Below are 215950 nucleotides of genomic sequence, written 5' to 3' on the forward strand. Positions count from 1 at the left end.
CATGTATGCATTACGCATGCATGCACAGACACATGTACACACATGCATGTATGTGTATTTATACATACAGACATGTATGTATATAAGCACAAATATATAAAAAGGGAGAAGTTAAAGGGAGCCATTGCATATATGTGCTATACGTGTATAAACTAGCAGACTACTGTAGTCCTACTGGAAGGCCAGGTAGATTACATTTCAATCCTCCCCCAGTGTTCTCAGGTTCCCTTAAAGAGGTTTGGGTCCCTACAAATGGCTCCAGCTCAGACAGATGGTGTTCCCCCAAGTGTAAGAAGGAGGGGTGGCCTTTGTACTTCAGTTCCATTTACCATTAACAGATTAACTTTTACAAAAAAAATACTTCAAAAATTATAATCACAAATATATAAATTTACAACCCCCTCAATGTGTGGGAGGAATAATCCCTTTTCCCCTATACCACCTTAGTCTCTGGGGAGGGAAAGGGGATTAGGATCATGGTTCCTTTATAGCACAGTCCTAAATTTCAAGTCCAAACCACCCTTCCTCAGGCTCAATCCCTGGCTTTCCTGCCAGGCTAGCTGCCAGGCATCTTACCTAAAATCCTAGCTCGAAGGTCCTGGGACCTGAAACAGAAAGGGGAAAAGATACCCTCTCTGCAATTCAGTTCATGGTATCTGTGCTACTGGGGGTACTGTGATCCTTCACTCTCTGGACACAGCAGGAAGGAGTACAAGCAAAAAAGCACATCAAAGAGTGACCATTTCAGTCTCAACAGTTTTAAGGATGCCACTTGTTTTGGTTATGTGGCCAGTCAAAGAAGGCTATACCTACCCATGAAGTAGAAGATGCAGAAGCCTCCTATTATGTAATCTGGACATGTTCCAAAGGCCTGTGGGGCACTTCTGTTTGGTGATCTAAGCATGCCCAGAGAAGCCTGGGTTTTATTATGTATATGTCTAAGTATACACGTATACACACATGTGGATGCAAATGTATGTATGCATGTATATATGCACACACAGACACAAAGACACACACACACACACACACACACCCCTATGTGCATTGTGGTATAAATACAAAAGAAACCTAAAGATGGGTTCGTTGACCTCAAAGGCCCTACAATCAAGGTGGGAAAGTTAAATGACTAAGTCATTTTGTCCATTATAAAAACCCAAACAAAGGACATATGAAAGAAGAAACTATCTGCATTCAGAGACAGAACGGATAAAGTATGTATAAAATGGTTTTATACACACACACACTTGTATACATGCATATTTGTATCTAATAGTAGCCACTTCTGGGGGGAAGGAGGAGATGGAAAAAGGAGAAAAAAGAAAGTTACATGATAACTTTATTATATATTTAAAAGGAATAGGGCAAGTTGTACAAAATAGATTTGTAGTTTCATACAAACCATCTCCCCCCCCCCACTTCTACTATGTTAAAGAAGTGCTTGTTTTATTTCTTAAGTTTAGAATAAAATAAATAAAACTTTTAAAAAAGAAAATTAACTAAAATCAATCTAGTACTTCAACAACTCTAAGATCGTAGCTCCATAACTGGAAGGGTCTCAGCTTCATTTTACAGATGAGAAAATTGTGGCTCAGGGAGATTAAGCCACTTGCCTAAGGTCAGGTAGGTAAGTGGCAGAAGTGGGATCTGACCATGGAGACTCTGATCTAGCATCTGTTATTCCTATCAAATAGGCACTTCCTCAATATACCATAACCCATCGATAATCCTATGGGAGTCTTCTCCATGCCCATTTTCTAAAGAGGATCTACCAAAGGGGGTCCTTTAACTTTTTATGGGTCACATGTGATGCAGCAGTCAAGTCTGCAATCCCTTCACTCTTGCTACAAGGAGGTGTATACACACACACACACACACACACATACACACACACATTTATTTCCTAGGCAACTCATTCTTTTAAGTCACTGGTCAAAGCAAATAGAAATGTAGGTCAAGAAACCATACATAAGAATACCTGTTGCAGCATACTGACTTAGAAAACCACATATTACAATTATCTGTGTCCTTTTATCTGTTTTATTAAATGTTTCCCAAATGCATTTTAAACTGGTTCTGGCTAACTCAGGAGTATGTGGCTTTTTGACACATCTGTTTCAAGGTATCGCTTGTGGAAACCAGTCACAACTAGAAATATGCTACTGCATCCTTATGCCTACAGTACTGACTGTTGGGCTGCCCATAGTTTGGATGATTATTCTTTTGCATTCTCTTTGGTTCAACTATTTAGACAAAACCAAAAAAGCCAGCACATGGTAAGTTCAGGTGAGAAGTACCAAGCAATAAGTACTCTTGAAATTCAGAGGAGGAAAAGGTTACTGTGGGTTGAAAATCTGGTCAAGAAAAACAGAGAAGATACAAATTGTTCCACTTCAGTAAGCTATTTAAATGTATCATTTTCACGTAAAGTCTGTGTTAGTCAACTCTTCTACCAAGTGTACAAGTTTAATACATTTGGTCTTGTAACTGAATGATACTATATCTAAAGTTACAATGAAGACATTTACCTGTATTATTTAAAACTGTTTCATTGCTTTGGAAGACTTGAACTTAACAAGTAAAACAATGATATTCTTTAAAATTGAAATAGAATGCAATTTGGAAATGGAAAGGTGAAATAGTTAAAGTCTGTATGTACAAGTAAACCTGTCTTCAAAATGTAAAGAAGGGTTACAATTTAGCTAAGATTGTCATGGAACAGGATTTTAGAGAGCTGGTGGAAGTCACATGGTATATTCAGGCATTTCAAACTAGGAAATTAACACGAGGTTAGAAGACAAAATGATGCCAGAAATGAGATGTACCACTTTCTAAACTGTCCATGACATTTGGTTCACCAATACGTCTGGATTTCCTCCAAATTAAGCAAATTTAATAAGCATCCAACTTATTAGTTTTACAATATGATTATAATAATCCACTACCTCCAAGCCCCATGCCATTTTATCATTTACTTGAAATAGCAATCTCCTTTTTACTTCTGACATTGCTTTGTCAATGATATGTGAAGTTGTAGCAAATGAATTGCACATACCTCAAATCAAGATCCAGTTGTGTTTCTTTATTGCCTTTAAAATGAAAAAGAAAATCTCTTTTGTATTTATGACTTAAAGGCAATGTGACAGTGGACAGAGTGCTGGATCTGAATGAAGTCAGGAAGACCTGACTTTAAATTCTACCTCTGATGCTTACTAGCTGTGTGATATTGCGCAACTTCCTTAGCCTTTCCAAGCTTTTTTTTAAAAACTATTCATCTGTAAAATGAGGTTGAATTGGACTCTTAAGTTTTCTTCTACTTTAAACCACTGTCTCCTTTTGGAGAAGTGAAGGAAAGATTTGTTGAACTGATAAATCAAGTCTATAAAATGGTAGGGTTTTACTAGATAATCTCTATAGCTACTGCCAGCTCTTATTCCCATAAGTCCATAAAATGATTGTATATGCCACATCTCCAACGTTACTAATAAACTAATTAAGTTATATGACTAGCTCTTCTTGACAGAGACCACATCGTGTTTATTTGTATCTTCCATATTACTCAGAACAGCACAGATAATCCAACCATTACATACCATGGCCAGGATAATAATCCTTGTTAGGATCTGAGGCTATCATTCCTCAGCTAAGAAACTTCAGTAGCTTTCTGCTACTTACCCAGTCAGGTTCACAATCCTTTCTCTGAAATTGAAGGCCCTCTACAATCTGATCTCCCCTTCTTTCCAGATTTATCTCATGCTACTTTCATGCCACATACTCCAATGCTATATTCCAGCCAAATTAGAGTATTTACTACCCCTCCCCCAATGTAATTTCCTGCCCTTATTAGGTTTTGAATACTATCATAATATTATTTCCTATGTCCAGAATATCTTTAATTCTCGCTTTCATCTGTTTTATTTCTACCCATCTTTTAAAAACTCACTCAAATGCCTTTAAAACCTCCTTCAAAACCTCTTCCATAAACCCTAATCTAGCTTGATAGTAATAATTTTCCCATTTCTAACATCATACAGTAGTTTGTTTTCACCTCTATCACCCTTATCACCTACAGTGTTCCCTTGGGCTATTCACCCTAACTTGCAAGTATGTTGGGTCACCCAAAGGATGGCTACTTGGTTCTGTAAGACATAAAAGTCTAAAAGTTTTGCTTAAAAGAAAATAGCTCATGAGGTCTATCTCCTACCCCACCTTTAGAATGCTTCCCATTAAGTGACAGCCAGTAGATACAATTTGCTCAAAGCAAAGACATAGTAAGAATACTAAGAACCTTCCTCTCCCCTCCCCCTGCCCCCAAAATAAACCTATGGCAAACTTTCCCACTAATATCTATGGCATTCACTCTTGAAAATAATGGGCACAAACAGAGTGATCAGCACATGTACAATGAATACATGTGACCAAGGCTACCCATCCCTTCTGAAGCTCATTCTGTTGCCAAGTCTAACTCTCTCTCTTGAGTCCATACCCAGCTCTCATCTTTGTTGCTGAGGTCATGTTCCTTGAAGCTGCTTCCATCTCAAGTGACTGACTTTCTGTATTCAAGTCTTTCAGGAGACAGTGCTTTCCATCAACCATGTCTCAAACCAATTCTCTGACTGTTGAATGGGGTGTTTCCTTTTGGGTAAGTATAGTAATTCCATTGCTAGATGCCATGTACAGTTGGAGGGGGGGTGAAGAGAGAAAATTCCCTCCTCCAGCAAGAGGCAAAAAATTGTGTTCTTCCCCAGCAGTTAGCTCCCTCTTTGACTGGCTCAAACTGATTGAACTGTCTTTTAAAGGTCACCCAGGGTCATGGGCAAACATTATCCATCTAATGATTTTGCTACTTCTGAGTGAGTGAGAAAGAGAGAGAGACAGACAGACAGACAGAAACAGAGAGACAGAGAGACAGAGACAGAGAGAGAGAGAGACAGAGACAGAGAGATGGAGAGAGACAGAGAGGTATTCAAACTTTATAAAGGGATAACTGGATATTAATACCATGTTAACACATTAACACTTCATCATTTGTGATTACATCAGGTGACTACATCAAGTAAGGTGAGAGGAGACCAAATCTTCCTTACACCCATGCATACAGATAGTGTATTTTAACTACCTATTTCTATGTCTTATTCTCATTTATAGAGTTAATATTTTCTATTTTTTTTGAATTGGTTTTATTTACCTATTTTTCAGTCTTCATTTCTGTGATTTGGAAATGATAAAGTTGATGACAGATAAAATTAAGTTAGTAATGCTAGATTCACAAGAAAGATGGAATAGTATAGTGGACAGAGAGCCAATCTTGGACTCAGGAAGGTGTAGGTTCAAAGTCCCACTTCTGATACATACTGACTATATGACCTTGGACAAAAAACATTACTTCTAAGATTACATAGAGCAGGTACAGATCTGAATTGGCAGAGAAAATTTCTACACTGGGAGCTCCCTATGCCAATGAAATCAAAGATATACTATGTCCTTCCCCCACTCCCACTCTCCAATCTCCATGGATGAAGCATGGCTTAGCTGGGGATGTGATATCTTTCTTCCCACAACCCACAGAATATCAGGTCCTTGAGGTAAAGACTGTCTCTTTGTATTTTTATCCCCAGAACTTAGAAGAGTGCTTGACACATATTAGGTGCTTCCTAAGTGCTAGTTTAAGGAAGACACTGACAAAATGCAAAGTTCTACATGTAAAAAATATTTATAGCAGTACTTTTTGTGGCAGTGAAACAAAGTAGGGGTCCATTGGCTGGGGAGTGGTTAAACAAATTGTGGCACATGAATGTAATGGAATATTAGTGTGATGTAAGAAATAATAGATATGATGAGTACAGGGAAATATGAAAAGACTTGTGAATTGACATAAAGTGAGGCAAACAGAGCCAAGAAAATAATAATCATAATGATATAAATAATATAAATGGAAAGAACAACCACAAAACAATAAAAAAAGAATGCTGCAAAATTACAAAAAATAAGTTTGGCTCACAGAAATATAAGATATCTCCATTCCTTTGTAGAAAAGGGATGGGGGGGATAGTCTATGTGTATGACACATTGAATGTCAGATTTTGGGAGAAAATGTTTTGCTGATTTTTTTCTTTTCTTTCCTTTTTTTTTAAAGTTCTTTGACCTAAGGGATGGTTCTCTAGAAGAAAGGATGGGAGAGATACAGGGAAAAATTTAAATGATATAAAACAAAAGCCATCAATAAATGCTATTTAATCTAAAAAAATACTTGTTGGCTGATTTTACGGCGGTTTACTGCTCACAAGAAGTTGGATTGAATGCTATGTCCTGGAAAGAATTCTGCAAAAACTCAAATCAGAAAACCTGGATTTGAGTTCTAATGACAATTATTAAATGTATGACCTTGGTTAATCACTCAGTTTCCCCATCTATAAGTCCTCAAATATTCCAACAGATCCATAATCTTAATGATTCTGAAGTTTCTTCTAGTGATATTGATCATGATTCATCCATGCTCATCCCTCCTTCTGGGACATTTCTTCATCCTCTCCCAAAAGTCTGCCATGGGATAGGAGTGGGGTAATCCAATCAATACGCTGGAGCCCTCTCTTTCTCTGTCCCAATTATCATGAGAGTACCAGTGGAGCACTCTGTTCATCCCTGTCATCTCTTGTTCTCACCATGTGACTAATCCATCTTTTCTTTCTGTCATACAACTTACTGATGCCATACTTCACTACTATCTTATTGTTATATGTTGCATAATGCCTGTTCACCTATATCCTGTTCCTTTCCATTGACTTCTTTGTGGCGTTCATCTTTCGTCCTTTGAAGGAAGTGGTTGGTCTATACCAAAAAGCTAGGCATTTGCTGTTATGGGAAGCCTGGAGTAAGTAAAAGTGCTGTAAGATAGCCTACTCTTCTTTTCAACTCTGGACTCAATTGATATTCTATTTGTCTGTCACAGACACACATACTGCTAGATAATACTGATAGAGTGTCTATTCTGATTTATGTTGGAACCTGGGCAAGAGATACTCTTCATCCATTTGGTCTTTCCTATGTGGATGGACTAAATGCCTCAGAATGATTATACAGATTTCTTCTAGAAGACTCTGCAGTTCTTGGGGCTTGACATAATCAACACAATGCCATTTGCAAACAGGAGCATCTGGAAGCCTCCACCATGCACAGAGAATTTTTTTGACCTGGTCTCTGTACTGGATCTCTTCATCACAATGACAAATACTTTTGGCAAGTGTTCCTTTCCTCATTTTATGCTTCACCTGATGTTTATTGTCAGAAGGTCACAGAACAAGGTTATTTTTATTGTTATATCTTCCAAGACATATTAAATGATCTCAATATATATATTGACACCTGGTTGCAAAACAGTATAGAAGGTGATATTTTGTTTTATGGAGTCCAATGCTTTTTCACAGCTGACAAGGAGCACAATAGGATATTAAAGTCTTCACATCTTTAAGTCAATTTGTGATGGTAAAGATGTGGTCCATTGTTAAATATTATTTGTGAAAGCCTGTTTATTTACTAATGCCCTCCTTGAGCATACCCTTAATTCACATACAGATATCTCTAATAAAGATGTATTTTGTGTAGGTAAGGAGAGGACATATAGGTTGGTAGTTACTGTTTTCTTAGTCATCTTTTTTTTTTTTGGTGAGAGGGAAGAGAGTGGATTAATAAAGCCCAAGAATTTTCCCATGTCTTTGGTATCTTACATGCCTCTAGACACCTAAATTAGTCTATTGCCTAAAGCATGGATTTCCTGTATACACACATGTATACTCATGTATACATACATACGTATACTTGTTCCAATCTATGTGTAAAATAGAGAATAATAATATTTATCTTGGGGCTATTGTAAAGATCAAGTGAGAGAATGTACATAAAAGTGTTTTGCAACTATAAATTATTACATAGTGACAATTTAGAACAATACAGTTTATTTGACTATTCTAAATAAGTTCTATAGATGTGGGTAATCCCTCCATTGATACAGAATATAGCTCCTCTACATGTTAAATGATGCCCTTTATGGTGGTAGCCCAAAGATGTTATTACCTGGTGTCTAGACTTCAAGGAATAATTTTCTTTGTAAACTTCTGCAGGTTGGTCTTCAGAAAAGAGACATTCATTCTACCACTCAACCTGTAGTCTAACCCTTTATACGATGGTAGCCAGACAGACCTTGTGATTTAGCTTTGAAAATCTAGGACTACCGATTTAGGTATAAAGATTGATACCATGAATAAACTGGAGAAGCAAGGAATAGTGTATTTATCAGATCTATGGAGAAGGGAAGAATTCTTTACTAAAGGAGAGATAGAATGCATTATGAAATGCAAAATGGATAACTTTGATTACATTAAACTGAGAAGTTTTTGCACAACCAAACCCAATGCAACCAAAATCCGGAGGGATGTAGTAAATTGGGAAAGAATTTTTACAGCTAAGCTCGGGGATAAAGGCCTCATTTCTAGAATATATAGAGAACTGATCCAAATGTATAATCATACAAGTCATTCCCCAATTGATAAATGGTCAAAGGATATGAACAGGCAATTTTCAGAGGAAGAAATTAAAGCTATCTATAATCATATGAAAAAATGCTCTAAATCACTATTGATTAGAGAGATGCAAATCAAAACAACTCTGAGGTACCACATCACACCTATAAGATTGGCAAACATGACAGAACAAGAAAATGATAAATGCTGGAGAGAATGTGGGAAAGTTGGAACACTAATTCATTGTTGGTGGAGCTGCGAGCGCATCCAACCATTCCGGAGAGCAATTTGGAACTATGCCCAAAGGGCTACAAAAATGTGCATACCCTTTGACCCAGCAATATCGCTACTAGGACTATATCCCCAAGAGATCATAAAAATGGGAAAGGGTCCCACATGTACAAAAATATTTATAGCAGCACTCTATGTAGTTGCCAAAAACTGGAAGTCAAGGGGATGTCCATCAATTGGGGAATGGCTGAATAAATTATGGTATATGAATGTAATGGAGTACTATTGTGCCATAAGAAATGATGAACAAGAAGACTTCAGAGAGGCCTGGAAGGACTTATATGACCTGATGCTGAGTGAAAGGAGCAGAACCAGGAGAACTTTATGCACAGCAACAACCACAGTGTGTGAGAGTTTTTTCTGGAACAACTGTTGAGTATTGTTCTTGCAACTAGGAAATAAGAAATACAGGTAATGGGGTATAGAAAGTTATCTTGCCCTACAGGACAAAAGAGAAGATGGGGATAAGGGAAGGGAGGGATGTTAGAAGGGAGGGCAGATTGGTGATAGGGGCAATTAGAGTGCTTGGCGTTTTGGGGTGGGGGTAGGGGAGAAATGGGGAGAAAATTTGGAACCCCAAATTTTGTGGAAATGAATGTTGAAAACTTAAATAAATTTAAATAAAAAAAAGAAAATTAGTTTAGATGAGATAACCTTAAAGACCTTATTCAGTTTTTAAACTTGTACAAATCAGAGGTAGGGTTCTGATCTTTGTGAAAAATTAATATTGATGGAATCTTAAAAAGAAACAAAACAAAACAAAAAAAACAGAACTAGCCAAATGGAAAAGGAGATCCAAAAGCTCACTGATGAAAATAATTCCTTAAAAATTAGAATGGAACAAATAAAAGCTAATGACTTTTTGAGAAATCAAGATTATCAAACAGAACCAAAAGAATGAAAAAATAGAAGACAATATGAAATATCTCATCAGAAAAACCACTGAATTGGGAAAACAGATCCAGGAGAGAACATTTAAAAATTATTGAACTACATGAAAGCCATGATAAAAAAAAAGTGCCTAGACATCATCTTTCAAGAAATTATCAAGGAAAACTGCTCTGATGTTCTAGAATTAGAGGGTAAAATAGAAATGGAAAGAATCCACTGATTACCTCTGGAAAGAGATTCTAAAAGGAAAACTCCTAGGAATATTGTAACCAAATTTCAGAATTCTCAGGTCAAGGAGAAAATGTTGTAAGCAGCCAGAAAGAAATAATCTTAGTATTGTGGAAATACAATCAGGATAACACAAGATCTCACCACTTCCACATTAATGGATTGGAGGGATAGGAATATGATATTCCGAAGGTCAAAGGATTAAAACCAAGAATCACCCTCTCAGCAAAACTGAATATAATACTTCAGGGGAAAAAATGGACATTCAATGAAATAGAAGACTTTCAAGTATTTTGATGAAAAGACCAGAGCTGAATAGAAAATGTAACTTTCAAATACAAGAATCAAAAGAAGCATGAAAAGCTAAACAGGAAAGAGAAATCATAAGAGATTTATTAAAGTGGAGCTGTTTTGAACTGATATTTGTAACTCATGAGACCTTTCTCAGTATTAGGGTAGTTGGAGGAGATAGACAGACAGACAGACAGATAGACAGACAGATAGATAGCACAGGGTGAGTTGAATATGAAAAATAAAATTAAGGGGTGAGAGAGGAATATCCTGGGAGAAGAAAGGTAGAGATAGAATGGGGTAAATTATCTCACATAAAAGAGGCAAGAGAAAGGTTTTAAAATGGAGGGGAAGAGGAAAGAGGTGAGAAGGAATGAGTAAACCTTACTCTCATCAGATTTGGCTTATGGAGGGAATAACATACACACTCTATTGGGTATCTCACCTTAGAGGAAAGTAGGGGGGAAGGACATAAGCGGGGTTGATAAAAGGGAAGGCAAATTGGGGGACAGGGTAGTCAGAATCAAACTCTTTAGAAAAGGACATGGTCAAAGGGGAAAACAGAATAATTGAGGGACAGAATAGGATGGAGGGAAATATAGTTAGTCTTTCATAACATTTATATTATGAAAGTGATTTGCATAACTATACATGCATAACCTATATTGAATTGTTTACCTTTTCAATGGGGATGAGTGGGGAGGTAAGAAGGGAGAGAATTTGGAACTCAAAGTTTTAAAAACAAATGTTAAAAAATTGTTTTTGCATGCAACTTGGAAATAAGATATACAGGCAATGGGTATAGAAATCTGTCTTGTCCATCAATAAAGCAAAGGGGTAAGGGATAAGGGGGGTTGATAAGATGGAGGGCAGAATGGGGAAGTGGTAATGAGAATGCATGCTATGTTGGGGAAAGGGGAGGGAAAAAATGGGGAGGAAATATGGAACTCAAAATCTTATGGAAATGAATGTTGAAAACTAAAAATAAATAAATTTAAATCTTATATTAAAAAAAGTAAATATGCCCAACTTTTCAAAATCACTTGGGACTTAGGTGCTGCTTTTCTCAACTATTTTATTACTAGACACAACACCTAGTTTTTATTAAGTGAAAACTTTTAATGACCTCAGGTTCCTCAACTTTCTCCTCTCCAGATTTTAATAGCTCCTTTATTTTTTTATTTCATCTAATTTGAGCTTATGGTCATGCTTTAGTGGAGGTGCAGTGAAGCTTTTTCTAACAGGTGTGGTATTGGCATTTCTGATTTCTTCCTGTGTGACTTGCCTTATCCTCCATGTCCAGCTGATGTTTTTGGGTAGGATTGGACTTTAACCCTAAGCCATCTACTCTACTTTGTTGATTCTTAAGAGCAGTTACATTACCCTGACTAGAGTGCTAACCTGGGTCACCACAGCCCAATTCACAAGTGTCCCAGACTTATTATTGTGGTCATTATTTTGACCTTGGGTGCAGCTATGTGGTACAGTGGATATGGTGCTGGGCCTGGAGTCAGGAAGACTCACCTTCTTGAATTCAAATTTGACCTCAGACACTTATTAACTGTGTGACCGCAGGCACATCACTTAACCCTATTTGCCATTTTCCTCATCTATAAAATGAGCTGGAGAAGGAAATGGAAGACCACTCTAGTACCTCTGCTAAGACAACCCCAAAATGGGGTTATGAAGAATCAGACACAACTTGAAAAGCAACTGAACAACAATTTTGATCATATTTTGTGTTTTTGGTGGAGACAGAAATTAATGTTATCTTTCTGATATTATTTTTCATAGCACCACCATAGATGTGAGTACTTTAAATGCTTTCATGTTAAAAAATTATCATTTTTTCTTGTAACAAGAGGCTTTTCATAGTTCCTATGTACGTTGTAGGTTGGTTGTTAAGAAGTGCTTTGTAAACTTTAAGGTTTATTTGGTGTTTCCCATGCGTGACATTTTCTTTCTCTCCTCTTTACTTTCTACCCCCCTCCCTCCCCAATAGGCTATCTTCTGTGCTTGGAATGCTCTTCCTCCTCACCTTAGACTCTTAGAATCCTAGCTCTATTCAAGATTCAACTCAAGTACCACAAGAGGCCTTTCTTGAGTATTCAATTACAGTGCTTCCATCTGCTACCTGTTGAAATTAATTTTGTATATATGTACCTATAATATGTAAGTTCCTTGAGGGCCTACTTTTATTCATCTTCGTATCACCAGCATCTACTAGAGTGTGTCTCATACATACTAAATGCTTAACAAACCCTTCTTGAATTGATTTGCAGTATAAATGGGAGTTGTTGTGCTGCCATTACAATCACCCAACTGTTTTGTTTTTCAGGGCAGACTTACTTACAAATAACATTAGACTATGGGAGAACTGGAAGAGAATTGTTGTTGTGTGGTTTGTCCTTCATTCTCAAAGAGGACCACGACATCAGGGAGATGATATGACTTATAGCTGACTGATTTAAGTGAGGGCTGTGCAAGGTCACCAGCCTCACTTTCTCCTCCAGAGCCATCTGCGTCCAGCAACCAGATAATAAGCAGGTGATTGGAGAAGGCACAAGATGCAGAGAAGAGTGGGATCACGGGAACACAGAATGTCATTGTTGGAAGGAAGTCCTGGGGTCATCTAGTCCCACTCAACCCTGAACAAGAACCCCCACTATTAATGAATAATAAAGTATTTATTCAGTTCTCACTGAAGGCAAAGCAGTAGTGAAGAGTTTAGAATGGTAGGCTTGGAGTTAGGAAAACCTAAGTTGAAGTTTGCCTTAGACACCTGTTAGCTACGTGATCTCTGTCAAGTCACTAAATTTGTTGATTTTGGAGATTATAAAAACATCTCCTTCACAAGGTTGTTGTGAGGATCAAATGAGGTAATATATGTAAAGTGATTTTCAAACTTTAAAGCGCTATAAAAAGTTAGCTATGACGATGTATTATGTATTAAAACCCTCATGAGAGAACTGGAAAAAAATTCTTTAGATAAGAGAATTTTAAAAGAAATTTAAAAATTCCAGCATGAAATACAAGAATCATAGACCTGACATATACTTAGATACTTAAAAATGCTTTATCGTTCATTCACTATTTCATAGGCATTGTGGTAATAAGTACTGGGGATACAAAAACTAAAAGAGAACTAATTCTTCACCTCAAGAAGTTAAACAGAAGATAATCATTCTGGGATAGTGGTGGCCAGATAAGGGAGTCTTGATTTGGGGTAATCACAGTGGTGGTGCATAGATCAATGAAAGATCATAAGACACCCCCTTCCAAAAGCTTTGGTTAATTACAGTGCCCAGACCAAGAAGCGCAAAGCAAGGAAGGCGGAAATAGAGGAACATATTAGTACAGGAGACAAGATAGTCTTGGTGCATGGCTGGATGAGGTATAAAGCATGGTCTGGGTTTGAGGTCAGTTTAATAGAGTTGACTAAATTGGCTAGACTGTATTCACCTGATTCCCAATCAAGATGGCTTGGCCCCTGGGTGGGAGTTTCAAATAATTTTCTCAGACTGGAGACATGGATTCTGAAGGTCAAGTGAAGATGATACCAGTCCAAGTGCAGAGAAACAGGCATATGCCAAGATATCCTGGGCGGATGGGATGTTAAAAATGGCCTAGTGGTCTGGGACCAGCCAAATACGGAAAGTAAACTGGTTTTGCATTTGTTCAATCATTGTTCAAAGTCAGCAAAGGCCTAAGGTATGAACTCCAAAGCTCATCCTATTAGAAGGGGCCCAATGTTATAGCATTTTAAGATGATTTTGGGTCCTGCTTTTCAATGTGCTAGATATCCCATGCAGATATATGTCATGTGCAAATTGGATAAACATTCAGCTCTGCCTTTTTTCTAAGTCATTGATAAAAATGTTAAAAACACACAAGACCAGTAAGCGATCCATGGGCACTCTACCTGAGATCTCTTTCCAATATGACAATGAATCCGTAATGATGATTCTTTGATCCAGCTATTCTATCAGTTCTGAATATATCTAATTATAGAATCATCTAGCATATATGCCTCTTTTCCACAAAAAGAGCATGAAAATAATGTCTTTTGTTAACGCCTGGGTAAACTGTATCTGTATCATTTTACTTACATATCTGCCCAAAAATCATGTCAAAAAAGGAAACGTTAGTCTGATGTGACCTATTCTTGAAAAAACCATGTTGGCTCTTTGTGATTATTGTTGTTTTTTTAAAATAAGGTCACTAACTATCCCCTCAATAAAATATTCCATAATCTTCCAGGAATTAAAGTCATTTAGCTGATCACTGTCCACTGAGCTGGCATGTTTACTTGTATAATCATAAACAGATGAATAATATAAAGTTATTCTATAGTTATCCAAAATGAAGCCAACGCTTACCAATGTGAGTGTGTCTGTGCGTATATGTAGGTTGTATGATAATTAAGGTTTTTTCTATTCTTCACCCCAAATATTTGTAGGTTTTTAAATGTGTTCAAACAGCTTGGATTCCAAACACAAACTGTAAAACTCCTTAAGTTCATTCTGAACTGCTTTGCAAGATTTTTTTTCCTATTTCTTACCCCCACCCCCATAGTTTTACTATAATTTTAAAAAAATTCATGTTTTTCAAAAGAGTATCTCTGACAAGTAAGATTTACCTTCTGTCTGTATTATAGTACGAGTCTATGATTGGATCTGGAGTCTAGATTTAAATCCTGATTACTGTAACCTTGGTCAAATCACTTTACATCTCCATGCCTCAATTTCCTTATCTGTAAGAAAAGGGGATTGGTCTAGGTTACTTTAAAGGTGTATTCCAAGTCTAAATCTATGATTTTGAGTGGGTTATACTATGATCTCTATGGTGCCTTGGAGTTCTCAGTCTAAGATCCTATGACTAATTATTTTAGTTTGATAGCTTTAACATATTCAGTGGTACTCAGAACATGTAGAAAACTGTTAGATATTACTGTATACAAATAGTCATGTGTACCCTTGGGCATAGTGGCTATGAATGCCACTATCAGACTGACAAAAAAAGCACTAAACCTATCCCCACTTTGGCTTTTAGGCAAGGGAAAATATATGGCAAAAAGAGGTGAAGAGATGAGATTTGTTCAGAAATAGGGTACAGAACAAAAATAAGTTGCTCCTTTCTTCCTATGTAAAAATGTTAACTGGTAGTAAAGTTGTTTAAATAAATGAATAACCTGGCATAACTTTTTCCATTTGCTATGTCATCATCCCTTTGGAATTATATCATTACTGTTTTCCCAGGAAAAGGAAGGTATTTGTTATACAAAGTGATTTTGGGTTTAAAAACAGTATGTATATACACACACGTGTATACACATATATAACATACACACAAACACCCCTACTCTTTAAAAAAAGAATTTTTATTAACCTTGTTTTTACATCAACTAGAATACCCACTGAATTACTCCCATACTACCTCCCAGAGAGCCATCCTTAATGATTTTTTAAAAGAAAAAGAGGAAGAGAAAATGATCAGGAAAATAAATAAAAATATTAGAAATAACTGACATTGTATGCATTATTCCAGTCCTGTAGTACTAGAAATTTGCAAACGGTGGGAGAGGGGAACACAGGTCTCTGTATCATTTGGCACCAGTTGTTCCTTTTCATTTTGCAACATTCAATTTCAATAGTCTTAAGTTCACTCTTTCCATTCTCATTGTTGTAGTTATCATGTATATTGCTTTCCTGGCTCTTACTTCACTCTGCACCAGTTCATGCAAGTCTTTCCATGCTTCTCTATATTCATCATGTTCAATTTCATACAGCTCAGCAGTATTTCATTATATCCATGAACTACACTTTGTATAGCTATTTCCCAATCCAGGAACATCTACATTGTTTCCAGTTCTTTGCTGTCATAAAAAGTGCTGCTATAAATATTTTTGTGTACACAGAGCCTTCCTTTTTGTACCTGTCATCTGAATTTCTCAGTTAAAGAGTACAAACTAGCGTTTTTAGTTACTTTCTTAGCATAATTCCAAATTTTTGGAATTTCACCAATTAACAGCTCCACCAACAACGCATTAGCTTGACTAAATGACAATTCCCATATCCCATATTTTGATATCTTTGCCAATTTGCTGGGTATGAGATGAAACTTCAGAGTTTGATCCATTTGTGTTTCTTTTATTTTTAGTGAACATTTTTTCATATGGTTAACAGTTTATAATTCTTTTGAGAAATGTCTGTTCATTTTTTTCATTGTTTCATGTTTTGACCATTTATCTATTGGCATCAACAGTCTCTCATTTTTTCTTTTGGTACTTATGATTTGTGAAGAATTCATTAAATAACGGATACTTCAAACTGTACCACAATGGCTGCCTTTCACGGAAAAGGAGAGTTTTGGGCAAGAATAAAACTATGGGGCAGAGTAACAGCATGGACTTTCTAAAGTGCTCCCACCAAGCCCAGTCAAATATCTTTAAAAAATCGCTCTAAACAAATTCTGGAACTGCAGAACCCACAGAATGACAGAGTGAAACAAATCTCTAGCCCATGACAGCCTGGAAGGTCGCTAGGAAGTGTCTATCATGCCACACTAGGAGCAAAGCAGAAGCCAGTGTGGGCCACGAGTGCACAGAGGGGAATTGAGCAGACCTTGGGGAGACTGAATCTCTTGCACCTGTGGCAGTTTCCAGACTTCAAGACCCCAAAAGGCCTAGGACAAATTGGAAAGTCAGTGAAAAAAGCATGTAGGATCAGTGTGGGAGAGTGGAGTGGTCTGGCCCCAGTCCCAGAGAGACAGAGGTAGAAGGGGGCAGAAGAACCCTCAGCAGCCAGAGCAGCAGCAGGGGCTGAGACAGCGACTGTTTCTGGAGCTCTAGGCCCACAGATTGTGGGGGAATCGATTTGCTGATAGTACAGCCCCCACCCCCACTGGAAGCAGAGGTCTACCTTAACAAAGAGCTCAAAAGTCAAGTAAATGGCTGGGGAAATGAGCAAAACTCGGAAAAAGAATGAGATTATAGAATCTTACTTTGGTGACAAGGAAGACCAAAGCATGCAAACAGAAGAAAATAAAGTCAAAGCTCCTCCATTCAAAGCCTCCAAGAAAAATATGAATTGGTCTCAGGGCATGGAAGAGCTCTAAAAAGATTTTGAAAATCAAGTAAGAGAAGTAGAGCAAAAATTGGGAAGAGAAATGAGAGTGCTGCAAGAAAATCATGAAAAAAGAGTCAACTGCTTGCTATAGGAGACCCAAAAAATTGCTGAAGAAAATAATACTTTAAAAAATAGACTAACCCAAATGGTAAAAGAAGTCCAAAAAGCCAATGAGGAGAAAAATGCTTTAAAAAGCAGAATTAGCCAAATGGAAAAGGAGATTCAAAAGTTCACAGAAGAAAATAATGCTTTAAAAACTAGAATGGAGCAGATGGAAGTTAATGACTTCATGAGAAACCAAGAAATTACAAGACAAAACCAGAAGAATGAAAAAATTGAAGACAATGTGAAATATTTCACCGGAAAAACAACTGAACTAGGAAAATAGATCCAGGAGAGAAAATTTAAAAATAATGGGGCTACCTGAAAGCCATGATGAAAAAAAGAGCCTAGACATCATCCTTCATGAAATTATTAAGGAAAACTGCTGCCCTGATATTCTAGAACCAGAGGATAAAATAAGTAATGAAAGAATCCACCAAACACCTCCTGAAAGAGATCTGAAAAGAAAAATCCTAGGAATATTGTAGCCAAATTCCAGAGTTCCCAGGTCAAGGAGAAAATATTGCAAGCAGCCAGAAAGAAACAATTCAAGTATTGTGGAAACACAATCAGGATAACACAAGATCTAGCAGCTTCTACATTAAGGGATCAAAGGGCTTGGAATATGATATTCCAGAAGTCAAAGGAACTAGGATTAAAAGAAACACTTATCCAGCAAAACTGAGTATAATACTTCAGGGGAAAAAGTGGTTATTCAATGAAATAGAGGACTTTCAAACATTCTTGATGAAAAGACCGGAGCTGAATAGAAAATCTGACTTTCAAACTCAAGAATCAAGAGAAGCATGAAAAGGTAAACAGGAAAGAGAAATAAGGGACTTACTAAAGTTGAACTCTTTACACTCCTACATGTAAAGATAATATTTGTAACTCTTAATACTTTTCTCAGTATTCGGGTAGTTGGAGGGGATATATACATATAGACAAGAGGGTACAGGGTGAGTTGAATGGGAGGGGATGATATCTACAAAAATAAAATTAAGGGGTGAGAGCGGAATATATTGGGAGGAGAAAGGGAAAAATGGAATGGGGCAAATTGTCTCTCATAAAAGAGGCAAGAAAAAGCTTTTTCAGTGGAGGGGAAAAGGGGGGAGGTGAGAGGGAAAAAGTGAAGCTTATTCTCATCACATTTGGCACACTCAATTTGACATGAACATCTATCTTATACTACAGGAAAGTAGGAGAGAAGGGGATAAGTGGGGTGTGGGGGGATGATAGAAGGGAGGGCAAATGGGAGGAGGGAGTAATTATAAGTAAACACTTTCGGGGAGGGACAAGGACAAAAGAGAGAACAGAATAGGTGACAAGATAGGATGGAGGGAAATATAGTTAGTCTTTCACAAAGTGACTATTACGGAAGTCTTTTGCATTAACTACACTTGTATAGCCTATACTGAATTGCTTGCTTTCGCAGTGAGGATGTGTGGGGAGGGAGGAAGGAAGAGAAGCTGGAACTCAAAGACTTAGGAACGAATGCTGAGAACTGTTTTTGCATGTAACTGGGAAATACAGGTAATAGGGTACAGAAATCTGTCTTGCCCTACAAGAAAAGAGAGAAGATGGAGATAAGGGAAGGGAGGAGTGTGATAGAAGAGAGGGCAGACTGGGGGAAGGGGTAATCAGAATGCACATGGGGGGAGGGGAGAGATGGGGAGAAAATTTGGAACTAAAAATCTTGTGGAAATGAATGTTGAAAACTAAAAATAAATAAAGAATAAAACTATGGTAAATGAAATTTTAAGTTTCATAGTAATCTCTACAGTTTCTCCTACTGACTAATAAAGTCAATGAACGAAATGAGAATTGAGAAGAGGGATGGCCATGTCTATCTCTGTATCCCCAACACTAAGTCTAGTGCCCAGGACATAGGAGGCACTTAACTATTAATAGGGATAAGGACTAAACTTGTGATTTTGTTGGTAGTCATTCAACAAGCATTTATTAAACACTTATTTTGTGCTAGGAACATAAAAAGAAAGGTAAAAAAATAGTCCCTGTCCTCAAGAAGCATACATTCAAATTGGAAAGATAACATGTAAATCTGTAGATACATAGAAGACACATACAGAGTAGATGAAGGTAATTTGAAAGCAGAATGCATCAGCAGTGAGGGTGATCAAGGGAAAGTAACCTGTACAAGATGAGATATAAGCAGAAAGACGAAGGAAACTAGGGAAAACAAAAGATGGAGATTAGAGGGTAGTGCCATCTAAGGAACTCCCAGAGGTGGAATGCCATGGTAGAGAGGGCATCAGACCAACTAGGGCTCAAATCCTAGGCATGTAAACCTGGGCAAATCATTTCACCTCTCTCCTGTTTCTTTATCTGTAAAACCTGTGATATGGACTCGATGGGCTCCAAGGCTTCTTCTAGCTCTGAAGTTATAATACAACAATTTCAGACCAACCATTTACCAAAGCATGGGTGAACCTTTCCTCCACCAGAAAGTCTTGAAGAGCAGCCTAGAGCACTATGTAAACAAGGGCCTAAATCCTTCTTCACCAGCAAACAGGAACTAGCAGTTACAATGCTGTCACAGAATCAAGGAAGTGGTTGTGGTGAGTTGGAAGAGGCACATACCCATTTGTATGTTTTAAAAGCAAACCATCTTCCATACATACATTTACTGGGGCTATGGCATTGAGGGGCACTGCACATATACAGTGCTTGAGCTTAATTTCGTCAGCTTAATTATGCATGCCTCCTCCATGTTTGTGAATGACTTTCAATCACATCTTTAATCTCTGTATCCCAGAGTCACATAGTCAGTATGTGTCAGCAGCAGCACTTGAATTCAGATCTTTCTGGCTCCAGGGCCAGCTTTCTATCCTTGACTGTGGAATTAACTTCCAACTTTTTTGTAAAACAGAGAGATAACCCAGTGCTAAATAATGCCAAATTGTTTTCTTTTAAACTGTTTTGCCTGTGTCGATATAGTTATAAAATATATGTATAGACAACAGGGGTTGATTTGGCCTCTCTTTGTATCCCCAGAGCTGAGCACTGTGCCAGGCACATAGTAGGTTCTTAATAAGCACTTGCTGATAAAGTAAAAGGGAACTTTTTTTTCTGACCTGAGTTCAAATCCAGCCTTCCTAACTCTGGACAAGTCACTTTAAATCTGTCTCAATTTCCTCAAGTGTAAAGTGGGGATAATAACTGCACCTGCCTCGCAGGATTGTTGCGAGGATCAAATGAGATCATATTTGTAAAGTATCTGGCACACAGTAAGCACTATATAAATGTTGGCTAATCTTGTTATTCTGAGATAAGATCTATAGGCTTTACCAAATGGTGTGCGTGACACACACAAAAAGTAGGAGCTTAATAAATGCTTTTTCCTTCCCTTGCAATGGAACCTGGTTAGGATGATACTGGAGGCTCCAAGGATTCTAGGAAGCCCGGCTCTCGTGAACTTTTACCGGAGTAAGACTGTTTTAATTCAAACGAGGTCGTACTGGGAGGACTCCAGTTCAGGGTGGGCGGGCACTTCACCTCCGGGGGCTGTAAAAAGCCCACGCTCAGTCCAAAAATAGATAAATAAGTAAGAGCCAAGCCAAACCTGGGGTGGGGGTGCAGGGTTTCAGCAGAGGAGATGCAAAAGCCACCCTCCGGGGAGGAAATGGAGACTCACTCGGGAAGGAGGCCGGCGCTGCGCTGGCAGGCCCGGGAGGAGGATGCCCGGGCACCGGAGGAGGGCCCGCGGCTTGGCCAGCTCCCGGGCGACGCGGAGGAGGGGCGGCAGGCGGGCCCCGGCGGAGGCAGCGACGGCGCCCTGCGCTCCGCGGCCCTGCCCGCGGGGGGCGGTAGCGGCCGGCAGCGGCGGAGTCGGCGCGGCCCCCGCTGCGCTCGCTGTAACGGCCACGGGCGGCAGAGGCGGCGGCAGAGGCGGCGGCGGCGGCGGCCGCCCAGGAAGGCGGGAGCGAGAGGCATCGGCCTCGGCGGGGGGCGGTGTGTGCGCGCGCGTGGGATGATGCCACCCCTCCCCCTCTCCACACACACGCACACGCACACACACCCGACCCCACCGCGGCACGCGACGGCGACTCCCCCCCCTACCCACAGACCCCCTCCGGCCCGTACCGTCCCGGAGCACTACAACCGCAGCTCCTGCCACCCGCCACCCCCTCCGAGCTGAGCCCGAGCGGCGGGGGGGGGTCACGGCGGAGGTCAAAGGGTAAAGGTCTTGCTCCCAGCAGCCTCCGCGGTTGATACGTCGCCATCTTGGATCCGCGGGACAAGAAAATTCATGCGGTGAGTTTTTGGCAATTTTTCGGAAGTCTGGCGGCGGGGCGCGCGGCGGGGGCGGCGGATCCGGGGTCCCCGCGAGGCGGGGGAAGGCTCCGGGGCCGGTCCGGTCGCGCCAGGGGTCCGTGGGCAGCGTCCCGGTCCGCCGCTTCCCGTTGCTTTTGTCTCGGCTCCAATCGAGAGAGGGAGAGAGAGCGGAGCGGGCGGGGAGGGGGGGCGGCGGCGGTGGAGGGAGGGAGGAGGGAGGGAGCGGGGTGGGGGGTGGGGAGGGGGGACGGGACGTAAAGCGTCGCTCGATCCGGCCCGCGGCGGCGGCAGCTCCGGCTCCCGAGCCTCCCAGGCCTGGGCCATCCGGCAGCGGCGGAGGCAGCCCGGCTCCCCAGCTCCTCCAGGCGCCTGCCCGCCAGCTGGCGCGGACGAACCTCCGCGGGGGCCGCCGCTGCCGCTGCCGCTGCCGCCCCGACAAGAGGAGGAGGAGGAGGCGGCGACGACTCGGCAGCCCGGGTCCCGCTCCGCTCCGGCGCCGCCTCCATCTCCTCTCGCTGCCGCTGCCGCTGCCGCCGCCGCCGCCGCCGTGTCGGGCCCAGTCGTCCGTCCGCTCTTCTGCTGCTGCTTGTGTCCGGAGGCAGCGTGGGGGGCTCGGAGGGTGGGTAACGGGCCTCGCTCGGGTCGCCTCCGGGCCTGAGGGCAGCGGGAGGGGGGCACGATCGCGGCGGGAGGGGAGGTTACGGGAGGGCGCCCGGGATGCCAGGACGGATGATGCTTCGGCCTCCCCGGGGCAGCCCGAAGGCGAGCGAGCGAGGGAGCGCGGACCCCCGCCCGCACCGAGCCTCAGCGCCCCGCTCCAGGGGCTCCCGCCGCCGCTGCCGCCGTGTCCGTTTCCACTTCCGCCGGGGCCTCCCCGACTGCTCCGGGCTCCGGGCTCCGGGCTCCCTTGAAAGTTTCAGCCAAAAAAGAGCCAAGAGGACGGGAGAGGCCAGTCTGGGAATCCGATGGAGGCCCTGGGGCCGGTCCAGGACCCCGCCTCCTGCAACCCCGCCTCCCCCTCCAGATAACTTCCGATGGGAAGTTTGTTTGCAAAAGCATTCCTTGGCTTTTAGATTTTGTACTCCGAAGAGGCCCGTGAGGACTGCTGCACCAACCCTACCGCTGTCCGTAGGAGATGCACCCCAATACCCCTGCCCCGGGTGTCCCGTCAGTCTCCTTGTCCTGCAAGTGCCAGGGGCCATCCCCACTTCCCATCATCCAGTAGATGGAGATCGACAGTAGCGTTCTGGTTCCCATTCTTGATTGCTCGGAGCGTTTCGTGCAAGTTAATTCTCCAGATACCTATACTTAGGTACCTTACTACACAGCACAAAGGACTGAAAGTGAAGTCCTTGGGTTCCTAACTGCAGAAGCATCTGCTGGTGAAGAAGGCCTGCATAGGGTGGCTTAGAGTTGAACACTTCTGGTGCCATTGCAAGACGTTCTGGAATGAGTTCCACTGTTAGCTTGCTTTTAAACAAGAACAAAAACAGACCGTAGTTGAGACTCTAAATCTTCTTTCCTGGGGTTTACTCCTCAAATGATTTCACAGTTCCATTTTAGTTTGTATGTTACAGAGTTTGCTATGTTTTATGATAAGTATTGCCAAAATCCTCCAAAAGTGGTGACATGAAAGAGGTGTCATTTGCAGTATTTGAAGGCATCTCTCTACCTTAATATGAAGAGTTGATCAAGAATAAATACGAAAGGTTGATTTTTCGAGTTTTAGTTTCATTTAAGTGGCTCTTTTTAATGGTTGAAGGGAGAACATTTGTGTACTCTGTACGTTGTACCACTCTACTGGAGCAGTTACCTTTAGTGTATATTTGGAAATGACTTAAATGAACCCAACAGAGAAAGAGGAGAATACTCTTTTTGCAGCTGAAATTCATAAGAAAGTTCTCTAAAGGTTTAAATTCAACATAGCCTTTGTAGGATTACCTTTCACTTTTACTGGAAATTCTCTTTTATGAAATAAAGAATTGATTCAGTAATGGTAGTAGATAGTGCAAGTGTTAGTGTTTAGTTTAATTTTCAGTTTCATTATTTCACTTTATTAAAAATTGCTTTTAATTTCTTAACAGGTTTTCAGGGTACCTTATTTATAATTACTTCTGTAAATTCCTTCCCATTTTGAAACAGGAAGTGAGTTGTAGTTCATATTTTTACATCTGTTGTGATGCTTCAGTAAATAAGTTAATTTAAGCATTATTTTTTGGCAGACTCCTTTCATTCTGACTACTGTTTTCAGAGATGTCTGTAAACTACTTCTGATTTTTCTGGGGGAGGGGGAGGTGAGAGTTTACTATGTTTTCAGCCAATCAATATAACCTTTCTATTTTCAGTTTCTATGCCACTTGAGTTTCACCAGACTGGTGGAAAGATGAGGCTAGAAATATAGTGTAGTTTAGTGAAAGGACATGGGACCAGGATTCAGAAGCTTGGGTTCTAGGCTCTCCTTTTCTGCTTTTTGGGATTCCCTGAAGTTGGACTAGCCACTTAATCTGAGAGACTCAGTTTCTTAATCTGTAAAATAATATCCTAACCCAGATTTTAGAGATTTTGTGACGATCAATTGAGGTGATATGTGAAAATATTCTTTAAGTTATAAATTGCCATACCAATATATGGTGTTTTTGTTACCATAGAAATAGGAGTGAACTATCTTTTTAAAGCATTTTAATAATGCTTCAGTTGCTGTTTAAAAATGTAATAACCAACTTATAATATAGGATATTTTTCTTTCATGGAGTGCTAACACAATAGGGTAGAATTCATGAAAAGTTAATGAACTTATAACTCCTATTTTTTTTTTTTATTTTAGGACCCTGGAACAACCTGAGCGTTCAAAATTTACCTTAAAAAAAATACTTTGGAGGTTTAAAGACCTAATGTACCTGAAAATGTTCTTATGGAAATAAGCAAATAACTTGAGATTTTTGAATAGATTTCTTTAGAGGTATTTCTGAAGCCCAGGTTTTTTGCTTTTTATTTGTTTAGTAAATACTGTTATCAAAACAAATTTATTCTTAGGCCCTAAGTAAAGCGTAAATACATATATATCAGTGACTTTTTGCGGCTTTTCACCACTCATGGAAAGTCTTAAGTTGACCCTATTTAGTATTTGTTAATATGCTTTACAAATTATCTAATGGCACAGTGCATAATGTAAAGATGTATAATGATATAGATGTATGAGTAAATTTAAATGCAGACTTTATGTCTGGAAGATAATGTGTGCTGACAGGAAAAGGCTTTTGTACCACTTAAAAAAAAAGTTAAGTGGTAGTATTGGTGTTTTGAAATGTGTTCAGCCTTTTGTGTCATTTAGATTATAGCACGTCTACTTTCTAATGATCTCTCATTTAAAAATAGACTTTGGAAGATTATTTTTATTTACCCAAATAGGCATTTAAGACTGTTACAGAAATGGTGATAAAGTGTTAGATAGTGAACGATCACAACATATGTTTATGATTTTAGTTGTTACCTAAGTCTAATGATTTTTCATTCAAAGAAGCAAGATTAAAAAAGATAATGGTGAGTTCAGAGTTATTCTAAGTGGCACTAGAATGTTCATCACATATAATCCTGATAACATTTATTTTACAATGAGAAGGTTATTCCCATTGAGAATCCAAATGAACCATCAAAACAAATTTCCCAAAGCTAGACCTTATTTTAGGTATAACATTTGGGAATTAAATTCAAGATGATTTGTGATGTATACTAGATAAATTTTATTTTTATTTTTACACAGAACAGAAAAAGAGAACTGTATATGGAATTGTGAATCTGTACTACTTACTACTTTTTTTAGTATGAATTCCAACATTGCTTAGCTTGTATGTGTCCTTTTCTGTCTTTCCACTCTTTTCTGTTTTTATGTTTTTCAGGTGATTCATTGATTCCCTTTTTGGGGGAGTAGGGGAGACAATCACTATCATTTCTCCCCACAACATTCCCCAATTCTTCCTCTCTGACACCACCAAGAAAGTCCTTCCTTATAACAAGTATAACCACATAAAACAAAATCACACATTGGTAATATCTGAAAACATGTGCCTCATTTTTACCTGTATACCTATCATTATGTCAAGAGGTGAGAATCATGATTCATCATCAGTATTCTGGAGTCATGATTGTTCATTGTGTTGATCATAGTTCTTAAGCCCTTCACAGTTGTATTCCTTTACAGTGTTGTGGTCATGTAAATTGTTCTTCTAGTTTTGTTCACTTCCTTTAACATCAGTTCTTGCAAGTCCTCCTAGATTTATAGATAGATTTTAGAAGCAGATGTGGCCAAATTGATGATATTTCGGACAGTTAAAACATTATGGTAATACATTTCTAATTCATTTTGCAACTTTTCCTTGATGGTACTGATCGCCTTCCCATCTCTAAATAACACTTGTTTCTCTTTTGGTTTGGCTTTCTTTTTGGCTTGGCATAATTTGATTTGTTACCCCCTTGAAGTCCCTATTATGTAAACCATACTCTGTGTGTGTGTGTGTGTGTGTGTGTCTGTCTGTCTGTCTGTCTGTCTGTCTGTATGTGTCTGTGTGTATATGTTTTAACTTGTCTGTATCACTCATAATAGGAAGGAAGCAGATTTGAAATGCTAAATACACACAGAGTTTCCTTACATATTGATGAGGTTCTATACGCACTGTAGAATCAAATCCATTGGATTGTCATTTTAAAAAAAGTTTTATGGCTGCTTATATCATAGTTACACCCAGTTATTTTTATGACATTGCTTATGTTGGATTTTCCATCCCCAGTTGATTTTTCCTTTGTAACAGAGGAAAACAGCTAAGCTTCTGATAACATATGCAGCATTCCATATCTGTACTTCCCAACTTCTGTATTAAGAAGAGAGAAGTTTGTTTCAATATTTGTTTTCTAGGAGCAGTTTTGGTCTTTATGAATAATATGATTTTGTGTTTTAGTGTTGTTTTCATGTACTTTATTGTGGTAACTGTATATGCTTTTGTGGTTCAGCTTTATTGATTCTTCTTCTGTTAATACAAGATTTCCCATGTTTCTTTGACTTCCTCATATTTGTTGCTTCCTATGATGCAATTATTCACACATTCATGTGCCACAATTTGTTCAGCCATTCCATCAGTGATAGTTGATTGACTAAGATATTTATAAAATATCTTAGTATGCTACAGGCACCATACTATAGATCTACAGAAACAAAAATGAAATATTCCCTGATCTCAGGGAGCTTATTTTCTATGGGAAGGAGATGACAATAGATATATAAGTATGTAAAGACGTGGTTATTTTTTCCTAGCGTTTGTTGTCAGCATTTAACTTAGCAAAAATCAGAGTATATTACCCTACGCATGATTTATTCATCTTACAGTGTTAGGAAATGGGGCTATAAATATAGGAGAGCTTTCTTTTATTTTCAGATCATTTCATTTATTCATTTAGCACACATTTATTGAACTTTGGAGACATGAACATAACAAAGTTTTTTTCCTCAAGTATCTTAGTGATCTAATTGAAGATTTGTACACAAATAAGTTTATTAACGAGGTGTAGACTATAATGAGTATCATAAGGAAGATTGCATCGGGATGCTGTGGGAGTTCTGAAGAGAGCTATCCTTATCTCATTTGTGACCTAAGGTAAAGCTTCATGGAGGAAGTGGCCTTTGAAATGCCCCTTATAGGATGAATCTCTGCATTTTTTATTTTATTATTATGAATGTGAGTACATCAACAAACAACATTTCTGTAGATGAGAACAAAAAATGATTATCTATGACACTGTAACTGTATTACTTGCTTTTTTAAAAGTATGTTAATACACTTCATTGTGATTCTAAAACTGCTCTGCTTATCTGCTTCATCTCTGATTTTTTAAAAAATTTCATTCATGCTCTTCTTTTTTTGGTATCACTATCACTATCTTTGCCAATAAATTTCTCCACCCCTCCTATAAGGGTAATAAATCAAAACAAAATACACATTTTGTCTAAAAGTCTCATTTTTGCACTTCTAATCCATCTCTCCTAAGAGATGGGAAGCACTATTCATCATCAGTCTTTTAGTGTCCTCTTTGGTCATGGCATTGTTCATAATTCTTAAGTCTTTTATAGTTGTTTTCCTTTACAAAGTTGTAATCATTATACATGTATTGTTTTTCTGTTCTTGTACATTTCACTCAGCATTGGTTAGTTTTTTAAACATAAATTTTTATTGATATTTTAAAGTATTACCCGTTTCCTTTTGTATTGTCCACCCCTATCCAAAAAGCTATTTTTCACGATAAAGAATTAAAAAGAGGAAGGGAAAAAGTTCAGTAAAACTAAACTGTAAAAAAAGTCCTATATGTTCATATGAAATGCATATATTATGCACTGCACAGCTGTGGTCTTACCATCTCTGCAAAGAAGCAAGAGGATGTGTTTTCTCACACCTTGTGTTTGAGGCCAAACTTAGTCATAATCTCTCAGTATTCATTTTTGATTATTTTGTTGTTGTTTCTGTTGTTCTCATTGTGTATATTGTTTTCTTGATTTTGTTTATTTCATTTTCCATCAGGTGTCATGGAAGTCTTTCCATGCTTATCTGTTTGTCATGCTTATCATTTCTTAGATTAAAGCAGTATTTCATTGCCTTTGTGTACCATGACTTGCTTAAGTGTTTTTGAGTCAACATATATCTACTTTGTTTCCACTTCTTGGCTACTGAAAAAAGTTGCTGCTATAAATGTTTTGCTATATGTGTGGATTCTTTTTGTCATTGTCCTCCTCAAGATACATGCCTGGCAATGAAATCTCTGGGTCAAAGGATTTGGGCATTTTAGTTACTTTATTAGAATAATCCCAAATTATTTTCCTAAGTGGTTGGACCAGTTCATCATACCACCAGCAGTATATTAGTGTGCTCTCTGTATCAGGTCATTCATTCAAGTCTTACTAGGCTTCTCTAAATGTTTTCTTATTATTTCTTACTACAAAGTAATATTATTCCTTTACATCCACAATTTGTTTATTCCCCAATGATGGGCATCTACTTTGATTACAGTTTTTTGCTTTCTACTTTTCTCTTGACACCTTTGTTTTCATTTCAGTTTCTTTTCAGCTCTGGCTTTTTCATTGGGAATCCTTGAAAGTCCTTTACTTTATTAAAGATCCATTTTCTCCCTTACCCAGTAAGATTATACTGAGTTTTTAAATTATTCTTGGTTGTAATTTGGTTGTAAGTCTTTCTCGTTTGCCTTTTGTAATGTTGTATTCTAAGATTTTTTCCCCCTCCTTTATAGTAGTTACAACATAGTCTTGTGTAATCTTGAGTGTGATTCCTTCCTTAGTACTTGTACTCTTGTTTTTAGATTCTTGATTTTTTTCCCTTTTGTCTTAGGTCTCAAATTGACTCTCTGTTTTGGTTATAACATTCCTGGGAGTTTTCAGTTTAAGATTTCTTTCAGTAGGTAAAATGGTGAATTCTTTCTCTTTTTACTTTGCCTTCTGATTTCAATGGATTTGGTCAGTTTTCTTGAAATAGGTTATTCAGAGTTTTTATTTGATTGTGACTTTCGGAGAGCCTGTTGCTTCTTAAATTTTCTCTTGTTTTATGTGTAAATTTTTCATAGTAAATATTGTACATCTTTTTTTAAGCCCTTTATTTTGTTCGAATATTTCTTAACTCATGGAGTTATTGGGTTCTGATTGTTTTCTAAGAAACCTGGTACTTCAGTCAAGTTTCATGGCTTATAGTCTAAATTATTTATTTTCCTTTCAGTTTTTTTCCTCTGGCATTTTAATTTCAATTGTAATTTCATTTTCAAATCAGTTTCGTTTTTTGTAGCCATTTTTTGTGGTCCTTGTGGCTAGACATCTTTTCTGACTCTTCATGTACTTGTGGAGTTCCTTTTTTTTTTTTTAATCTGGGAATATGCGCACAGACACGTTAAATCCATAGTGTATCTACTGGGTTTGTTGATTTTTTTCCCCCCCCTAAATTATTTAATCATGTTTTCCCTGGCAAGGATCCTTTTTTCAGCACTTGCAGGTTCAGGCCTGATTACCATGACTTGAACTCACTTCCTTAGTGTGAACTTTTTTCTGTTCTCTGTTGGGTTTTAGCTTTCTTTCAGCGTAATTCCTGACTGGATGGAGGAACATACTTAGGTTATCTTTGGTTTTCTTTTCTTTTCTTTTTTTTTCAAAGATATAGGATCCTCTACAACCTTCTTATCACTATCTTAATTGGAAATGTGAGATGAGGGAGCAAGAAGCAATCATCTAGCTAAATCAGGGGTTCTTAACCTTTTCATATGTCATAGGACCCTTTGGCAGTTTAGTGAAGGCTATGGATCCTTTTTCAGGATAATGTTGTTGAATTCATAAAACAAAATACATAGAATCTTAAAGGAAACCAACTATATTGCAATACAGTTATCAAAACATCTTTTTAAAAACTTTACAAACCCCAGGTAAAGAATGTCTGCTCCAAATGCTCAAACTTATTTCAAACTTATTTTGAGAATGACATTTGAAAGATAAATCCTTTACTTCCTTGTCTTCCTAAATAAAGCATGCTAAGTATAATTTAACATTTCCTTGATAATTCAAGATTACGATCGCAAACACCAGTATTTTGTTGTAATGAAGTGATTATATATATATGTATGGTCAGGTATTACTAAGGTGTTTGTCATTTGACTGAGGTTATTTGTCTGTCCTACTTTGGGTAGAATACTATGCTTTTAGTCTTTGACCTTTGATAGTTTTTTCCTATTTATTTCTTCCATATTATTGCTCTTTGTTACTTTCTTCGCACATGCCATCAACAGTCCCCTGATTCCTTCCTCTCTCCCATTTTAATTTCCCCATCTGTTTATTTGTGGACTGGAAAAACATAATTGGGTTACACACAAGTTACTACTTGTTTGTAAGGTAAGAGTATATTGGAGGAGTTGAGGTGTTTTCTTAGGAGTAAAAAGCATCGTCTTCTACCACTTGGACTTTGTGACATGTCCACATATCTTATTTGCATCTGTGTTCTTGGCTATGAATGTAGTTGAAGTTATTACACGAGTGACTTGAATAAAGGAGTCATTACTGTAATGGACATTTATATAGCAGTGTATAGTTGGTAGTGCTTTACAAAAAATATCCTTGTGATTTCTTTTTTTTTTTAGATACGTGGAAACCAAGTGAGGTTAAGAGAGTCTTATACATAGAGGGTGATGAGAATCATATTCTGACAATATTACATTTTTCAACTTTGTCTGCTTTTATAATTTGAAACAATTTTTGCTTATCTTTTTCAGTCATTGTTTCTGTAACTTAAAACTGCAAAGTTGATGAAAGGTAAATATTAATTTGGTAATGATAATTTTATTATATAGCATGGCATAGCTGATAATAGCTTGTAGCTGGGGAAATGTTTTATCCTCCAGATGGAATGTAAGTTTCTTGAGGACAGGCATCATTTCACTTTTGTGTTTGTTTCTTCACCTACATTCTTCTCCCCTTCCTGGTTTACAGTAATCATGTAATAAATGCCTGTTGATTGGTTAATAGTGTTTAGAATACTGTATTTGGAGTTATGAATAGATGGATTTGAATCCAGTTTCTGGTTATTTCCTAGTGAACATTGGCAAACTGCTTAATATGGCTGAGCCTCCGTTTCCTCATCTGTATAAATGAGGATGTTATCTTAAGTATCTATCTCACAAGAGTCATTGTGGGCCATGAAACAGTTCATGTTTGTAAAACGCACTTTGCAAAATTTAAAACCCTTTATGAATGTCACTTGTTACTGTTTTCTGCTAACAGCAATGGCCTATCTGCACCCTTCCTTAGTAAAAATCTCCCTGAGTGAAGGCAGATAGGTTGCAAAATAAATATTTATTTATTAGCAGTGATAAAAGAAACAGTGGAACTTAATTGTCCTGCCTTACTGAATAGGTAGTCGTAGTTAGTGCTCAATCTGTAACTGATTATTTCAAAGTTGTTTTGAAGGACACTTTTTCTGGGGCAGGTGGTGTAGTGTGATTAGAGTGCTGGATGTGGAGTTGACAAAGCCTGAGTTGAAATATGCCTCAGATACTTCCTGGTTGTGCTATCTTGGGCAAGTCAAATAAGCAGTCTAGGCTACAGTTTCCTCATCTGTAAAATGGAGTTATAATAGTACCTGTCTCCTAGGGTGGTTATGAAGATCAAATGAGTTAATGTATATAAAGTGCTCTGCAGATCTTAAAGTGCTATCTAAATTTATCAATTTATTACATTTTTTTTTCTGATTTGAATGTAGGAATAACATTTCTTTGTATCATCAAGTCAGCAGAATTTAATAACTGATTATGTATTATAGTCATAATGATGTTTGGAGATGTGGAACTTTTGGTTTTTGTCACATCTAGTAGAAAATGATTTTGCATATTTAAAACTCTGCAAACAACAATTTTGGCATCTACCAAGTTTACATATTGACTTAGTCTAAATTTATCAAAATGTGGCTAGCAACATGTATTTGAATTTTTTCACATTTCATCTTTAAATTTTATGACATAGTAGAAGGAATATTGGAATAGGGGTTAACAGACTAGGTTAGTTAATACTAGCTAGCACTAGCTCTGTTGCTAACCAGTTGTGTGACATTGGGTAAGGTTCTCAAACTGTCAGTTTCTCGTACCTTTTCTGTATATTGAATCTTTTGTCCAATAAAAAAAACCCAAACAAAAAGCCCACCACTCACATCCAGTGAAAATTTCTGAGGTCCTAAAAGGGATGGGGAATATAAGGGAATTAAAAATACAGTGAATTTTTTTTTTTTTTGAGCATGGCATTTGGAGTTGGGGAGGAGGACCTGTGTTTTAATCCCAGATTCTCTACCTTTTTCATCTGTTTATGAATAGCAGTCAAATTGATCTGCTTTATCATCTGTCTGTAGGTAAATATTCAGGTATTTACTTGTTGAGATAGTACTGCATATATTACATAAACATTATAGTTGTTCATCTTTTGAAATTTCAAACATTGGCACATTACATATCATTTAAAAAATTACAATTTTTAGCTTAACATATTTTAAATATACAAAAATGCTTTTTAAATTAGTAAAGGGTTTGTGTGTAGTGGAATCCTGTGGTTTTGGGGGAAAATTTTGTACCATATTAGAGTAGTATCTCTAGTAAAAATTGATTTATTTTGGGCACAATTTAAATGACAGTTTTGCTGGTATAATCACAGTTAATATTTTTAAACTTTTTTTTAAACTACCAGACCTTTTGTTTCATAATTTTAAGGGACATTCTTAATTAGATAGATTTAGCATTTCCATTTTTGTGTAACATGGCAACTTTTGTTTATTATAAACAGTGCATTTTTCATACTCATACTTTTAGGATGCTCTAAAGATAGGATTTTTTGCATGCTGATCCATTAGAGAATATGGTTACATAATATTTGTAGTACATTCAAGTTTTGAGTAGCCAGTTTTGTTTCATATTAAGATATAGGCTTCACGTTATTATATCATTATGTATATGGACCTTAACATTGTCATTATAAAATAAATTCAGAACCATAAAAATTAGTTACCAAAGTGCTGTTCAAAGTTATTCATAATACTTTACGGTACTCTATATTAGTAAAGTTATATGTGGGAGGAAAGGTACATATTTCAGATACTAAGATTTGCATATATTAAATTCTTTTAATATATTGTTAAAATGTTTTAGTGCTTGTGATATTTGTGAAGTAAATACATTTTTAAGTTAGTGTTTTTGTTTGCCCTTATGTAATGTACAAAAAAGTGGAGACTATGCTTCCCTAAGAAAGAATGAAGAGTATTTGATACTTGGGACTGAAATTGAATGTAAAAATTATATCAGTAGTATTACTTGGATACAAAACCTGCTTGTTCCTTTTAGGGTGTATGTTATTGGAATAAAATGGAACTAGTTATGTCACGATCTTCTGGTGTAGTGGGAAGAGTCCTGGACTTGAACTTCAAGGGCTTTGGGTTTGAATCCTGGTGCTACCATGTCCTTCTGTGACTCTGGTCAAACCCTTTTCCTTCCATGGGTTTAAGTTTCCTCATTTATATAATAAGGGGATTAGGATTAGACTTGATGACTCCTAAGGTAACTTCCAACTTTTGTCTCTACTCCTGGGATACTACCTTCCCTTATAGAGACATACTGTTTTGCACATCCTAATATAGTTAGTGCCTAGAATTGAGGTGAGGCGTTGCAAGAAGGAACCTGTAGTTCTGGTGTCACCTCTGTGTATGAAGTATATCAGAGAGACACAGTTTATGCTGTAGATTGTACTTGCAAACTTGTAATATTATATAAAGGCTAGCTACTATAATTGTTGTTCATTTCTGACATAAAACTTGTAAATTAATAACAAGTAGATTTTTAAAGTTATATACATTATTTTTCTGCCAGATATTGTCATTAGGCAGCAACTAATGAGGCATGTAGCTGGTTTACATTGCCAAAATTTAAATAATATGGAGAAAAATCTAATTGCCTGGTTAAAAATAAAAATGTATTTAGTAAGGAAGACGATTTCTACTCCTGTGATTTTTGCCTATAGGAAGCCCAGGTTTTTGCAAGATTGCTTATAGCTGCCTTAATAATTGGCTGCTTCTGAGTTGATGACTGAATTTAAGATAATAAATGGAGATTGTTGTTATATAAAAATGGGGACATTGAAGTTGGAATCCAGAGAATATTTGGGAGAAAAATATGCTGTGTTTTCTGTGTTTGATTGCCCTCCCCCCCTTTTTTAGTAAAATATCTTAGGAAGATCATTTGAACATTAGTGTACGATTTTTTTTTTTGAGTGTTAACCTGCAGTTAGTTCAAGTGAAGAAAGTCCCTAAAGTGACCCTCATTAATTTTAATTCTTTTCCAGAAACAGCATGAGGAATATTAAGTTTTTGGTTAAAGGAATAAATTAAACCTAAAACATATTGAAATAGAGAAGGATAGACCCAAAGTAGGCTTTTTATTTTTTAATAGTTTAGTGAAAAACTTAACATTCATGCTTAGAAGGATACTTGGTAGTTAACAGTATTTTTGAATGTCTCTTGCTACTTTGTAGCATAATAAATTCAGTTTGTTTTAGTGTGTGTCTTATTATGACTATTGTTTTTGCTCATACCATTAATTATTTTCTTTTTAAATTTTATAATTATAAAGTTTTTAATTTATAATTTTAAAATTTTAAATTTAATGGTATAGGTATATCTGATTCCATTTTATAGAACTTTTATGTAGCCGTTTAAAAATTTTGTTGGACTCCTTTCTAGTATAAGTTTGCTTCTACAAGGGTAATGTCCCTATTCTGCTACGAGTGTAGAATACTTAACACCTTGGGGTCTTACATATACTGAAGAGCTTAGTTCCTCTGTTGGTATACATGAGACAGTATGTCTCAGGACCTTGCTTATCTTTCCATTTTACATTTCACATGCTGAGGAAGGAACTTTTTAGACTCAGAGATTGGGATCCTAGGATTGCTGATTTAGAACTAGAAGAGACCTGTGGGAGGCATTTCTAGTCCAAACCCCTCATTTGACAAAGGAGGGAACCAAGGTTCAGGGAGTCTGTGACTTATTTAGGGTCATACATCCATGAAGTGTTAGAGATAAGTCTTAGATTCAGCTTTTCTCAACACTAAGCCTAGTAGCCTGTATTTTACATTTGGGTATGCTTTTGTGTGTGTGTGTATATACACACATATATATATGTGTATATATATATGTATATATATATATTTGTGTATTTCCTTTGCTCAGTCAATAATCAAACTTCGTTTTTGTGAATATTATAATTTTTAATATCACAGATGAACTACAGTGTTTGTACAAGTGTAAGAATATCTTAATTTGACACTGTTAATAAACAAAATAGTAAAGAATAGGCCATTTCTATTTGCACAACATTTTACTGATTTTTTTTTTTTTCCTTACCTTCATTTTCAAGGAATACCACTTCATGTTAGAAGTTTTGGAGTGGTCAGTAATACTGTATAAGAAAAATTAACTTTTTTGCAAGTAGTTACAAGAACAAAAATTTGAGACTGTGTCTTGGTGTAATAATGAATTTGGAATCTAATCTTGTCACTTAAAGATGCATAGTATGTGCAAGCAGTCTGGCATATTGCCATTGATGATTTGAACTCAGTTCGCAATGTGCCAGGTGTAGTTCTGTAGGCAGCTAAGTGGTCATAGTGCATTGGACATTAGGTTTGGAATCAGGAAGGTCTGAGTTTAAATTTTGCCAAGATGCTTACTAGCTGTGTGACTCTGGGGAAGCCACCAAACCTCTCTCAGTCTCATTTTCCCTTAGCTGAAAATGGAATAGTAATAGCTTCTACTGGGAGAATCAAATGAGATAATAGATGTAAAAGTAAAAGCACTTTGCAAACCTTAAAGTGTTATATAAATGCTAGCCATAATTGTACTGTTATTAATTCTAGGGACTGAGGATACAAAGACAAAAATGAAACAGCTGCTTCCCACAAGGAACTTAACAGTGATCTTGAGAGATAATATATAGTATAAAAGCTGGGGACTAGGGAGTGATTTTTGTATTGGTCAGTAATGTCAGATTCAAATAGAAAGGAATCCTTACAGACTGCATATTGACTTACAAAACCACAAACTAGCATTATATATGTTGTTATTGTATTTTTACTTATCTTGTTAAAAATTTCCCAGTCCTAAAGATTATAAAAAGCAGAGAAGGTGTCCCATTACATTGTAAGACTCAGTTTCCTCATCTTAGAGTCCTCTATACCAGAATTTGAACTTATAGGCTTAAAGCCCCAGGTAGCCCCCAAAACTTCACAGTACCACAAGAACCAGATTAAATGTAATTGGGAAATGTTTAACAAGATAAATAAAAATAGAATGCAACATAATGTTAATGTGTGAATTTTGGTTTCTTTAAAATTGTTGAGGATCCCAAGAGCTTTTTGTTCATGAGGGTTATTTCTATTGATATTTGTCATATTAGAAATTAAAATGCATAAATTGAAAAATAGTAATTCATTTAAAAATGATAACCTATTTTATACCAACATAAATAAAATTTTAATGAAAAAACCCTTTCTTTTCCAAAATCCAAACAACTGGTGAGAATGGCATTGTTTTTACATATTTCTTGCAGATTTCTTTGAAGTGTGGTTTAAGAGAAGACAGCTGGATTCTCATATTTGCTTCTTCAGTCTGTTGTGACTGACATCTAGCTTCATGGAGATATATAGTCAGAAAAAGGAGGACTATTTGAACAGACAAATGACATCCTAGTATTACATACTTTGAGATTAACTCACCCAGGACACTGAGAGGTGAAATGACTTGCCTGAGTCATACCACTAGTAGACTTCAGAAGCAGGTCTGGAACCCAGGGCTTTCTGACTTTCCAGCCCTATCTACTCCATCACACTGCTACTATTCAGATGTACACATAAGTATATTCACAATAGAAGTAAGATAATTTTTGGGGGGCAGGCCCTGGAAGCTGATAGTATCACCAAAAACCTTATGTGAGAGGTCATTTAAGCTGAACTGTGAAGGAGATTATAGAGATTCTAAGAGGTGTAAGGGAGAAGGGAGTGCATGCATCTCAGGAATACAGGGACAGACAGCCTTTGCAAAGGCATCCATAGGAAATGGAAGGAAGAGTAAGAAGGCCAGTTTGACTGGAATATAGTGTTTGAAAGGGTGTGATAAAGCCTGGAAAGGTAATTTGGGGTCAGATTGTAAAGAGCCTTAAATGCCAGGGGAAGGGGAACTTTATTTAATTCTAGTTATAGTAAAGAGCCATGGAGTTTACGTCACCTGGAGAGGAGATGTATCAGCTATTAAGGTCATGTGTAACTCTTAAAAGGTACTGGTAGCATATAGAGAATGATAATGGGACAAAAGGATGATGGAGAAAAGTCAGTTATTCTGTGCTTGATTCATTAGGGAGTTGAGATACGGAATTATCATCTCTAGGTATGTTCCTCTACTCTGCATTTATGTACTTGTGTGTGTGTGTGTGTGTGTGTGTGTGTGTGCGTTTATTTGTCTTAAGTCTTTTATCTTTCCTCCTAGACCTTGAAAGCTCCTTCAGGTCAGAAATTATTATTGTTACTCTTCATCTTTGTAACTCATTCATAGTTGACATCTGACATTTGTTGAATTTTTTGCTTGAATGGCTGTGCTGGTTGGGATCCATGAAAAGGAAGGCCTCTGTTGTGTTAGGTAGTTCTCTAGAAGATTTAGGGAAAGTCTTGGATGAAAATTGCACAGGACTAGGAGTACAGGACTTCTTTTCATCTGTGTAGTGCATTTTTTAATAATTCTGAGTCTATCACTGCTGCTAAAGGCCCATACCTCCCAATAATGTTGTAAGGCTCCCAAAATCATTCAGTATCAATGAATCAGTCAAAAGTTCTGATAATCAAAGGGGCAAGGGCAAGGTATATGGTGAACATAGGAGGAGAAGGGAAAATAAGTAAGCATTTATATAGCATTTACTATGTGCCAAACATTGGTCTAAGACTTTTTACAAGTATCTCGTGATCCTCACAGCAACCCTGGGAAGTGGGTGCTGTAATTATTCTCATTTTATAGTTCAGGAATCAGGCTAAGTAACTTGTCCATGGTCACAGAGCTAGTAAGTGTCTGAAGCTGGATTTGAGTTCAGGTCTTCCTGACTCCAGACCTTGCTCTCTCTCCACTACACCACCATCTGTCTCAGGAGTGCTTTGTAAATTGTAAAGCGCTATATACATGTTAGCTATTAATATTGTAACATAGCTCTGATTCAATCAACAAGCATTTATTAAATGCCCACTAGTGAGAGGCACTGTGCTACATGCTAGGGATGTTTCAAAAAATGAAACAATTCCTGCCTTGGAAGAGTTTACATTCTTTAAAAAAAAAGTATTGACGTGTTTGTTTTGATACTACCTTTATTTCTCATTGTATCTACCACCTCTGCTCTCACTTGTAATAAAAAATTTAGAAAAGGAAACAGGTCAGCAACATCTACTGACGTACCCACTGCATCTCAAAAGTATCTGCAGCATTTCACATTTGTAATCTTCTACCCCTGAGAAGAAGACAGAAAAGGATGTTTTCTCAGTTCCCCAGTCAAGCTTCTTCATAAATGAACATTCAGTTTCATGTCTTTGTTCTTTTTGTTTACATTGTTATATTGTTTTCCTGGTTCTTATTACTTCACTTGCATAAACTACATGTCTTCCCTTTTTAAAAAAAGGTTCATGGTCATATTTTCTTACTGTAATCATTAATCTTTATGCACTACAGTTTCTTCAGTTATTCCATTGTCATTTGACCACTTATATTTTGTTGGGAGAGAAACAATATGTATGGAGAAAAGTAAATACAAAATATATACAGTATCATGTGTGGGAAGGCTGTAGAGATGGAGTGGTGATGGATCAGGTGGTGGTGGATCAGGATGGCCTTTTTATTAGCAAATGGCACATGAGAGAGTTTTGAGGGAATTTAGGGATTCTGGGTGGGAGAAGAGAGGAAGGAGTTTATTTCAGGCAGAGGGGACACCCTGTACAGAAAAGCAGTGCGATAGAGTGGAAAGAGCTATGTTTTAGGAATATCAATTTGGCAGCTGTGTGGAGGCTGGTTTGTAGAGGGAAGGCTGAAACTTCCAACGAAGGGATTGACTTCATTATATTCCTTTCACTCTATTTACTAAGGCAGGAAAGCATATTATATTTAGTAGAATTTTCAATCATTCAGTCAGCAAACATTTATTAAGCACCTACTATAGGCACTCTGCTAGGTGATGGGCATACAAAGATGAAAATGAAACACTCTTTGTCCTGAAGGAACTTCCATTCTATCAGGCGTGATAAGTGACTTGTATGTATACTTTGATACACATATATAAGTGTATCCAAAATAAATACGAAGTAATCTTGTTTTGGAAGGCACCAGTTCCACATGTAGTAGCTCAGCTGAGCTGAGCTCTGTAGGAAGCTTGAGACTTTGAGAGGTAGAAATGAGGAAGGAATACATATGAGGAATAGGGGACAGCAAAGGCATGGAACTAGGAAATGGAATGCCGTGTGTGAAGAACAGCAGTGAGGCTAGTTTGTAAGTGTATGTAACGAGCTTAGAAAGGTAGTTTAAAATCAGTTTGAGAAGGGCTTTCAGTATCAAACAAAAGGTTAGATTTGATCCTAGAGGTGATTAGGGAGCCATTAGAGTTAGTTGAGTAGGGAGAAGAGATCCCTTTGGGAGTTGTTTGGACTAGAGAGGGGAGAGGTGTGAGACAGGGAGACTAATTCATTTAGGAGGTTAACTCAATAGTTCATATATAATGGAATGAAGGCCTGGACCTAGTAGAGACTGTGTGAATGGAGAAGAAAGAATAAGTGCTTGAACTGTGAAGATGGAATATATAAAGAGTTGGCAACTGATTACGTATTTGCAATGAACCTGGATGAACAGGAGAGTTTTCTGGTTAATTCACCTATTCAATAATTCACAAGAGCTGTGATTTAGTATTACTCTGAGCCTTAATTGACAGCCTCATGAGCTTCTGTATCTCAGTTACCTCCCTCCCTTTATTCCTTCTTCCCCACCTCACTGTGACTTTTTCTGAAACTGGTTCTTGAATGATTGACATACAGTCTGCCACCAAAATTGGTATTCAAAATCTTTCCAGCTTGGTAGAGTTATCCAGTGTTCATGCTACATTGGTGTTGCCTGTGAGTATCCACGATTGCCGTTTCACACCATAATGGAGCCCTGGAATAGGACTTTAGTGGAGGAAATTAACTTGAAAATTAAATTAACCTGGTTGGTTCATTTCCTAAGCATTCATGCAATAAACATCTTGTTTGATACTTAGGGACTTCAGTTTACATGCAAATACCCCTGCTTCCCAGTTCATCACATTCCTTAACAGAAAAAAAAAAATTAAGCTGCCCACTATGTGCTAGGCACTGTGCTAAGCACTTGAGAGATATTATCTCATTTGTTCCTCGGAACAGCTATGGGAGGTTCCATTATTGTTCTCATTTTACAGTTGAGGAAAGTGAGAGGAGCAAAGGTTAAGTGGACTTGCCTGGAATCACAAAGCTAGTAAGTATCTATGACTGGACTAGAATTTAGGTCCTACTGACTCTTAGGCTCTGTTCTATCCTTTGGGCTATGTAGCTCAAATAGGGCCACTAAGTCATATATAAGGATCTCTTCAGGCCACATGTTAACTTCACATTATTAACTTTGCGTATTAGCTTCACATTAACATTATGTTTTATTGTATTTTTATTTTTTAAAAATATTTCCCAGTTATATTTTAATTTGGTTCTGGAGCACTAGGGGAGTGTGGAGAGTTGTGTGTTTGATTGACACTTCTGATCTACACCAATGCTCCACCTCAGCCTTGTACACAGATGGATGATCATGCCTTTGATCACCATACCCATAATCACCATTTCTCTTCCATATTTATAATGATCCATAACTTTCAAATTCTGAGAGTAAACGATCCTTCCCTCATAGTGTGGGCCTCATCCCTTCATTTTCAGTAAAATTGATGCATCCATAGGGAGTTCTCTATTTTCCCCAGTTTTACCTCTCCATTATCACCCGTTTTCTTTTACTTTGTTCTGAGCTGTAGGGTAAGGTGTTCCTTTTCCTTGCTAAGATCAACACTTCAACTTCTGGCCCTGTTCTTTCCCTAGCTAGCAACCTCTCCTTATCTTCCACCCTCAAATATGCTCAGCTTTCCCTCATCATTAAAAAACTTTCACTTGATCCTACCATCAGCTCAAGCTATCTTTCTGTATCTCTCCTACCTGTCATAGACCAACTTAGAAAAAGCTGTCTGTGCTTTCTTGCTTCTGCGTTCTTACCTCCTACTCATTTCTCAGTTTCTTGCAATCTGGTTTCCATTATACCACAGTTGAAACTGTGCTCTCTGAGGTCACCAGTGATAGCTTTAAAAAACCTTTCTTTGCAGTGCCTGACACATAGTAGGCAGTAAGCAAATTCTTGTTGACTTGATCTTTAGTTCCAGTGACCTGTTTTTAGTCCTTATCCTTTTTGACCTCTTGTGCAGTGTCAGATATTGCTGGCTTCCTGAAAACCCCTCCCTAGGTTTTTGTGACTGCTCTTCTCTCCAGGTTGTTTGTGTGACAGATCTTTCTCATTCTCCTTTGTAGGATCATTATTCTTGTATAGTCTGATATACTTTGATTTATCTAGGGCTCTGTCATGAGCTTCTGCTCTCTCCCCACTGTACTTCAAACTATTTTAATATCCTGTTTTCAATAAATGACTTTCTATCTCTGGACCTTCCTTTATTTCCTATATTGCTTTCCCGATACGTTTCCTTTTGCAACCCTTAGGTTCCTTCCAGACTCAGCCTATAGATAAGCCACCTTTTTCAAGTGGTCATTCTTGATTCTTCAGGTATTAGGCTGCAAATCACTTTTTATACAATTATCTGTGAACATATTACATTCTTTCCCAGAAGGATATCAATTTCTTGAAGGCAGGGACTGCCTTAGTTTTTTATTTGTATTCAGCACAGTATTTGTATTTATTTATTATTGTGTAATTGGCACTTAGGTGCTTTTAGATTAATTGGCAGAGCTTGATGGAAGAGAAACAAAGATGAAAGAAGGCATAATGCCTGCCCTTCTAGAAGTTACAAGCTAGTGGGGGGTTCTTTATGAACAGCATGTTAATATCTTTTAATCTACCTAATATAGTGTTTTGCACAAACTTTTAAATAGCTGAAATAAGTGTTTTTTAAATGTAGATCTGTATCTAATCTGCACACTCAATATAAATGTGTGCGCTCTACACTACTGAAGGCATAGTCCTATATATGGGTAGACTTTGGAGAGAAGTGACCTCCTCCTAACTGTACACAAATGATGAGTTTTGTTGTTTTGAGAATCATGATATATGTAAAGTGATGTATTTCAGAAACTACCAACTTCTCAATAGTTTATTAATAGTTTATCTGGTGGACACCAGAAACCTTAAAGTGAAAAAAGGGAAATGGAAAATCTGGGCACTTCTAAATCAGAGAGAGAGAGAGAGACAGACAGACAGACAGACAGATAGAGACAGAGAGAGAGAGAGAGAGAGAGAGACAGAGAGAGAGAGAGAGAGAGAGAGTGAGTGTTGGACTTCTTTGACCTCTGTGTCTGTTTTTAAATACATGGGGTTACAAAGGAAACCAGTTATATTGAAATGCAGTTATCAAAATGTTTTGTAAATGTTCACAGATCAAATGTTAAGAACCCTTGCACCAAATCATCTAGATCATCTTCAGTGAACAGTGAATTCATTCATTGAGCCCTTTCCCTAGGGAATTATGAATGGCTAAAGAGACATCCTGATTCCCTCCCCACCTCCCAGTTTCCTCCCTCTATCCTTTTCCCTTAACACCACTCCCTCAGGACCCCCCAAACAACGTGAAGACCATGTAGTTAACTATTCAAATACCTTGGGCATTAGCAGTAGGAATCAATCTTGCCAAATACTGGAAACATATTTGGGCAGATTGCTATTAAAAAGCATATGCTGGGCAGAATGTGTAGAGTAGGAGTTCTTAGTCAGAGTCCCATGAACCTATTTATTTAATTTTTGATAACTATATTTCAATATAATTTGTTTCCTTTGTAGTCATATATATTTTATTTTATGCATCTAAAACATTATTCTCAGAAGGGTTCATTAGGCTTCACCAGATCTGCCAAAGAAGACAAGAGGCATCTCTCTCCCAAAATGATAGTCCCCTACAGTCCTTAATCAACAGTTTTAGAATCAAAATAGTAGTATTTAGCTATAGTCTCAGGTTCATTTCAGGTTAACAGTGATTCAGTGCCTACTATGTGCAAAGCACTAAACTAAGTCCTTGGGACACAGTGAAAAATAACAGTCCTTGCCTAAATGAAATTTATGAGTCACTGAGAGGCTAATATAAATTAACATAGGAACCTAATGCTAATTAGAATATGATTAATTAAAAAGGTTAAGGTGAGAGGTTAAAGAAAGCTTCAGCCATTCATGTAACCTACCTAATGCTCTCATCATCAGGTAGTAGATAGGGCACTCACCTTGGAGTTAAGAACATTGAGGTTCTGGTCCCCTGAGATGTGTGATCCTGGGAAAGTCACTTAAGCTCTGTATTTCACTTTTGTCATTCAGAGAATGGAGATTAGATTTGATAGCCTCTAAGGTCCCTTTCAGCTCTAGATTTATAATCCTATAATCCTGTTACCTCTGACCCAAACTGTTATTAGAATAGCCTCCTGCTTGGTGTCCCTGAAGTTCCACAGTTTTTCTCTTCTCCATCCTCCACATGTCCCTAGAATGCACTCTCCTCTTACTTTTGTCTTAGAGGATCTTTAGTTTCAAGTGTTGTAGGAATCTTATCCTGACCCCCAAGTTGCTAATGATGATCTCTCGCTGGAAATGACTTTGTATGTGTCTGTGTTACCTATTTGATTTTCTAGGTACATGTTTCCTCCAGTAGATTGTAAGGAAAGGGACCATTTCTTTTTTGTCTTTGTGACCTTAGTACTTTCAACAGTGTGCTTTGCTTATAATAAAATGATAAATGAATATTTTTTTGAATGGAATTAGGAGAGGGAAAGCATCATGGCGGAGGTGACATCTGAGCTGGGCAATGAAGAAAGAGAATTTCACTATATAAGAAATGAAGGGAGGAGAATCAATTCCATGCTTAGGTGCACAAAATAGTTTTCATGCAGAAATAAGAAGCCAAAAGTAGTGGGAAGTATCTTGGACTGAGAGTCAGAAGACTAGGCTCTTATCCTGATTCTGTGACTAGAATCATAGAACCTCAGAGTGGAAGGAACTAACTCCTCCACCCAGTACCTGCAATATAACTAATAAGTGTTTTTCTCTCCTTTGCTTGAAGTCCTCCACTGAAGGAATACCCACCCCCCATATCATATGCCAGTCAGTTCCACTTTTGGTGAACTCTGTTTATTATGATGTATTTTCTTATATAACCCTTTACCTACCTCTATGCATCTTAAATCAATTACTTCTGGTACTGCCCTCCAGAGATTAGCAGAACAAGTGTAATCCTTGTTCCCCAGGACAGGCCTTCAAACACTGGACAGTCATCATATTCTGCCCACGTCTTCTCTTCATTAGCTCTTTCAGCCAGTCCATATTGTAGCTTCTCTAGTCCTCTCACTGTTTTGACCACTCTTAGGTTGATGTGTTCTGCTTCTGTCATTGGTTTGATATAACCCTCATAACTGAATATGATATTCCAGATGTGGTCTGGAAGAGAAGAATACAGTGAGATTCCCATCTGCTTCATTCTGACTCCTGTGATTAATTTCCTCAGTCAACCAGCTTTTATGAAGTGTCTATATAATAAGCTGGGGCACTGTGTGAGGAATTGGAGAGACAAATACAAATCATAAAAACATTGCTTCTCAGAGAACTGACATCTGATGGAAGAGGTAACAAGTTCATATACAACATAAATATATAGTGAATAAATACAAAGACATACAAAACTGTTAAATACAAGGCAGTTTGGGAGAGAAAAAACAAATAGTTTTGAGGATCAGGAAAGATTTCATGAAGAGGAGTGTTCCTGAGATGTGTCTGAAAGGAAGAGAGAGACTCTGAGGCTCAGGGAAGAAGGAAGTGTGTCCTGGTATATGAAATCGTCAATGCAGAGGCATAGAGATGAGAAGATGGAGTGTTGTGTGTTTGATTGGATCCCAGAGAAGCAGAGAGAAGGAGTAATATTCAGTGAGACTGGAAAGATAGATTGGATCCAGGACGTTGTGGAGAACTTTGAAAGCTGAGCAGAGGGGCTTTTATCTGGATCAACATCTTAGATGCTGGGATGCCCTGGCTCTTTGCAAAAATGAGAAATGATATAAAATATCAATAAATAAACACTGATTTTTTTCTGTAAACAGATTTTGGTAAAATACAGTATAGCGCATCTTAATGACTTGTTTGACTTTTGTGTTCAGTAAAAAGAAAAATAGCTTTCCTTGCAAAACAAAATGAATTTTAAATTAAGTAGCTTACCAAAAAAAAGGGGGGAGGTTTGTCAAAATCTTTGAGTTTCTGAGTCATCAGTGCTTAATCTCTGTTTTTCTGTTTCTTTGTTGTTTGGTTGTTCAGTCATGTCTGACTCTTCATGACCTCGTGGACCATAGCACACCAGGCCCTTCTGTCCTCCAGCATCTCTCAAAATCTGTCCAAGTTCATGTTCATTGTTTCCATGACACTCACTATCTATACATCTCATTCTCTGTCTTCCCTTAGTCCTTTGCCTTCAGTCTTTTCCAATAGCAAGGTCTTTTCCAGTGAGTTCTGATTTCATATTATATGACCAAAGAAGCTAAGTATTTGACCTTTCAGTGAATACCCTGAATTACTTGTATTACTATTACTTATATTATTGTGATGGTTACTTATTAGTATTGTATTATTATTACTTGTCTTGACTGATTTGATCTCCTCCAGGGGCCTGTCAAAAGTCTTCTCCAGCACCACAATACAAAAGTCTCACTTCCATGGTGCTCAGCTTTCCTAATAGTTCAGTTCTCATAGCCATTACATTGGTACTGGAAAAACCATGTATGAAGCTTTGACAGCAAAGTAAAATCTCCGCTTCTGAGGATGCTGTCCTGATTTGCCATAGATTTCCTTCTGAGGAGCAAGCGTTGTCATGGCTGCAGTGATCTTTGAGTCCAAGAATAATAAATCTGACACTGCTTCCATTTCTTCTCCCTCTGTATGCCAAGGAGTGATGAGACTAGTTTTCAGGGTCTTAACTTTTTTTTGATGTTTCAAGCCAGCTTTTATACTCTCCTCTTTCACCATTATCAAGAGACTTCTTAATGCTTCATTTTCCGTCATCAGAGTGCTATTGTTTGAATATGTGAGATTGTTGATATTTCTCATGGCAACCTTAATTCTGGCTTTTGATTTCATTCATTGTGCCATTTTACATGATGTACTCTGCATACAAGTTAAATAAATATGTTGAGAGTATATAGAGCCTTGTCATACTCCTTTTCCCATCTTAAATCAATCAGTTGTTCAGTGTTAGATTTGAACTGTTGCTTCTTGACCTGTATACATGTTCCTTAGGAGAAAAAGTAAGATGATCTGGTACTCCCATTTCTTTGAGGACTTGCCACATATTTTTGTGATTCACACAGTCAAAGCTTTAATGTAGTCAATGAAGCAAAAGTAAATGTTTTCTAGAACTCCCTTGTTTTCTCCACAATTCAGTGAATGTTAGCAATTTGGTCTCAAGTTCCTCTGTCTCTTTGAAAACCAGCTTGCTTTTCTAATATTTCTTGGTTCACATATTGCTAAAACCTACTTTGCAGAATCTTTAAGTATAACCTTGCTGGTTTGTGAAGTGAGTGCAATTGTTTGATAGTTTGAACATTCTTTGGCATTACCCTTCTAATCTTTTCTGATCCAGTGGCCACTGTTGAGCTTTTCAAACTTGCTGGCATATTGAGTATGGCACTTTAATAGCATCATCTTTTAGGATTTTAAATAGTTCAGCTGGAATTCCGTCACCTCCACTAACCTTGCTGTTAGCAGTGCTTCCTAAGGTCCACTTGAATTCATTCTCCATGAATCTAGAATAGAGGACTTGTGGATATGTTTCCCAGACTAATTTGTCTATGAATACTTTTGGCCTTGGCATTTTATTGATGATTCCTATAAATTAAGGTCTGAGATACTTAGAATATAAATAGGGGAATGGAGAGATTTTGTAACAGAATGGAAGAAATCAAGCTCATTTTTGGACAGAAAATATTGAATGTAGTAAGTGCTCAGACCACACAATGTAATTTAATCTTTTATAGGAAAATATTACTAACATCGAAATTTCTCATGGGACATTGTATTGACCTCTGGAGTTACTTTAGAGCACAATTTGGGAATCATTCTTGTTTCAATCTGTTGGTGGAGAAGATGGACAAAATTCATTTGAAAAAATAATAGGATGATGAAATCTGAAATAAATTAGACTGAACCTTACCAGGAATAAGACATTGAATTGCAGTGTTGTTATTGTTACAAAGTTCTCTGTCTAACCTTTTGTGTAAGTTACCTTCACAAAATTTTTTTTTAAATTATTATTTTTTAATGTTTAATAATCACTGCCATACAATTGAGATTTTATCCCCCCCACACCTACCCTCCACTACCCCCCTCCCTCCCCACGACTGCATACAATTCTGTATAGGTTCTACATATACTTTCCTATTGAGTATATTTTCACTATAGTCATGCTATGTAGTCAGACTAAAATAAATGAAAGAAATCATATAACAACTCAAAACATGATACACAAACACATACACATACACAAACATGATCTGCTACATTTTGTGAATGACTTCCATATTTCTTTGTCTGAGTGTGGAAGGCATTTTGCCTTGAGAACCACCTTTGGGATTTTTTTTTTTTTTTTTTTTGCATAAGAAGTTTTTGCGTTATTACAAAATTCCAAGTCTACCAGAAAAAACTCTCGCACACTGTGGTCGTTGCTGTGCACAAAGTTCTCCTGGTTCTGCTCCTTTCACTCAGCATCAGGTCATATAAGTCCTTCCAGGCCTCTCTGAAGTCTTCTTGTTCATCATTTCTTATGGCACAATAGTACTCCATTACATTCATATACCATAATTTATTCAGCCATTCCCCAATTGATGGACATCCCCTTGACTTCCAGTTTTTGGCAACTACATAGAGTGCTGCTATAAATATTTTTGTACATGTGGGACCCTTTCCCATTTTTATGATCTCTTGGACAAAATTTTTAAAAGTTGTGTATATGAGTGAATATTAGTGTGAGTTAAAATAAACTGCAAAAACTTTAGTTACTAAGTAAGGGATAGGAGAAAATAGGATGGGATAATCACAGACTTTTTTTTGACTTAGTGGTAAGGACATGCATGTTCACATTTTATGTTTACTGAGTGCGTGTGTGTGTGTATGTATCTGTATGTACATATGTGCATTTATTCACAGATTTTATTACATTAAAAACATCTAGGTCAGTATATTGTAACATGTTAGTGAGAGGCATACTGATATTTTTTATTCATCATGACAAGCATAATGGACAAATCTTATTTCTAGCAGGACCCAGTAAAGGATATTTAAATAATTATAACTAAACAGAAAGAGTAAATTAGGTCCAGCACTTTATAAATGACTAGAGGTTTTTTTTTTCTTTTATCTTTAAAATTGAGAGAGGTTGGAATATGTGGTTTTATAAGGTCTTTTCCATCACCTAAGATCTATGAATAATGGTAGAAGACTACTAAGAAATTTTAAAGATTTTAAAAGCATTTTAGAAATCAGTATAAAATAGTGGATTTAGAGTTGTGAAGCATAGATCCAGCTATTGCTGTGTGGCCATGGACAAGGTACTTAATCTGTCCTAGCCTTGGTTTTCTCATAAATAGAAACAATACAGAATTTTGGTGAGGATCAAATAAGATATTTTAAGTGATTATTATATGATCATGTGCTATGCCTTCTATTAGAGCCATAGCTAGGGGAGATAACATGCAGTTTATTGGGTTAAGGTAACTGGAAAGCGGGGCAGTGGATAGAGTGCCAGGCCTGGAGTAAGGGAGACTCATTTTCCTGAGTAGTTTAAATCTGACTTCAGACTCTTAACTTGTTCAGTGACCCTGGGCAAGTCACTTCACCCTGTTTGCCTTAGTTTCCTTATCTATAAAATGAGCTGGAGAAGGAAATGACAAAACCACTCCAGTGCATTTGCCAAGAAAACCCCAAATGATTCTTGAAGAATTGAACATGACTGAAAAACGTTTCAGCAATAAACTAGAAGGCATAAAAGAAGTGAACAGGAAATAGGATTAATCATTAGATGATTCATCTATTTTTTGGTGAATGTTTGTTGTTTGTACTCTTGCAAAACTTTTCTACATTTGTATTTACATAGGTAATATTTTTGACTCTTCAGAGAAACTTATACGTCTCATTAAAAAGTCATAGTGAAATATTTTAAAAGTTAGATTTAAGACATGTAGCTTGGATATGCTTTGTTTTGATGTAAAGTTTTAATTGTTGAAGCACAAATTCATTTGTGAATGTATTTATTCAGTTTGCTTGTTTTTTGTCAAGTTAATATTCTTTTATTACTTATTCTTAGGAATATCTTTGGCCTACTCCAGCCCCAGGTTTTATTGGTTTAAGTTTGGTCACACTTTGGTCTTTGCCACCCAAACCAATTACATTTTAATTTAATTTGATGGATATTGTGTTTGTCTTGGATACATCTGAGGGAAGAAGGGCAAAAATGAGGAGCAAAAGCAATTTATTTGCTTATTTATTTGATTATTGATTATTTATTTATTTGTCCAGCTCTTTGGTACAGAAGTTGACTCAGAAAATTTGCATTAGGGAGACACATAGTCAGATCATTAAATGAATGAATGAATGAAGAAAGCATTAAGTTTTTCACTATGTGCCAAACCCTGTGCACAATTAGAAAAGACAATACCTCTCAAGGAATTCACATTTTAATTGGGGAAGGCCATGCAGCAAGGCCCAGGAATCCTTAGGGATACATCGACATGTAGAGTGGGGATCTGAGAGGGGAGCAACTCACCATTATTGAGAATCGGGAATTGGTTCTAATGGCTGGAGTGGAATGGAATTTCCTGGCTTTCTTATGATGAAAGGCAGATGAAGGGGGTGTGTGGTGCAGGAAGGTTGGAGGGTGTCTATAGGTTGTTGGAATGAGTATAAGTGGGCACACATCCTTTTCAGTGGGGTAGGGAGCAGTCTGTTCTAGGAGAGACAGTGAAATGGGGGAGGGAGAAGGGCATTGTTGTTCAGCACCAGTTAGCAGGAATTTTCAGGAACTATTGTGGATGATATTTGGAAGGCTTGGTCCTTTCTCATCCTTTATGTCCTCTTCCTTTTTGAGGTTCAGTTCTGTCTGACTGCACTTAGTGATGTTTCTACCTCACCTGAGGCCTCACACCTTGAAATTGCTATGTATCAGTTACTTGTTTTAACTAGAAACAGTTTTGTTGTTGTTATTGAACAAGAAGAAGATGCATAATTAGATAGGATAGTATATAAAAATCCAGTCAACATTTAGTGCTGTGTGGAGTTTAAAAAGACCTGTGATACATGCTTGTAAATGAACTTAGTTCTCTTGAAGTCATGGATCTAAAGAAGATTAGGCAATTCTCATTCATAGAAAACATCATAGAGTATTATTCGTTTACCTTTGGAAAGAGCCTTAGAGATCATTTAGTCTAATTCCTTTATTTTGTAGATGAGGAAACTGAGATCTATAGAAATTTAAATTTGCTCAGACTCCTGTCTGTTGGCCAATGTAGTATTCAATAAAAATCCATCTTCAGAAAAATAATTGACTGCCATTATCATGTGTATTGTAGCAAAAGACATTTTGTTTGTCCACTAAGGAAAATCTTATTTATCATTACATATAATAATAAGCTGTTCTTAAATCTTACTTGGCTTTGGGGTGAGAGAAAATTAAACATTGGGGTTTAATACCACTACTGGAACATAATACCGCTAACATACCACTCTAACCAGTATCAGTCCATAATGCTTAGATACCGCAATAACTTCAATACCTCAATCAATACAGATTGCAACCTAGCCATACCTTTTCATTCTATTTGAATCTTCTCAGTGTCCTCCAATACATGCTCCATGGGGGCTTCATCCAGTATGATAGATACATTCTTCTAGTTCTCTTGGCTTTGAGTAGATACCAGGGTCACCTATAGGCTATTCCATCTATTTTCTTCTCTTGTCACATAACTAGCATACTTTTCTAGTAACTTATCTCTGATGGCAATCTTTAAACCACTCTTCTTGTGCAGTTCTTGATTGACAGTATGTTGTAGTATACTTCTACCATGTCTCTCTATTGCCCTTTGGATGACCTTCACTTTTAATTATTTGCAAACTTTGGTCTTTCTTTATGTAGATTATCACTAGAACAGTAGTGCTATTAAAGAGATGAGCCTTTGTTTTATGGAGAAATCCAGGCCATTCTCCTCTTGTTAAGTGCTGGGCCCAGCTCATTTTTGAGGGATAGTGCTGTCCAAGATGGATCAGTTCCAATTGCTTATCAATCTAGACCAGTGGTCTCCAAACTTTTTTTGACTGTGTACCTCTTTAACTAAAAGAAATTGAGCATATTCTCTCTCTGTTCCTCTAAATACATATATACATGTGTGTGTATATACACATATACACATGTACATGCATATATATACACACATATGTATTCATACCCATGTTATTTTAAAATGTTATACATGCACTATTCTATTCAGAGTTGTGCATGCTAGACAGCAGCAGCACCCTAGAAGTGTAAGTTGCAGAGAAAGTGCTGACCTTGAGTATCCTCATCTGAAGTCCCTATTCCATTGAAATCATAGGTCTTGTCTGGAAATTGTATTGGAGAGCAGAGACCTGAAGCAGAGAACAATTAAGAAATTGTTGTGCTTGTCCAAGTGATAGATGATGAGAACCTAAACGAGGGTGATGACTTTGTGAGTGGAGAGAGGTAGATGGATGCTAGAGATGTTGTTGAGGCAGAATTATGGGACTTGGCAGATGATTGGATATGAAGAGTAGGAAGTATGTAGGAAGTAGTGATAACCTCAACTAGGAGTGAATCTTATGCCAATTGTATGCCATTGGAAAGAGTACTTGCTCTAGAATGGACCTGGGTTCAAATCCTACCATTGATACGAAATGTGTGGCCTTGTTGTTGAGTTGGTTTGGCATGCCTGCTTCTTCTGGAATCCATTTTTTGGGGTGTTCTTGGCAAAAATACTAGTTTGTTATTTCCTTTCCAGCTTATTTAACAAACGAGGAACTGAAGCAAACAGGGTGAAGTGACATGCCACAAAACTAGTAATTGTCTGAAGCTGGATTTGAACTCATGAAGATGAGTCTTCCTGATTCCAAACCCAGTGCTCTGTACACATCCCCACTGAGCTGTGTGACCTTAGGTAACTCATTTAACTTAACTGGGCTTAAATTTCCTCATCTATAAAAGAGGGTGTTGGACTAGTCAGACAATAAGTCAGGAAACATTATTTACTATCTACCAGGTGCTGCATTAAGTGTCAGATATATAAATAAGAGGCAAAAACAGTCCTATTCTCAAAGAGCTCACATTCTAATGGATCTGACCATTATACACAGAGTAGACAGAATATAATCTCAGTGAAAGCTGGTAGCAGCTGGTGGGGTGGTAGGGGAACTAGGAAAGGTATCTTACACAAAGTGAGATTTGAACTGAGCCTTAAATGAGGCAGGCTGAGGTGAGAAGGAAGAACATTCCAGAGGGACTGCCAGTGCATAGCAGCTGAGATGGGAGATGAGATGTCATGAAAGATAAAAGTATTGTTTGAGGAACAACAAATTGGCTAAGGTAGTTAGATCATAGACTATAAGAAGGGAAGTAATGTGGAAGAATAGTGGAAAGGAGGAAGGAACCAGGTTGTGAAGAGCTTTATGGAAGAAAAATACTTGGGCAGAATCTGGTCAGATACAATTTTATTAATTAAATTCTGATTCCAGGCATCTCTTAGGAAGTCCAAAAGGACATTCATCCTGCTTCTGCAAACTCTCTCTGCTAAGCCATTTTGAAATGACAAATTGTTTAGTTGTATTCTTAAAGAAAGTTCATTTGACAGGTTTGATTCATCAAACAGAACAGGAGAGATTTAAAATGTCCGGGCATACTGGAGAAACATTTCCTCACCATTCAATCCTCCTTTAACTCCTTCTGAGGATTCTTCTTTACAGGTGCTCAAAGGTAAACTCAAGAGATAACTCATTTTCACTGATTTTAATCAGCTACTTCTTCTCTTAGATCATTACTTTGATGACTTAGTGAAGTACTTCCTGGACTGACTGGACCTCTGTTTACAAACTGATTAGGCTTTTGATAAGAAAGATTTCATCTTTGGGGATTGATAGTTAAAGGCTGATAAATGTTTCATTCATATTAGACTAAGGGCATCAGATGAAAATAATATCCTAATGTTTTCTAACCTAAAGCCAGGCGAGGGTTGGTGGTAGTCAGTATTTTTCCACAGCTTTAAATGTGAAATAGGACTTTATATTTGATTCTGGAGGTTAGAGCAAGCCTCTGGATTTTATTGAGTAAGGTTGGTAACATTGGCAGATCAGTGCTTTAGGGAAATCACTTTGCCAGCAGTGTGGGGGATTAATTGGGGTAGGGGAAAACTGTAGGTAGGAAAACCAATTACAAATCCATTGCAGTAGTTCAGGCAAGAGGTGTAAAACCCTGAACTGAGGTGGGGCCTGGATGAGTGGAGACAAGGGAACATATTCAAGAGAAGTTGTGAAGGTAGAAACAAATTTTGGTAATGGATTATGGGTAATAGATAATGGGTAATTTGATAATGATATATAGGGTGGAGTGAGAGTGATGATATGAGGGTAACAGTGAGGTTGCCAGCCTGGGTGGTGCCCATGACAGTGATAGCAAAGTTTAGAAGAGGGGAGACATGTTTTTAGGAAAAGATAATGACTTCTATTTTGGATATGTTGGGTTTGAGGTGCTTATAGAACATCTATTTTGAGATGTCTGACAGGTAGTTGGACCAAATAGTTTCTGAGGTCATCCATTTCAGTTCTAGATTTATTTATGATAGTGTAATCTTATGATCCTTTTATACCTGCTCATTGTGTGGTACTCTTTGCTCCACTGAAAATGAAAAGGAGGAAGCAGTAATCTTACTAGTCACTGTCCAAAAGTGAGGAGCCTGTTGAGTGAATCCTGAATCAGCTGGAAATTATGGGAGTAGGGTTAGGGTAATTTTGCCTATATCACTACTGTTGAAGGTTTGGGGGTTTTGGTTAAGTTACAACTGCCCTGAGAAGAAAGGGAGGGATTTGTACTGTTATAGGAATTAAGTGGTAGAAGGAGGCGGAGTTCATGAAGGAGAGTTGAACAATAGTGTTGGTCGATGGGGGCGGGGGGAGAGGTGTTGCCAATTGAGTTAGAGTAGGTTCCATGACTATTATTAGTTGGACGGTATATGACCCACATTCTAATCTCTTAATTAGTTACCCCTTGTCCTGTCACAGCCCCCTTAGGATTTTTTCCATCACTCACTGAATGTGCAGGGCCACTTACTTGGAAGACTACTGGTCTAAACAAATGAAAACTGAATCCCACCCTATACTGAGAAACTCCATTCTGAGGCAGTGCTGTCAGTCTTGACTAACTCATTCCTAGAGAAAGGAAAGAAAAAGAGGATTGATGATTAATTATACTGAAAATGCTTTCAGTAAGCCTACAGAGAATGGACTTTTAATATTTTATACAAATACAGAAAGTAGTTATTTTATCCTTGGTGCATGGAATATTAAACATAGAAGAATATTAGCTAACAACTTGTTCCAATAGCAGTTCTCCTCTGGACACTATTGAAAAAAAGCTGAGGGAAAAAAAGAGTTTGCTAAAAAGTTCTAAGGTTGTAAGGAATAATATATTATTGATTCAGTAATTATTGAATAAACTGGTGCCATATCTTACAGCCTTTGCTGATTATCACAAATATATCAAATTGACCCAGATTTGGAAGTGCTGAACTATTTTATGTCCACATGGAAAATTCTTCTTTATTGAGAACATGCCACATGCAGTATCAGGAAAGTTGATATAAAACTCAACATTTTTCAGGGATACAATTTAAATCCTTTGTGGTGCTTACTGTCTTTAAATTGATGATCATCCCTCTTAAATAGAACCAACTATGGCTTCCAAATTAGAGGACAGCCAACTGAATATCTTATTCATCATTTAATGTACACAGATAACATCAAATTACATGTCTTCACCAAAAATTCTCTATGTAACAGTTCCTTCATCTCATTGAATGTTTCTTCAGTGATATCAAAATGTCACTTGATCTTAACTGTAAAATTCTTCATGTATTCCAGGAAAGATAAATTCTGAGGGCTTTAAGCTTGAATCTAGAGGTCACATTGCATCAATGAATGAAGGGGATATCTACAAATATGTTGGTCTTGAGGGAAGAGACTTCAGGCATAAAGATAAGAGAAGTCAGTGGCTGATTATGTTTAGGGAGCTGCTGATATCCTGAAGTCAAAGCCACATGCAGAGACCATATTTAAACAATTAACCTACAATACCAGTCTTTTCCTTTGGTTACTCAATTTTTTTTTTAGCTGTCCTGAATTGGGATTTTGTGTTAGAGCCAGTCTCTCTTCACTTCTGATGGAAATGGTAGGATCCTGTTTGTTCCTGATATATCTTATCTAGGCTGTTGTCATTGCTTCCTCCAGAGGTTGAGCCCTGTGTTCCTCAAATGAGCCAAAGTTGGCTCAGGTCAGCTGCCTACAAACTTTCAGCCCTCTAAGTGGTCTAGTCTAAAGTTTGGTCTGATCTCGTTGCCCTTCCAGTCTTAGTTTTGCAGGCTTCTGACTCTTTTTAGGTCTGGGTGATTCAGCTGCAGTCTTGCCTTTGATTGGAGCTCTAGCAGACTGCTGTTGGCTTCAGTCCTTGTCAAAAAGTTGGGAGGTTCTCCCTATTCAAAGACAATTAATTTGCAGGCTTGGTAGCTCTTCCTGCCCTGGTACACTATTTCAGGCTCAGTGACTCTGGTTTGAGATCAAAGCCGCATACCTGTAGGCTAGACCATGAACCTTCTGTGCTCCTCTCTGCTGGGTCCCTTCAGTCCCTGGTCTGTAGGGAAGAGCCAGTCACAGTGAGAGCAACACAGCCTAGACCTTCTTTCCTCTCTTTATACACAGCTGCAGGCTCCCTTCCTGTCTTGTAGTTGGAAGGCTTCACTATCCAGTTGTGTAAGAGTGACACAGCTTCAATCTCGTCCCTGCTCCCCAGTATCTGCCCTGGTATGCAGATGCAGGTCTCATCCCTGGTCTACAGGACTTCCTAGTTGGACCCTTTCAGCAGTAGCCACAGACCTATGACTCTCTCCCTATGCTGACCTGTGTTGTAATAAAGCACTCATTGTAGTTCATCATTGGATTTCTTATCACTACTCAAACTAATACTTTTCCTTGGTCCCTGATGGAGGAGATTTGTGAAAGAACCGAGCTGTACTACTTTTCACTGTTCCGTCTTTCCAGTAGACCAGATGTTCCCAAACTTATTTGGCCTACCACCCCCTTTAAAAAAAACTACTTGGCATCCCCCTGGAAATCTACTTTGTTTATTAAAAAAAATGCTGTCATTTCAAAAACAATAATTTTTTTAAATGATGCATCTCAAATTTAATATTTTTTTTGTAAATGTATGGTTTTATTCCTGCTTTGATTTTGATGATGCAATATTGTGTCATGTAACAATATAATATTATGTTGTAAATAGTTCATTATATGCACATATTCCTGCTGATGCATGCTGGACTTCCCAGCAACGTGTGCCAGCACTTACTTGTTAAGCCCAATTGGCAGACTTGACCACAGATCAGTTATAGCTTGCATTTTGTATATTTGGAAAATAATATAATCATTATAACTTTAATATTGTTACATAACAGATGAATGAATGGTTTTTCAAAATATTTTTCTCTTCTTGTGTTTCCACTGCCCCCTTATTTTTATTCAACACCCCTGAGGCTACTACTGGGGCCCCCCAGCATTGTACCAGCATCCCCGAAGGTTCAGTATCACTCACTTTGGGAACCTCTGTAGTAGACTGTGAGTTCCTTGAGAGTAGAGACTTTTGACCTTTCTTTGTATCCCTTGCACTTAGCACAGTGCCTGGTACAAGTTAATGCATACTTGTTGACTTGATCAGTTTGGGGCATAATACTAGTCTTAATTTACATATATAAAATAGACAGTAGGTCCAATAAAGTAACCTAACAAAAACTTAAATATTGAAAAAACGTAGACACTATCTCCCTAGGGCATGTATAAAAATATCAATACTTCCCAAAAAATGGATGAAAAACATGATGGACATTATTATAGTACATGTGAAAAGGGTTGAAAACAGAAGTACTTTTGGAATAAGGAGGCACCATTTTCCTGAATAAAAGTAAAGAGCAATAATAGGCACATGTTATTTGATTTGTTGAATGCAATTTGTAAATAGTTTATCTCCAGGCCCAGCTGCTGAATGGCTAAATGTCCCAGAATGGAATCCAAAGTTCATTTTCAGGAAACATCTGAATAAATTTAGCCAGTATATCGACAAAGAAGCATTGAACATTCAGCCAATTCATACAAAATTGTTTGTAGGAGTGGAAGAATTTATGGGGAGCCAAGATAGCAGAGTAGAAGCAGTGACCTACTTGAGCTTTCCCCACAGACCCCTCAAAAAACCTGTAAAAAATGACACTAGGGGGGCGGAGCTAAGATGGTGGAGTAGAAAGTTGCATATACTCTAGCACTTCCCCCATAGCCCACAAAATACCTGTAAAAATGACTCTCAACAAAGTCTGGAGCAGCAGAAGCCACAGAACAACAGAGAGAAAGAGGTTTCCAGCCAAAGGTAACCTGGAAGACTGACAGGAAAGGTCTATCTCACAGGACACTGAGCCGAGTGGAGCACAGCCCTGGCCATGCAGCACTGGGAGGAACAGGACCTGAACAGACCTCAGTGCAGAGTTCCTAGCAGAGAAGGTCCCAGATACCTCAACCTACAAGCAACACAGAAAGCTCCAAAGATCAGTGGGGGAGGGCTTTCCAAGCTGGGTGAGAGAGGAAGGGGTTTCTCTAGCAATAGCCCCAGGTGACAGCAGAAGCCTCTGCAGCAGACTCTAGGCAGCTATGGGGCCGGGAAGCAACCCTAATCCTTTGTTCAGGCAGCTCAGCTCTGGTGGTAGGGAGCACCTGATATAAACCCCAGCCCTGAGTGACAGCCTGCCCCTACCCAAAACCCAGGGTAACTGAGCAGCTGAGTCTTATCTCTTGACAAAGAATTCAGAAGTCAAGTAACTGGCTGGGAAAATGCTCAAAAAAAGGGGAAAAAAGTAAGACCATAGAAGGTTACTTTCTTGGTGAACAGGTGTCTCCTCCCATCCTTTCAGATGAGGAAGAACAAGGCTTACTGTCACAGGAAGTTAAGACCTCTGCCTCCAGGGCCTCCAAAATGAACTTAAATTGAGCTCAGACAATAGAAGAGCGGGAAAAGCGAGTTAGCAGCTTGCTAAAGGAAAAGCAGAAAAATGCTGAGGAAAATAACACCTTTAAAAAGAGGCTAACTCCAGGTGGAAAAAGAGGTCCAAAAAGCCAATGAGGAGAAGGAGGCATTAAAAAGCAGAATTAGCCAAATGGAGGAGAAGGTTCAAAAGCTCACTGAACAAAATAGTTCTCTGAAAGAGAATTGAGTTCAGGGAAATGAATGACTATGAGATAAACCAAGCAGTTAGAAAACAAAACCAAAAGTTTGAAAAAATAGAAGCTGATGTGAAACGTCTCATTGGAAAAACAACTGACCTGCAAAATAGATCCAGGAGAGACAATTTAAAAATTATGGGACTGCCTGAAAGCCATGATCAAAAAAGAAGCCTAGACATTATCTTCCATGAAATTATCGAGGAAAACTGTCCTGATATTCTGGAACCAGAGGGCAAAATAAATTTTGAAAGAATCCACTGATCACCTCCTGAAAGAGACCCGAAAAGAGAAACTCCTAGGAATATTGGGGCCAAATTTCAGAGTTTCAAGGTCAAGGAGAAAATACTGCAAGCAGCTAGAAAGAAACAATTCTAGTATTGTGGAAATACAACAGGACAACACAGGATCTGGCAGCTTCAATGTTAAAGGATGGAAGGGCTTGGAATAGGATATTCCAGAAGTCAAAGGAACGGGGATTAAAACCAAGAATCACCTACCCAGCAAAACTGAGTGTGATACTTCAAGGGAATAAATGGTCATTCAGTGATAAAGAGGACTGTCAAGCATTCATCCAGAACTGTATAGAAAGTGTGACTTTCAAACACAAGAATGAAGAGAAGCTTGAAAAGGTAAACAGGAAAGAGAAATCATAAAAGACTTTCTAAAGCTGAACTATTTACTTTCCTACATGGAAAGAAAACTATTTATAACTCTTGAGACTCTTCTCAGCATTTGAGTAGGTGGAGGGATTGTACATACACACACACATATAGACAGAGTGCAGGCTGTGTTGAATCAGAAGAGATGATATCCACAAAAAATATATATAAAATAAAAATTAAGGGGTGAGGGAGGAAAATACTGGGAGAAGAAAGGGAGAAATGGATTGGGGCAGGCTATAAGTCTCTGTAAGAGATAAAGAAAAATCTTGTTCAATGGAGGAAAAAAGGTAGAAGGGGAGAGAGGAAAAGTGAAGCTACTCTCTCTACATATGGCTTAAGGAGGGAATACCATGCTCACTAAATTTGGTATGAAAATCTACCTTATACTACAGGAAAGTAGGGGAGGAGGCGACAGGTGGAGTGAGGGGAATGATAGAAGGGAGGGCAAATGGGAGAAGGGAGTCACTAGAAATAAACACTTTTAGGAAGGGACAAGGTCAAATGAGGGAATAAAAAAATAAGGTGGGATAGACTAGGATAGGGGGCAATATAGTTAGTATTATACAGCATGATTATTATGGAAGTGTTTTGCAAAATGACACATATTTAGCCTGTATTGAATTGCTTGCCTTCTCAGTGGGGATGGAGGGAGGGATGGACAGAAAGAAGGTGGAATTCAAAGTATTAGAAAAGAATGTTGAGAATTATTATTGCATATAACCAGGAAATAAGAAACACAGGTAATGGGGTATAGAAATTTATCTTACCCTACAAGAAAAGAGAGTAGTACATGGGGATAAGGGAAGGGTGGGGTGTGATAGAAGGGAAGGCTTATTGAGGGAAGGGGTCATCAGAATGCAAGGTATTAGGGAGCGGGGGAGGGGAGAGATAGGGAGAAAAACTGGACATGTTACAAAGTGATGTAAAAGCAACTAGTATTAAAACAATTGACTGATTTAATTACTGAGACTAAATCAGAGACATTTTTATTTTGGGGAAATGAATTTTAGTCTAAGTCTCCTAGAGGCAGGTAACTTGGGGTAAAATTTGGCATTGATGGAAAAGTTAAAGTTTTAATGGTAAATTTGATTTTATGATTGTTATTTAGGCAGGAACTAGAACAGGTATAGAAAGGCATGTAAGCCACTTATGACTTGCCTCAAAAGATGTTCCTTAGTTAATGTGAAATTACAGTCATATCTGAAACCTGGTTATTGGAACTTGCTATTTTAAGATGCTGTGGGACTATTAAGTGACTGTCCTTCTGAGTCTAACTCCAGGTATGGATAGCAAGAAAGGCTGTCTGAGCCTCCAATCCATGATGCCAGTAAGCCTGTGAGATGCTGGTATGAACTGAAAAAGCTGATCTCATGGGAAGGGTGGGAGAGCAGCTGTTCAGCCTGGGCTGAGGTAAGATTCTCCTGACTCAGTTTCTCCACTGACACCTGGCAGACTTTAAGCCTCACTGAATGCATGTTGACAATCTACTCCTGCCTGGAACTGACAGGAAGTTGGGGAGATATTGTTTCCCTGCAATGTCCTTACTCTTAGTGGTAATTTCCTGTAGACTAAAGGTTTGTAAGCTTAATACCAGATCTATTAAATTATAGATTGTTGGTTGGGGAACATCCAAGGTCAAGTCTAAAATTAAGCTGTTAAGGCTTAGGACTTTAGACCAGCAACATTAAGTTAGAGTCCTTTAATTCTTAGTAATAGTGTGAAGACAATTAGGTCAAGAGCTTATGAAGTTAGCATACAAAGTTATTATTTGTATCTCAGTTGGTTAATGTTAAAAAAAAATCCATTTGTGTTCTATATTGTAAATGCTTTAAAAAGAAATATCACCTGACCAAAAGCTGGAATAGTGTTAAGTGATATGAACTGTGTTAAAAATGAAAAATAAAAAAAAATTGACTCTAAACAAATCCTAGAGCAGCAGAAGCCACAAAATGACAGACTGAAGCAAATTTCCAAACCAAAGCAATCTGGAAGACTGACAGGAAGGGTCTGTTGCACTGGGCTGGGAGTAGAGTGCAGTTTGGCATGGGTTGCTCTGGTGTGGATGGAGCTGAAGCAGGCCTTAGGAGACTGAATCGCTGGTGGCTGTGGTGGTTTCCAGACTTCTGAACTCAAAAATGCCAAAGACAGCTTAGAAGGTCAAGGTCAGTGGTAAAGGATTTCTCACCAGGCTGAGAGGAGCACATGGTCCAGCTCCAACCCCAGGGCAGTGGCAGCCACTGCCAAGGCTACTGCTGCTTCTGGAACGCTCTACTTAACAAAGATCTCAAAAGTCAAGTGATTGGCTGGGAAGATGAGTAAATGGGAGAGAAAAAAACAGACTATAGACTCTCACTTTCTTGACGAAACAGTATTTTCTTATGTCATTGTTGATGAGGAAGATCAAGAGATGCAACCAGAAGACAACAAAGTTGAGGATCCTACATCCAGAGCCTCCAAAAAAACATGAATTGGTCTCAGGCCACAGAAGAGCTCAAAAAGGATTTTGTAAATCAAGTAAGAGAAATAGAGGAAAAACTGAGAAGAGAAATGAGAGTGATGCAGGAAAATCATAAAAAAAAAGTCAACAGCTTGCTAAAGGAGACTCAGAAAAATGCTGAAGAAAAACATTTAAAATTAGATTAACCTAAATGGCAAAAGAGGAGAAGAATGCCTTAAAAAAGTAGAATGGGCCAAATGAAAAGAAAGGTCCAAAAGCTCACTGAAGAAAATAATTCCTTTGAAATTACAGTGGAGCAAATGAAAGCTAATGACTTTATGAGAAATCAAGAAATTACAAAACAAAACCAAAAGAATGAAAAAATAGAAGACAATGTGAAGATTCTCACTGGAAAAACAACTTACCTAGAAAACGGATCCAGGAAAGATAATTTAAAAATTATTGGACTACCTCAAAACCATGATCATGGAAAGAGCCTAGACATCATCTTTCAAGAAATTATCAAGGAAAATTGCCCTGATATTCTAGAACCAGAGGGTAAAATAGAAATGGAAAGAATCTACTGACCACCTCCTGAAAGAGATCCCAAAAGGAAAACTCCTAGGAATATTGTAGCCACATTCCAGAGTTCCAGGTTAAGGAGAAAATATTACAAGCAGCCAGAAAGAAACAATTCAAGTATTGTGGAAACACAATCAGGATAACACAAGATTTGGCAGCTTCTACATCAAGGGATCAAAGATCTTGGAATATGATATCCCAGAGGTCAAAGGAGTTAGAATTAAAACCAAGAATCACCTTCCCAGCAAAACTGAGTATAAATACTTAAGGGAAAAAATGGAACTTCAATGAAATAGAGGAAGTCCAAACATTCTTGTTGAAAAGACCAGAGCTGAAAATCTGATTCAAATCTGATTTCAAATATAAGAATCAAGAGAAGCATGAAAAGGTAAACAGGAAAGAGAAACCATAAGGGAATTAATAAAGTTGAACTATTTACATTCCTCCATGGAAAGATGATATTTGTAACTCATGAGACTTTTCTCAGTATTAGGGTAGTTGAAGAGAGTATATATGTGTGTGTGTGCGTGTGTGTGTGTATGTATGTGTGTGTGTGCATGATATACACATGCACACACACATATATGAAGGGGGGGGCACAGGGTGAGCTGAATATAAAGGGATGATACCTAAAAAATACAATTAAATATTGAGAGAAATGTACTGGAGAGAAAGAGAAAGGGAGAGGTAGAATGTAGTATATTATCTCAAATAAAAGAGGCAAGAAAGAGCTTTTTACAATGGAGGGGAAGAGGAGGAAGGTGAGAGGGAATAAGTGAGCCCTACTTTAATCAGATTTGACTTCATGAGGGAATAACATACACACTCAATTGGATATGGAAGTTTATCTTCCCCTATAGGAAAGTAGGGGGGAAGGGAATAAGGGAAGGGACAGCAGTTTGGGGGAAGGGGTAATCAGAAGCAAACACTTTTGTAGAGGGACAGGTTAAAGGAGACAATAGAATAGATGGAGGACGGGACGGAGTAGAGGGAAATGCAGTTTGTCTTTCACAACATGAGTGTTTTGCATGACTACACATGTATAACCTATATCTAATTGCTTGCTTTCTCAATGAAGGCTGGGTAGGGAGGGCAGAAGGGAGATAATGTGGAACTCAAAGCTTTAAAAATGAATGCTAAAAATTGTTTTTGCTTGCACCTGGGAAATAAGTTGTATAGGCAGTGGGGTATAGAAATCTCTCTTGTCCTACAGGAAAATATAAGGGAAGGGGGGGATAAGGGTGGTGGTAGTGATAGAAGGGAGTACAGATTGGAAGAAAGGGTAACCAGAATACACACTGTCCTGGAGTGGGGAGAGGGATGGATGGGGAGAAAATTAGAAATTCAAAATTTTGTGGAAGTGAATGTTGAAAACTAAAAATAAATTTAATTAAAAAAAAAAAAAGAATTTATGATGGCAATTCAGGAACAAGTCATTGCCACCAGAAATTATAGGGGGGATTTAGCTAAAGATGGGCAGCTAGGTGGTACAGTGGATAGAGGGTCAGACTTGGAGTCAGGAAAACTCTTTCCAAGTTCACATTTGGCCTCAGGCACTTACTAATGATGTTACCCTGGGCAAGTCACTTTATCCTATTTGCCTCAATTTCCTTATTTGTTGAATGAGCTGGAGAAGGCAATCGCAGTGCATTCCATTACCTCTGCCAAGAAAACCCCAAGTGGGAGCACAAAAAGTCTTGACAACAACTATTGTTAAAGAACTTAGGCTTAGTAGTCAGTATTGATATGAAAGGAAAGGGTAGAAACCATGCAACATGTTGTTACAGCATAAAAAATTTAGCACCTTCTAAATAAATACTTAGTAAGACGTTACCTGGTGATCGGAATTAGACATCAGAAGCTCACTATCTTTCATGGATTGTTACAAAAAAAAAAAAAATTCCAATTCTACCAGTGCAGGCCTTAAGACGTCTTGGAAGACTAAATATTTAACTATCCATTTATGCAGCATTTTATGACTGATATATAACTAGAAAAGTGTAATAGCAGAATTCCAACCTGACTTATTTCCCAACTGTCTACTGCCTAAATTTCTGCCATGATCGTCATTCTCTTCTCTCCAAACTCAGGATTCAGATCTCTGAGATGCCAGATGCTTAATAGGTGAAATTTTGTTTTATCTTGCTTGGAACCAGGTCTCCATTACCACTTCCTGGGTACCATCCTTATCTTCCTCTTCTCCCAATACCCTTTTCCCCCTATCCCCGTGTAATCTTGTACTCTGAACCCTGGGAGTCTAGGTTCTGATAGGTGAGCTTTTGCGTTATCTTGTCCAAAAGCAAGCCTCTACTTCAGTTCCTTGACCATCACTCTTATACCTCCATGTAAATATACACTTCCCCTTTTTCTTTTCCAATTTCCTTTTAATATGTTGTCTTCTATTAGATTATAAATTCCTTGAGGGCAAGTACTAGCTTGCTTGTGTATACTTGTATACCTAAAGCTCAGTATATTTTCCTAGCACATAGCAAGTGGTTGATAAATGTGGATTCATCTCTGCCCATCCATCTCTATGTCGCTATGTAACTGTTTAGCCCAGGATGACTGTCTGTGTAGCTGGTCATTGAAAAGATGAGAGGAATAAAGGGTGGTAGCAGCAGCAGTCCCTGTACTTGCTGTCATTTTCAGCTTGAGATTTCTTTGGTATAGGGAGACATCTTGTTTGGAGACATCTTCCTCTGATCAGAGATTGCCAACTCTTCTGTAATTTAGATAATTGCTTAGGGGCTTTGAAAGTTTAAGTGATTTGCCCTTGGTTACATAACTAACATGTCTGAGGCAGCATTTGATTTTGAGTCTGACTGACTCTGTTGTTTCATTATCATAGCTGACATTTATTTTGTCTTTAAGTTCTTTACATATATCATTTATTTCTACATCTGAGAGTTTGAGGTAGAATTAACTGAATTGTGAGCAGTTAAATGGAAAAAGTAAGGGGACAGGAAAAGGAAAAGGGGTGAAGTATTAGCTCAGACAGTTCTCTTCCTAATGACCCAGTGGTCCTCTGGGTCTCGAACAGTCTGGTTGCTAGATTCACAGGGGAGAGACACATAATATGCACAAATCTATACTTCATTGTAAGTGTTTTTAAGTCAGGAAATGAAGTTGATATGTCCTACATGCATAGTGGCTTAATTTTAGTACTTATAAAATATACATCATCCAAAACCTGTCATAATTTCAATCAAGAATATGGATAAACAACTGGTAGAGGTGGGATGATAAGTACTCACATGATTCCTGTTACCTTGGGAGTAGGATTGGTGTTAGGAGTGTGACAGCCACTCACAGGTCACTTACTGGAAATCTTTGTGGAGGTCCAACAACTTATCTATACAGGTGTGATTGAAGACATAGGGAGCATGTTTCCCCAAGCCTCCGACTTCTGACAGCAACAAACCAATCAGGTTGTTGGCAGGACAGTTTGACAGATTCCTAACTTCCATCTCCATTGTCCGCTTATAGATATAGTACTTCTTTAGAACCCCAGCCATCATATTCAGAGCCTGCCTTATGAATGGGTGGCACCCTGTCCCAAAAGATTAGCTTGTCTTTTGGTCTCTTTGTTTTATTTATTTGGTCCTGGAGTCAAAGCCACCTGCCTCGGTTAGAAGCAGCTTAGACCTTGGGCTGACTTAAGTTTCTCTCTAGTGTGTACTCACTCTGCCTGTTTGGCTAATAGTTTATCTCACTCCTAGATTCCCTAATTTCTATCGTCTTAAATTGTTAGGAGGGCCTCCTCCTCCAGGAATGTTGTAATTATCAGCTGATGCTGTTGGCTTTTAGCTGTTTGGGAGGGATTGTGATGGTGAGGAGGCATGATAACTTGCCCTTCCCCCTCAGCTGTACCATTCAGAACATATCTCAGGAAAGTGGGCCTCTACATGAGCTATGTGATTGGTTTGAGGAAGTGATATTCTGTTGTCAGTAGTGTAGGCCCTTTCCCCCAGCCCTTCTTGAGGAGGGGGAGGTTTTTCTTCTCTTAACTCTCAGGACTGGCATAGAGCTTGGCATGCCTTCAGGGCAATTGGCACAGCTTCTGGCAATATTCACTAATTGCTTACTTGCCTAGGATGGTGGGTCTGGACCAGTCAGGAAGGTAGTAGTCAGGCTTAATGATTTAGAGCTCCCCAGAGGAGCCTTGCTTTCATTCTTGTCCTCTTTTCTCTTCTCATGGAGGCACAGAACACCAGCTCTTCTTTTTTACTTATGGAGAATTGAACAACAGGGAAGAACACTTCTTCTTGTTGCCCCTTCTGTGATACCCCTGGTAGACATTGGCAGATCCTACTGAAACGAGGACAGAGATCAGTTGGTAATGTATTTCTGTCTTCTTTTTAGTAATGTTTGCATATCTTCCTTAGGGTTACCATTAAGAAATATTCCCAATTTATAGAAATAATTTTGACCTATAATTCTGAGAAATTTTCCCCAAAATTCTTGTGCTTGCTCGTGCTTGTTAAATACTAATTTTTCTCAGTCAAAATTGTCCTTCAGTGAAGTTCATCCCATTAAGTTTCCTCTTGCTTATTGTTTAAAAGATAACCAATTTGGTGTGCTCTAATGCTCTAAACAGGAAAATGGTCAGTGTTTTTTAATAGTGTTTTAATGGTCAGAAATAGCTGACATTTATATAGGGCTTGAATCCAATTCATGTACAAGGCAAGACGTCACCCCATATGTCATTGGACCTCTTCAAAAATGAAGGATAAACAGCAGCAGCAGCTTTAAGGTTTGACATCATTGTGTTTGAGCTTCACAGCAAGCCTGTGAACTAGCTATGCAGGTACTGTTTGCCCTGTTTTACAAATAAGGAAATTGAGACTCATTTATAAAATGTCTTGCCTGTAATAGCATGGCTTGTAAATGTCAATGGTAGGACTAGAATCCAGTTTGCAGTAATTCCCAGGTCAAATTCTTTACCCCACTCCTTAAATAGCTGTTCTCTATCCATTCTTTCTGTTGTGTCCTTTAAAGATTTCCATTTTGTCAGTAAGTTCTCTTTTATCCTGACCTCTTGCTCTCATATTCCTACCTCTTCCTACCAACCCAAACCTGGCTTTTTTGAGGAAACCACATTACTCATCATGTTTTCCATTACCTTTTATTACTTCTTACCCCCTCCAGCCATTCATAAGCCTGGGAGCAAGTGTTGGAATACTTCTTGCTTTCCATTTCTATTTCTGGGCCCTTGCTTTGCTACTGTCATTTCCTCTTTTTAAAATTAAAAAATGTAAACGGTGGTAGGAATTTGACACTGCTGATCAAATGTCTGTCTCCTCTCTAGGTTTTTGTGACATTGCCTTCTCTTGGTTCTTTTCCAAGCTATTTAAGTGCTTCTAGTTTTCTTTGCTGGGTCTTTATCCCTGTATCCACTAAATACGACTGTGCACTGATATTTTGTCCTGGGCCTTTTTTCTTCTTTTTTTCTACATTATTATTTGCTGAGCTCATCAGCTTCCATGCATTCAGTTATCATTTCTATATCGATAGTTCCCACATCTTATATATTCATGCCTAATGTCCTGAGCTTCAGTCCTATATCACAAATATATGTTGTAAAATGGATGTTTTATAGTCTTCTCAAACTTACTAGCATGTCCAAACCAGAACTCATCCTTTCCTCCAAAACTGGAGTTTCTTTGTTCTTGTTGAGGGTTCCATTGTCCTCATCACCTGGATTCATAACTCTGGTGTAATTCTTGACTTGTCACTCTCACACCCTACTTCTTAAATCAGTTCCTCAATCTTTTTTTCCCCTCTACATTTCTCACATAGTCTCCATCTTAGTTCAGGCCCTTCTCGCCTATCATGTGGACAATTGTAGTTTCTAAGATCTCTGCCAGCTTTAGTCTTCTCTCCACTAAACTCTACACTCCACCAAGCTGCCAAAATGATTTTTCTCAAGGATCTGATCATATCACTCCCCTATTCAATGACCTCTAATGGCTTCCTGTCACTTCTAGGTTCAAATATGTATAAACTGTTCTATTTGTCATTTAAAACTTTTTACAACCCAGCCTCTTTTTCTTTTCTGTTCCTCTTACACAGTAGTCCAGCCCTAATGATCTACTTGCTCTTTACCACACACTGCACTCCATCCCCCATCTCTGTGAATTTATATTAGTTGTCACCCATGCCTGAAACGCATTGCCTCCTCACTACTGTTGCTTAGAATTCCTGGCTTGCTTTGAGTCAGCTCAAGTGTCACTTTAAGAAGAAGGCCTTTTTTCCTGGTCCTCCCCCAGTGGCTAGTGCCTTCCTTTTTAAGAATATCATGTATCTTCTTTTATGAGATAATAAATGGAAAGGTCCCTTGCAAACCCTAAAGTGCTATAAAATGTTAATTATTATTAGGTATTATATCTCTTGTATACATACAACTATATGTACATGTTCTTCCCAGTATGTAAGCTTCCTGACGTCAAGGACTCTTCAGCTTTATCTTAATGCTTTGCACAGTGCATACATAGTACACAGTACGTACTTAATAAAATAAATATGTTGACTGAAGTGGGATCACATAAATTTAAATAAAGAAGCCAGATTTTGATTTAAAATTCTAGAATTTTACATTTCTGGTCATTTATTTCCTCCAAGAAATATTATACTAGATTCAGAGTAGTTTTATTTCAAAAATATAATAAATTATTAGGCAGCCATAGACTGTAGATCTTGATTTGGAAGGGACTGAGTCCAAGGACTCTTAAAGGAGTTTCTGGCTAGGGGCTTTGTGAACTTGGACAGGAAAAAAAAAAACTGCAGTTATTTTCACTAGCCTATAAGTGAAACTTAGCATTTTCTTCAATTCTGAGTGTAGGAAAAAGTCATTATTCTGAGAAGGAGTCTATAGGCTTGTGATAGAATTTGAACCCAGATACTCTGGTTTTGGAGCTAGTACTCTTTCCTTTATGCCATATTTGAAATACCATGTAATATTTCCTGCATTTTCTTTTTTAATGGGATTATTCTTCTAAGTTTTCTTTCTAGTCTGACATCCTATAAGGTCTATGAGAGCTTTTGTTATGCTCACCATAGCTGGGAACCCAAGAGGAATGGGCAAAGGTAGGAGGATGGTGGAATGGTGTGTTGGGTAGAGAACAGACTACACTATACATTTATGCTTGAATTTATGAATATTTTTGGGGGGAATGAGCCCTCTGCTTCACTTCCTCTCCCCTTTACCCTTCTCTCTCTTCTCTCTCTCCTAATCCCTGTCTCTCCATTTCATTCTCTTAACCCCTCTCCCTCCCTTCCCTGCTGTATCCCCCCTTCTCTAAACAGTATGTTTTACAATAACAAAAAAACTTCATAAATCTTAATCAAGCTGAATCCTGTTTAAAACTGTGACAGGAACATCTCTCTGTAGTTTCTTAATGTCCTTTCTGACATAAAAGGGTGGTCCTTGACAGAATTGTAAGGCTCTTACTTGAAACTCTTCTGTCCTTGTTAACTCTGGTTCTCCTCACCCTTATTAAAAATAGGAAAGGATCTGTTTTAGGGGAAAAAAGACTGGATTTAGAGTTATAGAACCTGGGTTTAAATTGAATTTTTGTTCTTATTTAAGGCAAGCCTCTTAACATTTAATCTCTCTTGGTTTCAGTTTCCTTATTCAAAAAAATGCAGGGCTTGGGAAATTCTTAAGGTCCTTTCTAAAATCTTTTTATCTCCATATCAGTCCACTGTACTTGTTGATTGACTGATACACACTTAGTGTGAATGAAGTTTCGTCTTTCTCAGAAGCTTTAGCATTGTCCACTAGTCAGTCATCTAGCATTTATTTAACCCAAACTGTGTACTAAGCACTGGAGATACAAAGATAGGCAAGAGGTTAAGATAGGCTCTTATAATTGCCAAATTTATGACCTTTCCTCAAAGTTCATCCTTCTTGATTTCTCTGTAGCCTTTGACATAGTCAGTAGCTTTTTTCTCCTTTATATTCTCTTCTCTCTAGGTCCTATCTGATTTTTCCTCATTCATCTTTACCAGATCTTCACTCAGATTATGCTCAGTTACCATGGGTATCCCTCAGGGTTCCCGTGACCTGGATCTTCTTCTTCTCCTTCTGTAGTCTTTCATTTGGTGATCTCATCAACTCCCATGGGTTCAGTTATCATTTTTAAGGTGATAATTCTCAGATCTACTTGTCTTGCCCTGACTTCTCTACTAATCTCCAGTTTCATATCTCCAGCTGCCTTCTGGACATCTCAAACTGTATATATATCCTGTAGACATCTTAAAATCAATATGTCTAAGACTGAACTTATTATCTCCAATCCCTCCCTCCCTCCTCACCCAAAGTGTGGCCAGTGCCTGTTGATTTTACCTTTGTAAATATCTCTTGAAAGTGCTCTCTTCTCTCTTGACACTGCTACCATCTTAATTCAGGCCTTCAGGCCTTCATTACCTCATGCCTAGTCTTTTGTAATACTCCCCGACACAGTAGTAGCTGTGAGCGAAGAAGGGCTGCTTCCTACCTCCTTCCTCCTCTTGCCTCTACTGCTTTCCCTGTGGCTTCTGGCAGGAGGCCCTCAATTGTGGCCTGCCCAACCTGCTCCTGCAGTTTGGGGTTAAGGCTGCAGATATGGCCATTATTTATTGTAGTATTTATGTATTTCCTAACCATTTAACATGTGCTGTCGTTTTCGTTTAATTCTTGTCTATTTTTTAAGGTGTTGGTTGAAAAAATTTTTAAGCATTGTATAATCCTAAATCTATTTCCCCATAAACTCTGTGGTTTTCATTGTGTGATTTTTTCATAATTCTATGCTTTTTGAAAACATATATATTGGTTATAGCAGAGTTGATGTAATATTTATTGACTGACTGAAGGGGCTCACTGTCTAAGGAAAGGAAGAGACAACATGCAAACAACTATGTAGAAACAAATGTGCTGGGTAACTTGGAGATAATCTCGGAGGGAAAGCATCAAGATTAAGAGGCACTTGGAGAGACTTCTTATGGGGGGGGGGGGGACTTTAAAGTTTGAAGGAAGCTGGAAAGTCGAGATAAGGAGGCAGAGCATTCCTGGCATGGGGGGGTGCAGCATTGGATAAGTATGGTGATATTTTGGAGAGATAGGCCCTGAATTCTTCTATCAATAATATTTCTCCCTCAATTATTCCTCCTCTCAGCCTTGATGAACCAGAGGACTCTTTCTGGGAGATCCTGGAGGCCAGATTATTTTGTATTCCTGTCCTAGTCTTGTTTCAGGCATTTGGGTCAAGCACTGGCTTAGGATTTACTGTCAGATATATTCTCTCAGAATCCTTCCTTCCCCTTCCTAACCTCGCAGTTTGGCTGTTTTTCCCAGGTATAGTGGAAAGAGCATTCCTCTTACAGTCGTGGGAGGCCTGTGTTTTTATTTGGACCTTTGAAGTTTAGATAAATGACGAAGAGTGAGTTACTTGTTGGATCCTCAGTTTCCTCATCAGTAAATAGAGATATTGCCTTTAGCTTCACTTTGCAGTTTCTTAGGCAGTAGTATTTTTGGATTAAGTTTTTTTGCATCCCCAGTGCCTACCTTTGTGCTGCTCTTGCACATAAAAAGATACTTAACATTTGTGGAATTAGTTGAGTTGAAGAACCAACTGAGATAGTGGAAATATTAAAGCAGTGTATAAATGTTAGCATTTATTATTGTTCCCTAGACCCTCGTAGATTCCCTGGGAACCTCAGAGACTAATGTAGTCAAACACATACCAGACCAAGTGTCCTCTTTATGACATTCTTGACAAAGGATTCTTTGATTATTTCTACCTGTGGTGAATTTTCTATACAAAGAAATGTGCCATTGTAAATCATCCTTTTCATTAAAAGAAGTAGTACTCTCCTGGGAAATTTGGGCTTTTTTTTTTTTTTACCCAACCCTACCCTAAGAAAATAAAATATAGTAGGTTGATTTTATTATAGCTTGCCATAGTTTTGGTGTCTCTTTCTCTTCCATAGAATCCTGGGAAAATCAAGGCATTTGTCCCCATTGTGGGAGACAGAAAGAAAAGTGATTGAAGTTATAGTCCAAATTTTGTTCCCTTTAGAGCAATGAACTCGATATTTTGGGTGAAAAGATTGATTATGTAGTGGGAGTTATGTGAGGAATATAAGGAATAACCTGTATATATGTGGAATATATATCCTGGTAGTGATGATGGCACAAAAGCTATTAGAGTCAGCTGTTAGACAGAAATAGTTATTTTTTGTGTTGACTCATTGTACTTAAAGAAACAGGTAATATGGAGATTAAAATTTTAGTGTATCTAGCTCAAACCATGAAGATGTGAGTTCTGCTCCTGTGCTGTGTGACTGTGGGCTAGTCATTTCACTTCTTAGCGCTCTAGGCCTCAGGTAACAAACTCAGGACTCCAGGTCATGCAGCCCACAAAAACTTCAAGCGGGATCCAGTCAGATTAAAATGTAATTGGGAAATGTTTTGCAAAAATTAATAAAAAACAATACAACATAGATAATGTTAATTTGTGGTTTTCTAAGACACACAGATTGTCTTAGAATCATCTTTATATTTGAGTTTGACACCAGTTAGTCAGCCCCTTGAGACTATTAGTTACTGAAATGGAGCTGACTTGCATTGGTAAATACTGGTACAGGAGACCTTCCCCTCTACTTCCCTCTTCTTTACTCAATTGAAATCATTGCTCCAGGCTCTATCCCTTTCTCCTCTGGTCTCTATAACTACTATACTTATTATTTTCTCTCTCACAGTAACACCAGCTTGAGAGTAGTGATTGTTTCATCTTTGTATTTGTAATCCCCCTGCCTAGCCCACTACCTGTTACATTTTAAGCATTCAATAAATGCCTATTTTTATCCTTTACAGTACTGTGCACATGCACTGTACAGGACACTTCAGATCCTCTTTCACCTTGGACCTTAGAACATTTAGTTTATGCCTTTGTTCTTTTTCTCATGTACTGTTCTGCGTTTTTTTTCTAAAACTGTATTGCCCCTAATAAAAGAATTGTGTTATTTGTCTAAACTTTGAATTTCTTCAGGCACCTTATGCTAGCTCTGGCCACAGTAGGGGCTTAATGATTGATGGACCAAACAGAATTGAACCAGGTACCTTTTGAAGATTCAACCCATTTTGTAGATCAGGAAAAATTTATGTCCAATTCCACAGCTACTTGGTAGCTGCTTTTGTGTCTGTCTTGTCATAATAGATTTTTCCTGCTAATGATGTTTCAATATTGCTGCTATTCATCAAAGAATGTCTTCTACATTTTTTGAGTATTAAATATAAAATTGAAATTAAGAAAACATAATTTAAAAATCCAACTTATTCTTTCTGCAATATAGTGCCATCACAACAGCATATTTAGAAGAAAGGATGAATTTATTCTGTGATAATTAGACATGAAGTATTTTATCCATGAATGTCATTTTCTTTTATCTCAGTTCACATGAATATATTCCTAAAATAACACAATTTTAAGCACTCAGTGAGTACTTATGTTAGGCGAAGGACACAAAGACAAAGAGTAAAGCACTCCTTACTCTCAAGGAGCTTACATTTTTTCTTGATAGACCACAAGTATGCATTAAGGTATGTTCCAAGTAAATACAAGGTTGTTAAATGGTGGATAGGGAGGACGTTTGCAGTTGAAATCTAAAAAAGCTTCAGGTCACAGGTGGTGCTTGAATTACATCTTTAAGGAAGTAAGGGATTTGATGAGACCTAAGTGAGGAGGGAGTACATTCCAGTAATGAGAGGATGGACCCTGCAAAATGTATGCCAGATATTGTGCTAAGTGCTTTACACATATTATTTCACTTGAGACATGGAGATGTGTGTGGCAAAGAGAGGCCAGGCTGGCTGTATCAGAGTGCGGGAAGGTACTTGGTAGTATTGTATTGTTATTATTTATTATTAGGATATTATAATAGTATGTTATTATTTATAAGAATTTATTATAAGGCAGCTTCAGTAAGAAGATAGTCTACTTTCTGGTATATTTAGTCTAGTGTATATAGATCTTTACATACATTATAATCTACAGATGTTCACTTCCTTACTCAGAAACTCAATCTGACCAGAATTTATCATTCCATCTTTGCCTTTGCCTCACCTCTCTTGGACCTGATTCTTCCCCCTCATTGTGACCTCTAGTTCTTCCAGTTCCTGTCTTTTCTTTCCTTCTTTCTCAATCTTAACCCAGATTTAACAGATGTGGCTCCACACCCTTCTCTCTACACTCAAATCCCTCTTACCTTGTTATGTTGCTGCTAATCCTAAAATTTCTGATCTGAATTACTTCTACTGGCTACCTCTTCTGAGCCTTCGTGAGTGCTCACAAGCATTCTGAGTGCACTATAAATTTGTTATCCAACTACAATGGGTTCCTCCTGGTAACAAGGCAATCCTTTTATAGCTCCCTAATTGATTCCCTATTTCTTGCCACAAAAACTCTTGTCTTTCTCACTACTCTGTCAGCTGAGAACCAGACCTCTTATTTTACTCAGATAATTGAGTCCGTATCATTTGAGCCTCCCTGTTCTCCTCCCTTTATCCCCAAACTCCTACTCTCTCTTTTCTTCCAGTTTCTTGTAATGAGATGGTCCTTCCCCTTGCCAAGGCCTAACCCTCTAAATTTACCCTTGATGATGATGGATGGTCCCATCCCATCCAGTCTTCTCCAGCATATTGCCACCTCAATCATCCTTCCTCTCCAATCTTTAACCTTTATCTGTTGGTTTGTTCTCCACTGCCTTCAAATGTAAAAGTATCTCAAAAATCTTAATCAGATCCCAGTTTCCTCAATCTATCATCCTACTTTTTTGCTCCCATTTTTATTCATACTGTTAGAAAAAGTCTGTGTTCATTGTTTTGAATTTCTTGTCAATCTTCAAATCTTTGCAGTCTGGCTTGCAGCCTTCTCACTCAGTTAAAACTGTTCTCTCCAGAAGTTACCAATGATTTCTTAAATGCCAAATCTGATGGTCTTTTCTTAGTCTTCATCCTTTATGACCTGTTTCCCACTCATGATATCATTGGCCACTCTTGTATGTACTCTTTCCTCTCTGGGCTTTAGTGACACTTTCTCTGTTTTCCCTTAGGCCCTTCCTGTCTGTATGACAGCTCCTTCTAAGTCTCCTTTGCTAGATCATCACTCTTAACCTTTATAACAGTGGGTGAAATTACAGTATGTGAAACTTCATTTATCACAGATGATATCAGATACACCGTTGTGATTGGGTTGCTTAGTGATATCTATCAAAGGTCAGCTCCTGTGTGTACAGATTTAAATGTCTCAGACATTTGTGGGGAACCTGCAGGCTCGAGGCCCCAAGTGGCCGCCTTCTAGGTTCTTGGGTGGGGTCTTTTGACTGAATCCAAGTTTTACAGAACAAATCCTTTTATTAAGGGGATTTGTCCTGTGACATTTGGATTCAGTCAAAGCACTGCACTTGAGGACCTAGAGGATCACGTGTGGCCTTGAGGCCACAGGCTCCCCAACCCTGGTTTAAGAGAATGATCAGAGAAATATAAGGAGGGAGAGTGGCAAAATTCTTTAGTGAAGGTGGTGATGGTCAGAAATGGCAACTGAGGTTATGAACAGCAGCTTCTTTGACTGTAGAGAAGAGAATCAGAAATAAAGAGAGTGAATACAGAGTCAAACAGATTCCTTTACTAAGGCTTCATAGTCTTGGGAAAGCCTGAGAGATCTCTGCACTTTGTATAGTTAATGCATGCTACAAACAACTAATAGTGGTATATTAAAGTTAATGATTTGATTTCAACTTGGAAGATATTCAGCATTGGGGAGATCATCTTCAACTTTTTTTTTCTCAGTGAGTTGGATAAAGCCTAGTTTCTGTATTTATAAAATTTGTAAATGTCACAAAACCTGGGAGGGAGAGTTAACTCATCAAGTGATAGTCGGAATTTAGAAAGATCTTGACATGCTCGTCTTGACAGTCGCTAGAACATTGACCTGTATATAATAAGGCTAATAGAAATCTTAGGCTTGAGTTTTTAAAAGATTAACTTCACAAATACAAGATAAGAGAGGCATAGCTATCATTTTAATTTTGAAGAAGATCTGGGATTTTTAGTGGAGCACTGGTTTAAGATAAGTCTGTAGTTTAAATGGTAGGCAAGAAACCTAATGCAACCATCTTCTGTTGAGAAGCATGCTATCTAGGATTATGGAGCTGACAGAGTAGGGAGAGGTGCTAGACTTGTGATTTCTTTTGTTTATGGAACTCTTCTACCAAGGCAGATTAACTTCTCAAGAATTTACAGTCATTGATACATTAAGTGATTTGCCGAGGGTCACATATTCAGTATGTATTAGAAGTAGGATTTGAACCCAGGTATTCTTGATTCTGAAGTCATTGTTCTGTCCACTAGGACATGCTGTCTTGTTATAACATGACAGTTTTGTTCATACTTTGCCCTAGTCATTCCACATTTGTGCTAGTGCATTCAGTTTTGGCTACCACAATTTAAGAATAAGCAGTAGTGTCCAGAAGGGACTTAACAGGGCAGTGACAGACCATATTGGTTGAAGGAACTGGAGAAACTGTCTTTGAATCACCATCATATGAGTGAGAATGAGACTTGTTCTGCTTTGCCCAAGGATACAGAAATGGGAGCAAGGAGAGGCAAAGTAAGACTTGATACAAGTAAAAATTTACCAGTAATTAGAGATATCCAGAAGTGGAATGGACTGCCCTACAAGGTGTGCAATCCTTATTGTGAATGTATTATTGGAAATCTTTAAGCAAAGTCTGGATGACCATTTATTGCATATATTGTAGAGAGGACTCCTGCCATCCCCCTCCCCCCATGTATACATGGGAATGTGTGTAGTTGCAGTCCCTTCTCAGCTTTGAAAGTCTGTGGTAGGATAAGATTCCAAAAGGGATGAGATAGTGGCAGGGTTAGAACTTCTGGCCAAGATACTTTCCTGAATGGAGGCAGGCAGATCAGTTTCCATAGATCTTCTCCAGCAAAAGCCCCCCAAAATCTCACCTGGCCAAATAGTGATCCAGAAATAAGTGATTACTTCCACTCCAGAATTGCACAAGAAGCCAGCCAGAAGCCTGGGGAGGAAGCCTCCAGCAAAGCCAGTGCCTACAATTAGGCAAACAAGCTGGTAGCCTTCAGTGTGAACAGAGATATTTGTAAGGCTTTGTGTCTGAGGAAATGAGTGAAGGACTCCCAGGAGGAAGCCCAAGAATGGTCATAAATCCATGCTGGGTGTCTTGGAAGAAAACAGTAATGGGTTTCTATTTTCCTCCCACTCTGACCTGAGATGCCTTAGAGGGCCCTGAAGATACAGAACTCTGAACACAAAATATCCAGTGGAAAGGTCTAATATTATCTGGTGGAGGTCAGTGTAGGAGACTAGGTTGAGATGATCTGGGGCTGGTCATTCTTACCCAAAAGTACAGCAGGAAGTAGAACTTGGCAGTGGCACAATAACCCAATTCAGGAACTAAGGCTAGAGAAATGAGTTCACAGAGGTACACTGACCACTATAAAGAATTATTCTAGATCTAGAGAAGCCCAAAAATTCAACCTAGAAGGTCAGAGTAAAAAGAAAAGAAAAAATTGGATTTTCCATAAGGACTACATGCATACCTAGAAGAAATGGAAGAAATAAAAAGTTGTGGAAACTCTGAAGGAAAGAACTGGAAGGAGAATAAATCGCCTAGAACAGAACTAGTGATAAACCTTACTTTAACTAATAGATTGCCTGAAAATTAAAATAGATCAGAAATCAGTGATTGTATGAGGGAGCAATAAATTTTGGAATAAAACCAAAAAAAATTGGTAAGAACAGAAGTAAACAAAATATCTGAAAGAATTTAAACTTTGATATTAAAAAAAGACCACATTCTTTATTTCAAGATATTATCAATGAAAACTGCACAGATTTATATCAGAGCAGAAAGTGAAGATAGAAAAAATTCACCATTCCCCTTCTAAATCCAGAGTTTCTACATCAAAGAAAAAATATTGCAAACATCCAGAAAGGAGTTTAGGTATTAAAGAGCCACAGTCAGGATCATAAGAGCATATTCTCCTGTACTCCACTAACATTTTATTATAAACAACAACAAATTATAGCTCTTGGGATACAGTATTCTAGTTATAGCAAATGATACGGGGCTTAAAATCAAGACCAACTTATCCCAGTAGGCTGAGTAAAATCTTACAGGAGGCAAAATGTATTCTTGAAGGCATAGAGGACTTCCAAGTATTTCTGATGAAAAGACCAGAGCTAAATAGCAATTTTAAAATACAACTCCAAGAATCAAGAGAAACCTGGAAAGGTAAACTTATTTGAGTAATTGAAAGAAACTATATGATGATGTAGAGGGGATGAAGAAAATAGTGTCCCTTCAGAAGTCTTTGTGTCTCCAAAGGTTATTAATGAAGTTGAATAAGAACAGAATGCCCTGGTGGTCCCTAGCTTTTTGGAACACCATTCTCTCCTGGTTTTCTCCTACCTGTCAGACCTGTCCCTCCATATCATGTCTTCAACCATAGTTGTCCCTTAGGGCTCTGTCCTGGGCCCTCTTCTCCTCTCTCTCTGTTTCTTTTGGTGATCTTATCAGCTCCTAAGGATTTAATTACCATCTCTGTACTGTAGAGAGCAACTTCATCTTCTCAGTCCATCAGGCTCTCAATCCAGGAATTACCTTGGAGTCGTTATTATGGCTCATTCCCCATAGCCAAGCAATTGCCAAGGTCGTTAAGTTTCACCAGTGCACCATCTCTCCAATGCTGGTGGGTCTACTTGCCTTAAGGCTCTCCCAACTCGGATCTATTCTCAATTCAGCCAGTAACATGATTTTCCTAAAATGCAGAGCTGATCATGTTTCTTCAGTGGGGTGGGGTTAGGGGACTCCCCCTGCCACTAGACTCCAGTTGCTTCCAGTTGCCTCTAGGAGCACATACAGAATGCTCTATTTGGCATTCAAAGCCTTTCATATCGTAGTCTCTTTATTTTTCTAGTCTTCTTTACACTTTACTCCCCGACAACAACAATATGCATTCTTTGATCCAGTGACACAAACAAGACACTCCATCTCTAGGCTCTGGGAGTTTTTTTCTAGCTGTCCTTTATTCCTGGAGTACTCTCCACCTACTTACGTTTTTGGTTTTCTTTTAGTCTTTACTAGAATTGTACCTTCAACGAGAAAGCCTCCCCTAATCTCCCTTAATTCCAGTGCTTTCTTTTAATTAGTTCCTGTTTATCCAGTACAACTTACTTTCTATATATTTGCTTGCATGTTGTCCTCCCCTTAAGCTTTTTGAGCTCAGAGATGGTCTTTTACCTCTTTTTGTATCCCCAGTGCTTAGCACAGTGCCAGATTTTTAGTAGATGCTTAATTAATGTTTATTGATTGATTCTGTACTGAAGGTTTTAAGTAGAGAAAGGGAAGGGAAGAGTACAAGGAATATACTGGTAGAGAATGGTTAAAGAAGGAGGTAGAATTTGCTATTTCTCATAATTGGGATATGTGAGAAGAAGAACATATAACATGTAGGAAGGGATGGAGGCATGGCTGTTGTTTGAATCTCATTCTTTGAAATAAACAAAGAGGGATTTAGAATCCACACAAACACACTCACACAAACAATTTAATGTACAAATAAGTTAAATTCAACAGAGAAAAAAGTGGCGAAATGGAGAGGAGGATGAAATGGATATGTAATAATGAGTGCATTGTTATAAGCAAAACTAACTTCTCATTCCGAAGGGGGGACTAAAAGGGAGGGGAAGCAAAGAACTTGGAATTTAAGAGAGTGCTCATCAGTTGAGGATTCGATGAATATAATTTGTGAGGCGTTGATGTAATGGAATATTGCTGCAGCAAATGATTAAAGGGATGATTTCAGAGAATTCCTGGGAAATATGAAAAGATCCAGCGTGAACAGAAACAGAAAATCAGTTTATACACTGAAAAGAAAAATAGCCTTGAAATACTTAAGAACTCCAGTCAAATCAGTGCTCAACCAAGTTTGCATTGGGCTGTTGATGAAGCATGGTACCCACCTGCTGATAGTAAGGTGTGAAAGATGCAAGGTGCAGAAAGTTACATTTAGGACATGACCACTGTGTATATAGTTTTCCTTTTCACATTGAGGGAGTTATCTGGAAAATCCATTTAAATTTTTTGGCCCTCTCTTCATACCAGAGAAGAAGTCTGAATTATTATGGTATAATATACAATACTATACACATATTTTATACATTTCTGAGTTTCTAAATCTTTTCTCTGTGTCATCTGCTAACCCTTGTGTGTCTGTATCTTCCACAAAACACCCCCAAATTCCCGTTTAATTTCTTATTCCAACTCATGAAACTGTGGGGGAAAGTTGTTATGTAGAAGGGATAACTTATTTATTTTACTTCACTGTGCTTATTTATTGCAGTCAATAGTCAGTAAACATTAAATGTCTGCTATGTGACAGTACTATACTAAGTGCTGTGGATACGAAGGAAGTCAAAGGAGTTCATGAGCTAATGAGGGAAGACAATACATATAAAGAAGCTGAAAAGGGTGGAGGGGTACCCATCTTGGGGTATGATGAAGTTCAGAGCAGTGCAGTCTGGTGAGATAAAAGATGGCTGCCCTGGGGGCCCTTTTCCCCTGATGAATGACTAATATGAATATACTTTTTATGACATCTTATTGTATTTAATTGTGCCATTAACAAGAATGGATAAATCCAAAGAATAAACTAAATCTATTTCCTGAAAATATTGATCTCATGTAATTTTTGAATCATTTATATAGTTCATTATATGAATCAACTGATTTCCTGATTAATCAGTTTAGTAATTAAACCCATGGAATCTCATAAAGGCACCAAATGAAGCATTTCTGTTTCTCCCAATTGCTAATTCCCTTCCTCTAAAACTATCTTGTATTTAATTACCTTGAATATATTTAAATTTATTCACTATATATTTATAGTATATCTGTCTGTCTGTCTATATGAATGTAAGCTCTCTTACTAGGAATTGTTTCCTAGTTTTTATGCTTGTATTCTCAATGGATAGAACAGGGCCTAGAACGTAGTAGGTACTTAATAAATGTTCGTTGGTTGAATGGTGTGATTTCTGTTGAATAGAACCAGAGAGGTAATGTTAAATTATTTATTATATGGTTTCTACGATGGCTTGGTTTTTCAGTGGAAGCCATGCTTATACTTAGCTTATGATCTTCCCTTTTAGACTCTAGAAAATCAGCTTTCAAGACTCTACAACTACTGTTTGTTATACTTACTTTAACTCTTAACTTGAAGAAAACAGAAATATTAATATTTGCTTCACCAATTCAAATGAAAAGCTGAGTGTTATACACAGACCTGATTAAATCGAGTGCAGTGGGGTATCAACTAACTTTCATAACTGGGTAGTAGAATTATTTCAACTTATAAAGTTTTAGTTTAATGGAATTTTATAGAAGAATAACTATGTCAAACAATGTCATAAATATCCTAAACTGGCTTTTTAAAAGTTTTAAAAGAAAAAAATGAGATGAAAAAATTAAAATATTTAGAAAATCTGATTTTTTACTAATGTTGTAATTTCAACATTACTTCCACCAAACTATTTTGTCAGGTCCTAAAACTGAATTGTTTCAGTTATATTTATTTTATTTCAGTTATATTTATTTTATTCCTTGTGCTGATATCTACAACGAGTTGCTGACTCTTTGAGCCAAAACTTTTGGGGGCATATATGTACATAACAACAAATGATTTCACAAGGACCAGAAAACTTGTTGATTTGAATGATTTAAAACAAAACAGTAATACCTTGTAATCACTGGTCTAGCCCATACAGTATCTTAAAGAACTCAGTATTATTTAAAATTAATGACTAAGTACCTAGGAATCTTTAGAACTCATTTACTTCAGTTTTGTACTTATATATCTAACATTAATTACATAGCTCTTTAAAAGATTCCTAGTGATATTTGCTTCATCTGTAAATCAGTTCTCACTGCTTGGCCAGTCAGTGAAGTTTAGACTTGGGAGTTTCCATATAGTTTTTATTATCATGATGAACAGGACATGTTGTAGAAGTATAATTGAATTTTAGAGAAGAAATCATCAAATTTGACGCCATGTTTTACAAATGAGGAAGCAGATTCAAAGAGGTGGCAATGCTGAGAGTAATATCTAAGTTCCTAATACAGCAAACACTTATCATTTATTTAGCATTTACTTTGTACCAGGTATTGTTTATTACTGTGGATTTAAAAATTGTTTTGGAATTATGATTGCCTGATTTTGGGAGTCAGATGTGTTGGTGTTAAATAAGAGGTTAATGTCTCATCATGCCTTCATCCCACCTTTTCTCTCATGACATTCATTGATGGAGTGTTGATTGGGGAATAGCCAGCAATAGAATTTGAAATGTAGACTGTATAAAAGAGAATAATGTTAAATAATGATAGAGAGGGGCTTGATTTTGGAAGGTCTCATGCCAAGGTAAAGAGTTTTTATTTAACCCTGGAGGCAATAGGGAGCAGTTATTTATTTATTTATTTTGAGCAGGAGAATGACATGGTAGACATGTGCTTCAAGAGGATTTTTGGAAGCTGGAGGACATTAGAAAACAGATGAATTTAAGGAGACCAAGTTGAATGTTGTTACCCTAGATGTGGTTGTTACCCTAGATGTGGTAAGAAGTGATTAGATCTGAATTAGTGAGATGGTCCTGTGAATGGAGATCAGGGGAAGGGTGCAAGATATGTTTTGGAGTCAAATTGAAAGGACTCAGCATATGATTAGAAATGGTGCTGCTGAAAGAGAAGGAAAAAGCAGGGATGAGTCTGAGATTACAGACTTGGAGGACTAGTAGGTTGGTGATTTCTGTAATGGAAATATAGTACTAGGCTGCTTGAGCAACCAGGTAGAACAGGAGCAGATGTAGTGGACAACCAGGACCATCCCAGTGCCCTCTGTTCTATTCCTATTAGCAGGTTGCTGTCCCCATTATCTGTACATTTGACTGAAGTAAGCTACAGTCTATCTCTAAAGCTCACTACCCACCTTCTGAGCAGTCATTAATTGGGCACTCTCATCTGGCCAGCCATTGTTTCCCCCAACGTCTGCCAGACCACTGGATGGTTTGGACCACATACCTTTTTCATCTGCCCTGAAGGCAAGTCCCTCCTTGATGTGTTGGCTCCCCTTATTAGAATGTAAGCTCCTTGATATCAGAGGCTGTTTCCCCTTTATCTTTGTATTTCCAGTGCTTAATACATAGTTGGTGTTTAATAAATTACTCAGTTTGAAATAGGAAAGTTTAGAAAATTGGCAGGTTTTGAAGGAAGATAATGATTTTCATTTTGGACATGTTGAGTTTAAGATGCTGATTGGAAATTCAAGTAAATATGTCCTGTAGGAAATCAGAGATTTTGAACTGGAATTCAAGAGAGATTAGGGTTATATGTAATGAATTTGAAGCCATCTGCATAGAGATTGTAATTGAACCCAGGGAAGCAGGCGATAATGCCAAAGATGATAGAGTAGAGATAAAAGAGAAGCCATCTCAGGATAATCTTAGGGGACAGCCACATGTAGCAAGGCAGTAGATGAAAAATACCACATAAAACTGAGAAGTGGATAGAAACCTTCAGGGAGAGCCAAGAGAGTACAGTTTTAAAAGAAGGCAAGAGAGATGGGAGCAGAAGGGAACTAAAATATACAACATACAGTGTTCTCTCTCCTAAGAGAACAATGTCATAGAAGCTCCATGAAGTGAGAGTATGCAGGAGATTGGGGGTCAGTGTAAGAAACTGTATAGAAGCCAAAAAGAGGGAGATGCAGGGTAGTGAAATCAGAGTCCAGGGGGTTGAGATTTGGGTAGATAGTGAGAGGGGAGGGAGAGAGAGAGACAGATAGACAGACAAAGGGAGACAGAGAGACAGAGAGACACACAGAATGATAGCTTAGAGGGATGACAGGATCAAAGGAAGGTTTTAAAAGAATAAGTAAGTCCTGGACATATTTTTTGGCAGTTGGGGAAGAGCCAATAGATAGGAACAGATTGAAGATGAGAGAAACAGATAGAATGATCAAAGGGGCAGGCTTCTAAAAGACAAAGAAAGGATGAGATAGGGGCACAAGTAGAGGGGTTAGACTTGGTCAAAAGGAGGACCCCTCACTCAGACACTGTATCAAAAGAGAAGAGGTCATGGAAGATGTAGAGAATTTTTGAGTGTGTAGTAGAAAAAATGTAAATGCTCCCAGTGTAGATGAGGTAATCTGTGAGAGAAGGTATTATAGGTAATATGGAGGGAGCATAAGATCTATATTAAACACTGTATAGGACCTTAGAGGTCTTCTGTTTCAACCCCCTTCTTTTACAGATGGGAAAACTGAGGTCCATGGAAGTCAAGTAACTAGCCAATAGCAGAAACAGGCTTTGGGCCCAGGCCTTCTGACCCACAAGATCAGGTCCATCGAATCTCCTCTCTCCCCTCTCCCCTCTCCCCTGTCCCCTGTCCCCTGTCCTCTCTCTCTCTCTCTCTCTCTCTCTCTCTCTCTCTCTCTCTCTTTCTCTCTCTCTCTCTCACACACACACACACACACACACACACACACACACACACTATGTTATTCTAGCTCTCTTGAGGAAAGTGTTTTGGGGTCGGATAGTCAAGGGAGAATAAAAGGATTGCTATGCAGTCGTGGTAGCCAGATAAACATTAAATAACATGAATTTGTAGTGCATCCAGTTGACATCGTTTCATGATTCTGTCTAGCAGTATTCAGCAGCTTGGGAATAGAAATAAGGCAGTCAGTAAGCATTTATTAAGTACCTACTGTGTGCAGGGCATTGTGCTAAATATTGAGGGTGTGGTGGAGAAACCTTAAGGAGGCAAATAAAGGCATTTCAGGGTTGAGGAATCATAGTATAAGAAAGGTGATAGAAAGATGGGGGGTGAAGTATTTAAGGGTTGAGAGTCCCTAGCTGAACTGGGAAACTCTGATGTCCTGATGAAGAGAGTAAAATAAGGCCAGAATGGAGGGGTTAGAGGCAGTGAGGTCAGAGTCAGAATAAAAGACAGGTTTAGGAAGAATGAGGCAGAGACAGATGAGAGAGACAGAGAGACACAGAGAGAGAGAATCAGTTAATGAGCATGGATTTTTAAGCACCTGATGTATTCTAGGCACTGTCTGAAATGCTGAGGATACAAATACACACAATGAAGGACTCAGGAGGACCTGAGTTCAAATCTCACCTCAGACACTTGACACTCACTAGCTGTGTGACCTTGGGTAAGTCACTTAACGCCAACTGCCTCATCCTGATGAATATCTGGTCACTGGATTCAGATGACTCTGGAGTCGAAGTGAGGCTGGTGACCTTGCACAGCCCTCCCTCACTCAAAACAAAGTCAAGTGCAAGTCATGTCATCATTTCTCTGATGTCATGGTCTTCTTTGGCAATGAAGGACGAACACACACATGTATATGTGTGGTATGTATGTGTACACATTTCTGCACATATTGTTTATAGACATACACAAAGAAAATGAATATGAAGAGAATAAATACAGATAAATACATGGTAATAAAACAGAACAGGCAGCTAGCAGTTGGAGAATATCAGGGCAGCCTTCATGTAGAAAGAAGGGGAGACTTGAGCTCTTTCTTAAAGGAAATAAAGATTCCCTGAGGCAAAGATGGAGGAATGGAGTTCACATTTCAGGCATGGAGATGCTCAGTGCACAGTCACAGAGACAAGAGATGGAATGCTGTATTGTGAAAAACTGAAAGGATGACCAGTTTGTTTGGGGCCCAGAAGAACTTTCAAAAGAAAGATACTTGTTATAGCACCTGGAATCAAAGGCTTAAGTTGAGATCCTGCTTCTGGTTACTTTTATGACCTTGGGCAGATCGCTTAACCTCCTTGGGCTTTAGTTTGTTCATCTGTAAGATGAGGAAGATAGATGAGATGGTGTTGGAAGTTCCTTCTGGCTCTGAGTTTCTGATCTTGTGATAATATAAATAGAATTTATATTTGTTTATAAAGGCAAAAGAGGCCATTGAAGTTTATTGTTCAGGAGAGAGACACAAGCGGATCTGCAGTTCTGTCTTTGACTTCTTTGTGGTGGAAGCCCAGTAGTGAAATCTGTGGTTCAGAGGTTCTGTAGGAACCATTTTCTGCCAGGAGAGAGTATAATTCTGACCTTATAGCATCCAAACTGTGAATCAGTTCACAGCTCCAGTAGCATTGCATGCACATAGTCCCTCCAGTGTTGGCTTTTGGGAGGTCATTTTTGGCATTTTGTGCAGTGTAGTTTTTGCATTTCTCTTGTCAGTATTTTCGAGCATGTATTCATATAGTCATTCGTTTATTTTGATAACTATTTACGCGTATCAATCGACTATTTGTCAGTTAAGGAATAGTACTTGATCTTATATATTTATGTCAGTTACTTAACATACCTTGAGTACCAGAGTTTTATAAATGATATTCATGCTACCATTTCTCTCTTTAGTCTTACTTTAAAGCTCTTTCTGGTTTTAGGCAACTAGGTGGCACAGTGAATACTGTTCTGGAGCTGAAGTAAAATAAGACTTGAGTTTATATGTTGCCTAATAACTGATGCTGTTAACCTTTGTTTACTTTGGTTTCTTCAACTACAGAATGGGGGTAATAATTGCAGCCACCTTCCAGGAGTCACATTTGTCTGACACATGGGTGCTTAATAAATACTTGTTTTCTTCCTTCGTTTACTAATGTTTTAAATAGGAAACTTTTTAATTTTATGAAATTTAAGTTAAGAATTCACTTCCAGTTACAGTTGTGAAAGGGCATAACTTTTCCTATAATTTTTTTTAATGTAACATTTATATGGAAAATATGTATCCACTTGGAGCTTATTGTCATATATATATATATATATATATATATAGTGTCAGGTGTTAGTCGAAACCTAATTTCAGCAAAGCTACTTTCCATTTTTCCTAACAGTTCAAACTGGAATGCCTTGGTATGCACATATACACACTTACTTGTGAATTTATCAACCACCCAACCTCTGATTTTTGCTGGTCCTTACTTATCTAGTCTGTTGTACTAATTTAGTTATCTTGTTTTTGAACACCAGTATCAAATAGTGTATTACTGATTTATAATATAGTTTAAGTTCTAGTAATATTATGTTCCCTTAATTCCTAAATTTTGTTATTTTCAATTGTTTTAACTTGCTTTCACATGAAAAATAAAATTCTGCTTTCCAGAATAGTCGTCAGTAATCTGAATGGTATCCTTCTTAGAGTGATTAGTCAGCTAAAGTTCAGAACAAAAGAAAAAGAATCAATTACATAGGAAGTTATTTTTTAAAGTCAGAATAGTTTTTATTTTCTTGTGTTTTGAGGATTATAATCTTTACATCTTGTATCTTATTGCTTGAAATGATTAATTACCATCTTGCCACACATCTTGTCTGTCCCCATTCTAGGCCATCTTGGATTCAGCTGTCAAAGTGAAAACAATCTTCTAAAACACAGGTGTGACTAGATGACCCCCTACTCAAACTCCAGTACCTCCACATGGCCCATACTCTGTGATCAGGTGCCACCAACTTCCTTGCTGTTCATCCAGCAAGACTCTCCTGTTTGGGCATTTTTCTCTGGCAGTCTCCTGTGCCTGGAAGTCTTCCCTCTTCATTTCCACCTTTTGGCTTCTCTACTTTCTTTCAAATTTCAGTGAAAATACTACCTTCTCCAGGAAACCTGTCCAACTCCGCCTTAATTCTAATTTCGTCCCTCTTTTGATTATTTCTGACTTACCCTGTATGTAGCTTCTTCATACATAGTGTTTGCATTTTATCTCCACTCTTAGACTGTTAGCTCCTTGAGAGGCAAGACTTTGTTGCCTTTCTTTGTGTCACCAGTGTTTTAACACAGTAATGGCACTGAATAGGTGCTTAGTAAATGTTTACAGATTGACTAACTCTTTTGTTATCTTGATTTAATGGAACCCTTGGAAGCAATTTATTCTCAGAAGAGCTGATGCTGACACTTCTAAAGTTGCCAGTTTGAAGTTGGTAGAATTTGATTCATAGAGAAGGCTGTCATCACTTCCTGGCTCAAGTGGCTTTGGTGGTTTCCCATTTCTGCTAGAATAAAAGAGAAACTCTTCTCTATGGCATTCAAAGCACTTCACTCTCTGGTTCTGGCCTATCTCTACAGTCTTCTATATTATATTCTAGACTCCTTTCATCTCTGGCTTCTCTGCCTTTGAAAAGGCTGTCCCCTATGCCTGAAGTAGCATATTTTCTTCCTCAGCCTCCTGGAATTCCTGGTTACTGTCAATACTTTGTTCAAGTGCTGTCTCCTTCAGAAAGCCTTTCTTGATTCTCCCCAGTCATTAGAGTTCTTCTTCCCTTCCTTAACAATTGTATTTGTTTTTCATATGTCTTGTATTTGTTTTATTTATATGCGTGTCTTGTATTACTTCTGTGTTTGTATCCTTGATACCTAGCACATAAAAGTTGCTGAATAAATACATTTTAAATGGCATGTGCCAAGGTGGGAAGAAGAGACTATAGTATAGGATACCAGTTCCTAATCTTTCTAAATATGGAGACTTGTTTTTTAAATTTCAAATTTGCAGATCTCTGTATAACGATAGCTATTTCATCAAGAAAATTCGTGACAAAACTACTCTGAATCCAGAAATGTTTTTTGGTGAATTTTAAATTTTAATAATCATAGCAGCATTTACATTTGAGACATTTAATCCACAGATTGCATGTTTACCTATTTATTATGCTACATCATTTAAGGAAATGGTAGGTGATGGTTTATAACAGATTTAGAGATTGGAAAGCTGGATGAAATGCTCACAGTTGCCCTAGATCTGATTCCATGTGCAGCTGGCTTTGTTATTTACGTTTCACAAAGCCATAGATGCAGAAAACCCCTCTTTTATAGATAAACGTGGCAGTAATCATTTTTGTAGTTTTCTCAGACAGTTCTGAGTGTACAAAAGAAATATGTAGCCAGAATTCAGAAAGTTACTTTTCTGTGAAGATTAATTTTCAGAATATTTTTTCTGCATATAAGTCATGGGTTTTAAAAAAATAAAACACTGCAAAACTGTGGACACAAAACACACCCATAGCATTGGAACCACTAATATATGAGAGAATAATGAGGATTAGGAATGTAGAATCTGTATGGGGAAGAAGTTAGGGATTAACTTTGTTGGGCTGGTTGTTTCAGAATCTAAAGCTTTTCAGTTGAGTTAGCTGGATTCAGTTTATCAGGACCCAGGGGTGTCCTATAAGTAGTTCCTTTCCTTGTCTTGGGGAGACCAGGGAGTACTGAGCCAGACACTTGTCAGTGATTGATAATGCTAGTAGAGTAAAGATTGTGTGGGGTGTTCAGGGAGTACTTGCACTTCTGGCATAAGGGCTTGTAAACTCTTTTCAGGGCTGCTCATCTCGCTTTGGTGTTCACTTTCACCTGTGTCTCCAAAAAGCTGTAGCATGTATAGTGGTCCAGGGTGTACCCATTAACTAATGGTAACTGATAGACCTCAAACTCATCACTGAGTTAAGGACATGTCTACCCCAAGCATGTAAAGACTTTCCCAATGGAATAGGCTGATGAGAATAATTTCCATCAGCCACGAAAATGGCTGAAGCAGGCTCTGTGTGAAGTACTTAGAACTTAGTCAGACATCAACGATACCAAGGACATCTGGGGCCATTACCAGCTGTCTTGACTTTTGTCTTGCCTTTGGACTTTGATGACTCAGAAGCAGAGAATGAAGCTGATAAATTTGGGCAACTCTGTCTCACTTAAATCCAGTTCACTTGCAAGTCAAGATATCTCCTGTGATGTCATTGATCCTCTTCAAAAATGAAGAATAAATAACAAATATCTGCTAGTTATTGTATACCAGACACAGTGATAACTACTTTTTATCATAAGTTTCCTCTTCTCCCCTTTTCATTGGTCCTCTTTGAAAACAAAGGACTAAACAACAACTCTAGAGTTAGGGAAGGGCTACTTTGGTTGAGATCTTCTGAAAGGAAGGCTGTCTAGTTCATGGGCAACAACAGAGGGAGTACTTCCTGGTTCTTTCTCCCAGAACACTAAAGGCATTTAAGCTTATTATTGTCTCACCCTACCTGGAAGAGTTGTGAGGATTACATAAGTTAATGTTTGTAAAGCACTTATTAGCACAGTGCTTGACACATACCTGTCCAACACATGTTTATCACCTTACTTCCCCCCACCTTTTTGGGCAAAAGCATGCCACCATAAACTCATCACTAGGAAGTGAGATACTGCACTCCCGTTTGGGTAAGGTTAGTCTGTTTGCATATTAGATAGAAAGGACAAAGTAGGTGGTATAGATGACTACCAGGTTTGGTGGTGAAGATAGGGGCAGATAAAGCTGTAGACGGAAGGGTGTGGTATTATTATCATGATAGTGGATAGATTGTGAAAGGGTACCTGATTTGGAGGGGTTAGGGGGAGGAAGAATGATGATTGTCATTTTGCAAGGAGATAGTCACTCAAATCTTAGACATGAACTATCTGAGAAAATGTTATTCCTGCTGTGAAATATAGAGTAAGACTACCATGCCTCATTCTATGGAAGTCACATCACCATATACTGTATCTTAAACGTGGGATAACTTAAATGCTGACTGATTAACATAGTAAGTTTAGTATATAATGAAGGGGACCACTTGGGTTATGGTATTTGCCCATATTCTCAGCCCTCTCATATAGCAGAGCATTTTGGCCGTATGCCTCCCTTCTTTTAGTTTGAGTAGTATGTCTTTATGTCCTCAATTTCTAGCACAGTATCTTGCACATAATGTTTAATTTGATATATTTGAAAAAGAATAGATTATTGCTTCAACTTCAATCCCAATACCCTCCTTTCGAATAGCAGCTAATTTAATGTTAAAATTTCATTTTATGTGTTATGTGAAGAAGGCCTGGGGGGGGGGAAACCAATCTGCAAAAATTGTGGCAAAAACATTAATCTTTTCCCCTTTCCCCAATGACTTGATTTTCCCCCTAAAAGTGGAGTCTAAGTGAAAGAAGGAAATACTTTTAGGCTTTTGGTCCCTACTCTCCTTAAAAAATCCCTTTCATCTTTATGACTTTCTAATGAGTACTGTAATAATAAATACTGTATATTTTCATTTTTTCAAAAAAATGTTTTTAATGTATTTATTCTGGAATGCCTTCAGAAGGGACAGCTAGGTGGCATAGTGCAGAGTCCTTAGCCCATAGGCAGTAAGATTCCTCTTCCTGAATTCAAATCTGGCCTGTGTGACCGTGGGCAAGTCACTTAACCCTGTTTGCCTCAGCTCTTCATCTGTAAAATGAGGTGGAGAAGGAAATGGCAACTTGGTGCCTCCCCCTCCCCCCCCAGTATCCTTGCCAAGGAAACTCCAGTTGGGGTCACAGAGTCAGATGCAACTGATAAAACAACTCAACAACAAAAATTACTTCAAAATGCCTAGATTTTTATAAATTTTCAGGAACAGTTATTTTCCGAAAATTGACATGTATACATTTTAATCAGTAGAGTTTCTTATTCAGTATTTTTGGATGCTTAATTAGACAGGATTTGGGCAGGATTTAAGTTGTATACTTCTGAGTTTTAAGTTTCATTTTAATTTTTGACTTAACTGGTAGTTCCATTACTTACACATAAATCTTTTCTGATAGTTTTCTCCATATAGAAATAAACTAACAGCATTACTCATAATCTTGTTGATACAACCATATGTTATTCAAGGAGAATTTATTTAAACCATATGCTGCCCTGTGTTGTGCTAGACAATAGGAATACAACAACAAAGTGCCCTTAACGAGCTTAGAGTCATTCTGCCCAGAGGACATGGCTTTGTATTCTTACTGGATCTCCAGGGCCGATGGGGATCACTGTGGCTATCTCTTTCAACCTGCTACTTTTGTTGAAGAGGAAACTGAGGTGGAAGAAAGTTAAAGTGATTTGCCCAAAGTTCTCAGAGATACTCTGTCAGGCGTTTACGTTAGTAAATTTTCTCATCTTTATTGATGTCTCCACTGCTTTTGACACTGTTGACAACTCTTTCAGATGCTATTCTCTCTTAATCTACCTAATTGCTTGCTTTCACTTTTACCTTATCAATATCTGTATTTCAAACACCAAAGGTGTATATACCCAAGGCTTTCTCCAGGGTCCTCATCTTTACCTATACTCTGGATTCTTAACCTTTTTGTGTGTGTATAATAGAGTGCTTTGGCAGTCTGATAAAACCCGTGGACCCCTTCTCAGAATGTCTTTAAATACATAAAATATGTAGGATTACTAAAGAAACCAATTTTATATATTTGTCAGAAATATTTTAAAAAGTTTATGAACCCTATTTTACGGCTTCCTGGTGACCTAATTAGATTGCGTGTGTTCAGCAATCATCTCTGTATACATGACTTCAAATTGGATGTTTTGAACTGAATATTTTTAGGCATTTCAACCTCAACATATTCAAAATAAGACTATACCTCCAAACACATCCTTCTTAATTTTGCTGTTTCTGATAAGGGTATCACTATCTTTCTGGTCACTCATCTTTGCAACACTGGCGTCATCCTCCGTTCTTCACTCTCCCATCTCACATATCCAGTCCATTACCAAGTCTTGTTGATTCTACTGCTACAATATCCCTGACATGCTTCCCCTTCTCTCCACTTAAGGGCTAGCTAGCATCATTGTCGAGACTCTCATCACCTTTAACCAAAGACTACTGGTTCTCAAAAATATCCTCAAGAAGACCCTTTAGTCTGACCATTCACGCTTCATCATAAAGAGAACAGGCCAGGGTTCTCTTTTAAGATTTGTCTTTGTTCTCTAGACAGGGCAGCTAGGTGGTGCAGTGGATAGAGCACCAGTGAAGGAGTCAGGAGGACCTGAGTTCAAATCTCACCACAGACACTTGACACTCATTAGCTGTGTTACCTTGGGCAAGTCACTTAACCCCAACTGCCTCATCCTGATGAATATCTGGTCACTGGATTCAGATGGCTCTGGAGGAGAAGTGAGACTGGTGACCTGCACAGCCCTCCCTCGCTCAAAACAAAGTCAAGTGCAAGTCATGTCATCATTTCTCTGATGGCATGGTCTTCTTCGGTAAGGAAGGACTAGCACATTGTTCTCTAGATCATTGCTAGTTAACTCAGTCTTGTGTCTTTTTATTTTTCTTTCCTCTGCCAAGTAAAATTTTCTAACAGTAGACTATATAAATTTAAAAATAAATTATTAGTCAGTTTTGGTTTGTTGTTTTAAGTTTGATATTTAAAGAAAAAAATTGCTTTATTTGGATGTGAGACTTTTCATAGTTTTAGGGCAAAGATAACATGAAGCAGGCAAGTCAAATTTAGAAAGAAATTTGAAATTTGAACAACAAAGAAATTTGAAACCAAAGCCTTTAATTGTGAGATTGTATTAATGGTAATCTATATCAATTTTTTTTGTTTCATAATTTGAAAAGCTTTCATCAGGTACATTAACATTTATAGGTATTATGATGTGTATTAAAAAAATCTTTTTTTGTTGCCATCTGACTTCCAGTTAGTCGGTAAGGCTAGCTCACTTTCAGAGCATTATCAATTGCTTTCTTTTTTCCCCTTAAGATTTAAAAATTGCTGTCTTTTGTATTTGATCATCTTCATTTTTGAATATATCCATTCCTTTTTGTCCCTGACCCAGCCAGTCATCCTTTGTGACAAAGAGTGAAAAAGGACTCAAAAAAGAGTAGTTTGGTTAAGCCAGACAGCACAGTAATTGTATCTGATGGTACATACGCTATTTCATATCCATAATCTGGACCCAATTTATCTCCCAACCCCTGCTTATATGAAAAAAGAGAGGGTGGTGGATTCTCAAGCCTTTTCTTGGGCCCGGTTTTGTCATATTTGCCCAGCATTTGCATTTTATTTTTGTTATTGTGGCACCTTTATTATTTACTTTTTTTTTAATCATGGTGTATGTTATTTTCCTAGTTCTGCTTACTTCACTTTATTTCAGTTCATGCAAGTCTTCCCATGCTTCTATGAATTCATTTATTATGATAATAATATTCCATCACACTCTGTACTACAGTTTGTTTAATTATTTCTCCATCTTCCTACATTGCTTCTAGTTCTTTGTTTCCACAGAAGACTGTTTTGGGACTTTTATATCTTTCACCTCCTTGAGAGAATATTACTACCTGTGGTTGTCTCTACTTGGGTTTTAGACATCCTGGTTGCATTCTAAATTATATTCCATAATGAGTGGACCAGTAGCTACAGTCTCACCAACATTGTATGCTAGTGTGCCTCTTTCAGTGCAGCTCCTCCAATTTTAACTATTTCCATTTTTGTCGTTTGTCACTTTGGGGTTTGAGGTAAAACCTAGGTGTTTCTTTGATTACCAGTTCCTGTATTGTTAGTGATTTGGAGCAGTCTTTCATATAGTTTTTAAGCTTTTGCTCTTTTTCTTTGGAGAACTATTCATTTCCTTTGGCAATATAACTATCTTCAAGTCTTAAGTAGATGTTTCTAGAAAACAGAGTAATATTTTGGTTGATTAAGTTCTTAGTTCATTGTCTTACTTGTAGTAAAACATTGATTCAAGAATCTTTTATAGCATAAAATATTTTATTGTAGCAGTCTCTGGGAAAGTGCAACTCACATGAGGTGAGTTATATCCAAGATCTCCAAGGATTACATCTTTATTTCAACAGTCTTATGAGAATGACCCACAGAATATTTTCTTAACAAAAAGAGTAGGTACCTAAAACCTTAGTTCAGAGAAAGTAGAAAAATAATCATCATTTTCTATATAAATGAACTTTTTGTTCCCTATTTTATGAAGCTTCACATGATAGAGAGCAGGCATGTTCCCTGCCTTATAGGAGATTACCATCTAATTATGAAAAAAGATTTCTTTTTTTTTTCTAGCACTTGTTTTTTAAAATTTTTTTAAAATTCTTTTTTCAGTGGTTGGCTTTTTTGTGACTTTGTATGTTTTATGAATTTTTATTCTTAGTAGTCCTTAGACCTTAGACTGACAAAGAGGGACACAAATGAGATTAGGAATGTCTGACTTGGAGGATTGTGTGAAAAAACAATGTAAAAAGCCTTAATCTAATTAGCTTATTTTATTCTCTTCATCGTCATTCATCTTCACAAAAGATCTGTTCCTTGATTTTGTATCCAAAGGGTGTCTTAAAAACATGAGTTGCTGAAGAACTTTTTTGCTACAGTTGAAAAAGGAATGGAAACTAAACTAACTTCTTTTTTGTTTTTTTTCAACTTTACAGAAAATAAGTTGGCATATAGGAAATGGTTACTCGTTTATTTTGTAAATTGTGGTTGTGATTAGTAGTCGAATTCAACAAGTGTTTGCTTTTTTGTTTTACCTACCTTGTTATGTTATAAAAAAACAGATCTTGCCTTCAAGGAGCTTGCATTTAATTGGGTAAAAAATGATGTAACATAGAAAAAGAAATACCAAATATGTGAAAAGTAGATATAATTTGAAGGAGAGATTACTTATCCCTTGGTGGTGAGGGGAAATCTATCTTAGTACTAGAAGATAGTGCTTAAATATAGATTATTGAGTTCAGTCCCCTTATTTTAAAGATGAAGAAACTGAGGTCCAGAGGCGAAGTGACTGTAGAAACAGTTATAGAAAAAGTAAGCAGCAGAGCTGGGATTTCAGCTCAGGGTTTTGACTTTTCAGTTCATTGCTCACCCCCTGCTGCAGCATGTTGATCTACCTGTAGAGCTGAATTTTGGAGGAAGCTGAGGATTCCCTGAAGTGAGTAGGGAGTGAGGTCTAGGCTTGGTTGGTATACTCTGCAAAGGCATGTAGAAGAGAAACAGTGTGTCTTAGATGGGGAAACTACCAGTTGGCCTGTTTGGCTGAACTGAAGAAAATTAAATAATGTTCCTGAAAAGGTAAAATGGAGCCAATTTATAAAGGGCTTTAAAAGTCAAAAAGAGGATTTTCTTTTTTTTTTCTTTTTTCCTAGAGGCAAAAGGGATCTTTGCTTCAGGAATATCAATTTATCAACTAAATGGAGGATGGATTGGAGAGGAATGAGATTGGAAATGAGATGGAAAGACTAATTAGGAAACTTATTAAAGTTCAGATGAGAGATGATGAGTTTCTGAACCAGAGTAGTTGGTGGTTGTGTAAGTATAGAGGTCAGTGATGTGAGACGTCATATTGTGGTAGAGTTAACAAAACTTGTCAACTGATTGGCTATGAAGAGTGAGATAGGAAGAGGGAAGAATTGGGTATAACTCTAAAGGTACCAGTCTGGGTGACTGGAAAGACAATATGCCCTCAATCAAAATATGAAAGTTAATAAGAAGGAAAAATATTTGGGAAAAAGTTAAGCTTTATTTTGACTGTGTTGAATTTGATGTGCCTGTGAAAATATGTAGGATGTAATTGGCAATTTGGAACTGGGGTTCAGGAGAAAATAGACTTAATGCTGGATGTATAGATCTGGGCCTTATCTGCACTGACATGATAGTTGAATCCATGGAAACTTAATGAGATCACCTAGAGGAGAATGCAGGGTAGACCACAAGTTTTGGTTTCCCAATGGAACAAGTATGTGTGTGGGGTCATTGAGTGAATCCCTAAGGTAGAAAATAATTCAAGATATTCTAAGAAAAAAATGAATTAATATCCCATTTTGGACCAAAATTAGAAATTCCCTAGAAAGGAGTTTTTTTTTTTTTTTAACTCTTTCACTCCAGGAACTAGAAGATTCAACTGACAGAACAATTTTAAATGATCATTAATATAATATTTTATACTTAATTATAATGAAAACTTTATTATATTTTTTGTAGAACTTAATGTGATTTTGTATGATGATGTTAATGAGATAAAAGGTAAAAGAGTTCAATATTATTTTATGTAAAATTTAAAATATATATCTATAAACAAAACATGGATATGAATTTATTTTCCTTATATGCATCATTAGGAAATCAGTGATCAGATACTTTAAAGAGAAAAAAATCATCTTTCCTTATAAATTACCAAAATTCTGTGCTTTCCTTTAATTTTAAGACTTCCTTACTGGGAATAGATTGATAGTAAAGCAGTATTTTTAATAATATAGAATTCCAGAAATAAATAATTGCATATGAAGTCTCTGCAGAGTTTGTTTTGACAGTTTAGAGATAGCTGTGAATAGAGTATGATGGAATCTGGAAGACCTGAGTTCAGATGTGCCCTTAGATATTAGTACTTTAGTGACCCTGGGCAAATCACTTCTTAACCTCCAGTTAATTCAGTTTCCTTAACTCTAAAATAGGGATAATAATACCTTCTTCCTCACAGGGTTATTGTGAGGATCAAATGAGGTAATATTTGTAAAGTGTTTAGGATGGTGCCTAGAACATAGAAGATACTATAGTAATACTTATTCCCCACCCTTCACTGACAGTCATAAAAATTTAAATTGAGATTAAGATAAATTGTTATCACAGCTTGTTTTTCTTGGTTGCCTAACATTTGTAATAATCATTTTTCTTTGTGTCTTTATACTGGACTTATTCTTTGTAGATCCAGAGAATTCACTGTGAAGGCTCCATTCGAATATTCTTAATGACTAATCAGTCATTATGAATATTCTTAATGACAAACTTCTGCTCTAGAGCTGAATATATTGGAGAAATAGTTCACTCAAACCCTCAAAAGATGACAGTCAAATTTGAGGAGAAAGAATATCTTACAATTTCAATTAAAAATGCATCTTAGGAATCAGGATAGATTGAAAATAACTATGCACTCTTTTTAAGGTTTTGACCCAGTTTCACATGGAATTATGTAATTTTAATAGAACTGTATGATTTTCATAAGGACAACATAAGAATTTTCTGGATGATCTCCCTTCAGAGGAAATCAGTAGTTTTTTTTTTTTTTTCCTAACATGCTGTAGTTTCTGATGCTTTCAAAAAAATTTCTTTAGAGTGAAACCACTTCAAAGTAGCATTGCACTTTCCTTAAGACAATCCAGCCCACTCTCCTATTTAACTCTGGGACTAACTTGCTATCTGTTTGTACTGTCTTTTCATCATATCACTTCTTGTTGAAAGTTACTTTAATCATTTTATTACTGGCTCTCACAAGCTGTCCCCTAATGCTTAGAATTCTCTCCCCTTCTGTCTTTTTTCTGGCTCACTTCAGATTCCAGGTAAAATTCATCCTTCTACAGGAAGCCTTTTCTGATCTTCCTTAACTAGTATTTTCCCTCTTGATTTTCTCCAGTTTATCCTGTATATAACTTTGTACGTGGTTATTTGCATGTTGTCTCTTCCATTTGATTGCTCTGACTTTCTGGCACATTGTAGGAGCTTAATAAATGTTTATTGGCTGGTCAAGTTTATCTCATAGATCAAAGATTTCACAGTTTATGGTAGATACAATTACAATACTCAATAGATGTGTGTTCTCATCAATTTGAATGTTCCCTCTTTGTCCATCCTACTTTATTCTTGCCTAAGTTCTTCCATAAATTTGCCACAAGAGATCCTCTCTGGAAGGCATCCTTACTTTCTCCTGACATCATGATGTGGAGCTTGCTGGGGAGCCTTCTGATTGTTAAACTATCAACCCTCACCCTACCCAGTTCACTAGCCCTAGTCCATCTTTTGTTTCTTTCTGTTCTTTGAAATTTTCCATTTGTTTCATGTTGCAGCTGGCTCACAGCTACCATTTGTTTCTCTACTGCTTTCTCTTGGTAATAGTTTTTAAATCTTCTGTTGCATTTAATATTGTTCAGCAATAAAACTACCCAGGATAATATTGCTATTAAAAAGATAAGCCTTTGTTTCTGGGATGAAGTTTGGGCTCATTTAAAGTGTCATTGCAATTTCCTGAACACAATTCAGCCCACTCTCCTCCTGTTTAATTTTGGGGCTAACATTTTTACTGATGTACACATGTACAGACATGCAGGCAGGTGCACACATGTACAAAGAACAAATACCTTAAGTTGTCTATCCAACAGCTTATGATAAGCTGGACAAAACAGTTAAAAAAAGTGTGCCAACAGAATCTAAGTTAATGTGCTTATATATTCCATCTTCAAAATGATTCTTGTGTTAAAGTTCAAAAGTCAAACTGGTCAGGATGTACTGTCAGCATTAATAGACAATGAATTCATTATTTAGGAGAGAAACTATTTTAAAAGAGTGGTTGAGACTATGAGAAGCTTTTACTGAGTGGCTGGGGAAAACCATAACAAAACCTGAAGAAAATGCTTTAGATCTCCCACATTTCCTAATGCTCAACATCCATTTTATAAATTCTTTTGATTTCTAGTAGATAACAATTTGGTACTACATACCTCAACTTTAGCGGTTTTGTTAAAATTGACTTAGATGAGAAAACTTTTGGCAAGGAAACATATCATCATGCTTTTAAATCCTTGCAACTCTTCATTTTGAATTCTTGAACCTATCACTTTTACTGTCAGTTATTTTTCTGGTGATTATTATATCTAAATTGAATGATTTCTGAATAGCCACAGTACTTTCAGTACTATACACTCCATGGAAATTCAAGGTTGCCATCTCTTTTTAATTAAGAGGCCAAGACTGCCTTTTAAGCTGTTATATGTTTACATCTATATATCTATACACATGTATAGATATATGTATACAGATATGCATGTGTGCATGTATAATTAATACATATTATGCATGCATTCAGCATTATAAATGAAGATTGAAGGGATGTATACAAGTGTTGATAGCATTGTGAATGTTCATCTTTATTTGCATTCTGTTCATTGAAAAAAATGCTACTTTTTTAGTATAGTGAGCTAAAATTTCACAAGTTTTAGTTGCAAAGAAGTAGAACTTCTTACTTTAGAGAAGTTGCTTCTTAGTAGACTATGAGAAAAGCCAGCTTTGGAAAAGACATTGACTGGTCATCAACTTAAAAGATGTTTCGTTTGTTTTGGCTTCACCTTCAGTCATTATGAGAAGCTTCTGAATTTGACAGGAGAGTGTTTATTAAAAAAGTAAGTAGGTGGGGGCATACTTTTTGTTTGTCCCATTTTCTTTCACTATGGACTACTTCCTTTTAGAAAGTTCTGGCAGATAGTTTTAGTTGGAGAAAGAGGGAAGTTTTTCATACCTGATAATTTCTTGTTTCAGATAAAGCATGCCTGCCAGTCAGTCCTGCCATTCCCAAGTTTACAAAAGGGGAATCTGTTAAGATGTAATACGAAAAGGTTCTGTTTTTAGTTTTTCTCATTTTGTTTTTTATGTATGATATTGGATATTTTTGCTACTGTTCTTATTTTCTACATGTTAGTAATTTTGACGGCTTTTGGATAATTCCACTCTAGAGGGAGAAGTTGGTGGGCGGTCCTTCCTGTGACACGACCCTTGAGTGACAGTTCTGTTTGATTGCCTCCAGTACTGTGAGGAAAGGACACGACTCTATGGTGAGGACTGATGGACATACATTATCTGAGAAAAGAAACTACCAGGTAAGATCATATTTTTTTTCCCTTTTTCCATGGTCACTTTCGTAAAATTGTTTAGCTATGTGTTAGTCAGAATGATTAAATTAGATGTGAATCAGTTTGAAAAATTGTGATTGTATTTAAATAATTTGCATACTATGTTAGATGAATGAAAGAATTATATAATTTTTTTCATATCAGGATGTTGCTTGTAATATGTCATTAAGGATTCTCCTTTAGAACCAGATTCTAAATTTTAGTTTTTTTGATATATAATCTACCCCAAATATTATTCTGCTCTGTGTACAAAAGTATTGTTACATGGCTGGTAATAATGAATCAACAGCTCTTTTCCAAAAAAATTTTGGTGAGATTGAAACTGTACTCTTATATTCAAGTTTTGGAAATATTTTAATGGAAATTTTGACAAAAATGGAAGATGTCAGATAAGAAAAAAGTAAGTGAAGAGTTTGACAGTTCGATACAATATTTGTTTAGTTGTTGGGGCATTTTTATTGTGTTGACTTGGCCAATAGCTTACTGTACCTGCAGTTCTTCTACTTGTTCTCTCCTTCATCAAGCCAGTCAATAATACATCTTCTCATATCCAACCATTAGGGTTGTTTTAAGAATAAATTAAATATCTATATAATAGCTTTTTTAAGAAAGCATTTCATTGAAAGTTAATTGAGGAAACTATCACTTGGTTGAAATTTAAAAAAATAAGTGGTCTTTGAGTATTTTTTCCAAGATGCTCCATTTTACATAGTGTCTTCCTTTATCAGCAGTCCAAAAGAATTCAGTTAGTACTCTGATTTAAATGTGAGGCTCTTCCTCTCCATTTCTTTCTCCCCTTTCTGACTATTACAACTTCCCCCTCTGTCTTTATTTTACTCTAGATTCTAGATTAGTGACTTTTAACCTTTTTTGTATAATGAACTTGTTAATCTAGCAAAACCCATAGACCACATTTCATAATAATACTTTAAAACGCACAATGTAAAATATATAGGATTACAAGGGAAACTAATTACATTGAAATATGTTTATTAAAATATTTTTGGAAATTAGTCCCTTGGTTAAGATCCCTTGCTTTAGATGCACTTAAAATAAAGTAATGAGTTACAAGAATGATAAAAAGGAAGGGGGGGGCATATGCCTATATCTCTTCCTTTTCCTCCTGTCTTCTCCTCCCCTCCCCTCCTCTCCCCTGTCTCTAGTATGAGATTGAATAGTTTGAATAGTGAACAGTGGAGGAGAGATCATCACTGGTCTGAGATTGAAGAGGTTTTAATCCTTACTCTTCTAATAGTTATATGACCAAGGACAAATTAGTTAATTTATGTGGAATTAATTGCCTCATCTGTAAATGTAGGGAGTTACAAAGTGTGATCTCCAAGTTTCCTCTCAGATCTGAAATGTTATTACCCTGTGATTCAAGAAATTGAACTGGTATAACAGTAGGCTAGAGTACCATTTCTGTCTGTTGGATTTTGAATGATCTGTTTTAGTCCATTTGTTCCTTTTCTTCCTTAGGAAGTAGAAATGAGAAAATAAGGGATAGAAGGTTTAAATAAGGTAGCATTATAAAATGGAAAGGAAACTTAATTTGAATTGAGGAGACTTGCGTTCAAGTCTCTCCTTTTTGTTTCCTAGTGTTGGAACCTTGGGCAAGTCACTTATCTTCTTAACCTCAATTTCTTTATCTGAAAAATGAATATACTACTGTTTTCATTACCTGCCCCACAGGATTGTTTTGAAGAAAGTATTTATGAATTATAAATTGAAATAAAATTGAGGTGTTATGATAATAAAACTAACACTATTAGTATACTTTTAAACAAGTTAACCACTAAGCCTTAGTTAAATTAAAACTGGTTAAATTAAACAAAGCATAATGTTGTCTTTAAGTCCCTTCCAGTTCTAGAATTCCATGATTTAATTTATGTATATGACTTTTAAGAAAGATTAAATTGAGACTTTGTATCTTCAGTTGCCCTGGCAACAGGATGCTGGAGTAGGCTCCTTACAGACTTCCGTAACAGAATCCTTTCTTATTTGCTTCTGCTTTATAACCATTTCCAATAATGTTTGCTGCATGAGGCAACTTTCTCAAGGTGCCTCAAGCCAGGATTAGCCCTCTAGGGTTTCTGCGAATGTGTGGTGACTAAATAAAACGCGAGACGCATACATTTGTTTGTTTCAGACCATAGAACAACTGTACTACAATTAACTTGGACTGTACAACTGTACAGACAGTTTTCCATACTGATAGGAGAAATGGATAATTTCTACTTACAAGTTAATTATTTTAGCAGAATGATTAATTAGTCCCACAAGTATTTGAATTTGTCATAAAAAGCATTATGCCTATGAAAAAAACTAATAAAGAAGTAACACTTTTAGGAATAGGCACTTAGAAATTAAAGTTTCTTCTTAGTCTTTATTGACATACCCCTTTATTCCTTATTTACATACTCCATTGTTATGGTGCCATTATTTTCAAATAAATAAGTCACTTAAATTTGTTGGAAAATTCTGTTCTACATATCACACCTTTTGGCTAAAATTACTGTTCTCTTCTGTTTTGAATTTGAGGTATAGCACTAAAATATACTTGAAATAATCAGCTGCTACTGTTGTTTAAGTATTAAAGTGAATCTGAGGCACATACCCATGGCATAATATCATCCATAAAATATATGGACTAGTTTAAACCTGAATAGTGATGCTGTTTATATGTGCTGGGAACTCCCACAGTTTGGAATAGAATAAAATTATCTTGCATGTATAGCATATATAAAAAAAAGTATAAAATATTGGGTTATATCATACCCCATTTTAAGTGAAATTTGTCACTTTTCAGATGCAGAATTGTTAAGACAGAATATTATTTGTTTTAAAAAATATAACTTGAAGCTTCACATTCAAAAATGCTTTGGTAGAGTATATTTTATACTGGATTCTATCTTTTAGATACATATTTTAGCCCAGTTCCATTGGACTTTAAAAAGACAGTTTATGAAAGGAGAGACATCAAGTTTTGCAAACTGTGACTGTGGTTTAGGTGGGATGACCCTTTGATTGGAAAAATTGCTGAGGTTTGGAAGATTCTGTCTCACTTTTCTATTTGTATTCAAGTGCCTGTTACATAGTAAGCACTTAATATATATACTGTCCCTCTTCTGAACTTCCTAGTTTCTATCATGGTCATTACTTTTTTTTTTCAGTCAGCTAGGTTCAGCCTCAGAATCATCCCTAAATCTTCTTTTACCCTCATCCCTCATATCCAGCCAGCTTCCAAGTCTTGCCAGTTCTACTACGAGCTCTCTAATATCTCTTCCTTACTGTCCACTGACATGGCTCCTATCCTATTTCAGGGCCTCATTACTTCTCACATAGACCTCTCCCAAGATTCTATGCCAGTTCATCCTTAATACAGCCATCAAAGTTATCCTCTCATCAGTAAACTCCTTAGGATCCCACACAAACTTATCTGTTTGGTGTTTAAGGCTAGCAGAGGAGAAGATACAGGTTCTTGTGAGGAGAAGAAAAGGCGCATTTATTTATTAAGTATATACTATGTGCCAGGCATTATGCTAAGCACTTATAAATATCTCATTTGATCCTCACAACAACTAAGGGATGTAGGTACTATTATTACCTCCATCTCACAGTTGAAGAAACTGAGGCAGACCTCTGTCTAAGAGGTCACAGAGATCTGAGACCTCTGTCTCTGTTAAGTGACTTGCGCAGGGTCACATACCTATTAAATGTCTGATGCTAGATTTGAACTCAAGGGTTCCTAACTCCAGGTCCAGTATTCCATCTGCTGCATCACGTAGCTGCGTTTTACAACACGGCTCTTGCCTGCCTTTCCTATCTTTTTATATGTATACTGCCTTTCACAGATGCTTTGGTCTAGCCTAACAGAATTGTTGCTATACATCACATACAGCATTCCCTCTACCATATCCATGCCTAAAATGTACCCCTTCTCTTTTTCCTTTTCCAAGGAAACCCCTTCTTTCCTTCGGAAGTCAGCTAAAATACCACCTTGTACATGAGCCTTTCCCCCTATGGATCTTTCTAGCTGCTACTGCTGCCCACCCCCTTTAGCTTATGGTTATTTTGTACATATTTTGTGTATGCTTTACATGTCATCTTCCTCAGTGGCATGCAAAGTCTTTGAAGTCAGATTGCTTCATTTTTGTCTTTAAAATCTCCAGTACCTAGCTCAGTGCCTGGCAAGTGGTAAGAACTTAATAACTTAAAACTTAACAAATTAATGTTTGGTGTTTGAAAAAAAATAACAACAGGAAGAAGAATGGAGAATATTCCCAGAGTGCTGACAATTGTACAGGTTGTAGAATTCTGTCCTATAGAAGGATATATTGATGGTTTTAGGAGACATTTGTCTGAAATGTGTAAGATACTATATAAGTGACCATCTTCTTCAAACCTTTTATTCTCAAAAGTGGTGAACCTGATTAGTTTCTTTGGAGTATTATATAGTAGGGGAATAGATTTTGAAAAGTAGGGGCATGCTGTCAAGTTTTGTATTACAGAAAGTTAAAAAGCAAATAATAAATATAATACTTTCAACTAGTTATTATGACAAAAATAAGTTCAGAATAAAAATACTAAGTTCATCATTACATTGTGTATTTGTATGAGTAGGTGTCTCTGTGAATCTTTAGTCAGCATCATTGAAGTTTGAATAGAAAAAGTTTTTCTTTTCCATCAGCAATGAATGAGAAAGGGTACCCCCTCACTCCCTCTTACTTTACGCCTTGTATCACATTTTTCTCTTTAAGAACAACTTTTTTTTTGTTTGAGTTTGGCTTTCCACAATTCTCATTGTAGTTTTGAGAAATTCTCATCATAGGCCAGAACCAGTGTGGCTGAGATTAAAAAAAGAAATTTCCTCCCACTATATGTTAAATAGAAATGGGTTCCTTTTTTTAGTAATTCTATTTTAAGGAGTGTACCTTCATTCAAGAGGACCCAAAGTTATGAATTACCTTAATGATGAGGGTCAACAGCATTAGACTGGCCAGTTTTTCAAAAGTGGACTATTAATATCTGAGGATCATCAGCCTGAAGGGACAGTGGTTGTTAGCACTTTTGATTTCATTGTTACAGGGACGGAGCTCCCAAGTAAGGAAACCCCCTCTGCTCGGGTTGGGCAGGACTCTCTGTACTTGCTCTAGTCCACACCTTTGAGACTTGGAGAGCTGCCTTAGGCCCTGAGAGTAAAATGTCTTTCTCAGGGTCCCACAGCCAGTAACCATCCTGAAAAGAAAGGAAAGACTTGTTTCAGCCTGTAGGGATGCAAAGGCATTTTCCTTTTACCATGTTATAGAATTCCTCTATTATACACTCTCCTCACTAATTCCTTTCAGCAGTGGGTAAGGCATTCATTAGTTGGCAGTTTAGTGAGCTGATGGAGTATTGTACATTTGTACATCTTTTGCATACTACCCTTTTTTAAATGTACAGTCTTGTGATGGTTGTGATCAGTATATGATAACTCTGTATCAATGCAGTTCTGCAACTCCTCGGCAAATTAGAACTTAATCTTTAAAAAATTGCTGATGGGATTAGAAGTTTGTTAACTTGTCCCATGTTTCTGTCATTAAATGTCAGAGGTGGGACTTAAACCAAGGTGTTCCTCCACGCAGGTAGGTCCTCTTTCCATTAAGCTAACCTGGAAAATACTAATTATGCATCATGAGCTTCAAAGTAACACATTTCCCCTTATTTGCTTAAGGTACCATAAAACAAAAAAATTCAAAACATAAATGTTTTCTTCAGTCTCCTTGTCTCCTATCTCCTTCCACCACCCTTGACTACCAGATATTTTTCAGTGGGCTGCCAACAAATCTAATTTTAGGAAGACAAAATGGCAGTGATTGAGAAATTTTGCTTTGTGTGGGCAGAATTCTATTTGTTTTAAAGAAAATATTGATTGAATTAATAAGTTTCATATCTAGAGACCATGGTCTAGTCCTGGCTTGAACACTAATCATATATGCAGGCTATTTAGCTTTCTTTGGGGTCTGGTTTCCTTGTAAAAATAAGGGGTTGGCCTAGATAACCACAAATATCCCTTTCACCTCTAAATTTCTGTGAACCTATGATGATCATATATCCTCTGTTTCTTTTTTTAATTAATTTATTTGTTTTCAGTTTTTTACAATCACTTCGATATATCTTACATTTTTTTCCCCCTTCCTCCTTCTTCCCTCCCCAAGATGGCGTACAATCTTATGTAGATTCCACACATACATACTTATTAACTACATTTTCACTTTAGTCATGTTGCATTAAATTAAATTAAATTAAGAATTAAAATGAATGGGAGAAACCATGAAAACAAAACAAAACATAACACAAGAAAAAATGGTCTGCTTCATTCTGCGATCCAATTCCATAGTTTTTTCTCTGGATGTGGAAGGCATTTAGCCTCGAGTCCATTGGGAATTTTTTAGGTCCCTGCATTGCTGTGAAGGGCTAAGTCTATCAAAAAAATTACTTGTACACTGAGGTTCTTACTATGTACAGAGTACTCCTGGTTCTGCTCCTTTCACTCAGCATCAGTGAGTCTCTCTGAAGTCTTCCTGTTCATCATTTCTTATAGCACAATACTATTCTATTACATTCATATACCACAACTTGTTCATCCATTCCCCAGTTGATGGGCATCCCCTTGATTTCCAGTTTTTGGTCACCACAAAAAGAGCTGCTATAAATATTTTTTCTTCATGTGGGACCCTTTCCCATTTTTATGATCTCTTTGGGATACAGTCCTAAAAGTGGTATTGCTGGGTCAAAGGGTATGCACATTTTTGTAGCCCTTTGGGCATAGTTCCAAATTGCTCTCCAGAATGGTTGGATCAGCTCACAGCTCCACCAACAATGAATTAGTGTTCCAACTCTCCCACATCTTCTCCAACATTTATTGTATTCCTGTTTTGTCATGTTAGCCAATCTGATAGATGTAATGTGGTACCTCAGAGTTTTTTTGATTTTCATCTCTCTAATCAATAATGATTTAGAACATTTTTTCATATGACTATAGAGAGCTTTAATTTCTTCCTCTGAAAACTCCCTGTTCATGTCCTTTGACCAATTATCAATTGAGGAATGACTTGTATTCTTGTACATTTGACTCAGTTCTCTATATATTTTAGAAATGATGTCTTTATCATAGCCACTAGTTGCAAAAATTCTTTCCCAGTTTTCTGCTTCCCTCCTAATCTTGATTGCATTGAGTTTGTGCAAAAGCTTTTCAATTTAGGGTAATCAAAATTATCCATTTTGCACTTCGTAATGTTCTCTATCTCTTGTTTAGTCAAAAATTTCTCCATTCTCCATAAATCTGACAAATACACTATTCATTGCTCCCCTCATTTGTTTATAGTATCAGTCTTTATACCTAGATCCATGTATCCATTTGGACTTTATTCTTGTGGTTTATCAAACAGTAGATTGCTGTATTTATTGACTACTGTATCTTGAGTATCTAATCTATTCCACTGGTCTACCCCTCTATTTCTTAGCCAGTACCAAGTGGTTTTGATGACTTTTGCTTTATAATACAAATTGAGATCTGGTAGGGCTAGGCCATCTTCCCTAGAATTTCTTTTCATTAATTTCCTTGATATTCCAGACCTTTTGTTGTTACAAATGAATTTTGATATTATTTTTTCTAGCTCTAGAAAATAATTATCTGGTAGTTTGATTAGTACGGCATTGAATAGGTAAATTAATATAGGTAGGATTGTCATTTTTATTATGTTAGCTCTGCCTACCCATGAGCAACTGATATTTTTCCACTTACTTAGATCTGACTTTATTTGCATGAAAAGTGTTTTGTAATTGTGTTCACATAGTCCCTGGGTTTGTTTTGGCAGATAGACTCCCAGATATTTTATAGTGTCTACTGTAGCTTTAAATGGGATTTCTCTTTATATCTCTTGCTGTTGGGCTTTGTTAGTAATATATAAAAATACAGGTGATTTATATGGGTTTATTTTTGTAACCTACAATTTGCCAGAGTTGTTTATTATTTCAAGTAATTTTTTACTTGACTCTCTGGGATTCTCTAAGTAGATCATCATATCATCTGCAAAGAATGATAACTTAGTTTCGTCTTTGCCTATTCTAATTCCTTCAGTTTCTTTTTCTTCTCTTATTGCTAAAGCTAACATTTCTAGAATCACATTGAGTAACAGTGGTGATAATGGACATCCTTGTTTCTTCCCTCTTATTATTGGAAATCCATCCAGCTTATCCTCATTACATATAATGCTTGCTGATGGTTTTAGGTAGATACTGCTTATTATTTTATGAAAGGCTCCATTTATTCCAATGCTTTCCAGTGTTTTCAATAAGAATGGGTCAAAGGCTTTTTCTGCATCTATTGAGATAATCATGTGGTTTCTGTTAGTTTTGTTGTTGGTATGATCAGTAATGCTGATAGTTTTCCCAATATTGAACCAGCCCTGCATTCCTGGTGTAAATCCTACCTGATCATAATGTATCAATCTCGTGATAAATTGCTGTATTCTTTTTGCTAATATGTTATTTAAAATTTTTGCATCTATATTCATTAGAGGAATTGGTCTATAATTTTCTTTCTCTGTTTTGACTCTTCCTGGTTTAGGTAGCAGAACTATATTTGTATCATAAAAAAGAATCTGATGAAACTCCTTCTTCACCAATTTTCCCAAATGGTCTATATAGTATTGGAATTAATTGTTCTTTAAATGTTTGATAGAATTCACTTGTAAATCCATCTGGCCCTGAAGATTGTTTCCTAGGAAGTTCATTGATGGCTTGTTCAATTGCTTTTTCTGAGATAGAATTATTTAAGAATTCAACTTCCTTGTCTATTAATCTGGGCAATTTATATTTTTTTGAAATATTCATCCATCTCATTTAGATTGTCAAATTTACGGGCAGACAGTTGGGCACAGTAATTTCTAATTATTGTTTTAAATTTCCTCATTGGAGGTGAGTTTACCTTTTTCATTTTTGATATTGGTAATTTGGCTTTCTTCTCTTTTTTAATGAAATTGACCAAAGGGTTTATCAATTTTATTGTTTTTTTCATAAAACCAACTCTTAGTTTTATTTATTAGTTCAATAGTTTTCTTAATTTCAATTTTATTAATCTCTCCTTTGGTGTCTTCTCTTTCTTTGTATCACTTTTAAGCTATAGGCTAGAGATCCCAGTTAACTTTTAGAATTCTTTAATTCTATATATTTCCAGTTTTAGGATACTTGTTTCAGTTCTCATAATGTAGTTCAGTTTTTAAGTAGTCTTTTTATTTTTATCAATGTAGATTGCTTATTAGTATTTAATTTTTTTAAGTTCAAACTTTATTTGTCCTATTTTATTGCATATAACATTAATTTTATTGGAGAAGCAGTTGTTAGGCATTTACTACTACTTGTTGGGTGATGTGCTAGTAGTAGATGCTGAGGATTCAAGGTCCAAAGCAAAGCTATCCTTACCTACTTTACAAGAGTTTTCATTCTATTAGAGGGGGAGGGGTGCAGCATGTTCACAGATATATAAGTCTAATGTGATTTGAGGAGAGGGCATACCAGGGGAATCGGGAAAGGTTTCCTATAGCAAGTGGCACCTGAAAAGAGATTCAAAGGGAGCTCAGGATTCAGATGGACATTGATGAGGTGTGTAACATATTCCACAAATGGGCAGTAGCATGTCCAAGGGCCCAGAGAGTGAAGGGGGAAGTGCTTGTGTTTAAGGAGCAGCTTGCAGGCCCGTTTGGTTGGAATAGTGTCTAAAGTGTGTGATAGATAGCCACTGAAGATTCACATGCCTCATAGCTTTTCAGGTATAAGAAAAAAAGTCAAGGTCATTACCTTAATTGCATTTCTGAGTTGTCCATTGCTATAGTCATAGTAACACTTTATAGCTTTTAATTCTACAGGATACCTCTGTAAGGAGAGGGCAAAGGAAAGAGAAAAGAGCAAGAAGAAAGGACTAGGGATTTCAAGGTACTTATAGTTGAATAGGAGAATATATGTGAACAGATAACCAGTACAAAATATTGCATAATAAGGGCATATACTTAAAAGATTACACTGAAAAATGTAGAAAAAAGCTCAGATGGAAACACTAACAAACAGGACAGTGCTGATCATGTTAATTTAAAAAAAATGCACTTTAACAAATCTATATGAAATACAGATTCACTGTTTTATATACAGCCCTTTTTCTGTTCTTTTTTAATGTTGAAATGTTTATATTTGTTGATATTTCTTGCAGATGATAAAGAAGGAATTAAAAATAAATTCATGATGTTCCGATGTAGGAGAGATTGATCTCAACTCTGAGTAGAAGGTTGGCGGTGGGAGAAGATCATAGAGACTTTATCTAGAGACCATGTTGGAATTTAAATCTAATTCAAGGAAACCTTCCAGGCACAGAGAGATGCATAAGCAAAGTCTGAAAGGCACATGAAGTGTAAGGTAGTGTGAGTAGTAAAGATAGGAGAAGTTAGAAAAGCTAGTGACACCAGATTATCAAGAAACTTAAATTTTCCACATTGAAATTTGAACTTTATTTGGTAGGCAGTTGAGAGATACTTATTCATATTGAGTAGAATGACATGACCAGATCTCTGCCTAGAGGTAATATCTAACAACAGTTTGAAGGATGAATTAGAAAAAGAAGAAAGAGTGGAGGCTGGAATTATTATTAGAAACTAGTGAAATAATCTAGGTGGATAGCGGTAGGGCTTGTGTTAAGATTGGTTACAGTGGTGATAGATGAAAGAGGTGGTGTGAAGATAGAATTGACTGGGTTTCATAAGGGAATAACTATAAATGATAAAGGAGGAGTTTTCCCCACCTGAGGCCACAGAATCTCTGAACTGAGTAACAACCTATATGTGAATGAAAGTCTCCTTTATAAAGCATCTTGCAAAATTAAGTCTATAAAATTCCTGATAAGACTAGCCTTTACCAGAAGATTTTTCAGTGAGAGGAAAACCTACTCACTAAATATCATCTTATTCAGTTTAATCCAATACTCTGGCCTTTTGAGGTTTTTATTTTTGTCTTGCATCCTGAGCTCTATCTAGTTTGTTAGCTATGCCTTGGAGATTTTTCAGCATTAAATTTGATAAGCATTGCATCTACAACTGAGAAACTGATAAAAATATTAAGTAGTGTGGGTCCAACATAGATCTCTGTGGCACTGCACAAGAGACTTTGTTTCAGGCTCTTACTGAATCGTTATTTAAGTGTTGTTGAGTTTTGCCATCCGTTCATTTGTGAATCCACTAGCCAAATATTATCTCGTTTACAAGTTTACTTGCATCTTTCCTGTAAGAAATGCTTAGGAGACTTTGTAAAACCTACACAAATGGTATTTATTTCTCAGATCTGCTAGGTTGGTAATCCTTTCCAAAAAGGTAGTAAAGTGATTGTGGCATCACCTTTTCTGGCCAGAGTTGTGCTAACACTTTTGATCACTGCTACTCATCCTTTTAATAATAATAATGATGATTATAGTTTATGGCGTGTGGCCAGGAATCTAACACAAGGTCACTGATGTACAGTTTGCTGAATCCAATCTTTTGTTTTTGGAAAATTGTAGTATTTTCTCATTGTAGTCCTGAAATGTTCTTGCCCTCCATTATTTTTAAAAGCTTACTGACAGGACTTTGAGACATTCAACCTGAGGAGCAGTTTTTGACTTTCCTCTTCGCCTGTTGAAACAAACAAGAATGCCCTGCATTGCCCACCTGTCTCCCTTTAAAAAAGCTTTATTTCCCAGCCTCGTTCAGCCCACTCTGAGTTTTAGTGGCTGTTATTATAGCAATGTGCTATATTTTATGTACTTTTTTTGTTACCTGCTTTTGCCTCTGTTTTCTGTACAAGTTTCTTTTGTTGTTGTTTTGGTTTTTTTTTTTTTTAGCATGTCGGTTGATGAAATCCCTATATATCCATATTGGTCTTGTTAGATAAATGCACATTTTTCTCCTTATGAACATTTTCTCTTTATTTCTTTAGAATTTCAATCTTGAGAGCTTCTCATTCCTCCTACTTCCCATGTAAAATTTTAGCTTATACCAGTGTTAATATGAAATACTGTATGAATGTTGCATCACAAAAATTTAAGATAAAGAAGAATAGTTTTAGGGAGAAAAATAAACTTAATTCTGGATATTGAGTTTGGTAATCACAAACTGTTAGAGATACCATATCATAACCTAGAACTGAATTAGAAACATGAATTTGGGAGTCATTTTAGTGGAAGAAATATAGTTGAAGCTCAGAGAATGATTATGGCTGTCCTAAGAGAGAGTTTAAAGGAATAGAAGTACCTATTTTAACATATTGTGAGGAAGGTAAAGACAAAATGAGAAATGAATAAATCAAGGAAAGGAGGAAAGCAGAAGAGAAACTATAAAGGAATAACAAATTTCTAGCAAAAATTCACTGATTAGGACCTAACATTGGGAAACCAGTTATTTATCTATTCACTTATTCATTGAGAAAATTTGCCCATTTAGAGAATTTTGGAAAATAACATGTAATGTGAATCCATGAAAGTAGGAGCCATGGAACTTACTGAAAATGGGCAGAGGGAGAAATGATGGAACAGTGCAGAGAAACCTTGATTAGGCTTATTTCCTTAAAAAGGATACTTAAACGCAGAAAACTTTAATGGGCATAGTAGCCTTGATGATAAAGTTAAGAATTAGAAAGGATAGTTAGGAAATAAGTAGAGTTGAAGTGTGTTACAGGATCATCTGTGAAGAGGAAAATTAAAATTTTTGCCATTGGTAGTTAGTGTATCATTCAGAAAATTGATAATTAAGTATTCAGCTCTCTGGCACTATTGCTTTCTGCATTTCTATGAGAATTCAGATTTCTCTGTTGGTATATTATTTACTATCTATAATGTACAAGATCTATTATGGTGATATGACTCTTCATTAATTGTTCATGGTGGCTGCAAATGTGGCTACAAATTAACTAATTCTGTATCACACATTTAGAAGTTAGAAGATTCACTTAATTGTTAAATGTTTAGTTTTCAAGTCATTCATTTGAGTTTTGTGGTAGTACTTTATTGTCATCCATGCCACATGTTGTGTCTGACTAGTGCTATGCATGGTTCACCCCCAATTCTCAAATTGTGTTTTTGTTTCTAGAAGTTTATACATTTTAAATAATTAGGTTGAGATCAGAGATAATATGATTAGCATTTTTAGCTCTGTAATATTTTATATGTATTGAGTCACACATTTTATCTCTTTAAAATAAAAAGTTTGAAGTGAAAGTAAAGTGAAGTAAAAAACGATTATTTGTGATAGGCTTGTACCAAAAAAAAGTCTCAAGCTTCTTTTGATCTTACTGGAATTGTTTCCTTTTAAAAACACATTTCATATTTATAACTGAAGTAATAAATTAAAATGTTTGCTTGTGTAAAGCAGTATGTTTAAATATCATCTTTAATGATACCTAAAGATTATTCACGATAATGAATAGGAGATATTAAATGACAGACTATTTCCTTCAGTGATCTTTGGTTAACAAAGTGGTTAAGTCATCATTTGATTTTCTAGTATTGTTACAAAATCTGAAAGTGTACAATATGTATTTTCTACGCCTGCATTGTTATTCAGCAATACAGTAATATTTATTATGAAATAATAAAATTTCAATTTTTGTAGGATATGTGATAAAACCAAGTTATAAAATTACAAGACCTGAGTTGGTAGGGAGTTCAGAGGTTAAACTTCTGTGAAATTAGGAGTACCCTCTACAGGGATGTTGATAAGTGATTCTATCTGTACTTCGTGCTGTCTCAGTGCTCCATCTAGTCTTTACATATATAGCAGGAGCTTAATAAAAGTTTCATAAATGAATGAATGATAAGGTATGGAGAGGAGAGCCAGTAAAGCATACTAGGAATAGGCAAAATATTTCAGAGCATAGTCTACTTAAACGTTTGTCAGGTTTGCCCTTCCTCTACTAAGCACATTTGTCACGGAGGTGGTTACAGAAGTTGGGAGTAGCAGAAAAATTAAGCAGTTATAATGAGGAATTGTATGTTGAGATGTTTACAAAATCATTTAAATATTTTTTTCTAAAAATTAGAATCCTATAATTTATAAAGTTTTGGTAAATACCTTTCTAACCCATGTGTTGGGAGTTTTATGTCAGTGTTCCAATGCCATCTTTGTTACATGTTAAATCAGGGGCACCTCTGGTGTGTCTGGCTAGTGCCATGGCTCACCCCTCAGTTTCTGCTTCTTTGCTTCATCCTCCAGATGTGTGCTTTCCAATGTCCAGATCTGCAAGTGGTGAAAGAAGTTACAAAGGTAAGTATATGGGAGATACAGTTTGGGAGGGGTTGTTTTTTCCTGCTTGGTCTCTTCTTTAGCCTGGCATTTCACTTTCCCTTTCCTTGGTTCTGGCCTGTTTCCTATATAGTTATAAAATTCCTGAAATTATTCATAGCATAATAGAATTTTAGAGCTGGAAGGGACCTCAGAAATCTTCTAGACCCCCTCATTTTTTGGATGTAGAAACTGATACTCAGCTAGGTAGAATAACTGAAGATCAGATACAGCCACAGTCAGCACTGGAATTCTGTAGTCCAGAGTTTTCTCATTAGTTATAATAATGAATAATGATACTATAATATTACCACACTTCTTAGTACTTTAAGGACAAAGTATTTTCCTCATAACAGTCCCATGAGATGGCTAGTATTATTGTCCATGTTTTAAACAGGCAAGGAAACTGAGATTCAGACAGGTGAAAATCATTTGTCTAAAGCCATAGGCTAGCAAGTAGTAGAGCTAAGATTCCAACTTTGATCCTTTTTTTCAAAATGAAGCATTTTTTCAACTAATCCTTGCTTAGAAGTCATGGAAGAAGAAATGTTTCCCCCCTGTTCTCTTTTGGAGAAAATTTTGGGAGAAAAAATTCTTTATTTTTGTGGAGGGGAGGGAAAAATCTATTACATACCAAAAATAACTTTGCTATTGTACTGTGATAATTTTTAAGGACGATAGATCACATCCATATGACATCTCAAAATCATTTTTTACAAAAGGTGTATAGTTTGTATATGTGTATATATGCTTGAACATATGGTGTGAGGAAGTATAGCCATGATGGTTAAGAAAGTAGAGTTAGAATAAATAGCTGTTGGATTTTCTTTGGATATTTCAAAGAGGAGAGAATCCTAAAATAATGAGAAAGATCTCAAATTTTGCCATATGTGAAAAAGTGCTTACTTTCTAAGCTCTCTTATATCTTACTGCAAATGGTCATAAGGAAACAAACAGGTCTTTGTAGATAATTTCCCCTAGACTCTTGCCCAGTTATTTCACTACAGACATCTACTTAGGGCTGGAGACTAGAACCATGCTTCTTGAGATAAGAACCACAGTCTGCTGTTTGCATCCAAGCTTGTTCCTTGCTCAGTACAAAGCTAGGACCCTCTAGTGACTGTCACTCTCCATGACCCCTCCATGACTGCATCCTCAATTCGACTTGTAACTGGATAGTAAGTGACAGAGCTGCCAGATGGGACCTATTGCAGCACTCTTACCCTGGTTTTGGAATCCCCTGGGATTTTTTCCTACGTAGGTGATTCCTGCCCTGATGCCCAGTGTCAGTGCTCTTTCACTCCCTGCATGCACATGGGCTGTGAACCAGACCCTGTCCCAATGCTGGTAGAACTCTCTGCTTATCTCCTTAAGCCATCCTGAGCTTTAAAAATTACTCACTGTAACTTTTTCTTGACTTTTCTGGTATGAATCGGATTTGACAAGTTTTAAATCTTTTTGGAATGTAGAGGATATTTGGTAGATCTAGGCTATGCTTCTTACTAATGACCTCTTGTCCTAAAGGCAGTAATAGCATTAACACAGTATCATCACTGTATTCATGATCCTAATGTCAGGGTTATTTTTCTGGCTTTGCCACTTATTAACCATCTTACAGGGATTTCACTTTTTCTCCCTAATCTTCTGTTTTCTCAATTGTAAAAAGAAGATTACCATATTTGTACTAGAAGCTGCCTCATGTATTAGATACACATGCACACACACACACATACATTTATCTATCTATCTGTCTGTCTGAATGGAAGTTATTGTTAACTGTCTTGCAGAGTATTATGGCCTTTGGCTGTCTCTGATTATAGTCAGATTTTTTTCTGCAAGTATTTTATGCTGATAAAGTTTAGTAGCTATTCTGATACTGCTTCTGATTTAGTTCAATTCAACTTTCATCAAATACCTGCAAGTGTATAAGATTCTATATATTGCTATACCAGTCATTTTTGAGTTTTTCTTAGGTTCACTGACAGACAAATTTTTAAAACTTTCAGACATTTTCTGCTCTTGTGTCTGTGTCTCAGAAAACATAAATCAGGTATTATATATGCTTCAGAAAACATTGTTTTAAAAGTAATTTTAATTATATAGCTTATGTAGTATTTTACCAAGGGACTTTTCACATGTATGTTAGGTCATTGGAGCCTCAAAACATCATGAGGAAGGCAGTGATTTTTTGTTCCTATTTTTCAGATGATAGGTGAAATTAGTTTTCAGGGGTCACATAACTATTATGTGTTTAAGACAGGATTGAATACCCCCTCATTTTACTGCTGCTAACTATTCCAGAGTTAACTCCTTAAACCTTGCTGCTTTTATTCAATAAATTTCCTAAACATAATCTTTTTTTGATATATGTAATTACCAGTGGGTAATATCAGTTGTTGCTTTAATATATTGAAATTTAGTCCAAGATTAAAATGATATTATAAATAATAAACACAATAACCATAAAAATAAATAATTTATAATTATAACTACTAAAATTTAAAAATACATATAAAAATGAAGTTATAAAATAAAATTATATGGTAGTAATTCTATTAAAAATAATGATAGCTTTAGTAAGAATATGATGAAAAAGTGTAATGATCATGTAAAACTAGAAGTGCCATGACACATCAAATGCATTTGAAGGTGAAATTTGCCATAAACAGTTAAAATCATTTTACAGCAAATATATTGAACTGTACAGTGTGCTAGTTGTAGGGATATCAAGAAAGAGTTAAAAACAATATGTGCCTTGAAAGAGTGAAATTCATAATCATTCATTTATGTGGTGAGTCATTCAGTGATATTTTATTGAGCTTATATGTGTAAAGTAGTAGGATGATTTAATTAAAGAAACTCATGTTTATTTTTTTTCTTTAAATGAGGATTACCATAAAACGCTGACATTTTTATTATACCTTTAATTTTTTTACATTTTTACATTCATACATTTTGCATACATTACATACATTTTCTTTAATTTGGGGGAGGTGGTGATGGTGATTTTAGTCCTCACTGGGAGAGTTCTCCTTCCCAATACAGACCTGTAACTCACCTACTAGGAGGTAGCCAGAGACCTCACTTGTGTCTGAGGGAAGGCTTGAGCCCTTTACTTACCGCAAGACTGACCCTCTGTCTCTTATGCCTCACTTAATGTCTTTTACATGTAATACAGTTGAAAAGCAACTAAGTATTTTATTGTATTCTACCAGATATAAGAAAGAAATCCTGTTAAATTACACTTAAATTAATTGGTATTGTCTATACAGTCTTAAAAACAGAATTCCATGTCCTTCCAGACTTTTGCCTCTTCTTTCATATGAATGTGTAAGAATAATTTAATTATTTATATGTATAAACCTTAATATAAATTCTCATTGGGAGGTCAGAAATAATCTCCGATTTAGGTAGTCCATTTTCTGAAGGTGGAAGACAACAGGACAATCAGGAAATCATTTGCTAATGAAGGCATCTATTATATATACAGTCCAGTTTATAAGTTTTCAGAAACTGATGCATAATCATCTAGCACGTAGCAAACTGTCGGATGATAAACCTAATTAAATTTGCCCCAGGTTGTTCACTGGGTGATAAATTTTTTAAGCCATATAATTTATGAAAATCTCATACTAAGGTATAAAATGATGATGTTCTGCATTAGTGCAGAGGGTATGTACTTTCCTAAAACCATAAACTCTTTGAGGCATTTAGGTACTCTTATTCCAAAGAAGCTCCAAATAACTATAGTAGTGCTTAATGAATGCTTGCCTAATTGACTGGGTATTTCTGATTTTCATTGTGCCTAGAAATGGCACAACTCAGTTATAATGAATTTATGGTTTCTAGGGGGCTCAGGAGAGCCTTCTATTTAGATTCTGGTGAACTGGACTTAACATGTTGTGATCCAAGAAAAATCACTTCTCTGGGCTTCAGTTTTCTCTTCTGTAAAGTCAAGAAGTCTCCATTTGACAAACATTTATTAAGTATCTTTAACATTCATACCATCAGGTACTTGGAATGAAAAGATAAATGAAATTTTCTCTCTAGGACCTTTTGAAGTACTTGGGCCATAAATTAAGTACACAGAAAGAGCTTAATAATACAAATTAAATAGGGAAAGAGTACTAGTAAATGAGTGGGATCAGAGAAGTACCACACCTAAACTGAGCATTTAAGGGGTAAAGGAAGTAAGTATTCATTCCAGACTGTCAAAAAAGAGGATGATTAAAGGCCTTCAAGTTCTAAAGACTGTGATTCTGTATGCTTTTCTTGCTTGGAAGAGTGATAACTCTGCCTCTTCGGATTTACTTGTATCATATGCACAGGCATAAACTGTTACTTTTTTCCCCCATTCTTAGGGGAGAGCAAGAGAAATGAATACGTTAGGGTGCAAGACAATAAATAAAGAAGAGACCACCTGGATTATTGTGGATTTTTAAATTTAATTAGTATTTTTGATTGTGTCAGTTTTCAGAGTTCTGTTTTAATAAAATTTTATCATCAGGTTAAAGCATTTCAGTTTTCTTTGCTAAATATAATTAAGTACTGAAGTGAAAAGGATAGACTTGGATGGCATTTTGTGCCTTATTCCTTTCCATTGTAAGTCAAATGAATTCTGATTTGTGAAGGAATTTAACAGTAAAATTTTGGGTGGTATGGAGTACTAGAGAAGATAGGTATGGATAAGTCATTGAAAAGTAGGTTGTATTTGAAGATTAGGTGGTACTTAGTTCAGTGTGGAGACAGAAGGAAACGAAATGAGTTGTGAAAAGCTTATGTGTAGGCAGTTTCTGCTTTTCATTGTAATACATTTCTGGAGATCTCATTAGAAAGCAGAACAAAGAAATATAGATCTTTTTTTTTTCTTCTCCATATGCATTTCATAGTCTCTGCATTGACATTGATGGTAAAGCTGAGTTTACTAATTAATGACTGACTGGATTAAAACTTCAGAAGGAAATTGTAAAATTTTGTTTATTTTTGTTGTGTGGATTGGCAAAGTTTGAGGCATTTTTATAGTCAAGTCTTGATTAACTGGAACCTTCCATTAATCAAGAGATTTTTTTTTTTACGGAATATATGTGTTAAGAACCAGTGAAAAATATAAATTGACATAGGGAAGTAGTTTTTGAAAAGTCAAACTCCTTTCAGGTTTTTCTAAGAGTCAGTATATTTTTAGATTAGTTTCTCATTACATCTTGAGTACTGTACAATTAGAATTGATATTCAGAATTATGATCATCAAAGAATCATTAAAGAAAGATTAAATTGTAAGATTGTATTGTTCCTATATTTTAAAATAATTTTTTGTCACTGCTTCAACAATTAAACAAAGCAACTGGAAATGTTACTTTCTGTGTCTTCTTATACTGTGTTATATTTATTGAGAAGGAAAGGTAGCATGTGAATATAAAATACAATGTTTTGCTTAAACAATTTTTCAAGATGTTTATAGTTAGACTATAGAAAGAGGATGTGGATAGTAACAGACTTCAGATCAAAATGCTTATAATAACTATTTTGGTAAACTAGATTCATTTTGATTCTGTGAGTATAAACTAATTAAAATGTCAAGCCTTATTGAAAATTTACAGTCCAAAACCAGTTATTTTCTTTCAGAGTATCTGGTGCATTCATTTCTTCAGTGTCTAATTTTCTTTATATGTTCCTTTCTCCTTTATCTGCCATCCTTTTGAGGATCTTTTTGGTGATTTTTTTTCTTGTTGCTTTTGTAGTAGTTCTTTTTTTTCTTGTTATATTTTTCCTTATTTTAAGCACAATTTATATTTAAGTAAAGGTGATTTTTATTGTTATGTTTGTCCTTTGTTTTCGAAGAGGGCCATGCCATCAGAGAAATGATGACATGACTTGCACTTGACTTTGTTTTGAGTGAGGGAGGGCTGTGCAGGTCACCAGCCTCACTTCTCCTCCAGAGCCATCTGGATCCAGTGACCAGGTATTCATCAGGATGACTGGAGATGACCCAGGATGAGGCAGTTGGGGTTAAGTGACTTGCCCAAGGTCACACAGCTAGTGGGTGTCAAGTGTCTGAGGTGAGATTTGAATTTAAGCCCTCCTGACTCCTGCCCTGGTGCTCTATCCACTGCACTACCCAGCTGCCCCTATGCTTCATGATAGGTCCTTTGGAGACATGGTTAGTTACTGTGCTGATCAGAGTTCTTAAGCCTTTCAGTGTTGTTTTTGTTTATGTTGTTGTTGTCTTTGTGTATGTTGTTCCTGTGCTTCTGCTCATTTTACTCGGTGCCAGTCAATGCTGCCCAAGATTTTCTGAAGTCATCTCTTTTGTCATTTTTTTAAAGGGGGAGTTATATTCCATTACTGCCATATACCACAATTTGTTCAGCCATTTTCTAATTATCTAGGAGTTAATCTAATTTACCTCCTTAGGTTCCAGTACTCGCTTCAGGAATAGGAAATTTGCTTCGTCTTTCAGTAGGCATCACTAGAACCTATGTTCCATGCAGTGTGCTAAGTTCCAGGGATACAAAGAGTGGGGGAAAAGAAATGCTTGCTTTCGCAGAGCTTACTGTCTAATGTGGAAAACAGTATGTAAACAACTATGTAAAAAACAGGATGTATTCAGGACCAAATTAGAGGTAATCAGCAGAGGGGAGGTGCTATAATTCAGGGTGATTAGGAAAGGCTTTCTGTGGGAGAAGTTTTAGCTAGGACTTGAAGGCAGCCAGAGAAGCCATGGGCGATGGGAAATGAGGCAGGAGAAAATCCTAGGAATGTGGGCAGCCAGTGAAAATGTTCACATTAGGGAAATGGACAGAGTGATTCAATGAATAAGGACGCCAGGGTCATCTGGCTGCAGAGTATGGGGAAGGGGAATAAAGGAAGAGTCAAAGAAGGCTGGAATGGGGGGAGGGGCAGGCTGGGCAGGGCTGTCAAGTAGGAATCAGTAGAGAATCATTGAAATTGATTGAAAATGGTGGTGACATGTTTCAGAATTGTGCTTTATCAAGATCGATTTGATAATTGAATGGAAGATAGATTAGAGTGAAGAGAGACTTTAGGCAGGGAACTCAACAGTAGTCCAGGTGAGTTGGTGGCACCAGGGTGGCAACTGTGTTACAGGAGAGAAATGTTGAAAAGGCAGACCCCACAGGAGTTGGCAACAGATTGGATCTGGGGGGAGGGCGGTGAGAGAGTGAGGAGGAGTCTAGGATGAAATCTTGGTAATTGGATGTACGAAAGCAGGGAAGGCTTATTACATGTATAATTCTGTGGGTCATCCATAGAATATCCAATGTATAACTGGAGACATCAGGTTGGAAGTTTGAAGAGCCATAGATCTGGAAATTATCAGCATAGTAGATAATAGTTAAATCCGTGGGAACTGATGAAATCATCAAGAGAAATGTGGGGGATGCTAGTGCTTAGTAGGAGTGAATTGGATGAGGATCCACTAAAGGATACTGAAAAGGAGCAGTCTAGGAGACAGGAGGAAAAGCAAGAGAACAGTTTCACAAAAACCTAGAGAAAAGATACAAGCAGGGAGAAGTGTGATTGATGGTGTCAGAAACTTCAGAAAAGTCAAGAAGGATAAGGATTGAGAAAAGGCTAATTAAAATTGAGGAGGTGAGATATAGAATAAGTAGTAGAGTTGGATTGATCAAACATGGGATTTTTGAGGTTGGGCAGACATCTCTGAGTTTGTAGGCTATAGACAGGGAGAAATTGTAGATAAGAAAGTAGGAGTGGTACAGGGGGAGAAGACAAGATGGAATGGTATTATTTGTACATGCAAAGCAATTGTCAGGGAGAAGAGCCACTTCATGTGAAACCAGTGAGGGAAGAGGTAGTGACAGAAAGCATCTGAGTGATGTGAATTGAGGAGGAGGGAAGAAGAGGGAACTAGTTCTCAGCAAGTGACCTCATTTTTTTTTTTTCAATAAAACATTAGGCAAGGTTCTCAGCTCAGAGGGTGGAGGGAAAGGAAGCTGTGAGAGATTTGAGGAGGGAGGAAAGGATTTTTCAAGTGATTTTTAACCTCTTTTGCTACCCCCATTCTCACCTATTTCCCTGTTAGTTTGATATTTTTCTATACCAAACTGTGTAAGGGGAGGGAAAGGAGGAAGGTTGGGGATTGTGACCCATGTGTAAGTTGTTATGTTCAGTGTTGTTTCCGTTTCATATAAAAATGTGATACCCACTCTTCCCACCCTTGCCTCGGCCTTTGTTTTTTTCTCATGTACCCTAATTATGAGAAATAGCAAGTTTTACCCCCTCTTTGCTCTTTCCTACCCTAATGTATTTTTTTTATTCTCCCTTCTTCACAGGGTTATTATGAGAATCAAAAGAAATAATATTTGTAAAGCAGTCAGTGACTGGCAAATAGGCACTTAATAAATCTCTATCCCTCAGAAAAGAATCCACCCCCAAGACTTGTATTCTTCTGATTTGATTTCCTCAGTACCCTTTGAAAATATTGAGGTTCTGATAAGGACATTTGCTTTTTTTCTTTGGTAAAATATTAGTACTTTCTCATCATGTATCTCCCTCCATTTGCTCAGTAAATCTATCTTTCTAGATTTCTCTTGACTCTTGTATTTGTATCACAGAATTCCTACTTAGCCTTGTTTGTTTTTTCATCAGAAGTGTTTAAAATCTTCCATTCCATTAAAGATCCATTTTTCCCTCCTGTGGGATTACATTTGGTTTTAGAGAAAATTTGTCTTGGTTATAAACCTGTATCTTTTGCCATTTGGAATATTGTATTCTTAGATCTTACATTTATAGTTGAAGCTGCCAAATCTTGTGTGATCCTGACTATAATTTCTGGGTACTTATATTGCTTTCCAGTTGCTTGGCAGTACTTTTTTCTTTGATGTAGGAGCTCTAAATTTTGACTTTATTTTTTGAGATTCTATTCAGGATACCATTGGTGAATTCTTTCTGTTTTTACTTTGCCCACTGGTTCATTAGACTTGGGCAATTCTCATGTATAATGTTTTGAAAAATAATGACCAAGGCTTTGTTGTTGTTTTCATAGTCATCTTATTTTAATTGTGGTTTTCAGGGAGTCCACTGAGTCTGAAATTATCTTTCCTTGACCTCTTTTCCCAGTCACTTGCTTTTATATATATGTGTATATATATCAGAAATCTTATTTTATATTTTTGGTCTTGTTTTTATTTTACTACTTCTTTCTAAAGGAGTCTATTTCTTTGGTGGGGTTTACTACTTTTTCTTCTAAGCTCTTCAGGCTCCTTCTAATTCTTTGCCCTAGGGTTTTTCTTTTTTTCTTTCCTTTTGTTAAATCTCTTGCTTTTTTTTTTTCATAGTCATGTAATTCTTGTGGAAAATTAATTTTTTCCTTAGTGTCTTTTCCTGAAATTGTTAACTCTTCTTCAGTAATTTTTGATACATTTTGATAATTTTTGAATTTTGATGTTTTCTTTGATCTACTCATCTCTCTAGCTGTCATTCCTGAATTGGGCTTTGTGCAGGGATATGTCCTTTACCTCCACTTGCCCTTTTGATTGGGATGATGAGCCTTACTTGAATTTACCCTTTGTTCCTGGGCTGATCTCTTCCTTTCAATGTTTGACTCCTTGGGATTTTTGAGATTTCAAAATGCTAGATCTTTAGAGCCCTCCTTGGAATCTCAGGAAAGGTAATAGCAACCTCAGATCCTCTAGAACCAACTGAGTTCCTTGGCCAACTTCCATTCCTTGGGAGCTTCCAAGATACCTCCTCCCCCCTCACTGTGAACTTTCTGCACACCCTGAGGCTTTCTCAGAAGAGCCCTCTACTCTTGCTGCCTGTGGAGACATATATTTGCAGGGTATATGTGTTGCTAGCCCATCTCTGGTTGTTTTGAAGGCTGTACTGTGCTGACTGACTTTGTGTTGTTCTAGGATGGAGCAAATAATAACGCTTTCTCATTTGATTTTTGGATTATTATTCGATAGGAGAGATGTGGGATTGGGTGGGTACCATTTAGGCATCTGTCTTTTCTAGAAATCTTCAGTTTTTATTTCAATAAACATTTGAATGTTTGTTATGTGTATAGCATTAATTTAATTTAAGGTGAGTAGAATGAACTGAACCATTTTTCCCATAAGAAATTCGTCCTGAAAACTTCTCTGTAGAATGATGGGATCTTTCGCAAGTCGTTAAAATTTTCTGAACATTAATTTCATCACCTGTAAAATGATTATATAATTTATGTCACACAACCCTTTGTCAGAGTCAGATGAGTGCTTTTTTAAACACAAAGTGCTAGGTTTTGTAGTGGATGGAGTGCTGGCCTTGGAATCAAGAAGACCTGAGTTTAGAGTCCTGCCTAAGTCACTTAATAGCTGTGACTAATTTCTTAACCCTTTTTAGGCTCAGTTTTCTCATTTGTTACATGGGAATAATAATGTCTCCTGACAACATTGTTGTGATGCTCAAATGAGATAATATGCCTCTTTAAGGTTTCAAAGTTTTTATATGGATTATCTCATTTGTCTGAGCAGAATTTAAACTCAGGTCTTCCTAAGTCCACTCAATGCACACTGCCACCTGTACAAAAACTGTTAAAACACTATGTAAATGTTAACTAGTGTTATTTTCAAAGATAAGTTTCATTGTTTAAACTGTTTTATTTCAAGATAACAAAACACAAATTACAGATATGTTGAATTTTTTTGTATTGTATCATTTGCCAAAATTAATCATTTCCTTCAGTGTTGTCATGAAATGACCAATCAATCCACTCATGAGTATGGAATAGGAAGATAAACCCCAATATCTCAACATTCAAGTTAAAATAGTGCTCTCACAGTTCAAATTATAAACATTTGTGTCTCTTCTACCTATTACTTGATGGGTCCTTTTAAAGTTTTTAACTTCAGTTCACACTGGATTGTTGGGAAACCGTTGCGTTAATAAAAATGTTCAAACAATGTAATTTAGGTCCTGTAAGTTTCATCTTGTTGGTTTTGCTTCCTCATTTTATGTTAACAAGATTATTTTGGTTCCTGTTGGTTAGACTTTATCCATGAAAGAATACAAAATGACTGCTTGTTGTATAAAATTGAATTGGAATATATAAACTTCAGGTAACTTGAGTTTATTTACGCTAATTTTCCTTCTTTTAGAGCAGATGTACAAGGATTTGGGGCCTGCTTGCAAGAGTTTTGGGCAGCCTGTGAAAAATGTAGAGGAAAGCATCTTCTAAATTTTTTGCTGGTCTCCCAAAATCCTTTGGTGGGCTGCAGGTTGTGCAGGCCTGTTTGATACCATATAAGATTCTTGTATATCATTTACAAGTGGCTGTTTTTGGTTCTGTCTCGTGAAATGCAAAAGTAGAATACTAATATTTGAGTCTAGGTTTTTTCCTAATTATTGGTTGCTCTTACAGAATAATGTTGAAATTAGTGAAATGAATATTTTTTATTACCTCTGCTTTTTAATATTCATCCTTTTTTTTTTTTTTGTCCATGAGAAGCAGCATGGAATAATTGGTTGAAAAATGGTCTTAGAAGTGAGATTCAAGTTTTATCTGACACGTACTGGTTGTGTGATCCTGTACAAGTCAACTAAACTCACCATGTTTAAAACTTAAATATGAAGATCAATTGCTGATTTATATTGATCCAGACAGTTTCTTCACTGGGAGTTCTCTATACCAATGAAATCACAGATCCAATTTTTAAAAAAATCTATTCTCCCTGTGTGCGCACACACATGCGTTTGTGTTGTGTGTGTTTTAAATAAGATGGAGAAAGTGTGGACTCGCTAATAGTGCAGATGAAAACTCACTACCATTTGAACAACTGCTCCAGAAAATATTGATTGTATACCCATCTGAATGTGAGAGGAAACGTTTAGTATTATGACTCAGGATTTTAGCTCGTCCACCGTTTTTGGCAGTGATTTGGATATTGACATAGAAAACATGGTTATCAATTTTGTGAGAGATAAAGCATTGGGAGATCTAGGTAATAATATTGTGTGATAGCTAGTTTCTTGATAGGAACCAAGAAGACGAAATTTGAAGATTTGCATGATTTTATAATGCTTCTTTATATTCCTCCCAACAGTTTCATGTGCATTTAAATTTTTTAAGTACATAAAAGATGAGGGGCAGATGATTTTGATTAGTGTTCATACAATAAATATAAGTCAATAGGCATTTATTAGGTGAAGGCATGTGCCAGGCACTGCACTGGTGATTCAGAGAAAGTCAAAAGACAGTTTCTGTTCTCAGGGAGCTCACAGTCTAAGTGGGGAGACAACATGCAAATCACCATGTGCAAACAAGATATATGCAGGATAAATTTGAGATAATCTCAGAAAGTACTGAAATGAAAGGGGTCTAGGAAAAGCTTTTTGAAGGACATAGAACTTTTAACTGAGACTTTAGGGAAGCCAGGGACGCTGGAAGGCAGAGATAAGCGAAGAGAGCATTCCAGACATAGGGGACAGCCAGTGAGAATGCCATGTAAATGCTTATTGATTGATTGATGTTTGCTTAGCTACTTCAAATAATAAAATTCAGTAAAATATTATGGGAAAAAACCTTTTGGACATAATTTGATTACTGGATAAAAGTTAATATTTAATTATGAGCACCATTTACTACATTCTGATAAATACTGTTCCATATAATCCTATATTATTTGTTTAATTAAACAAGATGAAATGTTCTCCTTCATAAGTAATTATGTAATTTCCTAAATAAGAACTACATGTTGGAATCCAACTACATGTTGGAATTACATAGTTGGAAGAAATTTAAGTTTTCATTTAGCTTAATCCATACTCATATTATGTATGTATGTGTTTTAAACAAGATGGAGAAAGTGTGGACTGGATAATAGTACAGATAAAAACTCACTATCATTTGAAGAACTGCTCCAGAGAATATTGATTGTATATCCATCTGAACATGGAAGGAAATATTTAGTATTATGTGTTAGTATCTAACATTTTTTTAACATATACTCACCTATCATTTATAGGAAATCATCATTTTTTTTCCATTTTTGGAAAAAATTTAATAAGAAATTTTTATTGATTATTGGTATGATTTTTTTTTTTTATTCATTGAGTAAATCAGGATTTTGGTGGGTTAGATTTGTTCTAGACAGAGGGAAGGCTTAGAGGTGAGAAGTATGATTTAGCCAGATTCATCTTGCTGAAGAATGGGAGATGAAGCTGGAGTTAACCTTGCTTCTAATTGTACAGATCTTTTAATGCCAGCTCAAGAGCACCCTGGAAGATTATTTAGCAGGTGAGTAGTACAAAGATATCACAGACTATGATGAAAGGGAATGATATAAACAAAGCAATCAGGAGACTGTTTGAAATAGTATAGGTATGACATGATAAGGGCCTGAATTTGAACTGTAATGGTATGAATGAAGAGGAAAAACGTTGTGAAAGAAGTGGCAGTTGTTTTGATAAGAAGACAGGGGGTTGGAGTTGGAGACAGTTCTTGAGATTGGGAAGTCAGGAAGATGATATAGTTTTGTTGTGGCTGTGAATTTTTAGAAATCTTGAGTTTTAAAATATTGGTAGACATTCATGAAGGTAGAAACTACTTGTAGGTAGTTGGTAATGGGGATTGAAACTTAGGCAGGGGAGATCTTTACTGAGATGCTCTGGGTGCTCAGGAAGAATCACGTTGTCGGGAAGCTCATCTTTGCTCTCTCTTTCGTAGAATTCCTTGAAGATTGAATTCAAGGAATTTGCATGAACTGATTTTCCAGAAGGGATACCTATTGGATGTTTTCAACCTAACTAGAAGAGAGTAAAGACAAATTCTGGTATTGCTATTTATGACCTGGGGGATTTTGGGTGAATCATTTAACCTTGCTGATCTTCAGTTTTCTTATTGTATAAAGAATGAGTTGAATTAGATGGCCTTCTAAGTCACTTCCAACTTTAGATCTATGAGCTTATGACTTAGCCTTGGAATCTTTTAGTTTTATTTCTACTTGATTTATAAATTATGAATCTGGTCCATAATTTTCTTATACTTCTTTCTCATGATCATTATTTCTTACAACACAGTCTGTTACATTCACATATGAGAGCTTGCTTTTCCTTTACTGGTGGGCCACTGTTTTGTTTCTTTTCTTTAGTCTTTTTTGAGCTGTGTCCAACTCTTGATTACCTCATTTAGGGTCTTAGTGACAAAGCTACTGGAATGGTTACTATTTTCTTCTCCAGCTCATTTTACCCGAAGAGGAAGCTGAGGCAGGCAGGGTTAAGTAACTTGCCCAGGGTCACACAGCTGATAAATAAATGTCTGAGGCCAGATTTGAACTCATGAAGATGGGTTTTCCTGATTCCAGCACTTTATCCTCCGCACCACCTAGGTTACCATTTTAGATCTTAACTAATAAAAAGAAGTGAAGACTTGATCTTATCTGTTAGGAAATAGGAATCATAGAACATTTTTAAGTGGAATGATATCACTGATGCAAGTAAATAGTATATGTAGCAATGGTGTATTGCAGTAGGGGAGAAAAGGAGAGGGTGAAAGGATTATGAAGCAATGAAGCTTTGGATAGATGTGATAATGACAAGCAAAGGCAAAGCCATTCTGGTCTTATTCTGGTTCTTTTTTCTTGGCCAAAGTGAACGATCATTGACCTGGAAAGGTCAAAGCAAAAATGGCTAATAGGAAACAGTAGTCAAAGATAAAGAAATAGAAAGGGGGAACCTTGGTAAGTTCAAGTCACCTGACCAAGAGGAACTGAATTTCTAGGTACTGAAAAGAACTGGTGAATGTGATTCCTGAGCTCCTGCTGTCGGTCTTTAAGAGATTCAGGACCAAAAACACTCCCACAGGGTTAGGGGAGAACAAAGGTCCTCCAAATGTCCCCACAAAGGAAAGAAAGTAGAGTCATCAAACTGCAGATCAGTGAGCTTTCCTCCAAATCCTGACAAATCTCTAGCTTGTACTATGAAAGAATATTTTGCCAAGATCTAGAAAGTGAGGCTCTGATCACTGAGCAAGAGTGATTAAGTTCCTGTCATGATGAACTAGACTGATTTTTGGAGTTCGTAGACTATTAGGGCAAGGAAAGACTATGCCTGTAGTTTACTTAAGTTGCATAAAGCATTGGACAAAGTTTCTCCAACTTCTGGAAAAAAGTATCTCCAGTTTATCTCTTTTACCTTCTAGCTTCCAATCTCATCACTCCACTGAAACTGCTCTTTACAATGCTTCCAATGATCTCTTAATTGTCGGTTCTGATGTCCTTTTCTCTGTTCTTATCCTTCTTAAACTATGCAGTATTTGACACTGGTGACCATCCTTTTCCACTGTTTTCCTCTGGTTTTTCATAACGCTGTCTCCTGATTCTCTGACTGATCATCTATATTATACCCTGTAATCATGGTTCTTCCTCAAGGCTCTTGTGCTATCTTGTATCTCTGTACTTTCTGTATTGGTAGCTTCATCAACTCATGTGTTGATGATTCTCTCTATATAAATGCTTCCTTCCCCCTTCCCGCCCACCCCCCCTCCAGCTGTATATCCAACTCTAGTTTCTTTCCTGAACTCCAATCCTGCATCTTCCATCACCTATTTGATATTTCAGCCTAGGCAATCCAGGCTTGCTGAAGGAGTAATTAATAATGAGGGAAACATAGGAGGTAGCATGTACCAGGTACATCATATCATTGCCCCAGCTTCCCTATAGTCTTCTTTGGAGACAATCCAGGACACTCAACCCAGAATCCCTAAGAATAGCAGCAGCTCTGTTTTCCTCCTTGTCTCAAAAGCTCTATGGAGAAAGAGAGCCACTTTCCCTTCAACCACAAATGCCAACTACTAACCAACCACTACTAAAGGGAAGGTAAGCAAGATCTTATGCGGTGGCAATGCTCCCTTTCCCTCTTCCCCCAACTTACCACTGCTTTGTTTCTAGCCCAGCCCTCACATTTTCTAGGGAAGCAATCCATGTATTGATGCCACCCTGGAATCCTCTGCAACCCCTGTATCCTCAGTGGTCACAAGTACTGAAGACTCTAATAAGAAAGTTTGACACTGTCAGATGGCTCATTGTATCTGGCTTTATCTATGGAGAGGACATTAATGATGATGCATCACTCTGTACTTTGCCACTATACCCTGCCACTGAGTCTTTCCATGTGACTTGCAGCTGAAACCTTCTCTTGTGTTGTTTCCCCTTATTAGAATGTGAACTCCTTGAGGACAAGGACTTTTTTCTTTTTCTCTTTGTAACCTGGGCACTTAACACAGTGCTTTGCACATAGTAAGCCCTTAATACATATATCCACCCTCCTTTTCTCCCTCCCTTCCATCCCATAGACATCTCAAATTCAACATGTCAAAAACTGTGTGTAATCACACTTGTACCACTTTAATTTGGGCCTCATCTCATCTTGCTTGGACTATTGCAATAGCCCACTTATTGGTCTCCTTGTCTCAGATGTCTCCCTTCTCTGGTCCCTCTTTTTCACACAGCTGCCAGAGCAGTTTTCTTCAGGTGTATGTCTGAATCATATCACTCCCCTTCTCAATAAATTCTGGTGACTTCCACTAGCTTCAGACATTAAGATCCTTTGTTTGGCTCCAAACAACCTTACCAACCATGTTACACATTTTCTCCTTCCTACATTCTGTGGTTTAACCAGCTTCACCTTCTTATTGTTCTTTAAACATGACACTATCTATCTTTTTTTCTCTTTTCCTTTATACTCATTGCCTACCCCTGAATCTGTTCTCTTCCTGTGACGACCTTTTCTCACTCCCCTTTTGTCTTGCATTTTATTTGTAGTATATGCTTATTTTTGTATGTATTATTAATTAAATTATATATTATATAAAGTTAATTAAAAATAATTAATTATTGCAATTAATAATGCATGTATTTGTGTGTAATATTTATGTATATTGTATGTATTATTAAAAATGTATGCTTCTTAATGGCAGGAGCTATTTGTTTTTGTCTTTGAATTCCCAGCACTTAGCACATAGGAGCCGTGTAATAAATGGTGGCTGATGGATTGAAAAGGATGGATTTGGAACTGATTTTGTGACTAGACACCCATAGAGTAGATTTTAATGATTAAGTGTCATAAAAAAGGAGAAGTGCCCCAAAATCAGTTTCAGAAGTTCAAAATGTGAGAAGCTTGGTTGAGTTGGTTCACAAAAGATCTAGAGGTTTTAATGAATTGCAAACCCTTCATGATTCAACAGTGTATAGTAGGGGAAGCTAAGAAAACGAATAGGCATTAAGAGAGGCGTAGCTTGAAGGAATATGGAGACGATAATTGTTGTACATTTTACTCTGCCCAGATGACATCTGACAGGTTGTGGGTGCCACATTTCTAAAAGAACATTCGTAAAGTGTGCCAGTGTCCAAATGAGGGCAGCCAGGATGATGGAGCCAGGATGATTCCTGTCATATGATATATGAAGATTAGTTGAAGTAACTGAGGATATTGAGCCTAAAGAGGATAAGACTGGGCATCAGGGAAGTTATGTGAAGCATGATAAGCCATCTTCAGGTTTTCAAATGGTTCTCATCTAGGGGATTAGTTTGCTTGATTAAAAAGGGCAGAATCAGGAACAATTGATGGTATTTTCAAAGAGACAAATTTAGGCTTAATGTAATTTTTTTTTTGTTTGTTTATTAATTAGAACTGCCCACAAAAGGATTAGGCAGCCTGGAAGGTATTGGATTTTACATGAGATGGTCATTAAAATTTCTTCCTGCTGAAGTCCTGAGATTTTAGGGAAGAAGTAGCATCTTAGAACATATAAAATAAAATAGAAGGAATCTTCACAGTGTGGAACATCTGCCTCTGCATTTCTTCAGCTTCATACACTATCATTTAAAAGAAAAATTCCTTGGGTTCTTTTCCATTGTTGAATATTTGTATTCTGGTTAGATATTATATTCCTTAGAGGGCTAGTTTGGTGTGAATACATTAAACTGGTCCATTAAGTCACTGTTAATGGTAGGACATTGGTCAAAGATTGTGATGGCGTTTATTGCTTTCTAGTGCTGCCTTTTGAAGGAAGAGGAAAATTTAAGTAGATGGATATGCAGAGAGGGAATTCTAAACTTGGGAGGGGGCTGTAGCCCACAGGAGTGAATCAGCAACAGTTGGGATATTAAACACCAGGAAAGAATTGTTCTGGGTCTCAGTAGGAAACCAAAAAAACCTATAAAACAAATCAGAGAAAGTTTAGCATTTTAGAGCATACCAGAATCTAACGATTTAAGGCAGAATTGGTAAACTTATTGCAGAAGAATGGCTTTATGGGGCAAGATATCAGTACTTGACCAGGAGACAAGATCCTGGGCCTCTCTGGACACTGACTTGGTGTCCCAGTGTTTCAGTTCTTTATGCAGCTGCCTTAAGTTCACATAGTTACATTGTGAAACATTGTTTCCTGACTCAAGTATTCCATTCTAAAGGCTGTCTTTTCTGATACTGCCCCATTCCCTCAGAATCATTTATGTAGACTATAGGGGGGCCAAGAGCCTTCAGGAATGTGCCTCTATATTTCAAAGGTGAATTCTTACTTAATTCTTTTTAGCATCACTATAGAAAAAGTTGTACCTGTATACTACAGAAAAAATTCATGCATAGCTCTCCAGGCATAGACAATAGAGAGGAATCCTTTGGTAAGACAGCCCCAAAGACACAAAGTATAGCTAAGTCTCCATGATCAACTGTTCCTGTGTATCTGGGCAGTTTAATACAGTTTTAAGGTAAATGTGCCTTTTTAATCTATGTGTGTTGGATAGACTTGGGCTACCGCAGTGAATTAGTGAGAGGCACTAATAGGGTATAGAACTGTGTGAGAATGGTGTAAAAGTAGCCTGTGAAGTTGAACAACTACAGTGTTAGGGTTACCAAGTGCAATAAGCACTGCAGCTCATGAGAAAGACAAGAATGCCATTATCTTAAGTACTCTAAGAACTCTCTATCTCCCCTTACACAAATGAGCAAAATAGGAATGGTTAGATGGGAAGGAAGAGAAAGAAGGGGGCACCATCATGCAACCCATGAAGGGGAGTGCCCAAGAAGTTTCATGGTAAAGGCAAGATGCTGTTGCTTCTGCCGCAGCTACACAATTGATACAGAGAAACCAGAACATTTCAGTAGATAAGAAAGAGGGACAAATTGAGGATGAGCAGGAGAGAAAGATCGTTGAAACAGAGTTCCAGAGGAAGTAGAATCAAGGATACTAATGCTTAGCGGAGCTTTGGCACAGAGAAGGAGCTTCACATCTCCGAAGCAGGAGGGTAGAAGGAGAGGATAAATGAGAACCACAGTCAAGTTCTAGATAGTGAAAGAAGACACATGGCTATGGTAAGTCAGGTTAGAATCTAAGTGGTAGTTAAAGTTACACGCTGAGAGAAATTATAATAGAGTGGGACAAAATTGGTGGCTTGAAAAAAGAAGCTGTTGCAGCAACTGAGTATGATATAGTTAATCAGAAAGGACTAAAAGGATTTTTGTGAGGAAAGAGTCCCCTTGAAGTTAACTTTGTGGACCTCATCAATACAATTTTGTCTTCCTTTGGTATCTCTTGGTTTCTGAGTAGGAATAGAGAAGGCAGTTGGTAGAAGTGACTCAAAGCTGACAATAGAAGAATAGACATTTATAAAGTCCTTTATGTTTTGCTTTATATACTTTAATTGAGAATGTATCCAATTGTCAAAAGAATATCCGTGAAGGATATGCTGAAATATTTTACTCTGCTGGTAAGGGAAGAAAATGAAGTGAAAACAATGTTATAGATGGATTAGGAGACCAGGGGGCCTTCAAAGTGTCATATATTTAGAGCTTGGAAGGATCTTGAGATCTTATATAAATCGCTCATTTTAGAGATGAAGAAACTGAAGTGAAGCTCAGTGAAGTTATGAGATTCTTCACTGGGTTTCACAGTAAGTTCATGTCTGAGGTGAGATTCAGATTCAGTCTTGATGATTCCAGGTTCTGCATTACACAGTAATGCCCTCTGCCTCCCTGAATTTAGGAGAAGTAAGGATATGGGAATTGGAGGAGGAAAGGAAAATTCAGATCAGAAAGAGAAATATCAGAGTTTTTCAACTTGAAGATAGAGTAGTTTGAGGTCTAAACAGTGGGTGGATGAGGTAGAATGCAGACAAAGAAGTCAAGAGAGTTGAGGTCAGTGAATATAGTCCAAAGTGGCAAAAGAGTCATCAGTATGTGAATATTGAAGTCACCAAAGATGGATTGGTTGTGATAGATTGAGACCAACCCAGATACATAAATCATTGGTAGAGAGAAGGAATGGAAGGACATAGGATCACAGGCTTTAGAAGAGACCTCATTGACTAAATAGTTAAACCTCATTAATTTTTTTTTTAAAGCTAAGTGAAGGTCACAAAGGTAGCAAAACTGGGATTTGAATCCAGGTCTTGTAACTCTAAATCCACTAAAAAAATGGAATGTCCTATACTATCCAGTGTTTATTGTTGACTGGAAGAAAAACCCAACAAAAAGCTTACCTTCTCATCCCTTCCCCACCTCCCACCCCTCTAGTTTTTCTCACCTTTTTGGTACAAGATTCATACTGTCCAGTTTTTTCCCCTACTTAATAGTATTTTATTTTTTCAAATTACATGCAAAGATAGTTTTAAACATCCACTTTTACAAGACTTTGAGTTCCAAATTTTTCTCCCCTCTTCCTTCCCTCTCTCCTCCCCAAGATAGCATGCAGTCTGATAGAGGCTATACGTGTACAATCATATTAAACGTATTTCCACATTACTCATGTTGTGAAAGAAAGAATGAGAACAAAACCAGAAAAACAAGAAAGAAGAAAGGAGAAAATAGTCTGCTTTGCTCTGCATTTAGACTCCATAGTTCTTTCTCTGAATGTGGATGGCATTTTATATCATGAGTCCCATGAGATTGTTTTGGATCTTTGTATTGCCAAGAAGAGCTAAGTCTGTCAAAGTTGGTCATCACGCAATGTTTCTTTTACTTTGTACAATGTTCTTTCTCTTGGTTCTGTTCACTTCACTCAGCATCAATTTATGTGAGTCTTTCCAGGTTTTTCAGAAATCTGCCCTTTCATCATTTCTTACAGTACAGTAGATTTCCATTACATTCATATACTACAACTTGTTTAGCCATTCCCCAGTTGATAGACATCCCCTCAATTTCTCATACTCTCCCAGTTAACCAGACTTAAAACCTTGGCATTAGCCCTCTTTCATTTCCTACTTCTAGGTAGAATTTTCCTTTAAAATGTCTTTAGTAACCCTTCCTTGCCTTCTCTGTACCTCTCTTTTAGTTCAAACCCTTACCAACTAATCAATCAGCAATCAACAAGTATTTTTTATTAAATACCTACTTTATTCTTGTCACTGTATTAGTTCCAAGAGTATAAGTACAGAGAATGAATCAATCCCTAATCAGAAGGAGCTTACATACTAATGAAGGAGACAACAAATGACATATACAGATATGTAGAAAATTAATATAAAATAATCAATACAAATATATACAAAAAAGTTAAATACAAGATGTTTTGGGAGGAAGGGCACTAGCAGTTGAAGTATAGGAAGAGCTTCATGCAGAAGATGGTACTTGAACCAAATCTTTTTTCCTCTGTGGTTAGGACCAGGTTTGCAGAGTATGTCACCTTGGGTTGCATATTGAGCTCCTTTGCTTTTCAGAACATATTTCATTCCCTCCTATGATTTATGGTGTGTAGAATGATGTTGTATTATTCAAATTTCTTTTTCCTTATATTTGAATGTCTTTATTTTATTTGCTGTCAGGAGTTGACATTAGAATTGTTAAATTTAATTACCAAGTATTTTAAAGTTTGTAGCATGGTGTTCCCCCTTCCTCTCCCCCCCCCCCCCCCCCCCCCCCCCCCCGGAGATTTGTGGATTTTTGTATTAGTACTTTGGTTACCTGATCAGTTCCTGTGAGTTTAATTAGCATCTCCGTGCATATGCTTTAGTCCTGCATCACCAGTTTCTTATTGGACATTTCAACTAAATAACACTGAATGTCTTGGAGACATTTCAAACTCAACAGAGTTGGCTTTTCCTCTAAATCTTCCTCTCTTTTAAACTTTTCTTTCAGTTACCATTCTCCTTTCTTGATATTATCCTCTACTTCCCTACTGGTCCTCACTTTATATATTCAATAAGTTGCCAGATCTTGTCATTTTTACTTTCACAGCTTCTCTCTCTCTCACTTGTGACCCCTTCTCTCCACTTACACAGCTACTACCTTTTGTCAGACCTTCATTACCCCTCTCCCAGATGATTGCAACAGCTTTCTAATTAATCCTGTCTTAACTCACTGCATCCTGAATATTGATGCTAAAATAATTTTCCTTAAATACAGATATGCCCATATGTCTCCCCTGCTTATTTAACTTACTTAACTCCATTGACTTCATATTGTTTCTAGGATAAAACATAAACTCCTCTTTAGTTTCAGAGATTTTCACAACCTGGCTCTAACTTCTCCACACACAGTGCCTATTAGTCCTCCTCATGGACTGTTCAATTCAACCAAACCAACCTTTTCTTTGTCTCTCACCATAACATGCCATCTCCTGTTGGTGTCGTTTAGGATTGGTTGTCCCACATCCCTGAAGTTCATTTCTTTCTTATGGCCTTCTCATAGATCTCATTTTCTAAAGGAAGTCTTTCTTAACGCTCTGGACTACTAGTGTTTTCCCTCCAACAACAATAAAATTTAACTAGTTTGTATATATTTTTTAATAACTTTGTTATATATACATATGTGTATTTATGTTTACTTATCTTTTCCATTAGAATGGCAGCTCCTAGTGAATAAAGATTGGTTTTTTGTACTAGTATACATCTCCACACTTAGCACAGTATTGATGCATAATAGGTGCTTAATAAATATTTATTTATTAGTTGATCTTTTAAGAAAAGAATCTGTTGAACTTATTCAAAAATCCTGTCAATTTGATATACATCATATAGCCTTTGTGTACCCAGAACAACCTAGAATGAGTCACCAGGAAAGGACTGTAGGAAAGAATACACTCAACAAATATTTTTTATTTCTCTAAAGTCCCACTCATTCTAGCTCCAATATTATTCATCCTGATGTTTTAGTTTTAAAGATGGTAGGATAAAATTTTGAATTAATTTTGGGGTCCATTTGAATTAATTGAATTGAGTGCTTTCAGTTTGATAAAGAACAGAGAATTGGATTTTTACTGCAAGTATTGCCAAATTGTGTTGATTAGATTACATTTCTCATACATATATGCATGATTTTTAATGATTTCATGTAGGGCTTAAATGGAGTTTCATCAGACTTTACAAATCATGCTATCTCACATATTTAAGGCTCCCAACTTGTAGAACACATGATAAATTTTGTCATGGATGTTTTGAAAAAAAAAATCTTGGATGTGTATACATATATGTACCACACACTCTTAAAATTGCTTCCCTTCTTAACTGCCTCCTCTTGAGAGCTGTTATTCAATATTATCTGTCATTGACTTGAATAGCACACAGTGGCCTCCTTTTTACATGAACAGATATAACAAAGACAAGGTCTTGATACTTTAAAATTTTAGATTTTTAAGAAATTAATTGTATTTTGCTGTGAAATGTGTTTTCAGATTTACTTGGAACAAATTTATTCTGATATTCTAAACTTTTGCCTCAAAAAATAAAGCAATGAAACCATCCATTTATTCATTCCGCACAATGTAGGAGATTGACCATGACATTCTGTTGTGAAGTTGAGAATTTAATGTAATTTTTTAAAAAAAATAAGAAAGTAGTTCATTTGATTGCTAAGGAACTGAGGCATAGAATTTAACTGTCAGTGTTAACACCACAGTTTATTGAGTATTGTACTGTTTGGACTTAATTTGAGGTACCATTTAAACCACCTCTGAGTTCAAGTTTCTTAATGTGCTGGATTTGAAGTTTGAAAACTGAGATTCAGATTCTTCTTCTGCATACTGTTTAGGTGACTGGGCAAATCACTTCCCTTCTGTAGGCCTAAGTTTATTTGTCCATAGGAATTGGAATAATTCATCTCTTAAATTTCAAATCACATGATCCTATTTTTACTTATAATCACAACTAATTTTGGGCAAATCATTTAAGTACTCGAGGTCTGTGGGTTTTTTTTTTATCTGTAAAATGGAGATAACACTTTTCTACCACCTTTGCTACCAGCCTCACAGGGATGTTGTGAAGAGCAAATGAAATACAATATTTTGTAAAGAATGAAATAGGATTATTGTTTCTCTGTAAAACACAGATGGTTAAATATTTGGGTTTCATAGGCTATGTAGAAATTCAAATGGAATATGAATCCGTAAAGTTGGTATAAAGTATAAGTACTTTCAATAAGCTCACATGGCATTTTTGAGTGTTTAGAGACAATATTGTAAAATTAAAAAGTATATGTAGTTACAACTTTCAGGAGGAATAAAATAGCTTAACTCAAAGGAAAGTCACAATATGTATTCAGTTAAGATTTTTAATTGTAATTTTACATAAGAACAGGGTAGATATAGTTCTTTGAATAGAAAGGTGGTGTTTAAGATAATGTGACTGTTCTCATCACCAGTGACCAAGATGCTACATTTCTTACAAACAAATTTGTGATCTCATCTAGTATCACTCTGTTTTGCCCTTGACCACAGTTTGGTTTCTTGTGTAGCATATCAGTTGTCCCTTAATTTTCCATCTTCTCTGTCAAACCAGTCTCTCACAGAAGTTAGGTGTTACTGGGTGTTGCTCAAAATATTATTTTTTCCCTAAAATAACTTTTCTCTTTAGGTGACAAACAGCATGTTTGGTGCTTCAAGAAAGAAGTTTGTAGAGGGGGTCGACAGTGACTACCATGATGAAAACATGTACTACAGCCAGTCTTCGATGTTTCCACATCGGTCAGAAAAAGATGTAAGTTAATAAGTTCTCTTGGTTTTTGCTAATTAAAGTGTCAGTCCAAAGTTTTTGTAGACTATCTAGAAGTGAATTTATGCTCATTTTCTAATTTCAGAACACTGCCATATTTTTGGTTTTCTAAATGAATCAACATTTATATTGACAAATTCTGCTTCATAGTAGAAAATAGTAGGATCATATTTACAAAACATTATGCTACTGAAATGTTATTTATTAGGGCTTACACTTGGAAGCTTATTCAGTGTGTTTCTCTAGAAAATGTAAAAGTTTCCATAGAAGATAGTGAATCCTTGGCTACCCATCTAGAATAGGGAGCTGCTTCTCTTCTGTTCCCTAAAGTACTGGTTCAACATGAGTACTAGGTTTCCTTCTTCCTTACTCCCACTTCACTTCCCTTATTCACCATCACTTAGCAATCTTTTATCCTTTGAGATTCACACCATCTATCTTTATCTCTTGCTCCTGCTCCTTGTCATCATCATTAATGGGACTCTACTTCATTCTCCTTCTTTTGTTAAGAAGCTTAGTGTCTTCCTTTCTGCTACAAGCCATGACTTCATTCATACTTGATAAACTTCAGTAAACACTCTTGTCCTCTTGAATCAGCCCAGAAGTATTTTTAGAAAGCACCTACTATATGCCAGTTGATAGGCTACATGTGAAGGATTCAAAGAGAAAATAAAAGTCTTTGCTTTCAAGGAGCTTACATTTCTATCTGGCGAAGACCACATACACAGACACTTCTGTCTCTCTCTTTCTCTCTCTCTGTCTCTGTCTCTCTCTCTCTCTTCCCCACCCCTTCCCTCCCTGCCTCTCTCTCTCTCTCTCTCTCTCTCACACTCTCTCACTCTCACTCACTAGACCTGTGATTTTGTTATGATGGTAAATTTCTAATGAAGAACTTCTAACTATGGAGTTGAGTTCCCTTTACTGAGATTTACAGTCCAAAGTAGTTTGCCAAGGCATTGAGAGGGTAAATAACTTATTCCTTATCCTGTCCTACAGCTCTGCAGTCAGAGGTGGGACTTGAAACCACTTCTCAGCTGAGAGGCTAGCTGTATCCACTACCCAGTAGTGCTTCTCAATATAAAAGTATAAACTGAATAAACATATGCCATATCTTTAAAAAAAAATGCAAGGTAGTTAAATATAAAGTAATTAAGGAGGAAGGATACTAGCATTTGGCGAAGATGTCAGACAAATCTTTGATGATTTTTGAGGTATGTGTGGCTTGAAGGAAGTAAAGAATTCTGGAAAATAGAGGTGAGAAGCAAGGGCATTCTAGGCATGGGGAATAGCCACTACAGAAACACCAAGATAGGAGTGTTATACTTGTGGAGAGGCAAGTTTGGTTAGTCTGTGAAGGGGAGTAATGTATAATGACACTAGAAAGGTTGTTCAGGGTAAGCTGTGAAGTGTTTTCATTAACGTTAACTGAGCCAAGTGAGGAGAGTAGGTTGATGTGGTCAGAGATAGTCTTAAGGAGAATGCCTTTGGCAGCTCTGTAGAGCCCTGGTGTCAAACTCAAATAGAAGCAGCTCTCTGTAAGCTGCATGTTGACCTAGAAAACCTCAACTTAACATTATTTATGTTGTTAAATATTTTTCAATTTCATTTTAATCTATTTCTGCCTACACTCAGAGTTTGGCGCCTGATATAGAGAGGGTGGATTAAAGTGAGAAGAGAGAGGAAGGAATGCCAATTAGGAGGCCATTGAAGTAGCACAGGCAAGAGGGAACAAAGGCCTGATCTAAGTTTGTGGCCATGTGAATAGAAAAAAGAGGTTGGATTTGAGAAATGTGGATGTAGAAAGAAGATGTGGCATCTGATTAGAAATGTGGGATGAAAAGGGATTAGGATTTTTGGCCTAAAGGGGAAGTTGTGAACCATAGAGACTTGAAGAATGGTGATACCCTTAATTGAAATAGGGAGGTTCAGTAGAGGGCCATCTTTGAAGCGAATGAAAATGAGTTCTATTTTTGACGTGGTGACTTGGAGTTGTCTGCAATGTTTTTTGAAATTCTGAATAGGCATTTGATGATACAAGACTGAAGCTCAGGAGACACTCTAGGTCTGGATATGTAGGTCTTAGAGATATCTACATAGAGATGATAATCAAAACCATGGGAGCTGATGAGAAAGAGTGTAAAGAGAGAAGAATGCCCACAACTGAGCCTTGAGAAACACCTATGGCTAGGGGATAAGGAGACTGAGGAGCAGGAATATAGACAGGATGAGGAGTACTTTAATAAACGCCTTAAATTTTTCAGTAAATAGGAATCAGGTCCTTAGCTGTAATGGATGTGGTTGGGCGAGGGTATGGGAGGTTTGAAGAGAATGGCTTTAAAAAAAATTAATATTTTATTTTTCCCCAGTTACATGTAAAAACAATTTTTAGCATTCTTTTTTAAAACTTTGAGTTCTAAACTCTCTCCCTTCCTCCTTCCCCTCATTGAGAAGGCAAACAATTCGATATAGGGTACACATGAATAGTCATGCAAAACATTTCCTTATTAGTCATGTTGTGAAAGAAAACTTAGACCAAAAATAAAAAACCCAAACAAAACATCAAGAAAAATAAAGTAAAAAAAGTATGCTTCAATCTGTATTCAGACACCATCCGTTCGTTGGGGATGGATAGCATTTTTCATCATAAGTCTTTCATAGTTGTCTTGGATTATTATATTGCTGAGAATAGCTATGTCATTCACCACTGATCATCTTACAATATTGCTGTTACTTTGTACAGAGTAGATTTCACTTTGCATCATCTCACATAAGTCTTTCTAGGTTTTTCTGAGAACATCCTGCTCATCATTTCTTATAACACAATAGTATTCCATCATAGTCACATATCATAATTTGTTAAGCCATTCCCCAATTGATAGGCATCCCTTCAATTTCCAATTCTTTGCCACCAGAAAAGAGCTATGAAAAATATTTTTGGATATATAGGTTTTTTTTTTAATCTCTTTCAGGATAAAGATATGCCAGTGGTATTGCTAGGTCAAAGGGTATACGTGGTTTTATAGCCCTTTGGACATAGTTCCAAATTGCTGTACAGAATGGTTGAATCAGTTCACAACTCCACCAATGGTGCATTAATGTCTTATTTTTCCCACATCCCCTCCAAAATTTTTCATTTTCCTTTTCTGTCCTATTAGCCAATCTAATAGGTGTGGGATAGTACCTCAGAATTGCTTTAATTTGCAATTCTTCAATTAACAGTTGATTTAGAGCATTTTTTCATATGGAAACCTACTCTTCTCTAGGTTAAGATAGATTTCTATGCCCAGTTGAGTTCAGTGTTATTCCCTCTATGAGCCAATTCTGATGAGAATAAGGTTCACTCACTCCTCCTCACCTTCCCACTCTTCCCCTCTACTGTAAAAACTTTTTCTTGCCTTTTTATGGAAATTTATCCTATTCTATCTCTCCTTTTCTCCTAATACATTCTTCTCTCCTTAATTTTATTTTTTTAGATATCATCCCTTCATATTCAGTTCATACCTCTACCCTCTGTCTACTCCTTGTAACTGCCTTAATAATGAGAAAGTTCTTATGAGTTTCAAGTATCATCTTCCCATGGAGTAATGTAAACAGTTTTACCTTATTCAGTCCTTTATGATTTCCTTTTCCTGTTTAACCTTTTTATGTTTCTCTTGAGTCTTGTATTTGAAAGTCACATTTTCTATTCAGCGTGGGCCTTTTCATCAAGAATGCTGGAAAATCCTCTGTTTCATTGAATTTCCATTTTTTTCCCCTGAAAGAAAATACTCAGATTTGCTGGGTAGGTGATTGTTGGTTGTAATCCTAGTTGCTTTGCCCCCTGGAATATCATATTGCAAGCTTTCTGATTCTTAATGTAGACACTGCTAAATCTTGTGTTATCTCTGACTGCTTGCAATATTTCTTCCTTGATCTGGGAGCTCTGGAATTTTGCTGTAATATTCCTGTGAGTTTTCATTTTGGGATCTCTTTCAGGAGGTTATTGGTGAATTCTTTCAATTTCTATTTTACCTTTTGTTTCTAGAATATCAGGGCAGTTTTTCTTGAGAATATCTTGAAACATGATGTCTAGACTTTTTTTTATTATAACTTTCAGGTAATCCAGTAATTTTTAATTTCCCTCTCCTGGATCTGTTTTCTAGGTCAATTGTTTTTCCAGTAAGATATTTCAAATTGTCTTCTATTTTTTTCATTCTTTTGGTTTTCTTTTATTGTTTCTTGATTTCTTATAAAGTCATTAGCTTCCATTTGCTCCATTCTAATTTTTAAGGAATTATTTTCTTCAGTACCTCCTTTTGTACCTCCTTTTGTATCTCCTTTTCCATTTGGCGAATTCTACTTTTTAAGGAGTTTTTTTTTTCTTCAGTTAATTTTCATACCTTTTTTCCATTTGGCCAGTTCTGCTTTTTACAGTATTCTTCTCAATGGCTTTTGTGTACCTCTTTTACCATTTACCCAAGTCTATTATTTAAGATGTTATTTTCTTCATTATTTTTTGTTTCTCTAGCAAGCTGTTGACTTATTTCTCCTGATTTTCTAGCATCACTTTAATTTCTTCTCCCAACTTTTCCTCTCCCTCTCTTACTTGGTTTTCAAAATCCTAGCTCTTCCCTAGCCTGAGACCAATTCATATTTTTCTTGGAAACTTTAGATGTAGGAGCTTTGACTTTGTTGTCTTCTTCTGAGTGTGTGTTTTGATCTTCCTTGTCACTGTAATAGCTTTCTATGGTTAATTTTTTTTTTCTGTTGTTTGATCTTTCTCCAAGCCTTTTTCTTGACTGTTAACACTTCATTAAAGTAGGGAGGAGGATGCACTGTCTGAGGTGTCAGGGGTTTTGTGCAGCCATTTTCAGATACTTCTAGGGACCTGTAAGTTTTCATTTCTTCCAGGGTACTATGATCTGAGAAGTGTTTACTACTCTCTTGACCTGTGTTCTGGTGTGTGAGCCACCACAAGCACTCTTTTCTTCCCTGGAACTGTGACCAGGGTTCCTGTTCCTCTGTGGCTTCAAGCTCTGACATGCTAGTGCTCCTTCTCACCCTAGGACTGCCAACCAGGACTGGGAACCAGAATCAGAGTATGGGCAAAGTGACAGTCTTGCGTCAGTACTAGTAAAGAACTACCCTTGTGATCTCTTTGTAACACTTATTCAACTCCCTTATTTTCTGTGGGCTGAGAGCTCTGGAAGCAGATGCCGTTGATTCAGTGATTCCCAAGGCCTGCTCCTGATTTCCTGGGGCTGGGTCTGTGCTTACTGTGGCCTGCTTTGGATTGTGCTCCACTACTCACCCAGGTGCAGTAAATCTTTCCTGCTGACCTTGTAAATTGTGTTTGGCTGGACACTTCATTTAACTCTGTCTTTTTATGGGTTCTGCTGCTCCAGATTGTTTTATGGTATTATATAAAGGTATTTGGAAGGGTTTTGGGGAGAGCTCGGGCAAGTTGCTGCCTTTTCTCCACCATCTAGGCTCCACACCTGAAAGAGAAAGTTCTTAATAGCTTCTCTGGGGTATGAGATAAAGCAGAAGTTAGAGTCACAAAATCATTGCCTTTGCAGCAAGGGCCCAGTTGAGCTTGGATATTTGTAGTCTGCTAAATCCAGCATGGTTTTGTGATTTCCTTCAGCTTTATTCAGGAGCATGTGAATAGGCCCAAAATAAATAGATGGTGGGGATAATTCAGGGTTTGAGTTTGAAAAGGGTGAGTAGTGGTATTTGAGGTTAGAGGAGAGTAAGGAGATGAATTGTTTAACTCTAGGGTTTAGCTATAATGAGGTCAACAATAGGTGATGACTTTGAGGTGTGGAGGGAGGAAGAATAGGTTTAGAAAGGATATGGCATAGTAAGAGATCACTTCTCAGATAAGAGGATTGTCAGAATTTTTATATCTAGGAGGTAAAAGCTCTTATATTTCACTATGGGATAGGTGAGATCTAGGATGTTACCAGTTTTTTGTGTAGCTGAGGTACAGTGTAAAAAGCCTGTAGTAGAATTTGAGGAACTTAAGGAACTGGGAGGTGAGGATATTTTAGGAAAAATCAACCTGACTGTTTTAAGTGCTCCAAGTCAAGGGCAGGAGTTGGGGAAGAGAGACAGTGAGTCAAGTACTGAACTCCTTGAGAAGAATAATGAATTAAGGATAATAGGTGTGATAAAGAGGGAAATCTGATGGAGAAGACAAGATGGAATGAGATCACTTGTTAATGTAAAGGAATTTGCCTCCATGTGTTGGTAAAGGAGGAGATAGTGGCAGAAAGCATCTGAGTGATGTGAGTTGAAGAGGTAAAAGAGGGATCTAGCTCTCAGCAAATGACCTAAATGTTTTCGGTAAAATATTAAGCAACATTCTGAGCTCAGAGGATGAGGGGAAAAAAACATAGGAGAACTTAGGAGGAATAGAAAAATTTGGAAAAGCCATCATGGAGAGTGTGGTATTGAGATAATTAGGGAGTTGACAAATGATTGTCTTGTGGCAGTGAGGGCTCAGAACTGTTCCAGAATGAAGACTATGGAATGAAAACAATGGGCTGAATTGGATGAGACATGGATGGAGTAGGGTCAAGGCAAAGATGGAGATGAGAGAAAGGGAGTTTGGGGTTAAAAATAGCTTCCTCCTAGGTAACTAATAATGAATACAAGGGTAGGGAGAATAACAGGTGGAGGAAGTTTCCTAGCTTGTAATATCAATAGTATTATTATTTAGAGCAGATGAATAGTAATGCCCAGTCTTCGTGGAGGCAAAGACCAGGAGCAGTGAACCTTTTCTCCTTTTCTTTTGATCTAGGGTTTTCAGGGTAAGTTCAGAGGTCCTTTGGGTTGGGTAGGGTGGAGTTGGGCTCCTGCTATCTACCTATTCCTCCCAAGTCAAGAGTGAATTGGCCTTGGTGACATCCCTTCTCCTTGGGGATAGGGGCATGGAGGTTGGGTTTGTGCAAAGAGTCTTCCTAGTTCATCATCTTCTTAAAACTTCCATTACTTCCATCTTTCAGTCACATTTGGATGATCACATTTTAATCTCATCATCTGTAACAATTTTACTTCTTTCATACGTTACTACAAAATTCTTCTCTCCAACCCAAATCTCTTATCTTTCAGTCTTCTCCTCTGATCCACTTCTCCTAAACCTGTTTGTTCTCTCATTGCCCTTGATGAACTCTCCCCTTATTCTCCATTCTCCCAGTTTGTTACCTCTGCTATGGGCTCACTTCATTCTCTTCAAAGTCTTGACTCAGTAGTTGATCACTTCAGCCATGCATAGTATGTTGAAAACTCCTTTAGAGAAAGCTACATAACTATGCCAACTGGCCAGTTTCTGTTACTTAGGCCTTCATTGCCACAGTGTAATTTTACTTCAATGACTGGTTCTTTATCACAATTTGTGTAATATCTATTCCAATCCTCCTCCCTCCTTGAATATTCTATCCCACTTCCTCTTCCACCCTGAACTTCATTTTCCTCCATGCTTCACACCCTACCCTGTCATTCCACAGTCCTTTTTTTCTACCTCTCATTAAGAGGTAGCCCATTTCTTTGCAAAGCCAACTTTCCAACCTGTGCTTCTCTAATCTCTTCTGGAAGCTTGTCCTCACAATTCTCTCTGTTGTCCCATCCTTAATCTCTTTGTATTCCCTGGCTTCTTCATGGTATCTATTCTCTCCGTCTTTAAAACAAAAAAAATCTTAATTTGACTTTTCCATTGCCTCATGCTGTCATCTTTCATTTCTTTGGCAGACTTCCAGAAATGGTCATCACCTACACTACTAACTCCCTTCATATCCTCATCTTCCTTTTCTGAATCACTTGCATTTGGGTTGCACTCCCCCTGCTCAGTTAAAACTACCTAACTGCTAAAATCCATTGGTCTTTTGTAAGTCCAAATTCTTTGTAATCTCTGTAGATATTGACAGCATTGATGACCCTCTCCAGTTAGACCCAACTTTTTCTGTTTGACTTCTATGAGGAAAGACAGGTAGTTAATAAATGTCTGAGGCTGGATTTGAACTCAGGTCTTCCTGACTCCATGCCAGGTATTCTATCCACTGTGCCACCTAGCCACCTCACAAACCACACCTAGAGGAAGCAATAAGAAACATACACACACACACACACACACACACACACACACACACACACACACACACACACACACGGGAAAGCAGAACCTGGATTTGAACTCATGAAGTTCCACTGTAGTGACTTTCTAATTAGTCTGCCTTATGGTCTCTACCCTCTCTTTCATCTTCCATACCACAAAGTAAATTTTCAGTTCAATCCACTAAATATGTATTAAGTGTCTACTGTGTGTCAAGCACTATAGTGAGCGCTGGGGAAGAAACTGCCCTTGATGTGCTCACTGCTGACCTTTCTCCCATTTCCTCCCAGTCACCCTGAGCAGACTGTCTCCCACTGCTATGTTTTTTGCATGTGGTTCTCAAGTTTGGAATGCACTCCTTTATCTCTACCTCTTGAAATACGTCTTCTTCTCACTTTTTAGTGCTCTCTTTGTAAAATTTGTCTGCACTTTGCATTACTAACCTTTGTATTTGTGGTCTTCCAGTTGTTGTTGTGTTTGTCCTTCATTCTCAAAGAGGACTGGGATATCAAGATGATGACATGACTTGCAGTTGACTTTGATTTGAATGAGGGAGGGCTGTGCAAGGTCACCAGCCTCACTTCCTTCTCCTGAACCATCTGGATCCAGTGGCCTGATATTCATCAGGATGACTGGAGATGGCCCAGGATGCAAATTGTTCTTACAGTAGAAGGTCCTTGAAGGCAGGGACTGTTTCATTTTTTTCTCTTTTAGGGAAGTTCAGGGAAATCTTACTTCATGTAGTCTTCAAAATACTAAGACCAATTTTTTCATCATTCCCCAGGGTGTGCCATTTTCATTCCATCTCTTGATCTGGAAATAACCTGTTGTAGAATCTCTTCATATTACAAGATTTCAGAATTGGCAAGGAATCTCAGATCATTTAATCTAACCTTTAAATAAATAGCAGTCCCCTCTGAATCATACATGACATAGTTTTCAGGCCATTGTTTGAAGTCCTTTGGTCACTGGGAATCTACTTCCTACTTAGGTACTCTTTTCTCCTTTTAGACAGTTCTTATTGTTCTGATGTTTTTCCTTTTATCTGACTTAAATGTTTCTCTTTAAATTGTGAACCCATTGGTTCTACTTACATCCTCTTGGACCAGAAAGAATGGGTCTGTTCTCTCTCTTTTAAAAAGATATAGCTAGATAACTGACATATCCTCCTAAGTCTTCCATTGCCCAAGCATTGCCTATCCCATCAATAGATGTCTATTTCAGGGGGTTGTTGTTCTTTTTCTAGGTATGGTTGAATGAGGTAGTACCTGAGATCTCTTCCTGATTTTAGATTGTCTGATCTTCATATGGCATGATCTTAAGTCCCTTCATCTCTCTGGCTTTTAGCTCCTTTTCTTGGGAGGTATTGACTGCAGTCTTCTGTCTCCTTGCAAATCCTTCAGGGAGAATGGATTATATTCCCTGAAATGGCTCTAACAGGCCCCAGTCAGGTTAGAGATTGTACCTTAGATACCCTTCAAGGATTTTAAGACTTAAGCCCCCTGTCATTGAGTCTTCCTTGTCTCTTGCTGTGGCTTCAAATGCTAAAAGGTGTGCATTGCCTGGCCTTGAGCTTACTAGTCCAGAACTAAATTGAATATTTCAGATTTAATCTGGTCAAGCTCTTTTCCCCTTGATCAGGACACTGTACCTCTTATAATGCAGTATAAGATCGCATTAGCTTTTTTGTCTATTGTAAGGCACTGCTGATTTATTCACCTTACAGTTCACTAAAACCCCTATATCTTTTTTCAGAAGATTACTTTCTATCCATATAACTCTTGCCTGAAGCTGATTTTTTGAACCCAAGTGTAGGATGTTGTATTTATGCCTTTTAGTTTGAGCTGTGCAATATGTAGTCTCAGAGAGCTGCCTAATGTGCATTGATAGTTTGGTAGTTTCTTCACCAGAGAGGGCTTACTTCCTGAGCATGCCCGCCACCAGTGAATCTCTAGTCAGACCAAGAAAAAATTTTACCTCAGTAAATTTGGCCCAATGTTATAGTCTCTCAAGATCTTTTTTTAGTCCTGATTTTGTCAGCTAATGCATTATCTATTTCTCCCAGCTTTTTGTCACCTAAAAATTTGAAAAGTATTTTATCTGTATTGATATAAGGGCCTATACTAGGTGAGCATTTTTATGTTGTCAGATACAGTTTTTACACTAAATGCTCTTGCTTCTTGTTTTTCTCTGTCACAATCAGTGGTTCAGTCAGAAGGGAGTAGGTGGAAAATGACTGTGAAGGAAAAATAGGCATTATTAATATGTTCTGCAGACATACAGTTGCAGGGGGGAAAAAGGGATGAACCTGGGATATAGGCATAGACCTATATAGTAGTCATTGTAAAAATGTTTAAACATCATGGAGATCTCATCATAATTCATCTAATCTTACTATTGTCAAGCTTACATCTATCCAGACTTTTCACTAGAATATCAAAGGAGATTTTGTGAAATGCTTTGTTCCAGTTTTAGCTTAACCATAATAACTTGTGGTTAGAATTCAACATGAAAGGCTATAGAGGAACCCAGTTCTCCTACATATATTTCAGCATTTATCTAAGTGAGCATCACAGAGAGCAGTGACTGGTGACCATAGAGACAGATAGCAGTAAGCCTCTTTCTTCAGTCTTAAGCCTACTTTATAAGAAGACCAGGAGACTACTGGCACTCAGAGGATGTGTTAGAGTGCCTGCACTGATTCTAATCCCAAAGGGTCTGCAATATGGGTAGGTATTCTGAGCAGGGAAATGTCAGGGAGGCAGAAGCCAGTATGAGCTCCTGTAATCAAGGTCTAAAGCCAGCTAGATCTAAGCAGCAGGGAAGGCTAGCCCCCATAGATCACTCAGCTCAGTGATGGAAGTGGCCAGGCAGTGCACATCTTTTAAGCATTTAGATCCACAGCAGGAGATAGGTAGGCCCAAAGATAGGGGGCTCAAGTCTTGAAATCCTTGAAGGATGCTTAAGGTACAAGCTCTGACCTGATTGGAGTCTGTCAAAGCCATAGCAGGGAATACAGTACACTCCCTCTTGGGGATTGTGTAAGGAGAAAGAGACAGAGAAAGCTGCATTCATCACCTGCATTGCTACTGAGAGATGGGGCTAAAAGGCAGGGACTAAGTCAGAGGAGGGTAGAGGGTAGAGCCAGAACTTAAATGACAGCAGTATTCTGACCACAGAAATGACAAGACGAAACATTGGCTGCTTACTCAGTCCAAGAAAGCAGGAGAGGACCTCACCCAAAGGCCTAATTCAGAAACTGAGTCTGGACATAGAAGCAAAAAGAAGAAAACATAAAACATAATGAAGAAATACTGTTTGCTAAGAGAAATCCAAGAGGTTAACGCAGAAGAAGAGATTAACTGCATAACAAGTACAAGTGGAATCCCAGAGAAAATAATGACCTGGCCACAGGGACTCTAAAAGTAGCTGGGAAGATTGAAGCAAGAGATTTAAGAAAAATGAAGTTATAGCTATTGAGGAAAAAATTGGAAAGAGAATAAAAATCTTACAAGCCAGAAAGCTACATAGAACAAACAGGACTAAATGGCTTCAAGAAAATGTTAGAACAGTAAAAATGTTGAAAAAAATAGAAGATAGTAAGGTATCAACAGTCAGAAACAACTAATCTGGAAAAGAGGTCAAGAGGAGATAATGGAGGGAAAAAGCATTATGTTAGTGAAGAAATGAGGAAGAAGAAAGTGGAACTTATTTCTCATAACTGGGATATAAAAGAAGAATGTATAAACATAGAGGAAATGGTGAGGAGAACAAGTATCTTGACTGAACCCGAAAAAAAAAAATTGAAAATATTGCCAAGTTTGGTGCAGAAGTATATTAAAACTCAACAAGGAAGCAGGCCTGGCAGGGTTGGGAGAAGGAAAAAGGAGAAGAGAGTTTAAAAAGATATTGGAGTATGGAGGGAATCAGGCGTATGCTGGTAAGTGTTTAACGACTGGATCTCTGAAAAATAAATATACATTATATACACGACACACTTAATCTGCATCAGCAACATTTTCCCATCATTTTCATAAGTCTAAACCAAAAAAACAATAAATCAAGCTTTGATTTGTAGTATTGGGCAATTTTGAGGTACTCATGCTGAAAATTTGGCAATCAGCTCTAAAGCCAGTTCATGCTGGCTCCAGCACAACCCTAGAGGAAATGAAGCTTCAGCTTCAGAGGATAGATCATAAAGGGTTGATTAAAAGGGGGGAAAATATGTATAAGAATTAGTGGTCCTGGTCTGAATTGGATACAGGAAGGAGTTGGAACAGACTTCTTCAATTAAAAATTACTAGTGTTGATCACTTTCCTTCTTTTTCACTACCTTCTTTGTGAAGAAAGAAGGATCAGAGGAGAGGAAAAAGTATAAGAGGATAAGATAGAGGGAAATACAAAAATAATAATGACTGAAACAGTATTGTAAAGAAAAACAGCTTTTAAACAGTTAAGTACCTTGATTAATGAAGCTACCAATCCTGACTTAAACTGATTAAACTGAGGAATGGCAGAGAGAGGAAGGACTAAGGTTGCAAACTAGATATACATTTCCAGACATGTGTGGATTGTTTTGCTTGACTGTTCATATAATGGGGCAAGGAAAGGTTTTGTTTTTGGAGAAATTGAGAGGGTGAAAGAGAGGAAGTAACAGTGATGACAAAAAAAGAAAGGAAAAGTGCACCAGTGAAACATCTAATAAATGTACAGAAGAGAGCAGAATGGAATTCAGAGAGAACAGTAAACCATGGGTACTATTGGAGTAAACTTAATACGAACAAACTAAATTAAAACAAATTAGGTAATACAATTTTCCTTTTTTGGTTCTTTGTATATGGAAATGTCCAGTTTTTAATGTTTTTTTGTTTTTTTAATGGTAGTATTCCTTTGTTCTACCAGTCTTTGCTACCCTGTCAAAAAAGGAAAACACATTAGTCTGATATGACCTACTTTGATGAATTTCCGTTCTGGCTTTTTGTGTTATCACTTTCCTTTTCTACATATTCACAAGAATGGGATGTTAGTCTCATTGCTTAATTCTTCAGAGAATGTTTTTCTTTATTTTTTTTAAGCAGAATATTAGCCATTCTCTAATCCTCTGATATGTCTACTATTCTCTGCAATTACTGACAGTGGCTCAGTATTCATATCTGGCATTTTTTCCTAGTATTTTAATATGTTATTTGTCTGGATCTCCAGACAGAGGGGCTCCTTTCCATCTGTTCTCATCATTTTGTCCACCCCATAGCATTAATTCATCTTTCCTCTCCTCTCTGTTTTTTGGCTAAACTCCTTGATAAAGTTGTCTCCGCTAGATGCCTTCACTTTCCTCCCACTTGGTTCTAACCCTGTGAATTCTGCTTTCTAAATTTATCATTCAACTAAAATGGATCCTTAGAAAGTTACCTTTAATCTCCTCATTGGCAAATCTATGGTCTTTTCCTAATTCTCGCCCTTTTTGACTCCTGCAGCATTTGTCACCTTCTCTGAATGATCACCTTCTCTTCCTAGATATTCTATCCTTTCTGAGGTTTTGTGACTCTCCTACCTTTCTGACTACTCCTAGTCTGTTGCTGGATCTTCATCCTTGTTATGCTTACTACCTTTGAATGTTTCTCAAGGCTCTTGTCCTGGGCCTTCTTTTTTCTCTATACTCTTTCTCTTGGTAATTCTCTCATAAATTAGAAAATCTTGTCTATGCTAGTAATTCATCATCTCTCTCTCTCTCTCTCTCCTGGGCCCTAGTCCTACATCACCAAGTGGAGTCTCAGATTCAAATCCAAAACACAACATTTTATTTCTCCCAAAACTCTTCCCTCTTTGAAATTTTTCTCTTGCTTCTGAGCATGTATTCCCGCTGTGTGCCCAAGTTACTGAGCTTGGCAAGCTCAGTGTCATGCTCATCTCCTTACTCACACTTAGGCTTCATATGCAGTCAAATCTTATAATGTCTATCTTTACAATATCTCTCATGTCCATCCCCTTTTCTCCACTCACGTAGCTAATGTACTAGTATTAGTCCTTGCTACCTCTTTTCTGGACTGTTGTGATAATCTTCTAACTGATCTTCCTTCCCCCAGTGTCTACCCACTCTAATCCAAGCCCCATTCAGCTACTAACATGGTACTCCTGAAGTGCAAGTCTGACCTGGTTACTCCCCTATTCAGTAAACTACATTGACTTCCCGTTACCTCAAGAATTAAATTTAAAATCCCATGTCATTTACAGCTCTTTACAAACTTACACCTTGCTGACTTTCTAGTCTTTTTACAGTTTACTCCCTTCTGTGTACTCTGTGATCAAACAGTGGTGATCTCTTTGCTGTTCCTCATACACAGCACTCCCAGCTCCCACCTGTGGCTTTGCATTGACCCTCTTCCATTCTTGTACTGTTCCCCACTCCTCACCTTCGCCTTGTGACTTCCCTCAGTTCCTTCAAGTCTCAGCTCAAATCTTGCCTTTTGTTGGAAGCCTTTCCCAGCCCTCTCAATTTCTAGTGTCTTCTCTTTGGAACTGCCTTCTACTTTCACTGTCTATATCTGCTAATGCCTTCCACTTTCAAATTACCTTCCCTCCTCTCGCTAAATTTTGTATGTACCTAGTTACTAACATTTCTGCCCCATTAGAATGTGAGTTCCTTGAGGGAAGTCACCACATTTTTGCCTTTTTTTGTATCCTTGGTGCTTTGCATTGTGCCTAGCCCAAAGTAAGTGCTTATTAAATGATTATTGACTGTCAGCTGAAAGGATATTGTTTTATTTTATTCTTCTTTACTTTTACAATGTAGTAGTAGTAGTAATTGTGTGTATTGTTTTACTAGTTCAGTTTTCTTCACCCTTCATCAGATTAGATTTGGTTCAAATAAGTCTTCTCATAATTCTCTGAATGCTCCATATGCATTTCTTATGGTCCAGTAGTATTAAATTATATCTCTGTACCACAGTTTGTCCATTCCTAAGTAGTTGGTTATCTGCTTAGTTTCCTGTTCTTTGTTAGTACAGAAAGTATTGCTTTCAATATTTTTTATATGTGGGCCCTTTCCCCTATAATTGACATCTTGGGAATATATGCTTAACAGTTGATATGGCCATTTTTGTTACTTCATAAAGCATAATTCCAAATTGCTTTTCAGAGTGGCTGGGCAAATAACAACTCCACTGACAGCCAGTGTATTATTAATAGACCTGTCTACTGAAGCTCCTCCTTCAATACCAGCTACTTCTATATTCTGTTATTTCTGCTCTACCAATTCTTTCAATTAATGTTTCGATATTTCTCTCCCAGATCTGGCATCCTTGCAAGACTATTCCCAATTTTGCTTCTTTTTTTTTTTTTTTTTTTTTTTAAATCACAAACTCTTAGGTGAAATGGTCATTTTCCCCCAGGGATCCCATAATATAGCACCCTGGCTGTCAGGTCTTCCTTTATGGTGAGAGTTTAATTTGAAATACTACTGTTCATGTCTTGGATTGTCTTCCTTTTCCTTGCCACAAACAATATATACACATAATTCTTATTGATTTTCAAAGCACTTAAGTATTCTATATCATATATCCAAAATAGACTATTCCTTCATTCCATATTTATGAGTCTTTATTGCTCTTCCATGTTAGCACTCTGATCTTGGGACGTAGTGGTTTCATTATCTGTCCTGTGTTGCAGATACTACATTCATATTTTTACAAGTAATAAACTGAATGTACTTATTCCTTTTGAATTATTTCATTCAGAAGCCACATGATATTTTGGTGAGATATCAGCAAATTGCATTATCAGGGAACACTTTTAATTTTGTTTTTGTCTTTTATATAACTTATTACATCCTGAAATGCTTAGAGACTATTTTAGGGACATTTAATGACATTTAAATGTCATTTTTTTATTATTGACTTTAATAGGTCTCTACATGCATTTCAGGTGTGATAGGTTTTGAGCTGACAGTTCTCAAACTTTTTTTGCCCTTGAAAAAAAAACATTATTTGCTATGAGAAGCTATGTGGTACAGTGGAAAGATCATTCACTGTATGTTTGGAGCTAGAAGAACTTCATTCCAGTTCTGTTTCTACCAGTGTTATCTGTGTAACCTTGGAAATGTCATTTGACCTCTCCAGGCTTCAAGTTTTCTAGCTGGTAAAATGAGGGATTTGGATTAAAAGGCTTCTGAAAGTCTTTAGATGAAGACACTGTAACTCAGGGAAGGAAAGGGGTTTGTTTGACCAGGGGTGCCCTCCCTGCCTTGGAAATGGTAGAGCTTAAATTTGAACCCAAGTGATTTGACTTCAAATCTGAGGCTCATTACTACATTGTACTATGTGTATACCCAATATAGCATTTGTCAATGATGAAGCTTCTGAAGTCGCTACTACTGAAAGAATAGCCTATTCTATAATCAACTCATCCAGACTGCTTGTGGGGTAGCTAGCTTGGTAAACACTGTTTTGGAATTATTTGTGAAATAATTCTTAATAACAGTTTGTGCTTATTAGATTACTAATGAAAAGTTAATAGAGTAGGTGAATATTTCCATTGGCCCCTCTTTTGAGTTCTGTATTCATCCTCAAGTATCTTTTTTCCTTTGCAGAATTTCTTTTTATTCCCTTGGAGAATATCAGTTCTTTAATTATAGTACATATAATATTTAGAGCTTTCATCATTTAAAATAATACAAAGTTGTAAGCTGGTTTTATATTTCATTGTATTGATGCCTGTCTAAATTTTCATTGTCTTCAAAAAAGTGAAATCAGCTGAAAAAATTAAAAGGTTCCAATAAAACTCACAAGAGACAAGTTACTGGAATGATTATGTTAAAGAACTGTCCATATTTTCATCATTTTTATTTGAATAATATAATTAATTTCATCATTAAATTTATAAATTTTGAGAAATCTCTAGAAGATTTTTATTATCTGTCCCTTAATCTTGTACACATTTCCTTTCTTTGCCAGGTTCTTTGAGCACTTGAGGGTTTTCAGGTATAGTAATTTGTGAATACCAAACTCCCTTTAATTAGTTCCCACCCACCCTAACCCTCCTAAAACAAACCAACAAAATCTCTGAATAGAGTGTAGTAGTCACTGGACTCAAGTTAGGAGACCTGGGTTCTAGGAGTGACTTCTTTCTATCTAGTTGTACAAATGTGCCCTTTTAACCTTTCTGGGCTCAAGTTCATTATTTGTTAAAAATAAAATGTTAGGGGTGTAACTGCTAAGGCCCATGGGTTCGAAGTTACCAGTCTACATGACTCACTCTCCGGAGCTTGTGATTCCCAGGCATATATTGAAGAAAATTGAAAACCACTTTTTTTTTCAATAAAATTCAATTTAGCAACCATTTATAAGGATCATAGATACATGGTGTGATGAGATCTTAGAGACTATCAAGTTGAATCTCAAAATTAGGGTTAGGATTATTTATCATTTTATATAGTTACTACATAACAGGGTTACCTGTTTTTATACCATTTTATAGATGAAGAGTTTGAGGATCCAGAAAGATTAAAGTAGTTGATTAGGTTCACATAGTTAATAAGTGTCTGAGACACCTGGGTCTTCACTTCCACACCAGTGCTACCCACTACTCCCCACTACTCTCCTGCCTCTAAAGGGCCTACCCTGTATAAGATGTTATACTAAGTGCCAGCAGTAGCAAAGATAAAATGAGATACAAATGCTGTCCTTGAAGACCTTGTAGTCTGTTTGGGGTGAGGCAGAATAAGAGATTTATACAAATAAATGAGATCCAAAATAGTATGGATACATGAAAGGTGAGGTTTAGACAAAGCGTATGAAACCTGAAGGAGGGAGATATAACCTTCAGATGAAAACTTCATGAAGCTGGTAGCACCAAAATTGGACCTCAGAGTGGAGGACAGGTGGGGTTGCAGAGGAGTCCATGTGAGTCAAGACAGGGAGATAGGAGGGGATCATACGAGAGCACAAATTAAGAGCAATATACTATGTCCCAGACTTAGACTATATTAAGAGGAGTAGTATGAAATAAAGTTGGCAAAATAAGTTGGAGCCAGATGTTTAAAATTTGCCCACTACTGGATCTTCTTTGCCATTAACTGTCTCTTCAGTTGCACTAATTGATTGAGTCAAGGTAACTGAGACATGACAATTTGCCGTAGGGACTTTTTTGATAACTAATATTTTAGTATTTCCTTCAAACTTCTCCTACACTGTTATGTAGCTCTGCAGTAAAAAGTAGCATTTTAATGAAAAAACTCACTTCTTTATATTAATCATATATAACTATTGTAACTTGAATACAAGTGACAGTTCTTTTATCTCATTCATAAAATTACATGCCCTTACATTAATTTTTTTCTTCCCCTTTACACCTTTTCCTGTTTCTAGTGTTTCTTAACTTATTTGTGTTATTTTCCATGATTTTTTACTCCTTTTTAGGCAATTTTCGTTTATAAGTTAGATTTCATTTTAGTTATGTAATTTACATAGAATTTATATAGATTTACATAATTATCATGAGAGATTATCTAGGATACCATATTGACTTTAAATCTATTGCACATAAATAAAACTGTCTCCTATTTTTAAAGATGATGCAGTAGCTTTATACCCATTTCAGTTTGTAACAATTATAGTCAGGAACATTTCTTTTACATTTAGCTGTTTTGTTTACCGAAGATTTGTTAGGGCAAAACCATTACCTTTAAGTAGTATTTCTCATATTTGGGAATGTTCAGCTGTGAAATGATTGAGCTGTTCCCTCTGCAACCATTAGAAAATATTAAGTGGACTTCGGCAGTGCTAGCTGTGAGCAGTCTATTCCTAAGGGAAATGAGAGGGAAAGATAGACAGTATGTAGACTGCAGGTCACCTCAGTTTGTAGATTTCATCCTTTAGCATTAACATACACTTTTTGAAATCTAATATTTCTTTGAAGACAGTTTTGTTCTTTTGATGTTACCTTATCTGTAATTTCTCAGGTTAAAGACATTTATAAATTTGTTATGCATACAGAATGGAATGTGCATTAGATAGGTAACCAAAACCTGTGATTTTATGCAAAAATATATTTTAAAGATGCTTCTTCTAAATGGTGGTGTATGCCTGTAATTCTTGCTGTTGGAGGGGCAGAAGCTGATGGATCATTTGAGCTTTGATGTTCTGAGCTGCACTGACGCTAAAGCTCATTGAATGTCCATACTAAGTTGGCATCAAAATGGTGAGTGGGGGGGGGGGTGGTGCACACTTGACTACCTGAAAAGGGGTAAACCCAGGTTGGAAACAGAGCAGTTTAGAGGAGGAAGGTAAAACTTTTGGCCGTGTCCCTCTGGAATATATGTTTTTAGAAAGTGTGGCTATTTAATTGTGTGTAGAACTGCAAATTGCTCGTAGGACATTTGAGGTGGAGCAATGTCCTGGGCAAAATAACAGGCGGCGGGGAGGAGCAGCCTAAGTACTATAAATGAATAGTCCAATTTAGCTGGTGAATAATGGCTTTTGTAGGAGAATTGTGAAAGATAAGACTGGAAAGACAGGATAAAGTCAAATTGTTGAACACCTTGATTGAGTAGAGAGGAAATATCTAATTGTAATTTTATTATGTCACATTAGAAAAGTACATTGTCAAAACTGTAGTTGGATATGATGTTCTTCCTTCCATAATTCTGGATCTTTGTAATTATCATTGACCTTATAGTTATCATGGAATACCTGTTTTTAATTAACAGATTCTGTTTTTCTTTTTTTCTGAGACCTCTTAAAAATCACACTTGTGGCTGGAATCTTTTTGTTATTGAGTGAAATCAACACAGTGGCCTTTCTATCTAATAACTTTAATTTGTTCACCTCAAAGGATAACAAGCACACACAGTCCACTCTGTATATTCTTTACCTGTATTTATTAAAGGGCATGGCTCTTGTTCTTGTGCTGGCTTTTTCATTATTTTATAATCATTTCAGTGTTTGTCTCTGCCCCCTCTGCCCATTAATGCTTTATGTCTGTTTATCTTACTTAATGTAGTATCCAGCTTAGAACCAGCTTTTGGCTCACTGTACTTTGCACAGATAACAGACTTAATAGTATAACTTTATATAGTTTGTTGAATTAAATTGAATTGGAAAAATGCAAGTGTTATCAGTGTTTGGTGTAATCATCTATTCTGTTACTTTTTTTTTGGTAGTTCTTTGAAATTTGGACTTGGTATTTTAAAATTCTAGATCATTAAATTTCAAATAATTTTTAATGTCTTTTAGTTAAATCATGGATCCTTGTTTTCAGTCTTTTCACAAAATTTTGGCTTTGGAATAAAATTTTCTTATATATGTTAAATTGATTGATTTAGATAGATCTTGTGGAGGATGAGTGTTCTTCAAAGTAGCATGTCTCTTAAAAAGCAGTGGGTAGACAGAAAGTATTTACCTCTTTGTTTTAATGGTTTGACTCTGAGAATTTTAGAAGTAAGTCCTAAAAGAACCCAAATTTCCATATATGTAATTATTCATTCTTAATATTTTGACCACTTTCCTCCTAATATGAATACTATAACTACTTTGAAAGTCATTTGAAATACGCCTATAATCGATTAATACAAGTAATAATTGATTAATATAAAGGAAACTTTTCTGTTATTACTAAATAATGATTAAGTGAACCTGTAAGTATATAAAACAGTCTAGCTAGATACTTTCTCATGGATTTGTAATCTGTTTTAATATCATATGGATACTACACTCCTGTATTTTTTTTAAAGAATTTATTGGATTCAAAACTTCCTGAGAATATGTTTTAAAATGTATATTCAGTATAATGTAATAGTTTAGTACAACTTTAAAAATTCCATACTTACAGAAAACTAATTTCATTTTTACAGTTTGACTTTATCTACTTATGTACCTAAGAAATATCCAATTTAATAAATTTTAAAAATTGTTTATATTTTATGCTTTTATGTTCTTAATATCTTATGAGCACTTTGAGAGCTATAAGAGTGAATTACACTTGTCGTAGCATATAAAACATTTGTCACATTACTAAAGTCTAATAAGTTCATTGAGTGTTGTGTATAGCTCTTTATACTCTAATATAATTAATTTGTTTCTAGATGCTGGCATCACCATCAACATCAGGTCAGCTGTCTCAGTTTGGGGCAAGTTTATACGGGCAACAAAGTAAGAATTTGCATTTATTTCGGGGTTCCCTTTCAAATAAAGATAGAGCTACCTATATGTGCATTAATGGGGAATTTCAAAAGAGTAGACCCTTTCAGTCTTTTTCATATGCGTTCTTATGCAACCTCATTAATTCATAATTTGCTCATTTAGAATGATTTTTGCACGTGGATCATATTAAATTTTACCATTTCAGTAGCTTTGAAAAATAATTTGCTAAGAAAAGTTAGCATAAACAAGTTTGCCAGAATATTACTTAAGATAACTTACAGGTATTTTAATAGAATGCAATTTCATACTAAAAATAATGTTACTTTATAAAAATAGTATTTCCCATTTTATTGAACTTTCATACAGCTTTAGCTAGATTAAAAATAACACTTTTCTTTAGCACAACTCCATATTAGTTGCCATAGTATTACTCTGTCGTTTGTAGTACTGAAAGAGATGGACCTTATAGTCCACTTCATTTATTATATAGATGGGAAAACTGAGGCCCAGTTAGTTTTTTTGACTTGCTCATGGCTATATTCTGGATTAGAATTCAGGAGTTCCAGTTGGTATCAGTTCTTTTTCTGCAATTACATGTTTTGTTCTTTTAAAATATTTTGTAATTCTAACCTATTCAAACCTGTCTTCCTCACAGCTATTGCCACTTCATGAGATTATAATTATGCATGTTTTACCTGAAATAGCTTACTAAGTAACATATCTGTTTTTGGAATGGCTGATAATATCTGATAAATATAAAATAAATATAAATAAGATATAAATAAAAATGTGAAAAAATTATATATTAAAAAAGAAATCAAGAAACATCTTTAAAGTGTTATTTAAATTTTTTAAAGATGTCATTAACATATCACAGTTATAACCAAAAAAAAAAGTTGTTGAATGATTACTGTAGTTGCTACAGCTAAATATCTTCTCTCCTTACCATGTGTTCCAGATAGACTTTTACTTTGTGGGTGACCGTCCAAATAAAACGAGGCATTGCAAAGGGGGTAATTAGTGATTATTGCTTGACCAGTTGTCTTTTCAGCAGGTATTAGGGTCTTATGAGTAAGATGGTAAATTTAGAAACAATTTTAATAAATTGTCAGGTTTTATCTGTATTGTTACTACTGTAATTTGAGGATAAAATACAAATATTTTCACAATCTTTGTTATCCCATCTTCTTTCTTTTTGGTCCAGTTACTGTACTCATATACATAGGTTTTAAACTTGGCATTAAATTCATATTCATTAGGAGAAAATATGATTTCTATTTGAAATTAAATTAGTAAATTGCATTTTCTTTACTGTTGAACCAGGTTGTCACACAAATTGTAAAAAGAAAAATATCTGTTTAATAGTAATCAATCATGACTTCAAAAGACTGGTAATGAAATAAACCCCCATCTCTTGACAGAGATGTGATGAATTAGAGTTACAGAATCAGACATGCATTCTGAGACATGACCGATTTGTTGATTTGTCTTGCTTGACTATTGGGAAGAGAAGGCCTGGTGTGCAGTGCTAAACGTTTGTAAAAGAGTGTCAATAAGACATTTTTTAATGCGTAAAGATAAAATAGTTCAGAGGGAACACAAATACAGAAATTTTGTTGCATCGTTAAATTATATACATTTAAAAAATAAATCGTATGTAAATAGTTCATTTTCTTATACAATCTTTTCTCCTATTTTTTGTGCATTGAAAAATTTGTTTGTTGTTGTCCACAACAAAAAAGAAAATTTAGAGAGATCTTGAAAACTTGTGGTTCTCACATCATCAAGATATATAAAATGGATGTACATACTTTTAAAGTGTTATCTGTGAAACATAAGTTTGAATAGTAGACCCTCTGTCTTTTCACTGCTTTTTAGAAGCATTTTTACAGAAAAAAAAAGACCAATTCTATAAAAGCTAGAGTTAGAAAATTAAAAAAATTATTTTCTTCCTCCTTTTAAAATGATAGCTTCTATCTTATCTTACTACCTCAGTCCTTTCCTCAAAGAAACAGTCATTATCATCCAGTTAAATAGCAATTCCCATGTAGGCTCTTATTCTCCAGACTAACCTGATTATTGGTTAATTCACTTTGTCAACGACATAGTTACATAAGGCTTTAAAGTTTGCAGTGTGATTTTTCCTTCCAGCACCCTATGAATTAGGTGGTGCAGATCTTATTGTCTCTATTTTGTAATTGAGGAAACTCCAGTGACAGAAGGTTAAATTATGCATGATTATGCAGCTAGTGAACACTGGAGATGAGATTCAAACCCAGGACTGTTAAATTTCAAAGTCAAGTACCCCTTTCTACAGCTGTGCTGCATCTCATTTTGTTTTGGATTGCCCTACCTCTTTATTTCCTCAGCTTTGCTAACATCCCTTACATCTCTTTTATGGGAGTGATTCTTATCCTCCAGCTCAAGACCCTTTACTCTTTACATAATCCTTGTTTCAGGAGTTGTCACCCTCTTCTCTTGCCCCTTAATGATGGTAGTCTAGTTGAAAGTTGCCCTCTCCCTCAAATGATAAAGAGAAGAGATGAAAAGAATTATTTAAATGAGGAAGACTTGTGATAGTTCTTGTCAAAATACAAACTGGGCAAACCCCAAAAAAACTGGAGGCGCATTTTAGAATATTGACTCTAAAGCCAATGATAATAGGAGGGAGCCAGCTATAAAATCAGAGATGCCATTTGATCCCTGAGGTACAAAGATACATTCAGGAATAAAAAGAAAGGGAACTTAAAAACTAAATGAGTTTTTTGCTTTTGTCCTTACTGAGGAAAACAAAGAAGCTTTAATTCCTATATTATCTTCTCAACTAGAAATAGATTGAACAAACTGGCTATAAATGATGACTAGAACAAAGTAGCATCCACCAGGGAATTTTGAAGAAACTGTAGGGTGAGATATGTGGAAATCATGAACAAAAAATGTGTAACTTATTGTTAGAAATGACCATTATGCAAGAGAACTTTTATCCATGTGGAAGATATCCTAGAGACTGAAGGGAGAAATAAGTTAGGGAGTTTTGTATATCATAAAAGTTCATTTAAAAATAAGATACTGAAATAAATATGAACCTCTGGAAATTGTGATATATGTCTCTAAGGGAGAAGTCAGAGATACTTGGTATGAGATGATTATGAAGACAGCAGCAATGATGAAAGGAGACAAATGTCAGGCTTTCCAAAGAGTTCATTAAATAATAAAACATTATACTGTTACTTTGATTCATTTGTAAATCTTTTACTTTTATCAAAGTGTTGTTACATTGTTTTAAAAATGTTCACTTATGATTTGAATCATTTTATTGAGATATTTATTAATATTTAACTAACAACTATTGATTTTTAATTGAAAGTATAACTCTGCTCTTGTCACATAACCAGTGATGTGTCATTAAAATTCATAGAATTTCAGAGTTGGATGGAACCCCAAGACTAGTTCAAACTGAATAATAAGAATCCCCGTAACAATATATCCAGCAGTGGTCAATAAGAATAGCTGCAAGTGGGAAGGTGCCACTACCCTCTGAGGCAGCCCATTCCACTTTCGGATAGCTCTTACTGTTAAGCATTTCCTTGCATGGAGCTTAACTTTGCCACTCTCTCTTGTACCCATTGTTCCTAGTTCAGCTCTGTAGACCCAGCAAAAGAAGTCTGATTCTTTTTTGGATCCTGATTCTTTCACCCAACATATTAGCTAATTTTCTCTGTTTATAATTTATCAATTTGGTAAATATACTAAAAAAATGGTTAAAAGCAAAGGGCAAAATATAGTTCTGCAAATCTGACAATAAACTGGTAAGACCTCCTCTTGGGTGCCAACCATGTAGCTACTTCTGAATCCATCTGATTTAAGGTTTCTAATCTACATTTGTATCTTCTGCGAGTTGTCAGAGGCTTTCCTCACATTTAGGTAAGGTGTTTTCTATGATTGTTTCCTCATCTGCCAGTCTGAAAATGCCCCCCTCCCCCCACCCCAAAAGAAAGGGAAATAGTCTGATATGAACTGTTCTCGATGAATGTCATCTTGGCTTTTTGTAATTACTTCCTTTCCTGGGTATTCATTTGCCTTCATTTTAATAGTATAATCTAGATTTTTCTAGGAATCAAAATCAAGGTCACTAGCCTGTAGTTTACTGACTCCTCTTTCCTTTTGGGAAGAATTTACCCCATTCATTCCAGTGGTACCTCTAATTTTTTTACCATGATCTTTCAAAAGCCATTGACAGTGACCAGCTACCCCATTTACTAGTTCTTTTAGTAGTAAGAAAGGCAGTTCATCTGAGCTTTGTGACTGGAACTTTTTAGGGGCTTGTAGGCGCTCTTTTACCTCCTTACCTGTTCTGCACACCTGCACAGGGTATAGGAAACCTCTGTGTTACTGTAGTGAAATTAACAAATATGGTCAGATGGAAATTACTTGGAATAAACTGATTATGTTATGCTTTCACTTTGTGACATTAGTGGCCTTGAGTGTTTACTTCTGCTGATACTAGGCTAATTCATAGTATCAGATCAGTTGAAAATGAATTGAGCTGGTTCTCCAGTTGTAGTTCTCTGTCAGATGAGTATTCAATTTGGATTTTATGCTATACAAATCTTGTTATGTTTTTAATTCTGTAGTTTAGAAGAATGGATATTACCACAAGAACACCTGCAGAAGTTGTGGCTCTTAAAGAGCACACTTCAGTGACTGTTAGAGATATTGAAGCATTTGTTGGTGTGGGGAAGTCAGACATTTCAAGGATCATTCACGTCTACATGAAAAAGAACCAGTCATATGGAACACGTTTAGAAACAAAAAACAGTGCAAGAACTGACAAACTTCCTGCAAAACAGCCTAATTAATCTTCAGAAAACAGAGATCTTCAGAATATGGAGTAGTTTTCTTGAAGTTGAAAGAACACAGTGAGAAGACACATTTATTAAAAACAAAAACATTTGGTATGAAGAAAAAATGTTTTGTGTGAGCAAGATGTACGAAGTCTAGAATGCTGAAGATTGGAAAAAAAGGTATTTTTACAGTGAAACTGATGAAGCTTATTTTTTCTTTCAAGGTTGTACCAAGGTGATCTTTTAAGATCTGAACATCCTTATCAGATTGTAAAACAGCCACCAAAAAAAAAAAAATTGGAAATTTTTAAAATTTTCATTTGACCCCCTGGGATTCTTGTGTCTATTGAAGTAGTGCCACTGCTTATAAATTTATTGATATACTGAAAAACAGAATCATTCAAGAATTACAGAAATCCCCTGTGCACATAGAATATTGCAACATGCCCAGAAATTTATCCAGAAGATGGAGATAAACATGCATTGATTGCTTTATTTAAACTCTGTTGAAAACTATTTGGCTATATGATCAAGGCCAGACTTGGAAAAATGGACTGTTCTTCAAAGGTTCACTTTCTCCAGTGTGATATGTGGTCTCATGATGAACTCAAGAATGTGTTAACTCAGTGCCAAATTGTGTAAAACAAGTGATTGCCGCAGAAGAGGGACATATTGTATATTTAGCATTTTTTAAAGATGTAGAAAGTTGTAAGGTTTATTATATGTAAATAAATTTAATTATATTTCTTTGTCCCAGTTAATCTGGAGACCACTGTAGTTATCTAATTGCCTCTTAGTCATCAAAATAATCGCTTAACTAGAGGTTCTTTTAGATCTATATCAATATTTCTTACATAACAAGCTTCCTTCTTAGAGGGTCTATGTTCTCTTTAACAAGAGCTATACATCTTCTACATAGATCAGATGATCTGTCATCTTTTTCTTTATTTTCTCTCAGTTTTTAGTCTTGTGACACAGGTTAGAATTTTCTTGTCTTTGCAAATCCTTTTTTGGGTTTGTTTTGTTTGTTTTCTAATTCAGTACCTTCTTTAAAAAAGAAAGAAGTGTGTCTTTGTACACTGGAGAATGGAGAGATTTTTTTTGTGCCCCTTTACCTTCTCTTCTAGGTAGAGTTCTGTGCTAAACTTCAACCATAGATGACAAATACTTGGCTCTTGTAGAAAGAGAATTATCACTCTTTGCATGTCACTGCAAACTCTCTCCTGCTCTCCATACTTTGTGTAAGCAAAGTACTCAGTCCTTAGTGCTTTTATGTGGCTGCTTCTTCTCTCTTCCCAGCTGTGTCAACTGCCACAGAGTTGTCATATTCAACTTCCTTTCCCATCTTACCAACTTCAGCATCCCCCTTTGTTTCTCCTTTTTTACTTTATAAAATTCTTACATCCTTCAGATATTCCTAAATCATTCTCCTTCTTTCTTTCTTGTTACTCAACCTTTTCTTACAAGTTATAATGTTGTAATAATAATCTTTCAGATCCATTAAGCAAAATGGGTTATGTAGTGTACCTACAATAGTCAGAAATCTTTATGTACTCCATAGCAGTGGGGTCTTGCTACTTTGTCTTTATATTTAAAGATCCCCCTAGCTACGTGATTAAGGGAAAGAAACCCTAATTTTTTTAGCTCTCAGCCAATGCTGACTGACAGTCATGGCAGCAGATATTACTTAAACTCTTTCATAATATTTGGGAGTCATCTATAGCAAGATGATGACTAGATGGGTAGTTTGCTGATAAGGAGAGAGAGAGGGAAAGAGAGAGACAGAGAGAGATGGAGCAGCTTTGAAAGACAGGTGGGAAGATAATCAAGAAAGCCACAGTCAGGAAAACTCAGATAGGAGAGTATCTAGGAGGCAAGGGTGATTAGTAGTGTCAACTGCCTCAAAGAAGTCAAGGAGGATTAACATTACAGAACAGCCATCAGATTTAATGCCTTTCTGATTATGTCCTTTTGTGCACTATAGTTATAATCTCCTATCCTTCTACTAATATGACATTAGACTGTGACCTCCATTTTGGCTCCATTCTTAGTAGATACAAAATAAAGGATTGTTGAATTGATTTTTATTATACTAATTTTCCAGTGACAAAATACTTCTGTTTTCACCTATTTAGTTATCACACTCCCAAGATATGTGCTGACTTTGTTAATAAGACTGTTGTTTGGTGTGAACATAATAGAAAATAAAAGGTTTGCAATGATCCTTTCTGATTAAATAAACACTAAATCAAGTGTGTCTTTGAAACTCCAGTTTAATAAATCAATCAGTAAGCATTTGTTATATGTTTGCTATGTGCCAGGAACTGTGGTAAGCACTAGGGTTACAAATTTTAAAAAATGAAACAGTCCCTACTTGTAGGGAGGTTACATTTTAGTGGAAGAAGACAAGAAGTTCATATGTGGGTTAGTGCAGAATAAATACAGAGAAACACAAAATAGTTAAATACAAAGTAATAAAAAAGGATAGATTTATTAAACACCTACTATGTACCAGGCACTGAAGATAATTATAGCTGGGGACATCAGGAAAAAGATTTCATGCAGAAGATGGTTCTTGAGCTGTGGCTTGAAGGAGAAGAGTTGCTATGAAGTGGACAGGATTCCTTCCTGTGAGTGAATTTCTACCATGGAGAATGGCCCTTGCAGAGTGGAAGATAGAGCGTTCTTTGTGAGGGACAGAAAGAAGTGATGCAGTTTGTCTGTACCACAAAGTGTGGGAAGGGGAGTAATGGGCACTGAGAGGGGTAAAAATCGGGTCGTGTTTTGGGGAGCATTTCAAGCTAAAGAAGTTTGTATTTCACCTGAGAGACATTTCTCGGGTAGCCACTGGATTGGATTTAGTCATGGAGTGACAAGGTCAGATCTGCCTTACTTTGGCACAGCGTTTAGACTGAACTGGAGTTGTGAGATTTAAGGCAGGAATGCCAGGAAGCAAAGTGAGAGGTCCTGAACTACGATTGTAGTTGTAGGAGAGATGGATCAGCTATGACAGTTCAGTAAATGAGTAAAAACAATTTGTTTCCTAATATCAAATCTTATATAGAGCTTTGAGATTAATTGGGATATTATGAAATATCTGAAGGCTGGTTGTCTCATTTGGAAATATTCCATTCATATTTTCCTTTCTGTTTCAGATTTTTCTGACCTTTTTTTTTTTCTTTTTCAAACTAGTTAGCCTGTTCTCTAGCCTGAAGTGGACATCATTTAAATGTTAATTGTTCTGGGGAGGGAGAATGGTGAATATTGAATGTTAAAGTAAGAATAATGCAGATTATTTGTACATTTTCTTTATTCATGCCATCTTCTTTGACTTTTAGCACAAATAATAAACTGAACAAAGTGTGCCAACTTATAGTTGGCTAAATGTTTTGTTGTGTTTAGATCTTCCTTTCTTAAAAGACTGGTGTGAGAAATTCTTTGATTTGATATTTCTCAAGTCCTTAATTTTTCTGATATTCTCTTTTATAGCAAACCATGAAATGTATTTGGGAGAAATGGTCACCATGAAAAAAATTAAACAACTGTAGGTTAATATTGTAGAAGTCGGGAGGGTAGACATAGCAGGTTTTATTAAAGGCATATATTTGACTACAGTGAAAAAGATGGAGAAAGGAAGAAGAGAAAAGAGAATAAAACAAGTGAGAGAGCAGAAACAAATGAGGAAGAAGACAAGGAAGAAAAGTGAGCATGAGGACAAGGGAAGGAACAGGAAGAATATAAGTTAAACTTTATGACAGAGAGAAAGATGTCAGCATATCATTCTGCTGATTAAGGAAGTTATTGTTTATTCCAGGGATTAGGGAAGGCTTCAGGGAGAAGTATTATTTGGGAGAGGAGTGGTAGTATTTGAATTGGGCTTTAAAAAAGAAATGGGGCCATAGTTTTGTATCCACACCACTCTGCAATTTGTGTTATCCATGGTTAGTGGAAAGAGCATTAAATTTTAAGTCAGGAAACCTTGGTTTTAATTTTTGTTCTGCCTTTAATTGTGACCTTGGGGAAGTCCTTGGGCAAGTCCCTAAACCTGTGTCAGTTACTTCATCTATAAAAGGAAATGAACTAGATGATCTTTCTTTTAGGTACCTTTGACCTATAACATTCTGTGATTCCACTTCCAGGCCAAGGAGGATAAGAAATAAATCTCATTGGGACACCTACAATGAAAATTACATTTTTAGGATAAAATGGTGTATACAGCAGGGCTTCTTAACCTAGAGTCTACAGTGTCCATGGATAGATTTGGGGGGGTGGGTTGAGGGCAGGCAGGGATTAAGGGGTGAGGGGTTATGAACTTGAACTGGAAAAAATAACACCTTCGTTTTCAGTAACTTCTAATTATAATTTAACATTTCCTTCAGTTATTAATGTAGACAATAGACATAATGAGGAAGGGTCCATGGGCTTTGCCAAATTGCATACACAGAAGTTTTAAGAACCTCTACTATAGAAAGCAAGAAGAGGAATTGAGGTGACCTGGGAGAGGTTCTGTTAGAATAGAGAGGAATGTAAACTTGGAGAAGCACACACTTTTTACGTTGCTTCTTTGGGCTTTTCCTTTCCAGTCTAGCCTTCTGTTGCCTCATTAATAGTCTTATGGCCTCAGGCTTCACAGGGCATTGTGCACTCCCCAGAAGTGGTATATAACAAAGGGTCAACTTGCCCATGGTTTTTTATTTCTAAATTAAACACTGCTAAGCTCCATGTATATACATTATGACAACTATGGTTATTTAGTCCATAGAAATCAAGGAGTTTTGCTGCCTGAATTTTAAGCTTACCAGCTTCCTATATAACAAATCAGCATTGTTTGTATTGCAAAAGGTTGTGATACAGGAATTGAGAAATAGTACTTCATCATGCCAGAGAATGAAAAATTAACTCACCTTTCCATTCATAGTATGTGGAGAAGCACCCTTCTGGTTACTCTCAAAGAGAACCTTGAAGATATGAGTCCCTGTGCACAACAGCATTCTTGTGGTATCTTAATTCATTAATTTCTCACTTAGGGCTGTGGTGACTCAATATATATTTCTTATCACCTTTTCACATCCTTAAAAAAAAGCAACTAATGGTTCTTGAATCAGTGAAATGTTGCTTGGTTTTGAGAATAAGAAAGGTGATTTTACAGTTAAGATGAGAGAATTGAGGATCATTGGCCAGTTTCCTTCATTCATGCTATTTCCCTTAACTGTTTTGCACAAATTTCCTGAACCATCTAGAACACTCTCCAACGTGGATGAAATCACAGCCGAATGCATAGATCTTTTAAGTACTGAAGTATCTATAAATCTAGACTGTAGAGATGGGCATTTTTGATGTTCATCATACAGATCTTTTCTCTGTGAACTCAGAGACAGCAGTCAGACATATGGGTGTAATTAACATAGAATGATTTCTGGGGTGTTGTAGAGAGAGTAAGTGTTAGATCTCAGGAGACCTAAGCTTGGATTCTGACTCTCACATGCTGTGCAGCTCACTTGAGTTTTCTGGGCTCATCATTTATAAAATTAGATAATCTCCAAAGTCCCTTCCAGCTTTGAATTCTTGTGACCTGCTTTTCCTGCCCATTCATAGCAGATTAAAAGCTGCAAATTAAAAGGTCTTTTTGAGAAAGTATCATTAAAAGCAGGCATGGAAGTACTTTCCTCATTTGTTCCATGAAGTGCCTGAACTCCGCTAGCTATAAGGTCCCTTCTAACTCTGTAGTTCAAAACTGGAAAGCCCAATTTTATGGAGGAGAGAAGCATATCTCTGAGCTATGAAGAAAAAAGGTTAAATATTTTTCCATATCTCCTGTTTTAGAACAGTTACCATCAAAGCTTGACCAACTTACTGTGTTTTAGTTCATGAATGTTAAACTTTTCTGAGAAATTCACTCATTTAAAACACTTCAATCCTTGATATTAGATCAACATTGGATCAATTAGTATCAAAGCTCTGAAATGAATGGAAATCCTTTAAAAAATTTTTGGTAGACAAGTCCCAATGGTGTCATGTAACTTTTTTGGTTAACCTTTGTCAGCATAATTTCTTATTTGTGAATATATTCTCTAAATGGAAATATTTTCTTTAAATCTTATCATGTTTCACATACCAGTAAAAGTCATTAAAATTAAAAAAATATAAACTAAACAAAATTAAACTTCCTTACAAAGTAACTGATGCTTTAAGTTGGCAGTTAAAGAGCTTAATAGAAATGGATTCTAAATAAAGCATTAACGTTGCACAATTGATCTTAATAAAATAAATCCAAATATTGGTCCGTGGACTTTAACAAAGCACGTAAATCTATTGTCAAACCATGGACACATTAATCTTCTTAATTGAATGTTATAGTACCAAAAATATGTGTAACTAACCTCCATGTTTAAAATCTTATAGATTAGAGAATATCTTGAGGTAGAAAATTTCTTTAAAGATGCCATTCAGAGAAGTTAAAGTTACATAATTAGAAAGCTGTAATTTTGTAATTTCTTAATGGTATATTTTAGAATATTTCAAAATTGGTTCTGTTTCCCTCCTATAATTTTAATAGGTACACTAGGCCTTCCAATGAGGGGAATGAGCAACAATACCCCTCAGTTAAATCGCAGCTTATCACAAGGCACTCAGTTACCAAGCCACGTCACGCCAACAACAGGGGTACCAACAATGTCACTTCACACGCCTCCATCTCCAAGCAGGTATTTATTAGTAATCTCAAATTTTTCTTTAAAATCTATATCTTTATATCTTTATGTAGTGGTATGGCTAGATCTATGTTTATTATCTTACTTTATGAAAAAGACAGTCTATTTATATACCTGCAGACCTGTAGATATGTAATATAAATAACTTTGTTTTTATTTTTAAAAAAGAAGGAAACACCTTTTTTTCTGGTTCAGTGCTTTTCATTGAGGCAGGGAATTGATGTACTATCTTTATACTTTCACTTAATTTAAATATTTGTATTGTAGTAGGGTGAAATATTTCCATAATATATCTTTCCTTATAAATGTAAGGTCAAAAAGAATGAGTAGTGTGCATACTATTAAGAAATTAGAATGAACATAATTCTTTTTAAAAGAAATTTGATGCTACAAGATTCATTCCTTCATTTTGTTTTGACACCTTAGTGATTCTAACAAATATCTTCCCTTCGTTCCCACTTCCTCAATTTGTACCTTCCTCCCAAAAAAGATAAGGTTGGAGTGATTGGGTTTAAGAGTACATGTCACTTTCCAAGTTTGTAGTTTGCCATTTATTAACAAAGAGTAAGAACATATGCTTTAACTTTAGAAAAGGTCGTATTCTCAGGTGTTTCACATCATAGTATTCTCTCCCATTATTTATAATTAATGGCATTTTATGTTTTGTCTTCCACTAATTCCTAATGTGATTTACCTGTTCTTCCACCAGTACCTAGAGAAAGTATATGAAGAGTTTAGTAAATATGAATGATATTGTTTTAAAAAATACACTGGAGATCTAGATTATGACACAGATATTTGGTTTAGAAATTTAATGAGGGATTCTCAAGACTCCATCTTTTATAAACAATTTCTTTTTCAGGGGTATATTACCTATGAATCCTAGGAATATGATCAACCACTCCCAGGTTGGTCAGGGCATTGGAATTGCCAGCAGGACAAATAGCATGAGCAGTTCAGGGTTAGGTAGCCCGAACAGAAGCTCGCCAAGCATAATATGTATGCCAAAGCAGCAGCCCTCTAGACAGCCTTTTACTGTGAACAGGTAAGCTCAATCAGATTATACTGCATGTATAGAAATTATCTTTCTGTTTATGTTTTGGCTTCTTGCCAGCATTGCTATTCATGTTGACTACTCTGCTCATATCCTCAACTCTTTATCCATGAATTCATGATGGTACATCATCTCGTACTTGAGGTCAGAGATTTCATTTTTTTTCCATCTCAGTTCTGCCCAAACTTCCTGGCCTTAAGGTTTATTTTTTTTTTCAAGAGGGCTAGGGGTTGTGGAAGATTGCTTAGTTACATTAAAATATCCACTTTTATAACCACAACAAGCATTATTAATTGAGTACTATGTACCAGGTACTGTGGTAAGTGCTGGGAATAAAAAGAAAATAAATTTTTAAAAGTCTCTTCCCTTCAAGGAGCTTACATTCTAATGGGAGGAAACAACATATCTAAATCAGACTGTTCAAGATAAATATATAATAAAGGGAAAGTAATTTTAGAGAAGATGATCCTAGCAGCTTAGGGAGACCAGGAAAGGCCTCTTAAAGGAGAGAGTACCAGAGTGGAGTCTTAATGCCCAGTATCCTAACAACGGATGTTGGGACAAAGAGCATTTTAGGCTTGAGGAAAAGCCATTGCAAAAAGGCATGGAAGTAGGAGATGAAGTGTTTGTGTGATGATCAGTTGGGCTTATCTGGTTAGAGTGTGTGGAAAGGAATAGAATGTAAACAGATTAGAAAGGTAAGAAGGGGCTCAATTATAAAGGACTCTGAATTACTAACAAAAGAAATTTGTCATTGGTCTTAGGAATAATAAGGAGCCAGTAGAGTTTATTGAACAGAGAATGACATGGTCATGTTGATTATTATTGTTAGAAGGCTGTTGCTACAGTCAAGAACATCTGCACTAACTGGTTACTGTATGAGAAGAGAGCATACATCAATGAGAGATGTGCTAAGGAAAGAAATAATGGAATTGCCCAGCTGATTGGATATGTGTGGTAAACAGAAAAGAGGGATTAAGGATGTCGCTGAGGTTTTGAACTTGGGTGAGGCTTATGGTTTTCTGGACAAATAATAGAAAATTTCAAAAGATGAGAGAGTTTGAGAGAAAAGATAGTAAGTTCTGTCTTAGACATATTGAGTTTGAGATGCCTATAGGAAATCTGAGCTCAAAATGTCCAACACGCATTTCCTAAAGAGGAACTAGAGCTCAAAACAGAGATCTGGCAGTCATCTGTCTAAACATGATAATGGAACCCATGAGAGTTAGTGTTATTGAGAGTTAAATCATCAAGTGAGAGAATATAGAAAGAAAAGTATGGCCAAGACAAGAGCTTTGAAGGATACTCAGAGTTAACAAGCCACAAAAATCCAAAAGGGAGAAACTACATAGAAGAAGGTAGCCAATGTTGTACAGAAAAGAGATCATTGGTAACTTTAGAGAAAGCCATTTCAGTTGAATGATGAGGTAGGGAGCCATATTGTGGAGGGTTTTTAAAGACAAATGAGAAGAAAGTGAAAGCCTCTAGTGTAGATGACTTTGTCAAGAAGTTTAGCTGACACGGGGAGAAAAGATGTAGGTCAGTAACTGACAGGCTTTTCAGAATCTAGTGAAAGTTTTTTGTTTGTTTTTTAAAGGATGATGGAGAGTTGGGCATGTTTGTAGGAAGCAGATTGGGGGCTGAGACACTGGGAAAGGTTGAAGATTTTAGAGACACTGAAGGTGCTGATAGAGACAGTTTAATCTACTGGAGAAGATGGAAAGGAATGGAATATTGATTCCACCTGTAGAGGAGTTGGCCTTAGCAAGCAGAAGGAGATTGGAGTGAAAGGAGATTGGAGTGAAAGGCGATTGTGTGGGACATGATGTCAGAGGATATGAGATAAGAAGGAAGAGAAAAGAGTGAGTGCCTGGCAAATGGCCTCAGTTTTTCAGTGAAATATGAAACAAAGGCCCTCCATAGATAAAATGTGAGTATTGAGAAGAAGAAAAAGGGTTTGGGAACGCATTTATCGTTAGTGGAATGGAAAATCAATTGAGGGTAGTAGAATTACTGAGCTATAGCAAGGACTTGCCTGAAATCAGCTGGCATGAATTTATAGCATACCCAGTCAGCATAGTTTTTTGATTTCCTCCAGGTCTGTGTAACATCACCTGAGTAGGAGGGAAAGTACAGATAGTGGGAGTAATCTATGGTTGAAATTTGACAGGCATGAGCTGTGAGAGCACCAGGTGCCAAGGGCCTCAATCAGAGAGACTTGTTAAATTGATCTATCCTGGTGTCCTGATTGAGAAGAAAGAAAGAGTAGCTAGAGCAGTTACTGCCTTTACAATACTAGGAATGGAAGGAGCTATTTCAGTAGCTTACCAGTTTTTAGGAGATATATTTAAGTATTCTATCTTACTTTTAAATTGGACCTGTGACTTCATTCACTCCCAGTGAGGGGGGAACCCTCTACTGATGCAGATTGACAGCTGCTCTGAATCTTAGCTTCTTAATGAGCTTCCTGGAGCATTTAGTTGAACTCAAACTATCCTGACTCCAAGAATTATTCTTGATTCTCTATCTCTTAGAGTTTTCTGTATTGTTTTTGTAAACTTAAAAATAATTGAATGATAAAACCTTATTACACAAAGAAAGCTTCAACTTGTAGCTATAAGGAGAAGTACCACAGCAAAGAGAGTTGACCTTAGAGTCAGGAAGACAGACCTAGAGTTATGCCCTGCCTCTGACATACACCTCGTCATTTAAACTCAGTGCCCTGTTCAACTCCCCAAGTCTCTCCTTTGCACAGCAAGTACCATTCTGTATTGGTAGAGGTGTTTATGCACCATGAGTCCTGTATACCAGTGACATCACAGATCTGGTTCAAAATAATTGGTATTGATTACCATCATATATCATCATAAATTAGAATCATGGCTGGGTTGCTGGGTTTCATCAGGTAAATTTTGCTGGTAAGTTTTTTCTTTATTAAAACCTGTGTTACCACAAGTCTTGCACTTTCTGTTTAACACAGCATGTGATTTAAGAAAATTGGTGATTTTCAAACCAGCCTTCTAGTCCTCTTAAAAAGATGAGGATTCCAGGTTTACTACTGCCTAGCTTTGGCAAATTAGACGAGTCATTTCTTCAAGGCTTTGCTTCACCAGTAAATGGGGTATGCCATATCTATCTTAGGATGACATGATGTGAAAGTGAATTTTTCATTACCAAATGTCTCTGTATGAAGTTCTGCTTTGGGGAACTGTCAGCTTCCTGAAGATGGAAGTTTTTTAGTTTTGTTTTTGTCTTTTAAGACCAGGTTTGTGTCAATCAAACAAAATTCTGTTTTGGAGGGAGAAAATGGGTGATGATATTGGCACTTTCATTTTCATAATCGCAGAAGGGAGCAGTAAAGCTACTTACCCACCTTGAAATGGTTTCCTAGTTTGGACAATTTAGTTGTGTCCAGTCAATAAGATGAAACTTTCTTAAAACGGTAGTACTTTGTTAAGTATTGATTGATCAATGTTTGTAAAAAAATTGGTGTAGGGAACTTTGGGATGAAGAATTTCAGAAGGCCTTGACATGATCACATTTTATCCCACTTTCTCTTTTGTTTGTGCTCTATAAATACTTCAGCTATTTCTAGGTAATTAGCACAGTTTCTCTTGATTCTTCATTCTACAAGTTGCTGTTATTTATACTTTTAGTCTTATAGTCAATCCTGTTGTAATTTATTGCTATCTAGTATTTTATATGCTGTCACCTCTTTGCAGTCTTTTTACTTATAGTATTTCATCTAATCTCATACCCAAAGGGGTATGTGCTTTTGTACTTATATTGTAATTTGTATCAGTTTGTCTTTGTACTTGTTTTAGCTCATCCTACTAAATTGTTTTTCATGTTGAGGAATTCACAGATAGCAGAGTTATTAAGAGTGCTGGACTTGGAGTCAACAAGACCTGAGTTCAGATCTTGCTACAGACACTTAGCTAGTTCTGTGCCTCAGTTTCCTCATCAGCAAAATCCGAAATAGTGCCTACTTCTCCCTACTACTCCCAGGGTTTTAATGCAGAACAAATGAGATACATCTGTAAAGTGTTCTATAGATCTAAAAGTGCTATATAATTGCTAGCTGTTATTAAGAGTGTGCTGGTAAATGGTTAACAGTTCACTCTGGAAAAAAATGTCCATGTGACATTTTAAGTTTAATTTCCATTATCAGCATTTTCTCCATCACTTAAATCTAGACAGCAAATAAATCAAGCCCTGAATTGTAATGTTTGCCTATTTCTGAGCAATATATGCTCACATCAGAAATTTAGCAACAGACTTCAGAGCCAGTTCAAGCTATCTCCAGCAGCACATCCCATGTTATTTTTATTTATTATTTGTCATTAAAAATATATTTGGATGTTTTGGCCTTTTGTATAAACAACTTCTAAATGTCAGATACAAGGCTCGGAAATGCCACTTGAATTATTTAATATATTTATTAACAGCTTTTCTCATCTATGAAACAGTTGTGTTTGAATATACCTTGCATTACCAGTTTGAACCAATCTTTCAAAATCTTCCATTGGCTTGCTTCCTTCCAGTGTGTAATAGTCTAGCAGCATGTTTTGTAAGCATTTTTACTTCCCTTTAACCTCACAATTATAGATTAAAAGAAACCCTGTTTTCGTTCTACATTATAATCAACATTTTCTCAATACTGGCTAGAAAACCAGTGGATCATCTGATCACTGTTAACACAAATAGTCTTAAGGAATACATTGTCAACATAGGATTTGCATTTTTTTTAATTACAGTTTTTAGTTATTTGTAGTCTCAAGGCCTCCTTTTTGATGCCTTATGAGGGTACCTTATGTTTTTGAAGGCTGTATTATTAGAATGTAACCTTTGGCAAGTCCTACTAAACCGGAAAGGCTCTGAATGATAGGCTATATACCTGTTAAATTGAGACTACTATAATTAAGTTTAGAGAGATTCATCATCACAGATTGTGAGTTTTCAGCTGAGGGCATCATAGCTCTTTAAGACTGCCTATAAGTTTCAGAGTACTTATGATCAAGGTAGATAGAACACTGATGAAACCCCAGATTTTTGAAGTATTGAAAACACATCTATAACCTAATTTTCTTTAGATTCAGTTTTATAGTAATTTTCAAGAACATGCCTTTGAGCCTTAAAAAATTTACAAGCATGCTTTAAAAAGATATGATTCAACACACATTTTGAGTATTAATTGCATATGTGAATAGATTGGAGATAATAAAATAATTGAAAATTTGGCTTGTGTTTTCACAGAATTTACCATTTAGCCTGGAAGATCAGTGTTGTTATGAATGAAGTGATATATTATAAAACACTTTTAATTCATTGATGATAATATTCTGTATAGCACAGCAAAATGCAGCCATAGAAAACCAGTATTAAATCAACTAATCTTAAAGTAAAACTATTGAGCTGTATTTATTCTCTCAGGATATTGACCACATTCTGTTTCATTCTTATGTTTACTTTATTCATTAAAATCTTTAAGAAAAAAAAAAACCTAGTTTTTCATCTGGTTGATTATAACAAATCAGACAAATTAAAGCAGAATAAAAATTGAATTTAATAAAATAAGATTGATATCAGTTCCCAAAGGTGATATAATCTGAAACAAGGAAATCAAGAATATGCACTTGTTTTTTTCTCAGCTGACAATTAGTCTTCTTACATTATATCTAAAACTGTTTTCTGTGTACCTAGTATGTCTGGATTTGGAATGAACAGGAATCAGGCATTTGGAATGAATAACTCTCTATCAAGTAACATTTTTAATGGAACAGGTAAGCTTCTTCCATAAACAGTAGCCTAAAAGAAAAAATATTCTGCATTATTGAAGCATAAAGTGATTTGGGTTGTTCCTCTTAATACACAGTATTTCAAACGTTATGAACTGGACTTAATGTTTGGATGTTACCAATTATTTAATAGAAGTAGAGAGATGCTATTTAGCTACATAGTATATATATATATATATTATGTTTGCTATCTGCTATGTTTTATAATATGTAAATTACAATACTATATGAACAGCTTTTGGCTAACCATATTATCAGCACAATTAAAGATCTCTTCCATATCAGAAACCATTGCCCTTCAGAAGCTGCTTTCCCCACCATGACTGCAGGAAAACAGTTTTCAAAAAGCTATAAGAAGTTTGCAAAACATCGACACCTGATCATGTTGTATAATTTTTAAGTTTTCATAAGCTGAATCTTACTACAGTTATTGAAAGAAAAATAAAATTGGATTACATTGAAAATTGTTTGTCTGATGTTAACCATATCTTTTACTGTGTAATAGACAGTTTAGTAACAGGATACACTGACTCCAATTTGCCTCTAATGGAAGGCAAAGGCAGAAACCTCAGACTTGAGCTGATCTCTAACTGTTCCTCTAACTAGGAGCAAAAAAAAAAAAGGAGGGAGAAAAATTTAAGTTAAGGTTGAAATAAATTGAAATAGGGGAAAGGTAAGAAAATAGTGGGTGAGATAGACTTAGAAACAGACATGAGGTGGTTTTAGCTTGAGCAGGAAGAGGTAGAATGAGTTAACTTTTTATAATAATATATATAACATATTATAATAAAACTTTTAGAAAATACTTTATACAAGAATAATTTCTTTTAAATGAGAATAGTAAAATTCTTTGAAAAATAAAAATATTGAAATGTGAGATTTGGGGATTAATATGTATGTGCAGTTTTATACAGTTTATAATATACTAGAAATCTATGAATAATGTAAAGTACTGTAAAATTTTGGAATAACTTTCAAATATTTATTTGAACTAAGTCTCATGGTACGATTTATGCTACAAAAATGATGTATAACTAAAATGATAGGTTCTTTTTTTTTGTCAACTAACTAGTACAAAGAAATCTGTCTTACTGTGTGATCTATTATACCTCCATTACTTGTTTTTGAAAAATTACTTAAGCTTTTTTAAGAGAGGCATCATCATGGTATAGTGAATAGAGGGCTGATGTTGGAAGTATGGAGGAGTTGATGATTTTCATCATTGTAAAGAGTTTCTACATGCAGAGTGCACTGAACAGATCATCAGTTACAGGCCCAGGAAAAAATTAGAATGTCAAGCTGTAGTCCAAAATATTTACCTTCTGAGAGATTTATCTCTAGGGTGACCATAAGGTGATAACATTTTTCACTCATGGCAATTATCTGAAATTTTATCTATAGCAGGATTGTGATCTGCTTTGGTAAAATGAGTATGCACACCCACAAAGTCATAGATCCTCCAAGTTCTGAAATAACAGAACAGATGAATTCTATAAAAGAATGCATGCCATCCATACTGCATTCCCCCTTTTTAATCCTCCTATATTTTTATTACTTTGTCACCTTAGTTAATTATAAGTAGATCCATAGTTCTGAATTTAAAGTAAGACATTGTCACTTTGAAAGAAAAGTGAACTTTGGTAATTCAGCTGGTTAAGAATTTTTATCTGTAGCATCACCCTGAAAGTATCCATTTTAAATCTAAGAAGAAAATAATTATTTTTTACTTTGGTGCAGTTTTCAAACAAATTGTCCTTTTTGAGTAGCGTAAGTAATAGTACTACTTAAATTTTCCACAATTATCTTACTACCTCAAAACTACAATTTTAGGATATTTTCCAAGTATCCTTTACTAAATGGTTAGTTCATCGTTTTAGGAATTTGTCATAGGTCAAAATGTTTTGTGTTAGATAACTTTTTCTTTTTTTGAAATAGTATTTTATTAACATCTAAAGATGTGAAATCAAACCCCCACCACCACCATCACCACCTTTTTTGTAAGCACAAAAACATCTTCTCTACCCAGCATTGTGCTTAGATGGGTAATGATGAAGGCTAGTACAATGTTTCAAATAATGTCCATGCAAAAATGATAGTGCTATTTGGGTTTTTATTATATAGTTACTTAAAATCATGAGATTTTACATAAGTGCAAAGATTTATAACATATGTATTTTGTTATTGTTTAGATGGAAGTGAAAATGTAACAGGATTGGACCTTTCAGATTTTCCAGCACTAGCAGATCGAAACAGAAGGGAAGGAAGCGGTAACCCAACTCCATTAATAAACCCCTTAGCTGGAAGAGCTCCTTATGGTAAGCCTGGGAGAAGTGGGGGAGGACCGTTAAATTGGCAAATCAAAAGAAATTTCAGTGAGTGTATTTCAGTTGATTAGAATTATTAATATAGAAAGGCAATGTATTTAAAATGTTTTTAAAAGACATCTCATTGATTATATTTGGTTCAGAATTTTGAAATGTGAAGATATAGTCAGTGAGGCATAGACATTCCACAGGAATTCTCTAAAGACCTATACAGGCACAGTTTTCTTCAGTCCTCAGTTGACCTTAATCACCACTGTCTTCTCTTTGCTCTGTCTTACACAAATATTTGAAGTATTTTCCCAGAGAAGATATTTAATGTTAATCAGTTAATAAGTGCTTACTAATGGCCAGGCACTGTACTAGGTGCCAGGGATACAAATGAAAAAATTAAACCATTCCTGCTTGAAAGGTGCTTGTGATAAGGGGGGTAAGAAGTGTCTGTGCATAAATATAATCTACAGTAAATTAAACAGGACAGTTTGGGAGGGAAAGCACTAGAAATTGGAGGAAATTAGGAAAGAATTTATGGAGAAGGTGATGCTTGAGCTTCTTCTTAACGGGGTTCTCTGTGATTGAGGTGAGCAAAAGAGTACATTCCAAGCAGGAGGCAAAGAAAGGAAGGGAGAAAGAAGATGGACTGTCATGTGTGAGCTTTGACTGCGAGTGAATAACTGTCTTAAAATCATTCTCCTGGTGCAGGAAGTTATTTTGTAGTCTGTGTAGATTAGAAACATAGAGTCTCAGCTGCAGTAGACCTTAGAAAACATCTAACGTAATCAATGTAGTCATCTCCTCTTTCCCCAGACAAGAAAAGGGAGGTCCAGAAGAGGTTAAGTGAATTGCCAAAGGGCATATATGAACTTTTAGTAGCTACCAGTGTAACTGAGGTATATAATTCAGTCTCCTATAACCCCCTGTTCATATGTCATTGAAAAGCAAAATTACGGAATGACAGAGTTGAAGAGTTAAAATTGAAACTAGCCCAATATTGTAATTTATAGTTAATCTACATAGAACTGATAGGCAGGTAATAATCGCACGTGTGGTGTGAGTTCTTTTGTACACTTGGAAAATTTACATCCTTGGAAATTTTTGATGTAGATCATGAGTAGAGATAACTTACTTAAAAGGTTAGGCTCTCATCTTAACAGCAAAGTCCTTTAAGTTTTCTAACCAAGAAGGATTTGTAGGGCCTCCAGGTCATGAAACAGGGAAATATCTTTTTCATAATAGGAAGTATACAAAACAGTGTTCCATAAATAAGGAGAATTGATCTGCCCAGGAAGTTGAGTACCTAGCTAGCTAAATTTTAATTCAGACTCTAATGTCTTTAACCTTTCCTCATAGGTCCAATTTTTCATCCCTTTAATCATTTCCGTTGTTCTCCTTGGACCATCTCCAGTTTCTCCATATCCTACTTGAATTGTGGAGCCCCAAACTGGACCCTGTACTCTATTAAGGGCCTGACCAATGCCAAGTATAGTGGGAGGATTACTTCCCAGTTCTTGCATGTTATACATCTAGAACATGGAGTCCACAAGAAATCTGAAATAATGTGGAGTTGTTATATAATTGATTGCAATTTTCCCACCCTGTAAGTCATTTTCAAGTAGAATACTGGCATGTTCTTTTTAAAATTACTTTATGCATTTGTGTTTGAAAGCTAACTAGTGTGTATATTATCTAGTTAACATTTTAAAGAAAGCAAGTTTTTTAAATAAAAGAATTACTGCTACTGTTGCTGATATCAGATAATATTAAGCACCTGTAATATGGCACTGAACTAGTGCTATAATGCTACCACTCTCCTCCCTTGTATTATTTTATAGAGAAAGATATTAAGAGATAGGCCAACATTAAAATAAAACATTTTTGTAGCAAGATTCTAAATATTAAATTTATAAAGAAATCCATATTTATGCCTTGTTCTTAAAAGCACAGATATTTCTAAATATACATATATGATCCATTTTATTAGCATAAGGAAAGTTAAAATATAATAATATATAGCAAAATGTTGGTCATCAGGATTTTTTAAAACATCTGTAATTCTGTTTTCATTATCTAGTTGGAATGGTAACAAAACCAGCAAGTGAGCAATCCCAGGACTTTTCAATACACAATGAAGATTTTCCAGCATTGCCAGGCTCCAGCTATAAAGATCCAACAACGAGTAATGAGGACAGTAAATCTGTAAGTAATTATAAATCATTATTTAAATTTGTTTTGTAAGTGGCTATTCTTTTCTAACTATATTTGGCATTTTGAAGTCATATATTAAATATATGTGTGTATGCATATATTATATGAATATATATTATTACAAAACTGCTACCCTTAAAATACTCTTAATAGGTAAACTCTTAGTAATGTAGAAAACAATTCATCAGAAGATGTTGTTATTCTCTATTTCTATCAGTTTGCAAATTGTTGTTGATATTCTCAGAGTTAATTTAGAATTTTATTATAGTCCCTGTCACCTGGAGCCATTGATGTTTGAAATATTACCTCCTAAGGAGCTATATTTTTCTGGAATGAATTTTCTCTTTGAAGACTCTTTCTACCGTTTCTATTCTTGTGTTGATTCAAGGAAATAGGCTTCCTATTTCTGGTTTACCCAACATGCCTATTTTGTTCACATTTTATGAAGTATCTCTTTCACTGAAAATAATATTTATTATTACAGATAAAAGCATAAGGAGATTAAGAACCATTTAAGAAATCACATATTCTAAGCAGTAGTAGTGATTGTTTATGGAAAACGTTAGATGATTTGGGTTTTTTTCTGATGGAGAGCCTTTATAAAATTGTATTTAAAGTTCTCCCAAACATAAAGCTATCCACATAATTTTTTTTAGCTTCTTGACTTTACAGAGAAATGTGACTATCAATTATAGCCTTGTACTTTAAAAAAAACTTAATTCTAAGTTTGTTTGGCTGTTTTAAGGGGTGCCCTGGAGACTTCAGAACAGAGATTCTTAACCGGATGTCCATGGATAGATTTCAAGGAGTCCATTAAAGGTTAAGAACCTGAGTTCTAGAGGTTTTCAGAGATGGAATAGAATGTTATAGCTTTTGGAAGAGATATTAACTTTCCACTAAATTAAATGTGATTTACAGATATTTTTAAGTTGTGATTCCATTTACATAATGAAGGTTTGTTAAATATGTGACATCGAGAGTGTTTACAGATAGCCAACTTTACATTCACTTTTGAAAAATTCTTTCTTGTTTTAGAATTTGAATACATCTGGTAAGACATCTTCAAGTACAGATGGACCTAAATTCCCTGGAGACAAAAGTTCAACAACACAAAACAACAACCAGCAGAAAAAAGGGATCCAGGTGTTACCTGATGGTGGGCCTATAGACGAGACAGTTTAACACCTTTTTCAACATATTTTCATTACTTCTTTTCCTTAAAAGTAAAGTCAATGTGGTGTTCTCATCTAGGTCGGGTTACTAACATTCCTCAAGGGATGGTGACGGACCAATTTGGAATGATTGGCCTGCTGACGTTTATTAGAGCGGCAGAGACAGACCCAGGAATGGTACATCTTGCATTAGGAAGTGACTTAACAACACTAGGCCTCAATCTCAACTCTCCTGAGTAAGTCTGTTTTCTCGGTAAACAAAATCATTTTAAAATAGCTATGTTGCTTTTCATTTTGGCTATATGCTAAGTAAAAAAAAAAAGAGAGTAAAACTGTCTTCTAAGTTAAACGTTGAAATGTACTGTCAGTGAAATTCAAATTTTCTTTTCGGTAAAAATAACCCCATACATTTTGAAGAAAGTCATTGGTGTAGCTATAGCATTGTGTAAGCTTTCCCTCAAACTAGCAATTTATAGTGTTCCCTGTGGGCATTACGGTAGCTTTGTAATTGTCCTTTCAAATAAGATGTACTCATTCATTTTTCTTTGATACATCAACATTCTATATCTTTTTATAAACTTTTAGAAAATACTATCTTTTTTTAAACTGAAGTGCCTCTACCAAATACCTACTTGTCATATGCCCAGATAATTGCTTAATCCATCAATCCTTTAAGTATTTTAATTTGGAGTCCTATTTGTAATCCAGAAGTCTTAATTTAACAGTATGGGATTTGTCCTTCCACTAGATAATTACTGTTTTAAATTGACTTTTGAAAAATTACAGCACTTTGTTAACTAAAACTGTGAGAATTGTGCTATTTCTACAGTATTAGTCCTTTTATAATAAAACTAAGACATCAGTTGTCCCATATTTAGTTTGGCAAAATACTTAAAGAAACATGCTAAAAGTAGAAGGGGAATCATAATGCTTGAGTGAATTACTGGTGAAGTTACCCCATAAAAGGTGGAAAATTGTTTTGATTATAAAAGTAGGCAAAGTATACAGAGATTAAGCCTCATTTGTAACTAAGTTCTTCATTTGTAAATTGTTATATAATTTCTGCTCTCTTCTCCTCCCCCATCCCCCGCCCCAAGGAAAAAATAAAAGAAATTTTCAAATCTGACCTATACCTTCAGAGGCTATTTTGTATTCATTACATGTCTAGGGTTAATATATAAAAGGGAAAAAATATCCCTTTATGTTGTTCTGATTTTTACTTTATTAATTTTTGCTTCTGCTATTTATTTCATCAGTCAGCAATTGGAGGAAGCTTGTATCTTTGATTTAATTCATAAAATAAAAATCCTTCAAATTGCGGCAGTGGAACTTAGTGCCAGAGATATTAAGGACCTTTTATAGATAATTATTGTGTAGTATCTTTTCCCAAAAATTTGATAATTATGGTATTACTAAATCCTTCGTGACAGATAGATATATATATATATATATATATATATATATATTTTTTTTTTTTTTTTGAGGAAAATTTTACTAACTTCATAGTAATTTTTGTTTTCCTGTTCAGAAATCTCTATCCCAAATTTGCATCACCCTGGGCATCTTCACCTTGTCGACCTCAAGACATAGGTAGGGGAATCTATTCACATTAAAACTTGTCCCCTCAATTTTACCCCCAATATCTGTAGATAAGTAGGTAATCAGCACCCCCCCCTTTTTTATTATATAGACTTCCACGTTCCATCTGAGTACTTAACGAACATTCACATTAGAGATAAGGTGAGTATGTTTTTCTTCTCCTTAACGTAAGTTTAATTATGTGACAACTGAAACATTTCTTACAGTTTTTAATGCTGCATTTCAAAATTTGTCTTTTTTAATTATGTAAAATTCTATTTAATCTCCTCATGTTCCTTTTTTTCCCCTTTATACATCCAAATGGTTTCTTGGTGACCCAATATTATGTGTAGATACTGATATTCTGCTCTCCGGTGCAGTCAGTGACAGCATACTGGCATTACCTTTGCCAGTATGCACACAAATGTAGCAGTCTTTGCCCCTTTCATTGAAAAATTTTCTCCAGTGGATGTCATATGCTTAAACATTGAGTTGTGAAATACATTTTCTCTCATCTCATTATATGCAGTTTTCTTCTAAGTCTACTTATAAAACAAATCTTAACATCAAAGATCTAAACAATTTCTAAGAAGAAATTTTTTTTTAATTTCAACAATAGAGAATATAAAATTGAATTAATTCTTTTTAACCAATATAAGCAGAAATATGGGGAGGAGGAGGTCACTAAAAAGTACTGTGTTAGACTTTTTAACAATAGAATAGCATAGTGGGGAAAATTCTTTGAAACTAAGTGATAGGCATTTAAGTGGGAACAAATGTGTTAACTGTTGAGGACTTATTTTAAGTAGATTTCAAAATTCTCTAATTTTGTGAAAGCCAGTTGAGTCAAATGTATTAAAATCATTAACTGGCAAAGAAACTGATCCTAGTTTTCAAACTATTTCTTCCAACAAATAATTGTTATTGATTTATAGGTGATATGCCATTGCCCTCATGGAGTATATAGGCTGGGATGGGAATAAATATAAATACAGATTAATTAGAATGTAGAATTTTACTTGATAACATAAATAGAGAGGCATGAAGCAAAATACTATGAGTGCTATGGGGAAGTCGTCAGCCAAAGAGTCTGGTACATTTTATAGTATTTGAGTTGGGTTTTAAAGGATGGGGAGGAATTAAATAGGCAAAGTGGGTGAGGTAAGGTCTTAAGGTTTAAGAGGAATATGAGCAAAAGTGAGAAAACAATGGAGAGTACAAGCTTAGGGAGTAGAAATGAGATAAAGCTGGAAAAGTAAGATGGCACCAGATTGTAAGAGCCTTTGATTACTAGGCAAAAGGGCTGCTTCAAAATGGATGGTACGCATAAATCTTGGACCCTTCATCACTAACAATTATCTCTAGTAATGACCCTCGTCTTTTATTTTTCATATCCAGCACATTTGTTCTCTTTCATCTACACTCTAGTTTGTTGACATTCTCCACACAGATCTAGAGTTGAAAGAGACCTCCTAAGTCACCTGGTCCTCCTTAGGAAACAAGCCTGCTTTCATTTAAATCTTTTCCTTTCTCCATCTCTCTTCTTGCATTCACTGAGATCTGACTCCCTCCTGATGGCGCAGCTTTCATGTTCATCTTTTCAGATTGTACCTTCACTCATATCCTCTGGAATACTCTTTACTCCCCATTGCCACTTCCAGGTTCTCCCTTTACCACTATCACACAGTAACCTCTCCTTTAAGTTTCACTCAATCTCTTTACCACTGGGTCCAGATTCTGGTAGCAGTTATCTTCAGGACACTCTTCTTTGCTCTGTGAGTTCAGTGCCTGACTCCCTGTCTTATCTTTCCTCTCCTAACTCCTGCTCTTATAGTAGGGGACTTCAGTATCCCTAATCTCCTAGTTCAACTTACTTCCCTAAGCTTACTCTTCTACCCCACCTCAACTATACACCAAGGTAGGAATTCACTCACCTTGCCATTATCTGAAATTGCCTTCTCTGATCACAATTTGTTCTCATTCCACCTCTCCCTCTGCCTTACCTTACCCACTCTAAAACCTGTTCTTTATTCTCACTGTGACCCCCAATGCCTGGGCCCCTCAGTTTTTCCTCAGGCCATTATCCCTACACTGGTTATATTCTCCTCCCTTCCTCATCTTGATCCCTTAGTGAACCAATTCAACTGGAAACTGTCCTCTGTTCTCCAGTCTCTTTATCCCTTATCCTCTGACTGATCTTGCCCTGCCCAACCTTAGCCTTGGATTATTCCCACCACCTTTCCACTTATTCACATGCTACTGAACCAGGCTACAGAAAATCACAGAATCATGTTGAATGTACCACAAATTTGTCTTGCTGTTTTCAACTGGGCCCTCACTATGGCAAGGCAATCCTTTTTTACACTTCTCTAATTAATCCCTTTTTTACACTTCTCTAATTAATCCCATCTCCCCTGTCCTGATCTTCCCATCTGACAACCTTGCCTCATATTTCACTGGAAAAAAAAATGAAACTTTTTGCTGAGAGTTCCCTCTTATTCCCTCCTCATTGTTCTCATCTCAAATTACTCTGCTGCCTTCCAGCATCATCTCCACTTTATCACTTTGTCTCAAGTGAAGGAGGTGGCCTTTGTTGCCAAGGCAAACCCTTTATATACATCCCATTTCCATCCCATCTTTTCTAGCAGATCAGTTCCTCTATCATCCCTACTGCCTACAAAGAAGCCTATATCTTCCTCATCCTCAAAGTATTTTCACTTTAGCCATTCTTTCCTACTATGTGTTGTCATATGTCTCCTCCCTTTTGTTACTAAATTACTTGAGAAAATCTTCTGTAATTAATGGTTCCATCTCCTTTCCTCTCACTTTCTTCTTAAATCTGCAGTCCGGTTTCCAGCCTCTTCATTAAATTAAAACTTTTCCCCAGAGTTACCAGTGATCTCTTAGTTGCTGAATCTAATTTCTGAACCCCTTATCCTTCTTGACCTTTCCACAGCCTTAGACACTGCCATTGACCCTTCATGATAGTCTTTTTTCTCTTGGTTTTCTTGATCTTCATTCATGCCGTGCTTCATTACTATGCTTGTCCTCCAAACCCCTCTGTCTTGGGTTCTCTTCTCTCTCTTCTGTTTTACTTGGTGACCTCATCATCTCTCATCTAGCAGAATTACAACAGCATTTACAGCACAATGCAGAACAGTTAAAAACAGAACCGAAAATTTTAAAATAAACAATATTCCAAAATAAAAAGATTGTTCCTGTTACTGGTTTATATAAAAAAAAAGAAAATTATTAGATGTCTTACAATGTGTTAGCCATCACATCCAGTATTCCTATAGAAAGTATAGCAAACATCAATATCCCTGCTAAGTAAGCTGTTTTTAATATTACTAGATTTTAAATAAAGCTGACTTGAAAGTATATTATTTTGTGTATTTTAAATTGAGAAGGCAGTGTGGTTAAATAAATGCAAGTCTAGCCTCTGTGTCAGGAAGTACTGGGTTCAGGTCCTGATTCTGACACATGCTAAATGTGGGGATGTCACAGCCTATTAGTAGCCCAGTAAACTCACCAGTGTGGTAGGGAATAAAATTGTTGCTGAACTGTAGCAGTTGAGAGAATTTTCACCCTGGGCATTTGCTTCTTAAAATTGTAATTCTGGACCTCCTTTCTTTCTCTTCCCTCCCATCTCCGCATTCCGTACCACTTCTCAGCCAATAAATAAATAAAATTTGCTTCATTATTTGGTTCCAGTAGTAATAGCAAATTTTCTTAAAGTCTTAAAGATTTTACTTCATCAGTTCAAAATTTTGTTTAAGTGAAAAAGTGAAAAAAAAGTTTGAAAACCATTGCATGAGTCAGGCAAAGTATAAGTATTTGTGGGCGGGTGGTGCTTATAACCCTTGTAAGCAAAAAAGTTATTTTAAAATTGTAGTTCTTTGTAATCAGTTTATAACATGCTGCAAAGTTAAAAGTGGTCTTATGTTCTCATTTTCAAAATGGTGTTTTTATATTTGCACTCTTATACTTGTTTTATGTTCTTGATTTTTATTTGAATATTCTTCTTTTATAGCTGGCTGCAATAAAACTGGGCCGATATGGAGAAGATCTACTATTCTATCTCTACTACATGAATGGAGGAGACGTATTACAGCTTTTAGCAGCAGTAGAGCTGTATGTTCAAAATATTTGATCACTTTTGTGTCATACAAGAGTCATATAGTCACTGGGAATTTTAAAACATAGTACTTTAAATAGTGGTGGCTAGTTTATTTTTTGAAAGAAATAATAAATTCCCCCAAAATATGTAGTTTAGTGATTGTACCAAGTAAATTATATTTAAATTATGTGAATAATAGTATGCTACTGTATAGTTGTGAATTATAAAGCTTTATTTTTAAAATGACCTGCAGCCTGAATTTCAAGTTGAAATTAGCATAATGTATAGCTCAACCATTTGTTAGAGAATCAGTTTGACCAGAAGATTTAAGTGGATCCAGTTAATGTATTTCATGAAGACTAGTGTGAAGAAGTCAGCAAGGATCCATTAAGTCCTTGCTTTTCTATTGGGCCTGCCCACTACAAAGGAAAGTTCTTCTGTTGCTTCTGAAACTATGTAAATGTATTGGTAATCAATCAAAATGATCAAATCTTTTGATTCATTTAGTTCTGCTGTCATTCATGTCTACCCATCCATATTTTTAAGTTCATGTCCTCTCAGGCCTTTTACAATATGTCATTTTACTTTTTTTATCTTTAAGACTTTTACTTTCATTATATTTTGAGTAATTTAGTAGTTATATAGTAAACGTCAGAAAAAGTGAGTAAACAGTAGATTGTTTAAAGGACAATGGAAACAAAAATCTTAAACATGCATCAAAGGTAAAGGGTGAGTGAGTGAGGCTTTAACATGTTTGAAAAGATTGGATTTTTTAAACTGGGTAATTCTCATTGTTAGCATTCTCTTGGCCATATTGAATGGTAGCTAGTATAAAACAAATAGTCCCATTTATTTCCTGGAATAATTTATGTTATTTGCCCAATATTCCTATATCTACCTAAGTAAAGCTTTTAATTAATGTCCTTTGCCCCTAAGTTGGCTGCACCTTCTGTTACTGCTGGACTTCCATGGTAACTATATTAGCATTTTGCCCTAACTACCAAAAAAACAAAGGTAATTAGATTTAGGAGTTTCAGTTTCTTAGATATTTATTTAGAGTGTATTAGGCATCATGGACTACTATTAATTTTAGTGAAAACTTTTTCTAAGGGAAATGAAATTGGTTACTTTAGCATTTACTGCCTGAGCTGAGGAATATTTATATTTTTCCCCAGATTTCCTAAGAAAGCAAGTTCTTCTCCCTGTCCCCAGATCTTTTGAATAAGCCTCTTACTACTCTCTTGTTATTTTACCTAAACAGCAGATCCCATTTTACAACTTTCTCCATTATCACTTCTTTGCTTTCTGTTTTCTGTAGTGGAGTCTGAAAAATCCTACTTATCCTATTTTATTTCTTTTCTAAAAGCAAATTCTATACCAAAAATACATTAAAATTCTTCCCCAAGTGCCCATTTTAATCTTCTGGGAATTTTTTTTTATTGTTTTTGAAAGTTATTGGATTTTAAGTTCTCAAATGAATTTTGTAGGGTCAAATTAATTTATCTTTTAACTTATGCCAATTTAGGTTTCATAACACAAATGAAAATTAATTCAGTTGTCTTAGAACTGTCATCCGTGGACATTTTTAGTCATTCTGTTTTTATAATTTTACACAGCAATTGCAAATCATGAAAATATATTTATTATATATGATAATATATAAGTTATATATTATATGTTATATTTAGAAATAGTTGATATAATCAGTTACTAAGTAAATCTATCCAAATATCTCTTGGCATCTTTCATAACCTAGTCACTACCCTAGTTAGTTCTGGTGCTTATCACTTATCTGTAGTGCCTAGAAAATCATAAGCACATAAGAAATGCTTGTTGATGGATTCCTGTAGCATAGGTCTTTCAAGAAACTTATTTTGTATGTATTTATATAAATGCATTTAGAATATTATAGAAGCCCCTTAAGGACAGGGATTATTTTCATTTTTTATGTTTGCATCACCAATACCTAGCACGGTGTTTTGCATGTAGGTAGTCAATAAAGACAACTAGTTATTAAAATTGATAATCAAAAATACAGTTGGGTAAAAGAAAAAAAATTCCTAAATTATCTGGTAAATATTTAGTTTTACTTTCAAGTTTTTTTTCTTTTTGTGTTTCTCATTTTCATTAGCAATAAAATGACCTTTTGTTCAATGAAAGGGATCTATAATTGAGTAAAAAAAATTTTTTTCCTAACAAAAAATACTATGAAATTGCCTTCTTATACATAATACAGAAAGGGTATGATTAATAAAGCAAACTGATTAGGTGAAGCAAATTTGATTATGCATTTTTATTCATGTCTGTAAGCTAATGCTTTTCTTAGAAAAGTTCTAAAAGAATTTACATGTTTAAGTAAAATATATAAAAAATTGTTAACAAGAAAAATATCAATTTTCTTTTTCTTTTAAAAGTTTTAACCGAGATTGGAGATATCACAAAGAAGAACGAGTATGGATTACCAGGGCACCAGGCATGGAGCCAGCAATGAAAACCAATACGTACGAGAGGGGAACATATTACTTCTTTGACTGTCTTAACTGGAGGAAAGTAGCTAAGGTATATTTTTTTCCTTATGCAAATGTGTAAATGTATAAATTTAAACTTTTTTATTAAACCTCTTTGTTTATCTGTTTATGTATACGTACCAATACATCCATTCCAGTAATGTGCCAGATACTTAGCAAATCTTTTGTCTCCACTTCCTTGCGTGACTTGATTTTAGACACCAAGAGGGCGTCCTGAAACTATTTATTTCATTAATAGTTAGGAAAATTATTGACCATAGTAAAGAGATTTGTAATTTTTGCCCAAGCCCTTGTGACATTTGAAATATATATATGTATATATATATATATATATTTGTGACTACTGAATTGTAAAATAAAGATACCCTCTTGCAATCCCAAAGTCATGTATTCTTATATTATTACTTAAACAAATATGAGATTTAACTAAAAGTAATACATACATATATTTTTTACACATCAACATTTTATGCATTCCAGTGAAAGTTGTTAAGTCTTTGACAACTGTTTTTAAAAAAGGAAATTAGATTAATCCAGAAGCATGAAGTATAGGTAAAACCTAGCATGTTCGAGAAATGAGCATATGATTTCTCAAAACAAAATAAACAACAAACACCACTATGGGTTTTCCTAATAAAATCTATAGGAAGGTACTTACTGTCCCAGATATCATATCTTCTTCTTGTACCAACTTCAAAACTGTCTTGCTTTCAATGCTAGGTACACTCTTGTATCCAGGATCATATGAAAGGTTAGAGAATATATACTGCTACCCAAAATTCAGGATTTTCCTGAATGCAGATTTCATTGATGATTCTGAGAGTGAGTCTCAGGATTCGTTTCTCTCCATATCAGAGGTGAAGTTTCATCTCATTACTTATAACACCTATGGCGCATTTGTGCTAGGATGAGGATAGAATCAACTCTGTATCTTGGAGCAAAATTGAAGATATTTTCAGGTACTATGTTTTATGAGAACTGTTTGCCTTGAAATTAGAAAGATAAATCCAAAAGAAGAACCTCCAAATAAGTGGTCCTTTGTTTATGGATGTTCCTTTAGTGTAGCCAGGGTAGAAGTATTCAGGCCAGTGCTCAAACGTGTGTCTTTGTCCCAGAGAGGATTAGTTGCCCAAATTTTCTGTGGGTGCTTAATGTGATTTCCCCCACAAAATTATATTAATTCATATGGTTTTTGGATTCTTTTAGAATGTATTGCATCATACCAGTTTCTTTATGTTCTTATGATTTGCAGGTGCATTCTTTATTATTCCACCACTACAACCATATTATTGTAATGTTTGCTATTGATTGATTGTATTACCAAATTCACACAGGATGAGTTGGGAGGTCATCTAATAAAGGTGTTTATAGTGCATCTAATTGACCCCACAGGTGTCTTTATTTCTTGTTATGTAAAGCTCCAGAAAATATTTTTGAAGGAACATGTAGGATAGATCAAGTAAATTCATGTTTTAGTTAATACTTACTAATTAGGTAATACTTATTTGAATTAAAAAATTAAATAGCAAGTAGTTTTCATTCATATGAAAAAGAATTTTCTTTCCCTTCACTTTAAGTAACAAAAATAAGTTCATTGTACACTGGGATTGCTCCTAGACTTCTTAAAAAAAATGGTGCTGCATATTGACAATGAAAGAAACTTAATGAGTAGAGTCAATTTGGATGTAAACGTAAAAACAAAAGTGGAGACATGGCATTTTGGGCCGACTTGGGGAGAACATACCAAGTTTTCTGAATGCAGCGACATCAAGAGTTGTTTCATTTTCTTTCATCCACAGAGGCACACGGACATTTAAAGATAATATGGTATGGTCTCAGTTTCGTTATCTGTATCATCATTCAGAAAATTTTGTTAAGAAAACTTGTAGTGACAATATTGTTCACTTTTCAGCTTTCCTTAAAGCTGTATAAATGAGAAATAGGAAAATACTAAAATGTCAGTGGTAATTAGGGATGAAAATATAATTAGCAAATGATATCAACCATAGCCATTCGTTTTGAAAAAGCAGGGTGAATAGAGGGATCAGTCCCACAAATAAATAACAAATATGAAACAAAGGTTGTCTTTTTATTTTTTAAATAACAAATCATTCTTAAGACAGTTTGTTAAAGTATTTTAAAAATGTATGTAAAAATATAAAATGATATTCAGCTATGTAATTCTTATTTTGAGATTTTAGACAGTCTTTACTACAGTCACGTGAATTACCATTTCTACCACGAGTTATTTTCATTTTTCTATTCAAACACAGTTGAACATATTTTCATATCAAAAGAATGATTACTGACAGCTTTAAAATACATAAAATTATATCATTTACTAGCATTTACAGAGCTTCTCTACTGTCTTTTTTGAAACATTTTTCTCAGTACTTATATTACATATACTTTTCTTGAAAGTAAAGTTATTATATAAAATAAAATTGAGAAGTTATTAAAAAGTGAAATAAAAAATGTACAGGTAATTGTGCAGTTTAGGCCTAAAGAATATTTTTCTTCTTTGATAAGTATATAATTATTTTGGGGTGGGGTGGGAAATTGGCTTCAATTATCTATATTTCAGTTGTCCACATCAAGTTTTTTATCATAAAATTAAGATTTCATTCTCCTGTGGAAGAAATTCCTCAGTCAGGTAAACACTTTAAAAAAAAAAAAGGTTTCCATTGTTTTTCTTTAATTTATCTCAATTTTTTCCCATGTTTGAATCATTTTTTTACATATGGAAAAGTTAATGGACTTATCTTGCTTGGCCTTTGAAGAAAAATTGGCTGCAGAGCTGAGGGAAAGATCTTCCTGCAATGGAGCTGCCTCCAGATATTATAGGAGCACTTCCCTCCCACTTTTGGGGTGGGAGGAAGTACTGAACCCCCATGCACTAGAAAGGGGATCTTGGAGAAGGGGAGTCATGATTTTGGCAAAGATTAGATTTGATGATCTTCAAGGGCCACTGTGAACCATGTGATCCTATAATTCTAATAATTTATTTCCTTTACAAAACTTGAGCTGTGCAGTGGGGTAAAAGAAAGAGAATCACGTAAAGTGCAGTTTTGTCCATTGCTTTGGAAATCTATTGTAAAGTAGTTGCATTAGGAACATGCAACATAATTCTTTTTTTTTTTTTTTAACAATTCTTTTTAATGGTATGATCATTTACTTTTACTTTGCATTAGATTAACAGTGACTTCATTTGTTCACCTTAACATATATGCATCCCAGAACTATGCAAATTTAAACATTTAGACATATCCAACAATTAAACTTTTCTTGTTGGCTTGTATTTAATATTTAAAAGAAATGAGATGTTCTCAGGGAAACTGCCTTAGGAACCAGAAGACTGATGCAGCCAGTGATCACAGAGCAGGCACTGATAAGCATACTCATGCCTAGGAAATTAGAAATGCTGTCACATCAACCAAGTCAGCTTTTGTCTGTAAAGTTGGGGGCGTTACAGTTATAATTATCAAGGAGAACTTATATAAAATACTCTGAACTCCTTGGAAGTTGTTACTGAATGGAGGATCAAATGTGATATTTGCACAGTGCCCAGCACATTGTAGGTACTTAATAAATGCATTTTCCCTTTCTCCATTACTAACAAGTTTAACGAGAAAGAAAGTGTTATTATTCTTGTTTTATAACTTAACAAGAAATTATACTAGACAGGACATTCTCTCTTACAGTGGACAAATTCTCTCTAGCCTGTGTGAAGTGATAGGGTTGGTGGGTACTAAATAATCTCCAGATCTTAGAAAAAGAGCTCTGTTTCTTTTAGGGCTGGACCTGACATCTGCACAAATGCATTTTGGAGTAAAGTGTGATAAGTTTATCCATCTGGAGAAACTTTTATTATCAAGTCCTTATTCCTAATACTCTTAAGAAACTTGAGGTTTTTTATACAGATTAATACTTAGGCTTCCAATATTTTTAAATTTTTGTGATAATTCAAATAGGATATATGACCCATATCATTTAAGTTAAGAATAATTTCTGTCACAAGGGAAAGTTATTTGAAAATCAGGTTTTTCAAAACACTCAAGCAGTTGACTCTTTCAGGCTCATACTTTCATGCCTCTTTTTGCTGTGCCTATTGTAGCGCTTCCTATTGAAATGACTTACTCTATTTTATTTAGTGGTACCAGTGTATCCCCTTTGTTTTACTCCTTTGTCTAAATATGTGTTATTTTATTGCAATTTATCACCAAGCCTACCCTTCTTACAGAAGTTTTTACAACTGAGGATGGATTATTCCTGTGTATAATTCAATAAAAAGCCTTTCTTTTGATGTTGTAATGATGGTAATGATTTTGTAATTACTCAGTTATTGGGAGAATATTAAGGGAATATAGGCCTAACAACTCTAAGCAGTGAAATGCTGAATCCTCTGCTGCTGTGCCCCCCTTTTAAGTCCTTAAGCTTGTGGCCCATTTTCAAGAATTCTTATGATCATGAAAAACAGACCTTTTAGGTCTTTTGTTAGGTACTTTGATCCAGAACTAAAAGGGTGAAAACTAAAGATATTTAGGGAAACTGAACTTAAAGAATCCCCTTATAAATAACATAATTAAAGATGTATATATGCAAGATGAGATTGACTTAAAATACCAGAATCTCATATAGGTTTCATGCATAGAATTTAAACAGATCTTCTTTGAGAATGGAAAAACTGAACTGACTTATTTATTCCAACACAGATTTAGCTAACCAGACTCTAAAATTTATGGCAAATTAATTTTAAAGTTCTGTCAGTTCTTAGGGAGATGAATATAACATGAATTATTCTACTGTTTCTAGTGTTCACTGTTAAGCAAATAGTGTAATGTTGTCTCTGTGTCTTCATTACCTTAACCAGATTATGGATATAAATTTTCTGATGAAATTTACCACAGTAAAACTTGTTTTTAAACATTTGTCAGCAAACTGGAAAACAGTTTAGTGGTTTTAATTTTAGTTAATGTTTCCCTGCCTAAAGGAACATTTAAACTTTTAAGGTACTGGGAGAGTTCAATCAAAAGCAGATCTAGAGATAAGATACCCTAAGTCAGGTTTTCCTCAGTCACATCTTGATAATAAGGCACTTATTATGAAGGTGGCTTCATTTTTTTTTTTTTTACATCACCAAGAAAACCTTAGGTGTCCCCCTAATTGTTAAGACTTTAATGCAGTTTAATAATAGGTTGGTATAAATTAACCAAATTCAAACAACAGAATTCCTAATTTTCTTTTCTGCATAATAAAAACAGGCTACAATGCTTGGCCATATTGTTTAAAAGGTCTAGATTTAAAGCACATTGAAGAGGTGACTTCCCATACTTTGAAAGGAGTCATTTAATATTCTCTTTAAAGTTTATAGTAATTTAAATAGACATTCAGCACTTTGACAGTTAAAATACTGCAAGCAAGTCAACTCTTCTGTATTGTTATTGCAGTGCTCTGAATCTTAAACTACTCTTTCAAGTGTGGGGCTAGGAATCTTTAAGTTATGTTCAGTTACGTTTTGGATGCTTCCCTATTGAAACAAAGAAGTAGGTCTTACCATATGCATATTGCTGGGCAACAAAGGCCCAACTTCGCATTGTTTTTTCCTTTATTCATCATGTATTGTATACCTGACCTCTCTGCAGTGCAGCATTTTACTTAGAAAAGAATAGTATCTGGCTGTAGGTGTATATTTTGTGTGTGTGTGTGTGTGTGTGTGTGTGTGTGTGTGTGTGTGTGTGTGTGTGTGTGTGTGTGTGTAGCTAGAAGTACAGTTTTGGCAAAAAGATGCATTCAAGAGGACCTTATAAAATCTTCTAAACATTTAATTTTTTTCTGTTATAGGAGTTCCTTCTGGAATATGACAAATTAGAAGAAAGGCCTCATCTGCCATCATCCTTCAACTACAACCCTGCTCAGCAAGCCTTCTAAAGACTTCCCTTTTCTTGGGGTATGGCTGTCTCAGCACAATACTCAACATAACTGCAGAACTGATGTGGCTCAGGCACCCTGGTTTTAATTCCTTGAGGATCTGGCAATTGGCTCATGCAAAGGGTCACCATTTGAGGTCCTGCCTTACTAATTATGTGCTGCCCAACAACTAAATTTGTAATTGTTTTTCTCTAGTTTGAGCAGGGTCTGAATTTTTCCATTTTTTTTGGACAGCAGACATTGATCTGAAATGACAAAAAAGTACACTGACAAAGTTTACCACATAGTTTCCAAAATGTAAAAAAGAAAAAAAAAACCCAGAAAAAAAAACAAAAAACCCCAAAAAATTAGACAACAAAATTTGCATTGTTCATTGTAGCACTATTGGTAATAAAAAAAAATGTTTGTGCATTTTTATGTGAAGATCCTTCTCGTATTTCATTTGGAAAGATGAGCAAGGTCTGCTTCCTTCATTTTACTTCTCCCTTCTGTTTTTGAAAGGCAGTTTTTCGCCAAGCTTAAATGCAAGAATATCTGACTGTTTAGAAGAAAGATATGGCCACAACCTCTGGATGGTTTCTAGGGTTGTGTTATTACTGAGCTTCATCTTTCCAGAATGAGCAAAACACTGTCCAGTCTTTGTTACGATTTTGTAATAAATGTGTACATTTTTTTTAAATTTTTGGACATCACATGAATAAAGGTATGTATGTACGAATGTGTATATATTATATATATGACATCTATTTTGGAAAATGTTTGCCCTGCTGTACCTCATTTTTAGGAGGTGTGCATGGATGCAATATATGAAAACGGGACATTCTGGAACTGCTGGTCAGGGGACTCCTTTGTCGCCCTGTGCACTAAAGGGCCAGATTTTCAGCAGCCAAGGACATCCATACCCAAGTGAATGTGATGGGACTTAAAGAAGTGAACTGAGACAATTCACTCTGGCTGTTTGAACAGCAGCGTTTCATAGGAAGAGAAAAAAAAAAAGATCAATCTTGTATTTTCTGACCACATAAAGGCTTCTTCTCTTTGTAATAAAGTAGAAAAGCTCTCCTCACTGCAGTGTGGACTTTGATTTGAGACTTGTGAAGTCATTTCTTCAGCAATGAAAAAATGGAGAAAAAGAATACCTGTTGAAGTAAAACATCATGCTGTACAGCAGTTAAGAGACTTAAAAGGAAGTCTTTTAACTGCTGACAACTTAATGAAATCATATACCATTTCACATGTAGGTCAAAAATAAAGTCTTAGTATAACCAGAAGAATAAAATGTAAAACATGGAAAAAATATGGATTATTGTAGCACCATAAATATCCTGAATACTCTTAGGGGCTTATCAAAATAGTTCCCTTTTAATATCTTAAATAGTCACAATTTACTTTCAAGCTGATATTTTGCCACTTTAAAATACCATTGTTATTCATAGATAAGAGGTTTTTATTCACAAGTTCTTAGAAACCTAAACAAAATCATGAGAAAATTAACTCTTCGATTTCACTGTGTGATTTCACAATTTATCCTGTTATGAGTTCTTTTCCATCCAAAGATATATTTTTAAATGCTTAAAGACTAAAGTTACCAAAGCAAGAAAAAGACAGCAAAACAATGAGTTTATTTTTTTAATTCTAGGTTTTAATCTATTTTTCTATGTGGAAAACAGTTTGTTGTCATCAAATGTTTTGAAATTAATAATAACATTGCTGTGTTTATGTACCAGTTATAGCAACTTAACTTCAACATTTCTGTATGTATCTTGAGATAGAGAAAATGAACATAATATATATCAATTAATTCCTTTTTTTAAACCAAAGCACCTTCATGGCAGAAAAGTTAATTCATACTTAAAATCTAACGTCAGTTTTGCCTATGATACAAACGATCTTCACAGACTTAATGAAATTTAGTGCAATCCTAGACAACCACTTTTAAAAAAAATCAAGACTACATTTATGCAGAATATATTTAATTCATTTAAAAATAAAATTTCTACATGGCATCCAAAACCAGATTGGACACATAGAGCAATATAAGATCTTTGTTTTTCTCCATACAAAATAGAACGTTCAGAAGCCATAACTTTCACTACTGGAAAAATTTTATCTTAAATCTTAATTTTGATAGTACAAAATCTTTAAAAATATTTAATAGATTTCAGAGGAACCAACATATACAGAGTGTCCCAAGTCAGTGAAGTTTTACACTTAAGCTTTTAAAGCTTAAAACCACACTAAGACTTTTGGGACACTCAGTATAATGCATGTGTGTCAGGAAAAAAATTTTTTTTTCTTATCTTACCACCATATACATATTTTCTTATGCCATTTTCTAATTTAATAGAATCTTAGGGGGGGGTTCCTTCTTTTAAAAATTAAACACTTAAAAGCAACTAAAATTTTAGAAAATAGAAAGTTCAAAAGAGAATACTAGCCTTGACATAAAATTCAGGTTATGTTTCTTTTAAACCATTGAAAATCTGTAATTGTTAGTTACTACATTCCTTGTTTAGGGAGCACATTTGAATAACCATATATCTGTGGCAGCAGATGCATCAAAGTTGATTTTAATTATTATACATGCCACATTATTAGGTTTAATTCTATTAAAATCTCTTTAATTTTAAAATATATGAATATGTATTAAAAACAAATTTTGATTCTAAATCTAGATTTTTTTCTAAAATATTCTAACTACAATAATAACTCCCTTGAACCTAAAATTAATACGCTATAATAGCCTTTGTTTTACTGCATTTATCAAACTATTTCCAGAAGTGTGACATTGCATAACTAAATCTCTATGGCATGCCAAAACTAAGGATTATTCTTTTCTTTTAAAATAATTACTTGGGATACTTTTAAGTAGAACATACAATGTTGAACACACTTTACTCCTTCTGTCCCTGAAAATGCCTTTAATTTGAAAAAAAAAGCCAAAGTAATAGGCTCTATTTAAGAATAAAATGAATGCAATATTTGTACTTTAAAATAATTTATTGACTTGGGTAATAATTTCACTTTAATTTTTTTGTCTGCATTTTAAAGAAACCTCAAAGCTTGGTGTTTTCCCCATCTTCTCCTCCTTTGTGACACTATAAAACACTAAGTCCCTCCCCCTCCTCCTCCTCCTCCTCCTCCTCTTCCTTGTTGTACTTCCCTCTCTGCCCCATCCCAAAACCTAAGTTTGGCAACTGAACATAGGATGGTAAAGCAGAACAAGGTTTTTAAAGAAACATTCCTTGTTTGCTTAGTAGCACAAACATTACTTCGGTAATCATACAAGACAACTACATTTACTCTACTTAATTATCCATGGTTGCTTTGTATGTCAGGGGGACCTGGATAAACAGGGGCCAATAAAACAGGCTTCAGGGAATCAGATCACACATACCAAGAGTGTTGTTCATTATGGGGTAGATGTCATCCTGGAGAGAGTTCTCTAGAAGCATGCCACAAGACTCCGTCCTTGGCCTTGCCTCATTCAGTGCTTTAGATGAAGGTACTCAAGGCTTGCTTACCAAATGTTCCAGTGACTTAAAGCTAGAAGGTATGGCTAATAGAATAGATAATAGGTTTAAAATGAACATTTATCTGACAGGTTGAGCAGAAACCAAGGTAATAATAGTTTATAGGATAAATGTAAGTCTCACCATTAGGTTTAGAAAATCAATTGGATAACTTTTAACGTGGGGGTTGAGGTGGAGAAACCTAGTTTGATAAGAGTCCCTGGAAGAGAGAAGTGGGGCAGAGACCACAGGAATTTGAGTTGATCAGGAGAGCTCAATAAGAGCAAAGTATAATGAAGCTACTCAAAAACTCACAATGCTAAACTGTACATATAAATATAGGAAAGGGAGCCTGGTCCAGGGGAAGAACCAGTCAGGGGTGGAGAACCTGTGGCCTTCTACATTCTTGTGCTCTGCGTTTTGACTAAGTCCAAGTTTTACAGAACAAATGCTTTGATTAAGGGGATTTGTTCTGTGAAGTTTGGATTCAGAGGCCCAGACTTGAGGCCACATAGGACTTTGAGGCCACAGGTTCCCTGCCCCTGAGTTCTCGTTTTGTCATCAGTCTCTATGATCTTGGACAAGTCAAACCCTTTCACATTATTGTTATTTCTTCATCTTGAAAATGAAGAGGTTGCAGACCAGTGTTCGTTCCGTGGAGCATAGGTATAATGTAATATATGACTAGGGAGGTAACACTTGGAATTTTAAAAGGTTTCAGTATGAATAAGTTTAATTTACTCATAATTCCCCAATCTCCCTTTATTCCAGGTATTTGATTTCCCTGGGGCCCTTCGGACAAGCATTTACTAGTTTCATTGATATCCTTCAAAGATTCTTTAACCAAAGGTTCTACTTCTCAAGCTCAGATCTCAGAAGTAAATGGTCCTATTGTATTATTGGTTGGGCAAAATTTGCAGTGATTGCAAATTGCAAAAATATCACTTCAGGGTCACCCAGAGGAGGATGACTGTAATAGTGATGGCTCTAGGAAATATTAAATGAACAACATTTGAATGAACAAGAAATGTCACACCTAACAACAGATGACATTTATATAGAGCTTACTTTGTGTCAAGTACTAAGCTAAATGGTTACATTTATCTGCTTTGTTCCTCACAACAACCTGGGAGGTAGGTGCCATTATTATTACCTTTGTCTTATAGGTGAGGAAACTGAAGCAGCCTGGGGTTAGGTAACTGCCCAGGGTTTCACAGCTTATATATTATGACTGGATCTGAACTTGTGGGGGTTTTTGACTGTTATTTGACTAATAACAGATTATCTGCAAGTGTTTAAAGGGCTATTAGGAAGGAAAGAGTGTATATATCTTAACTGCTTCAGAAAGCATTAGGGTCATCTGGATATAGAGTTAGAAAGGACCTCAAATGCCATCTAGTCTAACCCCCTTATTTTACAGGTAAAGAAACGAAATCTCTGAGATGTTAAATGTCTTACACAGGATCATACACAGTATATCAAAGGTGGGATATGTTCATTCCTCTGTACCATGCTGCTTTACATTAAAAGGGAGCATACTACGGCTCCTCAATGTATGGAGAGAAAACTTCATATAATGGGTGTCAAATAGGTAGGTGGCCTTATAAGTTGAGTTCCTTTCCATGAACAATATGCATTTATTAATAAGCACTGTGTGCCAAGAAATATGCTGCTGATACAAATGTGCCCACACACACACACACACACACACACACACACACACAGAAAACCCAGTCCCTGCCTGCAGGAGTTCACATTCCAACAGAGGCAACATGCATATAACTACATACATAAAAGATATATATATATGAAAAGATCTTAGGGTTCTAGCAGTAGGAGGGACTGGGAAAGGCCCCCCTGCAGAAGTGGAGATGTGAGATACGTCTAGGAGTAGGCCAGTGAAACCAGGTGAGAAAGAATTTCAGGTGTGGAGAATAGTTTGTGAAAATATACTCAAGAGAATGTGTCATGTTCAAGGGACAGCAAATGTAACCAGTGTAGCTGGATGGTGGAATATGTGGGGAAGTAAGGTATAAGAAAGTTGAAAAGGTAAGGGGCCATTACTAGCATTCTTCCACCAGGTGAGAGGTTAGACTACCTGATTCTGAGATTCAGGTACTATCATAGTATTATAGCGCTGAATTCACTATGATACAATTAGTGGATTTGAAAAAAATGTACTCCCAAGCATCAAACTACTTTTAGGTATGTGTGTGTATATGTTTACAATATGTGTATAATATATGTGTGCATGTGCATACACACATAGGTGTATATATATGTATGTATAAATGTGTGTATATGTTTATATATATATATGTAAGAATGGATTCTACAGCTATTTTATTGTTGTTTAAAATTGCTTATTCCTTTTAATACTAACTTAAGTCATGAAACAGAGACCAAGATCCTTGTTCTGCTTCTTTTCAAATCAAAAGGCAGAGAATGGGCAACATTTTTAAGAAAGTCTTTAATCCTTGAAGATTAAAAGAGTGAAATAAAGTGCAAAATTACATCCGGTTTTAAGACAAAACTTCTTAAAACTGGGCCCATGAATTTATTTAAAAATTTATAAATGTATTTCAATACAGTTGGTTTATAATCCCATATTATTTTGTTTCATATATTTAAAACATTCTGAGAGGCTCAAAGGCTTCACTGGACTGCAAAAAAAAAAAAACTTTTATGACACAAAAAGGTAAAGAACCTCTGTTTAAAGATTTGTAGAGGGCTTTAACCCATTTTAAAAATGAAATTGAGGCAGAGCGCTAGTAAATAGTGCAACTATTACTTAAACGGAGGTCTTCTGACTCCAAGATTAGTAATTTTTAAAAGCATCTCCCCTTCTCCCATATATGAACCACCATCATCTTAAAATTAGAAATTGGAAATTTACAATTTTAATAAGTAGGCCTCTTTTAGCTATGGTCTTAACATAGAATCAGTAGTCGGATTATCAAGATTACTATAAAAGTATTATTTTTAGAAGGGCTCTATATACTTCACCAAATGGAACTACCAAGTGGGGTCCATGACAAAAACTTGAGAGCTTGTTCTAGAGGATCCACTGTAAAGGCTATAGCCAGAGAAATCAACCCCTAGGGAAGTCTGACCAGAGCATTACCAAGATTGTTGTCACATCTGCGACAAAGGTTCATTTACCTTCTCTATAGGTACTTGGTTTTAATAGTATGTTGTTTTCATGTTATAAAGCAAAATTGGGCAGCTATTTAATTATAGGCATATTGGGAATAACTGCTCTTTTGGGTAAAATGCAGAATTATCAAGCAAAAATGTTTTTAGTTGTTTAAAATATTTTTAGCCTGAAGATTGGACTTTGAGGAACATGTAACCCGCAACATCCTTTTGCATGTGAATGACCTGCCCAAGACTACCAGAATCAAGTGATGGGGCCAAGATTCAAGTCTCAACTCAGGTCATGCTTACGAAGCCAGCATTCATTCATGCTACCTCCATTAACTGAAATTGTTTTCTTTTATCCAGTTAGGTATGTTTATTTTGGCCTTGCAGAATTGTAGGCAAATAGCTTTCGAATTAATTATAGAGTTAATACAGGATGCTTAAAAATGTTTTATGCCCTATAATATTTCTTCCAGTTTCACAAGTAGAGCTCTGTTAAACCAGATTTAAGAGATAGGCCCCATCAAGCTGGACAGATCCTCTGTATCAGATTTATGGTAGGACACTGTTGGGTTGAAATACAAATAGCTAAAAGAGGTATCCATGAGATCACAAATCCATCCATTTTTTTTTAATACAATTAATGTACTTATTTTTATGGGTTTTTCTTTTTACATTTCAGATCTTAATGACAGCCATTGCACACCTACTTAATGAGAAAATGTACGTGACTATGAAGTAACAACTTTTCCACATTTGTTCAGAAAACAAAATCAGTTTTATTTTTATCTTTTATGGGTAGTTAAAAACGAGTGAAGGTACTTGATGCTTTTTAAGATATTATGTACATCATACCATATTGCATCGGAGGTGGTTGATAATTTTCAGAAATGACCATCCAACCCAATGCTTTATAGTTTGTGTCACTAGACTGATGGCAAAAAGTGGTTTGGGGTATATTTCAATGATACCTGGGATGTTCCTGATTTTAATTTAAGACAATTTTATAATTCATCAATCTATTCCAGTGGGATATAGGAAAAATTGGTAATATGTAAAAATATCTCCAAAGTTTTTGAAAACAAATATGATTTAAGCCTAAGGACAGTACTATCTCAATGTTTCAGCCTGTCTTGTTAGTTTCCTAACAAAGGATTTATGACCATTAAAAATTTAAGATTATTTTGAAGAACTATATAGATCAACAAAAACTTACATGAGGAAATGACATAATGTGGTTTTATGCTCCATTCTCCCTCTGTACAAAAATAAAAAGATTTGGGGCAGCCAGTATGTTTAGTTTTGAAGCTACCTTTAAATCTGTTACATAGTGAACATTTATTTTTAAGATGTGGCTTGAAGTACCATATGTAACTCAGTTGCATGGCAGGCAAGCTGTTTTACAAGGGAAAAGTGAACTGTTGAATATTTCTTGTTAAGGAAAAGTTAAGGAATATTTTCATAATAGTCTTTAAAACTAATCAGATAGTTATATCCAATTAAAAAGTTACTTGTATACCTCTATTGCTCTTCAAAAGTCAAACAAGGTTTATATATGCATTCTGATAGTATATCTATGTACATTTCATATTAATATATTAAATAAGTGGATATAGACATTATTTAGAATCTATGCTCTTGGATATGAAGATAAATCATGTAGTTCAATATATATGCTGGCATTAATAATAAGCAATATAAAATCTCAGCTTGGGGAAATTTCCTGTTATTTGTGTATAAAGTCTCTGGATCAGTCAGATTGCCCTGAAAATAAGGATTCTGTGTGATTCAATTAACATAGGGTACATCCAGGATGAGGAAACTCACTACTTTGGATTAGCACTTTTTTCTGCAATTTGTAATTTCTCTAGCATTCAGACTGGGTTACGTGACTTGCCCAATTAGCCACTACTTCAAGACATAGAACTTGAACCCATGCTTCAGCTTCCAGGTTCTGAGGTCAGCTATCCACACAACCATGCTGGCTCTCTCATATGGATAACTTTTTTTTTAAGAGCCAGAAACAACCTTTTTGTTCATCTTGTCCAACTCTGCCCTTTTAGATAAAGAAACTGAAGCTAGAATTAGCTTTTAGTATTGTGGTTTATCTTTACTCACTCTTACTTTCAAGATCTCCCCCCTTCCTTGTTGCTGTCTAGGGACACTGTGTGCAGTCTTATGCTAAGAGGTAGTCCTTTGAAATCCAAACATTTAACTAGCTGTGTGACACCAAACAAGACTCAAATTACTTTTGCTTTAGTTACCTCACTTGTAAATGAATGAAGTTGGGCTACACAATCTTTTAGGTCCTTTCCAGCTCTTAAAGTTTTCTGAAGGATTTTTATGGAACAGAAAAATACAAAAAAAATTACTTAAGCAAAAAGACTTAGTGTCAGAGGCCTTCTAGAAAGTCCCTTCACTTCTCCATGACTCAATTTTCTCATTTGTAGGGGGAGAAGGCCTAGATGGCTTCCAAGGTTCCTTTCAGTTCCAAATCCTCTGATCCTATTACCTACCCTTCTGCCATATAAACAACTGCTTAGGTTGATGTTCCGCATCTGAACTATAGGTTGTCTAGTCTCTGTGAGGAAGGGGGTTTGCAAGAAGAATCTGGGCAGAAGGCCAGGAGGGGGCTGCTGTTTCTTAGCTCCCTTAAGTCAGCTTCCATTATTTTGTTCAAAACTAGTTCCTAGCTATTAAGTGTTTATTGTGTACCTAGTATAAGGTAAGGAATCAAATCAGTGAAGAATGATACATATTTTTGGTTCCTGGAAGTGCACTTAACTTGGAAGACTAAATGTAGAGCTGAGTTACATGGGCTGGCAAAAATCAAGTAAACTTAGTTTGCAGATTATTATGAACTTATTAACATAGGACACCAAACTTAACTGCCTGCCTAGTTTTAAAGCCTCAATATTTTATAAATTATAAACACATTAACTTAAAAGCATAATTTCCTTATAATTGTAACAAAGGGGACCTACAATGATGACATCACAGATGCTTTAAAGTGTTTAACAGGCATCCTAACATTGTCATTCTTGACTTTGAAAATGAAGAAATGCTCTATGTAATCTTCATTTAAGCAACATGGCTCTTTCTAGCTATATGGCTAGAAATGGCAGGAAGTTGTTGCTTTGTTATATCAAGTCCTCTATGTTAATGATGACATTTATGAAAAAGTTAAAAAATAAACAACTTGGAAGATTTCTTCTTAATGACACATGCAGGCCATTTGTTCAGGTACAACAAATACAGGAAAGCACACACCAATAACAATGCAAGAAGACCCAGTTCCTAGGAATCGGTATGCTGGAAATTTATGTATGCTATATATAACTGTCAAGATCTAAAAGGTAACCAGAATTGGGAAGATTCAAAATTAAAATTTTCTATGATTAAAATAGAACATCTAGTACAATTTGCTGAAACAAAAAAAATGAAAACTTGTATTTTGCTTTTCTTGTCAGATGATATTGAAAAATAAAGGTACGTATTGTTTTTGCTTTTTAAAAAAACACTATGAGCTTTGAATAATGGTTAAAATAAGTAAAAATACCTGGAGACAGTTTTTAGTATTTGTTTAAAAAAAAAATGTTACAGCAATGATTAAAAAGGCCTGTGAAATGAAAACCTTCTGAGGAGTGATCCTGTTCCTTCTTGAGCTCTGTACCTGCAAAGCTTCAGCTACTTGTGAACTTTAGTGTTCTTACAACCCATTCTTTCTTGTGTTTAACCTGTTCTCTCTCCTCCTATCTTCTCTACAGTCTTTTAAAACTCTGAGTTCTCAGTACCTCCATGTGGTCTCTTTAGACCCTCTTTTTCTTCATCATCAGAATCCTTTGTATTTTTGTTGTCACAACATGGTGCTTTTGTATTCTGCCCATCTTGGAGCAATTTTCCTCTTGTGATTTTAGGCCATGGAATACCCTTTGTCTTTTTTTTTTAAATTTCTTGAAATCTCTTCTCCCATAAATCTAGGGTAGCTAGGTGGTGCAATGGATAGAGCACCAGTACAGGAGTCAGGAGGACCTGAGTTCAAATCTCACCTCAGACACTTGACACTCACTAGCTGTGTGACCTTGGGCCAGTCATTTAACCCCAACTGCCTCATCCTGGGTCATCTCCAGTCATCCTGATGAATATCTGGTCACTGAATTCAGATGGCTCTGGAGGAGAAGTGAGGTTCGTGACCTGCACATCCCTCCCTCACTCAAAACAAAATCAAGTGCAAGTTATGTTATTATTTGTCTGATGGCATGGTCTTCTTCTTCGGCAACGAAGGACAAAATGAAAACACAGCTATTTGGGGGTGGGGAGCTGGGGTGGAGAAAGAAAAGGAAAAGTTTGATACAAATTAACTTCCCCTTTTATTTATATGAACTCTTTATCACTGTCACTTTCATATCATCTATTTAAAGTCTTGATACTGAGTATCACTCCAGAAGTTCAGTGGTACAGAATGGGTGGATAATATCATTCAAATATTTCACTTGTTCCTATGCAATCTACCATTCACAAGAAGGAGCTAAATCCTAATCAGAAGCTCAATTTTACCTGGAAATGTTGATGAGACAATATTTCTTTGTTTTCCATTTATTTGAATTATGCATGTAGTATAAGCCAAAACATTTTTCATTACCAGAAACAAAAAACCCATAAAGGTGCCATTTTATTAATTCTTTACCAACAACTTTTCTAATGTACCTAAACTCCTTTCTAATACCAGTATACCAAAATAATCTACAATTCTTCCCTACACCATCTTTCCCTTTCTCAATGGGAATTCCTTTTGTAATCCTGCAACTGACTTCCTACTTTCATTTTTTTTTTTGACATTATGAATTGTAGACTTATCGTCAGCTGCTGTACTCTTCTGTAGGAGAACACTAAAGAAAAGAGCAAATTATGAAGAGTAATGTTCTAATGAGACTTTAACATTGCAGGCTTGTGTTTAATGAAGCAAATACCTTCTTGACTTGGCAATGATTCCACTGAAAATATGAATTAGCAAAGGCAAATTAGCAATTTTGTTTGATAAACCAAATCAGAAACTTTGCTGAGAGGTCAGTAGTTCCAAGCTGATTTTGTTCGTTTTTAATCTATGTTATCTCTATTTAGTTTTAGTGTAGAAAAGCACTGGGTTCCATTATAATGCCACTTAAGGGCAGAGGGAAAAACTGCTTTAGAGAATAACCTCATGCTAAACTGTTCCAGAGCCAGGGGATTCCCAAGCACCTATTCCCTATTTGGGAACCACTGAGTTCTAATGAAAATCTGTTTTTGGAAACTGAGTGACTTCCATGAGGAAAAAACAAAAAATTCAAAGAAATAAGAACTAGGATATTTCAAAAATATTACTATAACAATTCTGGCCCAATTATACATTGATTCGAAACAGAAACTGATTTAAATGTTAAGTCGCTTGCATTAACTAAACACTAACCAACTTAAATGATTACAAATGTAATATAAAGATATTAAAGAAGATCTAAGGATAAGCAATAAAAATATAAGACCAAAAAGGAAGGTGAAAGGTGGAGGAAACAGAAGGCTGAAGGGTGACAGCTTCAGTGATTTTAAGCGTTAAGTCATTTAATGTTTATTAAGAAAAACATACATTTAAGTGTATCAAGCATCTATTTGCTAAGGGCTGAGAAACAGATAGATAAGCTGTGGCCCCTGACCTGAAAGAACCACTGAGTAGATTAGCCTTCTTGTTGTTCTTGAACAAGACCCTCCCTCTCTAGACTTCAGGCGTTTTCTGTGGCTGAATCCCATGGTTTGTAGAATACTCTCCTACCTCATCTCTGCTTCCTAACTAGAAGAAGTCTTTCCTAATCTCTTAAATCTAATACCTTCCCTGGTTATTTCCTACTTATGCTACATATATTTTGTTTTTACATAGTTGTTTTGGTTTTGTCTCCCTGATTAGACTGAGTTCCTGGAGGTCAAGGGCTGTCTTTTGTCTCTTTTTGTATCCCCAGCACTTAACACAGTACCTGGCACGTAGCAGGTATTTAATAAACAAACTAACAAATCACACTGAAGGGGTGAAACAAAAAGAATGTAATGGTGATAACCATACCTGAGCCTTAGAATCACAGGGTAATCAACAATGTTGTCCACAACTTAGAGAAAAAGATTTGCCTCATATGACCTCATAAAAGTTCTAGGTGTTTTTAATGAATCTTACTAATCAATTAGTTCCCTAAACTTAAAAAAAGCCTTTAGTAAAAGTATTCTAGTACTTAATATAATACTCAGTAATTAAACCCTGAACAATATATAATCATTCCTTATTTGGAAAAAGGATAACCTTTTTTCCCTCTACGTACAATATTGTGTCTCCCTGAGTAAATATCCTAAAAGTGCCTTCACTTTCTTGAAGAGAAATAATAGTATATATAAAAAGGATTATTGAAAGAAGAGGATTTGACATTTTAGGTCAGTTACCCTCTTTGTGGAAATTAAATGGTAATTAATTATTTTGCTTTATTCATTCCTAGAAAGGAAAGAGAATTAAATCCCTTAATGAGTAAAGATCTACTTTGAATTGATCTCATTTGATCTCCTCCTAAGAGCCCAGTTAAGGTAGGTACTATTTTTTTCCCCATTTGATATATGAGAAAACTGGGGCAGAGAGAGGTAAAACATCTTTCCTAAGGTCAGACAGCTATGAATTGTCTACGGGTGGAATCTGAACCTAGGTCTTCCTGATTCTTGTGCTCCCCCCACAAACATTGCTTCCTACAAAGACTGAGAACCGAATACATTGAGGAAAGAAGAGCTACTTTCATAGCACAAAAGGGGTTTATCACAAAGGACTATGATACCAACAAAGGTGATTTTCCAAGACAATTCATTCAGAAAAAAAATTTGGGGTCACAGAATTTAGAAATGACACAGTCCGACCTGTACCTGAAGAGAATCCCCACTAAAACATACCAGTTCAGTGGTCATTCAAGACCATTCAAAGGTCTCCAATGGGTGAATGCACCAAAAACATCCCAAAGCAGTCTGTTCCAATTCTTAACAGTTCTAATAATTAGGAAGATTTTTTTCCTGATATCAAGCCTAAATTGCTTCTCTGCAACTTCCACTAATTTTTTTGGATCTGCCCCAGGGCCCAAACAGAACAAATCTAATCTAGCCTCCACAACAGCCCTTCAAATACTTGAAAACAGCAGCTATCATGCCTCTTAAGTCTTCTCTTTTTCAATGGCCTTCTTAAATTATAGTGCCAAGAACTGAACATCACTACAGATGTGGGCTGAGCAGGGCAGAGGACAGAAGGACTATCATTGGCATCCTCCTTAGTCCTGGAGGCCAAGATCTTTCTTATTTGCCCAAGATCAAATTAGGCTTTTTAGCTGCTTTCTTGCACTGCTGACTCATTCTGAGTTTGCAGTCCACCAAAATCCATGGATCTTTTTTCAAGACAAATAGCTGTCTAGCCATGCTTCCTTTATCCTATACTTAACAAACTGATTATATGAGCCAAAGGTAACACTTTACATTTATGCCTACTGAATTTCATCTTACATTACAATTTCATCATTCAGCCCAAAATAGTCCAGGACCTCTAGTGGGATAAGCTTTCCTTCCAGTCACTGCCCAAGGTGATAAGTATGCCACTAGGTAACAAGGGTACCTTATCAGTCACGATAAAAATTTTCAAATGCTCAGGACCAACTCTAAAGGTCCCTGGGGCCTCTACTGGAAACCTCCTGCCAAGATGACTTTGAATCATTAATAATATTTGAGTCTAGCCTTGAGTCTAACCAGTTTCCAAATCCATTTAATTATATTATTTTTTCTAGTCTATTTCTCTCCATCTCTCTCATAAGAACAGCAAAAAATGCTTTATAAAACTCCTTAATTCAGGCCCCAATTTCCTCTATCCAGGATGATTGCAGTAGCCTCCTAATTGGTCTCCCTTTTTTAAGTCTCTCCCCACTCCAATCCACACTCCACACACCTGCCAAAGTTATTTTCCTAAAGCCAAAGTCTAACCTGAGTCATTTCCCTATGCAAGGTCCCATGACTTCTGATTGCCTTGAGGATGAAGTTTGGCTTTTTAACCCTTCAGAACCTGGCCTTACTCCACTCATCTGCATCATTGCCATTCCTGTCCTTAACAGCCAGACCAAACTGGCATTCTTGCTCTTCCTCATACCCTTCATCTCTTGACTGACCTTCCCCCATGCCTAGAATGCTCTCCCTTCTCATGTAGGCCTCCCAGAATCCCGTACTTGCATTATGAGCTAGTTCAAGTTAGGTCAAGTCTTTCCTGTTCTCTCACCTGCTACTGTCCTCCCTCCATAAACTACCTTTTATGTATTTATGTATGTGTATATAGAAAATACATGCTTATAAACATACATGCTGCCTTCCCTCAACAGAATTCAAGCTCCTCTATATCCCCAACACCTGCCGCACAACAGGCCCTTAATGCTTCTTGGTTGATTGCTTGGCTAAAATCTAGGTATCTATGAGTGAGACATGGTTTTGCCAACTTCCTTTTCTTGATGTTCACTACTTCTTCAATCACCCATTCCAGTATTTTCTCTAAAATTGCCTAGTTTGTGATACTGTTCTTTTTCCCTTTTTGAAAACTGAACCCTGCAGAACTTCTACCTCTTCCTGTGACCTTTCAGACAGCACTGACAGTGGCTTGGCCAACATAGCTGCCAGTTATTTCAATACCTGAGGATGTACTTCATCTGGGCATCCACTTGAATTCATCAAGGGCAACTAGGTGCTCTCCCACTAGGTCCTCATTTACCTTGGCTATCAATTCCCTGACAGCCAGGGAACCACTTTCCGTGCATAGGTCGTTCTGAGCAGGGGGAAAAAACTAAGAAAAATGAGAACTGAGCCGCATGTCTTTTCTTAATTTATCATTTGTCATCTTCCAATTCACTACCATGCAACTTGCTTTGCATTTAGGGAAAAAGGCTGCTTTATGCCTGAATCTTTCTTGCAACTTCAAAGAGATTAGAGCTGCTGTAAACGTGGAGGGCTCAAGGAGAATTCCGGTGCCCATCTCTCGGAAGAGTGAGAAATCCTCG

General features: G+C 36.4%; 1 protein-coding gene across 1 annotated transcript; it reads left to right on the top strand.

Moving 5' to 3' along the window:
- Positions 1-21019: 21019 nt before the first annotated feature.
- Positions 21020-201289, top strand: CNOT2 (CCR4-NOT transcription complex subunit 2). Its single transcript, XM_072655367.1, is given in 19 exon segments — positions 21020-21462; positions 21465-21524; positions 21526-21616; positions 21619-21721; positions 101358-101430; positions 140603-140725; positions 161908-161974; positions 173366-173513; positions 174382-174564; positions 180277-180356; positions 182561-182686; positions 184764-184888; positions 185933-186053; positions 186149-186305; positions 187598-187659; positions 187760-187809; positions 191681-191781; positions 194182-194326; positions 200137-201289. Coding segments are annotated over 19 exon segments (2220 nt in total). The 5' UTR covers positions 21020-21144; the 3' UTR covers positions 200224-201289.
- Positions 201290-215950: the final 14661 nt, after the last annotated feature.

The sequence above is a fragment of the Notamacropus eugenii genome, chromosome 3 (assembly GCF_028372415.1).
Source record: "Notamacropus eugenii isolate mMacEug1 chromosome 3, mMacEug1.pri_v2, whole genome shotgun sequence".
In the NCBI taxonomy this organism is placed as follows: Eukaryota; Metazoa; Chordata; class Mammalia; order Diprotodontia; family Macropodidae; genus Notamacropus; species Notamacropus eugenii.